The 288358-nt window shown below is 41.7% G+C and overlaps 3 protein-coding genes across 4 annotated transcripts in view; 1 reads left to right on the forward strand and 2 right to left on the reverse strand.

Annotated features, from left to right (window-relative positions):
* Window positions 1–39752: 39752 nt before the first annotated feature.
* On the forward strand, window positions 39753–59055 carry si:dkey-3h3.3 (uncharacterized protein LOC100144568 homolog). Its single transcript, XM_060907273.1, has 4 exons — window positions 39753–39979; window positions 47247–48182; window positions 55470–55687; window positions 55789–59055. The coding sequence occupies exons 1-4, from the start codon at window positions 39896–39898 to the stop codon at window positions 55856–55858; spliced, it is 1308 nt and encodes a 435-aa protein (XP_060763256.1). The 5' UTR covers window positions 39753–39895; the 3' UTR covers window positions 55859–59055.
* Window positions 59056–62035: 2980 nt separating this feature from the next.
* On the reverse strand, window positions 62036–203151 carry parp8 (poly (ADP-ribose) polymerase family, member 8). The gene is made up of 26 exons (XM_060907274.1): window positions 202541–203151; window positions 201988–202042; window positions 139370–139407; window positions 131170–131259; window positions 118866–118933; window positions 118678–118746; window positions 108808–108902; window positions 93309–93369; window positions 89347–89437; window positions 87696–87762; window positions 87475–87603; window positions 84303–84828; window positions 83862–83915; window positions 83684–83779; window positions 80586–80678; window positions 80371–80496; window positions 80213–80278; window positions 80061–80128; window positions 78788–78836; window positions 78308–78420; window positions 75616–75688; window positions 75394–75463; window positions 75188–75261; window positions 75028–75097; window positions 74831–74915; window positions 62036–63233 (listed from the first exon to the last, which is right to left on the reverse strand). Exons 1-26 carry the CDS (start codon window positions 202623–202625, stop codon window positions 63131–63133), a joined length of 2514 nt encoding a protein of 837 aa, XP_060763257.1. The 5' UTR covers window positions 202626–203151; the 3' UTR covers window positions 62036–63130.
* Window positions 203152–231733: 28582 nt separating this feature from the next.
* The window catches only part of pdzd2 (PDZ domain containing 2), a 268490-nt gene continuing 211865 nt past the window's right edge, over window positions 231734–288358 (reverse strand). Inside the window, exons 11-25 of one of the 2 annotated variants that reach the window (XM_060907275.1) lie at window positions 277211–277284; window positions 275311–275527; window positions 264226–264343; window positions 259437–259569; window positions 254502–254583; window positions 254062–254165; window positions 253750–253912; window positions 252409–253163; window positions 251123–251267; window positions 239717–242486; window positions 238652–238769; window positions 236680–236781; window positions 236116–236389; window positions 234056–234190; window positions 231734–233668 (exon numbers count right to left, since the gene is read on the reverse strand). In XM_060907275.1, coding sequence (XP_060763258.1) covers window positions 233502–233668; window positions 234056–234190; window positions 236116–236389; window positions 236680–236781; window positions 238652–238769; window positions 239717–242486; window positions 251123–251267; window positions 252409–253163; window positions 253750–253912; window positions 254062–254165; window positions 254502–254583; window positions 259437–259569; window positions 264226–264343; window positions 275311–275527; window positions 277211–277284 — 5357 coding nt within the window. In that variant the 3' untranslated portion in view covers window positions 231734–233501. The remainder of the gene's footprint in view (window positions 233669–234055; window positions 234191–236115; window positions 236390–236679; window positions 236782–238651; window positions 238770–239716; window positions 242487–251122; window positions 251268–252408; window positions 253164–253749; window positions 253913–254061; window positions 254166–254501; window positions 254584–259436; window positions 259570–264225; window positions 264344–275310; window positions 275528–277210; window positions 277285–288358) is intronic. The other variant, XM_060907276.1, reaches the window with a different exon arrangement.

Raw genomic sequence — 288358 nt, forward strand, 5'->3', positions numbered from 1 at the left:
TATTATTATTATTATTATTATTATTAACAACAAGGACATATAGTAGAGACCCAGATGTATCACCTTCAAATTCTTTTTAATCATTATAAATAGCATTATTATATTTCAGATCAGTGAACATATAACCTCCTGTGTGTGCAGGTGCTCTTTATGTTTTCTGTCCTGCATGAAGGGACATTTCTTTGCGTTTATGAGATATGGCAAAGTTATTGGGGTCAGAGATGTTGTGCTGAGAAAACATGACAGTTGTTGTAGTTTGCTTGAAATCGTTGCTGACAGAACAGCTGGAGCGATGTGTTGAAAAATTGATTGGGTAGCATCTATGCTGTGCTCTGACCCTGACCTCTTCCTCTCTGCCTTTTAGGCATCACTGGCACACATCAGCCGTCTTCCTGCAAAACAGTATTTAGTGGCAAAAGGTCTGAGACGGCAAGAAAGTATATTCATATTGTATATAGAGCTTTTTATTCAGGTTAAGATTTCATTTCCGTACTGTAATCATCAGAAGCATAAAGATAAGAATGTTGCATGACAGATGAGTGCAAAATACTTACTTTTAGCAAAAGCAAAAAGGAAAAACGTATGTTATATAGCTTGTTTAATTTTACTCATCAGGAATGAAAGATTTTTAAAATGAAACTATATATATATATATATATATATATATATATATATATATATATATATATATATATATATATATTACACTACTCATTTAAAAGGTACACATCAGTATTCTTTCTAGGATTGTTTTTGTTTTTGTTCTCTCTTGTGTGAAGGTACGTATTGTGTGTTTGCTTTTATGAGATGGATATGGCAAAGTGCATGCAAGCAGAACAGTGTGATATGTTAATCAAATTAGCACAACACATCAAAGGTCTTGGCTTTTACTGGGCTATTTTCATAGCACAATTCACAATGGCAAGAGGCAATACAATAAAGCACTTGGCAGCAGAAGCACTCATTCTCTTGGCAGACGACCTGAAAGAGAGACCGTGCACTAAGGCTGTAAAATAAGGCAACACCGTTCATGAAAAATATATATTTCAAAACGGTGAGATTAGATGAGTGCTAGAAATATTTTCCTGCATTATGATATTAATGTGGATATACAGTAACAGTATTTGTGGAGATCTTAGTGTCCATGTGATGGTGCTAAAGCAGCAGTGATAAGAGGTCGATAGCTTTCAAAAAGAATTTACCCAAAAGACAAGATATTTGATCGTTGATGTAGTCTCATACTTGAATGTAGTCCATGTTTAAATAAGCTGATTATCTTAGTGCACGTCAGTTCTTCATTTCCCACGTCTTGGATAAAACCACAGTAGAACACTAATTACGGTTATTATTGCAGTTACTGGTTTCTACAGCAGATAAAGGGTCTCTGAGGCTTAAAAAAACATTTGAATATTAAAGCAAGACAGCCTTTCGATTTCATAAAACCGGTGAAATTTACTGTAGTTCCCTCTGAAATTTGGTCATTGTGATACATGTTTATTTCTGTAATATCTTACAAAATATCAGGCCATTCTGTGGCTGGGAAGTTATTTCATTTGTGCATGAAATCGCTCGCTCCGTGCAGTCAAGCAGACAGAGGAAGTCCATGTGTGTGCGCATGCGCAGGTTTACCTTTGATCGTGCACTGACAGTTGCATCATTCTGTTGCTAAACGAACAGCTGATCGCACCGAGGTGCTTGCTGACCGCTGATATTTATTAGTTTGGTTCTGCATTTCCTTTCCTTCGTATATAACATAACGTCTTTTCTTCTCGCTTTCTGTTACTGTAGTCGGTCTTTCACGTTTCATTCGCACACTCACGTCCTCCATTTTTCTCTCCTGTTTCAAATTTGTATCCCACAATGCGTTGCACACCATGTCTGCATGACGTGATATCTTGAATTGGGTCATGATGAAGCAGGAAAAAATAGCGGAGAATTTAGTGCCACATGGCCTTAAATTCATTAATTGTTCTATTTAAAAAAAACAAATAAAATTAGAAGTCTGTGATTCAAATTCAGTAGTTTTCAGTCCACTAAACAAAAATAACTGGGTGTCGGGTAAAATTCTTTTTATGACCTACACTTGAAAGATCTGAAAGGCAGTCTAGCTTTAATTATTGTGTTAGTTTTACTTGATACATTGAAATCTGGGATTATTTACAGTCAAACATTCTGGCGAGGCTCTACAGGCTGCATTCATGGGTATAAATGTATCAGTTTAGGGTTGTTGTTGTTGTTGTTGCTGCTGCTGATGATGATGATCTTAATCATATTTATCTTGCTTACAATCAAGATTCAAGATATCACTGACTAATTATAACATTAGTTAGATATCTACAGTCCTGTGCAAAAGTCTTAGGTATGTGTAAAGAAATGCTGGAGACCAAAAATGATTTAAAAAATAATGAAATGAACTGTAGGGCGGCACGGTGGTGTAGTGGTTAGCGCTGTCGCCTCACAGCAAGAAGGTCTGGGTTTGAGCCCCGTGGCCGGCGAGGGCCTTTCTGTGCGGAGTTTGCATGTTGTCCACGTGGGTTTCCTCCGGGTGCTCCGGTTTCCCCCACAGTCCAAAGACATGCAGGTTAGGTTAACTGGTGACTCTAAATTGACCGTAGGTGTGAATGTGAGTCCTTGCCCAGGTATATTTCTTGGCTTCTTGTCGTTGATGCTTCTGTAGCTAGTTTTTTTTTTTTTTTTTGACACTGAAGCAGAACTGAGACAGCATGGGATCACCTGGAGTGAAGCAGCAAAAGAAGCCCACACTCTAAAAAATAATGGGGCCAGTACCGGTTCTTCAGGGCGATGCCATAGAAGAACCTTTTTCAGGGCTTCAAAGAACCATTCATGCAACAGTTCTTTAAAGAACCATTTAAACCATTTGTTTGAGCAGTGAAGACAGATTTGTGTAAACATAGCCTATGTACATTGACCAGCAAATGGTAAGAGAATGCCAGGCTCTGAAGAACCATTTCCAATGTGAAGAACCTTTCGCATAATGTAATAGTTCATCACAGAGTTTTGACTCTCCATGGAACCATCCAGAGATTTGAAGAACCACTGAAGCACCTTTATTTTTTAGAGTGCAGAACCGAGTTCGTTGGCGGAGGGTCGTCGATGGCCTATGCTCATCTGTGGGCTAAGGGCCTAAGTAAGTGAATGTGAGTGTGAATGGTTGTCTGTGTCTATGTGTCAGCCCTGTGATGACCTGGCGACTTGTCCAGGGTGTACCCCGCCTTTCGCCTGTAGTCAGCTGGGATAGGCTCCAGCTTGCCTGCGACCCTGTAGAAGGATAAAGCGGCTAGAGATAATGAGATGAGATGAGATGAGCTGGTGTGAGACGACCCTTTGCTTTAAAAAATAGTAGTCTCAGGTACAGCAAGTGCAGTTTTATATGGAAATGAGCTGTAGGTTTTACTGAGCATCTTACAGAACCAGCCACAGTTCTTCTGGACACTTTGACTGTCACACTCGCTTCTTCATTTTACACCAAAACCCAGCAGCCTTAATTATGTTTTCTTTTTTAATCTGAAAAGTGCTCTCTTATGTAATATGCTGCTCAGATACAAATTTTTTTTTGTAACATTTAATTTTGTGCTGGGAAACTAACGTTTTGACTCTAAAATGTTTTTGTACTGACTCGATAATGTGGAAGTCATCAAATAGAAATCTATCACAAAGTTTGTATGGGAAGAAAAAAAATATAGGGTGCCAAGACTTTTTGCACAGCACTGTATATGCAAGTTAAGCATGTTGATGGTTTTTTGCAGTAAAATCCATGAAAGAATGTTAAATCTACACCACATCCAAAGACACGAGTGAGATATTCAATATATTGTGTTGTGGGATATTGTGCAAGAAAGAGTATTTTAGTAATATAAATTTATACAATATATTGCCCACTATTGACAGTAAATGCAATTATACCATATATTATGACCCGTGTTCTACAGAGAGCTTTTCTTCTAAAGCTGTAGTCACGTATATTCCAGATGTCTTTTATAGCAAACCCCTAAATAATTAAGTATGCCCTCAGCTGTCCATCTCCGTTATTAACAGGGGAGTGGAAGCAGACAAGCACAAAATTGTGCACAAAAAAAATGACAATACAATCAGAAATGAGCTCTTTTCATTCTAGTTCATCCCTCTCTTTGCTTATTATCTACGATGCTACTTTGAGTGAAGACTCGTCCTGCTGTAATGTCCTTTCTGTGTTCCTTACAACACACCCAGGACTCAGGATTAATGTAGCAGGTATTCCCTGTTCACATCTGGCATGGCTTTACTCGTCGTGTTGCCATTAAAGTTTCAGAGCAGAGCAGGCTGAAGCTAAGGAGACACTTGTTCCAGTTTCTGTTTGGCGCAGAGATATCCCTGAAGAAGCACGACTGGAAGGCAGCCATGGGCAAGAGCATGTCACGAACATCAGACACGGAGTCTCCAGGTACCGCTGTGGCAAAAAGACACTTGTTCTATTAGAGTCTTGGGGGACTCATTGAATGGTGTGTTACTTACATGCAGAAGTGAAGGGACTTGTCTGTCCTTTTGTCCTTTTTTTTTGATTCACTGATAATGAAGGTTTATATTAATGTGCTAGTTCTAATATAATACAGCATTATTTCATACACAGGAACTTGTATGATGTAAACTGTACATAATCTAAGGCAAATAAACAGATATAAAAAAAACGTGGTTTAACAAAGAAAAAAATCCATATTTGATATGGTGAAGTTTTTGATTAGATGTTGATGTAACATTTATGGAAGGAGTCTCCAGTGTTAGTGCTTTATAAACAGTCAGTAGTTTCCTTCCACAGGACAGGCTTCAGGAACTATTTGTGCTTCCTGGTTTCCCTGAAACATCACAAGCTGTTTTATTTATTTATTTATTTTTATTTTTTATTTTTTGAGAGAGGGCGGCACGGTGGTGTAGTGGTTAGCGCTGTCGCCTCACAGCAAGAAGGTCCTGGGTTCGAGCCCCGGGGCCGGCGAGGGCCTTTCTGTGTGGAGTTTGCATGTTCTCCCCGTTTCCTCCGGGTGCTCCGGTTTCCCCCACAGTCCAAAGACATGCAGGTTAGGTTAACTGGTGACTCTAAATTGACCGTAGGTGTGAATGTGAGTATGAATGGTTGTCTATGTGTCAGCCCTGTGATGACCTGGCGACTTGTCCAGGGTGTACCCCGCCTTTCACCCGTAGTCAGCTGGGATAGGCTCCAGCTTGCCTGCGACCCTGTAGAAGGATAAAGCGGCTAGAGATAATGAGATGAGATGAGATTTTTTGAGAGACAAAGGAGAGGCTGGTGTGCAAGCTCCTGATCATAAATACAATAACGTAAGTGATAAGGAGACCTACCTTATCTCATCTCATAGATATTCCAGATTATTCTATCCACATTCACTGGATATGAGCAATTCTGCACTCTGATTGGCTACTCTACTACTAGGATATCAGCTCATATACCATGAGTAGAGAAAAACAAAATGGCGGAGCATGTTGCTGAACCAACCGAGGATGAAATAGAAACTATACTCGAAAACAAAACCCCAAACAATGTTTAAAAAAGCAACAAAATCTCATCTCATCTCATTATCTCTAGCCGCTTTATCCTTCTACAGGGTCGCAGGCAAGCTGGAGCCTATCCCAGCTGACTACGGGCGAAAGGCGGGGTACACCCTGGACAAGTCGCCAGGTCATCACAGGGCTGACACATAGACACAGACAACCATTCACACTCACATTCACACCTACGGTCAATTTAGAGTCACCAGTTAACCTAACCTGCATGTCTTTGGACTGTGGGGGAAACCGGAGCACCCGGAGGAAACCCACGCGGACACGGGGAGAACATGCAAACTCCACACAGAAAGGCCCTCGCCGGCCCCGGGGCTTGAACACAGGACCTTCTTGCTGTGAGGCGACAGCGCTAACCACTACACCACCATGCCGCCCAAAAGCAACAAAATATGGAATAAAAAGTATTTCGTGGTAAGAACGTATCTTTTTTTTTTCAAGAATTATTATTATCGCATTTTTCACAAATTGCTACGGTCATTTCGCCGGTTTGTTTACATTTGAAGCGGCAATGATTTTGTCGGACGTTTTGTATAAAGTTTTTATTTATCAAATTTGCAAAAAAGAAAAAGAAAAATGCTCTGTTTCTCAAAATCCAGTGAATGTGGATAGAATAAAACAGTTATTCCACTCAATCTTGTCGTACGCGGCTTATAGCCAACTCGGTGCTACAGTATGTGCCTCGTTGGCTATCAGCTCACGTACGACTCGATTTCATACAACCCCGATTCCAAAAAAGTTGGGACAAAGTACAAATTGTAAATAAAAACAGAATGCAATGATGTGGAAATTTCAAAATTCCATATTTTATTCAGAATAGAACATAGATGACATATCAAATGTTTAAACTGAGAAAATGTATCATTTAAAGAGAAAAATTAGGTGATTTTAAATTTCATGACAACAACACATCTCAAAAAAGTTGGGACAAGGCCATGTTTACCACTGTGAGACATCCCCTTTTCTCTTTACAACAGTCTGTAAACGTCTGGGGACTGAGGAGACAAGTTGCTCAAGTTTAGGGATAGGAATGTTAACCCATTCTTGTCTAATGTAGGATTCTAGTTGCTCAACTGTCTTAGGTCTTTTTTGTCGTATCTTCCGTTTTATGATGCGCCAAATGTTTTCTATGGGTGAAAGATCTGGACTGCAGGCTGGCCAGTTCAGTACCCGGACCCTTCTTCTACGCAGCCATGATGCTGTAATTGATGCAGTATGTGGTTTGGCATTATCATGTTGGAAAATGCAAAGTCTTCCCTGAAAGAGACATCGTCTGGATGGGAGCATATGTTGCTCTAGAACCTGGATATACCTTTCAGCATTGATGGTGTCTTTCCAGATGTGTAAGCTGCCCATGCCACACGCACTAATGCAACCCCATACCATCAGAGATGCAGGCTTCTGAACTGAGCGCTGATAACAACTTGGGTCGTCCTTCTCCTCTTTAGTCCGAATGACACAGCGTCCCTGATTTCCATAAAGAACTTCAAATTTTGATTCGTCTGACCACAGAACAGTTTTCCACTTTGCCACAGTCCATTTTAAATGAGCGTTGGCCCAGAGAAGACGTCTGCGCTTCTGGATCATGTTTAGATACGGCTTCTTCTTTGAACTATAGGGTTTTCGCTGGCAACGGCGGATGGCACGGTGAATTGTGTTCACAGATAATGTTCTCTGGAAATATTCCTGAGCCCATTTTGTGATTTCCAATACAGAAGCATGCCTGTATGTGATGCAGTGCCGTCTAAGGGCCCGAAGATCACGGGCACCCAGTATGGTTTTCCAGCCTTGACCCTTACGCACAGAGATTCTTCCAGATTCTCTGAATCTTTTGATGATATTATGCACTGTAGATGATGATATGTTCAAACTCTTTGCAATTTTACACTGTCGAACTCCTTTCTGATATTGCTCCACTATTTATCGGTGCAGAATTAGGGTGATTGGTGATCCTCTTCCCATCTTTACTTCTGAGAGCCGCTGCCACTCCAAGATGCTCTTTTTATACCCAGTCATGTTAATGACCTATTGCCAATTGACCTAATGAGTTGCAATTTGGTCCTCCAGCTGTTCCTTTTTTGTATCTTTAACTTTTCCAGCCTCTTATTGCCTCGTCCCAACTTTTTTGAGATGTGTTGCTGTCATGAAATTTCAAATGAGCCAATATTTGGCATGAAATTTCAAAATGTCTCACTTTCGACATTTGATATGTTGTCTATGTTCTATTGTGAATACAATATCAGTTTTTGAGATTTGTAAATTATTGCATTCCGTTTTTATTTACAATTTGTACTTTGTCCCAACTTTTTTGGAATCGGGGTTGTAGAATAACTGTTGAATGTAACTAAAAACAGTTTAAAAACAAGTGTGTTGTGTCATTTATTAATACATTAGAAATGTTAAGCCTTTATTCGTCACATGTACATTAAAGCACAGTGCAATTTCTCTGCATTTAACACATCTGAAACAATGAACACACACACAGAGCAGTGGGCACGTCAGTAAGTGAGAGGGGGAGAAAGTGCTGCTCATTCACTCCCCCCACCTACACATTTTCCTGCTGGTCCAGGGAATCAACCCAGCAACCTTTTAGGCCAAGTTTACATTAGACCGTATTTGTCTCGTTTTCTTCGCGGATGCACTGTCCGTCTACATTAAAACTCCTGGAAACGCCGGGAAACGGGAATCTGCCAGGGTCCACGTATTCAATCCAGATCGTGTCTGGTCCGGTGCTGTGTAAACATTGAGAATACGCGGATACGCTGTGCTGAGCTCTAGCTGGCGTCGTCATTGGACAACGTCACTGTGACATCCACCTTCCTGATTCGCTGGCATTGGTCATGTGACGCGACTGCCGAAAAACGGCGCGGACTTCCGCCTTGTATCACCTTTCATTAAAGAGTATAAAAGTATGAAAATACTGCAAATACTGATGCAAATACTGCCCATTGTGTAGTTATGATTGTCTTTAGGCTTGCCATCCTTCCACTTGCAAGTGGTAAGTGACGCGCATGCCCGATATGCACTGGGATCACACACACAGCGGCTCAGTCCCGAATCACTGCTCGTGCACTTCACTCGCGCGCTCTGTGAGCTGCGCAGGGCCGGAGTGCGCACCCTCCAGAGGGCACTCGCTGTTCAGGGCGGAGTGATTTGGAGCGCAGGATGCCTGCGGAGCCGAGCGTATCCGTGTATTGGCGTTGCTATGTGCACGCGAATCGTGTATTGGTGTTGCTGTGTGCACGCTAATCATTTTAAAAACGTTAATCTGATGATCCGCTGATACGGTCTAATGTAAACCCCACCTTAGTCTCAAAGCTGCTTCTCTAACCTTTAGGCCATGGTGTCCCCAAATCAGTAACTGTAATTGTTAGCACATTGGTGTGATATAAACCAAAAAACACAAAGTGTAACTCTACCCACTGAATAATTTTGAAAAATGCTAAATATTAGGCGGGGGATTGGATGGAGGGGCTGAGGAGGTGGGTAGAATAGCACAAACTCCTGTGAATGATGAGTCTCAATCAGCAGATATTTGAGGTTTCACAGACTCACACCAAGGGCGGGGCCTGGGGGAGGTGGGCCGCCTACCTCATTCTTTTTTATATATATATTTTATGACATAGATAAGTCCCAAACAGTTGACTCTACATCAGCATCGGCCTTGCAAGGTTCAGGATGATTTTAACCAGTAGAGCCATTTTTATTTTAAAAAATCACCAGCATTGATGTGTTTCATCACAGTCCAGACATATCATTTAAAATACAACTCAAAACCACATTTAAGTGTGCCATACCTCTGAGACTGTAATGTTGTATAAAAAATAATCCACATTGTGCTGATAACGTTGCTGTTGTATTTTATATTCTCAGATAAATACAGAAGTCTAGAGGAACCTTGAAGGTTAGAACCATACAACAGCATGTTTTTCAATCAGATAGTATTCAAAGTAGAACCCTTTTGAGATAAGGAATGGTTTAAGTCTCTTAAGAGTGCACATTGTGTTACTACACACTAAATGTGATCATATGGTGACACTCCGTGGGTCGATCCTGAGCTCTGGTCACTCCTTATGTCCAGGTTCCTCCGGGTTCTCTGGTTTCTTCCTACTTCCCAAAAACCTGCCAGTAGAAGGATTGGTGGCTCTAAAGTTCTCCCTGGATGTAAGTGTGTGTGTGTGTGTGTGTGTGCATAGTGTCTAGTGATGGACTGGTGAGTCATGCAGGGTGTATTCCCACCTGACTCGCAGTGCTTCTGAGAAAGGCTCTGGATCCACCACAACCCTGACCAGGAGAAAGCGCTGAAAATGAATGAATGAATGACCAATACATATGTAAGATATCATTTGCTTTAGGCTTGTTAAAATTGCTTTAATTTTTTGTTTGTTTGTTTATTTATTTATTTGTTTCTTTTTTTTCTTTTTTTTTTGCCTGAGATCAGTTTGAACATTGCAATAAACATCCTCATTTTCCCAACATTTTCAGCATGTTCCTCACCAATGAATCCATCATCTTTCATGACAAAAAGGCTTCCTGGCTCGAAGAAGCCTGCTAACGGCACCTACTTTCCCATCTCCATTATCCGTGTTTGCAGTGCACTTGTCCAAAAGGTAGCCATCTCATAGTGTGTGGCCCAAAGCCCATCCATAATGGCACTCATGGAAATATCTGAATGTGAGGTGAATATAATATCTCTTAATTAAAGAATAATTTCAAATGCGCAGAGCTCTGCTTTTCACGAAGGCTTGAAATGGCTACTCCAGTGCCGAGAGATCTGAAGTGGTGTTTTCATCCGTTCCTGACAAAAAAAAAAAAAAATGTGAATGTGCAGATTCATTATGTAGTAGGCCACAGGGTTGCTAATGGATTTTGAATTAAGGGAAACATTTTTTCTTGCACACCAATAGTGAGCTCTGTCTGTTTTTTTCCAAGTCATTTGAAAGCATGATTTTATTTGCCTCACACCAGTTAAGTGTTACCTTCAGTCAGAGATTATACCAAGATGACCTGTGCAGAGATCAAAGGTCATTATACACCACTTTACACGTATCTCGGTACACCTTTTGTATGTTACTTGGAATATTTACAACCTTTGTTAGGAGGTTCTTAAATTTGTTTTATGTGTCTGTTTAGCAAAAGGAAATGTAATGACTACACTGTAATGACCAACAGTCCCATATGTACATAAAGACGTTGATGATTTATTACACTTACTGTTTGCTAAGAGCAGCTTATCATAGCAGCCAGGTTGAAAGATCCAGCTCCTCAAGAAATGACAGACAGATGATGATGATGATGATGATGATGATGGTTTTTATTTTATCTGAAATCAAGCATTTCAAAAGGAGAAAATATAATCCCAATCACTTCGTGATTTATTTTGTGATCAGACGTTCATTTAAAATAAACTGAGAAATCCGCCACTAGATGCATGCAGAGCTCTTAGAATTGGGGGGGCATTTATTTATTTATGTTTTAAATTGGGCGGCACGGTGGTGTAGTGGTTAGCGCTGTCACCTCACAGCAAGAAGGTCCGGGTTCGAGCCCCGTGGCCGGCGAGGGCCTTTCTGTGTGGAGTTTGCATGTTCTCCCCGTGTCCGCGTGGGTTTCCTCCGGGTGCTCCGGTTTCCCCCACAGTCCAAAGCCATGCAGGTTAGGTTAACTGGTGACTCTAAATTGACCGTAGGTGTGAATGTGAGTGTGAGTGGTTGTCTGTGTCTATGTGTCAGCCCTGTGATGACCTGACGACTTGTCCAGGGTGTACCCCGCCTTTCGCCCGTAGTCAGCTGGGATAGGTTCCAGCTTGCCTGTGACCGTGTAGAACAGGATAAAGCGGCTAGAGATAATGAGATGGGATGTTTTAAATTTAGTGTTCTTTCCACTGCACTTTTTCCATTTCATTTTAAGCACCAAGTTAACATGTTATAGGACACTGTTTTAAAATTGATTTTTTTCAGTGACCCATCCAGAGAAATGTGGTTACATTTAATATTTCTGAAATGCTTTGCAAAATTTAATTAATTACATAATAAAAATACTTACTTTGAGATTAAACAAGCAAACCGTTATGTATTTATGTTATTTTGGCTGAGTTCTTGTCTGAACTGATAATCACATCATCAGCTTTTCTTTGGCTAATCAGACACAAGGTACACCACCTGACTTGCCGGAGCAGTCACATGTGTGACCACATGTCTGCAGTCTCGCCTGCTATATAGCATCTAAGCATGGTCTCTAACGGAGAAGGAACTGGATAAGATAGAGACTTTGTGGCATGGTTTCTTAAGGCAAATGGTGAAAGGTGGATACCAGCGTAAAAACGCCCCAAGCAGAAAAGAACAGAGTGATGTCCAGCTTGAAGGAGAGATAGATTGGAGATTTACAATCTCAAACCAACACCTGCGGGAGATCACCAACACCCTACCTATCCACGAGTCCTGCTACCGCCAACATTTGAAGTATATTGGCCATATCTGTCGACTTGACAATGTTGCCCTGCAAAAACAGGCACCCTTTGATGTAAGAACATCTAGGAGAGTATGGACGAATGTTGAAAAGCTTCTGGGAGTTGACGTCCAACAGGCAAGAAAAACCATAATGGAAAAGGCAGCCCTCCTACGACTGATGGATGTCAGATTTCCACCTCCCTCCATTCAGAAGCGCCCCAAGGCTGGAAATGTGCCGGGCGGAAAACTATGATGATGATGAGTTGGGGGTTTAGGTGCCTTGCTCAAGGGCACTTGAGCCAATCCTGCAAGTTCAGGGAATTGAATCAGTACCCTTTTGGGCCCAAAGCTGTTTCTCTAACCATTTGGCCATGGCTTCCCCCATAGTTATATTACCGGAATGCATGCAGTATGAGAACTCAGAAAGCCTTGACAAAGAAAAGTTCCTGTCATGGAAAAAGTTATTCTATTCTATTTATTTAAAAGAATAAGAAAAAAGCTCAAATCCTACATGATTTAGCAGATTTGGACATCACAGTACACATTTCCATGGTTTGATGTATATTAGAAGCCAATCACAAATAATACACATCGGAACAATGATTTCATTGGATTGTATAAAATAACTTGATGGAACGGCTCCGACATTCTCACCTTAACTATTTGTTACTTCCTTTGCTATGGATTTGTTGTTAATTGCATTCAGAAATGCAATTCTTGGTCACATACTTGCCAACTTTTCAAAATTCTCATGAAGGAGAAAAGTGCGTGAACGACATTTTCAATTGGACGAGGGTATGATGCGCGGTTGAAACAATAAAAACAGTGGATCCCAATTAATTGCAAACCATTTGAAATTTATACAATTAAAGAGTTTTTGAATTGGTGATATTGTTCTATCAATTACTCTAGGTTATGGGATCCATGTATCAGGCATGAGAGAGCGCAGAGTGAAAAATCTGAAATAATACTCTTGTCTTGAATTTTAATATAATAACACTGAAAGGGAAGTCTTAAATCAGATTTTGAGCTGAAAAATCTCATGCCTGACTATTGTATACATACACAGAAAATAACGCAAGTGACGCTTTAGAAGAATGTTTATAATTTCTTAAAATAGTCACAGTGAATGAAAGTATTATTGGATTGCATCAAATGTGTTTTCCTTCTGTAAGCTCATGTAAAAATACAGAGATCTATAATATCATATATAAATTAAATTTTAATAAGATTTGACCAAAATAGTAACAACTCAATTAAATAAATACTGCACTACGGTATCTTAGTACTACTAAAATGCATCTCTCTCACTAAACACTTTCCAACAGAATTTTTAAAAAGCACTAGAAATCCTATCCAAATCCTATCGGAATTCATCAAAAGAATTTGCTCATTTGCAAACTTTGACAAAGTTTTCAAACAAAATTTAAAAATGGCACTATAAATACTACCATACTATCAAAATATACTCCACAAAGAAATTCACTCGAATGCAAAATTTTAGTACTACCAAAATACACTCACTAGTAATCTTTCACTTCAAACCTCAAAACTCGATCAAAATCAATCACTTTCCAGATAATTCACTTGTAAACTTTCACTTAAAACTTTCAAACATAAATTCAAAATAGCACTAAGACACTACCACACTATTCAAATACACTCATCAAACAAATTCGATAGTTACGGCCACCCGACCCAGCGTTAAACATTTTCCAACTGAAATAAATTCGCAAGACCCGGATGTAAACATACAGATTTCTAAACTTTGACCTGTGCAGTCAGTGAATCGCTTACTTTGCAAAATGCATTGGTCTGGCTAGTCGAACATTTGCTTATCCATGGAAATTCATTCTCCCATGCAACCTGGTATTTGCATTCATATATGCAAATATGCAAATATATATATTTGCTGTTTGGTATTTGGTTTAGTGGCCATGATGAATGACTGCTTGTAAAAAATGTTGGACAGCCTGGGTGAATCCTACATCACAGAAGTGACTGTCGTTCTGTTTGTTGATTGGTTAAAAATCAGTTGACATCAGCAGTGTTTCTCATACGATTCTGATTGGATATAATCGGGAGTATTTTTAATAACTTGGCGGTAGGGATTTCCCAAAACTGGGAGGTTATCCAGTTTTTAACAAATACGATCGGGAGGAGCCTCAAGTGGAGGAGTTTAAGTATCTCGGGATCTTGTTCACGAGTGAGGGAAGGATGGAGCGTGAGATCGACAGGCGGATTGGTGCAGCCTCCGCAGTGATGCGGTCGCTTTACCGGTCCGTCGTGGTGAAGAAGGAGCTGAGCCAAAAGGCAAAGCTCTCAATTTACTGGTCGATCTACGTTCCAACTCTCACCTATGGCCATGAGCTTTGGGTAATGACCGAAAGAACAAGATCGCGGATACAAGCGGCCGAAATGAGTTTTCTTCGCAGGGTGGCTGGGCGCTCCCTTAGAGATAGGGTGAGAAGCACAGTCACTCGGGAGGAGCTCGGAGTAGAGCCGCTGCTCCTCCACATCAAGAGGAATCAGCTGAGGTGGCTCGGGCATCTTTTTCGGATGCCTCCTGGACGCCTCCCTGGGGAGGTGTTCCAGGCATGTCCCCCCGGGAGGAGGCCCCGGGGAAGACCCAGGACACGCTGGAGGGACTATGTCTCTCGGCTGGCCTGGGAACGCCTCGGTGTTCTTCCCGAGGAGCTGGCCGAGGTGTCTGGGGAAAGGGAAGTTTGGGCTTCCATGCTTAGACTGCTGCCTCCGCGACCCGGTCCCGGATAAAGCGGAAGAAGACGAGACGAGACGATCGGGAGGCGGGAGACGGAGGCTAAAATCGGGAGCCTCCTGCTGAAATCGGGAGGGTTGGCAAGTATGTGGTCACTAGATGTCCTCAAGTTCTAAGAGCTGAAATAACTGTGTGATCTCTGATAGCAATAAATGGGTCATCCTCTAAAAGTCTACATGTACTGGTGTGAAGGTGAAGGTCCTCCATAACACTCACGGCTATGTTCTTGATGGACGAAGAGGACAGACGAGACACTTTCTTTCCCACCACCAGACAATAAAACAGCCAATCAAGAGGTAACTTGGTCATGTGGAAGTGTTGAGCACTTAGCATTTTTCTTTGAGTATGTTAAGATGCTCAACCATGCACTTGGAGCTTTGAACACACACATAAACACAGCATGGTTGTGCATTCAGTTGTAAGAGGGGAGATATCCACAACACTCAGTACAAATTGTATCAAAAGTCGCACTTTCAGGCATTGTGAAGAGACGGTGCCCTTTTTAATGCCGAGTTGATCCTGATATTATCAATGATATTATTTTTCCTCTTCCTCATACCTGTATGGTGGTGTCTTGAGGACATGAAAGAAGTTACAGTGTACACTCTACGTGCTTAGCTTCAGCTCTTCTCATTAGTGCCTACAGCAACGGAGGTCTTTTATATCCTCTGATTTATAGTAACAATGGCAAGGACACTGCTACTGAGTCAAGAGGCAAGCCAAAAGCAGAGAAGAATTCAGCTACTCATGGTCATGGTCAGATGAGCCTCATAATGAAAATATAGACGGTGAAAGCTGTTGAACCTTGGATTATTATTTCCTGGTGGATGTTCACTTTAATTCAGAGTAAAAAGAAAGAAAAAAAACCCACCACGTCTATGACTTCACTATGTCAATGTAGTAAAATGTTTTTAAATATAAAAAAGTCCCTAACAGTAACATGTAATAATTTTATGGTTTATGCTATGTTTAATATTTTAGTAAATCATTTTTTATTCTTTACAGAAGAAAAAGCACTGCTTGAAAACGTCACCGTTTATGTTTCTTTTTACCTACATTCTTCTGCCACAAGTTTTTCTCCACAACTCTAAAGCAATGCCAAATCCACCACTTTTGTCCATTTTCATCTGCATAATAAATGATTAAGGAGGAAAACATCAAAAGTTTCCCCAAGAAGTTACTTCCTGTGCTTGGCCACCATCTACAAAAAAAAAAAGAAAGAAAAGTAGTCTCGACCATTTTCCACGCTTTTCAAGGAGTGTTTAATTTATGGTGGTCTCTATGGGAACAATCTCATTTGTATACATCACCTTAAACTTAAAACCTTGTCATGCTTGAGAAGTCCATTTGTAAATTCACCTCCTATGTGCTTCGAATTTTCATACTCGGCTCCTCTTACATGCCCGGCTTTAACTATTAGTCTAAACAAAGCATTTGTCATCATGTCATTTCAGCACCTTAAAGTGATCGCCTCAAGTTTTTCTAGCATGAAGCTACGTGTCGAGGTTGAAGAATGGCCCCTTTTTATCCTAGAGAAGAGGATGTCTGTTCTTTATCAAGTGTTCCACTGGCCAAAAAAACACTTGGGGGGAATCTTCAGTTTCTCCATGAATATGTCAGGTGTGGTCTTTGGTGAGAGAGAGAGAGAGAGAGAGAGAATATATCTCGTGTAGTTTATTGTACACCAAATGATTTGAGATGTTTTTCAGAACAAGATTGAAAATAGCAGACTAAAGTGAATAGTGATACTGTTTATGAAATGGTACTCCTGAAATTCTTGTTAAGATCAGTTTAACGTTAGTGTCCTAGCCTTACACAAATAAAGTACAGATAAAAGGTTTAAGACATTTGTCATTCGTCCAGTTCTGGCCTGAGTTTCCCAAAAGTATCGTAGCACAATGATTATCGTTAAATGGTAGAGCGAGCAGCACAATGAACATTTTCTCTCCTAGTTAAGATGCTCTTAGTGTTAAGAGGCTTTTGGGAAACCCACCCCTGTCCAGTTGGTACATCTCACATTCAGCTGTTCCTTATGTCTTCACGTTTTTGACATGGCTGTAGCTCACACACACACACACACACACACACACACACACACACACACACACACACACACACACACACACTTGTACTTCTCTATTTGTGGGGACACTCATTGACAATGTATCCCCTAGCCCCTTATCCTAACCTTAACCATCACAACTAAATGCTTTACCCCAACCCTAACCCTAACGTTAACCTAAACCTAATTCTAACCTGAACCCTAAAGCTACATCTTAACTCTCAAACAGCCCTTTGAGGAAGTGAGGGCCAACCAAAATGTTCTCACATCCCAAAAATGTCCCAACTCTGTTGGTTAAAAATGTGTTCTAATCCTCAATATGTAGCAAGTACACACACACACACACACACACCATCTTATTTAAGTTACCCTTTGATAGCATTGTCACTCATCCTATCAGAATTTCCATTTCAGTAAAACTGTCACTAATAATGAATGAATTAATAAAATTAACTCATCAATTAAAGGAAAGACGGAGTAACACTTTGGGCCACGTGGAAAAACTGTGGTAAGTTCACATCATACTGCAAAATGTATCCAAATCATTTTTCAAAAACTTGCATATTGAGGGCAAAATGTGTGTGTTCTAAAGGTTTCAAGCATTTTATATGTAGATATGTGTAGAAGTTGGTAGCAAAAAGTTATGAGTTAAGAGATATTTATGCATGGGCGTGTTTTGGAAACAACCATTATGAAGGTATTTTGTTTCTTGATTTTGAAGAAGAATAGCATGGCTATACATTTGAAAATACTTCTACCATATTCAGCCCATTACTCTAAATTTAATAATGGAATTAAAGGTGTGTGTGTGTGTGTGTGTGTGTGTGTGTGTGTGTGTGTGTGTGTGTGTGTGTGTGTGTGTGTAAAATGTTTTTTGTTCCCCCCATGTATGAATTTGAAGTAAGAAAGAAAGGAATCTCAGAGCAGCTTGTTTTTTATGTTTAATATATTTTCTATTATACATAAAATGTGGAAAATAATGATAAAGATTCTAATGTTGTGAAATATAGATGTGTCCAACCATTAGAGGAGAAAAAAAAACACACACACACACACACAATCACAAAAATGCAAACCTGGATTTATCAAGAAGTGTACAATAATTATAGGTAACAAATTATTAGTAACAAATACAGATTTCAGACAGATACATGATTAAATATGAGAAGATGTTGACTATTTTATAGCATCTATACTCAGCGATGGCCACTTACTCTGATCCCATTAAAAAAAAACCTGTCTGTATTCAAATAACTATGAAGAAAGTAATATCAGCCCTTGAATGTGTTTGTGCACATAGTGAACAAAGTGGTAGTGTAAATGTTAAAACACTGGATTGACGATGACGGTACACAGTTTGGGGAATGTTCTGTTAATATTTAGTTGATCACTTATCCAGGGTACGAGGCTAGAAATACATACTGAATTGTACATTACACAATGTTGTTCAAAATCAGTATATACATCGGATTTGTTGATTGATCATGTCCCAAAACTTACTGTTAATTCTTTCCATGTCAGGATTGATAAATTGTTTGAATCATATTAAGGTGGGAGCTAACAAGAAAAAAAACTGAAATCATAGGACCTGAGCAACAAATTGACAGGTTAAAAATGAAGATATTGTCTTATGCTATCCAGTACAACTTTTCCATGTCATTCGTTCATCAAGTGTAAATATAAAAAGTTGTATAAACTAGAAGCCTAAACAGAGTAAAATAAACTGGTGCACAATTTCAAATGTTAATTATCCTAATGTTAAACCGGAACGTCTCAAACACTTTCCATTCATTCCAGCCTGACTCAAGATGCAGCGGAAGAAACTTTTGTCAGATAAACGTGAGTACGCCTGTTTAATAAATCAGTTTCTTTCATCATAAATGTAACAAAGGGCAAATTACAGGCCTCGTCTCTGTGATGTTGTCTGGTCTATTATATCATCTGAGAGGCTCGTAACAATGAACCTAATTACAATCCAACTAATCCACAGAACCATCAAGAAGTTCACCGACATGACCCAAGCACAGGGTCAAGTAAACAGTAAGTTACGAGGGTTGAGCTGTTTGTTTAGGACGAGCCTCGAACGCTATTAATTATCATGTATGAATAACAATCGGGTCAACTCATTAGCTTGAGAATTACGCTTAGTCTTCTCTGACACTTACACATTTAGCCCTCAGGCTTTTGCTGTCAGTCTTCATGAATAAATATGCTGTATCTCCTTACAGAAACACAGCCTGACTAACTGTTAGTCATCATCACGTGTCCTTTTTCTGTTCGGAAAATATCTGGAAGGTATTGTTCTTTCTTTAGGTTGCTTTAATTTATCCACTGGGTGGTTCTTTAAACCGAGATAAGGCAGGACAGTGTCTGGTAATATCATTCAAGTAATGCATAATGCTTCAAAATAATAGTTATACTGTACACGCACACACACACTCTATATGCTCTCTATTAGTAAACCATAATCATCTTCCCTGCTTTCTGACTGGGGTATAATTAACCTGACAGGCTTTTTTTTTTTTTAAAGATCTTGCTTAATCACAAAGTTGTCGTAATTATTGTTTTCCATCTAAACCGTTAGGATCAGTTCCAAAAATGCTTTTAAGATGCTTTAATTCTGCTGCCCTCTCATGAAAATGATTACGTCAAGTCGCATAAGATGTTACGGCCGACCCTTTACTAAGATGGTGCACTTTCATGAGTCTAAAACCAAAAATATCTATGAGAACTGTCATAAAGTCTTCTTCGCCTTCCATGAAGATTACTAAACCTGTGTTAATGCCTCTCTACAGCACTGTATTCTCCAGTACACCTATGAGTATTTAAATCTCCTGCCACTCACTGCATCTTTTGTTCATTACATTAACATGGAAGAGCTGAGCACTGGGACTGTCAGTGGGACTGCTTTAAGTCGGCACTTAAAAGTGCGTTTGAAAAGACGAAACTCCTATGCTATGTGTTAAAAGTATTTTTTTTTTATGAGTGAGACAGTCATCATTCCAGTTTGAGGACAAAATTATACGGACTTTATTCAATAGAAACCTGGCAATGCATCGTCTGACAGGAGAAGTTAAAGCCTGACAGGCAGAATGATGAGATTCCTCCTGGTACATTTTTCTCCTGTTAAAGCGAAACATCTATATGCGGATTTAAGTTTGAGTTAACATTCATCTAGCTGTATTTAGCAGCAATTGGGCAGAGCTAATCCTTTTCATGGTTAAGAAGACCAAAATCCTCTTTCTATCTTTCTATTTATTGCTTATCTGCTCAAACAGCATCGTTATTTCTCTTCTGCTTTGCTCATATTACATAAAGCTGCTTTTCAAAAATACACACAACGTTTCGGCTCTTCATCGGCTTGAGCATATACGTTTACAGTGATCAGAAAAAGAATGTAAGTACAGTATAGGATGCATGCGGTAAGCCTTCCACTATTTACCATGACAACATGACATACATAAGGGGAAGCAGCACGACAAACATGGTATGATGATGAACCATCATCTCTTATAACCTAAATCACCCAAACAAACACGAATATCTGCAGCAGCACGAATAGAGCACTGATGTGCACACATTTTTGTGGATGGACTCACAAGACAAGAAATAAGAGTTTAATAAACAAGATATTGCCGTTACGCTTAAAAACGGGTTCTTCCGACGTCCCTCTGACGGAACGCTGAAAGGTTCTGTGCAGAACCCTTTCTCGGCACTGTTTCTCTTCCAATTAACTAGAAGCCTTTCAGGAAGCCAGGATTCCTATTTATACAACAAACCATCAAAGAACCATTTTTTCTAAGAGTGTATATCAGTGATACAGTTGTACTGTAAATATTGTACCAGCCTGCATTAGTCTAATCCACTAAGAACAGAGACCATGTTAAAGTGCTTGACTAAAGCCCTTTGCATCAAGATTCATGACAAAGTTTGGTGGGAAAATAAGTCTTTAATAAAAGAAAATATGTGCAACACTTGATTATGAAAAATCAATAAATATCACTGCGTATTTGGATTTTGGAAAAAAAAATCTAAATATACGTTATACATAGTGGCAAATCACAGCATAATGAGATGTACAGTATATACTGTGTATAAATCACACACACAATTATTATTATTATTATTATTATTATTATTATTATTATTATTATTACCTGATTATGGACTATTTCACATAGACTTACATATAAACTTAGTCTAAATTCATGGAGCAACACAATTTACACTAAAATCAAGAGTCTTTTCTTTTGTGCCTATAATGAAGTGCTGCTTTAGGATTATAAATGAACTTTTACAGAAATTAAACTAAAACAGCATAACACTGATAAATTTTAAGTTTTTCTAAGTAAATAAAATGCAGCATCTCACACTGTTCTGTTTGGGGCTCCTGATGCCATCAGGAGAAAGATGATGTTTGGATGTTTAAAGCTTCCTCAGGGTGGATGCAGGCTTTTGGAGCAGCAGTTTGAGGATCAGATTAACAGTTAGTTGGATTTAATCCCACGGCCGCTTTTCCCCCTCTTCAATATTACTAATGTACAGGAGATTGGCTGCATTTGACAGATGTCTAAATCTCACCCGAGCTGACTAGACTGAGACTTTCTTTGCCATTCAAAGCCGATTTCACTGCGTGGCACACACACACACACACACACACACACACACACACACACACACACACACTTGTCTCACTATCCTTGTAAGGACCTTCCACTGACATAATCATTATTGCAGTTAATTAATGCTGGGCCTGCATCTAAACCTAACCCTAACCCTAACCTTAACCTCAGTAGTGAAAAGGAAACTTTTTGGCTCTTTTTTACATTTTTTTGTTTAAAACACACACACACACACACACACACACACACACACACACACACACACACACACACCAACAACTTCCTTGTGGGGACCATCCAAATGTCCCCACAAAGTCGAAATTGTCAGATTTTACTATCCTTGTGGGGACATTTGGTCCTCAGTAGTATATAAAACACACACACACACACACACACACACACACACACACACACACACACACACACACACACACTTCACTCTTTCGTGCAAACCCTTATTTATATTATCTGTATCTATAGTTGTTCATTATTGTTATTATATTATGAGAACACACACACACAAATCCTTATCTATATTATCTGTATCTATAGTTGTTCATTATTATTATTATTATTATTATTATTATTATTATTATTAGTCACACTTGTATCAAGTAACAGCTGTATTTATTTAGGAAATAAATATTTCTCCAAATAATTATTGTAAAACATCTATCACAGTGACATCATTTTTTAATTTATATATTTTTTTCTTAAATAGAATTTTCCCCATTACTCTATGAGATATAAAAGACTGCTTCTTTGAGAAATCTATAATAATAATAATAATAATAATAATAATAATAATAATAATAATAATAATAATACAGTTTATTATAGACTGTATTTTAAAAAAAAAACAGTAAATATTTAAACTAAACAGTCTCAGATTGTCAGGGTATAAAGTGTAAAAGGTAATTTTGGGTAAATAAATATATGACCAAGTCTAAAATAACAGCAGGTCTGAAGAGTAAATATTGAATTGAATAGAAACACCTGTTCGGAGAAGCAGAAGCCCGCGCGCGTTCCCGTGCCGCCGTGGCCGCGCGGGTTAAAGCGCAGCAGCCGGAAGCTCTTCAGGCTCACGCGCGGATCTCATCATTCCTTCATTGAGGTCAGTGAGCGCGCGCGGCTCGCCGGTGTCCACCGGATGAGCCGATTCACCGGTACAGAGTCGGTCCACGGTACCGAGCTCTCTCTCTCTCTCTCTCTCTCTCCAAATCAAATCCATGGCGTGAGAAATAAATGCAGAGACAATTTAAAATAATAATAATAATAATAATAATAATAATAATAATAATAATAATAATAATTAAACCCCCCGCCCCAGAGCGCGCGAGGAGGATGTGTGGGACGGTGCAGCAGTGGCCCGTTTGCGTGCAGAGTGCTTTTATAGCCCATGGGGACTCGAGCATGAGCTGTCTCTCTCCTGAGTCGCGCGACTAAAGCACATTGTGGAGAAGGTGCTGTAAAAATCGATTAAGCGCGGATTTGCTTGATGCGCGTGTTGTTAAAACGGGAGTCTCGCGCTAACATAAGCTAATTATTATTATTAGAGCAGGATGGTTTATGCACAGCAAAGCGCACAAGTGTGGATTATTGTGTCATCTAGTGGTGCGAGCAAAAATAAAGCATGAGCGAGGGCTGTACTAAAGAGCTCTACTTCCCTCTAGTGGAAAAATTATTTACAAAAATTATTTGCACAATATCAGATTTGTACATTTTCCAATACCGTGTGTGTGTGTGCACTTACACTCAGTGGCGTGCACAGACATTTTGGGGGGCAAGTGCTCTGGGGTGAAAAAGGGCACTTTTTTGCGCATGTGGAGCACCTTATTATAAAAGTCTGAGATTTAACCCTCCTCTTGTGTTCGGGTCGCCACTGACCCGTTTTAGTTTTTAAAGGTGTAAAACAAGCACTTAATGTTAATTTATTACATCAAGGCTTTTTGACTTTGCCAGGAATCTCTAGTTGAACAAAATAGAAAAAGAAATTTTTGTTTTCCTAAATCTGAAAATGGTCTAGCAAAAAATATAATACTTATGTGCAGTTGTTTCTGTATGCGACGGGCTACTTCACGACAAAATAATTACAGCTTGGGCTTAGACGGCAAACAATACATTTTCACTCGATTCATGTGTTACCTGGCTGGTGGGGCAGGGGAAGAGCTGACTGACTGCCCGATGTGTTGTCTGCGCTACGACAAGGCCGTGGCTTCCAGGACGCTATGCTGCTGCAACCTCACATTGAATGCACTGCACGCTTGTTCACGTGACAGAGCAAGAGAGACAGAGGTCCGGTGTGTGTGCAGAGGGGGCACACATTGGGACATTATTTTCACACATGCTTTTAATGCCGCGGCTTTTCTAAAAGATCATGTCGACATTGGCCTCAGTAAACTGTCAAAAAAAAAATTCAAAAGGGCACTTTTTTGGACAGAGGGCAGAGGGGCAGGTGCTTGAGCACCACCTCGTGTCTATCTGTGCACGCCACTGCTTACACTACCATTCAAAAGTTTGGGGTCACTTTGAAATGTCCTTATTTTTGAAAGAAAAGCACTGTTCTTTTCAATGAAGATCACTTTAAACTAATCAGAAATCCACTCTATACATTGCTAATGTGGTAAATGACTATTCTAGCTGCAAATGTCTGGTTTTTGGTGCAATATCTCCATAGGTGTATAGAGGCCCATTTCCAGCAACTATCACTCCAGTGTTCTAATGGTACAATGTGTTTGCTCATTGCCTCAGAAGGCTAATGGATGATTAGAAAACCCTTGTACAATCATGTTAGCACAGCTGAAAACAGTTCAGCTCTTTAGAGAAGCTATAAAACTGACCTTCCTTTGAGCAGATTGAGTTTCTGGAGCATCACATTTGTGGGGTCGATTAAATGCTCAAAATGGCCAGAAAAATGTCTTGACTATATTTTCTATTCATTTTACAACTTATAGTGGTAAATAAAAGTGCGACTTTTCATGGAAAACACAAAATTGTCTGGGTGACCCCAAACTTTTGAACGGTAGTGTACACTACATGCATATATATTTAAAAAAAGAAGAAGAAGAAATAAAAGAGGGCGGCATGATGGTGTAGTAGTTAGCACTGTTGCCTCACAGCAAGAAGGTCCCGGGTTCGAGCCCAGTGACTGATGAAGGCCTTTCTGTGTGGAGTTTGCATGTTCTCCAGTTTCCCCCAAAGACATGCAGGTTAGGTTAACTGGTGACTCTAAATTGACCGTAGGTGTGAATGTGAGTGTGAATGGTTGTCTGTGTCTATGTGTCAGCCCTGTGATGACCTGGCGACTTGTCCAGGGTGTACCCCGCCTTTCGCCCGTAGTCAGCTGGGATAGGCTCCAGCTTGCCTGCGACCCTGTAGAAGGATAAAGCGGCTAGAGATAATGAAATGAGATGAGATGAGACATTTTCCAATATCGTGTGTGCGCACTTACACTACATGCATTTTTTTTAAAAAAGAAGAAAGAAAAGAGGGCAGCACAGTGGTGTAAGTGGTTAGCACGGTCACCTCACAGCAAGAAGGTTCTGGGTTCAAGCCCAGCAGCTGGTGAGGGCCGTTCTGTGCGGAGTTTGCATGTTCTCCCCGTGTCTGCGTGGGTTTCCTCTGGGTGCTCCGGTTTCCCCCACAGTCCAAAGACATGCGGTTAGGTTAACATGGGACAGCCTTGGGCTGAGGTGCCTTTGAGCGAGGCACCTAACTCCCAACTGCTCCCCAGGCGCTGTTAGCATGGCTGCCCACTGCTCTGGGTACAGTATGTGTGTGTGCTCATTGCTCACGTATGTGCGCACTGCTTCAGATGGGTTAAATGTAGAGAGGAATTTCACAAGTGTGTGATGAATAAAGTTGTTCTTTCTTTCTTTCTTTCTTTCTTTCTTTCTTTCTTTCTTTCTTTCTTTCTTTCTTTCTTTCTTTCTTTCTATGCACCAGTCAGGTCCCTATACTCTGCTACTACTGGTCACCTGGCCCCTCCTCCTCCTCTCTGTTCCTGCCCAGCCCACTCAAGCCTGCTATCTGTCCTGACTCCCTGTTGGTGGAATGACCTTCCTTTCCCATTAAGGTCAGAACTGCTGACTCCCTGACCACCTTCAAGCGTAGACTGAAGACCCACCTCTTCAGGCTGCACCTCTCCCCTGCTTCCTTGCCCACTGTGTAACTGCATATTAGTCTTGACCAACCCAAACTGTGTGCTGTCTAGCCTGGGGTTAGCCGTTCGAGTTCTCCATTTAGTTGTACTTTGTATGGTTGGTTTCCTTGGCTGTTTGAGTCTTGCTACTTCAAAAGAATATTACACTGAGTATTGCTGTCACTTGTTCAGTTGGCACTAGAACTTTCTTATCTAGAAGTTCAGCACTTTGTTTACCTGAATTTTGCACTCGTTGTACGTCGCTCTGGATAACAGCGTCTGCTAAATGCCATGTCATGTAATATAGGTTGGTGCACGTTAATCACTCTTTCTTGTAGCAATATAAGATACACCGATCAGCCATAACGTCAAAACTACTGACAGGTGAAATGAATAACATGGATTATCTCATTACAGTGGCACCTGTCAAGGCAGCAAGAGAACAGTCAGTTCTCAAAGTTGATGTGTTGGAAGCAGGAAAAATGGGCTAAATTGTGGGCCTTTATAGCAACAGTATTCTCTAAGGGCAGTGGCCTCTTTCAGCAGGATAATGCGTCCTGCCACACTGCAAAAATTGTTCAGGAATAGTTTGAGGAACATGATAAATGATCCAAGGTGTTGACTTGGCCTTCAAATTCCCTAGATCTCAATCTGATAGAGCATCTGTGGGATGTGCTGGACAAACAAGTCTGATCCATGAAGGCCCCACTTCGCAACTTAGAGGACTTAAAAGGATCTTGTTAATGTCTTGGTGCCAGATACAACAGCACCCCTTCAGGGGTCTTGTGGAGTCCATACCTTGATGGGTCACAGCTGTTTGGTGGTACAAGGGGTTTCAGTTAATGTTAGTTAGCTATCAAACAATGCTTGACATATGCAGTTGTTAGCATGATTAATATGAAGAATGCTCTCTGGTTGGATTTACTTTGCACCTCAAGTATTTGTTGAAATGCTTCCTATGACCAAAGTATCAGCATATATAATTTTTCCCCTTTATTAAAGGACCATGAATCTTCCTTTAGATTGAGAGTTCAATCTGTTTACATCCTCGCAGGCTTGTTGGTTGTGAATATTACCAATGGTTTCTTTTTCCCTGATGCTCAGTGTATACAACAACAACAACAACAACAACAGTGCTCTGAGAGCACAGTATCCCCCACTGGCAACTATTTCTATTCTATAAGTGCTTAATACACCCTCATGAAATTGTCGAAGTACAAGTTGGTAATCAAGGGCCATAACTCTGGTGAAATGTGACCAAATTGAACGAAATTGTAATATGCGCATTACCGACATATCTCAAAGCCTGCTGCAAATTTTGGAAAATTCCTGCAAAAATTGTGAGAGGAGTTGATTTCAGAAGACGAGCACACTTTTAATGAAATTATCAAAGTACAAGTTTGGTAATCAAGGGCTCTGACTTTGAAAAAAAAATTGACTGAATTGAATTAACTTGCAATATGTGCATTAGCAACATATAACAAAGCCTTTTGCTCAGTTTCATGAAATTCCTCCAAGAATTGTGAGAGAAGTTCATTTCAGAAGACAAGCACACCCTCATGAAATTATCAAAGTATAAGTTTGGTAATCAAGGGCAATTTTACTCTGGTAAAACGCGACTGAATTGAACGAAATTGCAATATATGTATTACTGACATATAATAAAGAATCCTGTCAAGTTTTGTGAAATTCCTCTAAAAATTGTAAGAGGAGTTGATTTCAGAAGGTGAGTACCCTTCCCTGGACGGACAGACAGACAGATGGACGGATGGACGGACAGATGGACATTGCCACGACATAATCCCCCCTTGGGCCCTTTGGCCAGCAGGGGATAAAAATCACTTAATAGTGCCTTGAGATCCTGAATTTTGTCTTTCAATCAATTCACATTTAATGATTATCCATTTTCTTGGGAAACACCAATGCTCTGTTGGCGTTCAGTCAGATTTAATATTTGTATATATTTGGATGGAGAGCTTTGACACCCTCACCAGTTGTTGAAGTCAAAATAATGTTGGCATGACCAGTATCATTAGAATTTCTTTTTACACTCTTGGACCAGGTTTTGTTCAGTAAAATGCCACCAAGTGTACAAAATGAGAATAACAGCTCAAAAATAAACAGCTCTCCCATCCCCACTACACTTTAGCCATTACCATGTTTGTGACAAGCTTGTGCTTCATGAATGGTATGTTTATGATCTATATCCCTGTCACAGATGTAATTATTTTTGTCTGTATTTGAGCTACTGTAAGAAATTGGTAGAATAAAATATATCAGCCAACAAAATTAATCCTGAGAGACATCCTGAGAGGGAAATGGTTGATGATGAAAATGATGTAAAAATCATATGCCATGAGCTTTGCAGTCACCAGTCAAAACTGATAATGGAGGATGTTGGAGTGACGTGTTAGACAGCATTATCCACCTATAATATATGCACCAATTGAGAAGTTTTTTGGAGGAGGGCCTCATTGCTCCAGTACAGATCCAGAGACTTATAGAATCTACACCAAGGTGCACTGAAGCTGTTCTGGAGGCTCGCGTTGGCCCAACTAAGACAATTTGTGTTGGTTTTTCCTTTAATTTGTGTGTGTATATTAAACTATAAAAAGGTATAGGACTAAGAAACTACAGTATTAGGAATCACAATGCTTGTTCAATGCAAGAGTAGAGTACAAGGCAGATACTTTGTATCAGAGGCATCAGAGCGTCTTATTCACTATTAAAGTAGCTGAACAGGTTTGGAGAGCAGTCATGCTTCTTGTGAAAGACGTGAACGCCCCATAGCACAACTTCTGTGCATTATTAGTCATCATCATGCCATATCCTCCTGGGAACCAAGAAAAACAATGTGTCTCTCAATTTCTCTTTGTTGTGATTTCCTTACTAGGAATTTCCCAGCAACCCTCCTAGCCACATGATATATCATTGGAAAGCCCAGGATGTACTCTTTACAACTCACCAGGATTCAAGTGAATAGCTTGAAAAAGTAAGAGAGTGTGCATGTAAAACAAATGTCAACTACAGAGGACACAAGTCTATGGGTTGATTCTCAGGAGGTTACAGCATCCGACACAGTGCAGTTCTTGTTATTGTTGTGTATACAGGGTGTGCTCGAAATTGCATAATTACTATACCACTCATACTAAACCATACCCTGAACCTGTATTCAGTAATGCAAACAGAAGGACATTTTTCAATACACCAGAGATTTCTAAATGATGCAAGTTTCTAAGTAAAGGCTGGAGTTGATGTCGACAACCTTGCTCGCTAAGTGTGATCAAAATTTGATCGACGTTTATTGGCTAGCTATATGCTGCTGCAAAGTGTCCATAAGCTGTCATATCATCAAAAGTGCTCTGTACAGATGACAGTGGAGAAAGTTTTTTCTTTTATTCAAATAATATATCATTTTAATAGTAAATACATGAAATCATAGATGGTTCAAAGATGGTGCCGCGGACGGTTGCCTCGGTACTTCGCTCTCTCGTACTTTCTATGTTTTTGTGTATTTGTTGTGTTTCTTGCGCTGCTTCTCTGGTCACATACTCCAGAGAAGAACTTATAAACATTGGAATAACCACCAGTAAAGTTTTTTCATCGGCTTTCATTGATCTGGAAAGTTTTCCAGAGCTACTTGTTGGAGGAGCAGCAGCTCTCTATGGATTACGCCGAGGACGCCAGAGACACCGGGGGAAGCGAGCCAGCGCACTCGTCAGGCTGAGGCAGCGGGGGTTTCGCACTGCGCTCCCGTCTATTCACCTGGCTAACGTCCACTCTCTGGCCAATAAGATGGATGAACTGCTGCTCCTCAACACAATCAATACAGATTTTAACAGATCTGCTGCCTCGTGCTTCACCGAAACCTGGCTCGGTGAGCACATCCCGGACACTTCTCTCCACCTGCTTGGATTTCACCTGCACCGAGCGGACGGCGAAACGGAGCTCACGGGGAAAACGAGGGGAGGTGGAGTCTGCTTTTATATTAATGAAGGTTGGTGTACTGATGTCACAGTTCTAAACAAATCATGCAGTTCTCATCTGGGGACACTATTCATAAACTGCAAACAGTTTTATGCTCTGCGAGAGTTTTCCTCGTTTATTCTGGTTGGAGTCTACATCCCCCCTCAGGCGTGTATTAATGAGGTGTTACAACACCTGGCTGACCAGATAAACAATGTGGAGAAAAAACACCCGGACTCTTTGCTCATTGTTTTGGGGGACTTTAACAGAGCAAACCTCAGCCACGAACTGCCAAAATATAAACAGCACATTAAGTGTCCCACCAGGGACTCTAACGCTCTGGACCATTGTTACACTGTTTTAAAGGACTCATACCACTCTGTCCCCCATGCAGTCTTGGGACTATCTGATCACTGTATGGTTCATCTTATCCCGTCCTACAGGCAGAAGCTGAAAGCTGCTAAGCCTGTAGTTAAGACGGTGAGGAGATGGTCCGATGAGGCCAAAGTGGAACTACAAGCCTGCAATGACTGCACTGATTGGAGTGTTTTTGAGGCTGCAGCCTCAGACCTGCATGAACTGACTGATACTGTGACATCTTGCATCAGTTTTTGTGAGGATATGTGTGTGCCTACCAAAACCTTCCGCATATACAACAACAATAAACCCTGGTTCACTGCAAAACTCAGGCAACTTCAACAGAACAAAGAAGAGGCCTACAAAAGTGGAGACAGAGTTCTGTATAATCAGACCAGAAACACACTGACAATGGAGGTGAAAGCAGCTAAGAGGAGCTATGCTGATAAGATTAAGGTGGTGTTTACATTAGACCGTATCAGCGGATCATCAGATTAACGTTTTTAAAACGATTCACGTGCACACAGCAACGCCAATACACCACTCGCGTGCATACAGCAACGCCAATACACGGATATGCTAATCACATGACTAATTAGACGGCACGTCACATGATCCCAGTGCATATCGGGCATGCGCAAGTCACTCACCACTTGCAAGTGGAAGGATGGCAAGCGAACACCTTCTCCAGCAGATAAACACACCTGGCTGTGATGTTCATGTTCTCACTGAGTTTAAGCGCCTGAAGGAGGTAAATAAGTTGAAATGTGTAAATTAACCTCAGTGCGGCTCAGCGCTTCCTACTGCGCTCCAAATCACTCCGCCCTGAACAGCGAGTGCCCTCTGGAGGGTGCGCACTCCGGCCCTGCGCAGCTCACAGAGCGCGCGAGTGAAGCGCACGAGCAGTGATTCGGGACTGAGCCACTGTGTGTGTGATCCCAACGCCAGCGAATCAGGAAGGTGGATGTCACAGTGACGTTGTCCAATGACGACGTCAGCTAGAGCTCAGCACTGCGTTTCCTCGTTCCTCAATGTTTACACAGCACCGGATCAGATATGAACTGGGTTGAATACATGGGCCCTGGCGGATTCAAGTTGTTCTGCCTGTGGAGTCGTTTCCCAGCGTTTTAATGTGCACAGACAGTGTATCCGCGACGAAAACGAGACGGATACGGTCTAATGTAAACACCACCTAAAAACAGCCTTTCAGCAAACGATCTGATGTCAGTGTGGAGAGGCCTGCAGAACATTACTGACTATAGGAGACCATCCCCCAACACTGCAGTGAACCATCAACTGGCTGACGAGCTGAATGTGTTTTACTGCAGATTTGACACATTCACACCTCTCCCCCCTTCAGTCATTAAAGACCCATTTACACCCCCTGCCATTCTGCCACCCCCCACCTCTGACCCCCCACCAGCACTCAAGATCTGTGAAGAGGATGTCTGTCAGCTTTTCCGCAGACAGAAGATCAGGAAGGCACCTGGCCCAGATGGTGTGTCATCCTCTTGTCTGAAGGTCTGTGCTGACCAGCTGGCTCCCATCTTCACCCAGATCTTTAATAGATCCCTGGAGCTGTGTGAAGTCCCCTCATGCTTCAAACGCTCCACAATAATCCCAGTTCCTAAGAAAACCAATATCACAGGACTGAATGACTACAGGCCTGTTGCCCTCACATCTGTAGTCATGAATTCCTTCAAGAGACTGGTGTTGTCATACCTGAAGGACATCACAGATCCCCTGCTGGACCCCCTGCAGTTTGCCTACTGGGCAAACAGGTCAGTGGATGATGCAATAAATATGGGTCTACACTACATCCTGCAACACCTTGACACTGCAGGGACGTACGCCAGGATCCTGTTCGTGGACTTCAGTTCGGCATTCAACACCATTGTTCCAGACATCCTCCACACCAAGCTCACCCAGCTCACTGTGCCCTCCTCCACCTGTCAGTGGATTACAAACTTCCTGACTGACAGGAAGCACCAGGTGAGGATGGGGAGCATCATATCCAGCACTCGGACTATCAGCACTGGCGCCCCCCCCAAGGGTGTGTGCTCTCCCCACTGCTCTTCTCCCTTTATACCAATGACTGCACCTAAAGAGACCCGTCTGTTAAACTCCTGAAATTTGCGGATGATACAACGGTCATCGGCCTCATCTGAGATGGTGACGAGTCTGCATACAGACCGGAGGTTGAATGGCTGGTCTGTTGGTGCAGTCAGAACAATCTGGAGCTGAACACTCTCAAAACTGTGGAGATGACAGTGGACTTTAGGAGGAGCCCCCCCACTCTGCTGCCCATCACCATCACCAACAACATTGTGACTGCTGTTGAAAGCTTCAGGTTTCTGGGTTCCACAATCTCTTGGGACTTGAAGTGGGAGACCAATACAGTCACTATCATCAAAAAGGCTCAGCAGAGGTTGTACTTTCTGCGCCAGCTCAGGAAGCTCAACCTGCCTAAGGAGCTGCTGACACAATTCTACTCTGCCATCATTCAGTCTGTTCTTTGCTCTTCCATCACTGTTTGGTTTGGATCGGTCACCAAACAGGAGAAGAACAGACTGCAATGGACAATAAGGTCTGCAGAGAAAATTATTGGTGTCAACCTGCCCTCCATCCAAGACCTGTACCTGTCCAGAGTCAGGAAATGAGCAGGTAACATCTCTGCGGACCCATCACACCCTGGTCACAAACTGTTTAAACTTCTCCCCTCAGCGAGGCGATATAGATCACTGTATGCAAAAACAACCAGACACAAGAATAGTTTCTTCCCTCAGGCTGTCTCTGTGATGAACAGCTAAAATCCGGATTCATATATCAGTAATATCACTTGCAAAATATCTGCACACTCATACTGTCATTCTGTGCTCACTGTTACTTATATTATATTTATACTTATTTATATTTACTATTTCATCTTTGCACTATGCACCATATTGCACCAAAAGGGAAAATCCTTTCTGGGATGAACAGCTAAAATCCAGATTCATATATCAGTAGTATCACTTGTAAAATATCTGCACACTCATACCATCATTCTGTGCACACTGTATACTTTATATTTATTTATCTATTTCATACTTGACTTACCTGGATTAGTTTGCACTATGCACCTATTGCACCTTTTGTTTGTTTGTTTGTTTTGTGTATACGCTTTTTATCTGTTTTTGTACTATGAGAGCTAAGTGAAACCGGAGTCAAATTCCTCATGTGTGTCCACATACTGTACCTGGCAATAAAAGTGTTTCTGATTCTGATTCTCAACAGAACAGAAGGGAATGAATTAATCAGGGATGATTTCTTAAACATTATAATTGTTTGGTAGTCTTTTTTTTCCTTAAAAAAGTATAAGGTTGTATGTAGAAGTAGCAGACAGGGTGTCTTTTGATGCAATTTACATTACATTAATGGCATTTAGCAGATGCTCTTATCCAGAGCAGCCTGGGGAGCAGGTGCCTTGCTCAAGGGTACTTCAGCCATTCTGGCTGGTCCAGGGAATCAAACCGGCAACATTTTGGTCCCAAAGCTGCTTCTCTAACCATTAGGCCATGGCTTACAGATAGACAGATTGTAGCCGAGATATAGCACTGTGCAAAAGTTTTAGGCATCCTATTTTTTAGTACAAACTTGGTTCTAGATTTTTAGACATCATGCAGCTCTTGTTGTATCATACCAGAGGTTGCATTTACAGTTCCTGCGTGAGGAGTGCTTTATTGTATGCAAGTGAGTGCTGGCCTCTGAGGAATGAAAGAGCTATGCTGGGGTGGATGTGTCATGTAAAGCCTGAGAATGGGGTCAGCTCCAGCAGTCTTTATCTGAGGCTTGGTCTCCTGGATCTGGTTGCTGACCTCAGGTATGGGTGTTTGCGGTGGTTTGGCCACATGCGGCGCAGTTCAACTATGACTGCAAGAATCACAGCACACCAGGTGGAAGGTGTGATAAAGACGGGCAGGCCCTGCAAGACCTGGAAAGAGCTAGTTGCACAGGACCTAAGGGAGTGGGGCCTCACTGCTGAGGATGGCTTGGATCGAAAGTGTTAGAGAAGGATGCTACAGTCAAGCTGTACATCATCTGACACACCTGTGGTGTAAGAAAACATTAAAATTGATAGTGTGTGTGTGATGTCCACATTATTATCACCAAATATTGCCTTTGTTACATTTATTCTTGTTTACTGCTCTTTATAGTGTTTATTTTATTGTAGAAACATTCTAATTTCTTTATTTGCCTCACAGCAAAAAGGTCCTGGGTTCAAGCCCAGCAGCCAGCAAGGGCCTTTCTGTGTGGGGTTTGCATGTTCTCCCTGTATCTGTGTGGGTTTCCTCCAGGTGCTCCGGTTTCCCCCACAGTCCAAAGACATGAGGGTTTGGTTAATTGGTGGCTCTAAATTGACCGCAGGTGTTAATGTGAGTGTGAATGGTTGTTTGTCTCTGTGTCAGCCCTGTGATAACCTGGTGACTTGTCCAGGGTGTACCCCACCTCTCGTCCATAGTCAGCTGGGATAGGCTCCAGCTTGCCCGCGACCCTGTAGAACAGGATAAGCAGCTACAGATAATGGATGGATGGATGGATGGATATTTCTGAAGGCATCTTTGCTCAACAGCATTTCTTTTGCACACCACTGTACGTGGAAAAGAGAAAACATTGCAGTAGCAGAACCAGGCACATAAACTGTACAAAGTTTACTCGTGTAAACAGCCGTGACATGAACAATCGAACAGGCTGAAATAGTAGCTATAGCTTCACTTAAGTAAACAAAAAGGTGATACAGTAGTGATGAACAGGAAGAAGCTCAGGAGAAAAACCAGGTTTTTAAAAGATAAGTCTTTATAGTCATTGTCACTTTTTCAAAGGTACAACGAAACTGAAGGTGCTGTTGACTCATGAGTTATAGGGGGAAAAAGTATAAAAATAAATAGTAAAATATACAGAATTGCACTCGTAAAATAGTATAAACAGAATGTAAACAGAATTGTATTGTATTGGTTCTATATGTACACAGATTGCACTGATAAGACTGTTTGCACTGTGAGACTTAGACCCCACTTCTCCTCCACCCGCACGTTGAGCACCGGCTCTCCACAGGGCTGTGTGCTAAGCCCCCTCCTGTACTGCCTCTTCACCCACGGCTGTAGTTTGACCCACAACAACAACAACCTCATCGTCAAGTTTGCTGACGACACCACAGTGGTCGGACTCATCTCAAAGGGAGACGAGGCAGCCTACAGAGAGGAGGTCCTGAAGTTGGCAGCCTGGTGTTCAGAGAATAACCTCGCTCTGAACACCAAGAAAACCAAAGAGGTCAGGAAGCACAACACCAACCTAGCCCCCCTTTACATCAATGACGAGTACATGGAGAGGGTCCACACCTTCTGGTTTCTTGGCGTCCTCATCTCCACCGACATCTCCTGGTCAGAAAACATTACAGCAGTCATTAAGAAGGCTCAGAAGCTGTTACACTTCCTGAGAGTCCTCAGGAAGCACAACCTAAACTCCAACCTGCTGCTGACCTTCTACCGCTCATCCATCGAGAGCCTGCTGACGTACTGTATCACAGTATGGTACGGCAGCTGCACTGCTATAGACAGGGAGAGGCTCCAGAGAGTAGTTAAGGCAGCACAGAAGATCATCGGCTGCCCTCTCCCCTCCCTGATGGACATTTACACCTCCCGCTGCCTCACCAGAGCTAAGAACATTATCAAGGACAGCTCCCACCCTGGCTTTGATCTGTTTGACCTGTTGCCCTCAGGGAGGCGCTACAGGTGCATCAGGACAAAAACAAATAGATTCAAAAACAGCTTCTTTCCAAAAGCCATAACCGCCCTGAACTCGGATATGCTCTGACTTTATAGTCTAACCCCCCTGTGCAATACTTCATAATGTGGAATATTTTATTTTACAATGTGACTCTCTTTGTGCAATAATTTATAATGTGCAATACTTTATAAGGTGACTCTCTTTGTGCAATACTTTATAATGTGCAATACCTCACTCCATAATGTGAAACGCAACACATACACCTCAGGACTGTGCACCCTACACACAATACATACACCTCAGGACTGTGCACCTTACCTTACCTTGGAATACTTCATAATGTGTAATATTTTATTTTATAATGTGACTCTCTTCGTGCAATAATTTATAATGTGCAATACTTTATAATGTGACTCTGTGCAATAATTTATAATGTGCAATACCTCACTCCATAATGTGAAACACAACACATACACCTCAGAACTGTGCACCTTACCTTACCCCCCTTACACCCTCTTTTTTTTTTCTCGACACGCTGTTTGCACTGTTATTGGAGTTGCTTTTAATCTCATTGTACATGTGTATAGTGACAATAAAGGCATTCTATTCTATTCTATTCTATTCTATTCTATAAAATAGTATAAACAGAAAAAAACATGTAGTGTGAAAACCCCTCAAAATGGAATTATAGCCTACAGTTTGTCACTTTTAACCTTTTAGCCTTCAGAATACTTAACACGTTTCCAGAGCATTTTTTAAGGATTTTCCACTAGGAGACCAACTGGTCTGGGCAATAAAATCACAGGCCCCAGAGTCCATGCGGCTGCACTGCTGCGGCATATTCTGTGATGCAAATTGCCGCATTACGAATCCTTGTTTCAGCCAGCATAATATCAACATAGTTAATGCAGTGCCAAGTTACTATAACTTCATCATAAGTATGGCAAAATACTAAAATGAGTTTAAGTTATTGTTTTATCAACTTTCATAATATGTATTTTAAGAAACAGTGAAAAATAAGAAATAAGAAAATCTTCAATTTTATTGCTCAATGTGAAACATGGTATCAAATAACTGCATATTTAGTCTATAATTTGGAAATTGGAACAGTCTTGACAACCCAACTTCAATATTTCTTAAACATTCCAATCCAAAGAAAACAGTCTTGTGAATTTGGACCAGCAATTCAAGCATCTCCCATAATCCCATTTCAGTTTTACCTTTCAGCATCAATCTAACATAACTTGATTTAAAATTTGGTCTCCCAGTGAAGCTGGTTTGGCATTGACTAGGACAGTGGTTTTCAAAGTGGGGGCCGCGGCCCCCTGGGGGGCCTCAGAAAATTGGAGGGACGATAACAAAAAAATTGCGGAAAAAAAATATACTTTTTAAAAATAATTATGATTAAATATATTGTAATTAGTTTTTAAATCATTATTATAAAATATAATTATTAATAATAATACATCATATCGAAACGTTGTTTGCCATGCTCATCTCTCTGATTGCCTGTGACGTTGCGGTTTGCGCCATTTATCAAGCTGCTTTGCTCCTCAAACTAGCGTATTGCTAGCGCAAAATGGACAGGTTTTCGAAGAAGAGACCGAAGGAACAAACCAACAGCCCTGCTGTGGAGGACACTGCCGCGAAAAAAACTAAGTCCTGGCCAAATAAAATCCGAAAATATGAAGCAGCATACATTAAGTATGGCTTTACAGCCATACAGAAAAATGGCCATGATTGCCCGAAATGCGTCCTCTGTCTGGAGACCCTGTCAAACGAGTGCTTAAAACCTTCGAAACTTCAGCGTCACTTGGTACAAAAACATCCGACAGATGCCGAAAAAACAGTAGATTTCTTCAGACACAAAGAAGAGCATTTGGTCAGGCAATCTGCTGCATTCACCCAGCAAGCCACTGTCCCCGAGCGGGCCCTGAAGGCATCATTTTTAGCCTCGTACCACATTGCTCATGCTAAAAAACCTCACTCAATTGGAGAAGATTTGATTTTACCAGCCACCAAAGACATTGTCCGAGAATTGCTTGGTGAGGATGCTGCCAAAAAATCGATGCTGTCCCACTCTCTGATAACACCGTGAGCCGATGGATTGATGACATGGCTCAAGACGTATCTGCTCAGCTGTTGGAGCAGGTGAGAGCCAGCGAATACTTCGCACTTCAGCTGGATGACAGCACAGATTTATCCAATGAGGCCCAACTGCTTGTGTACATCAGATTTATTTCACAGGAAAGATTTGTGGAGGAAATACTATTTTGTAAAGCACTTGAAAGAAGAACTACTGGGAAAGGCATTTTTCAAGTTTTGGATGATTACATTGAGTCTAACGGATTGGACTGGACCCGTTGTGTGTGGGGGTGTGTTCGGACGGAGCCGCGGCAATGACTGGGAAGATCAGTGGAGTGACCGCTCTCATTAAGCAGAAGGCCCCGCATGTAGTGGCCACACACTGCATGCTCCATCGTGAGGCACTGGTCGCAAAAAGGATGGATAACGAGTTGAATCAGGCACTACAGGAGGTTATACAGTTTATTGTTCAGTGCGAAAATATTTGTGTTGAAAACATCTCATCTCATCTCATTATCTCTAGCCGCTTTATCCTTCTACAGGGTCGCAGGCAAGCTGGAGCCTATCCCAGCTGACTACGGGCGAAAGGCGGGGTACACCCTGGACAAGTCGCCAGGTCATCACAGGGCGTGTTGAAAACATCTCATCTCATCTCATTATCTCTAGCCGCTTTATCCTTCTACAGGGTCGCAGGCAAGCTGGAGCCTATCCCAGCTGACTTCGGGCGAAAGGCGGGGTACACCCTGGACAAGTCGCCAAGTCATCACAGGGCATGTTGAAAACATCTCATCTCATCTCATCTCATCTCATTATCTCTAGCCGCTTTATCCTTCTACAGGGTCGCAGGCAAGCTGGAGCCTATCCCAGCTGACTTCGGGCGAAAGGCGGGGTACACCCTGGACAAGTCGCCAGGTCATCACAGGGCGTGTTGAAAACATCTCATCTCATCTCATCTCATCTCATTATCTCTAGCCGCTTTATCCTTCTACAGGGTCGCAGGCAAGCTGGAGCCTATCCCAGCTGACTTCGGGCGAAAGGCGGGGTACACCCTGGACAAGTCACCAGGTCATCACAGGGCATGTTGAAAACATCTCATCTCATCTCATTATCTCTAGCCACTTTATCCTTCTACAGGGTCGCAGGCAAGCTGGAGCCTATCCCAGCTGACTTCAGGCGAAAGGCGGGGTACACCCTGGACAAGTCGCCAGGTCATCACAGGGCGTGTTGAAAACATTCATTCATTCATTATCTCTAGCCGCTTTATCCTGTTCTACAGGGTCGCAGGCAAGCTGGAGCCTATCCCAGCTGACTACGGGCGAAAGGCGGGGTACACCCTGGACAAGTCGCCAGGTCATCACAGGGCTGACACATAGACACAGACAACCATTCACACTCACATTCACACCTACGGTCAATTTAGAGTCACCAGTTAACCTAACCTGCATGTCTTTGGACTGTGGGGGAAACCGGAGCACCCGGAGGAAACCCACGCGGACACGGGGAGAACATGCAAACTCCACACAGAAAGGCCCTCGCCGGCCCCGGGGCTCGAACCCAGGACCTTCTTGCTGTGAGGCGACAGCGCTAACCACTACACCACCGTGCCGCCCTGTTGAAAACATGTTAGTTAATAATATTCTTATGCTAAACAAATGTAACAATTATTGAATATTGAATAAAAGTAAGAGAAAACATTCTAAAAGTTGATGTTTCTTAACATATTTTGTAGCATTGTCTGTGGGTTTGCAAAGGGGGTCCCCGGCCAGAAGCTAATGCTGTTTGGGGGGCCTTGGCATGGAAAAGTTTGGGAACCCCTGGACTAGGAGACCAAATCTGGCCACTGTCTGTAACTATGTTAAAAAAATGCTCTACACGTTTCCCAACAGCCTATATCAAGTTGCAAAGTCTCCTCCTTTTTTTTTTTTTTGTTTTTGAAGGCGCTCATATTAGGGACATGACGGTACAGAAACCGAAAGTAAAAGGTGCAGGGTAATGTCGCGGGCTAATACGATTTTTTAAATTATTATTATTATTTTTTTTAAACCCTTAGGGCGTTAACAGCGTTTATTTACTAAATCACACAGCATTCGGTCGTGCACCTGTATGTTATTAGTTCTTCAGGAGTGCTGCTGTTCATCTGCGTCATGTGTGTTTTGCTCCATGATGGCGGAATCACCCTTTCCAGAAGTGAGTCTTCTTTACGTTTCATAGCCAAGATGTTCTCGCATTGCTGCTTTAAAAGCTTTAACATAGTCTTTACTAATCAATCATACTCAGGTACTGTGTTTATCCCTTTATCGTGTGCTTTGTAATGTTTGTACACATCAGAGTGTGTTCTGTTTCTGCTGAGCCATGTAGCAGGTCAGTGTAGAACAAATGAAAAAAAAGACCAAAAAGAAATAAAGAAGGCTACTTCATTCATCTCCAGTAAGCACTTTATGCTGGTCAGGAGTCTATCCTGGGAATACACCCAGTCCATCACAGGGACAAACTACTTCTTCTTCTTCTTTTGGCTGCTCCCGATTAGGGATCGCCACAGCAGATCTTTCATCTCCATTGCTCCCTGTCTTCTGCATCCTTCTCTACCACACCTGCCACTTTCATGTCCTCTCTCACCACATCCATCCTCTGGCAGCTCCATCCTCAACACTCTCCTTCCCACATGCTCTGCATCTCTTCTCAGGATGCACCCAGACCATCTCAGTCTCATCTCTCTTAGCTTAATTCCCAAGCTCTCCACATGTGCTGTCCCTCTGATGTGCTCGTTCCTTATCCTGTCCAACCTCCCATCGCAAACCTGAACATCCTCAACTCCGCCACCTCCGACTTTGCCTCCTGTCTCTTTGTTAAGGGTACGGTCTCCAATCCGTACATCACAACTGGTCTCACTACTGTCTTATACATCTTACCTTTCACTTTTGCTGGGACTTTCCTATCACAAATGACTCCCGGAATCCTTCTCCAACTGCTCCACCCTGCCTGCACTCTCTTTCTCACCTCACTATCCCAGCCCCCATTTTCCTGCACAGTTGACCCCAGATACTTGAATTCACCAACTTTCTTTACGTCTACTCCTTGCATCTTCACTACACTCTCTTCCCCATTCTCATTGATGCATATGTATTCTGTGGATACAGGGACAAACTTACAACCTCAAATTAAAAAAAAAAAAGTTGAGACATTGTGTAAACTGTAAATAAAAACAGAATCTGTTAATCTAACAAGAAACCCGAACACTGCAATGGTCGACTGCTCAAATCTCACACTTTGGTGCATTTATTTTCCATCCATCCATTATCTCTAGCCGCTTATCCTGTTCTACAGGGTCGTGGGCAAGCTGGAGCCTATCCCAGCTGACTATGGGCGAGAGGCGGGGTACACCCTGGACAAGCAGGGTTGACACAGAGACAAACAACCATTCACAACTACGGTCAATTTAGAGCCACCAATTAGCCTAACCTGCATGCCTTTGGACTGTGGGGTAGAGCCCTGCACTCCCGTGGGAGTCCCGTGGGACCCGCGGGACCCGCCGCAAAGCAGTGCGGCGCGGGACAAATTTTGAAAGCTCATTGCAGGCGCGGGCGGGAGGGGGAGTGCACAATGCGGGCGCGGGCGGTGATAAGCTGCAGTCCCGCTAACTAAAAACGTGTTTAAAATAAAATTTATAAATTATTAATTTATGTCTATCATATATAATTTGTGCTGGATATTTTATTTGGCATTAATAAAAACATTTTAAGATGCCTAAATTTGCAGAGAGAGTCAGATTGCCATTGATCACCCTAACGGCCAATCCTTTGATCACTCTAATGACTCGCCGTTCACACCCAGCCTCCAGTGACCCACACTAACATGATGCCTCAGTGACACCTTAAATGAGCTGGTCATCAGAATTCTGATTCTGATCCAGGAGAGGATAAATATCTCTCGTACGTTTCCGATTCCTTTCCTCTTCCGTGTTTGAGATCTCGGCACGGCATGTACTGGCCATTCCAGGTTCCAGCGCACCATCCGAGCGCGCGTTCAGCATATGTGGTCGCATACTGGAGGAAAGGCGCAGTATGTTGAAGCCCTCAACAGTGAACAATTTGCTGTTTCTCCATTGCTGTTCAAAGAACCCGATAGCCTAAGCAATAGGCTTAGTTGTTTCGTTTACCTGCGTTTGATTTTCTCGTTTTTCTTATTCATATTCAAACAAGGTCAGCTATGTTATATTGAGTTTAACACTTGCACGGAGGCTCAAGCCCAAATAGTTTTAGAAATGTGCAACCATAGCCCTATAATGGCTACAGTAGCCTATACTGTCGATTTTTTGTTGTTGTAGGCTAGGACTGTGTTTTGTTATAACATTTATATATGCTATGCTTATAGGGTATTCTATAGGATATTCTAGTTAGAAATGCTTTACAAATGTAAACTGGGTGGGTTAGCCTAATGTTTTGTATGGCTGAACAATAAATATACCAAATTTCCACTTGGAATTACATGCTCGCCTGTCTTTTTATATTGTTTATTATTATTATTATTATTATTATTATTATTATTATTATTATTATTAGAGACACTGACGAAGGCAACAGCCGAAACGTTTGTCTCCTGCTGCTAAAAACAACTGAAAAGAAATGTAACTAAAAGAACAAGTTCAAGAGTACGATCCATCTCTCCTTTCACACTAATTATTCATAGGAGACGCACCACGGGAGAGCGCATACTTAAATGATTAGCCTACATAAATAATTATTATTATTATTATTAGGTCTACATGTTGCCATTTCAACATTCCGAATTCAGAAACAAGGTAAATAATAACAAACGTGAACGTGAGCTGTAGATATTTATGCTCAAATCCACTCAAAGTAGGGGGCAGGGCACTATCACGCTGTGTCAAGACAAGAACTTTCGTGAGAAATAACGCGAAAGTCTGCATCATGTGGGATTTGCGGGCGGGAGCGGGACAAAATATGGCGGGCGCGGGCGGGAGCGGGACTGAAAATTATAATTCTTTGCGGGAGCGGGCGAGAGCGGGACTGCACAATGCGGGCGGGAGCGGGACAAAATATGGCAGGTGCGGGCGGGAGCGGGACTGAAAATCATAATTCTTTGCGGGAGCGGGCGGGAGCGGGACTGAAAATCATAATTCTTTGCGGGAGCGGGCGAGAGCGGGACTGCACAATGCGGGCGCGAGCGGGAGCGGGAGCGGGACAAAATATGGCAGGTGCGGGCGGGAGCGGGACTGAAAATCATAATTCTTTGCGGGAGCGGGCAAGAGCGGGACTGCACAATGCGGGCGCGGGCGGGAGCGGGACTGAAAAATCCGGCCTGCGCAGACCTCTACTGTGGGGGAAACCGGAGCACCCGGAGGAAACCCACGCAGACACGGGGAGAACATGCAAACTCCACACAGAAAGGCCCTTGCCGGCCACTGGGCTCAAACCCGGACCTTCTTGCTGTGAGGCAATAGTGCTAACCACTACACCACTGTGCCGCCCAAATTTCATCTCATCTCATTATCTCTAGCCGCTTTATCCTTCTACAGGGTCGCAGGCAAGCTGGAGCCTATCCCAGCTGACTACGGGCGAAAGGCGGGGTACACCCTGGACAAGTCGCCAGGTCATCACAGGGCTGACACATAGACACAGACAACCATTCACACTCACATTCACACCTACGGTCAATTTAGAGTTACCAGTTAACCTAACCTGCATGTCTTTGGACTGTGGGGGAAACCGGAGCACCCGGAGGAAACCCACGCGGACACGGGGAGAACATGCAAACTCCGCACAGAAAGGCCCTTCACCGGCCACGGGGCTCGAACCCAGGACCTTCTTGCTGTGAGGCAATAGTGCTAACCACTACACCACTGTGCCGCCCAAATTTATTTTCTTTAATTCATAATGTAATTACTTACTTACTTACTTAACCCTATTACCCGTCCTGGGGCATAGGCCGCCAACGAGAGATCTCCAGGCATCCCTGTCTTGGGCTTTTCGCTTCAGCTGGCTCCAGGTGTACCCCATTCTTTTGGTGTCAACATTGAGGTCTCGACACCACGTGTTCCTGGGCCGTCCTCTGTTTCTCTTGCCTTGAGTGTTCCAGGTCAGCACTTGCTAGGTTATATTGGAGGCTGGCATAATGTAATTAATCCACCTTTAAATACTGGACATACAATTGAGTGCAAAAGTTTATATTTTCCACTGTTTGGGAACAGAAAAAGGGAAGATGTTGGTATATCTTGCAACTGATATCAATCCAAAATAAGACAAAACCAACAACAATTCAAAGAAAGAACTTTCGCCATGATTTTCAATCTCCTGACCTGAACATATCACAATATGGATGGGCAAGCGAGAACGTTTACAATATTCAGGAAGTGTATTAGAACTGGAAAAATGTCAAAGAAAATAAAAGGTAGTGTAAAATGCTGTAAAACTAAACCAGAGTGAGCGAGTGGCACAAAATTGCCACTTCACAGCTCCAGCGTCACAGCTTCAATCTTGAGCTCTTGTTACTGTCTGTGTGACCTTTTTCATGTCCTCCTTGTGTGTCTGTGCGGGTTTTCTCCAGGTTCTCCGGTTTCTTCCAACCTCCCAAAAACATGCCAGTAGGTGGACTGGTGACTCTAAAAATTATCCTTTGGTCTGAATAAGTGTGTAAAATACAACCCCAATTCCAAATAAGTTGGGACGCTGTATAAACTGTAAATAAAAACAATGCTATGATTTGCAAATCATGGAAACCTTATATTTCATTGAAAATAATACAAAGACAACATATCAAATGTTGAAACTGAGGAAATTGTTTTTTGAAAAAAAGATGCTCATTTTGAATTTGATGTCGGCAACACGTTTCAGAAAAGTTGGGACAGGGGCATGTTTACCACTGTGTTGCATCACCTCTACTTTTAACAACATTCTGTAAGCGTTTGGGAACTGAGGAGACCAATTGCTGTAGTTTTAAAAGAAAAATGTCCCATTCTTGCTTGATCTACAATTTCAGTTGCTCAACAGTTCGGGGTCTCCTTTGTTGTATTTTGTGCTTCATAATGCGCCAAATGTTTTAAATGCGAGACAGGTCTAGACTGCAGGCAGGCCAGTTTAGCACCCGGACTCTTACTACGGAGCTATACAGTTTGAATATGTGCAGAAAGCGGTTTGGCATTGTCTTGCTGAAAGAAGGAAGGCCTTCCCTGAAAAAAGATTTTGTCTGGATGGCATCATGTTGCTCTGAAATGCGTATATATCATTCAGCATTACTGATGCCTTCCCAGATGTACAGGCTACCCATGTCATGTGCACTAATGCATCCTCATACCATCACAGATGCTGGCTTTCGAACTGTGCACTGATAAGTCGGACGGTCCCTCTCCTCTTTAGCCTGGAGGACGTGATGTCTATGATTTCTAAAAAGAATTTCTACTTTTGATTCATCAGACCTCGGGACAATTTTCCACTTCACCTCAGTCCATCATAAAAGAGCTCGGGCCCAGAGAAGGTGTCTGTGTTCCTGGATATTGTTTATATGTGGTTTTAACTTGCATTTGTGGATGCAGTAATGAACTGTTTTCACAGATGATGGTTTTCTGAAGTGTTCCTGAGCTCCTACAGTGATTTCCACTACAGACACGTGTCTGCTTTTAATGCAGTGTCACCTGAGGGCCTGAAGATCACAGACATCCAGTGTCAGTTTTCAGCCTTGTCTCTTGCATACAGAGATTTCTCCAGATTCTCTGAATCTTTTAATTATATTATGTACCATAGATGACGTGATCCCCAAATTCTTTGCAATTTTACATTGAGAAACATTATTCTTAAGTTGTTTTACTATTTGCCTACGCAGTCTTTTACAGAGCGGTGAACCCCTCCCCGTCTTTACTTCTGAGAAACTCAGCCTCTCTGGGATGTTCTTTTTATACCCAATCATTTTACTGACCTGTGACCAATTAACCAAATTAGGGTGGTTTTTTTTTTTAAGCATTACACAACTTTAAGTCTTGTGTTGCCCTATCTCAACTTTTCTGAAACCTGTTGCCGACATCAAATTCAAAATGAGCATGTATTGTTCAAAAAAACAATAAAATTTCAGTTTCAACATTTCATATGTTGTCTTTGTATTATTTTCAATGAAATATAAGGTTTCCATGATTTGCAAATCATAGCATTCTGTTTTTATTTACAGTTTATACAGCATCCCAACTTTTTTGGAACTGGGGTTGTATTTTACACACTTATTCAGACCAAGGGGTAATTTTTAGAGTCACCAGTCCACCTACTGGCATGTTTTTGGGAGGTTGGAAGAAATCGGGGAACCTGGAGAAAACCTGCACAGACACACAAGGAGGACATGAAAAAGGTCACACATGCCCCTTTTCCACCAAAGCAGTTCCAGGGCTGGTTCGGGGCCAGTGCTTAGTTTGGAACCAGGTTTTCTGTTTCCACTGACAAAGAACTGGCTCTGGGGCCAGAAAAACCGGTTCCAGGCTAGCACCAACTCTTTGCTGGGCCAGAGGAAAGAACCGCTTACGTCAGCGGGGGGGCGGAGTTTTTAAGACCAACAACAATAACAAGACCGTGAAAGATCGCCATTTTTAAGCTACGAGAAGCAGCAGCTGTACAAATGCGAAGTCATCCATTATTATTATTATTATTGTTGTTGTTGTTGCTGCTGCTTCTTCCGTGTTGTTTTTGCTTCGATATTCGCGCCAAGTTTATGCAAACGTAGTGACGTAACTGACGTATACAACGACGTAACTGACGTATACAGCGATGTAATGACGTGGCTCCCCTTAGCACCGCGAGCTATGGAAAAGCAAACTGGTTCTCAGCTGGCTTGCAAGTTGAACGAGTTGTGAACCAGCATCAGCACTGGCCCCGAACCAGCCCTGGAACTGATTTGGTGGAAAAGGGGTAACAGACAGTAACAAGAGCTCAAGATTGAAGCTGTGACGCTGGAGCTGTGAAGCAGCAATTTTGTGCCACTCGCTCACTCTGGTTTAGTTTTACAGCATTTTACACTACCTTTTATTTTCTTTGACATTTTTCCAGTTCTAATACACTTCCTGAATATTGTAACCGTTCTCGCTTGCCCATCCATATTGTGATATGTTCAGGTCAGGAGATTGAAAATCATGGCGAAAGTTCTTTCTTTGAATTTTTGTTGGTTTTGTCTCATTTTGGACTGATATCGGTTGCAAGATATACCAACATCTTCCCTTTTTCTGTTCCCAAACAGTGGAAAATATAAACTTTTGCACTCAATTGTATGTCCAGTATTTAAAGGTGGATTAATTACATTATGAATTAAAGAAAATAAATGCACCAAAGTGTGAGATTTGAGCAGTAGACCATTGTAGTGTTTGGGTTTCTCGTTAGCTTAACTCAAATTTTATTCACTAAATCACCTGAGTTTCTGAGTGCCCAACGTAACCTTTTCCAACTGCACTGCCATTTTATTTCAGATATTTCTTGAAGTGGCCCTTCTCGGCGATCCAGAAACATGTGGAGCCATTTCTAAGAAGACTGGAAGTTTTAAAGATATGAATACTTTTTTCGAATCGTCATCCAAGGAGAAAAAAAAAGACCAATGTGGGGGAAATAAAGAGAAGAGCAGGGTTCATGAGCACACCTCAGGCAGCATGAAATCAGCTTCCAGTGCACAAGTTGAACCAGTTGAGATCGACAGTGTCATTATGAATTACATTCAAGAAAAATATTCTGCAGAACTCAACAAAATAAAACCACCTAAGGTAATCATGCAGGTTGATAAGAAACAGGTGACCTTTTGCTCACAGGACACAGAGCATGGAACAGTCTTCGCTCAGCTGGCAAGAGAGCGATTTGTAACTTTCTATCAGAAGATCGCTACAGGACTGCAGAGTCGATCGTATTCCTTCGATGCAACTCAAATTCAGCCGTTGCTGGCAAAGTTTCCAGACCTCCTACTCAGCCCTGAACAAAAACCATCTGAAATAACGCTGACCGGGAGATTCATTAGTCTTGAAAGGTTTGAGCAGTTCTGGAAAAGTCCTCCTGAAAGGTCTTCTCCAAGACAAATCAATTCCACAGTGGACATGAGCGCTTCAGCCTCCAGCCATGCGGGACAGAATAAAACCATCAACAAAGAGGAAACTTGTTCCATTTGTTTGGAGCAAATGGGGAAATCACAAATGAGAACTTTGGAGAAATGCAAGCACTCCTTCTGTAAAGACTGTATAAAGAGGGCTTTCGAAGTTAAACCTGTCTGTCCTACGTGTGGAGTTATATACGGTGCACTAAAGGGAACACAACCTAAAGGGGGTAAAATGAAAGTCACATACGATAAGTTGTCTCTACCCGGTTATGAAAACTATGGAACAATCATCATTCACTACGTCATTCCAGATGGGATACAGGAGGTGAGTAATACAAATTATCATTTTGTATTAATTCATTTTGCATTATACAACAAATGTTGTTTCGTAGGGCGGCACGGTGGTGTAGTGGTTAGCGTTGTCGCCTCACAGCAAGAAGGTCCGGGTTCGAGCCCCGTGGCCGGCGAGGGCCTTTCTGTGCGGAGTTTGCATGTTCTCCCCGTGTCCGCGTGGGTTTCCTCCGGGTGCTCCGGTTTCCCCCACAGTCCAAAGACATGCAGGTTAGGTTAACTGGTGACTCTAAATTGACCGTAGGTGTGAATGTGAGTGTGAATGGTTGTCTGTGTCTATGTGTCAGCCCTGTGATGACCTGGCGACTTGTCCAGGGTGTACCCCGCCTTTCGCCCGTAGTCAGCTGGGATAGGCTCCAGCTTGCCTGCGACCCTGTAGAAGGATAAAGCGGCTAGAGATAATGAGATGAGATGAGATGTTGTTTCGTACTTAATTCTGATTGGTCAAGACGCGTCAATTCATTTTCCATAACAGCAGCTCTGATAGTAATTGTGGCTGCAAGGTTTATACTGTATAAAAGCATTCCGTCTAATATATTGTTTCTGTCATAACTAATTCACAGGGACATCTATGGATGCTCTACATAAACAGAATAAATAGTGTGTAATCTCTGATATGGTGATATATATCAAGGGGTTTTTCAGTGAGGAAATACTTGTTTAATATTTATGGAAGGAATCTCCAGTGTCAGAGCTTAAAACTACAAGTTTTCTGACTTGGGAAAATTTTCATGATGGAGGACTTTGTGGTTTGTCAGTATAAAGTGCTGACATTTTCTCGTTAACTTTTAGAGAGAAAAAAAAAGAGGTTGCTATAATGTACACTACCGTTCAAAAGTTTGGGGTCACCCAGACAATTTTGTGTTTTCCATGAAAAGTCACACTTTGTAAAATGAATAGAAAATATAGTCAAGACATTTTTCTGGCCATTTTGAGCATTTAATCGACCCCACAAATGCGATGCTCCAGAAACTCAATCTGCTCAAAGGAAGGTCAGTTTTATAGCTTTTCTAAAGAGCTCAACTGTTTTCAGCTGTGCTAACATGATTGTACAAGGGTTTTCTAATCATCCATTAGCCTTCTGAGGCAATGAGCAAACACATTGTACCATTAGAACACTGGAGTGAGAGTTGCTGGAAATGGGCCTCTATACACCTATGGAGATATTGCACCAAAAACCAGACATTTGCAGCTAGAATAGTCATTTACCACATTAGCAATGTATAGAGTGGATTTCTGATTAGTTTAAAGTGATCTTCATTGAAAAGAACAGTGCTTTTCTTTCAAAAATAAGGACATTTCAAAGTGACCCCAAACTTTTGAACGGTAGTGTAAGTGAACACAGGTACTAACTTGTATATTCCACAAAATGGATAAAACGTATTGTCCTTTAATAAATAAATTGTTAACAACAGCAAATTGCTGTGGTATAAAATACTTTGGAACATGCTATTTTTGGAAAATGATCAACTTCAGGGTGGTAACTGTAACTTCACTTCAAGTCCGGCCGACAGGCGATGAGCTTATGCCATCATGTGTTGTCTGTCATCTGTCCGGCGGCGTCCACATTTCATGAAAACCGCTTCTTCTCTCTCAATTCTTCACTGGATTCTTTTTATCTACTTTTAGGACTTGTGTGAAAATCTGATGATGTTTAGGTCATATTTATGCAGAAATATAGAAAATTCTAAAGGGTTCACAAACTTTCAAGCACCACTGTAACTCCTACCCAGATTTGCTTAATTACAATTATTAATGAAGTTATGGACTAATTAAGCCTCAATGAGCAGTTCAACAAAAAAAAAATCGCTTCTTCTTGGTAAATTCCTCGCCGTTTTGGATTCTTTCTGGCATATATTTGAGCTGGACAGGTTGAGAGTAGAACTGCACAAGGTGGCCCACTTCAGATCATTCTTTCTGGACTAGACGGGGCCGGAATGAGCCACACCGTCATTGACGGTCTTGTTTTGTTGTAACTGCAGATCCTGTCGTATTTTATTCCTTGGCACGTTCTGCAGTACCAGTGTTCACTTGGGAAAGGTCTGAAATGATGATCCTATCCTTTCTTTTACAGTTGAGTTTTTAAAAAAATGGTACCCCAATAGTTCGTAATAGTCTCCGAAAAGAAAATTGCAAGGTTTATATGTTTGGTAATCCTGCAACAAAACAACATTTCACAATATACGGCTAATGCTCGCATTACACCAAACAGCTTTAAGTGACTTCACTGTTGTAGACAAAATTTCCAATGGGGGGGATCAGGAAAGTTTTGCTAGAGTTGTGTCGTGCTCCCTTCTTCTTGATTGCATACATGTCAACCCCTCACGGCTCTCGCCTGTACTCCCTGGTAAAGAAATCCATAATTTCCATACCAAATCCATAGTAATATTTCATGCATAATAAAAATGTATCAGATCTTACCTAATATATGCACTGGTTTATTTCTGTACATCCATATGTACTGTTAACACTCAATTAAACAACAGTCAGTGTTTTCTTAACCCTATATCAGTTCAACAAAATTTAGTGGACATAACATGAAATGGACATAACATACTTACTGTAATACTTCATCCAAAGTTTTGAAAACTGATTCCGCTGTACCAATGTTACACACTGGCATGTCCAAAATTCTGGATTGAGCCCCAACATTCACATCAAAAATTCGGACAAGCACTGCCAGTCTCGTCACTCTTTTTATCATTGCTTTCATCAATCATTACAGAAAAGGGCATAGTCTTACAATGATCTATCACTGGAGAAGTGGCCTCTGGTGCTAGACTTCGTTTTATAATCTGAGTCGCCTTGGTCCGTTTACAGCTGAATTTCTTTGCTAGATCACTATCTGGAAATAGTGTAGGGACGAGTTCCATGAAATGGTCTGCGACGGACATCGGGAGGTTGTGTTGAGCAATGAAATTGCAAAATGCCACTTCTGATTTTAAGATAGTGTCAGATACAAACTTTGTTGGTTTTTGCGTGAAGAAATTAATCGACGGCTGTCTCTTTTTCTGGTTTGCATTCTTCACATGCATTTGAGATTTCATGTGTTCCCTCATGTCGTAAATTCCAGAGGCAAACACTTTCACGTCTCTACAACAAATTGTGCAGTTGACATACTCAGCACCCATTTTGGAAGCGATAATTATTCCATTGAATGTTTCTGTCCATTCGGGAAGAAAGCGACCTCCAGTTTTAGATGTTTTGAGTTTTTTCTTCGGTGGTGCCGACATCTTGACCTCTTGACCTGTCTATTGTTACGCTACATGTGCTGTTATTTCCCGCTCGGTGTGCAGGAAAATCACAATTGCACATGCTCAGACATTCAGAATGGCTTGTTGGTACTAGCGGAAGTACCGGTTGAGTAATTCTCATCTCATCTCATCTCATTATCTCTAGCCGCTTTATCCTGTTCTACAGGGTCGCAGGCAAGCTGGAGCCTATCCCAGCTGACTACGGGCGAAAGGCGGGGTACACCCTGGACAAGTCGCCAGGTCATCACAGGGCTGACACATAGACACAGACAACCATTCACACTCACATTCACACCTACGGTCAATTTAGAGTCACCAGTTAACCTAACCTGCATGTCTTTGGACTGTGGGGGAAACCGGAGCACCCGGAGGAAACCCACGCGGACACGTGGAGAACATGCAAACTCCGCACAGAAAGGCCCTCGCCGGCCACGGGGCTCGAACCCGGACCTTCTTGCTGTGAGGCGACAGCGCTAACCACTACACCACCGTGTCGCCTCCCAGTTGAGTAATTCTAAATGTAGAAAATGGCGGCTCCCATGCATTTTCATATTTCATGATGATTTTTTTGATGGTAATAAATCAAAATAATTTTAAGGTGAAAATGTAGAAAAATCCTTAGCTGAATACCACTACGCCCATACCATTTTTAAAATGCCAAAATCCGTAGGGAATACGGGAAATCCGTAGGGGTTGGCATGTACGCGATTGTTCGGTGTAAGGTGATCTGGATAGCCGTCTTAAGTCAGTCAGTCAGTCTTTTTCCTCATCTTGGCATTCCGATGAAATTAACCATGTTTAATATTAAGTTTTTAGTCTTGGCTCATGCAAAGAGCGACATGGCTATTGTCAAAAACCAGCAGGTGAGCTCTCTCCAGCACCAAACAGGAAAAGGAATTTCTTGCAAATAGTGGCCCTACAAGATCCCCAGTCTTTTCAAAATCATAATCTGACTAAAAACAGGATGTGAGAAAAAGTGTCAGACTTTAGCCTTTTAAAACTCTTTTGAGTCTTTTCAAAGTCTTCTAGTGTATGATTAGCATCACTCAACCAGAAAAAAAAAATAGTTTGAACCTCTAGCATTTTTTCTTTACTATTAAACCTACCAAGCAGTAATTCATTGTTGTTGCTTGTTTTAATGAAAGAATTTCTGTGAAACCAAAACACACTAAAAGACTCGTTTGCATCCTTTAAATGCCTTTGGACTCTTCATTATGTAATGTGTAGGCATACTTGTGTTTAAAAAGTATTTAAAAATATAAAATTTAATTTTGGGGATTTTCATCTTATGTACAGTGCCTTGAAAAAGTATTCATACCCCTTGAACTTTTTCACATTTTTCCACCTTACAGCCACAAACTTAAAAGTTTTTTATTGAGATTTTATGTGATGGACCAACACAGAGTAGCACATAATTGTGAAGTGAAACGAAAATGATAAATGGTCTTCAAAATTTTAAACAAATAAAAATCTGAAAAATGTAGTGTGCATTAGTATTCAGCCCCCTGTACTCTGATACCTCTAAATACAATCCAGTGCAATCAACTGCCTTCAGAAGTCATCTAATTAGTTAATAGAGTCCTACTGTGTGTAATTTACTCTCAGCATAAATATACTTGTTCTGTGAAGGCCTCAGTGGTTTGTTAGAGAACACTGAAGAACAAACAGCATCATGAAGACCAAAGAACTCACCAGACAGGTCAGGGATAAAGTTCTGGAGAAGATTAAAGCAGGGTTAGGTTATAAAAAAAAATATCCCAAGCTCTGAACATCTCAAGAAGCACTGTTCAATCCATCATTCAAAAATGGAAAAAGTATGGCACAACTGCAAACCTACCAAGACATGGCCGCCCACCTAAACTGACAGAGCGAGCAAGGAGAGCACTGGTCAGAGAAGCAGCCAAGAGGCCCATGATCACTCTGGAGGAGCTGCAGAAATCCACAGCTCAGGTGGGAGAATCTGTGTACAGGACAACTATAAGTCGTACACTCTACAAATCTGGCCTTTTTGGAAGAGTGGCAAGAAGAAAGCCATTGTTGAAAGACAGGCATAAGAAGCCATGTAGGGGACACAGCAAACATGTGGAAGAAGGTACTTTGGTCAGATGAGACCAAAGTTGAACTTTTTGGCCTAAATGCAAAGCGCTGTGTGTGGCAGAAAACTAACACTGCTCATCACCCTGCACACACCATCCCCACTGTGAAACATGGTGGTGGCAGCATCATGCTATGGGGATGCTTTTCTTCAGCAGGGACAGGGAAGTTGGTCAGAGTTGATGGGAAGATGGATGGAGCTAAATACAGGGCAATCCTGGAAGAAAACCTGTTGGAGGCTGCAAAAGACTTGAGACTGGGAAGGAGATTCACCTTCCAGCAAGACAATGACCCTAAACATACAGCCAGAGCTACAATGGAATGGTTTAGATCAGGGGTTTTCAAAGTGTGGGAGAGTCATCCCCCCCTCAGAGAGTAAATAAACAACAGCGCCCTCCCCCTCCCTTACAATTTTTGTTGTTGCTATACTTAATGTTCCATTCGTATTTTAAAAAATGGTTGTTGTACACATTTTTATTTTTTTCTTTGACACATTTTAAACATCTGTGCTTTTTGAAAACATCTTTTTTTTTACAAATTTAAAACATATGAGCCTTATTAAAACATCTTTTTTTACACATTTTAAACATCTGTGCTTTTTAAAACCTCTTTTTTACACATTTTAAACGTCTGTGCTTTTTAAAACATCTTTTTTACAAATTTAAAACATATGAGCTTTATTAAAACATCTTTTTTTACTCATTTTAAACATCTGTGCTTTTTAAAACATCTTTTTTACACATTTTAAACGTCTGTGCTTTTTAAAACATCTTTTTTACACATTTTAAACGTCTGTGCTTTTTAAAACATCTTTTTTTTACAAATTTAAAACATATGAGCTTTATTAAAACATCTTTTTTTATTCATTTTAAACATCTGTGCTTTTTTAAAACATTTTTTACACATTTTAAACATCTGTGCTTTTTAAAAACTTTTTTTTACACATTTTAAACATCTGTGCTTTTTTTTAAACATCTTGTTTTACACATTTTAAACGTCTGTGCTTTTTAAAACATCTTTTTTTTTTTTTTACACATTTTAAACATCTCATAGCATCGTTAGCTAGCACCTCTTGGCAGACAACACACTGTGGCAGTGGAGCATCTTCAGATCCAGTCCATGAAAATCCAAACTTTAAATAATCATGGTCATACTTCCTTCTTTTTTTGCTTGGCCCAGACTCTGTCTCCTCACTCACTGTAGCTTTAGGTACTAAAAATCGATCCATTTTGTCTCTGGCAAAGGCTAGCTGAAGTTCGCTAAATGTCCGCAATAGTAACTTATTCTGGTTTATTTTTCCTCACGTTGCGCCCCCCCTCCATCCAATCTGGCTGAGCTTGAGCTATTTTGCAAAGAAGAATGGGCAAAAATTTCAGTGTCTAGATGTGCAAAGCTGGTAGAGACATACCACAAAAGACTTGCAGCTGTAATTGCAGCAAAAGGTGGCTCTACAAAGTATTGACGCAGGGGGGCTGAATACTAATGCACATCACATTTTTCAGATTTTTATTTGTTTAAAATTTTGAAGACCATTTATCATTTTCGTTTCACTTCACAATTATGTGCTACTCTGTGTTGGTCTATCACATAAAATCTCAATAAAAAACTTTTAAGTTTGTGTTTGTAAGGTGGAAAAATGTGAAAAAGTTCAAGGGGTATGAATACTTTTTCAAGGCACTGTAGGCCATTATGGAGTTAAATCTAAAAGCCATCAAAATAAATTTTTTTATTTCATTAATTAATTTCATTTTTTTTTTACTTCAAATAGTTGGGAAGTAGGACATTCCATGTAAGAAAACAAAAACTTTGATATGGGCTTTTTAGTATGGGCCATTGTAATATTACATTTGATCTTTGATTGTGAACTAAATGTGACAAATACTTTATGATCGCATTTGTGTGTATATATGTAGGATGAACACCCAAATCCAGGGCAGCCATACCAAGGTGCTGTACGCCTGGCCTACTTGCCACATTCCACAGAAGGAAATAAAGTTCTCAAGCTCCTCCGACAAGCATTTGATCAAAGGTTAATCTTCACGGTTGGACGCTCGTCAACTACTGGCAGGAACAATGTCGTCACGTGGAATGACATTCATCACAAGACATCCTACACTGGAGGACCTACTCTGTAAGTTCACACAGAAACACTGTAGATATTTAAAATCAGACATAATACAAAATTGTATTTGTACATGCACTAAACATGCTTTGTGGGTTTTCTTCGTCTAGTTACGGTTACCCAGATCCTGGTTATCTGAAACGGGTCCAAGAGGAGCTGAAAGTCAAAGGAATTTACTGATATTTAATAAGGGCTGAGCTTTGGTACCCATGTAAATACTAATACAAGACAAACACGATAAAGACTTTTTATTAACTGCACTAATACAGTATTTGTGAATATTTAAATAGTATAAGGCTTAGGTGGGGTTTACATTAGACCGTATCAGCGGATCATCAGATTAACGTTTTTAAAACGATTAGTGTGCACACAGCAACACCAATACACGATTCGCCTGCACACAGCAACGCCAATACACGGATACGCTCGGCTCCGCAGGCATCCTGCGCTCCAAATCACTCCGCCCTGAACAGCGAGTGCCCTCTGGAGGGTGCGCACTCCGGCCCTGCGCAGCTCACAGAGCGCACGAGTGAAGCGCACGAGCAGTGATTTGGGACTGAGCCGCTGTGTGTGTGATCTCAGTGCATGTCAGGCATGCGCGTCACTTACCACTTGCAAGTGGAAGGATGGCAAGCCTAAAGACAATCATAACTACACAATGGGCAGGATTTGCATCAGTATTTGCAGTATTTTCATACTTTTATACTCTTTAATGAAAGGTGATACAAGGCGGAAGTCCGCGCCGTTTTTCAGCAGTCGCGTCACATGACCAACGCCAGCGAATCAGGAAGGTGGATGTCACAGTGACGTTGTCCAATGACGACGCCAGCTAGAGCTCAGCACAGCATATCCGCGTATTCTCAATGTTTACACAGCACCGGACCGGACACGATCTGGATTGAATACGTGGACCCTGGCGGATTCCCGTTTCCCGGCGTTTTAATGTAAACGGACAGTGCATCCGCGAAGAAAACGAGACAGATACGGTCTAATGTAAACTTGGCCTTAGGCACACCATCCATCCATCCATCCATCCATCCATCCATCCATCCATCCATTATCTATAAAGCTCATCCATCAGGGTCACAGGGGAAGCTGGAGCCAATCCCTGCTGACTTGGACAGGTCACCAGTCTATTGCAGGGTTAACATAGCGACAACCAACCATTCACATTCATATTCACACCTCTGGGCAATTTAGAGGAGCTGGTTGACCTAATCAACAGGTCTTTGGACTGTGGGAGGAAACCCATGCAGGCACAGAGAGAAGATGTCAACTCCACACAGAAAGGCAGCGATGTTCGAACCCAGAACCTTCTTACTGTGCTACAACAGTGCTAAATACTGCACCACTATCTTATGCACACCAGTTGAAACAAAATCCATCATAATCAAGAAATACGTTGCTCATTTTTTTCACCTTTGTAACTGCAGATTAATTATTTCTGATGTTAAATTGATCGGACTTTAGAGCATTCACAGAGTTGATTACTGCTTTTCAGAATATATATCAAATCATTAATTGATACCTATTGAGGAGTCATTTTTTTCTGAACAAATGAATGTTTTATGTGCAGGAGAGAATGGGGAATGAGGGATTAAACACAGGTCAACCATGTACACAAGCACATAATCTTTGTCAAACACTGATAGAGCTTGGAAATGTACTTTATGTTGGTTTCATAATAGAAGAGATATGGGTGACATTTTACTTTCCCTTGCTTATACTGTACTGGATAGGGATTTTTTTTTTTAGTTGTTTCATGCATCACTTTGGTTACTAATATAAGAATTCAACATTATTATTATTATCCATCCATCAGCCGTAACCACTTATCCTGTGCAAGGTCACGGGCAAGCTGGAGCCTATCCCAGCTGACTACGGGCGAAAGGCGGGGTACACCCTGGACAAGTCGCCAGATTATCGCAGGGCTGACACATAGACACAGACAACCATTCACACTCACATTCACACCTACGGTCAATTTAGAGTCACCAGTTAACCTAACCTGCATGTCTTTGGACTGTGGGGGAAACCGGAGCACCCGGAGGAAACCCACGCGGACACGGGGAGAACATGCAAACTCCACACAGAAAGGCCCTTGCCGGCCATGGGGCTCGAACCCAGAACCTTCTTACTGTGAGGCGACAGTGCTAACCACTACACCAGCATGCTGTCTATTATTATTATTATTATTATTAAACCTGGGTCCAGTATCCTTTGAACACACCACCATCATCATATCTCTCTTTACAGATCATTCATTTTAATAGAATACTGCATACTTAAACTTGGAAGTTATATCAGGCTGTTTATAGATGCCATGAGTGTGTACAGTTATCTAATTTTCTGATGGTTAAGGCAGGGTAATTTGTTAAAATTTTAACATTGATTTTTCTAACTTTGAGCTATATATTCATTCCATGTAACAATGATTTGTTATGTTGTATTATTCTTTGATGTCAAAGCTAATAAACAAGCCATTAGCATAGAAAATAACCAATGTCAAATATCTTATAACCTGGGAAAAACCCAACTTGCCTTTTAATCACCTTAAAGTGCATATCCTGGACCAAATTCGTTTTTTTTTTTTTTTATATGAAACTATGTCCCTTTACACACTCATCCAGAAGGGTAATTTTGCACAAGGCCATCTGTCTACAGAAAAAAATAACAAAACACGTCTGGAAAAATCCCAAGGGAGTCTGGAGCCAGATTCGTAACGTTACCTGCGGAAGCGCCAGCAGGCTGCGCGAGCTTTACACGGTTTCAGTGCACAGCCTGTGTAGACCAAGTTTAGTAGCTAGCGATTTTGCATTGAAATATGGAATTGTCACCTGAGCGCAATGTTACTTCACCTTTGGATGAAGAATGTAATGTTGCTACACCCTCCTACGATACATCTGTTAACCATTTTAATAATTACGCGATAACGTTGAAGAAATTTGCAGAAAACCACCAGGTCGTTTTCTCATAAACAAACCAGCGCTGACGTAGGATTCAGAAGGAGGCGTCCCGCACGAGACGTCACGAAAATCAATGTTTGCCGGGAAATCTAAATGCCAAGTTTTTTCAGAGGCGGACCAATTCACCTCAAATGGCTTGATTTCAACTGAATTTTTCTGGTATTGCGCAAGGTAAAAAAAATTGCACAAAATGCAAAATGTGACAGATATTTGACCAAAGTTTAATATAAAATAGGAGAATTACATTGATCTTGCTCCTGAATTTACCCATGATATGCACTTTAAAACAGTTAAGATTTAGCAGTAATAAAACTGCAGCTGGATATCATTTGGAAAATTTTGTAATAAAATCAAAAGAGTTGTAGAATGGAAACCAACCAGAGACAAGGCTAATAAACTCATTTTCATTAAGTGTGGTGTTCGATACTGACTGGATTTCTCTTTCAACTTTATTTAGAATTTTATGAAAGTAGGTTATCTGCTGTAAAGAAGCATTGTTGAGCACAGAGGAATAAACAGCCAGTGTGCAATAGAAAGAGGAAAGTTAGACTCAGAAAACTAAAGAGTATAAATACACTGACTGAATAACAGCAGCAGGTGAGATTCATTATCTGCCATGGCAACAGAGTACCAAGACCATGGAAACAGTCCATATAAGGTCAAGTGGCAAGAAAAATGGGACAAAATGGAGCAGAGCATATATGGAAACCGAATAGGGACAAAACCATGGCAGATGTGGCACCTGAACTGTCTTAGGCTACGTTCACACTGCAGGCTGAAGTGACTCAAATCCGATCTTTTCGCCCATATGTGACCTGTATCCGATCTTTTATTGACAATATGAACGACACAGATCCGATTTTTTCAAATCCGACCCAGGCCGTTTGGATATGTGGTCCTAATTCCGATTCCTATCCGCTCTTTTCATATGCGACTTCAGTCTGAACCGCCAGGTCGCATTCATCCGACTTACACGTCATCAACAAGCCACAAACGTCACTATTCTGCGCTGAAGTAGGCGGTGATTTCCATTTGGGGGGATGCAGCTATTCAAGCTAGATTGGATGGGTCATACCGCAACCGGGCGGTTTTACTTCCGTAAACACTGGCCATGCTCACTGCGTGTGACGTCGTCGTATCCTGCAATGCGCATGCGGAACACTTTTAGGTCGCTTTTCGTTCATACTGAGGATCACATACAAGTCGCATATATTTGTTAATGTGAACGACCTCACAAAAAAAATCGGATTTCACAAAAAAATCGGAATTGAGCATTAAGCCTTGCAGTGTGAACGTAGCGTTAGACTTCGAATAAAAACAGTTCAATCCTCTGGAGAGTGGAATAATGATAAGCGGGAAACATTATGAAGTATATGTTTGTTGGAGGAAAAAAAAGATGCCATCGAAAATTAATTTTTTAAACAGATTTTAAAATGAAGATTTAAAAGGTCAGACAGATTACTGGGATACATATGGGATTTATAGGTAAATTCAACTTTATTGAACATAAACAGGTACATAAGCTACTGTTTCCAGAACTTGTAAAAAGCCCCAAAGCTCAATCTTTTCGCAAAATAAAGAAAAAAATGTAAAAACAGAATACAGAAAATAGTTGGACTCCATGTTGTTCTGGTTGTATTTACAGTATGTACAGTATTGTGTGTGTATATATATATATATATATATATATATATATATATATATATATATATATATCCCAATAATCCTTCACTGTAAGGCACCAAATGCTAAGTGGCATGATAGTTCAGTGAAATATACAAAACCATACAAAGAAAACACTGAGCACACTTCATTTAGAAACCATGTGTAAGGGTCAAAGTAATGTTTTGAATTTTACTTGTGTGAGGTTGAGTATTAACACTTTGTTAAAGAACAGGATACTGTACCAGTCTGGTGTTTTATTTTATATATAATTACAAAATAGTTTTGTTTTTTTTTCCCCCTCTGGAGTTCAAAAATGATGCAGGTCTTATGAAAAGTGAAAATATCTGTATGAATGAATATCCATAGAAATGGCATGTTAATTGACATTTCATTGTACATCTGAACCTAGTTAACGTCAATCCAGATCCAAAGTTCGCAAAGTCTATCATTTTTATTCTATCGACATTCACTGGATATGAGCAATCGTGCACTCTGATTGGCTACTCTACTACTAGGCTATCAGCTCATATACCGTGAGTAGAGAAAAACAAAATGGCAGATTGTATTGCTGAACCAACCGAGGATGAAATAAAAACTCTACTCGAAAAGTTTGAAGCTTAATTTTTTCAATAAAATGTGTTTACATTGATCGACTGTTGATGTAAATCTTGTCAAATTGGATTATTTTACTGCGCATGGACGCAATCTGTCACATCTCCACTAAGCAGAAATGATTTTGTCAGACGTTTTGTATAAAGTTTTTATTTATCAAATTTGCAAAAAATAAAAATGCTCTGTTTCTCAGAATCCCGTGGATAGAATAAAACAGTTATTCCACAAAATTGAGTCGTACATGCTTTATAGCCCTCATGTATGACTCGATTTTGTGGAGTAACTCTTAAATATATGTACGATAAATATAAAATGACGGCCTTTGTGGGACTCTAATTTGATCTGGTTAACATATAATTTAATCAAGAATCAGTGAACAATGATATTTTATTTTTTTCAAAGGGATCATCAGTCTTAAAGGAACAGTCCACCATACTTCCATAATGAAATATGCTCTTATTTGAATTGAGACGAGCTGCTCCGTACCTCTCCGAGCTTTGCGCGACCTCCCAGTCAGTCAGACGCAGTCAGACGCGCTGTCACTCCTGTTAGCAATGTAGCTAGGCTCAGCATGGCCAATGGTATTTTTTGGGGCTGTAGTTAGATGCGACCAAACTCTTCCGCGTTTTTCCTGTTTACATAGGTTTATATGACCAGTGATATGAAACAAGTTCAGTTACACAAATTGAAACGTAGCGATTTTCTATGCTATGGAAAGTCCGCACTATAATGACAGGCGTACTAACACCTTCTGCGCGCTTCGGCAGCGCATTGATATCTGAGCTCCGTATCAATGCACTGCCGAAGCACGCAGAAGGTGTTAGTACGCCTGTCATTATAGTGCGGACTTTCCATAGCATAGAAAATCGCTACGTTTCAATTTGTGTAACTGAACTTGTTTCATATCACTGGTCATATAAACCTATGTAAACAGGAAAAACGCGGAAGAGTTTGGTCGCATCTAACTACAGCCCCAAAAAATACCATTGGCCATGCTGAGCCTAGCTACATTGCTAACAGGAGTGACAGCGCGTCTGACTGCGTCTGACTGACTGGGAGGTCGCGCAAAGCTCGGAGATGTACGGAGCAGCTCGTCTCAATTCAGATAAGAGCATATTTCATTATGGAAGTACGGTGGACTGTTCCTTTAAACCATTAAACTGTCCTAAACCATTTCAGAGAAATAACAGAGTAATTGTGGAGTGCTCTCATTTCGATTGGACCAAAAAACATAAATACGCTGCAAGCTTTCAACCCATCTTAAATCACCTTTACAAAAAAAAGATATATACTGATATATTTAAATACATTTTGCAACTGGGTGCGACTCTGTCTCGTATAAAAATGCTATTAACATATCTAGGAACACAAACTGACCGAAAATGTAAGGAAAGCCACATGCATTTTGTTTTCCCATCAGTTTCATTCAAATATATATTATATACTTAATCTTTTCATGATGCTCAAACCAAAATGGCAACCTAATGTCACAGTCATCGAGTTGTAAAAACAGCAAACCAAGTTGCAGTGGAATCAGACGGAATAAACCTTGACGACTTTTTGGAGACTGTAAACCAGCAGCCACTGCCAGGTAGCATGTAATAACTCATGTAGCTCAGGAACATGGGATTTGTAAACACAACAACCTTTCAGCTCGTACTGTCTTTGCTCTGCTCACCTCCACCAAAGTCAATATGCAATCCACTGTATTTAAAGGCATTTTAATATAATAAAGTTGGAACTAAAACCTTACACTAAGAAAAAAAATAATAAAGTGCATATCAACACCTTCGGTAAGCACAAAGTTGTACTTTTAAAAGTCCAATTCTTAGTAAACAATTCAAAGTGGTTTATTACCACAAAGGCCAAATAACATCCGACTGAAGTCTCAAAAATTTTACAGAAAGATCCTTCTTTTCTTTCTTAGCTTTAAAAAAAAAAAACCAGGCAGTCTGTCAGCTGAACCGAGAGACATACCACAACCTTTAAAAATGTATACTGTATTAATAAACCTGGCACAATGTTCAGAGTGTGATTAGCCAGTGTAAATACACATGGGTATCTGTCTGATTTTGTAGATTGGAAATATTTTCTCTCTATATTGTGTTCTGTGGTTAGTAAAATTCCTATGATAAAACCTCCTATGCTCAAATATCCAGCTCTGAGTCAGGAGGGCAGGTTTAGGCAGCAGTATTGCTTTTGGAGTCGTTCATCCTGTGGCTGTTTGGTTGCCGATGACTCGTAAGATCTCTCGATGGATGCTGGGGTCCTGCGTGTTGATGCTTGTGTCGCCCACCTGTCCATCCTCATAGCTGGTTGAAAAAGAAAATGGATGAACAAAACAGAACAGATTCCAGTCATTAGAACATCTCATCTCATTATCTCTAGCCGCTTTATCCTTCTACAGGGTCGCAGGCAAGCTGGAGCCTATCCCAGCTGACTACGGGTGAAAGGCGGGGTACACCCTGGACAAGTCGCCAGGTCATCACAGGGCTGACACATAGACACAGACAACCATTCACACTCACATTCACACCTACGGTCAATTTAGAGTCACCAGTTAACCTAACCTGCATGTCTTTGGACTGTGGGGGAAACCAGAGCACCCGGAGGAAACCCACGCGGACACGGGGAGAACATGCAAACTCCACACAGAAAGGCCCTCGCCGGCCCCGGGGCTCGAACCCAGGACCTTCTTGCTGTGAGGCGACAGCGCTAACCACTACACCACCGTGCCGCCCATTAGAACATTTAAGCTAAATTAAATAAAAGATTATACTGTAGCATTGTTCAGTTTGTCGGTTGACGTTTATTTAACATTTTTGTACCGTCTCGAGTGTGAGCGCTTTGCAACATTCAGTAAGTTGTCTGTTATGGGAATGTTGTCAGGACAGAGGATTTTGACCTTTACGGTTTTTGTGTAACATGACAAGCTGCCAGGGATTTTTTTTAAACCTTATTAGTTTTAAGAGGAAGAAAAGGAGAAGTTGTTGAGGGAGTTGTTTATAACTACTAAAATGTAAGTGGTAACAAGAACCAACTTGTTTGCAGATGTTCCACAACATTAAAGTGCTGATGACACGTTTTTGACATCTTTGGCGATGTTTTATAACATAAAAAGTAATTCCCGATTATCCATATATTAATTCACGAAGGCGCCTATTTTACAAGTTATGATAAAAAAACGTGGCTATTTGGGCAAATTTGGCGGGGCTGCAGCACCCAGGAGACGAAAGAGGAGGAGGAGCTATATGACGTCAGCGAAAGAACCTTCCTCCTAACTTACCAGTTTGTTGTTGATGCGACAGGTGTTCAGTTTGTCATTATTAGTATATATATATATATATATATATATATATATATATATATATATATATATATATATATAGTTATTATGCCTTCGCGTTGTGTTGCCGGCTTTTGCTCCAAAACCTACAAGGATGGGGTAAGTTTATTCAAGTTTCCCAGAGATCCTGAGCTGCATGCGAAGTGGGTGAAGCAAGTCAGGCGCACTCGTGACAAGTAGGAGCCCTCACCAACATCCGTCCTGTGCTCTGAACACTTCGATTTGGATTGTTTTGACACCCTTCCCAGCTTAAAAGAATCTCTTGGGTGTTCAGTTCAGCACAAACGTGTGTTACTACCATCAGCAGTGCCTACACAGTGTTGCCAGATTGGGAGGTTTCCCGCCCAGTTGAGCGGTTTCAAGTGCATTTTGGTGGGTTTTGAACATATTTTGGGCCGGAAAACGTCAGCCGTATCAGATACTGTTGAAGTTTTCCAGCCCAAAATATGTTCAAAACCCACCAAAATGCACTTGAAACCGCCCAACTGGGCGGGATTCCTCCCAATCTGGCAACACTGCCAGTATTCCGGAGGGGGGTCTACTCGTAGCTATGCCGGATCCAAAGACAGTCCTCCTGTCAGAACATGTGTTGTGAAACGACATAAGATAAAGGTACGTAGAGCTATAGATTCTACATGACAATCATAAATGTAATCATAAAGTCGGCGTGATATCAGTCATGTATTTGCTTGTGAAAGCTTGCGGCTTTCATGTAACTGCCGCCTAGCAACGAGAGGCAAAGGGTAAAGAGGGTAGGCTATCATAGATTCTATTCGGAAGAGATCAACACAATTCTAGACTCCCAGAAGAGGAAGAGCTAGCACTAGAGAGTTCACCGGCGTTTTCATGCGCCATTTCCATTGAGTAGAACCAGAGTAGAACAGCCAGTGAACCGCAGCGTGTTCTCCCGCTGACGTCACAGCATGGCCGCGAGCCACGGACCCAGTTTTCTTGCGCTGTGCAATTAAAAGTTGGATATTCGCGTAACAACAGCTTCTTTTCACGTAATTATAACAGAAATCTAACATGTTTGCCATGTTGTATAGTTTATTTAAGAAATTGCATAGAGTCATGTTCGTGTCATCAGCCCTTTAAAAGTCACTAGAAAGAAAAAGAAGTGTCATTCTTTAGTTCATGAAGTTGCATTGGTTATTAATTCGTATATTTTGATAGATCTTCTTTTAGAAATCTAATGATAATCATTATAGTGGAAAAATGTATGATGCAGCTCCGATGTGACATTCATTTCTTAGAGTGACATTCCAAAATTAGACATAAAACGGTTACTGAACCAGAACATCAAGGACGTAGTAGCTCATCTGGCCTGCCATCAAAACAACCATCCATCCATTATCTGTATCCGCTTATCCTGTACAGGGTCGCAGGCAAGCTGGAGCCTATCCCAGCTGACTATGGGCGAGAGGCGGGGTACACCCTGGACAAGTCGCCAGATCATCACAGAGCTGACACATAGACACAGACAACAACTCACACCTACAGTCAATTTACCATAGAGCCACCAATTAGCCTAACTTTCCTGCCTTTGGACTGTGGGGGAAACCTACGCAGACATGGGCAGAACATGCAAACTCCACACAGAAAGGCCCTAGTCGACCGCTGGGCTCGAACCCAGGACCTTCTTGCTGTGAGGCGACAGCGCTAACCACTACACCACTGTGCCGCCCTCAAAACAATCATGCCTACCAAAACATCAAACACAACTGAAATGTGACAATGTGAGAGAGGACCAACCTCAACGACAAATTGTTTACAACAGGAAAATCAACAAAAGGACTAAATTTTATTCCCCAAAGGAAGATCGACCCAAAACATCCAACAGAACCGAATTCGCATGATAAATAAGAGAGGAGATACAATTCTAGTCAGAAGAAAATGTGTCAAGTTGACCTCATTACCAATCTGTCAGCAAAAAATTGACAACACAATGACCAAGTTTTGTGTAGAAGGTCGAGTTCTTTCAAATAAAACAATCAGAACTGAAATCCATTGAGAACTGACTGAGGGAGGGGACACGATTTAACTGAAAATAAACAAAGTTGAAAACAAGGAAGAGTTACCCACAACATCGATCAGAACTGGAATCGGGTGAGAACTGTGAGAGGAGATACAATTCTAATGAGAAGTCCCAAAACTCGTGAAGTTGACCTAATTAGCAGTTCGTTAGCAAAAATTTGACAATATAATGACCGAGTGTTATGCAGAAGGACTAGTTCTTTCAAACAAAACAATCAGAACTGAAATCCATTGAGAGAGAGGAGATACCATTTAACTGAAAATAAACAAAGTTGTAAACAAATTGTTCACAACAGGAAAATCAAAAAACAAATGACCAAGTTTTGTTCCTCAAGGGAAGATCTACCCAGAACATCAATCAGAACTGGAATCGGATGAGAAATGAGAGAGAGAGGAGATACAATTCTAGTGAGAGACCTGGAAAATGCATTAATCTGGCCTAATTACTAATTTGATAGCAAAAGATTTGACAAAATAACGACCAAGTTTTGTGTGGAGTGATGAGTTCTTTCAAACAAAACAATCAGAACGGAAATCTGTGGAGAATTGATGGAGGTGATACAATTTAACTGAATTATGGACGACGAATGCCATGCCATGGCAATAACTCATCGGCCTTATGGCTAGATGCCTTCAACAAACTGCGAAACATCTGGAAATCATCATTCCTGCAGTTAAAGGCCAAACTGAGGATATATAACTCAAATGTTTGCTCGGTTCTCCTGTATGCCGCTGAAACATGGAGAACAAACAAAAAGCTTGAGAGCCGCCTCAGGGGCTTCGAAGGCAGATGTCTCCGGCGAATCCTTGGAATTCACTGGGAACAGTGAATTACCAATGAAGAAGTGAGCAGACATACGGGAATTACAACCATAGTAAAGGAGGTGAAACACAGACGCTGGGAATGGCTAGGTCACGTCCTACATACCATATGAACAACAGCAGATACCCACGTACTGCCATTAGACGGGCACCAGTAGGGAAACGTAAACGAGGCAGGCCACTGGGGACTTGGAGAAGGACCATCGAGGGGGAAATGAAGGCAGCAGGAAAGTCATGGAATGAAATCAGCTGCCTGGCCCAGGATCAAGATGGCTGGAGGAAATTCGTCGGCACCTTATGCTTCAGCCGGAGCAAAGCAGACTAAGTAAGTAAGTAAGTTATGGCTAGATGAGCTAAAAACAATGTTGGAATGAAATGCTGCATTTGTGTCAGAATTTAGTACATCCCACTCAAATGCATATATAGTACACTAGCAGGTTACCCGGCGTTGCCTGGGTTTTGCAAAATTCCAGGTTGCTCCCAGACTTCCATGTCAAATCTGGTGAAGATCTGTCGAGAAACGACAAACAAAAATCCAAACATCCACCACCCAGGGGCCCACCGGAGACCCCCTGGGGCCCAAATATGGAATTTCTGAGTTCTGCCAAATTGTGGCTACCTCCTGTACCTATGTGCCAAGTATAGTGAAGATCTGTCGAGAGCTTGTGTTGATAAATGTAACGTGAAAGGCACTGAGGCAGGGGGTGGGTGGATGTTGTGCCCCCCAGGGACCTCCCTGGGGCCCGTACATGAATTTTGTTTATAGCTGCAAAATTCCGGGTCATCCCCAAACCTACTTGCTAAATTTGGTGAAAATCCGTTGAGAAATGGTGATGTTAGCTCAAGACAAACAAACAAACAAACAAACAAACAAACAAACAAACAAACTTTGCCGCTTATTATATAGATACCACAGTGTTCTATGAAGTGACAGAAGGAAATGTTAAACAGTCTACAATGAAAATTAAGCAGTAGTTGAAATAAACCATTGTCCAGTCACAATTATTTACAAAACAATCATCTAAAGAAGAAACTTGAAGACGTCTGGTCATAAGGAAGTGAAGACACCAGCCGGCTGCATCAAGCAGAGCATGAGGAGGCTCTTTTTAAAGTTGTTAAAGCAGATACGCAGAGCCATGGCCTCACTTTCGTTTATAAATGCCTTGAGACCTCAAGAATGGCACAGGAATAGTTTTAAGCATTAACAATGAATCTAATACAGTAATTTTTACGATTAAAGTGATTTATATAGGTAGCGGTCTGAGTGAACGACCTTGACATCCGTAACGTCACAGCAGGAAGGCTATCGGTCTCATCGCCATTTCCGCGATACTAAAACACAGAGCTGACTGCAACTCCGATCCTCCATTTTGATGGCAGGTGCAGCAACACGACAGAAGGTGGATTTACGTTGCATTCACGGCCCAAGAATGTTCAAACTGCAAAGATTTGGACGTGCTTTGTGAGAAGTTCACGGGCACGTTGGGCGCCTACGAAGTGGTCTCTCCTCTGCTCTGCACATTTTACTGAAGACTCGTACGAGACCTCTGATCTGTTGAGGAGCGTTGGCTATAAGCCCGTATTGAAAGAGGGTGCAGGACCAACAATTAAAGGAAAAGAAAACTACAAGAAAAGTAAAGTATTTATTTTATTTATTTATTTATTTTTTAAACGTCAGTTGCACCAGTCCTCCTGGAGTGAGCCGAGGGTTGTTGCTAAAACCCGGGATGGAACGGGACGGGACATATCGCTCGGGCAGTGACCTCCCTGCAGTTGTTGCTAAAACCGGTGACATCCCGTTCCGTCCCGGGTTTTAGTAATTGCCTGAGCCGAGCAGTAATGGCGGAGTACTCAGTATGAAGAAAAGTGAATGAGTGGAGCTGATTTCTAAACTGGATATTGCTGCCATTTCACCCTTACATGGAAGAAGTGAATGAACGGAGAACTGAACAAACAACTGAAAGTCAGATTGTTTCAAAAACAAATCGGCCTTCAAGAAGCGAGAACGCAGACGGGTAAGCTCCGACTCTCATTTGGATTTAAAAAAAAATAACACGTTGTTTACCTGCATTTAGATTAATAAAAGAAAAAAAAGAAAGCACAACTTTATTCATCACACACTTGTGAAATTCCTCTCTGCACTTAACCCATCTGAAGCAGTGAACACACACATGAGCAATGAGCACACACACATACCCACCCAGAGCAGTGGGCAGCCATTCTAACAGCGCCCGGGGAGAAGCCGGGAGTTCGGTGCCTCACTCAAGGGCACCTCAGCCCAAGGCTGTCCCATATTAACCTAACCGCATGTCTTTGGACTGTGGGAGAAACCAGAGGAAACCCACGCAGAACATGCAAACTCCACACAGAAAGGCCCTCGCCAGCCGCTGGGTTCAAACCCAAAACCTTCTTGCTGTGAGGCAACTGTGCTAACCACTACACCATCATGCCACCCGTGTAACTTGTATTGTGTGTTTAAGTTACCGGTATAAGATTATTTAATTTGCTTCAGAATGTGATCGTCTCAGTTCATCTGATTATTTAATCAGCCTTTTGCGTTTTATCAGTGAAAATGCATGCATGGACATGTATGTTGCATAAGTTAGAACACCTATCCTGTTTTAATGAGAGTCAACCCACAATCAGTGAAGTCAAATCAGTCTTAGTTGAGCAAGTCGGTGACGGTATTTCTTACTTCTCATTCTCATTATCTGTAGCCGCTTTATCCTGTTCTACAGGGTCGCAGGCAAGCTGGAGCCTATCCCAGCTGACTACGGGCGAAAGGCGGGGTACACCCTGGACAAGTCGCCAGGTCATCGCAGGGCTGACACATAGACACAGACAACCATTCACACTCACATTCACACCTACGGTCAATTTAGAGTCACCAGTTAACCTAACCTGCATGTCTTTGGACTGTGGGAGAAACCGGAGCACCCGGAGGAAACCCACGCAGACATGGGGAGAACATGCAAACTCCGCACAGAAAGGCCCTCGCCGGCCACGGGGCTCGAACCCGGACCTTCTTGCTGTGAGGCGACAGCGCTAACAACTACACCACCGTGCCGCTGGTATTTCTTACTTTCACCGTAAATTTTTATTTATATGACTTTTTGGTCTATAGCTGTAAAAGGCCTCGGCCTTAAGCCTCGGTCACAACTGGCCGTACGTGCTCCTACGGCCGGTCTACGTGCAAAAAACGCAAGAAACGCACGGAGGGCGCGCATGTGACGTGCTGATTTTCGAGCCGTAGACTGGCCGCAGAGGTTCTTTGTCATGTCAAACAAACTCTACGGGCGCTTATGTTTTTTTCAGGTTGCAAGACAAACTTACGCCCAACGTGCGTCTTTCTCCATGAACAAAAAAAAAAACGCAGCGATTTGGGAAACGCCAAAAATCGCACGGCCAAAAAATCGTACGTCCGGTTGTGACCTAGGCTTTAAAACCGGTTACCGCTGTGACGTCACGCGCTCAGGGCTGGCGGGCTCAGCGGGGCAGCTCGAATGCCAACTTTACAGTCGATTTTAACTCAAAAATATACATTTTTTTATTCCCATTTATGCAGCATACAAGAGTCAAGGATGGAGATACTATCCACTCAGAAATGTATTTAAAAATAAAGGCTCTGCATATCACCTTTAAAGAGCATGAGATTGTTTCTCACAGCCGCTGGGGAAGGTTATCCTGAGAGTTAAAACGTGCTGTAGTCCGTATCTGGATCAGCATATTAACAGTGGTATTAACCAAAAAAAAAAGATCTGCACTATTCTCCTGTGAAACAATGTAACCTCAGCCATGACCCTCGAATCTGTAAAGGACTATGAGTGAGTATTTGTAGAAATGTAATGAGATATTTGACATTTAGTTCAGGCTTGTTTGAGGCAGCATGCAGTTAAACACAATATCGCTGAGGAAATTCCATTTCAAAGTAAACTGCATTTCCTGACATGATATTCGACATTTCATTCTTTATAGTATCTAGCATTCCAGAGAAGATTTGGAACGCTCTATAGCTTGGAAGGTGTTTTTAAATCCGGATTAAAAACAATACTGATGTAACTTGGCTTATTCTTAGTTCTTTTAAAAAATACTTTTCACGATTAGGAGTACTTCTCATCAATATTTAATTCATTCACTAGTTATCATATACTAGCTCCTTCATGTACTTTACACCACAGTGCTGTTAAGATTCTCAGATGCGATTGGTCAGATGTTGATTAATTTTCCATAACTGCAGGTCTGACAGCTGTATTTTAATGAACGGGTTTGTATTAATGAGCATGTTCTAATATGGGTTGTTTTACAATCAGGGTACGCAAGCTAAAAATCACATTTAACACTTATTATCTTCAATATCAAAAGGCTTGACTAAATAAACTTGGTTGTTTACTGTAGCCCTGTGATAGTTCTATTTACCATGCAAAAAAAAATTGGTGATAACGTTATTTTTGGTGAATGTATGGCAATGTGTGTCATATTTAGCAAAATTACTCGTATCATTTAGAAAAAGTGCTTTTTTGACCACAGGTAGCTCCAAAAGGGATGCACTTAAATCATTCTTTATACCATAAAACAAATATTTGGTTCCGTATCATTGGAAACATAGTTAAGTTTTAATGTTGAATGCCAGTAAGTTTTCAGACTATTTTGATCAAATTAGTATGGAATTGTGTCAAAAACATGTCCTCTCCGAGACAGCTAATTTTTCAATATAAAATAACATAGCTAAAACGAGGGGCGGCACGGTGGTGTAGTGGTTAGCGCTGTCGCCTCACAGCAAGAAGGTCCTGGGTTCGAGCCCCGTGGCCGGCGAGGGCCTTTCTGTGTGGAGTTTGCATGTTCTCCCCGTGTCCGCGTGGGTTTCCTCCGGGTGCTCCGGTTTCCCCCACAGTCCAAAGACATGCAGGTTAGGTTAACTGGTGACTCTAAATTGAGCGTAGGTGTGAATGTGAGTGTGAATGGTTGTCTGTGTCTATGTGTCAGCCCTGTGATGACCTGGCGACTTGTCCAGGGTGTACCCCGCCTCTCGCCCGTAGTCAGCTGGGATAGGCTCCAGCTTGCCTGCGACCCTGTAGAACAGGATAAAGCGGCTAGAGATAATGAGATGAGATATCTAAAATGATTATTTTCATCCTAAAATGTGGTCAAGATATTGGGACATAAATATTAGAGACAACTAACACAAAGCTTACAGCCTTATATTTAAAAGCACTATGGAAGTAGTGGATTCTGAATTGTCAAAAAAAAAAAAGTCCTCTCCGAGAATCACTTCATTTGTTTCTCCCAGCCCTGCTTAAAGCCACACTTAATCTTCTTTATCTTACAGCAGATTACACAAAACTACCATACACACACATCAAAAAATTACCTGAAATCTGTTCTTTAACTTGTCCTTCAGTTAAAAACTGGTACAAGAACCAGTTTGAATCCATTTGAATTTTGGACCCCTGTGACACAAACTTTGTACCCTGATTGTAAAACAACCCATATATTATTATGTCGAGTGTATCGCCTAATTCACAGGGTTGACCATGTAAGGTGAAAGGCTGACGTTCCATATAATCTACGAATAAGTAAAACTCTATCAAAAAGAAAATGGGGATGTTTTCTGTAAAGAGAAGCTTATTTAGCATTTTTGCAAAGAGTCTTCAGTGTGAGCATTTTGTAACCATCAGTAGGTTTTCCGCCACTGGGAACTCTCAGGACACATACTTTTTTTGTCTTATTAACTTCAAAAGAGAGGAAGAAAAAAAAAGAGAGGCTGGGAAGAGAACAACTGTTTATAGCTGTTGTAACTTGACATTCACGACAGTTTTCTGTCATGGGAAAGTCTTTTGGACAGAGGACTTTGTCCTTTCTGGTTTCTTATTAACTATAAGCTGCATTTCTTTCTGTCTTATTAACTTCATGAGAAAGTGAAAGGACAACTGTTTATAGCCGTTACAATGGATGTGATAGCAGGAACTGGTTTCAGGGTTGTTCCATAATGTTAAAAAGTATGAAGTGCCATTCTTTAATTAATAGGAATTGCAGTCATTGGTATAGTGCTGTGGTATAAGAGGAATAAAAGAATTGCAGAAGACGCTGTTACAGGAAAAGAATCAACTTTGTGGTGACTACACGTCACACTAATTCGTCATTAATTATTTTATGACAACTGCACATCCTGAAATGTTTTATTCTTTACATATCCATCCATTATCTGTAGCCGTTTATCCTGTGCAGGGTCGCAGGAGCCTATCCCAGCTGACTACGGGCGAAAGGCGGGGTACACCCTGGACAAGTCGCCAGGTCATCACAGGGCTGACACATAGACACAGACAACCATTCACACTCACATTCACACCTATGGTCAATTTTAGAGTCACCAGTTAACCTAACCTGCATGTCTTGGGACTGTGGGGGAAACCGGAGCACCCGGAGGAAACCCACGCGGCCACGGGGAGAACATGCAAACTCCGCACAGAAAGGCCCTTGTTGGCCACTGAGCTCGAACCCAGAACCTTCTTGCTGTGAGGCGACAGCGCTAACCACTACACCACCCCATTCTTTACGTATGATAAACAAATTATTTTGACGTTGAGATTTTGAACTGAAAGGAAAAAGCACGTTGATTTTCATTATACAGATTAAAGGAGAACTGGAGTCATTTTTAAACTTGCTTTATTTCTTAATTAACGTGTTATGCAATTATGTTTTCGGTTTTAGTAACCTTATATCGTGACTCGTATTGGCAACTAATTGCAATTAAATATTATACTTATCGGCCTATTTGGTTTTTAGCCATGTTGAATTTAGTTCGTTTGGTCCACGGCAGGCGTCGCTTATCCACGCGATCTTCACGAGATTTGTGCGAGACTTCGAAACGTGAAGTGTCAGCCAGGTGTCCTCGGCATCTTGCGTCACATTTATTCCACCAAATGAACTGTTTTCCAAACAAAATATTGCACAAAAACGAGTTTAAATGACGATTACTGTCTACTTTTTTCAAACTTTCCTGATCGCTATCAAAACAAACAAAACTTCCGGCTTGATCACGTCAGCATTCGAAAGAGGGCGCACGCGTCTTTTGACAACGTTGGCAGATGTTGGTCGCTTTGGATTTCCGCTGTATGTTTTACTTCCGTCCTACGATGTCTCGCACAGGTCTTAACCAATCTCGTTTACGGCCATTGCTTTGACATATGGACTGATATATTACAGAGCATATTTCAAACACCCAGAACTTGCTATAGCAGCGACAAAATAGCGATCAAAAATGTGTTCCGATATTTAATAAAACGAGAGAAATCGAATTTTGATAATAAAAAAATTTGCCTTCAGTTCTCCTTTAAGGCCCAAGCTGTTTTTTTTACATGCATTTTTTATTTCTCTTTGCTATTTGGGCTTATTAGAACCTGATTAGAATAAAAACTAAGCATCATCTTTTGATAAGATGTACTTTTAGAGAAAAAGTATGTCCACATATGTGGATTCTTGTTCCGAATTTCCATAAAGTGCTGTCCACGCATGCGACCGCTAAGCCCTAGGAGGTTAAGAAGCAATGAGAAAAACGGTACAATGAAGTTTCGGCTTTGCTTGTTATGTTTCGTGCAGTTCACTAATGAAAACCCAGGCGATGTGCGGCTCAAAGGGACTGCGCACCTGGATTTCTTACAACCTTGTACAGCTGAGACTATAAACATTTTCTAAAGATAATAAACTTACACAAAGAAAAATCGTGTGCAGACATGATCAGTGTTTGGGACCACCCAGATGTCGCCGTGCTTGTGAAGGTCCGGCGAAGTAATCACTGAAAAAGTGAATTTTAAAACAATTATGAAAAGAAATAACTGAAAGGCATTTATGAAAGGCAATTTTTATGAATTGGCATCGTTACATCATGCCCATGATGGATACTGTACCTTCACATAAGGCTATGCATTTCAGATTGCGACTCTGCAGAAACTGAGGCTGCTGACCTTTTTTCTGTGACTGCAGTGAATAAGTGGATATTTTACATGTCTATATGAGCTTATAGTAAAATCTATGAAAGCATGTTAAAGTCGTGGATAGAGTTTTTACCTGCAGATGAATATTGGTCTTGTTTGTAGCAGTTTCATCTTTTGACGCAACTTTCTGCTGCTTTTTGTTCATCCCTTGAAAAAGCAAATGTGTTTCGTGAACACGTGTAAAGGTTACTATCAATAACACATCCTAAAATTACACATAATCCTTCAGGGTAAAAAAAAAATAATAATAATTTAAATAGTTTCTCAGCACAGTCAGACCTGAGTACCCAAAGGATATGCTTGACATTGGGCTGAGATAAATTCCACTCCCATAGATGGCGCCATGGAGCTGCGGTCAAAACGAAATGAGCCAACATGACGTTTCATATTGAGTAAAAAGATTGTATAAGTGTCTACACAGCCTGCCGTTCAAAACATATTAAACACAGAGTTATAGAATAGCCAGATATGGACATGAGCTTGAACTGTGGTGTTTTATACCTGGAGTTTTGTCTTGGAGGCCACAACCAAACCATTCCTCAAAATGGAGTGCCAGTTCTCTATGTGTGATCCACTGGAACAGATCATTACAATCTTTAGTCACAGCTAATTCAGTGACAGTTTAGAATTCTTTTACGTTATGTATATTTTATATGCAAGTTGATAAGCGCAACTTACAACTTTGTTGAACATTTTAGTTTGCAGGAAGTCAACAAACTTGTGGTTCCGTAAAAATCAGTAAAACCACAGGTTTACAGTGGTGCTTGAAAGTTTGTGAAGCCTTTAGAATTTTCTATATTTCTGCATGAATATGACCTAAAACATCATCAGATTTTCACACAAGTCCTAAAAGTAGATAAAGAGAACCCAGTTAAACAAATGCAACAAAAATATTATACTTTGTCATTTATTTATTGAGGAATATAATCCAATATTACATATCTGTGAATGGCAAAAGTATGTGAACCTTTGCTTTCAGTATCTGGTGTGACCCCCTTGTGCAGCAATAAGTGCAACTAAACGTTTGCGGTAACTGTTGATCAGTCCTGCACACCGGCTTGGAGGAATTTTAGCCCATTCCTCCGCACAGAACAGCTTCAACTCTGGGATGTAGGTGGGTTTCCTCACATGAACTGCTCGCTTCAGGTCCTTCCACAACATTTCCATTGGATTCAGGTCAGGACTTTGACTTGGCCATTCCAAAACATTCACTTTATTCTTCTTTAACCATTCTTTGGTAGAACGACTTGTGTGCTTAGGGTCGTTGTCTTGCTGCATGACCCACCTTCTCTTGAGATTCAGTTCATGGACAGATGTCCTGACATTTTCCTTTAGAATTCGCTGATATAATTCAGAATTCATTGTTCCATCAATGATGGCAAGCCGTCCTGGCCCAGATGCAGCAAAACAGGCCCAAACCATGATACTACCACCACCATGTTTCACAGATGGGATAAGGTTCTTATGCTGGAATGCAGTGTTTTCCTTTCTCCAAAAATAACGCTTCTCATTTAAACCAAAAAGTTCTATTTTGGTCTCATCCGTCCACAAAACATTTTTCCAATAGCCTTCTGGCTTGTCCACGTGATCTTTAGCAAACTGCAGATGAGCAGGAATGTTCTTTTTGGAGAGCAGTGGCTTTGTCCTAGCAACCCTGCCATGCACACCATTGTTGTTCAGTGTTCTCCTGATGGTAGACTCATGAACATTAACATTAGTCAATGTGAGAGAGGCCTTCAGTTGCTTAGAAGTTACCCTGAGGTCCTTTGTGACCTTGCCGACTATTACACGCCTTGCTCTTGGAGTGATCTTTGTTGGTCGACCACTCCTGGGGAGGGTAACAATGGTCTTGAATTTCCTCCATTTGTGCACAATCTGTCTGACTGTGGATTGGTGGAGTCCAAACTATTTAGAGATGGTTTTGTAACCTTTTCCAGCCTGATGAGCATCAACAACGCTTTTTCTGAGGTCCTCAGAAATCTCCTTTGTTCGTGCCATGATGCACTTCCACAAACATGTGTTGTGAAGATCAGACTTTGATAGATCCCTGTTCTTTAAATAAAACAGGGTGCCCACTCACACCTGATTGTCATCCCACTGATTGAAAACACCTGACTCTAATTTCACCTTCAAATTAACTGCTAATCCTAGAGGTTCACATATTTTTGCCACTCACAGATATGTAATATTGGATCATTTTCCTCAGTAAATAAATGACCAAGTATAATATTTGTGTCTCATTTGTTTAACTGGGTTCTCTTTATCTACTTTTAGGACTTGTGTGAAAATCTGATGATGTTTTAGGTCATATTTATGCAGAAATATAGAAAATTCTAAAGGGTTCACAAACTTTCAAGCACCACTGTAGGGAGTAGTGAACGAGTGAGTGGTTTCAGACACAGGGTTAGAGAGAATTTTGGCTGTCAGATTGCTCCGCTGTGTGTAGTTGTCGATGTTGATTTTAAAAGTAATTAAGTACATTTCACAGGGAAATGAATACTGAAGTCTGAGTGAAAAATACTGTAGCGAGTGTGCAGCGTGGAAGAAGAGTCTGGAGACCTACTGTAAATCTTAGTTTCTCGGTCGTTAGCCTGTGCTACTTGCTCTCGATAGCACTGCTTTATTATCATTCGCTAACGCTACTGATGAACGTTACACTGGCTGGAAGGTGACTGCACTGCTGCACTAACAGCGCCAACTCATGGGTAAGCTACAGTAGCGTTGGCCTTCGAGAATGCTGATATGAAGAGAGTATAATAATAATAATAATAATAATAATAATGGCTTTTTTGTGGTATATCTTTCGACTAGTTCAGTATCATGCTAGCTGAATGGAATATATCTGATATACCCCTCAACGCCAGCCAGTATTATCTGAACATATGACATGCTGTTCTGTAATCAATAAATATTTGGAAATCGTTGGTAATTTGCTGAGGTATAAAAGGAATAAAACCCTTTTGGACGTGCTATTATCGGAGGTATTTTCATTCTTTATATAATGTTCATGTTTTAAAGGTTTATGACATGAAATATCGTTTATGTAATTATTAAAACTGAATTATGACATTTCTTCACTTCGAGCCCTGTAATTATCTGTTTATGAATATAGGTGGAATTAGAAATTTCGTTGATAAGCGCAATATCTGTAATATCTGAACAGAAATACCACGCTATCAGTGCTGGAACTTACTGGAAAGCAAAGGTACTCCCAAAGTGGCCTTTGGCAGCTCTGAAGTTGGATTCTTTGGCCGGTGGGCTGCTGAGTAAGAGGAACTGGTGTGGGGTGTGCATAAACTTTAGTTGCTGTTGGGAGAGAAAAAGCATTCATGAAAGACACTAAGCTTTAATCCACTTCTCCGCAGCACTGGTCATGACCCCTGCATAAGCTACATTTCAGTGGAAATGTATTGAGTGTGTATGACATGTTTCATGATACAGAGGTTCTAATAAGTGGTACACACTGGTGCTAACTCTAAGTTTCCTAAAATAAAGGCAAAGCACTGATACTGCAAAATAAAATATTAATTATGAGCGCATTTCATAACCGTAAGCACTTCTATAAAGTGAGATCTGACTATTTATGCCTCCGGGACTCCTACAGAGCCTTAAATCAAACACAATCTGCTTACGTTTCAAGTGTTCAGTCAGTAGAGAAATTAAAATGACTTACTCTGGTCACTGGTAGCTTCACTATGTGAGACCTGTTACTGGATATGACCCTGTCAACAACACATTTCTTATTTTTTTACAACATAATACAGTACCTTTAGCTATACATACATCATATATCCCAGATAGCAAGAGATTCGAGGCCACACATGGATGAGTTTAAGCACGTAAGGCTCCTTTTTGACAATCTTAAAGGAACAGTCCACCGTACTTCCATAATGAAATATGCTCTTATCTGAAGTGAGACGAGCTGATCCGTACCTCTCCGAGCTTTGCGCGACCTCCCAGTCAGTCAGACACAGTCAGACGTGCCGTCACTCCTGTTAGCAATGTAGCTAGGCTCAGTATGGCCAACGGTATTTTTTGGGGCTGTAGTTAGATGCGACCAAACTATTCCGCGTTTTTCCTGTTTACATAGGTTTATATGACCAGTGATATGAAACAAGTTCAGTTAAAAAAATTGAAACGTAGCGATTTTCTATGCTATGGAAAGTCCGCACTATAATGACAGGCGTACTAACACCTTCTGCGTGCTTCGGCAGCGCATTGATATCTGAGCTCCGTATCAATGCGCTGTCGAAGCGCGCAGAAGGTGTTAGTACGCCTGTCATTATAGTGCGGACTTTCCATAGCATAGAAAATCGCTACGTTTCAATTTGTGTAACTGAACTTGTTTCATATCACTGGTCATATAAACCTATGTAAACAGGAAAAACGCGGAAGAGTTTGGTCGCATCTAACTACAGCCCCAAAAAATACCATTGGCCATACTGAGCCTAGCTACATTGCTAACAGGAGTGACGGCGCGTCTGACTGCGTCTGACTGACTGGGAGGTCGCGCAAAGCTCGGAGAGGTACGGAGCAGCTCGTCTCAATTCAGATAAGAGCATATTTCATTATGGAAGTATGGTGGACTGTTCCTTTAAGGACATAAACGTGTACACCATGTTTCAGGTTTTCACTACATTTGGAATTTTGATCAACAGACCCCCATGTACTATGCACCATATTCCATGCTTGTGCAGAATTTCAGTTTTGCCCTGTGCTCTGGATTTCGGATTCAGATGAGACCAGCTCACTCATTCCATGGCAGTATGTGGGCCAGGTGAAGGTAGTAAGTGTATAAAGGGCATTGAGTCACCTCTTATTTGCTATCTGGGATTTAAAATAACCACTGTGATTACAAATGACCAAAATCCTTCAAGTCATTGATGTTAATATTACCAATGAAATAACCTGAGTAAATGTTATGAGCATGGAGAGACGTTTCCTACCATTGCAATAGTGGGTGAGCCAGGGGGTCAATTCTGTCCATCTGCTTCTTTATCTCCAAATATGGCGCCTGTTTAAGACAAATTAAGTTTCAGACACAATTTCCAAGATACAGGAATAGCAAAATACACAAATAGGTGTTTTCAGACAATACCTGGGTCATTTCTCTGATAGACGTGAGGCTATCAAGAGCTCTCATTACCCGATCATAGTCCTTTTTCTAAGAGAAAGCACAGCATTATTTTGTAATAGCAATCACAAAATGAGAATTAGCTCAATGCAACTTCCAGTGTATTGAAATGTTCATCATACCCTTGGGTTAAAGGCCAAGGACTGAGAGTCACTGGGATCTACTACTGAGGGATATGGCTCAAAAATGACTACTTTTCTCGGTGATTCCAGTGCAGAGCGACACATGGAGACCAGCAAGTCAACAACCTGCAGTTGGTTATAAATCATTCAGAAGATCAGAATAGCCCTGAGAGCAACGTAAGGTCTGTAGCACTGATAAAACGACTAGTGAGTACCTGGGCACCTGTGGCAATCTCATCAGCAGCCTCATTCATGACTCCTAGCGTTTGGAAGGCAAAGACACACAACTCTCTCTCACACACTGTGGGCTGCAGAAACATACACAAAAGTATGTCATTAACAAATTGATAGTAACATCAATAGGTTAGACACACTTACTACTATTAAGGAGTTTGCATGTTCTCCACGTGCCTGCGTGGGTTTCCTCCGGGTGCTCCGGTTTCCCTGGGCGCTGGAGTATAGCTGCCCACTGCTCTGGGTATGTGTGTGTGTGTGTTCACTGCTTCAGATGGGTTAAATGCAGAGGACGAATTTCACTGTGCTTGAGTGTGCATGTGACAAATAAAGGCTTCTTCTTCTTAAGTGTGTCCAAACTTTAAGCCTTAAGCCTTAATTTAAAGCAATATTCTATCCACATTCACTGGATATGAGCAATCGCGCACTCTGATTGGCTACTCTACTACAAGGCTATCAGCTCATATACCGTGAGTAGAGAAAAACAAAAAGACGGAGTGTGTTGATGAATCAACCAAGGACGAAACAAAAACTCTATCCAAACATCCCCCCCAAAATTGTTATTAAGTATTTAAAAGAAACGGAAATAACTAAAAGAATATAGTTTTTTCCCCTCCAATATCTCCTGTTCCACACTCCAGCCCAGTCGGTGGCAGTAATGCACCTTTAAGTTGGTTTGCCAACCACCAAAAAAAACCCGAAAGAAGAAGAAAACCCCAAAAAATACAAAAAAGTAACAAAATATGGAATAAAAAGTATATGATGGTAATAACGCATCTTTCTTTATTTTTCAATAATTATTATCATAGCATTTATCACGAATTGCTACTGTCATTTCGCTGTTTGGTCACATTCTAAGCGGAAATGATTTTGTTGGACGTTTTGTATAAAGGTTTTATTTATCAAATATGCAAAAAATACAAATAAAAATGCCCTGTTTCTCAAAATCCAGTGAATGTGGATAGAATAAAACAGTTATTCCACTCAAACTCATTGTACATGGCTTATAGCCAACTCGGTGCAACATGCCTCGTCGGCTATCAGCTCATGTATGACTCGATTTTGTGGAATAACTGTTTTATAGACTACCGTTCAAAAGTTTGGGGTCACTTTGAAATGTCCTTATTTTTGAAAGAAAAGCACTGTTCTTTTCAATGAAGATCACTTTAAACTAATCAGAAATCCACTCTATACATTGCTAATGTGGTAAATGACTATTCTAGCTGCAAATGTCTGGTTTTTGGTGCAATATCTCCATAGGTGTATAGAGGCCCATTTCCAGCAACTCTCACTCCAGTGTTCTAATGGTACAATGTGTTTGCTCATTGCCTCAGAAGGCTAATGGATGATTAGAAAACCCTTGTACAATCATGTTAGCACAGCTGAAAACAGTTGAGCTCTTTAGAGAAGCTATAAAACTGACCTTCCTTTGAGCAGATTGAGTTTCTGGAGAATCACATTTGTGGGGTCGATTAAATGCTCAAAATGGCCAGAAAAATGTCTTGACTATATTTTCTATTCATTTTACAACTTATGGTGGTAAATAAAAGTGTGACTTTTCATGGAAAACACAAAATTGTCTGGGCGACCCCAAACTTTTGAACGGTAGTGTGTATATATATATATATATATATATATATATATATATATATATATATATATATATATATGCATGTGTGTGTGTGTAGGATATCATACGGTTGCACAAAGATATGAAGTTTATTACGAGTGGTGAACATATTCACAAGTGAGTGAAGTGAATGAGTGAAAATATTTTCAACACGAGAAGATAAACTGCATATCTTCGTGCCACTGTGTAATGTTCTTTATATTATATGGACACATCCACAAAAAAAAACATGCAAGTTAATCAAAATAATTTTAATTTTGAACTGGTTCGCCATTTTGACAAAACGCATCTAGTCAGCGAGAAAACATTGGGAGTGACGTCATCAGAGTGAAGATATCGGAAAATATGTCACTCAGATCCACGATGTATTTTGGAGGAAAAATACAAGTTTTTCAACAGGAGAAGATAAACTTCATATCATCAAGCCAACGTGTGATTTTCTTTTTATTATATCGACACATTCACAAACAAAAAGTACCCAAATTTATCAAAACATTTCATCGATTTCCTCACGAGTCACATATAGAGATTTATGTCACGGAAGTAGCTCGTATGAAAAATATGAGTGGTGTATTTCCCAGTAAAACACTTGTGTCCATATATATGCTGAGAAAATGCTCAAATACCATATGATCAGATACCAGTAGTGAAAATGTTACACATTCAAAAGTTTGCATTTCTCTTTCTGAATGTAAAAGAAATATTTAAATAATATTGGCTGGCTTTTTTTCCGTGGTATATCAGATATATTCCATTCAGCTAGACTGACATTGAACGAGTTGAAGACGAGTTCAATATCATGCTAGCTGAATGGAATATATCTGATATACCACAAAAAAAGCCAGCCAATATTATTATTATTATTATTATTGTTATTATTATTATACACTCGCTTTTCCAGTTTTTCGATGTCCGTTGGTATGTTTTTCTCTTGTAAATACGCGTGAAGAATATCTAATGAAGTTTTGGTAGCCTTTCGGGTGTTCAACACGTCTTTCTCTTTCCCACTGAACAAAGAAATGCATTTGTGTATGCGCAGCAGAAAACTTTCTCATTGAATATTTGCATCGGTTCTGGCGTGTGACATCATGTTGTCTTGACAACCATGCAATATCGCAAACCATATTCAACGCTCATTCTCCATTGGGTAGAGTGACGTAATACACGTCGGATAAGCGATATGCTAACAATATTGCATGCTATCAAACCAAATGAATGAAACCCGCTAGAAGGGAATAGAACACATGTTTTTATTCCATCGAAAAAGTGTCCTGTATGTATAATAATTGCTAATAATGTGCATGCTCAGCCTGTGTATTTATAAATGCCAGACCATTTCTTTGTTTATTTAACAACTAGCAACTTTAAAATATTAGTGGGAAACCATAACGACTGGAATCTGGTATCTGTAAAACCCTCTGTTTGTACCATAGTCACATGGACACTCACCCTGAGCATTGGTCCATTTTGAAACACATGAGGTTCATCACAGACCACACAGAATTCATTCAGGACGGGGATCCGCTGCTCTGCGTACTCCATCGTCTGCAATAAAGATTACATCCATTATTTAGACATCTGTTATTTACCAGTAATCTCCTGAAGTGTGTGGTGGGTTAATATTCACCTGGACGAGAAAGCCACGGTCTCTGATTGGTATCGACTTGGCTCCGTTGTTTGGCTATCAACAAAAAATAAAAATAAAAATCATAGAATATTCCAGACACTACTGTAATTCAAACCGATTTTCTTCTAAATTAAAAAGAGAAAAGAGAAAACATTATCTAGTGCACAGAGCGGAAAGCAAAAAAACAAACCCCGCATTCAGTGAAAATGATCCCCATTACAGTAAATTAAACTTGGTATGTTCCAGCTCTGTAATAGCCCTACAATGCATTATCATTTCCATGCTATAATTCGGATAATTCGCCTCATAAAGAGTTTTAGAATAAGTTAAGTCTATCATGTGCATTAGAGCTGAGGAACTAAATGATGCATGCATGCAGCACTGTTGAACACCAGAAATAAAGCATGAGCAGAGCTTCAGAACGCTCTTCACTGAGCTTACCGGTGGTGCAGGAGAGAGTGCCGGGGCCAGGATGCCTATGAGCCCTGAGGTGAGCGAGAGGCGGCGGCTCTCTCCGGATGGCTCCTTGGGCGGTTCGCCTTTGGTCATCTTGGCACTGCTGGAGCAGGACCTGCCGAGGAGCCGCTGGTGGTGCTTGAGACCGTCCAGCTCGTCAGTGCGGTGAAGGAGCCGGTGAGGCTTCAGAACACTACTACTGTCTCCACCTGTGCTACGTTCACACTGTGGCTCACCTGAGCCGGAGCGTGGCAGGAGTCGGTGAGGCCGTGAGATCATGCTCTCTTCAGGCCTTGGCAAGAGCCGTTGAGGTGGTTTGAGGCCAGGCGTCTGCTCTGACAGAGAAGGGCCCAGGAGTTTGCGCGGCTTCCCGGCACAGCCGTCCACTTCAGGCTTCACTGCGCTCGAACATGTACGGCGCAAGAGGCGATGCGATTTGGACACACCATCCTGCTCGTGCTTGAGCTTCTTTTTGTTTTTTGTGCAGCCGGGAGGGGGATAGCTGGGGGACCTCCATTAACGCAGAACAGCAGAGGTATAATTAGAAAATGGAAATCAAAGGGGGAAAAACATTACTGTGTGTGTACAATTCCTCCTAATGTTACTTGCTTTCTGTAATGATGTTTCTTTTAATATCAGACATAAACCATTCTCACTGGGAGAAAAATTTGAGATGAATGGAAATTTTAACAGCTTGACATCATTAGACACATAATATTTTAACACAAGACAGTAGTCGCCATACAAATCAAGACTGCGGATAATAAGAATTCTGACAAATGTGAATGCTAATTTGCAAACTCGATGATTTTTGAACAACGAGCTAAAAAAATTTTCAAATAAGCCAAAGAATATAGATATACACTACCGTTCAAAAGTTTGGGGTCACTTTGAAATTTGCTTATTTTTGAAAGAAAAGCACTGCTCTTTTCAATGAAGATCACTTTAAACTAATCAGAAATCCACTCTATACATTGCTAATGTGGTAAATGACTATTCTAGCTGCAAATGTCTGGTTTTCGGTGCAATATCTCCATAGGTGTATAGAGGCCCATTTCCAGCAACTCTCACTCCAGTGTTCTAATGGTACAATGTGTTTGCTCATTGCCTCAGAAGGCTAATGGATGATTAGAAAACCCTTGTACAATCATGTTAGCACAGCTGAAAACAGTTGAGCTCTTTAGAGAAGCTATAAAACTGACCTTCCTTTGAGCAGATTGAGTTTCTGGAGCATCACATTTGTGGGGTCGATTAAATGCTCAAAATGGCCAGAAAAATGTCTCGACTATATTTTCTATTCATTTTACAACTTATGGTGGTAAATAAAAGTGTGACTTTTCATGGAAAACACAAAATTGTCTGGGTGACCCCAAACTTTTGAACGGTAGTGTATAGATAATAGAGACAGATATCTAGTCTTTCGACGAATCAAGGAATTCCCCTAAAAAGTAGAGTTCAAACGTACTGTGCATGCATTAGGCCCGTACTTATACGGTATACGGAGCAGAAACATGGCCGATGACTAGGAACCTTGAAAACATGGTGAAGAGATGTGATTGCCGGATGCTCCGGCAAATATACATTGGGAAGAGGGAATATCAAGTGACGAAGTGATACAGAGATGTCAAGTGGAAAGCATACGGAATTTAATGAGAAGACAACGTTTGAGATGGTTCGGGCATGTCAAAAGAAAAGAAGAGAGTAGTGTGGTAGAGCAGCAGAAGCTGGAATTGATGGAAGACGCCCCCGAGGAAGGCCCCTGAAAACATGGAAGAAGTGTATAGAGGAAGATCTGAAGGAACTTAACCTCAAAGAAGAGATGGTCTATAACAGACTGAGATGGAGAACGCTCACAGCTCGTCCAACCCCATGAAATATGGGAACAAAAGGACGTTAAACGAAAAAGAAGAAGAAGAATATACCACAGATTATAACATGTTTGGTTTCGCTATGGGGCGGCACGGTGGTGTAGCGGTTAGCGCTGTCGCCTCACAGCAAGAAGGTCCGGGTTCGAGCCCCGTGGCTGGCGAGGGCCTTTCTGTGCAGAGTTTGCATGTTCTCCCCGTGTCCGCGTGGGTTTCCTCCGGGTGCTCCGGTTTCCCCCACAGTCCAAAGACATGCAGGTTAGGTTAACTGGTGGCTCTAAATTGACCGTAGGTGTGAATGTGAGTGTGAATGGTTGTCTGTGGCCAAGTTTACATTAGACTGTATCTGTCTCGTTTTCTTCGCGGATGCACTGTCCGTTTACATTAAACCGCCTGGAAACGCCGGGAAACGGGAATCCGCCAGGGTCCACGTATTCAATCCAGATCGTGTCTGGTCCGGTGCTGTGTAAACATTGAGAATACGCGGATACGCTGTGCTGAGCTCTAGCTGGCGTCGTCATTGGACAACGTCACTGTGACATCCACCTTCCTGATTCGCTGGCGTTGGTCATGTGACGCGACTGCTGAAAAACGGCGCGGACTTCCGCCTTGTATCACCTTTCATTAAAGAGTATAAAAGTATGAAAATACTGCAAATACTGATGCAAATACTGCCCATTGTGTAGTTATGATTGTCTTTAGGCTTGCCATCCTTCCACTTGCAAGTGGTAAGTGACTTGCGCACAGCGGCTCAGTCCCAAATCACTGCTCGTGCGCTTCACTCGCGCGCTCTGTGAGCTGCGCAGGGCCGGAGTGCGCACCCTCCAGAGGGCACTCGCTGTTCAGGGCGGAGTGATTTGGAGCGCAGCCGCTGAGGAGGAAGCGATGAGCCGCACTGACACATTTCAACTTACGTGCCGAATTAGTCATGTGATTAGCGTATCCGTGTATTGGCGTTGCTGTGTGCACGCTAATCGTTTTTAAAAACGTTAATCTGATGATCCGCTGATACGGTCTAATGTAAACCCCACCTGTGTCTATGTGCAGCCCTGTGATGACCTGGCGACTTGTCCAGGGTGTACCCCGCCTTTCGCCCGTAGTCAGCTGGGATAGGCTCCAGCTTGCCTGCGACCCTGTAGGACAGGATAAAGCGGCTAGAGATAATGAGATGAGATGAGATGGTTTCGCTATATTATTTTATTCCTCGAAGCCAACCAGCTGTGGATTGTCAGGTTTCATCCATCAGGAAAATCAATCATTATTGAGAGCTTGTGCAGTAGCGTTGCTCTTACCTGCGGAGAGTTGAGAAGATGTGCAGAGGAGACTTCACCTTCTTATCTGTCTGCTTTTTGCTATGTGGGCAGTTAAGCTTGTCTTTAGTATGATGCTTCCACTGCTGTGTGACAAAGGTCTGCATGATCCTGATAAAAGATTCAAACAGTAGCATGAAGTGCAAACAAATCAGTTTAGAGGCTTGATGAGATCTGAGATAGGATATTTTTTTAAATCATACTTTTTCAGTTGATGTCCCAGGCCGAACCTGTCTTTTGTGGACACTTGAAATACATCAACGGTGGGAACTGGAATAAAACAAAAAAACAATAGCAGACATTTTAATAAGTATTTAGCATTTAGTAAGTTCAAATATTTCTGAACGTGAATGTGACAGACCTGCGGCTGTAGGGAGGATTAGTTTCTACAGGATGTCCCAAAAAATGTACTCACTCTTTAAATTACAAGAAATGCATTGTTTATTGACTTAGAAACAAGATCAACCCCTTGGCTGCCACCCATAATTAATTGTAATGTGCCGGGCATATAGGACAAAAATAGGTTAGGTCAAAATTGGGATATTTTGATAATCTTTCTCTAACTTGTTCAGAACTTTATATTTTTAATATTTGTATAGAAAAATCACAAAAAAACACCGTTGTAGAGTAAAAATAACTTCAGTAATCAAAAACATTAAAAAAAAACGCTCGTCAATGAGAACCTGTCCATAAACATGAATTACTAGTACTTGAAAACACAATGTACACCAAGGGTCCATGTATTCCAAGTGTTCCAAGTCCAAGACATGCTTCATTCCATACGTGCTTCTCTAAAGATTGGCTGATATACATTTTGGTTTCCCTGATTATCATCATCATCATCATCATGATCTTCATCATCATGCCTATCATCACCACCACCTCGATCCCTAGCCCCACCATCACCTCCTCCACCAGCCCCAACAGCAGCAGCATCATTCTCAGTCTCACTATCTCCTCTCATATCGTGTCCTCCACCACGTACATGCACCCTACCACCTCGCCTGCGTGGCCCTCTCCCTCTAGGCATTACTCTTCCATCACCTCTAATTCTAACTCTACCTCTACTTCTCCCAAGGCCTCTAGCTACAGCTTGCCTCCTACCTCTGATGACCAAATCAGGTATGCTCTCCTCACTGCCATCACTAGATGATCCATCAGCACCATTGCTCTGATAATCACTTCCACTGCTCTCATTTCTACTTTCATCCTCATCACTTACTTCCCAATTCTATGTTCTGTGTCTCCTTAAATATTATGTCCCTCACCTCTCCTGCAGTATATCTCTTTCTTGCCATAATTTGCTCCAAAACACACTAAAAGAGCAAAAAAAAGTAAACGTACTGTCAGACAATGACAGGACACCACATGACCAATACAGGGTCATGTGACTGTTTTGCACACCATACCAAAACATATCCAACTGGAAGAATGTTTTAGCCATTGACTGTAATTCATATCTGCCACTGTGAAGTAAAAATAATGTGCCATGTAAGGTACATAAAAGGAGGTGTTTATGACAAGTAGCGTACGTCATAACGCACAACGGTAAAAGATTTCATGACGTACGTGACTCATCCAACGGCACTGAAGGGGTTAAAAGATAAATGCATGTTTACAAATGTTCAAACTGACAACCACCGCATTCCGAACACAGCCAATATCGCAGACCAATGGATTCAATGTGAGAACATTTTTTGGGACACCCTGTATTCGAGCTCACAAACCAGTACAGACTTTGAAAACACAGTCTGCGTAGTTTTAGAAGTGATTCCAACACGTTTACTAAATTTAATATGTAAGAGAGAGAGAGAGAGAGAGAGAGAGTGTGATTGTGTGTGTGTTGACTCTGACCTGGTCCATTCAGATACTGCGTGAGTGAGCAGTGAAGACGTACAATAACAGGTTCGGTCCTGATCACATCCCAGGCAAGGGCAATCTCCTCCTGTGGAACAGTAGTATGTGGAATGGTCATATGAACTCGTACATACAGTGGAGTCCAAAAGTCTGAGACCAGATTGAATTTCTGGGATTTTTTTTTTAATTTAAATTTTGAAATAAGCAGAAGGTTTTAGAATTGTTTAATATTCAAGATTGTGCACTCTTTCTAGGTCCTTACTTAAATGTGTGTGTGAATTAAATAATATATAGATTTCGGCACTGCCTAAAAGTGGCGCTCCCATCTGTTTCTGGGTTGTAGAATTTTCTTATATCATAGCCAGTCTCTTTTGTTTTATTTCTTTACTGGCCACGAGGCGGTGTGTATGACTGGTAATTACTAACACTGACCACTAGGCGGTGTGGATGACTGGTAATTACTAACACTGGCCACTAGGCGGTGTGTATGACTGGTAATTACTAACACTGACCACTAGGCAGTGTGTATGACTGGTAATTACTAACACTGGCCACTAGGCGGCGTGTATGACTGGTAATTACTAACACTGGCCACTAGGCGGCGTGTATGACTGGTAATTACTAACACTGGCCACTAGGCGGCGTGTATGACTGGTAATTACTAACACTGGCCACTAGGCGGCGTGTATGACTGGTAATTACTAACACTGGCCACTAGGCGGTGTGTATGACTGGTAATTACTAACACTGGCCACTAGGCGGCGTGTATGACTGGTAATTACTAACACTGGTAATTACTAACACTGGCCACTAGGCGGTGTGTATGAGTGGTAATTACTAACACTGGCCACTAGGCGGCGTGTATGACTGGTAATTACTAACACTGACCACTAGGCGGCGTGTATGACTGGTAATTATTGACACTGACCACTAGGCGGCGTGTATGACTGGTAATTACTAACACTGACCACTAGGCGGCGTGTATGACTGGTAATTACTAACACTGACCACTAAGCGGCGTGTATGACTGGTAATTACTAACACTGGCCACGAGGTGGCGTGTATGACTGGTAATTACTAACACTGGCCACGAGGCGGCGTATATGACTGGTAATTACTAACACTGGCCACTAGGCGGCGGGTATGACTGTAATTACTAACACTGACCACTAGGCGGTGTGTATGACTGGTAATTACTAACACTGGCCACTAGGCGGTGTGTATGACTGGTAATTACTAACACTGGCCACTAGGCGGTGTGTATGAGTGGTAATTACTAACACTGGCCACTAGGTGGTGTGTATGACTGGTAATTACTAACACTGGCCACTAGGCGGTGTGTATGACTGGTAATTACTAACACTGGCCACGAGGCGGTGTGTATGAGTGGTAATTACTAACACTGGCCACTAGGCGGTGTGTATGACTGGTAATTACTAACACTGGCCACTAGGCGGTGTGTATGAGTGGTAATTACTAACACTGGCCACTAGGCGGTGTGTATGACTGGTAATTACTAACACTGGCCACTAGGCGGTGTGTATGACTGGTAATTACTAACACTGACCACTAGGCGGTGTGGATGACTGGTAATTACTAACACTGGCCACTAGGCGGCGTGTATGACTGGTAATTACTAACACTGGCCACTAGGCGGCGTGTATGACTGGTAATTACTAACACTGACCACTAGGCGGTGTGGATGACTGGTAATTACTAACACTGGCCACTAGGTGGTGTGTATGACTGGTAATTACTAACACTGGCCACTAGGCGGTGTGTATGACTGGTAATTACTAACACTGGCCACTAGGCGGTGTGTATGACTGGTAATTACTAACACTGGCCACTAGGCGGTGTGTATGACTGGTAATTACTAACACTGGCCACTAGGCGGTGTGTATGACTGGTAATTACTAACACTGGCCACTAGGCGGTGTGTATGACTGGTAATTACTAACACTGGCCACTAGGCGGTGTGTATGACTGGTAATTACTAACACTGGCCACTAGGCGGTGTGTATGACTGGTAATTACTAACACTGGCCACTAGGCGGTGTATGACTGGTAATTACTAACACTGGCCACTAGGCGGTGTGTATGACTGGTAATTACTAACACTGGCCACTAGGCGGTGTGTATGACTGGTAATTACTCACACTGGCCACTAGGCGGTGTGTATGACTGGTAATTACTAACACTGGCCACTAGGCGGTGTATGACTGGTAATTACTAACACTGGCCACTAGGCGGTGTGTATGACTGGTAATTACTAACACTGGCCACTAGGCGGTGTATGACTGGTAATTACTAACACTGGCCACTAGGCGGTGTGTATGACTGGTAATTACTAACACTGGCCACTAGGCGGTGTATGACTGGTAATTACTAACACTGGCCACTAGGCGGTGTGTATGACTGGTAATTACTAACACTGACCACTAGGCGGTGTGTATGACTGGTAATTACTCACACTGACCACTAGGCGGTGTGTATGACTGGTAATTACTAACACTGGCCACTAGGCGGTGTATGACTGGTAATTACTAACACTGGCCACTAGGCGGTGTGTATGACTGGTAATTACTAACACTGGCCACTAGGCGGTGTGTATGACTGGTAATTACTAACACTGGCCACTAGGCGATGTGTATGACTGGTGGTACACGGACACGGACAAACCACAAAAAATCGACTCGATGGGTTTACCATTTTTTCTTAGGTATGGTGCTCCGCTGGAGCTCCGCTAATATTGGCTGGCTTTTTTTCGTGGTATATCAGCTATATTCCACTTGTCTTTGACTCGTTCAAAATCATGCTAGCTGAATGGAATATATCTGATATACCACAAAAAAAAAGCCAGCCAATATTATTATTATTATTATTATTATACATACACATTCCTTTTGGGTGTTCGATGCGTCTTTCTCTTCCAAAATTCTCTCAAAATCTTAAGTTTTTAATGAAGCAAACCTGGCGGCCATGTTTGTTAACAAATTGTCACAGTTACTCGCGAGCGCAGAAGTTTTACGTCTCCAACGTGTGACGTCATGTTGCCTCAACAACCGTGCAATATCGTAAACCATATTCAACGCTCATTTTCCACTGGGTAGAGTGACGTAATACACGTAGGCTAAGCGATATGTTAACAATATTGCATGCTATCAAACCAAATGAATGAAACCCGCTAGAAGGGAATAGAACACGTTTTTATTCCATTGAAAGTGTCCTGTATGTATAATAATCACCAATATTCACCTTGCCATCAGCGAATAATTGTTAAATCTTGACCATGTTACCTACTTTACACAAAAGGTCAGATTTTCACTTTCTCTTCTACTGAAGCACGTGATCACACTCTGACGGATTAGATCTAAGTTTTTGCACAAAGCTGTTGAGTCCATGTCAGCTTGAGTGCACACTGACATTAAAGCAAAAAGGAGATGTACCAAATAATAAGAAACTCTGATAGTCATGTCCAATTTCGGCGAGTGGCCTAGTGGTTAGCGTGTCCGCCTCTTAATCAGGAGATCGCGAGTTCTACTCACGGTCGGGTCATACCAAAGACCATCGTAAAAATGGTGCCTTCTGGCAAGGCCCGCTGTGATACAGATGCAAGTGGGGAGTCAAACTCTCGCGGTTACCAGAGGACTAGCCCCCTACTGTAACCCTAACTATGTAATATAGGTGAGAGGCAGAGGGCTACGAAACGGAGATTGGCGCCGCCAAATGTGCCATGAATGGTGCGGGAAGGACTTTGACTGATAGTCATGTAAACATTTTGACGATTCTACTTCTCACTCAAGTTGTTATCAATAATATAACTTGTAATGAAAATTTTGTCTTAAATTAGAAAAGAATGCAAAAAATACAAGCATTTTCACTCGTGCTCTGAGACTTTTGGACCCCACTTTGGATATAAACACTTCTCCATATCAACATAAACATTTAATACTTACATCGAGGAAACTGACATCGATGTGTAGATCAATATCTACATCATCAATTGCACCATATTCCCTAAAAGGACAACAAAAGACATTTAGATTAGATATACAACTCTGGATTATGATTTTTTATAATGTATTCAGAGCTTCTGGGGATTTATTCATTGTTGTTCAATGAACATTATATAAGACCGTTATTAAATCCATCCTTTAAAGTGCTATTTTGCTGATATCTTCTTCCAGCAACATCGACTACCGACTAGATTCGTCTGAAATCATTGACAAAACCATGTAAATCTCATGAGTCACCAATGCTACAGTTGCATTTATGCAGGAGAAGCAGCCACTGCCTTTTGACATTTTATGCCTGAGTCACATTAGAAGATAATCAAGCTGATTTTGAAGGCAGTTATAAAAGGCATCCTGATTTCAGGCTGGGTTAAATGATTGTCTTCCCATATTATGTCATGTGGCGTCAGGTGTGTAAAATCCGATCTTAAAGTGCATATCACGGGTAAATTCAGGAGCAAGATCAATGCAATTCTCCTATTTTATATTAAACTTGGGTCAAATATCTGTAACATTTTGCATTTTGTGCAATTTCTTTTACCTTGCACAATACCAGAAAAATTCAGTTGAAATCAAGCCATTTGAGGTGAATTGGTCCGCCTCTGAAAAAACTTGGCATTTGGATTTCCCGGCAAACATTGATTTTCGTGACGTCGTGTGCGGGACGCCTCCTTCTGAATCCTACGTCAGCGCTGGTTTGTTTATGAGAAAACGACCTGGTGGTTTTCTGCAAATTTCTTCAACGTTATCACGTAATTATTAAAATGGTTAACAGATGTATCGTAGGAGGGTGTAGCAACACCAATCTTGATGGGATTAGTACTCATCATTTCCCAAAAGACCGGACAATGAGAGAGAAATGGGAGCGCTCGGTCTACACAGGCTGTGCACTGAAACCGTGCAAAGCTCGCGCAGCCTGCTGGCGCTTCCGCAGATAACGTCACGAATCTGGCTCCAGACTCCCTTGGGATTTTTCCAGACGTGTTTTGTTATTTTATTTTTTTCTGCTGTAGACAGATGGCCTTGTGCAAAATTACCCTTCTGGATGAGTGTGTAAAGGGACATACTTTTATATTAAAAAAATACAAAATTGGTCCAGAATATGCCCTTTAACCTCTCTGATGCGCTCACAGTTCAGTCATAGCCTCCCCAATAAACATGCTCAATATTTACAGTTCAGCAATATTTGGTGTTTTAATCTGCCCAAATTTTATCATGTTGATGACTGAAGGTAAATTCAGGAAAAAAAAAAATCTGGGTCATCTCTCATTACATCGGAGATCTTTCACGCTTTCATTATTGTTTAGGATTGTAAATCTTGTAGCAATACACAAAATGTGAGAGCACACCAAACGCAAAGCCACCATGTTACTTTGGCAATGGTTAAACCAACATCCATCATGCAGAATTCATGAGAAAACGACCTGGTGGTTTTCTGCAAATTTCTTCAACGTTATCGCGTAATTATTAAAATGGTTAACAGATGTATCGTAGGAGGATGTAGCAACACCAATCTTGATGGGATTAGTACTCATCGTTTCCCAAAAGACCGGACAATGAGAGAGAAATGGGAGCGCTTGGTCTACACAGGCTGTGCACTGAAACCATGCAAAGCTCGCGCAGCCTGCTGGCGCTTCCGCAGGTAACGTCACGAATCTGGCTCCAGACTCCCTTGGGATTTTTCCAGACGTGTTTTGTTATTTTATTTTTTTCTGCTGTAGACAGATGGCCTTGTGCAAAATTACCCTTCTGGATGAGTGTGTAAAGGGACATACTATTATATAAAAAAAATACAAAATTGGTCTAGAATATGCCCTTTAACCTCTCTGATGCGCTCACAGTTCAGTCATAGCCTCCCCAATAAACATGCTCAATATTTACAGTTCAGCAATGTTTGGTGTTTTAATCTGCCCAAATTTTATCATGTTGATGACTGAAGGTCAATTCAGGAAAAAAAAAAATCTGGGTCATCTCTCATTACATCGGAGATCTTTCACGCTTTCATTATTGTTTAGGATTGTAAATCTTGTAGTAATACACAAAATGTGAGAGCACACCAAACGCAAAGCCACCATGTTACTTTGGCAATGGTTAAACCAACATCCATCATGCAGAATTCATGAGAAAACGACCTGGTGGTTTTCTGCAAATTTCTTCAACGTTATCGCGTAATTATTAAAATGGTTAACAGATGTATCGTAGGAGGGTGTAGCAACACCAATCTTGATGGGATTAGTACGCATCGTTTCCCAAAAGACCGGACAATGAGAGAGAAACGGGAGCGCTTGGTCTACACAGGCTGTGCATTGAAACCGTGCAAAGCTCGCGCAGCCTGCTGGCGCTTCCGCAGGTAACGTCACGAATCTGGCTCCAGACTCGCTTGGGATTTTTCCAGATGCGTTTTGTTATTTTATTTTTTTCTGCTGTAGACAGATGGCCTTGTGCAAAATTACCCTTCTGAATGAGTGTGTAAAGGGACATACTTTCATATAAAAAAAACCCGAAATTGGTCCAGATTATGCCCTTTAACCTCTCTGATGCGCTCACAGTTCAGTCATAGCCTCCCCAATAAACATGCTCAATATTTACAGTTCAGCAATGTTTGGTGTTTTAATCTGCCCAAATTTTATCATGTTGATGACTGAAGGTCAATTCAGGAAAAAAAAAATCTGGGTCATCTCTCATTACATCGGAGATCTTTCACGCTTTCATTATTGTTTAGGATTGTAAATCTTGTAGCAATACACAAAATGTGAGAGCACACCAAACGCAAAGCCACCATGTTACTTTGGCAATCTTTGGCAATGGTTAAACCAACATCCATCATGCAGAATTGAAAACAACTGAACCTCGAACAGAAGTACAGATTTGCAAAGTCCAGCTTGCCCGCGACCCTGTAGAACAGGATAAAGAGGCTAGAGATAATGAGACGAGATGAGATGTTCAAAGGTTTAATACCAGTAATTTGTGAAGAATTGCCACAGCAGAATGTTCTGCAAAAACAAAAAAGAAAAGGAAAGACTATGTCCATGACCTACAGCTCTGAACTACTGATCAAGATTTAATAGACTCTCTGGCTTTAAGGCCAACAGATACTCAGAAAGAGCAGTCATTTGGGACAAACCTTCCTCTTCTGTTAACTGAGGCTCAAGACACAATTACTTGAACTTCGGTTCTATTACAGGAGCTATTAGCAACACATTACATTCACTGGAGACAGACCAGCAGGAATATATCACCACTTTTCAGACTTGGGTTGAATATTTTTGGCAGCAGACCACTGTAAACATAAGTGAAAATGGTATTTCTACAGTCTTCATTACAGAATATTAAAGGTCATAGCTATTACAGCTGTTTTCATAAAGCTCAACCTTTTCTGAACCTCTCTGGAACGATATGGCCACCTAATTTCCCTGAAATGGAGAAATGGATCAAAATGAAAATGTCAGAAAACAAACATCCACGAAATTTAAAAAATATGGAGCAGATTCTTACAAGATAATCGACAAACAAAGTTATCAGGTTATCAGTAGACGTTCCAGTCCAAGTGCATCTTATGAACCACTAGATAGAAGTCGATGCCAACGGCGTCGATGGGGATGCCTCCGCCCGGTAGACTACACGCCTTATAAAGTTGTGATTTGGGGATGGACATTTGACCTCACAGTAATCTTGAGCTGGTGAAATTACTTGTATCTGCCTTGGAGACATTGTGTTCACAAGGTTTTCGGACAGACATTTGACCTCACAGTGACCTTGACCTTAGACCTTTTGATCTCAAAATCTAATCAGTTCATGTTTGTCCCAAAGCGCACGAATGGTGAAAGTTTGGTGAAATTCCTTTCATCAGCCTTTGAGATATCGCGTTCACAAGGTTTCGGGACGGACGCACGCGGACAGACATTTGACCTCACAGTGACCTTGACCTTAGACCTTTTGATCTCAAAATCTAATCAGTTTATCTTTGTCCCCAAATGCACAAATGGTGAAAGTTTCGTGAAATTCCTTTCATCTGCCTTGGAGATATTGTGTTCACAAGGTTTGCGGACAGACATTTGGCCTCACAGTGACCTTGACCTTAAACCTTTTGATCTCAAAATCTAATCAGTTCATGTTTGTCCCAAAGCGCACGAATGGTGAAAGTTTGGTGAAATTCCTTTCATTAGCCTTTGAGATATCACATTCACAAGGTTTCGGGACGGACGCACGCACGGACAGATGGACAACCCGAAAACATAACGCCTCCTGCACCTTACGGTGGCGGAGGCATAACAAAAAAGACCTAAAATTGGTGACAGGAAAAGAAGACATTTTCGTTCCTCTTCTCAGTGTTGGTTTGGAAAACAGGTCACTGTGGTGCACATGTATTTCTGATGTATGGACATTATCAGCTCTACAGTATAATCCCCTATTCCCTCTCCCAATCTTTGCAATATATCTTACATTATTCTTGCTTGCAAAGAAATATCAAAAATGTACCTAATTTATTTATTGACTTAATCCATGTGATTATGAGAGTTATATGTCCAGACCTGATGATGAATCATCTTGTTGACCCTGATCGTTCTACTCCAGTACTGTCATCTGACCTACCCTGACCACAACTCTCAGCTGACTTTCAGCACTTTTTCAATAAAAACAGTTCTCAATGTCCATTTGTCTTTTAGGCATGCTTTCAAAATGAAAAAAAAAAAAGAAATAGAAAAAAAAGATGATCTTAAAAGTTATTTTGTGGTCAGTCACAAATACTGTTTATCCCCATACTACACAAAAAATAATTAATAAATAAATTACTTATATACATATATTTATATGCATCATGGTGGTGTAGTGGTTAGCACTGTCGCCTCACAGCAAGAAGGTTCTGGGTTCGAGCACAGTGGCTGACTGAGGCCTTTCTGTGTGGAGTTTGCATGTTCTCGCCGTATCTGTGTGGGTTTCCTCCGGGTGCTCCGGTTTCCCCCACAGTCCAAAGACATGCAGGTTAGGTTAACTGGTGACTCTAAATTGACCGTAGGTGTGAATGTGAGTGTGAATGGTTGTCTATGTGTCAGCCCTGTGATGACCTGGCGACTTGTCCAGGGTGTACCCCGCCTTTCGCCCGTAGTCAGCTGGGATAGGCTCCAGCTTGCCTGCAACCCTGCCCAAGATAAACGGCTACAGATAATGGATGGATGAGTGTGTGTGTGTGTGTGTGTGTGTGTGTGTGTGTGTGTGTGTGTGTGTGTGTGTGTGAGATGTATTGGAAAACCCATGCTAATATAATGTAGGCCACATGACACTACATATGTACAACCCTGATTCCAAAAAAGTTGGGACAAAGTACAAATTGTAAATAAAAATGGACTGCAATAATTTACAAATCTCAAAAACTGATATTGTATTCACAATAGAATATAGACAACATATCAAATGTTGAAAGTGAGACATTTTGAAATTTCATGCCAAATATTGGCTCATTTGAAATTTCATGACAGCAACACATCTCAAAAAAGTTGGGACAGGGGCAATAAGAGGCTGGAAAAGTTAAAGGTACAAAAAAGGAACAGCTGGAGACCAAATTGCAACTCATTAGGTCAATTGGCAATAGGTCATTAACATGACTGGGTATAAAAAGAGCATCTTGGAGTGGCAGCGGCTCTCAGAAGTAAAGATGGGAAGAGGATCACCAATCCCCCTAATTCTGCACCGACAAATAGTGGAGCAATATCAGAAAGGAGTTCGACAGTGTAAAATTGCAAAGAGTTTGAACATATCATCATCTACAGTGCATAATATCATCAAAAGATTCAGAGAATCTGGAAGAATCTCTGTGCGTAAGGGTCAAGGCCGGAAAACCATACTGGGTGCCCGTGATCTTCGGGCCCTTAGACGGCACTGCATCACATACAGGCATGCTTCTGTATTGGAAATCACAAAATGGGCTCAGGAATATTTCCAGAGAACATTATCTGTGAACACAATTCACCGTGCCGTCCGCCGTCGCCAGCTAAAACTCTATAGTTCAAAGAAGAAGCCGTATCTAAACATGATCCAGAAGCGCAGACGTCTTCTCTGGGCCAAGGCTCATTTAAAATGGACTGTGGCAAAGTGGAAAACTGTTCTGTGGTCAGACGAATCAAAATTTGAAGTTCTTTATGGAAATCAGGGACGCCGTGTCATTCGGACTAAAGAGGAGAAGGACGACCCAAGTTGTTATCAGCGCTCAGTTCAGAAGCCTGCATCTCTGATGGTATGGGGTTGCATTAGTGCGTGTGGCATGGGCAGCTTACACATCTGGAAAGACACCGTCAATGCTGAAAGGTATATCCAGGTTCTAGAGCAACATATGCTCCCATCCAGACGACGTCTCTTTCAGGGAAGACCTTGCATTTTCCAACATGACAATGCCAAACCACATACTGCATCAATTATAGCATCATGGCTGCGTAGAAGAAGGGTCCGGGTACTGAACTGGCCAGCCTGCAGTCCAGATCTTTCACCCATAGAAAACATTTGGCGCATCATAAAACGGAAGATACGGCAAAAAAGACCTAAGACAGTTGAGCAACTAGAATCCTACATTAGACAAGAATGGGTTAACATTCCTATCCCTAAACTTGAGCAACTTGTCTCCTCAGTCCCCAGACGTTTACAGACTGTTGTAAAGAGAAAAGGGGATGTCTCACAGTGGTAAACATGGCCTTGTCCCAACTTTTTTGAGATGTGGTGTTGTCATGAAATTTAAAATCACCTAATTTTTCTCTTTAAATGATACATTTTCTCAGTTTAAACATTTGATATGTCATCTATGTTCTATTCTGAATAAAATATGGAATTTTGAAACTTCCACATCATTGCATTCCGTTTTTATTTACAATTTGTACTTTGTCCCAACGTTTTTGGAATCGGGGTTGTATACCATGAATATTGATAGCAAGATAGTTTTCTCACACTGCTTATTTTCTTTCCTAACTCTCCAAAAGTTCCACAGTGCTGCATCCAGTGCGTCATTTTTACACTTTACACATGCACATTGCTGCATCTTAACTGTAGACACAATGGTCCGGTTACATCGCTGCTCTGAAGTTAGCCATAAAACCAGACAGGCTTGTCTACGGAGTCCCAGGAGTGCCATTAAAAATAATAATAATAATAATAATGATAATAAAAAAAAGAATAAATCTGCAAAAGAATAAGAAAATAAATAAAAATAAAAGAATATGAAAATGAAACGCAGAAATAAAAATAAAAGAATCAGAAAATAAATAAAAACAAAAATAAAAGAAGATACATGCAGAAACAGAGATAAAAATAAAAGAATAAGAAAATTAAAAAATTAAAAAATGAATAAAAAAGAAAAAAATGCAGAAATAAATATAAAAAGGATAAGACCATAAAAATAAAAGATAAAGAAAATACATTATTTTCTTCATTACTTTTGCTATTCCCAATTCCTTTATATATATATATTTTTTTTTCCACTATTATTTTATTTTTATTCATTTTCTTACTCTTTTTCAACATTTATTTTCTTACTACTTTGCAGATTTATTCTAATTATGGCACTCCTGTGACTCCATACTTGTCAAAACAGACAAAACAACAAAACCAGACAAAACAGATGTCTGCCACTACAAAGGATCAGCTCTGTGTTTGTTTCAAACGGTCCTCTTTCTTCAAATCACACAAACACAGCCTTGAATTCAAAAATATGCTTTCAATAGCTGCTTTAGCCCAAAGTACCAGATTTTAGAGATGAATCATTCTTCATCTCCGCCTGGCAGTGTTTGTAATGATTCCCGCCTCCTCTATGTGTCATATGTGTACATTTTCTCAGGATGTTAAGAACACACATGCTGTCACGATACGCTGTGGTAATAATGAGAGTAAAAAGGCTTGTAATCAAACCCTGTATCATGCTCGTCAGTTAGAATAAGGCCTTGAAATGAAATATTTATGACACCGCTTATGAACATGTCAGCAATGTGTACAATGCTTTCCATAATTAATGGCACCTTTCATGAAAATGAGCAATTTGTTTTTGTTGTTGTGTTTTTTTTAAACAAAGTTTTTTAAGCAGTGCATTTTTCATGATCACCCTGACCATTAAAATGACATACTGAGAAACATGATGATAGTTTGCATGACTATTAAAATGTTTTTTTTTTAAGAAACCTTTATTCATGACATGCACACTTCAAGCACAGTGAAATTCATCCTCTGCATTTAACCCATCTGAAGCAGTGAACACACGCACACACTCAGAGCAGTGGGCAGCCACACCAGAGCACCCGGGGAGCAGTCAGGGGTCAGGTACCTTGCTCAAGGGCACCTCAGCCCAAGGCCACCCCACGTCAACCTAACTACGTCTTTGGATTGTGGGGGAAACCGGAGCACCCGGAGGAAACCCACGCTGACACGGGGAGAACATGCAAAATTGCTAATCCTAGAGGTTCACATACTTTTGCCACTCACAGATATGTAATAAGGGTGGCACGGTGGTGTAGTGGTTAGCGTTGTCGCCTCACAGCAAGAAGGTCCTGGGTTCGAGCCCCATGGCCGGCGAGGGCCTTTCTGTGCGGAGTTTGCATGTTCTCCCCGTGTCCGCGTGGGTTTCCTCCGGGTGCTCCGGTTTCCCCCACAGTCCAAAGACATGCAGGTTAGGTTAACTGGTGACTCTAAATTGACCGTAGGTGTGAATGTGAGTGTGAATGGTTGTCTGTGTCTATGTGTCAGCCCTGTGATGACCTGGCGACTTGTCCAGGGTGTACCCCGCCTTTCGCCCGTAGTCAGCTGGGATAGGCTCCAGCTTGCCTGCGACCCTGTAGAACAGGATAAAGCGGCGAGAGATAATGAGATGAGAATGAGATATGTAATACTGGATAATTTTCCTCAAAAAATAAATGACCAAGTATAATATTTTTGTCTCATTTGTTTCACTGGGTTCTCTTTATCTACTTTAAGGACTTGTGCGAAAATCTGATGATGTTTTAGGTCATATTTACGCAGAAATATAGAAAATTCTCAAGGGTTTACAGACTTTCAAGCACCACTGTATATTATTAAGAGAAAATATATATATATTTTTTTAAATATGGTTCTCATTAGAATTTTCTTTTTAATTTGCACTAGCAGTGCTGGTGCAAATTGTTATTCTCACTCAGGATCTTTGTACTTTATTATTCTTATTACCTCGCCCAGGACGAAGTCCACCAGGGGGCGAGGTATTGTTTTCGGTTGGGTTTCTTTCTTTCTTTCTTTCTTTCTTTCTTGTTAATGATGTTAGGGGAAAACGGCTGGACCAATCTTCATGAAATTTTCAGGATAGATGGGAATTCGTCTCAAATAGAACCTCCAAAGTTTTGGAAGTCATCTAGTCAAGGTCAAGGTTTTTGTGGCTACCGCCGGTGGTAGCCACTATGTCATCGTGCTGTAAGAATGTAAGTGTAACAATCGCACAGTACGGTGTGAGAGCAGTACAGTGTGTTCTGATTGGCTCAGAGCAGCAGAGAATCAGAATCAGAACCATGTTTATCAGCCAAGTATGTTCACACACAAGGTCAAAATCGTTTTTTCGCGATATCTTCCTTCATATTCGTCATAAGTGCTACCGGGCGAGGCAACACTTGTTGTTATTATTATTCTCCTAACGTTTTTAGGACACTATTTCTCCCTCAGTTTTCAATCAATCATCACCAAATTTCACATGAAGAATACCTCTGGGCTGAGTTATGTTGCTATGACTTTTGGTGCTGATCTGGATCACTGATCCGGAATGATCCATGAAAAATGGGATTTTTTTCAATCATTTATAACTCTGTCAATTTTCATGATTTCTTTCAATCAGTTTCATTTTGTTCACGGCGGCACATCGCAACTTTTCCTCACTAAGCGTCATTCCCTATCTTTTACCATTCCGGATCTATAGGGTACGGTGACCAGACGTCCTGGTTTGTAACAGCTAGCGCAAATTACTGTAACTTCAGTCACAGTGTCTATCTCATTGTTGTTGTTTGTCCTTTAAATCTGAATGATCGTGTATAACGTTTATTTTATACAGTAATTTTTGCTCATGTTTATAAAGCTGACAATAATTCTGGAAGGCACTGCAAGTAAGCAGTTCACTATGAATCTATTCTGGCATAAGCAGCAAATCAGCCAATATGCAAATCATCAGACCCATAGTCAAGCAGCAGTCCTGCAGTCTTAAACTGTCTGGAAAGACTTGTGATTAGAGTGGATTGTGGAAGTTGATCATGTCATGATTTTAAGCAGGCCAAACCTGTGAGAAGACTGGTGTAACAATAAATCACACGCTACATCAATCCACTGCATACAGTCCCTGGGTGAGACAATGATGCGTAAAGCACGTTACGGTTTTCCCATTTCTCCCTTTTCACACATGCATCACCATGACCGTGATGAAATGCTGGATGGGTGAAAACAAGTATATAAACACATGGTCTTCTGAGTGAGCAGGGTTCTAGGGGTAAGCAGAACATTTTAGGGCTTTCACTTGGTGTGCGCTGCTTCTTCAGACCTGCACTCAACTTGGCAAAAGAAGTAGCTTCAGATCTGACTATAAAATGCCGTTGTTTTGTCGTCATGCTGAGAGAAAAAAAAATGAAAAAAAAAACATGTTGTGCTTTGTATCAATGATTACCTGGGAATTGCTCACAAATGAAAGCAGATCAAAACAAAACAGAGGTGTTCACTTGTGGTTTCTCTTGGAAGAAATATACAGCTTAGATTTCTTCCTCTTAACAAACCCAAACAAAATGTGTAATTTTGGTATGTAAAGTAATAACCTCCCAGCGGCTTTTTCATTATTACTTCCCTTTTTCCCCTTCTCCCATTTTACATTTTTGTTTCTTGTATATTCACACAGATTTATTACTCTTAATAAGAACCAAATTGCATTATTACTTTAGGCTGCTTTCACACTCGTGCCGAGACGTATTAGTATAGGTAATCGTATGGGGCCGAGTAAAATTAAGGATTAATTTCACGAGTGATTTCGAAGTTTTGAATTTCAAAACTTTGAAATCACGAGTGAAATTGATCCTTAATTTTACGAGGAACCATACGATTACTTGTTTATAATATATAGGGCCAAATTCATACTTCGGAAGCCATTCAAGTTCACAATATTTGTCATTCATGTTTTCTGAACCAATCAAGACTATCTTGCATGTTTGAATCAGTTTCTAAAGCATTCCTTGTTTTCGCCCTCGAGGACTTTTCGTGATTCTTGAAAAGGAACATCTTTCAGGATTGATCCCGGATATTTCTCTTGTCTCAGATGCCGATCCAATGCTGCCTGCATTACTTTGAGAGAGTCTGGTTCGTAGTTTTTCCCATTTTCTTTCCTCACTTCTGCATAAAACTGCGATAGCACCTTGTCTAACTCACAGCATTCATATGCCACTAGAGAGTCGTTTATTTGTCTTTCCGCGGCCCGTTTCTTAAACACGGAAAGCCAAAAATTCGTACTTTTTTTGGTATTTTCATTTTCGCTTGCAGCTTTCAATTGGTTTATCATTTCTTCGTCAAATATAGCGAAACGCGGCATTGCTGAGTCAGCAGAGTCGGCCATTTTGTTGACAAAATTTGCTAATTTTTGTAACCGTAACCAAGCAACGAACTAGCCAATAGCATTTCAGAAATACGGCCCCGTGTTAAGAAAAAAAGCCCTCCCTGATTGACCAATCAGAATTGAGTAATTTGGCCCTATGTATTATTGATTGATTGATTGATTGATTGATTGATTGATTGATTGATTGATTGATTGATTTATTCCGAACAGTAAAGAAGATATAAAAACAAACAAAAAAAAAAAAATAAAAAATAAAAATAAAAAATGCAATCATCAAAACATCTTCATAAACAAACAGAATAACGTAGCCACAAGGCAATAACATAATAATGTTCGGATAATTATCAATATATTATATTTATCAATAATAAGCAATAAAGGACTGGGATAAAGACTGGAACAAAAATTAGTTTAACTCAAGCAATTTGGAGGTGGTTCGCCTTTGCTGTGACTTTTGAGGCAGAAAGATCCTCAAGAGCTGCTTGTCTGGCTTGACTGTATGCAGCCAAAAAATGTCATTTCATCCCCAGCTCCGAGCCTAACTCCACCCACTGCATAATTCCGAGAAATGCTAAAAAGTGGGCATGGGGCTGGGGGGGGGGGGGGGGGGGGGGGGGTGGTGGTGGTGGGACATAAACTCCTCGGAATGATGAGTCTCGATCGGCATAGATTTGAGGTTTCACAGACTCTCGTTCAAGGGCGGGGCCTGCGGGAGGTGGGCCACCTACCTCGAATTAGAGGGCGTTAACTTTTTTTTTTTTAATAAATAAATTTCATGAGTAGAGAAGTAGCAAATGGTTAACCCTGTACCAGCATCAGCCTTGCAAGGTTCAGGATGATTTTAACCAGTAGATGGCGTTTTGAACCATTTTCAACCCATAAAATGCCTATTTTTATAAAAATTGTCATTTTGTCCATATGAACACCAGCACTGATGTATTTCATCACAGTCCAGCCATGTCATAGCTTACAGCTTAAAAAACACAATTACATGTGCAGGACATCTTTAAATTGCGATATCACGTTGTGTATCTGTGAATGTCCCAAGAATAGCCAAGTTGTGATATTCAGTTTCACTCCATTACATTGTGGGAATTTTGTCAATTAAATATTCAACATGTAAATATCCTTTTATTCTACCCACATTCACTGGATATGAGCGATCGCGCGCTCTGATTGGCTGCTCTACTACTAGGCGATCACCTTATTAAAAAAAAAAATTAGCATCCGTGTACGTTAAACTTTTGTTCAATCTGTTCATTTTTCCTTCATTCCCTTTCCTTCAAAGTACCAAAATATCTTATGGTTCTCACAGTGATTTCAAACCAAGAGCAATTAAAAAATAATAAAACGAGTAAATGTTATCACAAAATAAAAAATAAATAAATTAATAATAATAATAATAATAATAATAATAATAATAGTGAGGGTATTTATTAGGGTTAGGGATAAAATTAGCTCATGTTTTAAGTCGTTCAAATTCTGTAAAGCTGCTTTGCGACAATGTTTATTGTTAAAAGCGCTATACAGATAAATAAACTTGACTTATATACCATGAGTAGAGAAAAACAAAATGGCGGCGTGTTGTTGAACCAACCGAGCACGAAATAAAAAATTCTACTCGAAAACAAACTCCCCCAAAAAATACATAAAAGCAGTAAAATATGGAATAAAGGTATTTGATGGGAAGAATGTATCTGTGCTGTCATTTTGCCGGTTTGTTTACATTCTAAGCGGAAATGATTTTGTCGGACGTTTTGTATAAAGTTTTTATTTATCGAATTTGCAAAAAATAAAAATAAACATGCTCTGCTTCTCAAAATCCAGTGAATGTGGATAGAATAAAACAGTTATTCCACTCAATCTCGTCATACACGGCTTATAGCCGATGAGACGCGTCAGCTCATGTATGACTTGATTTCGTGGAATAACAGTTACTTATTTTTTTCGCGGTCCAGTTTCCATCAAATCCTGCGCTCTGATTGGCTGGCGAGCAGGACCCCGGTTACAGACCTCTGGCGACTCGCTCGTTCACAACAACAACAAACATCGTAGCAATTTTTGTCAACATTTATTTTCGCATTTCTCAGGAGAATAGCATTAATTTTACAGCATGGATAGCGATAACGACAGTGTTCACAGCGAAAGCGAGTTTTACTACCCTGAGGAAGAAGAAATAAAAGAAAACATTTCAGGAGAAAGCTAAAAACCTCTAACTGCTGCTAACACCAAGCAAAAACATGGCTGAATCCTGAATGACTCAATTTTGTATAAATAGGGGACTACATAGGCAGCAAAATGTAGTTTTTTTCCTGCCATGGAAGTGCACTTGTATACCAAGGAGGAAGCCATTTGCATTATAGCCGTGAATGAGGATTCAAAATGGCGGCTCGGCTCGGTTTTCCCTTTCGGCCACTCTCGTTTTCTGTTAGAATTTGGTAAAGAAAAAATTAAATATATTATTTACCAGCTTAAGGTCGGTCCGTATGGTGAAATACCGTGACCTCGGCCTTGAATACTGACCTCGGCCCAGAGGGCCTCGCTCAGTACTTTCAAGACCTCGGTCACGGTATTTCACCATACGGACCTCCCAGCTGGTAAATAACATATATATATTTGTCCTCCATGTTTTTCTTGCTTGTTTCCCAAATTATGTACTTCAAGTCACTCCCTATGTTTCTTACAAGCTGACATTTTTTTCAGCTTTGGAATTTAAAAAAAAAAATATATATATATATATATATATATATATATATTAGTGCTGTCAAGCGATTAAAATATTTAATCGCGATTAATGTCGCGACTGTTATAGTTAACTCGCGATTAATCGCAATTTAATCGCACATTTTTGTCACATGAAAAACCATTGTAATTCTCTTATCAGCATAAAAAAGTGAATGGGCTTGCTTTGTACCAATGTTTTTTTTTTTATTGCAGAGCATAACACGTCTTGTCACAGCCACTGCAAAGTCGGGCTGGAGCCGCTGATGGGAAAACGAAACCTAAGCCGAGCACCGTGGCTCTTCGTCCCGAGGCGCGGGGCTAGCGCGCCCTGCCCGCGCTGGTTCTTTGGGGGGAGGGCAGAAGACTCTGGCTGTGCAGGGCGTGGCATTACAGTCTAGCTGCTATCGTTTTTCTAAGCAAAGTCTCTGTTTCAAGTTCCTGGCAGTTTCAAAAGCTTATGAAAAACCTACATCATGTCACAGAGCGTTAATCTCGCAATAAAAAAATTATCGCCGTTAAAATTGAGTCAAGTTAACGCGATAATAACGCGACATTTTTGACAGCACTAATATATATATATATACATATATATACATATATATATATATATATATATATATATATATATATATATATATATATATATAAACCAGCTGCAGAGCTTTTAAAAAGGCCTGCCCACCTTGTGTCCACTTCCCATTACACAATCACACACAAAACGTGCTGGCACTTGAGAAAAAATGCCAAGTAAGAGTATAGCCATGAGAAAGCTTGCAAAATTTATTCACCAAAATATATTAAGATTAATAGTACTGACTAGCAGTTATTCTTCTAGGGGAAAAAAAAAAAACAAAAAAAACACAAAAACAAAAAAAACCCATGCCCTCTACTATATCATTTATAACATTTCTTTAAATCTGTTCACATTAATTCTTTGATCGCACAATGCCAGTAGTTTTCATTTATGTTCTGTAATGAATTGAAAATGTTTTGGTGCTTTCCTCTTGAATATACAAACCCACTGGCAGACCGTGTTCTTAAGTTTTGAAGGACAAACACTACAGAAGGAAAATTCCTCAGCCAGGGAGAATCTGATTTGCTGACTAAGGAACCAGAAGAAGCAAAAGAACAAGCAGGTACCTGAGAGATACTGCATGATGGCCATATAACTCCCTCACGGCTACCAGGTCAGCCTCCAGCTGTGGGTGTTTGTGAAGCTCCCCATCATAATTCACCTGCCAGGGGCAAACCACACACACACACACACACACACACACACACACACACACACACACACACACACACACATCAGAGGCTAACGCTGAGACATACGCAATAAAAGCAGTGGTGAAGTTTTTTTTAAACTTTAGAGAACTTTAAACAAGAAACTCTGGGAGACTCAAGTCACAACTTTTTTTTCTACTTTGAGACACGAAGTTAAATATTGCCCTAAGATAACACCAAAGATAATCCAATTTATATGCTGTCTCGAGGATGTTTTTATTCAACTCGGCACTGTGACGATGAAGGAAGCAGAACTTCAGGAATAAAGAAGGCGCTCGAAATCCCCCATGAGATGCATGAATAATCTTTATGTTTGCTCAAACACTGTTAGTGGAAGCGTAGAACAGTAAAATGCATTTCAGCTCATAGATGCCACTTATCAAATAGTCCAACTACCCAAATTCAACAGCAGAGCAGGTAGTTTTATTACGAATGCGTACTATATTTCTTCCTGAAACTCTCTAAATATGCAATTCTAGCAATAATGTTGAACATTGTTTTCAATTTAAAATACTTCAAGGAAATATCAACCTGGAATGACCATATTCATTTTTATAACTGATGTGTGATCTTTGGTATCCAAGATTTATTTTGTAATGAAGATAATCTGAGGTGATTGTCAAATAACTTAATCAATATGTTGTTGTGGTTTGACTTTGGTTCATGGTTTTCTACAGTACCCACAATGCCATTTGCCTACCCTCTGATCATGGGGCCAGTGTGAATTAGCCCTCGCTAAAGTGATGCAGGGGCACTTTAGTCCTGTATACTCTCAGAAAATAACGTATATTATTGTACCTTTAGGGGTACAACGGCTTGTCACTGGGGCAGTACCCTCTAAGGTACCCTTTAGATACTGCTTGGGACCATATATGTACGTAGCCCTAAAAATGTACACATTTGCCTCTTTTCCACCAAATCAGTTCCAGGGCTGGTTCGGGGCCAGTGCTGGTGCTGGTTCACAACTCGTTCAACTTGCGAGCCAGCTGAGAACCAGTTTGCTTTTCCATTGCTCGCGGTGCTAAGAGAAGACACGTCATTACGTTGCTGTATACGTCAGTTACGTCGTTGTATACGTCATTACGTCGCCGTATACGTCAGTTACATCGCTACGTTTGCATAAACCTTGGCGCGAATATCGAAGCAAAAACAACACAGAAGAAGCAGCAGCAACAGCAGCAACAACAATAATAATAATGGATGACTTCGCGTTTGTACAGCTGCGGCTTCTTGTCGCTTAAAAATGGCGATCTTTCGCGGTCTTGTTGTTATTGTTGTTAGTCTTAACAACTCCGCCCCCCCGCTGACGTAAGCGGTTCTTTCCTCTGGCCCAGCAGAGAGTTGGTGCTAGCCTGGAACCGTTTTTTCTGGCCCCAGAGCCAGTTCTTTGTCAGTGGGAACAGAAAACCCGGTTCCAATCTAAGCACTGGCCCCAAACCAGCCCTGGAACTGCTTTGGTGGAAAAGGGGCAATTGAGGTCTAATAATGAGCCGTAGGGGGTACTTCAGTGTAGATTGTACCTTGGGGGACAGAAATGGACTCCTACTGTACCCCTATTTCTAACAGTATAGTCTGTCCAGCTCTCACAGCTCATCTGTTAACTCTGTTCAAACACATCGGCATCCTAAACTTCAACTTTCATGCTAATAACCACATGAACACCATTGTTCTTGTCATCATCTGGACTGCTAACTAATCGAGCTGATTCTCTGTCGTTTTTCAGTGCATGTGTGTCATATAGCTGCATTGCATTCTGGAATCCAAATTTCACAGCCTACACTACTTAAACGTTGGATTTCTCATCTACGTAACATTAAGCATTATGGAAAATGGTGAGTGATAAAAGAAGCTCTTGCTCATTTAGAAGAAGAACTTTATTCATCACACACTTGTGAAATTCCTCTCTGCATTTAACCCATCTGAAGCAGTGAACACACACATGAGCAATGAGCACACACACACACATACCCAGAGCGGTGGGCAGCCATGCTAACAGCGCCCAGGGAGCAGCCGGGAGTTACATGCCTCACTCAAGGGCACCTCAGCCCAAGGCCGTCCCATATTAACCTAACTGCATGTCTTTGGACTGTAGGGGAAACCAGAGCACCCAGAGGAAACCCACGCAGACACGGGGAGAACATGCAAACTCCACACAGAAAGGCCCTCACCAGCCGCTGGGCTCAAACCCAGAACCTTCTTGCTGTGAGGCGACAAGTGCTAACCACTTACACCACCGTGCCGCCCATAATTTTACATTTCTGGAGCAAGCAACAAAGCCTGGCCACTTGTTTAAGCTTGTTTAAGCTTGTTTAAAAATTTTCTCCTTTTAAACATTATTCTAACTGTGCTAGCAGGGTCTTCTAACAGAAATAACAAAACTACAGCACTAACCAGTGACACAGGATCAGAACTGTGACACATGTCACAAATAATTAAATATAAACATATTCAATTAGTTTCAGGGTTTAGTTTTCCTTTAGCAATAATAATGATTCATTCCGATAATCACTTCCATTGTCATTCTTCATGCTTTTTTGAAAAGCTTCAGATTTAGCAATTATAGCAAAGAGACTGATCAATTTCAGTATGGTGCTATATAGATCGTTTTCAGGTGCACAGTATTATAGGTAACGAGACCATCAATGTCAAAGCTCACTCCAGCTCAGTCTAGTCCAGAAGGAACGATCTAAAGTGGGCCACCTAGTGCAATAAATGTTGCAAGCTATATACACTACATACAAGCTATATAATAGAATTTATATACACCCTAGGAATACCGACCTATTTGCCAGAAAGAATCCAAAACGGCGAGGAATTGACTGAGAAGAAGCGATTTTTTTGTTGAACTGTTCATTAAGGCTTAAAGTGCATATCACGGGTAAATTCAGGAGCAAGATCAATGCAATTCTCCTATTTTATATTAAACTTGGGTCAAATATCTGTAACATTCTGCATTATCTGCTATTTTTTTTTACCTTGTGCAATACCAGAAAAATTCAGTTGAAATCAAGCCATTTGAGGCGAATTGGTCCGCCTCTGAAAAAACTTGCCATTTGGATTTCCCGGCAAACATTGATTTTCGTGACGTCGCGTGCGGGACGCCTCCTTCTGAATCCTACGTCAGCGCTGGTTTGTTTATGAGAAAACGACCTGGTGGTTTTCTGCAAATTTCTTCAACGTTATCACGTAATTATTAAAATGGTTAACAGATGTATCGTAGGAGGCTGTAGCAACACCAATCTTGATGGGATTAGTACTCATCGTTTCCCAAAAGACCGGACAATGAGAGAGAAATGGGAGCGCTTGGTCTACACAGGCTGTGCACTGAAACCGTGCAAAGCTCGCGCAGCCTGCTGGCGCTTCCGCAGATAACGTCACGAATCTGGCTCCAGACTCCCTTGGGATTTTTTCAGACGCGTTTTGTTATTTTATTTTTTTCTGCTGTAGACAGATGGCCTTGTGCAAAATTACCCTTCTGGATGAGCGTGTAAAGGGACATACTTTCATATAAAAAAAAAACAAAATTGGTCCAGAATATGCCCTTTAATTAATCCATAACTTCATTAATAATTGTAATTAAGCAAATCTGGGTAGAAGTTATATGCACCCTAGGTACCCCTACCTACATGCCAGAAAAAAAAAAAATCTGTGAAAAATTGAGGGAGAAGAAGCGATTTGTGTGGAAACTGCTCGTTAGGATTTAATTCCTCCGTATCTTCATTATTAATTGCAATTATGCAAATTTGGATAGAGGCTATATGCACCCCAGGCGGACCTACCTTCCTGCCAAAAAGAATAAAAATTGGTGAAGAATTGAGAGAGAAGAAGCGATTTTCATGCAATGTGGACGCCGCCGGATGGACGCCGGACGGACGATGGACAACACATGACGGCATGTCAGGTGGATCAGCTAATAATACAGAATGCCCATCCAGGTCACCTAAAATCACACGATGATTTAAGCAACTTTTTATTTGCTCTAACATGACATCACCAGACTGCTACTTAATTCCAACTTCTTATATTCATAACAAGGCAAGTTCACAGATAGTCAGAGTGCATACATCGGAGTGGCGTTCATAAATCGTCCTTTATTTAGCAAATCTGTTTGTAGAACTGTTTTAATTTAATCTATGTGAAGTCAACTGTCTGAATGGTCCAGATAACTTAAAAAAAACAACAACTGTTTGACACATTTTCCTGTCAGGCTCTAAAAATCAATTCTAATCAACAACGTTTATCTGTTTGCTTGCGCTCCACTTGACTTGTCAAAATCTCATCTCATCTCATTATCTGTAGCCGCTTTATCCTGTTCTACAGGGTCGCAGGCAAGCTGGAGCCTATCCCAGCTGACTACGGGCGAAAGGCGGGGTACACCCTGGACAAGTCGCCAGGTCATCGCAGGGCTGACACATAGACACAGACAACCATTCACACTCACATTCACACCTACGGTCAATTTAGAGTCACCAGTTAACCTAACCTGCATGTCTTTGGACTGTGGGGGAAACCGGAGCACCCGGAGGAAACCCACGCGGACACGGGGAGAACATGCAAACTCCGCACAGAAAGGCCCTCGCCGGCCACGGGGCTCGAACCCGGACCTTCTTGCTGTAAGGCGACAGCGCTAACCACTACACCACCGTGCCGCCCGACTTGTCAAAATAAGTACATTATAATTCATTCAATGCATCAGAGAAGCAAATCTAGAAACATCTAAACTAAATCAAACTAAGCAGCAGTAGCTATTGTAGCGTGAGGTTTTCTACAGGCAGCATACTGTAATGAACATCAATAATGATATAGATGATAAGTTCAACAAAAAACAGACCGCATGTTAAAACTATAATGAATTTCCCGGTTACATAATTACACTTTTTGACCATATTGGATGCGATATAGAAGCGAGTTATTTATAATCGCGCTATCTGTTATTAACCATGAACTGGCCTAGTGGGTAGTGTGTCCGCCTCTCGATTGGGAGAGCAAGTGTTCTACTTGCGGTCGGATCATACCAAAGCCCACCATAAAAATAGTACCTACTGCCATCTAGCAAAGCATGATGTGAGTAGGGAGTCAAACTCTCGCAGTTACCAGAGGACCAGCCCCCACTGTAATACCAGCTGTATAGATAGTTTTCACATGACGTCACAGACTCGGGGATTCCCTAGTGGCGGCCATCTTGTGGGTCAAGCTTACCGTACGGGTCACTGAGCACACATTATAACGCGCGAGTACAAAGTCTTCAAAAGAACCCAAGCAGGCTATTTAAAGCTAGCAATGGTGCACACCTGTTGTATTCATGGCTGTCGTAATAGGTCAGATGATGACGTCAAGCGGAGCTTTTATGGAATTCCCACTGTACGGGAGCACGAAGGCGAGCAAACAAAGAAACTCAGCATACAAAGGAGAAATCTATGGCTTGCAAGAATCAACCGCAAGGATTATCAGCCTTCCAAACACAGCAAAGTCTGCTCCGATCATTTTATAAGTGGCAAGTTGTTTAAATAAACAATCAATTGTGCTTAAGTTTGTTTTTGGAAACCAAAACATCGTGTAAACAATCTCTGGAGGATGCCTAACTGGAACTGACATGGTACTGTAATACCACTAATGGATGTAAAATTTGTCTTAAATCAACTCGATATTATATACACACATATATTTATATGCAGTGTTGAGAGCTCTAAAATTCCAATGTTTACATACCTTGGCTGTAATTAGGACACGACTGTCACTTGTTTTTATATGGTGGACTTCACGGACCCAGCCACAGACAAAATAATTGTATGACTCCAGCGACTTGTATGCTTTGAGGTCGTCAAGTGTGTAGGCACTTTTACTATTCATGAAATAGTTCACAATATCAGGGTACGATATGGATGGCAGCCCTGCATAGTCACTTGAAAATGCATCTTTGTCCACTTCGTAGGGGTCAATTCCCCCAATCAAGGCCAGTTTGGCTGCATACCATTGTCGTGAGATGTCGTCCAATGTATCTATATACTTCCGTTCGCTTGATTTTGCCGACATTGATCTTTATTTTAGAAAACTGACTATATAACTTTATAAATTTGTCCGAGATAACGTAGCCGGTAATAGCGATGGTCCGTTTTGTTAGCCCCGCAAGATGGCGGCTGGAGGGCGTTCCCCGGAATGCCGTGACGTCAGTGAAAACTATCTATAGGCAAGAGGCCGAGGTCTATAGAAACGGAGATCGGCGCTGCCCAACGCACCTTAAGGGCCTGGTTAGCACTGGGAAGGGAGATTGCCTGAGCAGACCAGGTCCTGGCATGCGAAGGGCTTTGACTTTTTTTTTTTTGACTATCCGTTATCACCCAGATGAGGATGGGTTCCCTTTTGAGTCTGCATCGTCTCAAGGTTTCTTCCTCATGTCGTCTCAGGGGTTTTTTCTTCGCCACTGTCGCCTCAGCATTGTTCATTAGGGACAAATGAATTCATTACGGATCAATTTATTAGATCATATGTTTAAAATCTTTATTTTTCTGTAAAGCTACTTTGTGACAATGTCTACTGTTAAAAGCGCGATACAAATAAATTGACGTGACTTGGAATGCATTTGGTGAAATAAACAGGCATGAGTACTTTGTTTCCTATCATGACCGAACGAACATGCTGAGCTCCTTAAGCACCATCACCCGATCACCTCAGTGCTGAAATATAACTTTTCCCCAGAGGATCTGAAGTGATGATGATGATGATGTAGCCTGCAGTGACTGAACGCTTCCAGAACCACAATGGATGTCAGAGCCGTAATGGGGCCACATTACCGTGAGCGAGTGCCAGTGTGCATTCACAGCCACCGAGGGTATTAGAGGATTCATATTCATTTAAACGACAGCTCGCTAATCAGTCACGAAAGTCTGCAGTGAGTCTGGTTCATGGAGGGTAAATCGAGTTCACATGCCCCGGCTTTACTATAATGGATTTTCTCCAGTGAGCCGGTATATGAGTCATTTAAGGACTCGCTGGTGCGGACGTTCATATCTGTATGATGGAAACCTTCTCTTACCTCCTTTGATGAATGTACTAATAGCTTTATAGAGCAAAGAAATCCGAAGGGTTTCTGGCTTTGATTGGTTACGAAATTCCTTTCATTGTCTTACCTTCGCATTATTAATAAATAAGCCGATAAGCAAGGACGGTAGTTCAAGTTCACAACACCACAAATGATAAAAATTCTGCAGATGTGTCAGATTCATATGCACGGGACGAGCAGATTTTGTGTTCCACCCGTTAGTTTTAGCTGTAGTTGCACAGTGGACAAGTTAACAACCAGAAAAAAAAAACTAAATGCAAAGCAAAAGTTTTAATTTGATATGTAGCTACTGTATGTTTAAACCTCGGTGCTGTAACCACAGTGTGTGTTTCCAAATCCCAGCAGAAGTGGTTGGTAGAATGTTTTTTTATTCAACAGATTAATTAGTGTGCACGGATAGCAAACAATCATTTCAGAATAAAGATCCCGCAGGTACGTTGAAACGTTGACAAAACCTACGGTCACCAAATCTCACAGCCGAAACGTTGGCTAATGACTTGCTGACGTTTTGTCGAGGGCACAAACGTGAAGTGCTACACGATCATATACTGACTGTTTTTTTATTAATCTGCATTAATGCATTTTTAACCGAGTCAGTTAGGTTTCCGGGTGATGAAAACATAGGACTGAAGATTATATTTGTGCTTTTATTTGCCCAGTGTGCTAGCTAAAGAATGTACACTCACTGGCCATTTTATTAGGAACACCCATCCACCATGCCGTTATCTCATCTCATCTCATCATCTGTAGCCGTTTTATCCTGTCCTACAGGGTCGCAGGCAAGCTGGAGCCTATCCCAGCTGACTACGGGCGAAAGGCGGGGTACACCCTGGACAAGTCGCCAGGTCATCACAGGGCTGACACATAGACACAGACAACCATTCACACTCACATTCACACCTACGGTCAATTTAGAGTCACCAGTTAACCTAACCTGCATGTCTTTGGACTGTGGGGGAAACCGGAGCACCCGGAGGAAACCCACGCGGACACGGGGAGAACATGCAAATTCCACACAGAAAGGCCCTCGCCGGCCACGGGGCTCGAACCCGGACCTTCTTGCTGTGAGGCGACAGCGCTAACCACTACACCACCGTGCCGCCCCAGCCTTTATATCATTGTGCTAATATGCAAATGTAATGGTACGACTACTACAGCGAGCTTTAAGACCCACTTTTGGTCGTTACACATTACTCATATCCAGCTAGGAATGTCATCTATCTGAGCTCTCATTTTAAAGCTAATTTTGTGATCAAGAGTTCTGAGTAATGTTAAAAAAAGGTTTTGGTGTACTTCGAAATTTCATGAATAATGCCATTTATGCTTAAAAGTTATAATGCCCCAACGACGTTAAAGGTGAAGTCTGACACTGTAATGGCTTATTTGATACAAAATATTTAGTTTTAATTTGTGCAAATAAACTTTTTGGACATTCCATTTCAAATACTGGATTCCGTGTTTTCCATCCGTTTACCACGATCACGGAAAACCGTCGTCTCCATCCATACATCCATCCATCCATCATCTGTAGCCGCTTATCCTGTCCTACAGGGTCGCAGGCAAGCTGGAGCCTATCCCAGCTGACTACGGGCGAAAGGCGGGGTACACCCTGGACAAGTCGCCAGGTCATCACAGGGCTGACACATAGACACAGACAACCATTCACACTCACATTCACACCTACGGTCAATTTAGAGTCCCATGCCGTTATCTAATCAACAAATCAGCAGCACAGTGCAGAAACGGATGCAGATACAAATCAAGAGCTTCAGTTAATGTTCACCATGTTCAAACATCAGAATGGGAAAAAATTGTGATCTCAAAGTGTGACTTTCTTTCACTGCGGCACGGGTGCTGGTTTGAGCCAGATGGACTGGTTTGAGTATTTCACAATCTACTGGTGGCACGGTGGTGTAGTGGTTAGCGCTGTCGCCTCACAGCAAGAAGGTCCGGGTTCGAGCCCCGTGGCCGGCGAGGGCCTTTCTGTGCGGAGTTTGCATGTTCTCCCCGTGTCCGCGTGGGTTTCCTCCAGGTGCTCCGGTTTCCCCCACAGTCCAAAGACATGCAGGTTAGGTTAACTGGTGACTTTAAATTGACCGTAGGTGTGAATGTGAGTGTGAATGGTTGTCTGTGTCTATGTGTCAGCCCTGTGATGGCCTGGCGACTTGTCCAGGGTGTACCCCGCCTTTCGCCCGTAGTCAGCTGGGATAGGCTCCAGCTTGCCTGCGACCCTGTAGAACAGTATAAAGCAGCTAGAGATGAGACAATCTCCTGGTCTCCTGGGGTTTTCACACACAATGGTCTCTAGTGTTTACACAGAATGGTACAAAAAACATTATCGAGCGAGTGGGCGACAGTTCTGTGGGTGGAAACAAGCGACTTGTTGATAAAAGAGGTCAGAGGAAAGTAGCCAGATTGGTTAGAGCTGCCAGGAACTCGTATAATCACTCTTTACAACCATGGTGAGCAGAAAAGCATCTCAGCATGCAAGAGCAGGGTTCCAATCCGGCAGCCAAGAACAGGAATCTTAGAATCAAGAACGAGTTCCTATTAAAGTGGCTGGTGAGTGTAGAATTTAGGTTTTTTCATGTACTATACATGATAAACATGACAAACCCTGATAAATTTCCTGGTAAGTCTGATAATAAACACTTATTTACACTTGCCTGACCACCATAGTAGAACTCTTCAGAGTCATTATCTCCCTCTGAATCCTCTTCTACAGTGTAATGGCACTGCAAAACAGAAGCAAGTCATTAGTTATTACATCTTTCTAAATTCTATCTGTCGGCCTTTTAAATATCTGTCCATCTTTTAAATATTCATGAATGGATATCTGGGGTATCTCTCTTACCGGGTTTTTGTCAATATGAAGCTTTGACTTGATGGAAAGACAGCTGTCATCATTAGCTGTTCTTATCTCTGTAGAAAACGTAAAATCAGTGATGACAATCCATACCCATGGAGATGTTTATGTAAGTTATGCTGCTATTGTATAATATTTATCAATCTTTTGGCAATTCGAGCATTACATTAAGAAAATGCAAGTTTCTATTGCATTCTCTGGGCTGTTTCAGAATCAGGGTATACTTTTCATGTCCACAAGAGTCCGAAAATCAAACCTCAGATTTTTGTGTTTCTCTGCTGCCAAAATGTACTTTATGAGATGGAAATTAACTGCGGAATTTCAGAGCTACAGGTCATATACTTGTGGTTAGAAGACGGCATATAGTAGGGCTGCACAATTAATCGAATTTAATTGAAAATCGCGATTTTGGCTGCCACGATTAAATTAAATGAAAATCGCAATTTATTTCCATTTAAAATGCGAGCTCTGCTGTATATCTGATCAAGCACTTTTTGACCAATACTCCGCCAAACCATTAGGGGGCGAACCGACGCATGTAAGGTTTCATTACTCCGCCAAAATAAGCAAGCAAGCCAAGTGTGCGCAGAGCTTCAGTGCAGCGGTATCTTCAAGGGGTGATGATAGCGTGAGAGTAGGTAACAGATTGAGGTGAGAGAGAAAAGCTAACTATGTCGGAACAACAGACTATTTAGCACTGGAGGCAATGTTGTGACCTGCGTTCGCTCATGTTTAAAGCCAGAGCATGTTGATAGGCTGGTCTTTCTAGCTAAAAACTTGTAAGCCTCAGTATAATGCTATGTAATTGTTGTAACTGAGTTTTCAGTTCCTTCATCCTTTGGTAATTTCTTGGATAAATTTCATTTATTTGTCATTTGGAAATCAGAATTTCTCTTTTAAATTTCATTCTGCACTGAAAGCTGTTCATATTGTTTGTTTGAATATAGTGAAATAAAATTTAAGTGATTTCCCTAACATCAAGAATAATCGTGATTAATAATCGCGATTACAATTTTGATCAAGATAATCGTGATTATCATTTTTTCCATAATCGTGCAGCCCTAGCATATAGTGTGTTTCTAAAATTGATCTGCTTTCTTACAATCTACAAGAGTAAAGCCTAGGTCACAACCGGACGTACGATTTTTTGGCCGTGCGATTTTTGGTGTTTCCCAAATCGCTGCGTTTTTTTTGTTCGTGGAGAAAGACGCACGTTGGCCGTAAGTTTGTCTTGCAACCTGAAAAAAACGTAAGCGCCTGTAGAGTTTGTTTGACATGACAAAGAACCTCTGCAGCCGGTCTGCGGCTAGTCTGGTTAACACCAGACCATATCACAAGTGAAATATGGTCTGGAATCCACCTATTGAATTTCTCGTAGGGGAGGTGTGGTTTACGATTGTCAATGGCCGTTTATTGGATGTTGCGAATGTCTATCATTTGGCGTATACGTAGCCCATGGCCAATCATGGCAGTTGTACCTGGTGACGTAGTTAGAGTGACGAAGAAGACGAAGACAGACTGAAACGCCAAACGCTGTTCTTTTTTTAAAACAAACTTTCGCTCTAAACTATTCAGAACAGTGTCTAAAGCTTGATCGAAAGTTTGGTTCGTATCGCTCGCCGCCATGTTAAATGTGATCCGTAAACAGTCCCAAATAAACTACAAGCTTCCGTTTTTCGAGTAGTACGCGTCACCGTCTTTCCACCCCTCCCCACTCTCTGATTGGCTCCCTAACTCAGGCGAGCCTTTAGACCATAGTTTCCATGCTGTCTTTTCAGATCGGAACGATTGTGCAAAGCAGCATGGGATTTCCCAGGCTAGTCTGCGGCCAGTCTACGGCTCGAAAATCAGCACGTCACACGCGCGCCCTCCGTGCGTTTCTTGCACGTAGACCGGCCGTAGGAGCACGTACGGCCGGTTGTGACCGAGGCTTAAGGGATGCAACGTGGAAAGATGTGGAAATGGATGTGATTTTAAGTACAAATTTTCATGCCCTGTGCAGTGATGTTTGTACACGGTGGTAACTGTAATAACAACTGAAGTGGTGATGATCCTTGTGGTTTTCCCGAGAGGACACTTTTTTTAACAGACACACATTTCAACCACGTGTGAAGGTCTGCTGCAAAAGTGTCTCGCATCTCTTTCAAGTCCTGTTTTTTTACTGTGTAACAAGAGTATTGTGCTTCAAAAGAGACAAAGATGTTCTTAAGAAATCATTTACAACCTCGTCGTATGGTGAGTGATTTCCGGAAAGGACATTTTTGACGGACAAAGGATCCTGTCAGAGGCGCTTAGTTTACAAAAAAATGTAGCGTCCGCTTAAATATCTTTCTCCTGTGAAGGAAAGTCCTGTATACGTCCTGAAGCAGAACCTAGTTAGTGCTAAAAATGCAATTCTGAATTCTCATCTCATCTCATTATCTCTAGCCGCTTTATCCTGTTCTACAGGGTCGCAGGCAAGCTGGAGCCTATCCCAGCTGACTACGGGCGAAAGGCGGGGTACACCCTGGACAAGTCGCCAGGTCATCACAGGGCTGACACTTACACTACGTTCACACTGCAGGCTGAAGTGACTCAAATCCGATCTTTTCGCCCATATGTGACCTGTATACGATCTTTTATTGACAATATGAACGACACAGATCCGATTTTTTCAAATCCGACCCAGGCCGTTTGGATATGTGGTCCTAATTCCGATTCCTATCCGATCTTTTCATATGCGACTTCAGTCTGAACCGCCAGGTCGCATTCATCCGACTTACACGTCATCAACAAGCCACAAACGTCACTATTCTGCGCTGAAGTAGGTGGCGGGTCTCTCAAAAAAAGTTACAACAACATGGCTTTGATGTTCCTTTGAACGGAGGTTGCAGTCACTACCCCGCAGAACGCCTGAGCCAAAACCCTTGCTCTCTTCCTTCTCAACCTCCTCCTTAACATCAGGCTATTGTGCATGTTCTGGCTCCGTCGCAACAACAACTGCATCATCGCCAGGTACTCCATGCTGGCTACTGTCATACACAGGAAACTTTAGGTTACTTCCGTAAACACTGGCCATGCTCACTGCGTGTGATGTCGTCGTATCCTGCAATGCGCATGCGGAACACTTTTAGGTCGCTTTTCGTTCATACTGAGGATCACATACAAGTCGCATATATTTGTTAATGTGAACGACCTCACAAAAAAATCGGATTTCACAAAAAAATCGGAATTGAGCATTAAGCCTTGCAGTGTGAACGTAGTGTTAGACACAGACAACCATTCACACTCACACCTACGGTCAATTTAGAGTCACCAGTTAACCTAACCTGCATGTCTTTGGACTGTGGGGGAAACCGGAGCACCCGGAGGAAACCCACGCGGACACGGGGAGAACATGCAAACTCTGCACAGAAAGGCCCTCGCCGGCCACGGGGCTCGAACCTGGACCTTCTTGCTGTGAGGTGACAGCGCTAACCGCTACACCACCGTGCCGCCCCAATTCTGAATTTAACCAGTAAAATCTAAGTGTAATGATTAAAGTCGAATGGCTGCTACCCATAATTAATTGTAATGTGCTGGGCGTACAGGACAAAAATAGGTCAAAATTGGGATATTTTGATAATCTTTAGGGGTGTTCACACGGCACATATTTGCATCGATGCTGCACCGATGTATTTTGTTGCGATATATCTTACACCGGTGTAAATTTTGTGGAGCGTTCACACGTCACAAACCTGCTTACTAGAGAGAAGCGTGTTAGCACCGGTGCAGCCCCACTTGCAGTCACACGGCAGTTTTTGCGACCGTGCTACACGATAGTAATAATGCGGAAATGAAATACGCGCATGCGTGAAAATGTACTTCCTTTTCCCGGTTGTCATGGCATCACCAAGCGCCGGGAAAACAACATGGATGAAGACACCAGTGTTGCCAGATACTGCTGACGTTCTCCAGACCAAAATATGTTCAAATCCGCCAAAATGCACTTAAAACCGCCCAATCTGGCAACACTGGAAGGCACGCAGTTCTGTTGTTGTTGATATTCGCCATTTTGGAAGCGCAAAATACCAGGACGCAAATTATGCAATGCCCGTATGTAATCAACTCTCCTCACGCGTAGCGAGTCTACCCCTGTAGCGTTCAGACCTCCCATTTTATATCGGTGCTGCCCCGCAAACTAGCATTTACTCCGGAGTACATTTCTTAAACCACCTCCCGAGCAGGGTTAGATTTGCACCGGTTTAAGCAGCTTTCAGGGGCTACACCGGCATAACTTTGTACCGTGTGAACGCTCTACCGGGGCAGCCCCGGTGCTACACCGGAGTAAAAGTTGCCGTGTGAACACCCCTTTTCTCTAACTTGTTCAGAACTTTATATTTTTAATATTTGTATAGAAAAATCACAAAAAAATGCTGTTGTAGAGTAAAAATAACTTTAGTAATCAAAAACAACTTCAAAAACATCCAAAAAAAACCAAGACAACGGGTCTGGTCAATGAGAACCTGTCCATAAACATGAATTACTAGCACTTGAAAACACAATGTACACCAAGGGTCCGTGTATTCCAAGGAACTGGGTACCATTTTTATGATGGTCTTTGGAATGACCCGACCATGAATAGAACTCGCAATCTCCCGATCGAGAGGCGGGCATGCTAACCACTAAGCCAAGTAAAAGTAACGTGCCATGTAAGGTACATAAGGCGTTTATGACGAGTAGTGTACGTCATAAGGTACAGCGGTAAAAGATTTCATGATGTACGTGACTCGTCCAAGGGCACTGAAGGGGTTAAATGAAATGACCACAAGGTCAAAACTGAGCTCGCACTTGACTCTTACAAACATACACTACCGTTCAAAAGTTTGGGGTCACCCAGACAATTTAGTGTTTTCCATGAAAAGTCACACTTTTATTTCCCACCATAAGTTGTAAAATGAATAGAAAATATAGTCAAGACATTTTTCTGGCCATTTTGAGCATTTAATCGACCCCACAAATGTGATGCTCCAGAAACTCAATCTGCTCACAGGAAGGTCAGTTTTATAGCTTCTCTAAAGAGCTCAACTGTTTTCAGCTGTGCTAACATGATTGTACAAGGGTTTTCTAATCATCCATTAGCCTTCTGAGGCAATGAGCAAACACATTGTACCATTAGAACACTGGAGTGAGAGTTGCTGGAAATGGGCCTCTATACACCTATAGCCTAGGTCACAACCGGACGTACGATTTTTTGGCCGTGCGATTTTTGGTGTTTCCCAAATCGCTGCGGTTTTGTTTGTTCATGGAGAAAGACGCACGTTGGCTGTAAGTTTGTCTTGCAACCTGAAAAAAACGTAAGCGCCCGTAGAGTTTGTTTGACATGACAAAGAACCTCTGCAGCCAGTCTACGGCTTGAAAATCAGCATGTCACACGCGCGCCCTCCGTGCGTTTCTTGCGATTTTTGCACGTAGACCGGCCGTAGGAGCAGATACAGCCGGTTGTGACCGAGGCATATGTAGATATTGCACCAAAAACCAGACATTTGCAGCTAGAATAGTTATTTACCACATTAGCAATGTATAGAGTGGATTTCTGATTAGTTTAAAGTGATCTTCATTGAAAAGAACAGTGCTTTTCTTTCAAAAATAAGGACATTTCAAAGTGACCCCAAACTTTTGAACGGTAGTGTATATAAAAGAACTTATAAGAGACATGACCGCTGTAGGTAGGGCTGGTGTGTCCCTGTAAAATAAGCTATAAGAAACTCCAGCATATACTGGATCTAGCTGCAGGAGTTAGTTGGTGTTATTCAAAAGGACAACAGTACAATACAGTTTAGTTCTCCTGAAATGACAATAGTCACTCCGGAGGCAGGCCGAAACATGCGTTAATGAGCCCGCTAAACTCAAGTTCGGACTGTGTGGCCCTCTTTGCCTGTTCGGTCGTGATCCCCAACAGGTTGCCGATCTTTATCCAGGGGTCTCTGTAGAATTTTCTTGTCGGCAATGCAAATCAGGGCTTTGAACCGGTTCAAGGAACGAAAACGAAAACCAGGAACTTTTTCTATTTCACATGGAACAGAAACGAAACCAGAAACTTTATTATTTTTTATGCTCCGGAACAGAAACGCTTATTAAAAATAATGGTAACCGGTTAATACCGGTTTTTATTTCGTTCCTCAAAGTTTCCGTAGCCTACAAATAAAAAAGTCATTCTTCTCCTGCGCAAGTTTCTATGACCCGCTGGGGTTCACTTCCTGTGTGACGTTCGCTGACTGAATGGAGAGAGCGGGAGGGTGGACTACTATCACGTCTCCACATCTTAAATAAGAGGTAAATATTGCAGTCTATCGTTATTCGAAAACGTCAATTTCAAACACGATATCAATATATTTGTCCACGTTAATGAGAGGCTCGCGAACATTAAATGACGTTAACCTCTGTTAGCCTATCAATGCATAGGGCCTGACTAGCCTTTGGTAACACACTGAACGAATTCTCTTTCATTTTTGGCACTTTTTCTGTTTGTGTAGATGGGAAGACATACTGAGAATCCAAATCGCCAGCATTTGAAATAATTGTTTTGAATTATTTCTTGTCTTATTTAATGAAGGTTGTAATAGAATTAGCCTACATTTGGCTTAAGCTGGATGAGACAGAGACATAATTTTATAGCCATTTGTTAAACGGCTGACAGGGAACGTAATTAACCGTTCCGGGAACGAAATTTTTTTGTTCTAACCGCTTCGGGAACGTCTATTTAATGGTGGAACCCAAAACCGGAAACGTTAAAATTCCGTTTCTGTTCGGAGCGAACCAATAGGAAAAAAAATTCTGGTTCAAAGCCCTGATGCAAATAAGACCTTTTTCGTGAGTTTTACATTTTCTTCTCTACAAACGTGAGCAGTCCATTTAAGACACTGCATGGTGACAGTATCTCTGATGGCCACAGTCTTTGTTATTTTCAAAACGTCTTCATTCGATTAAACGAGGCGAAACACTTCATCATTCTGATCGGAAACCTTCCGGCGCTACCCACCCTTCACCATATTACGCAGACATTGTGCCCAGCAAGCCTCAAGCTTGGCCATTTGAAGCTCACTTGGAAGCCACGTAGAAACGAATGCACGCTTACAGTGGCCATGGACACCCTAAAAGGAGATGTTAACAGTCCGGTTATGAGTTCTAGTACCCGATGTTGCGGAGGACAGCGACAAACTGTCACAGCCGGTAGCACACTTTTCGACCTCAGCCCGGCTGGGTACTGAAAGACGCGTCCCTTGTTTACCTGCGCGACGGACGATGCGGTACGGATTATTATAACCATGATTGTGAAACAGCCCCTCTATTGTATTGACGTTGCATTAAAATTGTACTCCAGTACTGTGCTACATACACAGCGAGTAAGCCTTGGATAACACATGCACATTACTAAATCTCAATAGGTGTCTTGTGGTCTCTCTCTCTCGGTTCCTCCTTGTCATCACTCCTGGATTTAGACCTGGAGCCTGAGGCTCTAACTGCTGCGCTACAGATGATTAGCTACGCTGCGAATGATTTTAACAATCTAGTAGCTCTCTGTGTGTCACACCAGGTCAGAATGGGGCCACTGAGGCAAATGTGTCTGGTTTCATAGAATTTATGCTGATAAGCATCTTTGAAACAGAAATATAAAATGTATTATGTCTAGACCATGTTGCGCTGATAAACATCTCTGAAGCTGAAATATAAAATAGAGCTCTTGCTTTATGAAGAGCAAAACTGGAAGCATCGGGCTTATGACTCACAGGCTTATGACTATACCATCTGCCATTTACAGACGGGTGACACATTAAAGGAGAAACTGGTGGCTCTGTAATGCTGTAGGCAAATTTTGCTAGTATGGTTTGGATCCACTTTTCCCATTTCGAGAGAGGAATGACTGCAAAGCAGTACAAACGTATTCTGATTCGGTCCCACCTTTTTCCTGTGTTTAACATTTCTATCCTGAGTGGAATGGTGACTCTGTCATGTCCTCCTCGTCCACAGGACGTGAGGGCTCACTGAATGGTTTGATGAGGATGAAAGTGATGTACGTTATATGCTATAACTTTTATAAACACCAGATCTTAACCCTAGAGAACATATCAGGCTTGTAGTACTCGAGTCCAGGACTCGGACTCGAGTCTGACCCGTGCCCTAACTTTAACCCTTTGATGCAAAACATGGGTCAAAAGTGACCCGGCTGAGTTTTTATCTTCTATATCTTTGCAATAAATTCATTCCATCATTCAGTATTCAAGGTATTCCTCAATTAACTTGTTTTTGATCATCATACATCCTTATTTTATTTTATTTTATTTTTTCCTTTCTTACTTTTTGAATAAAACCCCTTTTTGTACCACTACCCTTCTAATGCACAACATGGGTCAAAAACGACCTGCATTCATTTTCCAGGTTATTTCATGTATGGCTGAGTGTTTCTATGATATACTTTTGAAATAAATTCATTTTGTCATTTACTTTTCCAAATATGCAGTAAATATCTTGTTTTTGTTTAGCACAAATCATCGTTTTTATTTTTCCTTTCTTAAGTTATGAACAAGCACAGCTTTTGTAATTCTACATCAAGTTTACACGCATGGGTCAGAACCGACCCGCATGCATTTACTCCAGCGTTTGGTGGGAACTGTGAATTGTGCTTGTGTCAGACATTTCACAGCTCAGCACAGCGCCCTTTGCCCATCTAACACATGCAAGTAATGTTTTTCAATTGTTCTAACATTACCTTAGAAAAAAATGGATTATGTTTAGGTTCCCTTGAGAGTGAGTAGATTACTTGTCAGAAAGTTACAAGTAATTACTATTAGCTGCCGAGCTGTTGACATATTCTACTTTAGTTAGCTAATTTTATTGTAGTTGGCTTCGCTAACTACATAGTTAATAAATAAATAACTGGCCCCATTCACTGCTAAAGTAATTACTTGAAACAAATTATTATTATAATATTAAGATATTTAATTTTAAATCACACTTGGATGACCCATGTGTAGTAATATAAAAAGTATTTTTGTTCATAAAGTCGGAAAGAAAAAATTTAATTAATGATTTGTGGTAATTAAAAACAAGATATTTAAAGAATACTTGGAATATTCAATCATAAAATAAATTGATTTCAAAAGATAGAGCAAAGAAAAACTCAGTCAGCATGAAATAACCTGGAAAATGAATGCGGGTCATTTTTGACCCATGTTGTGCATTAGAAGGGGTGTGCATATGTTTTGCATCAAAGGGTTAAGGACTCGTGACTCGACTTGGACTTGGACTCGGACTCGTGCATTAACTGCATTCGGACTCGCACATTGGAGACGAGGACTCGGATTTTTTCTTTATTTTTTTGTAACATGCCATAATAATTTGGCATAAGATATTTATATCTACATTAATTTTTGTACTAATTTCATGTAAGAGTGTCACACCTGCGTGTCTTGGCGCGTGCATCAGATAGACTCTCGGGCATGCACCGGACAGTGCGCACGCCAAGCGGATTCTCGTGCGCGCCATAAACGATTAGGATTAAGGCGCAATCGGCACCAAAGTCAAAGTCCTTCCTGCACCATTCATGGTGCGTTTGGTGGCACCGATCTCCGTTTCGTAGCCCTATATTACATAGTTAGAGTTACAGTGGGGGGCTGGTCCTCTGGTAACCGCGAGAGTTTGACTCCCCACTCGCATCTATATTGCAGTGTGCCTTGCCAGATGGCAGTAGGCACCATTTTTATGATGGTCTTTGGTATGACCCGACCGCGAGTAGAACTCGCGATCTCCCGATCGAGAGGCGGACACGCTAACCACTAGCCCACTCGCCGGTGGTGCAATCAGCACGCCTACATAAAAACTATGAAAACTCACTTACTTTGCGAAGTATTGAGTTGCATTGCTGACAGATTTCCGAGCCTTATTTCCTTGTTTGGTTTCCTGATCCCTGATTTCCTTTTTCTCGTCTTTGATTCTGCCGAGTCTACGATAGCCTGTTTGTGCCTCGCCCGACCTATCGCCTGTTTCACTGTTTTACAATTTTGCCTGCCGTTCTGGATTGTTTACCGCCTTCACTTGTATCAATAAACACGCCTTCTGCATTTACATCCGTCTCCCAACCATCTCTGACAGAATACTTCACGCTCCCTGACAAAGAGAACGCACATTCACCTGTTCATACGTCATGTTCAGGAATAAACTAATGTTAATGGCGCTAAAGCCGCCACCGTCAAATGGTGTGGACTCGACTCGGATCAACAGTGGACCCGACTCAGACTTGACTCAAAATTTCTTTTAATGACTTGGACTTGAACACTGGGGACTCGAAACTGGACTCGGACTCGAGGTTTAGTGACTCGACTACAACACTAGAGCATGTATGGGAGATTCTGGAGTGATATCACTCGACAGTGCTCTCCACCACCATTGAAACACCAATTGAGGGAACAGCGTTCAGCACTCTCGTACATTTACAGCGACTTGCAGGATATCTACTATACCAAGGCTCACTGAAGCTGCTGAAGCCAACACATTACGAAGACAACTTTTATATTAGTTTTCCTTTCAGCTGTATGTGATTTTGTGTATAAGTGCTTATTATCCATGAGCTGCTTTGCAAGACAGTCTGCGTTTACGTTTGTAGGGAAAAAAATGAATAGTTGGAATGAGTATTTCAGATTTAAACAGCAAAATAAACCAGAGAAAAGTATTAAAATCAAGGCATAAACTGTATAATTAGTCCCAAAATGTATGACAATGTACCAATTTACTGACTAACTGAAGAAAATGGCCATCTGTGGTCTATTCAAGCTACGAAAAAATGTGACCACTGAAAAACAATATGTACTTGAATTATGTCATGAACAAACAATCAGTGAAGTCCGAATACGCTGCTGAGTTTGAAATTGCCATCTGCTTCCAAACTTCATGCTCAATCAAATAGACATATAGACTGACAAAACTAAAATCAGCTTTCCTGCTGCAAAACGAAGGGATTATTTCAAACGTAGTAAATTAACACCATTTCCAGACGCCCAGAAGTTTGGAACAATTAAAATTAAAAGTCTAATTTCACTCTAATCTACATCGCATACGATACTACACTCTCACTGATCTTTATTCAGAAGACGTACGTCAGACAATATGATTTTCAGTAGGGCTCTGGAAAAGTTGAAAAAATAAAAATAAAAAAAAAATAAATATATATATATATATATATATATATATATATATATATATATATATATATATATATATATATGTTATTTACCAGCTGGGAGGTCCGTATGGTGAAATACCGTGACCGAGGTCTTGAAAGTACTGAGCGAGGCCCTCTGTGCCAAGGTCAGTATTCAAGGCCGAGGTCACGGTATTTCACCATACGGCCCGACCTTAAGCTGGTAAATAATATATTTATTTTTTTCTTTACCAAATTCTAACAGAAAACGAGAGCGCCCGGAAAGGAAAATCGAGCCGAGCCGCCATTTTGAATCCTCATTCACGGCTGTAATGCAAATTGCTTCCTCCTCGGTATACAAGTGCACTTCCGTGGCAGGAGAAAAACTACATTTTGCCGCCTATGTAGTCCCCTATTTATACAAAATTGAGTCATTCAGGATTCAGCCATGTTTTTGCTCGGCGTTAGCAGCAGTTACAGGTTTTTAGCTTTCTCCTGAAATGTTTTCTTTTATTTCTTCTTCCTCAGGGTAGTAAAACTCGCTTTCGCTGTGAACACTGTCATTATCGCGATCCATGCTGTAAAATTAATGCTATTCTCCTGAGAAATGCTGGCAAAAATTTATAAGATATTTGATAATCTTATAAATAAATCTTATTAAAAAAAGATAAATGACAAAAAATGCTACTATGTTTGTTGTTGTTGTGAACGAGCGAGTCGCCAGAGGTCCGTAACCAGGGTCCATATTGTAGGATATGGATCCGCTCGCCAGCCAATCAGAGCGCAGGATTTGATGGAAACCGGACCGCGAAAAAAATAAATATATATACATAATAAAATACATATCATTAAAAACTACACTTAAGTAAACACTTAGTAAGACATTCTAATAAGTAACATGATAAAAAGAACATGATAATGATAAAAAATAACAATAATGTTGATAAAATAAATATATTGAAAAAATTAATAATACTTTTTAAAGAAAGAAAGAGAACAAAGCCTAATTATTGACTATGACTATTACTACATATCACCATCATTCAATTCTTGTTTGCATTTTTTTTCCCATTTAACAAATTTCAATTAAAAACAAGAGATGTGGTATTAATGTCTGTCATATCAGAAAGGCTTTACCTGTTGCAATTCTATGGAAAATAACTGGTATAGGATCTCTTGTGACTAATACGTCATCGTCGTTCTCGGAGTTCGAGACGTATGTGTTGTCTGAAAGGGAAACAGTGCACATCTATTAGTGTTAACACAGACGATGATCAACCAACCTCGGGCTATAATAAAGCCCTAATTAAACAATTCTGATTAATCGTGTTTACACGCACACAATAAGGACACAATAAACAGATGAACAGAGTAAGATAATGGTCTCGTTGAATTTTGTAATACACGCCCTATTTATAATACACAATTTATTTACTTGTAATGTAATACATCATCAAATTAGCAATCAAAGGCAATTTTTCAGTGCTGTTTCTTTAGACACTGTGCAATGACAAGAAGAAGGAGTCTGATAAATATCCACTGGATCAAAGTCATTCACAAGCCTGATGGCCTGTGGGTAAAAAGTGTTTTTCAGTCTTGTTGTTGTTGTTTTCACACTCCTGTAGCATCTTCCTGATGGTAGGAGAGTGAATAGGCTATGTTAGGGATGGCTATTGTCCTTAATGATGTTGTGGGCCCTCCTGATGACCCTAGTCTGGCAGAAATTCTCAAGCATTGGTAAGGCTGTTACAGAGATGGTTTATGCTCAGCGTTCAAGATAACGTTTTATGTCTCATCTCATCTCATTATCTGTAGCCGCTTTATCCTGTTCTACAGGGTCGCAGGCGAGCTGGAGCCTATCCCAGCTGACTACAGGCGAAAGGTGGGGTACACCCTGGACAAGTCACCAGGTCATCACAGGGCTGACACATAGACACAGACAACCATTCACACTCACATTCACACCTACGGTCAATTTAGAGTCACCAGTTAACCTAACCTGCATGTCTTTGGACTGTGGGGGAAACCGGAGCACCCGGAGGAAACTCACACGGACACGGGGAGAACATGCAAACTCCGCACAGAAAGGCCCTCGCCAGCCACGGGGCTCGAACCCGGACCTTCTTGCTGTGAGGCGACAGCGCTAACCACTACACCACCGTGCCGCCCCAGCCTTTATATCACTGTGCTAATATGCAAACGTAATGGTACGACTACTACAGCGAGCTTTAAGACCCACTTTTGGTCGTTACACATTACTCATATCCAGCTAGGAATGTCATCTATCTGAGCTCTCATTTTAAAGCTAATTTTGTGATCAAGAGTTCTGAGTAATGTTAAAAAAAGGTTTTGGTGTACTTCGAAATTTCATGAATAATGCCATTTATGCTTAAAAGTTATAATGCCCCAACGACGTTAAAGGTGAAGTCTGACACTGTAATGGCTTATTTGATACAAAATATTTAGTTTTAATTTGTGCAAATAAACTTTTTGGACATTCCGTTTCAAATACTGGATTCCGTGTTTTCCGTCCGTTTACCACGATCACGGAACACCGTCGTCTCTATCCATCCATCCATCCATCCATCCATCATCTGTAGCCGCTTATCCTGTCCTACAGGGTCGCAGGCAAGCTGGAGCCTATCCCAGCTGACTATGGGCGAGAGGCGGGGTACGCCCTGATCAAGTCGCCAGGTCATCACAGGGCTGACACATAGAGACAAACAACCATTCACGCTCACATTCACACCTACGGTCAATTTAGAGTCACCAGTTAACCTAACCTGCATGTCTTTGGACTGTGGGGGAAACCGGAGCACCCGGAGGAAACCCACGCGGACACGGGGAGAACATGCAAACTCCGCAGAGAAAGGCCCTCGCCGGCCGCTGGGCTCGAAGCCAGGACCTTCTTGCTGTGAGGCGACAGCGCTAACCACTACACCACCATTTATCCACTAACCATTTATCCATCCATCCCCCGCTGGACAATCGGTGACTGACTAACCCAGTTACCCTGGGAATGTTAGGAAATAAAGAAAGCTTACAATTTTCTTCGAGAAGTTGGCCAACTTTTTGCATCGCATTTCTGTGCGATACACTGGGGAAATTGATGAGCTATTCTTCAAAATTGGGTCGCATTTTGCGATGCGATACCGGCTATCTTGAACGCTGTTCACGCTGCTCTTCCCACCCTCTGTACAGCATTTCAGAGCTGCAATGTACAACTACCAAACTATGCTGTGATGGAGTTGGTGAAGATGCTCTCAATTCTACATCTATAGAAGCTGCTGTGGGTTTTACATTGCATGCTGAATTTCCTTCCTACGAAGTACAGACATTGCCGAGATTTCTTCATCAGGTATGTCGTGTTGATGTCTGTCAACACCGAGGAATTTGAATGTGCTCGCTCTCTCCACCTCAGTCTCACCAATGTGCAATGCTGGGTGCTGCTCCTTCCTCCTCCTTGTTCACTGGCTCGACAATCATCTTCTTTGTTTTAACATTTAGGGACAGACTGTTGTCCTGACGCCACTGCACTCTTGTAAATTGACTCATCACCCCCAGTTATCAGTCTGATGACTGCAGTATCATCAGCAAATTTAATGATGCTGGTGTTACTCTGGGACGCCACGCAATGTTGATATTGGTCAATTACAGTGAAGAGGAAAAAACACTCCAGGATGTGCTGTTACAGGAAAATAATTAACGTCCGGGTGGTAAAAATGATTCTGCTTCATGTCAGGTCACCGCATCCTTGATCGTTTTTCCGATAACAGCATGCCTTCTGTGTTTTATTCCTTACTTTTGCAACTATAGCAACACACTAACACCAGATAGAAGTGAATTGTTTTTTTTTCTCCAAACTAAACTGGCCAAAATGTACAGGTCATAAAACCTGTTGCTACCATCTAACCTGTGGTTAATGATGTTTACAGTAAAGCATTCTACAGTAATAAAAAGTTCACATTAACTTACAGGCTTCAAAAGGATTGTAATGACAAATATGCACGTTTATGCACTTACAACTGACGTACCAGTGTAATGACAGAGTAAAAGCAAAATAAAGTACCATTTTAAAGTGACCTATTGGGGTGAACAAAGGCTAAATGTACCTTTATGCCGAAGCGGTGGGCAATTCAACAGCTACATTAACTGTGTTTTCACATGACATGTCCTGCAGGAGCTTTCTTGGCAGGCCAATTATAGTCCATTGACCGAATTAAACCCTGTCTAAAAGACTCCGGCTGCTTGTCATAGCAGTGCAGCGAAACTTGACATGATCTCTAAAGATGCTGTTCATTAAGCTTTGACAAGCAGTAGGGGAAACAAAAGCAGCTAAAGCCATTATGGTTAATGAATATGTAACATCTACAGGTTTTATTGCTTTTATTTTATACATTCAGAGTTTAACATAATAAGCAGGTGCAAATAATCCAAAGAAATCTGCATACAGAAACAGCACACATGAGGAGCTTAAATAAAAACACAATATCCACTGATCCTGTAGTTTCACTGTTGATGTAATACAGTGGTTCGCAAAAGTTTTGTAGCCGAGGACCCCTTTAACGACAAAATAAATTCCACTGACTCCCTCAGTATGGAATTATTTCATGAACATTCTTAAAATTTATCAAAAAATATTTAAGAGCATATTAGGGATGAGTTTACTTTGGTGTTGGGACCCCTAAATATAATCACCTTGATCAATCTGAAATACATACATTCTATCCACATTCAATAGATATGAGCAATCAGTGCTCTGATTGGCTACTCTACTACTAGGATATCAGCTCATATACCATGAGTAGAGAAAATCAAAATGGCGGAGCGTGTTGCTGAATCAACTGAGGATAAAATAGAAACTCCACTCAAAAAGCTGTTATCAAGTATTTAAAAGAAACAGAAATAGCTGAAAGAATATATATATATATATATATATATATATATATATATATATATATATATATATATATATATATATATATATATTAGTGCTGTCAAAAATGTCGCGTTATTAACACGTTAACTTGACTCAATTTTAACGGCGATAATTTTTTTAGCGCGAGATTAACGCTCTGTGACATGATGTAGGTTTTTCATAAGCTTTTGAAACTGCCAGGAACTTGGAACAGAGACTTTGCTTAGAAAAACAATAGCAGCTAGACTGTAATGCCACGCCCCGCACAGCCAGAGTCCTCTGCCCTCCTCCCCCAAAGAACCAGCGCGGGCAGGGCGCGCTAGGAGCGATGGGATTTATGGCTCTTTGATGGGATCCGCATCTTTGTGATCCGTTCTTTGAAAAGAGACGTTCAAAAGACTGGCTCATTTGGCTCTTTTTAAATATTTATTCAGTTTTAAGAAGACAGCGTCTAAAGAAGCCAGATCCCTCTGAACTGTAAACTCAATGCTATCCCAGAAATCCTTCCTGTAATATGCAAATTTGGCCACCTCTGATTGGACAGCGCGATGCATTAATAGGCAGAAAGTGTAAAAGTACAAAATGTGTTAAGTGAGCTGAAACAGTAAAGATCAGATTCAATGCAATATTTATCAACGAACAACTTAAAGTTAATATAATAGTGTACTTTATATTATAATCAAGCATGTCAAGCCTACCGTCACTGTGTAACCTGTCTCTCTGATTAGAGTTGTAGACTAACTCAAGCAGTAGATCACTTCACTCATGGTTCTTTTGCTAGCACCGGTGCTTGGCTTAGGTTTCACTTTGCAGTGGCTGTGTCAAGACGTGTTATGCTTTGCAATAAAAAAATATTGGTACAAAGCAAGCCCATTCACATTTTTATGCTGATAAGAGAATTACAATGGTTTTTCATGTGACAAAAATGTGCGATTAAATTGCGATTAATCGCGAGTTAACTATGACAGTCGCGACATTAATCGCGATTAAATATTTTAATCGCTTGATCGCACTAATATATATATATATATATATATATATATATATATATATATATATATATAGAGAGAGAGAGAGAGAGAGAGAGAGAGAGATAAAAATTTATTTTTTTTTTGGTTTTCCCCCAATATCTCCTGTTCTACATTCCAGCCCAGTAGGTGGTGGTAATGCGCCTTTAAGTTGGTTTGCAAACCACCAAAAAAAAACCCTGAAGAAGAAGAAGAAAACCCCCAAAAATACAAAAAGCAACAAAATATGGAATAAAAGTATTTGATGGTAAGAACGTATCTGTTTTTATTTTCAAGAATTATTATTATTATCGCATTTTTCACAAATTGCTCCTGTCATTTCGCCAGTTTGTTTACATCCTAAGCAGAAATGATTTTGTCGGACGTTTTGTATAAAGCTTTTATTGATCAAATTTGTAAACAATAAAAATAAAAATGCCCTGTTTCTCAAAATCCAATGAACGTGGATAGAATAAAACAATTATTCTGCTCAATCTCATCGTTCATGGCTTATAGCTGACTCGGTGCTACGCGCTTCGTCGGCTATCAGCTCATGTACGACTCAATTTCATGGAATAACTGTTTTTTATATATATACAGAGTATATATATATATATATATATATATATATATATATATATATATATATATATACGGTACACACACAGTCCTGTGCAAAAGTCTGAGGCACATGTAAAGAAATGCTGTCGACCAAAAATGGCTGAAAAAATAATGAAATGTTTCAACATTAAAAAAAAATACTATAAACAGTAATCAGTAAGCCATAATAAATGAAACAAAGTCAGTATTTGGTGTGAGGTGACCCTTTGCTTAAAAAACAATTAGTCTTCTCAGGTACAGTGAGTGCAGTTTTATGCGGAAATGAGCTGTAGGTTTTACTGAGCATCTTACAGAACCAGCCACAGTTCTTCTGGACACTTTGACTGTCACACTCGCTTCTTCATTTTACACCAAAACCCAGAACACTTCATTACGTTTTCTTTTTTAATCTGAAAAGTGCTCTCTTATGTAACATGCTGCTCAGATACAGACATATTTTTCTCTATAACATTTTCTCTATAACAGTACTAGGTGTATATATATTTATTAGGGCTGTCGAAGTTAACGTGATAATAACGCATTAACGCGATCTCAATTTATCGCGATTAAAAAAAATAGTGGCGTTAACGCAAATTCTAATTTGGCCCTGCGGGTCACCCATAGTTCATGTTGAGGCTTGTCGTGCGCTGCTGCAATAAGAGTACGTGTGAGTGATGGAGAAAGGTCTGTTAAACGGGAAGTTGCATTTCAAAACAAGAGTGTGATTGAGTTGGTTTTGGTATGCACTTTGCAGTTCTAAAAGACTTTTGTAAAGTGAGATTTCAGTATGCTGTAGCACTGTCATAAGTCCAACTGCAATTTATTTTTGTTTGCACAGCACTGCAAAGTCCTGTAGGCTGTGACTGAATACAACTCCGGCACAATTGAAGTTTTATTTCATTTTTATTTTCTTTTGTCACACATGTCTGAACTGAGACACAGTAGTATGTGACTCCATGTTTTATATTTGAGACTACAGCTCCCTAATCCATCACAAAATCCATTTTGTGTTTTGTATGTTCAGTACTGCCTAGTATGTGAGTGAATAAATTCCCTTACCATTTTCTCTTTTCCCAGCAGTTTTTAACAAGTACTTTTAGCATAAAATGTGTTCACCATTTTAATCGTAACATTTCACTTTAAAAGCCTTATTCATTTAAAAATGTGATTAATCGCAATTAACTATATGAAATTCTGAGATTAATCGCGATTAAATTTTTTAATCATATATATGAGGGTAAGTCAAAAAGTTCTAAAACAGATGTTATCATTTCAAAAGGAATTCAAAAGAATTCAAAAAAGGAATACAAAGAAGGAATTCTCCGATGGAAACATCGCTTACAGAAGTGTTTAGACTTAAATGGAGGATATGTAGAGAAACAGCTTTGTTATTTTCATAAATAAAGACTTTTTTCATTTGTCTTCAAACTTTTTGACTTACCCTTGTGTGTATATACACACACACACACACACACACACACACACAGTGTTGTGGAAAAGTATGAGGCATTTGTTTGGTTATAGATTTCTATTTTATGACTTTTACATTATCGAGTCATTACAAAAACATTTTAGAGTTCCAAACGTTTGTTTTCCAGAAAAAAAATATATATATATTAGTGCTGTCAAAAATGTCGCGTTATTAACGCGTTAACTTGACTCAATTTTAATGGCGATAATTTTTTTATCGCGAGATTAACGCTCTGTGACATGATGCCACGCCCCGCACAGCCAGAGTCCTCTGCCCTCCCCCGAAGCGCCACGGTGCTCGGCTTAAGTTTTTCATTTTCCCATCGGTGGCTCCAGCCCCACTTTGCAGTGGCTGTGACAAGACGTGTTATGCTCTGCAATAAAAAAAAAAAAACATTGGTACAACCAGTGTTCGAACTATGCCGATATTTTTGGGGGGTCCCTTATTTTCCATTGGGGGGGGGGGGGTGTGTGCTTGCGCTTGTCTCAGAGTGCGGATCTCCATCGCGCGCTCACTTCGGATATGCAAATGCTTCCCGTTACACACGATTGCTATGTCAATAAACATCATTTTGCCAATATTTTAGAGACCCCCCAACATTTCCCAAATCATGTTTTCAAGGGATCTCATGTCTGTTTCAGGGGATCTCGGATCCCCCGTGTACCCCCGTAGTTCGAACGGTGAGCAAGCCCATTCACTTTTTTATGCTGATAAGAGAATTACAATGGTTTTTCATGTGACAAAAATGTGCGATTAAATTGTGATTAATCGCGAGTTAACTATGACAGTCGCGACATTAATCGCGATTAAATATTTTAATCGCTTGACAGCACTAATATATATATATTTATATGTCAATAAAGAAAGCAGCATATTACATAAAAGACCATTTTTTCAGACAAAAAAAAACACAGTGAAGTGTTCTGGGTTTTGGTGTAAAATGAAGAAGCGAGTGTGACAGTCAAAGTGTCCAGAAGAACTGTGGCTGGTTCTGTAAGATGCTCAGTAAAACCTACAGCTCATTTCCTTATCAAACTGCACTCGCTGTACCTGAGACTGCTATTTTTTTATGTAAAGCGTCATTTCCAAAGATTGATTTTGTTTTATTTATTCCTGTTTACTGCTCCTTATAGTATTTTTAACGTCGAGCCAATTAATGTCATTGTTTTGACGGCATTTTTGCTCTACAGCATTACTTTGCGTGTGCTAAAACTTTTGCACAGCACTGCAGATATACATCGATCCCCCGCTCAGCTACGATTCACAGACATCTGGGGGTCCCACTTTGAAAACCAGTGATGTAAAATAATATAGAAATTCAAGGGAAAAAAAATACTTTACCTGGATAATCATCAGAGACATGTACAGAGTAGGACACGCTGTGGAAACAGCAACAAAATACAAAATCATACATATGACAAAGTAAATATACAGTCTCAAGATTTTTTTTCTACAACTAAAATTTGAAACTGCACACTCCTTATTGCTTCATTGCAACTATGTTGTTCTGCTCAATCGCATCTAAACTAATTATAATTCACTCTTGCTCAATCAATAAATATGATTACTGAAATCAAACATAATAATGGAACAAAAGAATGGATGATCTGTTTTTACAACTGATCCGCTTAAGTCTCTGCTATAATCAGATGGACTCGGCTTTATTCAGCACTTTTTATTGTCTCATGAGGCTTCAAGCATCGGCAGTGAAATCAACCAAGCGTACCAACACACATCTTTCTCCCACTAGCTCTAGTTTATACTTAGAAACTGTGCTTTACATATTGTGCTATGACTAATAATATGTGTTACAGTAATGACCAGAAGATGTATACGGTGTCTCCAGGTGTGGATGGTACAAACCGGGGAGCAGGGCGAAGCCGTCCTGTCTCAAAGACCAAAAGACAGACATCGGTATAAAGTTACTTTATTTGCTGTTAACAAATGTCTGGATGTCGAACCAAGCATGACAGAACATACGGTATGCAGCGCTTATTTTTTTAATCTATCAGATTGTCCAATCAAACCGTGCGTCGGTTCATTGGTCTATCTGACAATTAAACGATAAATAAGATGAACTGGATGAACGATTTCAGTCGGCATTTTATACCCTTTTCTTAAGGGGTGTTCACACGGCAACTTTTACTCCGGTGTAGCACCGGGGCTGCCCCGGTACAGCGTTCACACGGTATAAAGTTATACCGGTGTAGCCCCTGAAAGCGGCTTAAACCGGTGCAAATCTAAGGTTTAAGAAATTTACTCCGGAGTAAATGCTAGTTTGCGGGGCAGCACCGATATAAAATGGGACGTCTGAACGCTACAGGGGTAGACTCGCTACGCGTGAGGAGAGTTGATTACATACGGGCATTGCATAATTTGCGTCCTGGTATTTTGCGCTTCCAAAATGGCGAATATCAACAACAACAGAACTGCGTGTCTTCCAGTGTTGCCAGAATGGGCGGTTTTAAGTGCATTTTGGCGGATGTGAACATATTTTGGGCTGGAAAACGTCAGCAGTATCTGGCAACACTGGTGTCTTCATCCACGTTGTTTTCCCGGCGCTTGGTGATGCCATGACAACCGGGAAAAGGAAGTACATTTTCACGCATGCGCGTATTTCATTTCCACATTATTACTATCGTATAGCACGGTCGCAAAAACTGCGGTGTGAACGCAAGTGGGGCTGCACCGGTGCTAACACGCTTCTCTCTAGTAAGCAGGTTTGTGACGTGTGAACGCGCCACAAAATTTACACCGGTGTAAGATATATCGCAACAAAATACATCAGTGCAGCATCGATGCAAATATGTGCCGTGTGAACACCCCTTTAGAAAGACAGAAAACAAACCAAAAAGCATGATTCGTTTTTAAATGTTGTACTTTCTCGCTGCAGAGGGGAAATTAACCAAAATTAGATCTAACCAGGAAATCTGTAAACAGGGTTTTCTGCATGATCGGCAGAGTGCAAGCTCTGAGGTCACAAGTGCACCAAGCACATGCCTTTAAAGCTGTAAGGACTAAACAGTGTCCTCGTTACACGTTTCATTAAGTTAATGTGCTGGTGAAAGGCAACTGTGTTCAGTTGCACTGATCAAGATTTAATATTTTCACTTTGTCGTGTTGTTAATAACTCCAGCCGAACGTTTTGTGAGAGAATGTTTAAAGCCTAATTATCACCTTTGGTGAGTGTGATCAAAATATCTATATTTTTTTCACAGTCCGGTTTCCATCAAATTGTGTGCTCTCAGAGGCCTCGGTCAGTATTTTCAAAACCTTAGTCATGGTATTTCACGATACGGACCTCCCAGCTGGTAAATTTTATACATATATATATATATATATATATATATATATATATATATATATATATATATATGAAGAGTTCAGATGCAAAACCCTCTAACTCCACTTGACCACTTTTTGAGAAAAAGGCCATTTTTTATCAGGCCTTTGTATTTAAGTATAGAAACCTAGATTCATTTGAAATCACAAGGTTATTAGTTAGGGAAAACACTGTGTTAATCTCACAAATGTTACTTCAGCAAAATTACTGTTTTTAACAAATATTTTCTTTCTTTTGCGTCAAAACCAGCTAAATCCATAGGTTCTTTGTGTGCAAAAACCTCTAAATCCATTTTTTCCTTACAGACATGGGTAAGTGTTACAAAATCACCAGAGATACAACTGGAAACATTGAAAATTAGTATGCCACACATATAGGGTGGTTGTAATAGTGATGGTGGTGTGGTTGGCACATTCATAGCTAAGTTAATGGACCTATGATCATGAGATAATCGTGTCATGTTTTTAAGCAATACCTAAATAAATACCAACACTCCTCTTCATAAATGAAGGCAAAAGGCCTGTCATGTCAACATTTAAGAAATTTGAAATCCACACAGTTTAAATGATACAAGCAAATGATACAAAGTACTAAACCAAATAAAATACATTGGAATAATACTGAAGTGCAATAAAAACCTGGTGTAAACAACATGAAAATCTTAACACAAATACATGTACAGTAAATGCAACAAGCAATATTCTGCCAAGAAGGGCAAGTTTAAGTTAGTAACATTAACAACATTGACACAATAACTGTGATAATAATAATAATAATAATAATAATACAGCAGTGCAACGAGCTTAGATGGATATAAGTAAGTTAATGATGAAGATGAAGTTGAGGTACAAGACAACAAATTTAATATATTAACAAAAGATTTTAACATGACAATTATTTAAAATGTTAGTTCTCTATTTTGCACTTAAAGCCCTGTTTTAACGTTGTTTGGGATGAAATAGAGCCTTTCAGACCGAAATTTGGACATTTGCTGCTGAACCGAGCATTTTAGGTTATTGTGGTATTGTGTCGTCCCCCCCGCTTACCGCGGCGCACATCAAGCTGTTGTGATGGCAGACTATTCCATTTTCAATATTTTCGCCGCTATATCGCTTCATTTTCGCTAAATAGTGACCATGATTTTCCACAACACGACGTTTCCTCCGCCCATTCACTGTCTGGAGGACAGGTTCATTCATGCCATCGTAATTCATGTCGGTATTAGCTGCCATTTCGCAAAAATCTTCCTGTGAATAAAGTTTTTCTGACGAAACTTTGTTTACAAACGTTATGGCACACGAGTCCAGGTCACGTTCTGATTGGTTGTTGAAAGTAGAGGCTTTTGCTGCTAAAGTGAAGTGGCATTTAGAGGTTTTTGATACTAAACCGATATTTTAGACAAGACGGGGAGTGGTTTTTATGTAATTTTTTGACAAAAATATTTCACTTACATATACTAGATGTAGACAGGATTCACACAACATCATTAACTCATTTTTCACAGAGATGGCGTTTAGGGGGTTTTGCATCTGAACTCTTCATATATATATATATATATATATTTCACAAGAATAAACAGGTCTCATAAACTAAAAAAGGCCTATATCAAAACAGCGTGTCTAATAAATGGGTTCATATTCAGGCTAATAATATTCTTCTTCTTCTTCTTTTGGCTGCTCCCGATTAGGGGTCGCCACAGCGGATCTTTTGTCTCCATTGCTCCCTGTCTTCTGCATCCTTCTCTACCACACCTGCCACTTTCATGTCCTCTCTCACCACATCCATCCTCTGGCAGCTCCATCCTCAACATTCTCCTTCCCACATGCTCTGCATCTCTTCTCAGGATGCACCCAGACCATCTCAGTCTCATCTCTCTTAGCTTAATTCCCAAGCTCTCCACATGTGCTGTCCCTCTGATGTGCTCGTTCCTTATCCTGTCCAACCTCCCATCGCAAACCTTAACATCCTCAACTCCGCCACCTCCGACTTTGCCTCCTGTCTCTTCGTTAAGGGTACGGTCTCCAATCCATACATCACAGCTGGTCTCACTACTGTCTTATACATCTTACCTTTCACTTTTGCTGGGACTTTCCTATCACAAACGACTCCCGGAATCCTTCTCCGACTGCTCCACCCTGCCTGCACTCTCTTTCTCACCTCACTATCGCAGCCCCCATTTTCCTGCACAGTTGACCCCAGGTACTTGAATTCACCAACTTTCTTTATGTCTAATTATTCAGGCTAATAATGAACCAGGAAAAAAAGAAAAGGAAAAATTTCCAAAAAGCACATTAAACATGTACGGTACGAGGGTACTTTGAAAAGTTCTCGGCCTCAGCCAGAAACAAGGGGCGTAACTCCTATTTTGGGGCATAACTGTATAATATAAAGCCTTGTAATCACTGTCCACAAACACTCAAATGAAAGAAGCAATCAAAGAAGAAAAAAAAAAAACGAGAGGAAAGCTTTGAGCTGGCGTGATGTAGCTCCAGGACAATGCAGCCGTCCGCACTGCACAGGTGGCAGGGTCAGAAGCAGTCAAATGTGGCTTTGAACTGTTGCCCCGTGCACCTTGCTCACCCGACCTGGCACCGCCTGACTTCTGTCTGTTTCCCAAACTGAAATCTTACTCGTGTGGTCACCATTTTCACAGTGATGATGATGATGATGAAGTAATCCATGCTGCTGAAGAGGATCTGCAGGCTCAAGATGTGACCTTCTTCCACTTTGGGATAGCGAAGCTTGAACATCGGTGGACCGAGTTAAAGGAGACTATGCTGAAAAATAATGCATGAACAATCTTTCTCCCGTGACATTTTCTGGGTGAGGCTGAGAACTTTTTGAAGTACCCTCGTATGATCCCGCTAGGTTTTTACTGTAAAAAGCCACGAGCACGCGACAGTTAGCAGCATGGCCACGAGAGATTTTCGACAGCACTAGAAAATGTTGGCAGACACCCACGAGCTCACATTATCTCATATTCTAACTGATAACTTCATGTGAAACGAGAAGTGAGAGACATTCACCGGGGTGTTAAATGGAGGAAACAGATTATTATGAGAAAGAAATTTGCTTAAATTCAATACCCCGTAGAGCCCTTCAAGATTTCTACGGTATCTTCAGATGTGGTCATTTGAATGAGCTGGAAAATGTTTGTCCTTCATTATTTCACTTTCTGCTACATTTCTGATTCCGTGCCATTGACCTACAATTCAACAACTAACACTGCATATTCATTTAATTTATAGAGTGGCCAAATAGCAGCTATTTGCTTTGACAAGGAATAAAAATGAATCTTTTCTGCTGAACTGTCACTGAGATCGACAAAAAAAAAAAGCCTTAAAGGAGAACTGAAGTCATTTTTAAACTTGCTTTATTTCTTAATTAACGTGTTATTCAATTACGTTTTCGGTTTTAGTAACCTTATATCGTGACTCGTATTGGCAACTAATTGCAATTAAATATTATACTTATCGGCCTATTCGGTTTTTAGCCGTGTTGAATTTAGTTCGTTTGGTCCACGGCAGGCGTCGCTTATCCGCGCGATCTTCACGAGACTTGTGCGAGACTTCGAAACGTGAAGTGTCAGCCAGGTGTCAGTGCCGCCATTTTGAAAACTGTTTTCTAAACGAAATATTGCACAAAAACGAGTTTAAATGACGATTACTGCCTACTTTTTTCAAACTTTCCTGATTGCTATCAAAACAAACAAAACTTCCGGCTTCAGCGTTTGAAAGAAGGCACACACGTCTTTTGACAACGTTGGCAGATGTTGGTCGCTTTGATTTCCGCTGTACGTTTTACTTCCGTCCTACGATGTCTCACACAGGTCTCAACGAATCTCGTTTACGGCCATTGCTTTGACATACGGACTGATATATTACAGAGTGTATTTCAAACACTCATAACTTGCTATAGCAGTTACAAAACAGCCATCAAAAATGCGTTCCTATATTTAATAAAATGAGAAATAGAATTTTGATAATAAAAAATTTGCCTTCGGTTCTCCTTTAAAATTTTTACAATTCAGAAATTCGCCTGATTTCCAAGTAATCCTTTAAAGATGACGGAATAAATTATGACCTGAAACCACATTAATGTCATGTAGGGAAATTCAGATGGCTGGGAAAACTCCCCATCTTTCCACACTGACATTTCATTGATACTACGAGATAAAAACAGAGGTGGTAGTTCTCATCTAACATGAGCATGTCCCGTATCTTCCAAATCTTTAAAAGAGCTGAAGAAGATATCGCGGATCATAAATACATTTATAAACCAATATTATTGTATAACTTTATTTCTTTTGATGCAGGCATGTTGGTTATGAATTGCACCTTTATTTGCAGTCACAAAGCTTTTCAATACTTTCTCCACTATGTGGTGTCTTGAGCTAATTTGTACAATTATGCTAATAAATCTGTCATCTCATCTCATTATCTCTAGCCGCTTTATCCTGTCCTACAGGGTCGCAGGCAAGCTGGAGCCTATCCCAGCTGACTACGGGCGAAAGGCGGGGTACACCCTGGACAAGTCGCCAGGTCATCACAGGGCTGACACATAGACACAGACAACCATTCACACTCACACTCACACCTACGGTCAATTTAGAGTCACCAGTTAACCTAACCTGCATGTCTTTGGACTGTGGGGGAAACCGGAGCACCCGGAGGAAACCCACGCGGACACGGGGAGAACATGCAAACTCCGCACAGAAAGGCCCTCGCCGGCCCCGGGGCTCGAACCCGGACCTTCTTGCTGTGAGGCGACAGCGCTAACCACTACACCACCGTGCCGCCGCTAATAAATCTCGACTAGCTTATTTCATATATTTAAATATTGCACAATTTATATGGTATTTATCATGATTTTGTATTAAAATGATGTAATTTATTTAAATATAGTGATTTTTTTAATGTTTGGGTATATTTTGAAATGTGTATACATATATATATATATATATATATATATATATATATATATATATATATATACACACACACTACCGTTCAAAAGTTTGGGGTCACCCAGACAATTTTGTGTTTTCCATGAAAAGTCACACTTTTATTTCCCACCATAAGTTGTAAAATGAATAGAAAATATAGTCGAGACATTTTTCTGGCCATTTTGAGCATTTAATCGACCCCACAAATGTGATGCTCCAGAAACTCAATCTGCTCAAAGGAAGGTCAGTTTTATAGCTTCTCTAAAGAGCTCAACTGTTTTCAGCTGTGCTAACATGATTGTACAAGGGTTTTCTAATCATCCATTAGCCTTCTGAGGCAATGAGCAAACACATTGTACCATTAGAACACTGGAGTGAGAGTTGCTGGAAATGGGCCTCTATACACCTATGGAGATATTGCACCAAAAACCAGACATTTGCAGCTAGAATAGTCATTTACCACATTAGCAATGTATAGAGTGGATTTCTGATTAGTTTAAAGTGATCTTCATTGAAAAGAACAGTGCTTTTCTTTCAAAAATAAGGACATTTCAAAGTGACCCCAAACTTTTGAACGGTAGTGTGTGTGTATATATATATATATATATATATATATATATATATATATATATATATATACACACACTACCGTTCAAAAGTAGTATATATATATATACTATATATGTGTGTATATATATGTGTATATATATATATATATATATATATATATATATATATATATATATATATACACACACACACTATAGTGCCAGAAGTATTTGCTCACCCATCCAAATTATCGGAATCAGGTGTTCCAATCACTTCCATGGCCACAGGTGTATAAAATCAAGCACCTAGGCATGCAGACTGTTTTTACAGTTTGGAGCTGGCCCCTTCCTCTTCCAACATGACTGTGCACCAGTGCACAAAGCAAGGTCCATAAAGACATGGATGACAGAGTCTGGTGTGGATGAACTTGACTGGCCTGCACAGAGTCCTGACCTCAACCCGATAGAACACCTTTGGGATGAATTAGAGCGGAGACTGAGAGCCAGGCCTTCTCGTCCAACATCAGTGTGTGACCTCACAAATGCGCTTCTGGAAGAATGGTCAAAAATTCCCATAAACACACTCCTAAACCTTGTGGACAGCCTTCCCAGAAGAGTTGAAGCTGTTCTAGCTGCAAAGGGTGGACCGACGTCATATTGAACCCTATGGATTAGGAATGGGGTGTCACTTAAGCTCATATGTGAGTCAAGGCAGGTGAGCAAATACTTTTGGCAATATAGTGTATAGGCCACAGTCAGTATTTTCAAGACCTCAGTCATGGTATTTCACGATATGGACCGACCTTAAGCTGGTAAATAATATATTTAGTTTTTCTTTACCAAATTCTAACAGAAAATGAGAGCGCCCGAAAGGGAAATCATATTTAGAGCAAACCTGCTCCAAGCTCGTCAAAATCCTGTTTGACAAGCTACGTCAGCTCAGAATTTTCCGAAAAGAAAACTTGATCTAGATCGCTTCCCTGATCTAGGCGACAAAAATGTTGACAAAAAATTGCTACTCTGCTTGTTGTTGTTGTGAACGAGTGAGTCGCCAAAGGTCCGTAACCGGGGTCCGGATCGTAGGATTCCGGACCGCTCACGAGCCTATCAGAGAGCACGATTTAATGGAAACCGGACCGCGAAAAAAAAATTCCCGTTATGCATGTGATGTCAATCGTTTGTCAAGTTATGCTACTTGTTTAAGAAGCTACAAGTCGTAATATCCTTTTTTTAGTTTACCGTCAAGAACTACAAGTTGTAAAATCCTCTCTTAGACTCACTAAGGAACTGCAAGCTGTACAATCCTCTCAGTCTACAAGCGGGCAAAAGTGGTATGTTACGTTTTGTTTGGTTATTATTTTAATAACGTCTAAGATTGTTTTGCATGTTTGAACGTATGATTGACTGTTGGATGCTTTATATTTATCTTGTCTAGTTCTACGGTGTTTTTATGTTTGTCGGTGCAATAAAACGTCAGTGATTAAGAACCTGGGCCTTGAATGTGTGACTAAGGGTGGCATAGCACCAGATCTGGGTTTTGGTCTTAAAAAAAAAAATCTGTGCTGTCAGAATTCCTGCAAAAATTCCAATGTGGAAATTCCCCATAGACATCCTATTATTACGTAGACGGAGCGTTGGCTGTTCTGACGCGAGAAATACGGTCGCCATCTTGGAGTGGTGAGATAAGCGCGAGATACTCATATATATCAAGGTAACGTCTATTACTGCACCATACTACACGACTGAAGAAGAAGACAAGAGACAAGATGCCAGGCTGGTGCTCAGCGTACTCCTGCTCAAACGAGCGAACCATTTCAAACAGAAGCAGGGGGATTACTTTTCACAAGTAAGATTTAACATTACCGTACTATTTATTGTTTTTTTTTAAATAGTATATTACCAGAGCTGAGAAGGAGCTAAGAGACTTAAATCGTCATCAGGTAGCACTGGTCTAATACATAAGAGTATGACGATAATAGACATGAATGAAATTAAATATGATAAGGTCGGGGCGGCACGGTGGTGTAGTGGTTGGCGCTGTCGCCTCACAGCAAGAAGGTCCTGGGTTCGAGCCCCGGGGCCGGCGAGGGCCTTTCTGTGCGGAGTTTGCATGTTCTCCCCGTGTCCGCGTGGGTTTCCTCCGGGTGCTCCGGTTTCCCCCACAGTCCAAAGACATGCAGGTTAGGTTAACTGGTGACTCTAAATTAACCGTAGGTGTGAATGTGAGTGTGAATGGTTGTCTGTGTCTATGTGTCAGCCCTGTGATGACCTGGTGACTTGTCCAGGGTGTACCCCGCCTTTCGCCCGTAGTCAGCTGGGATAGGCTCCAGCTTGCCTGCGACCCTGTAGAAGGATAAAGCGGCTAGAGATAATGTGATGTGATGTGTGTGAACGCCAACGGGTATAAATGTACAGTCTAGATTGTGTTAGAGGTAGGGCTGTTAACCTACATTAACCTGTCAAATTTTTCTCGGTTTCAAAAAAAAATGCTTGTGGTCAATATATGGTCATCACACATTGTCCTACATACCAAACAAAGTGCCCCACTCAACCTGAATACATCAGCTTTGCTGAAGGGGGGTCAGATTGTGTTGAAGGATGTAAAAGGCTCTTATAAATTCACTGACTAGATTAACTTCCCCTTTGATATGTTCTTAATCTATTTAAAGAAAACATACACACATTTGAATCATTATAATGGATTTACAGTGGTGCTTGAAAGTTTGTGAACCCTTTAGAATTTTCTATATTTCTGCATAAATATGACCTAAAACATCATCAGATTTTCACACAAGTCCTAAAAGTAGATAAAGAGAACTCAGTTAAACAAATGAGACCAAAATATTATACTTGGTCATTTATTTATTGAGGAAAATGATCCAATATTACATCTCTGTGAGTGGCAAAAGTATGTGAACCTTTGCTTTCAGTATCTGGTGTGACCCCCTTGTGCAGCAATAACTGCAACTAAACGTTTCCGGTAACTGTTGATCAGTCCTGCACACCGGCTTGGAGGAATTTTAGCCCATTCCTCCGTACAGAACAGCTTCAACTCTGGGATGTTGGTGGGTTTCCTCACATGAACTGCTCGCTTCAGGTCCTTCCACAACATTCCGATTGGATTAAGGTCAGGACTTTGACTTGGCCATTCCAAAACATTAACTTTATTCTTCTTTAACCATTCTTTGGTAGAATAACTTGTGTGCTTAGGGTCGATGTCTTGCTGCATGACCCACCTTCTCTTGAGATTCAGTTCATGGACAGATGTCCTGACATTTTCATTTAGAATTCGCTGGTATACATAATTCAGAATTCATTGCTCCATCAATGATGGCAAGCCGCCCTGGCCCAGATGCAGCAAAACAGGCCCAAACCATGATACTACCACCACCATGTTTCACAGATGGGATAAGGTTCTTATGCTGGAATGCAGTGTTTTCCTTTCTCCAAACATAACGCTTCTCATTTAAACCAAAAAGTTCTATTTTGGTCTCATCCGTCCACAAAACATTTTTCCAGTAGCTTTCTGGCTTGTCCATGCGATCTTTAGCAAACTGCAGATGAGCAGCAATGTTCTTTTTGGAGAGCCGTGGCTTTCTCCTTGCAACCCTGCCATGCACACCATTGTTGTTCAGTGTTCTCCTGATGGTGGACTCATGAACATTAACATTAGCCAATGTGAGAGAGGCCTTCAGTTGCTCAGAAGTTACCCTGGGGTCCTTTGTGACCTCGCCGACTATTACACGCCTTGCTCTTGGAGTGATTTTTGTTGGTCGACCACTCCTGGGGAAGGTAACAATGGTCTTGAATTTCCTCCATTTGTACACAATCTGTCTGACTGTGGATTGGTGGAGTCCAAACTCTTTAGAGATGGTTTTGTAACCTTTTCCAGCCTAATGAACATCAGCAACGCTTTTTCTGAGGTCCTCAGAAATCTCCTTTGTTCATGCCATGATACACTTCCACAAACATGTGTTGTGAAGATCAGACTTTGATAGATCCCTGTTCTTTAAATAAAACAGGGTGCCCACTCACACCTGATTGCCATCCCATTGATTGAAAACACCCGACTCTAATTTCACCTTCAAATTAACTGCTAATCCTAGAGGTTCACATACTTTTGCCACTCCTATTGGATCATTTTCCTCAATAAATAAATGACCAAGTATAATATTTTTGCCTCATTTGTTTAACTGGGTTCTCTTTATGTACTTTTAGGACTTGTGTGAAAATCTGATGATGTTTTAGGTCATATTTATGCAGAAATATAGAAAATTATAAAGGGTTCACAAACTTTCAAGCACCACTGTAGATTGTTAAAACCGCATTTTATTTAAAAAAGTGTCCCACTTGACCTGAATTTACCCTATCCATTGCAACAGATTGGTGGTTGTAGCCGATAGAAAAACGTTAAGCTGTTTATATCTAATGTATTTAGTATTCACACATTTTTTGTAGGATATTAATCACTGTTTCGTCAACTTCAACAACCTCCGACGTCTGTCCACTTAATATCAGGATATTCTATTAACGTGAAGCCAACTATGAATAATAACCCCGCCGCTATCCTTATCATAGCTACATGGATGACAAAAAAATGCGAGCCAGCGCATTACACTGAGTGCAGCGTATCACCACTCCAAGATGGCGGCCCCGCGTCTCGTCAGCGCTTTTAGAATTTACGTTGGATGCTCCGTCTACTACGTAATAATAGGATGTCTATGGAAATTCCCCCTCAGAGGTTCAAAGGTTAATAAGAATGACTTTCGCAACATAACATCTGAGAACCAAAGTCTCAGCAGGAGTACATTTCTATGTACTGGCACATTTTGTGCACAAATTGTGGTTGGAGGGAAAAAAAATAATAATAATCAAGCTGCCTTTTGACAAGTCCATTTTTCTAATGACTTTGTTTGTTTGTTTGTTTGCTCCAATTTCAGCCGTAGAAAAAGCAGTTATTTGTAACTAACATCCCTCTACTCACTCATCGTGAAAGCACAGGATGAAACTGAGGAAAGCAGTGATGCACCTGCTGTGTGATGGAAAGGTTTTGTTCCCCACAGCTGTAATGGAAATCTGTGTGACGACCAGAACATACAAGAACGCAGGTGAGTTTCATAGACGATATCTGTGTTACAGTTTCAAACTATAATCTTCATTGTTCAACACTTACAGTCCACTCTAATCTCATACAAAACAACACAAGGAAACGGCCCACCCACGACACCCACTGTTTGTGTGTATATATGTGCTGCGTTGGCAGATGTTATTCTCTGAAGCAGCTGACAGCAACAAGTAGTGGAAAATATTTAAATAATATTGGCTGGGATTTTTTCATGGTACAGCAGATAGATTCCATTCAGCTAGTATGATACTGAACGAGTCGAAGACGAGTAGCTGAATGGAATATATCTGATATACCATGAAAAAAAGCCAGCCAATATTATTATTATTATTATACATACATACATACACGGCGGCACGGTGGTGTAGTGGTTAGCGCTGTCGCCTCACAGCAAGAAGGTCCGGGTTCGAGCCCCGTGGCCGGCGAGGGCCTTTCTGTGCGGAGTTTGCATGTTCTCCCCGTGTCCGCGTGGGTTTCCTCCGGGTGCTCCGGTTTCCCCCACAGTCCAAAGACATGCAGGTTAGGTTAACTGGTGACTCTAAATTGACCGTAGGTGTGAATGTGAGTGTGAATGGTTGTCTGTGTCTATGTGTCAGCCCTGTGATGACCTGGCGACTTGTCCAGGGTGTACCCCGCCTTTCGCCCGTAGTCAGCTGGGATAGGCTCCAGCTTGCCTGCGACCCTGTAGAACAGGATAAAGCGGCTAGAGATAATGAGATGAGATGAGACATACATACACATTCTTTTTGGGTGTTCAACGCCTCTTTCTTTTTCAAAATTCTCTCAAAATCTTCTGTATTTAACAAAGCAAACCTGGCGGCCATTTTTGTTTACAAATTGTCACAGTCGCTCGCTCACGTGGAAGTTTTACATCTCCGACGTGTGACGTCATGTTGTCTTGACAACCATGCAATATCGTAAACCATATTCAACGCTCATTCTCCATTGGGTAGAGTGGCGTAATACATGTAGGATAAGCGATATGCTAACAATATTGCATGCTATCAAACCAAATAAATGAAACTCTCTAGCAGGGAATAGAACACGTGTTTATTCCATCGAAAAAGCGTCCTGTATGTATAATAATAATTGTTTATATTATATGGATACGAGTGTTTTACTGGGACTCATATTTTTCTGCACTCATTGTCCATGAAACTACTTTTTTTCTTTTTAAAGCAAAGGGTCGTCTCACATCAAACACTGACTTTTTTTCATGCATTACTGCTTACTGATCTTTATGTTTTTTTTTTATTTATTTAGAAACATTTAATTTCATTATTTCTGAAGGTATCTTTGCTTGACAGCATTTCAGTGCATGTAATGGAAACACTGGCATGGCTTTTCAGTAAGTAGAAAATTAGGCGTGCCTTTGGGACATTTACAACATTTCAAACCCTTAAAGGAGAACTGAAGGCAAATTTTTTTATTATCTAAATTCTATTTATCTCATTTTATTAAATATAGGAATGCATTTTTGATGGCTATTTTGTCACTGCTATAGCAAGTTATGAGTGTTTGAAATATGCTGTGTAATATATCAGTCCATATGTCAAAGCAATGGCTGTAAATGAGATTCGCTGAGACCTGTGTGAGACATCGTAGGACGAAAGTAAAACGTACAGCGGAAATCAAAGCGACCAACATCTGCCAACGTTGTCAAAAGACGCGCGCGCTCTCTTTCGAATGCTGAAGCCGGAAGTTTTGTTTGTTTTGATCGTAATCAGGAAAGTTTGAAAAAAGTCGGCAGTAATCGTCATTTAAACTCGTTTTTGTGCAATATTTCGTTTAGAAAACAGTTTTCAAAATGGCGGCGCTGACACCTGGCTGACACTTGACGTTTTGAAGTCTCGCACAAGTCTCGTGAAGATCGCGCGGATAAGCGACGCCTGCCGTGGACCAAACGAACTAAATTCAACATGGCTAAAAAACGAATAGGCCGATAAGTATAATATTTAATTGCAATTAGTTACCAATACGAGTCACGATATAAGGTTACTAAAACCGAAAATGTAATTGAATAACACGTTAATTAAGAAATAAAGCAAGTTTAAAAATGACTTCAGTTCTCCTTTAATGGATGCCAAAACCTGAAGGATAAGACAAGACCAGCCACTGAAAAAGCACCTGCTCTAACTGCAGGAACTTTCTACATTAAAACCAACTCGGAGCCAAGAGCAAAATAAACCATAACAACATAACGTGATCATAATATAGCATGAAGAATTAAAACGTGAACCATTTTGTTATTACATGATCATTACAAACACCTTTGACAGGAAGCACGGGTGCTCATCATGATATCATTTGCAGGAAAGCTAAATTAAGCTGACTTTCGACTGAAATGCACCACTTATTAATTAATTGATAAGGAATGACTTCCAAATCTATTTAGCATGATTTTAACACAAGCGCTGTATGGTTTTTTTTGTGTGTGTGAGCATCAGATAAGCTAAAGCCCTGAATGAACTCACTATATCGACATTTCTGAATAAACACCGGAGGTTAAAAAAGGAACTAAAACCGTATGGTACATGATCTTACATATTAAATACGCAGATTACACCATCGCTTGATGGATTTAGTAGTCATGAAACTATTTTTTCTTGCAAAACCATGCATTAAAACATCTTATACACTGCTTTTCCAACATTCCGAAATAATATTTAAAGAAATCACATTTTCTGTAGGATGGCACGGTAGTGTAGTGGTTAGCGCTGTCGCCTCACAGCAAGAAGGTCCTGGGTTCGAGCCCCAGGGCCGGCGAGGGCCTTTCTGTGTGGAGTTTGCATGTTCTCCCCGTGTCCGCGTGGGTTTCCTCTGGGTGCTCCGGTTTCCCCCACAGTCCAAAGACATGCAGGTTAGGTTAACTGGTGACTCTAAATTGACCGTAGGTGTGAATGGTTGTCTGTGTCTATCGCTACGTTCACACTGCAAGGCTTAATGCTCAATTCCGATTTTTTTGTGAAATCCGATTTTTTTGTGAGGTTGTTCACATTAACAAATATATGCGACTTGTATGTGATCCTCAGTATGAACGAAAAGCGACCTAAAAGTGTTCCGCATGCGCATTGCAGAATACGACGACGTCACACGCAGTGAGCATGGCCAGTGTTTACGGAAGTAAAACCGCCCGGTTGCGGTATGACCCATCCAATCTAGCTTGAATAGCTGTATCCCCCCAAATGGAAATCAGCTCCCTAACCTCTGCGTCCTTCCATTGAGAAGATTCAGAACCTTCACAGCCCGAAGCGTCCCTCGCACTGATGTCATGTGCAGGGGCGCAGATACGTTTTTTGAACTGGGGGGAACAAAAAACTGGGGGGGACAAAGCTGCCAGCAAACCAACCCCAACCCCGATATGCCTGTCAAACTTGTTGTGGGTTACCATAGCAACCAAGCTCGAGCTCGCAACCTGTGCAGTCTGCGCAGCTCAACCAACCGAATATCAGTCTTTGTTTTGTTTTATGTGAGTTGTTGCAACTATGTATACACTGCTGTGCACCTCAATAAACCGAATGGTAATTAGTCTTTTGATTTTTCCGTGAGGTTTGCCTTATGCAAAGTGGGGGGGACCGAACGAAGTGAATTTAAATCTGGGTGGGACGAATCCCACCCGTCCCACCCTCTATCTGCGCCCGTGATTATGCGCCATGTTGTTGTAACTTTTTTTGAGAGACCCGCCGCCTACTTCAGCGCAGAATAGTGACGTTTGTGGCTTGTTGATGACGTGTAAGTCGGATGAATGCGACCTGGCGGTTCAGACTGAAGTCGCATACGAAAAGAGCGGATAGGAATCGGAATTAGGACCACATATCCAAACGGCCTGGGTCGGATTTGAAAAAATCGGATCTGTGTCGTTCATATTGTCAATAAAAGATCGGATACAGGTCACATATGGGCGAAAAGATCGGATTTGAGTCACTTCAGCCTGCAGTGTGAACGTAGCCTATGTGTCAGCCCTGTGATGACCTGGCGACTTGTCCAGGGTGTACCCTGCCTTTTGCCCGTAGTCAGCTGGGATAGGCTCCAGCTTGCCTGCGACCCTGTAGAACAGGATAAAGCGGCTAGAGATGAGACATTTTCTGTACACGTTCGGTTCTTTCACTGAGGTTCTAAAATGCTCTCGTATTATTATAAGTAATGAATAAGACACGAAGGACCGTGTAGATGTACAAAAATATACCTGATGTGGATTATTTTCAGATGGTCTAGTGTGTTATTCCACTTATACCACAGCAATTTGTCAACAAATTAATAAATCTTTTAATTTATTAATGAACGACACGTCATGTCTTTTCGTTGTTTAGAGATAGATTTCGTGTTGTGGAACGTCTGCGATACAAATTAGTTTCTGTTATCACTTGTGTCATAGCAATGATAAACAGTTTGTTCACAAACATCAAAAAAAAAAAACACAAGAAAGCGTAAAGTCATCTGGCCTGAAGTCTTTCCTGTGCTGAGAAACGATGCAAAGCACTGTGACGGTTTCAAAACACAGATACTATCGACTCCGTCCATAAATGTGAACTAAATGTCTTCGAACAAAAAACATCAGCGATGATTTGACATTTTTCTTTGTTCAACAACACATTTAACAGGCTCGTGTCTATCAATGTATTAGAGATTAAAGAATTCTCCGATTATTGTACAATTATCAGATTAGAGAATTCAACTCAAAATAGACTCGCTATGAGAACGAGTCAAGCAAATTTACCGAGTGTATGGGTATCTGGCATTTTTGTGGTGTCGGTTTTTACAGGATTTAGACATAAATCAATTATCTGGTTTGAAAGAGAAAATATTAAAAGCTCAAACTCTGGTTTACACCATGCAGATGTGTCACCATGAACTCCTGTGGGCGTCTGATTGACACCTAAACTCATACAACACTGAGGTCTGGAGGTATGAAACTCACAGTGTAAACGTGTCAGAACAGCACTGTTGTTCCACCCCCATCCACAAAAGTGTACCTTCTCGTCCTGAAGACAGAGATCATTCGTCATGTGTAGGCATCTACTGTACCTTCCAGTGGCGAACCGTTACTATTAGAGCTGGGACTTGAGCGCAGCCAAAACTTAGCCAGACACCAAAAAAGCAACAGGGCAAAGGATTTTGCAAGAGATTAGCAGCAGGCTGCCAGGTCGCGCCATTGTGTATAGCTGTCGATGTACAACCCCGATTCCAAAAAAGTTGGGACAAAGTACAAATTGTAAATAAAAATGGACTGCAATAATTTACAAATCTCAAAATCTGATATTGTATTCACAATAGAACATAGACAACATATCAAATGTCGAAAGTGAGACATTTTGAAATTTCATGCCAAATATTGGCTCATTTGAAATTTCATGACAGCAACACATCTCAAAAAAGTTGGGACAGGGGCAATAAGAGGCTGGAAAAGTTAAAGGTACAAAAAAGGAACAGCTGGAGGACCAAATTGCAACTCATTAGGTCAATTGGCAATAGGTCATTAACATGACTGGGTATAAAAAGAGCATCTTGGAGTGGCAGCGGCTCTCAGAAGTAAAGATGGGAAGAGGATCACCAATCCCCCCAATTCTGCACCGACAAATAGTGGAGCAATATCAGAAAGGAGTTCGACAGTGTAAAATTGCAAAGAGTTTGAACATATCATCATCTACAGTGCATAATATCATCAAAAGATTCAGAGAATCTGGAAGAATCTCTGTGCGTAAGGGTCAAGGCCGGAAAACCATACTGGGTGCCCGTGATCTTCGGGCCCTTAGACGGCACTGCATCACATACAGGCATGCTTCTGTATTGGAAATCACAAAATGGGCTCAGGAATATTTCCAGAGAACATTATCTGTGAACACAATTCACCGTGCTGTCCGCCGTCGCCAGCTAAAACTCTATAGTTCAAAGAAGAAGCCATATCTAAACATGATCCAGAAGCGGGGCGGCACGGTGGTGTAGTGGTTAGCGCTGTCGCCTCACAGCAAGAAGGTCCTGGGTTCGAGCCCCAGGGCCGGCGAGGGCCTTTCTGTGTGGAGTTTGCATGTTCTCCCCGTGTCCGCGTGGGTTTCCTCCGGGTGCTCCGGTTTCCCCCACAGTCCAAAGACATGCAGGTTAGGTTAACTGGTGACTCTAAATTGAGCGTAGGTGTGAATGTGAGTGTGAATGGTTGTCTGTGTCTATGTGTCAGCCCTGTGATGACCTGGCGACTTGTCCAGGGTGTACCCCGCCTTTCGCCCGTAGTCAGCTGGGATAGGCTCCAGCTTGCCTGCGACCCTGTAGAAGGATAAAGCGGCTAGAGATAATGAGATGAGATGAGACTTTGTCCCAAATTTTTGGAATCGGGGTTGTAGATTTTAAAAGTAACCAATACCCTGTCCACACTAGGGATTTTGTACCGATACGAAACTACTTTCGTACCGCAACACCTGTCCACACTAGCAACTATACCGGTACTGTAGCGGTATAACTGTATCGGTACGAAACCCACAAATGTATGGGTTTCGTACCGGTACAGTATCGGTACTGTAGCGCTTCGCTGTAGTGTGGACAGATGAAGCGGCTCTGTATCGATACAAATATGATGCGCATGCGAAATGAACCATTCCTACTTCTTCCGGCAATACGCCCGTGCTTTCCAGCTGTAAATAAAACGTCAAAATGGCTCAAAACGACCGTGGAGCTACATGGAGCAAAGAAAGAGGGGAAAAAGGAGGGAGGAAGAAAGGAGGAAGAGGGGAAAAGGGAGAGAAAGGGAGGGGAAGAGAAGGGAAGAGGGAGAAAGTGAGGGGGGAGAACTGCCTCGTGCGTTTTATACGATTCGACTGAATAAATGACCACCAGAAATACAGACTGTACACTGACAACAAAAAGCACACACACGTTGTTTCATCCGGCATATTCTCGGAAGGAAGCTACTCGGTAACCACGGAAACATTTCGCGCACGCGCATTTCAACTACCGTGGAAGAAAACCGCAAACATTTCTCGCTAGTGTGGACAGATGCACTAAACTGTACCGGTATACTTTGTATCGATCCAGTTATACCACTATCGTACCGGTATAAGTGTGAACACACCATAAGTCGATTACACAGGGAAATGAATACTTAAAGATAGACTGCCTTTCAGATTTTTCACGTTTAGGTCATAAAAAGAATTTTCCCCGACACCCAGTTACTTTTGTTCAGTGGACCGACTCCTGAATTCAAATCGTAGACTTCCGATTTTGTTCCTTTTTTTCCCTAAAAGAGCAACTGATGAATTTAGACCCGCGTGGCCCTAAATTCGCCGCCATTGTTTTTCTTGCTTCACTGTGACCTCATTCAAGATACTACGTCATGCATGACGTGGTGGGCTTTCCCCGTTTGCGCAAGGCATTGTGGGATACGAATTTGAAACAGGAGAGAAAAATGGAAGACGTGAGTGTGCGAATGAAACGTTGACCGACTACACGAATGAAAAGCGAGAAGAAAAGACGTTATGTTGCGAAGGAAAGGAAACGCAGGACCAAACTAATAAATCTCGGCGGTCAGCGAGCACCTCGGTGTGATCAGCTGCTCATTTAGCGACAGAATGATGGAACTGTCAGTGCACGCTCAAGGTAAACCTGTAGACGGCAGTAATGCAACACTGTGGATGCCAGCGGCTGTAAAACTCGAAAGATGAAGAAGACGGCGACGACTCAGGTAAGCGTGTGCATGCATGCACGGACTTCCTCTGTCTGCTTGACTGAGCGAAGCGAGCGATTTCATGCACACTATTTGCTTGGGAATCTCCTCAAATTAAATAACTTCCCAGCCACAGAATGGCCTGTTTTTTTTTTTAAGATATTACAAAAATAAACATGAATCACAATGACCAAATTTCAGAGGGAACTAAATTTCACTGATTTTATGAAATCAAAAGGCTGTCTAGTTTTAAGTCTGAGTGAAAAATACTGTAGCGAGGGTGTGTGTGTGTGGAAGAAGAGTCTGGAGACAGAAATCTTAGTTTCTCGGTTGTTAGCCTGTGCTACTTGCTCTTGATAGCACTGGGTTTATTAGCATTCGCTAACACTACTGATAAACGCTACACCGGCTGGAAGGTGACTTCACTGCTGCGCTAACTGCGCCGACTCATAGTTAAGCTCGAGTTGGCCTTCGAGAAGGCTGAAGGCGATAAATTTTTGGTCCCTCCCACTGTAAATCAAAATCTGACTGGTTAATTCATCTGTCACTTCCTACATAAACATACACTGCCATGGCCTTTTGTCCCGGCAATGAAGTTCTAACCAGTGAGTGAGCCGGCTCTAAACTCTTCTCAGCCGAGAGACAACAAACAAACAAATCTCACTGGATAACTCTATTTTAATATTTTCAGGACGGTAACCCTTTCATTTCTGAAGGAAATTGGATCGAAAATGAGGCCGAATTAAAATTAGAAGAGAATAATTATAATGAAATTATGAAAGAATGAAAGAAATTACATATAACATTTGAAACGATGATATATTTCGGCCTTCTCTGAAGACCTAGAAGGCCCTGACGGTTCCTTTCTGGTACCTTCAGATCTGTGTACAGGTAGTCGTCGACTTACGACCTATGCGACTTACGACCGATCGACTTTACGACCGTCTGGTTATGACTGGCAAGTGTTTCCCAGCTGAGCTAGTTGAGCGTACGACAGTTTCCGCCCCAGCTCCCGGCAGCGCCTCTCGCCGTGTACAACGGTTTACAACGGTTATAATGACAGGCGTACTAACACCTTCTGCGCGCTTCGGCAGTGCATTGATACGGAGCTCAGATATCAATGCGCTACCGAAGCGCGCAGAAGGTGTTAGTACGCCTGTCATTATAGTGCGGAATTTCCATAGCATAGAAAATCGCTACATTTCAATTTGTGTAACTGAACTTGTTTCATATCACTGGTCATATAAACCTATGTAAACAGGAAAAACGCGGAAGAGTTTGGTCGTATCTAACTACAGCCCCAAAAAATACCATTGGCCATGCTGAGCCTAGCTACATTGCTAACAGGAGTGACAGCGCGTCTGACTGCGTCTGACTGACTGGGAGGTCGCGCAAAGCTCGGACAGGTACGGAGCAGCTCGTCTCAATTCAGATAAGAGCATATTTCATTATGGAAGTACGGTGGACTGTTCCTTTAAGATGATTACAAATTCATTACACATCACAATATACTTACGTTCATTTAACAGAGGCCGACTTACGACCAGATCGGTTTACAACCGGTCAGTCGTAACCAAACGCAGTCATAAGTCGACGACTACCTGTATATATATCTGCATTATTTATACACCTGAAGAACTACGACACAAAAAGCAACAACATACTTAGTGTACAAGACAGGCTAATTTAAAAATAGTGGTCAGTGAAGAGGAATCTGGGGAATATTTAAAAATGCAGTGCCAAGCGTCTTTTTTGACAATACACTGAAACAACAGAAAGCTGGGAGAAATAAGACTCACGCATAAATGAAATGTGAACTGTGCTCTACGTCTCGCTGGTTTGATGAAGTCTTCTCACCTGCTCAGCCTCACAGATCCAGGCTGAAGGGTTTTCACCATCGGTGTTTCATTAGGGAGGTTTGAGAGTTGTGAAAGTGTTGTACACACCCATCATATCACATCGTAATCATGAGGTGTGTTAAGATCTTATTCCTAGAGCCCCTTTATAGAGTTGTTCTCGGCCGCTGTTTTCTGTGGAAGCCATAAAGTACAGCCCTGCAGCATCCAAAGCTCATAACCGTGACCGAAATTGGACTTGATGAAATTAGCGCTCAGTAAGAACCCATAAAAGGCATTGATGAAATATGTGTCGCAGTCACTGACGCTTCTCCTGTAAGCAACTCAGGAGCGATAAGTACAAAGTGCAGCTTTGGTGTTTAACTGGGGTTATCATTGGGTTGTCAGTCTGTGCTTAAATTCTATCTGGTGTAGATTTGCTGTAAGGGTCTGTAAATAAAAAATGGACATATATATTTCGTCAGGTTCAGGAGTAGGGATGGCGAAAACTAAAAAAAATCTTGACCGACCACCGAGCCTCATTAGCCGGTTAAAGTCGGTTAACCTATGAGTTTAAAAAATTCTAGAATTGGAATTATTAGAATCTATTCTAAATCTAACCGCGAGCATCCGCACATTCAGTCCCAGTCGCTGCCCTCCACTCACATTACCTTTTCTACAGCGCGAAACATTTAGTCAAACGCGGCACTCAGTGCGTTTACATGCACATAGAGAAAATCGAATTTCTGCCGTTGCTCGACTGAAATCGAAGTTCAAAATGCCATGTATACATCTTAATTCGGCTGAAATTGAACCGAACTTGATTTCTCATAATCGAGCTACACGACCTAGATTATGCGATTTCTGCCGAGCTACTTAGTGCATGTAAACCCTGTTGAGCTACGTATTCGAGCTACTTACTTCAGCACTGCCCCTTCTGGAAGTGACAAGTGACAAGACCACAAGCGGGAAACACAACAGCCTCGGTCGGCATGACAACGGCATGAATCTTTTCTTTTTGTGGCATTGTTTGCACTGTTAAAATTTAGCTCACTTACTGTATCACCAAATACATCTGTACAGCTGTTGCATAGCTGTGAATTGTGTACATAAACAAGTCTCTGTATTTGTGTGTGTGTGTGTGTGTGTGTGTGTGTATATATAGATGTCCAACATCTGAAGAATGTCAATAAAAACAAAACAATTGAACTTTTTGTGTGTTTATTAAGACAGAAGTTAAATTGTAAGCAAAAAATAGACTTTAGAAAAATATTTTTTGTAAGCAAAAAATGGACTTTAGAAAAATATACAATTGTGCAAAATAAGCTGTCTTACAAAACAGTGGTCTGCGCAGGACAGTTTGTAGCCATACAGTCTGTTAGAGCAAGCCTAACAGCTTGAGCACGGAACTTGTGAACACAGAACTGCCAGTGTTGCCAGATTGGGCGGTTTTAAGTGCATTTTGGCGGATTTGAACATGTTTTGGGCTGGAAAACGTCAGCAGTATCTGGCAACACTGCGATAACTTTGTTTATAATCTTGAATAGCTCTTCTTCATGACGACAACTGGAAGTGTACCAACACGATGGGGCGTGTAGCGCCACCTGTGGCTCGGGTGCACAATGTACCTCACACAGCTCGATTTCCTTGTGTGCATGTAGGATTGGATTTCTCTGGCACCCCTGCTGGGACCCTTAGCTCGATTACCGACAGTAGCTCGATTTGGATGTGCATGTAAACGCACTGACTGATGTCGAGGGGTTTGTATTAGTCTGGTTAACACCAGACCATATCACAAGTGAAATATGGTCTGGAATCCGCCTATTGAATTTCTCGTAGGGGAGGTGTGGTTTACGATTGTCAACGGGCGTTTATTGGACGTTGCGAACGTCTATCATTTGGCGTATCCGTAGCCCATGGCCAATCATGGCAGTTGTACCCGGTGACGTAGTTAGAGCGACGAAGAGGCGAAGAAGAGAAGGAAAGAGAAAGAGAAGGCAAAACAAAAATAGGAAAACAATGGCACCGAACGATTACTGCCGTTTGTGCAAGACAAAGCTTGATCGAAAGTTTGGTTCGTATCGCTCGCCTCCATGTTAAATGTGATCCGTAAACAGTCCCAAATAAACTACAAGCTTCCGTTTGTCGAGTAGTACGCGTCACCGTCTTTCCACCCTCCCCACTCTCTGATTGGCTCCCTAACTCAGGTGAGCCTTTAGACCATAGTTTCCATGCTGTCTTTTCAGATCGGAACGATTGTGCAAAGCAGCATGGGATTTCCTAGGCTAGGTTTGTATTGGAGCGGAGGACAAATGGCTCCGGCTTAGAGACAGTTTCAGTTGGCCATGATGGCGTTGAAAATAAAGTCAGGTGCTAGAAGAAGTACATAACATTCAGTGATGGGAATAACGGCGTTAAAATAAAGGCTGTTATAACGCCAGGTAATCTAATTAATTAGCTACAATCGTTATAACGCCGTTACCAATACCAACACGCCATTACTGCATGGTATTGAAGTTGCTCTGAAGCCATCAGCGACTTGGCTCACAGACATAAAAGCTGCGTTTGTCACTCCCCCTCCAGACACCGCTGTCATTTCATTCTCTCCCCTTCCCTCCAAAAGTCGGCATCTGCGCCTTTAGTTTGTGTGGAGAGATCTGATCTGCAATAACATGCATTGTTGGCTACAGACCGAACCATACTTTCAGAATGCACTGGCCAAGGCAGGACTAAACTCCATGTGCCTTCTAATAATAATTAAAAAAAAAAAAAAACAGAATAGTAATTTGTAAGCTAAAAAGCCTGTGTCTACACTTTTCTTTCGCTGAGTGGCAGCTGTCTTCTACTGGGGCGGGAGGGCGGGACATGACTGAATGGGTGTTTCTGATTTGTCAGCTGTCTTCAACTGGGGCGGGAGGGCGGGACATGACTGAATGGGTGTTTCTGATTTGTCAGCTGTCTTCAACTGGGGCGGGAGGGCGGGACATGACTGAATGGGTGTTGCTGATTTGTCAGCTGTCGTCCTTACACCGCATGGCATGCCCCAAGCGTTTACAACACAGAATTCCAGGTTCTCCGCTCCAAAATCGGCAGCTTCAAAACGATTGATTTTTTTTTAACCAACAACCAAAAAAAAATTAACCGGTTGACGTTGATTCGGTCAACCATCGGTCATCGGTTAACATCCCTATTCAGGAGTTCAGCACATCTGCTTAAGCTGATGCCAAGCCTGGAGAAAAATAATCTCTGGTCCACCTGAAAACAAAGTCTAAGGTTTTGCCTCAAGTGAACTCGAATGTTTGAAAGCTATCTGGCTCTGTCTGTCAAGTAAAATGTCACGGGCTGATCACAAGGAGCTCTCTGGGGTGCTTACACTGAGCTTACACTGAGAGCACCTTTTGAGGACTTTCACTGACGTCACAGATTTTTATTTATCACGCAGTGTTCGCTATACTGCCGGGCAAACAAAGAAACAGCCGTGACAGTTAATAATGACAATCGAGACGACTGCAGTCAGTATAATCGCTCTGAAACAATTAAAAATTGTTCTATAACAGCGGATTGCGTTACGTCAAAAAGCTGAAACATGCACGCATCACAGCTCCATGTAATTTACCTACAAATGTATTTATTTATTATTTATTCTGCACACCACTCTCTCTCTCTCTCTCTCTCTCTCTCTCTCTCTCTCTCTCTGTGTGTGTATGCACACACACATTCGCTGCTTCAGATGGATTAAATGCAGAGGAGGAATTTCGCTGTGCTTGAGTTCACATGTGACAAAAATAAAAAATAAAAGGCTTCGTCTTCTCCATAATTTACCCACAAATGGATTTATTCCACTTGAAAAGGGTTCGGCATCCCAGCTACCGGATTTGGGACGGTGTTAGTATTTGGGATTTCTAAATACATCGGTGATGCTAAAGGCACACAAAAGTACAGATGCCTACGAATATTTTGAGGCAGGTTTTGTGCCGGAATGTTATGGGAAATTCCCGATCAAGAAAAATATTATGACAAAGGTAAGCTCACACGTGGACTTCTAACAGTAATGAATGAGCCAGGGCCTAGATCTAGCATATTTTATCGTGTTTAGCCTCGTCTACGTTATCAGTACATAATAAACATGCTGCTAGGTGAGCCAAGCGTTAGGTCTAATAAAATATATCGCGTCCAAAGCCCGCATTCAGATATACACTTTAACGTTGCACGGAGCTTTCACGCTAACTTGATATAAAATGTTCCATACACACACAGGAATATTTTTCTTCCCGTTTAACTGCAGCTCACCGTTTTTCTCGCCTTTCTGTGTTCGCCGAGAAGCGGTGCAAAGTTAAACCAGGCTTACACTACCGTTCAAAAGTTTGGGGTCACCCAGACAATTTTGTGTTTTCCATGAAAAGTCCCACTTTTATTTACCACCATAAGTTGTAAAATGAATAGAAAATATAGTCGAGACATTTTTCTGGCCATTTTGAGCATTTAATCGACCCCACAAATGTGATGCTCCAGAAACTCAATCTGCTCAAAGGAAGGTCAGTTTTATAGCTTCTCTAAAGAGCTCAACTGTTTTCAGCTGTGCTAACATGATTGTACAAGGGTTTTCTAATCATCCATTAGCCTTCTGAGGCAATGAGCAAACACATTGTACCATTAGAACACTGGAGTGAGAGTTGCTGGAAATGGGCCTCTATACACCTATGGAGATATTGCACCAAAAACCAGACATTTGCAGCTAGAATAGTCATTTACCACATTAGCAATGTATAGAGTGGATTTCTGATTAGTTTAAAGTGATCTTCATTGAAAAGAACGGTGCTTTTCTTTCAAAAATAAGGACATTTCAAAGTGACCCCAAACTTTTGAACGGTAGTGTATCTCCACGTCTGTTATTACATCCAAAAACATGACAGGTCTCTGGCATTGCTCTTTGAGAGATAACTTCTACAAGTTTATCTGTAGATATTTACTGAATTTTTCTTACAATCACTCATGCCGGTTGTTGTCGAATACAAAGCTTGCCCGTAAACAAATTCACAGTTATGATGACGTCACGTGAAAGTCCTCTATACAGCAACATTTATAATTGCGCATCTGATCCACCATTTAGGAAAAATCCTAAATCCTCCTGTTAACTCTCTCCACACAAAACTATCCATTCTGGGTGTGGATTCATCTATCCAGGCCAAGCCATGAAAGACCTTACAGCAATGATACAATCACAAAGCTGCCAATTCCTGCCAAGCTAGAAGAGACAAACAAAAAAACAAAAAAACTCACATATGTCATGAGTTTTTTTTTCTTTTTCAGATGTGCACCAAGCACAGTAAGAACACAACAATGTGAAAATCCAAAGTATTTAATAATATGCAGCTCCATTTTATATTTCATGTCCGAAGAGACGACAGTCCTGTCCATTTGTTTTCTATCGGCTCGTTAAGCCAGGGGTTTAGAAATCACAGCTCAAAATTCACCTCGATAAAGTCAACGCAAAGTGAAAGTCAACGCTACCAGAAACAATACGCAACTTTCACAACCCATCTCATTTCCCTTCCAGTGAACTGCATGCTCTGTCTCGGGGTTTATCTTAAAAAAAGCAGAACAGAGTCATTTTCCAGCGTCTCCAGTTTCACTGTGGCAAAGGGTCAAATTTCATCAGAGGTGTTCGCACTTGTGTCTGTGATTCTGACCAGAGGTCAACACCAGGGCTGGTGGGTTGATGCAAAGTTTGGAGGACAAAGTGTGACAGTACATTTCCAGTAATGTTCAGAAAACAATTCAAATGAGTCTTAATATCAAAAAAAAAAAAAGGAAACAAAATACAAAAATATCTAGCTGTCTTGTTTCGGTCGCCATTTTAAAAAGCTCATCATAATGGCGTTATTTTTACGAGGTCATTTCTCACCGACAGCAAACCTTCGGTGTGTAAAAACCACTAGAGCAGGTAGGATTGATTGGACTTTGTCAGAAACACAACCACCCCTCCCATACATCATCTGTGTGAAATGGAGGTTTGGAGAACAGAATCACAGAATTTTTTTTTTTTTTATCACACATTTATTTATCCGTTTGCCAACAGGAACCAAGTGCAATCCCACCCCAAAAAGCAGGAAGTAAGACAACTACAAACAAACAGCAGGAAGTATATCACTTCCTCTTACGCACACCACAGTGACAGTGTTTTCATAGACAGCCCTCCGTCAGCTTCCTGATTGTAATGCATGGCACCACCTCTCTGAACAACTGTGACATTTAAAGACTTCGTTCACTCAATACCACGTGACGGCGAGTCAATCCCATGGTCTGACTTGTAATTCAGGTGACAATTTCCACCTTCTAGAGCTGACTACTTTAATTTATGCACACGTAATCCTGAAGACGACCGGTTTGAATATGCATTAAGAGCTTAATGAATCTAATTTCATTTCTGACTATAAACATGATGTACGCAGCAGCAGCATCCTCTGTTTCAGTGTTTTAGCAACTCGAACAGGTTTCGAATAAAAATGCACATTTAAAGGAACAGTCCACTGTACTTCCATAATGAAATATGCTCTTATCTGAATTGAGACGAGCTGCTCCGTACCTCTCCAAGCTTTGCGCGACCTCCCAGTCAGTCAGACGCAGTCAGATGCGCTGTCACTCCTGTTAGCAATGTAGCTAGGCTCAGTATGGCCAATGGTATTTTTTGGGGCTGTAGTTAGATGCGACCAAACTCTTCCGCGTTTTTCCTGTTTACATAGGTTTATATGACCAGTGATATGAAACAAGTTCAGTTACACAAATTGAAACATGGCGATTTTCTATGCTATGGAAAGTCGGCACTATAATGACAGGCGTACTAACACCTTCTGCGCGCTTCGGCAGCGCATTGATACGGAGCTCAGATATCAATGCGCTGCCGAAGCGCGCAGAAGGTGTTAGTACGCCTGTCATTATAGTGCGGACTTTCCATAGCATAGAAAATCGCTACGTTTCAATTTGTGTAACTGAACTTGTTTCATATCACTGGTCATATAAACCTATGTAAACAGGAAAAACGCGGAAGAGTTTGGTCGCATCTAACTACAGCCCCAAAAAATACCGTTGGCCATGCTGAGCCTAGCTACATTGCTAACAGGAGTGACAGCGCGTCTGACTGCGTCTGACTGACTGGGAGGTCGCGCAAAGCTCGGAGAGGTACGGAGCAGCTCGTCTCAATTCAGATAAGAGCATATTTCATTATGGAAGTACGGTGGACTGTTCCTTTAAAGCATAAATACGGTTTTAAGCTAAATTACATCTGAATGTGTGATGAAACTCATCTCATCTCATTATCTCTAGCCGCTTTATCCTTCTACAGGGTCGCAGGCAAGCTGGAGCCTATCCCAGCTGACTACGGGCGAAAGGCGGGGTACACCCTGGACAAGTCGCCAGGTCATCACAGGGCTGACACATAGACACAGACAACCATTCACACTCACATTCACACCTACGGTCAATTTAGAGTCACCAGTTAACCTAACCTGCATGTCTTTGGACTGTGGGGGAAACCGGAGCACCCGGAGGAAACCCACGCGGACACGGGGAGAACATGCAAACTCCACACAGAAAGGCCCTCGCCGGCCCCGGGGCTCGAACCCAGGACCTTCTTGCTGTGAGGCGACAGCGCTAACCACTACACCACCGTGCCGCCCGTGATGAAACTCAAAAAAAAATAATACGACTGTCAAGTTTTGCTGAACAAAGCTGTAACGTTGCAGCCTGTTGTCGTGATGATGGACTTTCAACACAGTGTCTAGGGTCTGTGTATGGAGCATGATTTGAGTTTTGGTATTGGGCTGGTTTTGGTTGCTTGTTGGGTTGCTTAATCACGCAGCCTTGGCAACCCGGCCCAGGAGCTGCCAAGGCTCATTATGTGTTCATTCGTCATTTTAAATTTGGCTGACTGAAGAGGTCGCGCCACAGAGGACACAGGACAGAATTCGATGCAGCATTTATCTAAAACATGGTACGAGGCAACAAGATGCAGTACTAGAGTCAATACGGGTAATGCTTTCAAGCATTTCAGCCCTGAAAGTAGCAAAATTTTCAAAAACAATACCACTGGTGTTGCTTAATAATCAAATATTTTATATGCATGTGGTCTAGGGTGCATCAGTTGCCCCCTAAAAATGAAAAGTTCCTCCGATCATGATGCATTTTTGTTTTTATGTTCCTTTTGGTAAGAAAACACACTGGGTGAAATATTTTGACAAAATTCAAAAGTTTAATGGTGGCACCAGGAGCTCAAAGTTTTGGAAAAAGCTGCTATTTTATGACTTTTATGACAAAATTTCAATCACTTTTCATGAAACATTATGGCACCTTATAGAGTATACCAAATATCTTAGATACGCATTGTTAGTACATATTCTAAATATATTATCAAGCACAGTTTGAGTTTTAGCTGTTCATTGAATCATTTGGCCCTTTTCCACTACCCTTTTTCAGCTCACTTCAGCCCAACACGGCTCGCGTTTTGACTCCCTCAGAGCAGCACGACTCAGCTCACTTCAGCCCTACTCAGCACCCAAAACTCACACAGTTTTGGAGTGGGGCTGAAGTGAGCCCAACCGAGCCGAGTGGGGCTAGGGGCGTGAGGAGACACTCCCCTGTGCACTGATGGGTGAGGAGGAGGAGTGTCCTCACATGCAGGGCCGCTGACAGCTTTGGCTGGGCCCGGGACAAAATGCTCTGAATGGGCCCCCCGGGCCAACCCACACACACACCCACCTCTCTTATCCCAGTCTCTACTCACTCTAACCCTTAAATGACAGGTATTCAAAAACCATTCAACCGGTCAACAACCATTTCATTTTAGCATTTCAACATTTTTACAGTTTTAACATTTCCTTAGTCTGCAACTATTCAGGTGCGAAATGCAATGCGCCGGACTTTTGTTGTGCGTGCGTGCGTACTGTCCAGTGTGAAAAGCAGAGAAGAACACACCGCTCGAGAAACGGCGGGATATGATTGCGGGCTAATGTGAATATTCTTAGCTTCAATCAGATATACTGTATGAAACACAATGTTATTAAGCCGTTGTGGTTATGAAATGATTCAATGCCCTGTGCGTTTGATATGGTGTTCAGTGTGACTTGCTCTCCCCTCGTTTGTAACATGAATTGCGTGCCGCGCGTGCCTTGGTTGGGGTTACTTTACGGGGCTGGAAAAAGTTGGCTGTGTCTTAAGGCCTTTGCATGCTCTTGCGACAAGGCTTTCGCAGATAGCTTTTCGCAGACAGTTGTAATTTATCGTTGAGCGGGGAGTAATAGGCGTGCGCGATGTTATTCACTGGCACAACGCAAGGGGGCGCGAAGTCGCTAGGAGTAGTTGGTGGGTGTGGTTAGTGGAGTGTTTATCCTCCGGTTACTTATAATGACTAGAATTTTTTTTTTATAATGACTAGAACTGGAGTCGTATAGATGTACGTACTTCCTCAATCAACCGCTCTTCGTGCTGCTCCATCTTCGCTCGTGTTTTTAAAAATGCCGGTCGTGAAAACAAACCAAACCGGGAAAGTAGGGAAGCGGAAGTGCGTGTACAGCGGATGTAGAGTGGACTAATCAGAGCCCTCTTGTCTGCGACGCTGTCTGCGAGGCTTCTGCGGTGGTCACAATTTTTGGGAGGTGCGCGCAGAGCGTCTGCGAAGGTGGGGGGGCTACGCAGACACTGTCTGCGACGCTATCTGCGAGGACTGGGTTGTCAGCATAAATTGGCCTTTACCCAGTGATGGGAATAACGGCGTTAGAAATAAACGGCGTTACTAACGGCGTTACTATTTTTTAGTAACGTGTAATCTAACTAATTACTTTTTACATCGTTATAACGCCATTCCCGTTACTTACAATAAAATACTATGCGTTACTTTATTAAAGCTGTTCTCATCTGGCACGCTGCTCGTTCAGCCTTTCTTTACTCTGCTTTAGTGTGGGGCGGGGAGACACGAGACAACGGCACAGTAAGCCAATCAGAGTAGATTTGGACAACATACGTAGGTAGGCCACACCTACTGCACTACTGCGCGCTCTTGCAATCAGAAGACCCAGCGATGGCGAGCGGTCAGCCCAGCACTGCGCTTTCAAACTGGAAATACAGCCATTACTTTTCATTACTTGAAATAAAAGGCAAGAGTGTTTACGTGCAATGCACATTATGTCGAGGAACAAAGCGTTTGTCCTCGTCAGTGGCCAGTAATTAGTAACATAATTTTAATAACTACAAAAATATATTACATTTGATAGATGTCTTATCTCACATTGTCCCACAAAAATATTAATATAGTGTAGATAACGTTACTAATTGGTTCTGTTAAGTGTCCATTTCAGTCATTAAACACATTTAACATTCACTTTTATTATGATTACACTAATTGAATTAGATTTTTTTTGAGGGGGAACAAAATGTAACGGAATAATTACTTTCCCTGGTAATTAGTTACTTTTATGACAAGGTAACTCCGTTACTAACTCAGTTACTTTTTGGGAAAAGTAACTAGTAACTATAACTAATTACTTTTTGAAAGTAACGTGCCCAACACTGGTCTTACCTGGCTCAGCTGCCCCACTGCCTTTGCTAGTACCTGCTGCATCATCCGAATCTTTTTTAAAATATTTATGCAGTGAGCCCCTGAGTCTCTTGGTTTCTTTCTCTCTTTTTCTCTTTTCTTTTCTTTTCTGTGCTCCTGACTTGTGCATGTAGGCAAATGGCACGCACGCTGATTGTCGAAGCGCTATGATCGAACGATGTCGTTTTTTCCCCTTAATCAAAGAGTCAGAACAAACCATTTTTGCATTGGGGTGGTAGGGGGTTCTTGACGCCTTTTTCAAAGACAATAAAGGCAAAAGATCTAGAAATCATTTATTGAATGCAAATATAGCACATTTCTCCCCCAAATCAACACATTTTGAAATGAAATAAAATAATCGCAACTTCATGAGAGCCCAGTTCTGGGCCCTCCCCATTCCTGGGCCCGGGACAACATACCCGTTTGTCCCCCCCTGTCGGCGGGCCTGCTCACATGCCCACACACGCCCCGCGAGCACGCTGGGATCTGTAAACACCGTAAACCCGGAAGAAGAAGAATTACGACAAAGAAGAAGAAGAAGATCAGAAAACTAGAAGATGGAAGACCAACCCAAGCAAGGAAAGGCCAGCCAGTGGTCCATTGTTTACTATCCGGGTCGTGAGACTACCGCTTAAAAGGTCACTGATGTCACTGTTTGCGCCGCCTAACGACATCACGTGACGTCCACCCACTTTCGCTAACTCCACCCAATGTGTCCACCCACTTCCAGCCAGCACGGTTCAGCGCGGTTGTAGTCGAAATGCAACTCCAAGAGCCCCACTCAGCTCGACTCAGCCCAACTCAGCACGGCACGGCTCAGCCCAACTCAGCCGCGTTGGTAGTGGAAAAGCCCCAATTGTTCAACTACTTTTAAACAATACAAATGTATTATGAATCACATTAATGCTCCTCAATCCCTTGCAAAGGTTCTTAACATGATCTCTGGGTCACAAGAAATCAATAAATGGAGTCCAACATTGTGATTCAAACCTTACGCGAAAACATAAAATAAGCGTTTTTTGGCAAAAAATGAACCTCATGGTGCCACCATTAGACTTTTAAATATAGTCAAAAAATTTTTACAGGATGTCTTTACTGGTGAAAAGGAACACCCAAACAAAAATGCATCAGATTTTATGAAAGTGAGGGCAACTGATGCACCCTAATGTGGTCTTATATTCTTATTTTATGCCTAATCTATAACTAATTTTTTTTTTAAACTCATTTCCAAACAGCACTTTCCCCAAAAACATTCTGTTGCAGCAAAATGTGTATTTAAAAAGTGTACCAGTACTGGTCATGCTTACAACATTAATCGTACTTTATGTATTACTTATAGACAAAAGACGCACACATTCAGTCAAAAAAAAAAAAACACCGTAAAAGCACTTTTGTGGACAATTTTATTCCGTGAATTACCCGCGAAGGCATAACCCCGGGGAGCACCCATTGCCGGCCGGAAGTGGCGTACAGTCGTTGATTCCGGGTTATTGGGTGCGAATAAACAAGCAGTGCTCTGTGGGTTGAGATTCCCAGTTCCCAGTCAAGTAACTTCAGAACAGGTTGAATAAATATAGATCTAATCCTTGTAACAGATCCTTATTTTATTTCATGGCATTATGTTTTTGTTTTTTATTCCGTTTCCGGTTGAGAGTACGTCGTGCACATTCTGGCTGCCACTTTATTTTCTCTCCTTTTTTATTTTATTTCTTTTTTCTGTGTTTGATGTTTGTTTGAGTGTTTTTGTCTTCCAGTTGTGGTGTAGATCCGGACCCAGTTTTGGGCATCGGTTCCCTCCAGGCCTTGGTTCGCTGTGGGTGATGCCTGTGCTCCCAGCTATGGACTGCAGCGAGCTCGCAGCTCATTTTAACATCGGGGTTGTCCAGCACTCTGTGCTTTAATGCTTGGCGTGATGTTCCGAGCGATGTTGCTCGGTGGCGTCGTGGCAGCTGTGCAGGCGGTTTGGGACACACCAGCGGTCTGCATGGCGGTGCTTCTGTGCTCGCTTTGTGGATCCATGGCGTGGCATTCGAGCGATGTTGCTGGCGGCATCACGGCGGCTGTGCTGGAGATGTGGGACTTGTTTTTGTGCGCCTTTTGGTGGGACTGTGGCCGCTACACCACTGGAATGATATCCTGACCTCTATTTGGTGGACTTTTTTCTTTTCTTTTTTCTGCCTATTACTGTAAAGTGACCTTGGGTTTTGAGAAAGGCGCTAGATGAGATGAGATTATTATTATTATGTGCAAGTAGATTTGGTTGTACTTTGGGGTCGAGAGCTTCGCCGGCGAAGCTTGACAGGTTTAGAATGAGTAGGTCATGTATTGAGATAAATATCCAAGTTTTTTATCACCCAAGCATGATAAACATATTGAAAGAAACTTTATACTTGACATTTTCCTAGTGCCCACTGCCAAATAATATTATAGTTTCTAAATTAGATGAAACATAAAACTTGCCACCTTACACGGTACACCGGAGTCGGAGCACTGAGCGCCCACTTCCGCATTCATAAAAGACTATTCACGCGGTAATGGCATGATAATCACTTTTGCTCTTTCGGTTTCGATTGGTTTCTCTTTCGCGGTGGGAACACCCACCGTAAACAGGATAAAATCTGTCTGACATAGTTTGGGCTATTTGGAGGTAAAACTTGTTGCGAGATGGCAAACGGATTTTATGCGCTTCGGATGATTCAGCACAGCGAATCAATTCGTGATTCGATTCATGATTCAGGACAACCATTCGGTTCAATCTTGAGAACTGCGACACTGATGATGAACGTTGCCTTTTTTTTTGTTTTTTTGTGGATGGACGAGGAGAGACCATGTGAGGAATGAGAGGGTGCGCGAGTCCTTGTGAGTAGAGGGCATCACTACAAGATGTAGAATATCAAGGCTGAGAATGGTATGGACATGTGGTGAGAAGAGAGAGCGAATATGTCGGACAGAGAGTGATGGACATGGAATTGCCGGGAAGGAGAAAAAGGGGCCGACTTTGTGAGAGAGGACGCCATGGACTGCGATCTCTGGAAACGATTGTCTGCTGCAGGGACCCTGTGGAGAAGTGGGAGCAGCTCATGGAAGAAGAAGAAGAAGAAGAAGAAGAAGACGACGAAAGAACCCAATCATATCTCAGTAACTGATTCTTGGGGTTGTCACGTTAAATGCCACTTTCATAACAACAAGCTTTTGTATCCTAAATGTCACTGGAGCTACAATTAGAATCAGGTGTTATGGTGAGATGAGTTATAAATCTGAAAAACATGTTAAGACGTAAGAAAATAAATGATGACAGGCCATTGATTATGTTTCGGGCTGTTTTTCAACCAATGAACAAGTAGCTTGTGTTAGAATAGACAGCGTCAAGAATTCTGCAATAATTAACACTTATTCCATGAAATCGAATCGTGCATGAGCTGATAGCCGACGAGGCACGTAGCGCCAAGTTGGCTATAAGCCATCTACGACTCGATTTCATGGAATAATTGTTAATTATTCTATCTACATTCACTGGATATGAGCAATCGCATTAATATAAACCCGGCAGCAGGAACTACTGTCAAATTTGCTGTTTTAGAAAATTAATCAACATCTTCTGACCAAACAGATTTGGTATCATTAACAGTTATTCCATGAAATTGAGTCGTACGTGAGCTGATAGCCGACGAGGTGCCATTTTGTTTTTCTCTGCTCATGGTATATGAGCTGATAGCCTAGTAGTAGAGTAGCCAATCAGAGTACGCGATTGCTCATATCCAGTGAATGTGGATAGAATAATTAACAATTATTCCAAGAAATCGAGTCGTACATGAGCTGATAGCCAACGAGTTGTCTATAAGCCATGTATGAGGAGATTGAGTGGAATAACTGTTTTATTCTATCCATATTCCCTGGATTTTGAGAAACAGAGCATTTTTATTTTTATTTTTTGCAAATTCAATAAATATAAACTTTATACAAAACCTCCGACAAAATCATTTCCGCTTAGAACGTAAACAAACCGGCGAAATGACAGGAGCAAATGGTGAAAAATGCTGTAATAATAATTCTTGAAAAATAAAAAAAAAGATATATTCTTACCATCAAATACTTTTATTCCTTATTTTGTTGCTTTTTTTTGTATTTTTTGGAATTTTGTTTTCGAGTAGAGTTTTTATTTCATCCTCGGCTGGTTCAGTAACACGCTCCGCCATTTTCTTTTCTTCTTTCTTTGGCGCTATTAGGAGATATTGGGGGGGGGAACCCTCTATTATTTTAGCTATTTCTGTTTCTTTTAAATATGTGATAAAGTGATATATCTGACTCCGCCATTTTGTTTTTCTCAACTCACGGCATATGAGCTGATAGCCTAGTAGCAGAGTAGCCAATCAGAGCGCGCGATTGTTCATATCCAGTGAATGGAGACAGAATAAACTAGAATATCCGAACCCAAGTGGTGTAGTGGTTAGCGCTGTCGCCTCACAGCAAGAAGGTCCGGGTTCGAGCCCCGTGGCCGGCGAGGGCCTTTCTGTGTGGAGTTTGCATGTTCTCCCCGTGTCCGCATGGGTTTCCTCCGGGTGCTCCGGTTTCCCCCACAGTCCAAAGACATGCAGGTTAGGTTAACTGGTGACTCTAAATTGACCGTAGGTGTGAATGTGAGTGTGAATGGTTGTCTGTGTCTATGTGTCAGCCCTGTGATGACCTGGCGACTTGTCCAGGGTGTACCCCGCCTTTCACCCATAGTCAGCTGGGATAGGCTCCAGCTTGCCTGCGACCCTGTAGAACAGGATAAAGCGGCTAGAGATAATGAGATGAGATGAGATCCGAACCCAAAACATGGTTGCGTCTGCCAGGGGGTGACAACATGCCTGTACGGGGATCTTTCAACAAACTAATGAACCCATGACCTGTTGATTTGACCCCGGTGTCTTAAATGTACTGTATGTGTAAAATCCAATAAATGTCTGCCAGGTATGTGTTCGCAGTTGCATAATTTTTTTTTTTTTTTTGGCAAAACATTACAGGAAAAAGCTGAGTGATTGTTATTTCCTGCTGCAATACTGAAAAATGTTGTGTTAAAATAAAACTACACGTTGTTTCAGCTTGAAATGCCACTAACTGCATGTATTAAACATTGAAAATATTGGGGTTTTTTTATTTGTTTACAGAAAGGACGCCAATACTTCTGAAGCTGACAGTAAATCCTTGCAATATAAAGCAGTAATAACATGGGGCTTAGATTTCACATTATTATGGACGGTTTCTAAAACTCACTTTCCAATTCAGGGGCAATAAACCTGGCTAACGTGTCATTAAAATGGCCGGCAAATACACGGACGGTCGCATGCGATCGAGAAAACACTACTGATCCCAGATTTACTGAGGTCTACAGTATTTACAGCCAAGCCACACGATTAATTTATTCCGCCACCACATTCACTATCAATAAGTGGAGTGTTAATAGTGAAAAAGGTCATCTTTCCGTAGACCTGCAGAGGATGCCGTCGAGGTCCAGGGGCAGCCCTAATTAAAGCATAATTCATTAAAACTTCGAAGGCCACTACTCCGTCTTCATAAATCTTTTCACACCTCCGCCTTATCTGCAGCGGTGCTGCTGGAGCGCGCATATAGTGCATTCATGGACACCTGCATTTTAATTACCATTTATTAAGGGATTTATCAGGACATTTGCCTGACCGCAGGGAAAGAAGCAATATAAAACAGCTCAACTGATGCGTGAGGGCTCAGGAGGCCTTCGACTTCATCTAAGTGACTTTAATCAACCCCGTATCATTTAAACACAGAACAGGACAGAACCAGACTGCTATCCACATCGCCAACACACAACAAATGGGCCTGTACAGCTTATAATATGCAGTGAATGACTATCATCTGATCTCAACTGCATGATATTTGGGTTTAAAATATTGTTCAGTGGAATTCTGCAAAGCATACCGAGCAGTTTGCAGACACTGTACACAATCATGCAGATATAAGCCAAGAGCTTCAGTTAATGTTCATATCAAACATCACAATAGAGAGAAATGTGACCGCAGGGACTGTGACGGAGACATGGTGCGTGGTGACACATAGGCGAGTTTGAGAATTTCAGAAATTTCCAATCCCCAGGGATTTTAACCCATAACAGTCTTTAGAGTTTACACAGAATGGTGGGGAAAACAAAAAACATCCGGTGACGGCAACACTACGGGAGAACTGCCTTGTTGCTGAGAGAGCTCAGAGGAGAATGGCCAAACGGGTTCGAGCTCAGAGCAAGTAACTCAAATGATCATTCTTCAGGGTTTTTTCTAGAAAAATTTGGAGCGCAGGTGGCCAAGTGGTTAGAGCACTTGACCGCTAAGCGAACGGTCCCTGGTTCGAGCCTCGGCTCGACGGGGATCTGGGGCTCGCTCCCTGTCCACCCAGCAGTGAATGGGGACCTGGTGGAAACACTGGGGAAGTTAAAGGCGGCGAGGAAAGGAACTGGCCACCCTACCTCACTATGCCGATGGCCCAGGACAAGTGCGCTCTCTAACAGGCACTCCCCCAATGTACGAATCGTATATGGGACTCCCCTTTGCTTTTTGCTAGAAAAATTTAGTATGAGCGCGCTCGCCATGGCGAGGGAGCAAAGCGGGGGGGGGATGGTGCCGGTTGTCCGTTCCCCCTCCGCCATGCGAAGCCTTTGAAAAATTGAGGCTACAATGGGACATTCTGAGGCTATCTGACAGGGGAATTGTAACAAATTGTCAACATTGAAAAAGAAAAGTAATCTTCTGCCCCAGACAGTCTTTGGCTTTCTTCCGTTTCGTGCCGCGGGATGACATCTTTAAATGCCCAAGTGTCAACAAAAACAACTCGCGAACTACTTCTGTCAAAAACTCCCGCACCGGTGGGTGAAAGGTCATTCAGTCTCGAGAAATCTCGCCCTACAAGTCAGCTGACCTTGTATGTAACCCATGTCAAATCTCGCGAGAGCAGCCACGGCAAGTAAACAACATGGCGCCTCAGTCTGGAAAACGCCAATTCGGATTGTTTTTGCACCGTCTGGCGGTGTATCTACTATGATTGGAATATTTTTGGAGTAATTATAACGTATTTGATGATCAGACACATTGTCACGTGGTGTTGCTGGGATGTTTTCACGGAGAAAAGATCGTTTTGAGAAAGATTGCATGTTGTGCAGTAGCATATAAGTGCATGGCCTAAGTGTGACTTGGGGTTCTATCGGCATTTCGGTAAGAGGGCGCACGCCGAGAGTAAGAGGGCGCAGCGCCCCTGTTCCCCGGTTTAGACGAAAGCCTGATTCTTTACAACCATGGTGAGCAGAAAAGCATCTCATGGCACACAAAATGTCAAACCCTGAGGCGGATGGACTACAACAGCACAATGGGTTCCACTCCTGTCAGCAACAGACAGGAATCTGTGGACCACCAAAACCAAAAGAAGAAGGAAAAAGAGCAGGCCAGGTTTTTCCTGCTTAATTGCTTCTCGCTTTTATGAAATAGCTGAAATGTTAATTATTTATACACTCACCGGACACTTTAATAGGAACGTGTTCTTGGCTGGCAGGAGTGGGACTCAATGTGGTCTTCTGCTGTTGCATGCTGAGATGCCTTTCTGCTCACCACGGTTGTAAAGAGTTGCTATGAGTCGCTATATCCTTCCTGGCAGCTCGAACCAATCTGGCCATTTTCCTCTGACCTCTCTTATCAACAAGGCGTTTCCACCAGAGGTAGACAGTAACGAAGTACATTTACTTGAGTACGGTACTTTAGTACACTTTTTGAGTATCCGTACTTTACTTGAGTATGTTTTTTTGGAAACTTATGACTTTAACTTCACTACATTTGAAAGACAAATATCGTACTTTTCACTCCACTACATTTCTATCAAGGTCCTCATTACTACGAAGCAGCTTTGAAAGTGGATGTTTTTTTTCTTTTCTTTTCTAAAATGCGATTGGTTTTTTCGCAGGTGACACTGAGACAGCCGATCAGTAATCACTCGGGTCACGTCACATCGATAGACTGGATCAAATCAAGATCAATGATTTCTCAGCAGCGTTATTTGAACTTGATCAGTTGATGGCAGAATGGAAGGAGGCGGTTCTTCTGGAGAATGCACACACACCCATGACCCATGATTCAGTTTTCTGTTCGGATTTAAGATTCGTTTCGTTTTAAATGTTTGCCAAAAACAAACCACATCACGACCTACAAAAACTCGCCGTCCAACCTGCGGAAGCATATTGAGGTCTGTAAATGTTTTATTTCAAGAGAAAGCTTGCAACGAAGTTGTCTGTGCTTTTAGAGCTAGCGATAACGTTGCAATAGCTGTGCAGTCTGATTAGTCAAATGACTTTGTATGGATTTGCCCACCAAGTGGCTACAGTCTTATCCACGGCTAACGTTAGCACATAGCTAGTTAACTTGGACACTGTTAGTTAGCATGTAAACACGGAGTTACGCTAACATGAATAACATTAACTTATCTGAAGTCCTTTCAGAAATATGTTTTAGCATAATCTTGCCAAATAAACAGAATGTAGAGATCTTTCTTTTCTAGTAGCGTTAGCTACCCAATATGATTTCGAGTTTGAAAAGCGTTTGCTAGCATGTCAATTGGAGCATCACTGACTAGCTAGCTTAACGTTAAACCACCATGATGGCACAGCACGCGTTCATTTTGTGAATTCACATTTCCGTCTTTGGTAACGGCGTTAGGTTTTGTAAGCGTTGTGGCAATAATACAACAATGCGTTGACAGAAAATGTACTTTTAATACTTAAGTATTTGTAAAAGCAAGTATTTCAGTACTTTAACTTAAGTAAAAATTTGACTCGACAACTTTCACTTGTATCGGAGTAACATTTGACCAGCGGGATCTGTACTTTGACTTAAGTAATGAAGTTGGGTACTTTGTCCACCTCTGGTTTCCACTCACTAATGCCCCTTTTCCACCAAAGCAGTTCCAGGGCTGGTTCGGGGCCAGTGCTTAGTTTGGAACCGGGTTTTCTGTTTCCACTGACAAAGAACTGGCTCTGGGGCCAGAAAAACCGGTTCCAGGCTAGCACCAACTCTCTGCTGGGCCAGAGGAAAGAACCGCTTACATCAGTGCAGGGGGGGCGGAGTTGTTAAGACCAACAACAATAGCAAGACCGTGAAAGGTCGCCATTTTTAAGCAATGAGAAGCAGCAGCTGTACAAAACGCGAAGTCATCCATTATTATTGTTGTTGTTGTTGCTGCTGCTTCTTCTTCTCCGTGTTGTTGTTGCTTCGATGTTCGCGCCAAGGTTTATGCAAACGCAGCGATGTAACTGACGTATACAGCGATGTAACTGACGTATACAGCGACGTAATGACGTGGCTCCCCTTAGCACCCCGAGCTATGGAAAAGCAAACTGGTTCTCAGCTGGCTCGCAAGTTAAACGAGTTGTGAACCAGCACCAGCACTGGAACTGATTTGGTGGAAAAGGGGTATCAGTGTTTTTCGTTTTTCCACACCATTCTGTGTAAACTCCAGAGACTGTTGTGTGTGAAAACCCCAGGAGATCAGCAGTTTCTGAAATACTCAAACCAGTCCATCTGGCTCAAACCAACTCCCATGCCAAAGTGAAAGAAAGTCACACTTTGAGATCACAATTTTTCCCATTCTGATGTTTGAAATGAACATTAACTGAAGCTCTTGATTTGTATCTGCATGATTTAATACATTGTGCTGCTGTCCAGGGATCGGCTGATTAGAGAACGGCATAAAACAGCAGGTGGATGGGTATGCCTGATAAAGAGACCGGTGAGTGTAAGTATATACAGTAGTTCAAGTAATTATTTGGCTGTTAGGGTTGTTACAGAGAGTCACGGTGTATGATCAGATGGTTTTTGTCAGTATAAAGACCTCGTCTCTGAAACAAAAACAAAACCAAGTTTAAAATACACAACAATAAAATACAGATGGGGCGGCACAGTGGTGTAGTGGTTAGCGCTGTCGCCTCACAGCAAGAAGGTCCTGGGTTCGAGCCCCGGGGCCGGCGAGGGCCTTTCTGTGTGGAGTTTGCATGTTCTCCCCGTGTCTGCGTGGGTTTCCTCCGGGTGCTCCGGTTTCCCCCACAGTCCAAAGACATGCAGGTTAGGTTAACTGGTGACTCTAAATTGACCGTAGGTGTGAATGTGAGTGTGAATGGTTGTCTGTGTCTATGTGTCAGCCCTGTGATGACCTGGCGACTTGTCCAGGGTGTACCCCGCCTTTCGCCCGTAGTCAGCTGGGATAGGCTCCAGCTTGCCTGCGACCCTGTAGAACAGGATAAAGCGGCTAGAGATAATGAGATGAGATGAGATAAAATACAGATGACGTTTAAAAGGAAACTTTGGGATTTTAGAACCTGGGCCCTAATTTATCAACTTTTTGTGTCCAAATTTTTACTGGGGACAAAAATGGTTGAAATCAGTCCAGTACTGAGTGAGAAGTGCGACCAGAAACTTAACAAAGGATTTGCAATTGTGTACACATGAACTCAAAGAATCTCAGGACGCCGATTAGATCGTGTGTAGTAATTTGTCATTTTTACCCAATTTAGTCGTGGCTGATTCCCAGCTATCAGGCTGGGAAGGTGAAAGCGAGTACATGCCTCCTCCAGAACATGAGAAGCCAGCTGGCACATGCTTTTGGATTGCTGTTCATGCAGCGTTATAGGGCAGCTGAATGCACTTGGAGTTGAGTACAAATTGCCCTTTTCTGTATAAATTAGCCATCAGACATTGCTCTGTTTAAAAGCCAAGAGAAGAAGGCCATCTTTTCCACCCAGAGAGCAGGGCTAATTATGCCTGGTTGGTTGGCGATGGGTTCTAGTCACATGACTGACTGACTGCTTCATATTTGGTGTGCCAAAATAACTAGAAATCAACTACGAAAATTATCTTGCTAACTATTCCCACTTTGTGCACTGAACTAGCTAGCATTTCACATTTAGTTTGCGCTGCCTGTGATCACTTTAATGGTGATGATACACGGGGCAACTTTTTGGGCAATGTTGCCGAGCAAAGTTGCTGGCAACGGGCAACTAGGTGAGACACAGGGCAACTTTTCAGGGCAACAACAGTTAGCAACAGCAGTTTACAGTTAGCTAAAAAAAAAAATCGATGTCTTAATTTTTGCTGTGACCATTTAATCAAGCTGTCTGTTGTTTTTTAGAGCTTTGGTGAGGTAAATTCCTCCATATAGAATATTAAAATAACAACTTACCGGTGTAAAAAGAGATGAGGAGTCTCTCCATCTCTTCACTCCACTGACACTGAGCGGCCGCCATATTTGTTTGAAATTTCTGATCCGAACCTCACCGGAGGTCACATGACTCGATACTCGCGTTCTGATTGGCTTATCTCAAAAAGTTGCCAGAGATTATCAAAACCATTCAGAAAGAAGCAATGTTGCCCAATCTCAATAGAAAAGAGTCAAAACGCAATTGCCCAGCAACATTGCTCGGCAACATTGCCCAAAAAGTTGCCCCGTGTATCATCACCATAACTCTTTATACTGCGTATGGCAAGGTCGTATTTATTTTGCTTGTACAGGAGTTCCTGTTAAGTCTAAAGTGATTATCGTAGAAAAAGTGTCTGAAATATGAACAGGCATTTAGGAAGGATGGAGAGTCAAGAAAAATCCTCCCCATCCACCCACACACACGTGCACAATTCCCACTACTCCTGTCCTCATGTTCCCACACCCCCATTCATAATCATGCAATCTGTTCAAACTTTAATGAAACACATTATTCCTTGAAGAATTACAATTGATGCGTGGCATGTTATAGATCCACACAAATGCACATATACAGTTAGGTCCAGACTTATCTGATAAATACATGCATATAGTGCATGGTTATACGGTATGAATGATTCCGTATGATGACATATGGCCTATCTGCCAGTGCATTTTGCCTTTCATGGAGACACGTTTAGTTGTAATGATGCCATTTAAAAACATGGATCTGGTACAGGACGTCTCAAAATACATGCGCACCCATGTCACTGCTAATAATTCTGCCAATATTAATGTTCTTGTTCTAATTTTTCAGATTTGAAGAGAGGAGACCATAATGACTAATAATTATTCATCAAAATGCCTTGGACAAAGGAGGAAAAAATACATACTGTATATATATTATTTACCAGCTTAAGGTCGGTCCGTATCATGAAATACCGTGACCGAGGTCTTGAAAATACTGACCGAGGCCTCTGGGCCGAGGTCAGTATTTTCAAGGCCGAAGTCACAGTATTTCACAATACAAACCAACCTTAAGCTGGTAACTAAGGGGCATCGTGGCTCAGGTGGATAAGGCGCCATACCATAAATCCGGGTTCGATTCCAACCCAAGGTCATTTCCCAATCCCTCCCTGTCCCTCCCGCTCATTTCCTGTCTCTACACTGTCCTATCCAATAAAAGGTGAAAAAAGCCCAAAAAAATCTTTTAAGCTGGTAAATAATTTTTTTTTTCCTTACCAAATTCTAACAGAAAATGAGAGCGCCCGAAAGGGAAACCATATTTAGAACAAACCTGCTACAAGTTCGTCAAAAACCTGTTTGACAAGCTACATCAGCTCGGAATTTTCCGAAAAGAAAACTTGATCTAGATCGCATCCCTGATCTAGGCGACAAAAATGTTGAGAAAAAAATTGCTACTATGTTTGTTGTTGTGAACGAGCGAGTCGCCAAAGGTCCGTAACCGGGTTCCGGATCGTAGAATTCCAGCCCGCTCGCGAGCCAATCAGAGCGCACGATTTGATGGAAACTGGACCACGAAAAAAATAATTTGTGTTACTACTTATTTGGAAACAAAATAATTCAAAACGGTGCAAGCAAAATTTCGCAGGAAGTTCAACTTCAACAACTATCCCCAAAAAAGCCAAATTTATCGTTGGACACACAAATTTCAAGCCACAGGATCAGTAAACAACCTCAACAAGAAGGGAGAAACACCCAGATCTGGCAGGAAGCTGACTGCAAGATCTCCTGACAATGTGGATGCGGTGAGAGATTCTGTCGGAAGGAGTCCAAAAAAGTCCACCCGAAGACGGAGCCAAGAACTGGGTCTTTCATGTGCATCAGTGCAAAGGATCATGATCAAGGATCTTCAGCTGTACCCGTACAGGATCCAGATCAAACATAAACTCACACCAGCTGACATGGCAAAACGTGTTGTGGTGTGCCGGTGGTTTGAAAACAAGATCGAAGAGGATCCTGACTTTCTTGATGATGTTTGGTTCAGCAACAAAGCACACTTCTTGCTCTCTGGGCATGTCAATAGCAAGAACAATGTGTTCTGGGGCACACAAACCCCAGATGAGGTGCTTCAGAGGCCCTTGCACTCTGAAATGTACAGCCTGGGTGGCCATCTCAAAACCATTTTGGTTTGAAGATGCAGATGAGGAGGCAGTCACTGTCACAAAGGAGTGTTACCTTGTGGTGCTCAACAAGTTCTGGAGGGCACTTGGGACACATCGTGGCGTGAATCGAGATGTGCAATGGTTCCAACAAGATGGGGCAACTCCACATGCAGCCAACATCACAATGGAGTGGCTGGACCACTGATTCCCTCATCGGCTGATCAGCAAGGGCCGTGAACCAGAGTGGTCTCCGCATTCACCTGATCTGAACCCCCCAGATTTTTATCTTTGGGGGTTCTTGAAAGACCATGTGTATGAGAATCGTCTTCAATCCATTGCTGAACTGAAAGTGTCCATCATCCAGAAGATTCGTGCCATCAGGAAGGAAGAGTGTGTCAGGGTGATTGACAACATCGCTCGTCGGCTTCAAGTCTGTCTGCAGCGCAACGGCAGTCATTTGGAACATACTGCATGCTCGAATGGATGTATCCTTTGAGCTAGAGACCTCAAATCTTTAGTTTTGTAATTGTTATAATATCAGCTTCTAGAAAATGTTATCTTTTTTGGAGTTTCTTGTCTGAGTAAGAAATTATTATAATGTTAAAGGGTTGCATCTATTTTGAAACACCCTGTAACTTTAAGACCTCAGTTGTAGGCAAAACAACATTTTCAAGGGGCCGTGTCTCAAAAAGATCCTATGACCTACAGTAATCAGCATTGCTCAGATGAAAGACAACTACAAAATATACATCACTTTACCCAAACGCTGCTAGATTATTCAGACATCGGGCTGTATTTAAAAATTCTGCGTAAAGCAAGTAACTGAGTCTGGTACTGATAATTAGAAAGCGAGCGTGCAAGTAGCTATAAATACAAATCCGACCCGATTTTTAAAACTCGTAATTGAGATAATTGCCTCATTACAAATTATACTGTTTTAAAAGTTGATTATAAAGCTGCAATTAAATGCCAGAAAATTTGATTTGAAATTTATAATGATAGGGAATTCAGCACCATTTTGGAATGATAGTAATTATCGTAATTGCGTCCATCCGAGACTCGGCATCCATCCATCGACATCCAAGACAAGAGCAGGGATGAGAGTGCATGTTGAAAAAAAAATCTGAAAAGTAGCGGGGGGTCTGGGGGCCGCAGGTCCCCAGTTGGGTCCAGGGGCAACGCCCCGGTGGGGGATGGAAGCTGATGGATTTTGGCAATTTAATTTGCCAATTCAACATGCCATCAACTGAAACTTTTGTATTCTTTTGTATTTTGTATTCTTTTGTATTTTGTATTCAAGTGTTCTTTCTTAAATATCATATCCCACCTTGTTTGAATTTTTCAGCATGTTCAGTGCAACCTTTTCGGTTTTATAACAATATACCCATAAATCACCATTTTCTTTTCTTTATACGGTATGTTTAATGTTACATTTTGCATGACACTTGGTCAAAAATTGAGTATGAAGGCATTAATTTTTGACAAAAAAAAAATAGAATTGTGTGTTTTGAAGATGTAGCCAAGTTTCAAACTTTGCTATTAAAGTTTCACTTTTGTGACCTTAAAAAAGAAACTTAGATCTCTTGATACAAAAGAAACTTGGATCTTCTGAAAAAAGAATGAGTTTAAATCTCAAATGTAAAGGAAATACCCTTAAATTGTTAATAACTGGAAAGTTATTAAAACTGATAAGAAATACATGGGACAAATCCATTTTTAGGAACAAATAAAGAAACCCTTGCTAATATGAATAACTACAAAATATTTAAAATTTTTTCAGGTGTATGCTAAGATACTATAAGCCATTTTCATATACCTTATGTTATGCCTGAAAAATAAACGTTAACTTTGATTCCATTATAAAATAATGTTCATCTAATGTTTAAACTGACATGAAAGTTTACATGTATCCAAATGTCAGTCAACATTTTCTAGAAAACTATCCATAAGCAAAAAATATCCAACAACTTAGATGGCTGGGTTAAAACAGAATATTACTGTGTGCAAAACTTCTTGCACACACACTCATCTGAGGAATAGAAGGGGATAATCAAACTCACCTATTTGAGGGAATGTTGTAGAGTTTCTTTAGTATGGAATTGCCTATTTGGAATGTTCATGTATAGTTTCTTTACTATGGCATTGTCTATTTACAATATTTACAATTATATACAGTTTCAGTTTCAATATTCTTAGCATGACTTCTTCAGTTTGAGCTTTTTGGCCAGAGCCACAAGCTTATCAGTTCTTTCCTTCTTTCCATGCTTGCTATTTCACGCACCTTAGCTTCATCCCGCTTGTCAACTGTATTCGGCATTTTGATGGTTAAACATATTATGAGCACAATAACTATCGAAATGTACAACACAAGCAAATTTGGAAGTTCAGTGAAATAGCGGGAAAGTTTTCACTATGATGAATGTTGGTTGGCTGTTATATCCTTAATGTCGATGTTTGGACCAATCATAAAGCAGATAACATAAGTTTTACTTCACATGCAAGCTATCGTTAAACGAGACTGTGCGGGAATCAAAATGGAGGCATTCGAATAGAAATGTAAACATTGGTCTACATCTATCGACTGACGAGTTCAGTCGATAGATGAAAAAAAAAATTTCCGCTTTCCAAAAAAGCGGAATTCCGCCAAAAAGCGGAAAAATCTCATCCCTGCAAGAGTCGACTGAGAGACAATATTCCACAGACAGACGGTATTTAATGTCTGAGAACCCAAATCAATCTAACAACGTCCTTCTTCCCCGGCAGAGGATGAGCTCACGATTCCTCACTGAAGCAGATCTTGGAGAGTGGAGCAGCCAGGGGCAGAAATCCAGCTGCATTTATTTATTTATTTATTTGTTTGTTTGTTTATTTATTTATTTGTTTATTCATTTATGTATTTATTTATTTAACAAAAAAAACTGCTCGCATCTTTGCTTAGAGAACAGAAGTCATATATTTAACAGTTATTCCACGAAATCGAGTCGTACATGAGCTGATAGCCGACAAGTTGTCTATAAGCCATGTACGATGAGATTGAGTGGAATAACTGTTTTATTCTATCCACATTCACTGGCTTTTGAGAAACAGAGCATTTTTTTATTACTATTTTTTGCAAATTCGATAAATAAAAACTTTATACAAAACATCCGACAAAATCTTTTCCGCTTAGAATGTAGACAAACCGGTGAAATGACAGGAGCAATTTGTGAAAAATGCGATAATAATGATAATTCTTGAAAAATAAAAAAAGATACACTACCGTTCAAAAGTTTGGGGTCACTTTGAAATGTCCTTATTTTTGAAAGAAAAGCACTGTTCTTTTCAATGAAGATCACTTTATACTAATCAGAAATACACTCTATACATTGCTAATGTGGTAAATGACTATTCTAGCTGCAAATGTCTGGTTTTTGGTGTAATATCTCCATAGGTGTATAGAGGCCCATTTCCAGCAACTCTCACTCCAGTGTTCTAATGGTACAATGTGTTTGCTCATTGCCTCAGAAGGCTAATGGATGATTAGAAAACCCTTGTACAATCATGTTAGCACAGCTGAAAACAGTTGAGCTCTTTAGAGAAGCTATAAAACTGACCTTCCTTTGAGCAGATTGAGTTTCTGGAGCATCACATTTGTGGGGTCGATTAAATGCTCAAAATGGCCAGAAAAATGTCTTGACTATATTTTCTATTCATTTTACAACTTATGGTGGAAAATAAATGTGTGACTTTTCATGGAAAACACTAAATTGTCTGGGTGACCCCAAACTTTTGAACGGTAGTGTATGTTTTTAAACCATCAAATACTTTCATTCCATATTTTGTTGTTTTTTTCATAATTTGGGGGGTTTAGTTTTCGAGTAGAGCTTTTATTTCATCCTTGGTTGGTTCAGCAACACGCTCCGCCATTTTCTTCTTCTTCTTTTGGGTTTTTTTTTTTGGTGTTTGGCAAACCAACTTAAAGTTGCATTAGCGCCACCGACTGGGCTGGAGTGTGGAACAGGAGATATTGGGGGGGGTGTTAGAGAAACTATATTATTTTAGCTATTTGTTTCTGTGAAATACTTGATAACAAAGTGATATATCTGACTTGATGCACTCCGCCATTTTGTTTTTCTCTACTCATGGCATATGAGCTGATGTCCTCGTAGTAGAGTAGCCAATCAGAGCACTCGATTGCTCATGTTCAATGAATGTGGACAGAATAATATACAATTATTACAAATACACTCTACTCGAGAAAAAAAAAAAACATTTCTAGAATCTGAAAGTGAAACGACTTGGAATATGTGAATTTTAGGTGAATTTTCAGAATAGGTTTCACATTGAAAGACTTTTTTTCCTTCATGTAAATTAACCTGGAAAGTTCTTTCTGCTTCTTCTCTATTTAATCCTTTGGTACTTTTATTACTACATACTGCACATATAACCGTACTCGTCTCATGGGCTACTTTAGCTACTTGAGTCAGTCATCGCCCACTAAAATATCTCAGCTTTCATTCAAATATGACTGTGGTGTTGTTTAAGGCAATGATTCTCAGCAGCGGGGTCTGTGAAGCCTAACCAGTGGGCCTGCGATTTATTTATTTTTAGTTAAAGGTAGAAATCACGACCCGTCGTTATAGCGTTCTTAAGAGAAATTAGTCGAACTCAAAAACATGTAGCCTATAAATCCTGTCAGAGGAGCGTTCAGTAATAGAAAGCTCTACAGCGGTAAATAATGCACAAACTATTATCATACACATTAAAATAATATTCATGAAAGAAATCTGTAAAACTGAAGGCGCTTGTGGAATTTATTTCACAGTTAAATGGTTCCCTGGCTACAAAAAGTTTGAGAAGCCCTTCTTTACAGAAGACTAAGCAGAACACAGGAGTGACAGAAACAAAACCAGATGCATTCATAGTGACTGCACTGTTGTTTGTAGTCGACAGATAACACACATAGCGTGTACTAGAATTGCCTGCCTTTATCTAAACAGCACGATGAAAGGAAATATGCATGCTTCATCATATAACGCATGTCTGTTACGTGAAAAATTACAACAAACGTCGGCGCTTAAAAAAAGGAAATTTCCTCAAACTATAAACACAACTGCAAAGGCACACAGAAAGATGCTTTCCCAAGAGAGCATGATTCATGACCGCTCCATACCGACTGTGTACGTCTAAAAGAGAAGCAAACGTAAGGATCTTACACTCTCATCCTTGAAAATTAAGATTACATGATATCTTCTTCCCAAAACCTGGAGCAGCAGAAATGAATAAATACAGCGTCCTCCACAATTATTGGCACCCCTCGTTAAGATATGTTCTTAGGCCTCTAATAAATTCTTTTTTTTAAAAATAATATAGGACAACAATGCAACAAAAAGAGAAAAATCCAACCTTTAATTCAAGCGCACTTACTCAGTGGGAAAAAAATCCCACGTTAAGAAATAATTCTTTTACATGAAATAATGTGTGCCACAATTATCGGCACCCCTGATGTTAATACTTTGTACAACTCCCTTTTGCCAACAAGACAGCACTTAATATTCTCCTATAACATTTCACAAGATGGCAGAATACAGAGACAGGGATCTTCAACCATTCCTCTTTGCACAATCTCTCTAAATCATCCAGAGTCCTGGGTCCTCTCCTATGCACTCTCCTCTTCAGCTCACCCCACAGGTTTTCATTTGGGTTGAGGTCTGGGGACTGAGATGGCCATGGGAGTAGGGCTGTGCGATATGGGAAAAAATGAATATCCCGATACATTTTCTTCATTTCACGATATACGATATATATCTCGATATATTTAAATCTCCTCTAAAGGACCCCATGAAATCTAACTTTTACTCTTTACTGTTTTCACTACAATCCCTGCAGATTAAATAACATTCTTGGTTAACTTTACAGGTGGTTTTCAACAACACATTTTAAATTTTCATGTTGGTGACTAATCACAATTGAATTGAAATAAGACTATTTTTATTCAACAAAGATGTGGCACAAACTGCAAAAACAATCTTGAAAATTGCAACAAAGGGGCGACACAATACAGAGCTGCTCAGAGCTCAAACCAATAAAGTGCAAGCTCAACACTGAGAGAGACATTTAGCCTAAATAAGAAAAGTGCTCATTCATTAAATTATTAAAAAAAAAAATAGACCTCCAAGCTATTAACCTGACTACTGAGAACCACTGGAACATTCACAATAGAGAGAGAGAGAGATTGAGGGAGAGAAGAGAGAGATCTGCAAAACATCATTTTTCTCTTTGCACACTTTTGAACTGAATGTTTTCTGGCTCTGCCTCTCAGATGTGTATAATTCCAGCTGCTGCCTTTCGTGATGACAGGGTTTTTTTGCACACTTTACAAACTGGCATTTGCTGCTCCACGTCCTCCTCGCGATATCCAAAAAAAACGCCAGATGACTGACCCCTTACTAGTTCTTTTAGGAACCAATTCGTCCACTTCCATTTTTAATTTGTTGCTGAAATTGACAGAGCTTACACGGTAGCCTGTGCAGCACCAGCGATTGCACGAACTGAGTCAGCGCTGTAAACCGGAACTAGGAAATCTTCCCGCTGGCAGTGTTGCCAGATACTGCTGACGTTTTCCAGCCCAAAATATGTTCAAAACCCGCCAAAACGCACTTAAAACTGCCCAATCTGGCAACACAACCGACACTAGAAAATCTTCCCGGAAGTTCCTTTCAGCACCGAGATGTCACCCGGGATTGGTTGGCGAGTGTGTGACGTTATTGTTTTCTTTACCCTTAGGCAGCCTCTCACATTACTGTGTGAGGGACAGGGAGAAAACCACCAGGGAAATGTTTTAAACAAACACAACAAACACGAAACGAACGCAAGTCGGAAGATGACCATAAAATACTCGATAGTTACGATATAATAATTTTATGTATCGCACACAGAATTTTCGGCGATATATCAAGTATATTCGATATATCGCACAGCCCTACATGGGAGGAGCTTGATTTTGTGTCTGGTGAACCATTTTTGTATAGATTTGGCCACATGTTTAGGGTCATTATCTTGCTGAAAGACCCAGTGACGACCCATCTTCAGCTTTCTGGCAGAGGCCACCAGATTTTGATTTAAAATGTCCTGGTATTGCAAAGAGTTAATGATGCCATGCACCCTAACAAGGTTCCCGGGGCCTTTGGAAGAGAAACAGGCCCACAGCATCAGCGATCCTCCCCCATACTTCACAGTGGGCATGAGGTGCTTTACCGCATACTCATCTTTTGTGATGTATTAGAGTGTTTGTTGCCAAAAAGCTCTATCTTGGTCTCATCTGACCAAAACACACAGTCCCAGTTGAAGTCCCAGTACCGCTTAGCGAACTCCAGACGTTTACGTTTATGCTTGTAAGTGAGAAAAGGCTTTTTCCGTGCATGCCTCCCAAACAGCTTGTTGGCGTGTAGATAGCGCCTGATGGTTGTTATGGAGACTTTGTGACCCCAAGATGCTCCTCTTTGATGCAATTCTCTAACAGTGAGCTTTGGAGAACTTTTTACTTCTCTTACCATCCTCCTCACTGTGCGTGGTGGCAAGATAAACTTGCATCCTCGTCCAGGCTTGTTTGCCACTGTTCCAGTTGTTTTAAACTTCTTGATGATTCCTCTGACTGTAGATATGGGCAGGTGTAGGCGAGCGGCTATTTTCTTGTAGCCACTGCCTGACTTATGAAGGTCGACACACATCTGCCTTACTTGAATGGTGTGTTCTCTTGTCTTTTCCATGTTGAAGAGTGGATAAGAGAACTAGGCCTCTGTGTCACATCATATTTATACCCCAGGGAAACAGGATGTGATGAATTACTAATTAAAGGTTCCTAGATACTCTGATCAACTTTATAAACTACAGTAGAAATGACAGAAATCCTTCAATTACATTTATTTTCTAGGAATTATGGGTGCCAATAATTTTGGAACAAGTGATTTTATGAAATATAATTATTTCTTTTTTATTTTTATTTTTTAATTCACTTGAGTTAAGGGTTACATTTTTCTACAATTTTTCAGTGTGAGATTATGCTTCTGCGATAAAAAGTGAATTTATTTTAAGGCTTTTAACACGTCTTAACCAGGGGTGCCAATAATTGTGGAGGGCGCTGTAAATCCGAATTATGAGCGCCATGACATGTGTGTAAACCATGAGCCGAATACCTATGAAAGTTGCTCTATGGTGAGTGTTTCCCACACTCAAATAATTAGGCTGATTCTCGATCTATAACAAGAGCAGACACGTGTGCTGCCAACCCAACGCCAAGCGGTTGCTATGAAACCACACGGGCAGACTGAACTGACAGACTGCAGGGTATTTTCCAAAGTGACATGCATCATTAGACAGAGGGAAAGACTCTGGATCAGATTTCACCTGGCAGCCAGACTGTATGTGTTACCCAGCAATACTTACAAAGCTGAAAAAGCACCTTTTTTTTGTTTTTTTTAGAAGGCTATTTATTAGAACATCACAAAATCAATGACTAGGTGCTATCTTTCTGTTTTGTTTTTTAGTCTCCTTTAATTATGAGAAGGAACAAAGCATTGGTCATAAAGCATTGGCACTGGGTATGTGTGTGTGTGCTCATCACTCACGTGTGTGTGCATGTGTGTGTGCACTGCTTCAGATGGGTTAAATGCAGAGGAGGAATTTCACTCTGCTTAAAGGTAGACTGACTTTCAGATTTTTCAGGTTTAGGTCATTAAAAGAATTCTCCCCGACACGCAATTATTTTTGTTTAGTGGACTGAAAGCTACTGAATTCGAATCACAGACTTCCAATTTTATTCGTTTTTTAAATAGATCAATTAATGAATTTAAGGCCATGTGGCCCTACATTCTCCGCTATTATTTCTTGCTTCGCCGTGACACAATACAAGAGACTACGTCATGGATCACGTGGTGGGCTTTCCCCGTTAACGCAAGACATTGTCTCATCTCATCTCATTATCTCTAGCCGCTTTATCCTTCTACAGGGTCGCAGGCAAGCTGGAGCCTATCCCAGCTGACTACGGGCGAAAGGCGGGGTACACCCTGGACAAGTCGCCAGGTCATCACAGGGCTGACACATAGACACAGACAACCATTCACACTCACATTCACACCTACGCTCAATTTAGAGTCACCAGTTAACCTAACCTGCATGTCTTTGGACTGTGGGGGAAACTGGAGCACCCGGAGGAAACCCACGCGGACACGGGGAGAACATGCAAACTCCGCACAGAAAGGCCCTCGTCGGCCACGGGGCTCGAACCCGGACCTCCTTGCTGTGAGGCGACAGCGCTAACCACTACACCACCGTGCCGCCCCGCAAGAAATTGTGGGATACGAATCTGAAACAGGAGAGGAAAATGGAGGACGCGAATGAAATGTGAAAGACCGACTACAGTAACAGAAAGCGAGACGAAAAAGACGTTATGTTGCGAAGGAAAGGAAACGCAGAACCAAACTAATAAATACTGGCGGTCAGCGGGCACCTCGGTGTGATCAGCTGTTCGTTTAGTGACAGAATGATGGAACTGTCAGCGCACGGTCAAATGTAAACCTGTAGAGGGTAGTAATGCAACACTGTGGAGGCCAGCTGCCATAAAACCCAGAAGAAGAAGAAGAAGAAGAAGAAGACGACGCTGAAAGGTAAACCTGCACACCAGACTTCCTCTGTCTACTTGACTGTGCAAAGCGAGCGAGTTCATGCATATTATTTGCTAGGGAATCCCCTCAAATTAAATAACTTCCCAGCCACAGAATGGCCTGGGTTTATTTTTTTTTGAAATTACAGAAATAAACGTATATCACAATGACCAAATTTCAGCATCTGACATGTCATCCTCACAGTCCCCCCCAACACACACACACATATATATACATACATCTCATCGTTCATTAACACACTGAACTCAGGGACCGCACATCTCACTTTACCTCGCCCATTTGCACTATTCCGCACTACCTCACCTTAACAGCTGCTAGTTTGTTTATTCTGCTTATTTCATGTTTCATGTTTACCTGCTATACCTCAAGTGCCCTTGACTGTTTGGTTATTGTACCAATTTGTGTGTGTGTGTGTGTGTGTGTGTGTGTGTGTGTGTGTGTGTGTATGAGTGTTTAGTCTAGTTAATATCTAGAGTGTTTATACTGTTTATATTGTCTGTTTGAGTGTTTAGTCTGTCTTGTTGTTATCTAGTGTTTATACTGTTTATTTATACTGTTTATATTGTTTGAGTGTTTAGTCTAGTTCATATCTAGAGTGTTTATACTGTTTATATTGTTTGAGTGTTTAGTCTAGTTCATATCTAGAGTGTTTATACTGTTTATATTGTCTGAGTGTTTAGTCTGTCTTGTTCTTATCTAGTGTTTATACTGTTTATTTATTCTGTTTATATTGTTTGTGTGTTTAGTCTGTCTAGTTCCTATCTAGAGTGTTTATACTGTTTATATTGTTTGTTTTTTTCAATTATTCTATTTTTATTTATTGCATTGCCTGTTTGCACCGTGGGTCAGAGAGGACTGATATTTCATCTGTGCTGTATGTCGAGCATGTATAGCATATTTGACAATAAACTTGACTTGACTTGAAAGGCTGTCTACTTTTAAGTGTATGTGTGATGAATAAAGAGTTGTTGTTCTTGTTCTTCATTCAGTCAAATCAAGTCAAGTCGGCTTCATCACTATTCCTCTCATCACAGACAAGTGTCCAGACAAAACACCACACCACACCACACCATGCCCCGGTTACCAGCATCGTAAAGCTCCGTACTTATCTCAATAAAGCAAATGAACCTGTAGTCACACTGCACATCAGATGTGACCACTGCGCCACATGGCAAAAAAAAAAAAAATCACCAGTGTGTGTGTGTGTGTGTGTAGGTGTGAAACTACAAAGTGAAAGAATGAGAGTTGATGGTTGTGATAAAAATGTGTGGTTAATTTCCGCATTGTTTTAATTTCCTGCAGTTGTTTCGGTCATACCAACCTGGTATTACTAGAATAGCTTTTACAATATTTACACATGAGGACAGAGCTTTCTGAGAAGAACAAAAAGTCATCTTTAGTCATGGCATCACAAACCACAAACAAAATGTTATAAGTTCTATTGAGAAAGCAGACAAAACCAAGCAGGTTTAATAATGAACTGGGAATTAGACATTAAGGAAATAGTTATGGGTTGAATAACTCGGTTTTATTTCTTCTAAATAAAGCAGGAATATAGTTTAAAACAAAGAACAACGAACTGTGTGAGTGAGACAAACACTGGTGATCAGTGATTGGTCACTGAGAGTGATGGTGGTCAGTGATTGGCCATTGAACACAATGGTGATTACTGGTTGGTTGTTGAGAGTACTGGTGATCAGTGATTGAGAGTAATGGTGGCCCATGATTGGTCAGTGAGAGTAATAGTGATCAGTCATGGGTTGTTGAGAGTAATGGTGATCAGTGATCGGCTGTTGAGAGTAATGGTGATCAGTCATTGGTCATTGAGAGTAATGGTGACCAGTGATTGGTCATTTAGAGTAATGGTGACTGGTGATTGGTCATTGAGAGTAATGGTGATCAGTCATTGGTCGTTGAGAGTAATGGTGATCAGTGATTGGTCATTGAGAGTAAAGGTGATCAGTGATTGGTTATTGAGAGTAATGGTGATCAGTTATTGGTCATTGAGAGTAATGGTGATCAGTGATTGGTCATTGAGAGTAATGGTGATCAGTCATTGGTCATTGAGAGTAATGGTGATCAGTCATTGGTCATTAAGAGTAATGGTGACCGGTGATTGGTCATTGAGAGTAATGGTGGCCCATGATTGGTCATTGAGAGTAATAGTGATCAGTCATGGATTGTTGAGAGTAATGGTGATCAGTGATCGGCTGTTGAGAGTAATGGTGATCAGTCATTGGTCATTGAGAGTAATGGTGACCGTGATTGGTCATTGAGAGTAATGGTGATCAGTCATTGGTCGTTGAGAGTAATGGTGATCTGTGATTCATTGCTGAGAGTAATGGAGATCAGTGATTGGTCATTGAGAGTAAAGGTGATCAGTGATTGGTTATTGAGAGTAATGGTGATCAGTTATCGGTCATTGAGAGTAATGGTGATCAGTTATCGGTCATTGAGAGTAATGGTGATCAGTGATTGGTCATTGAGAGTAATGGTGACCAGTGATTGGTCATTGAGAGTAATGGTGATCAGTCATTGGTCATTAAGAGTAATGGTGACCGGTGATTGGTCATTGAGAGTAATGGTGACCGGTGATTGGTCATTGAGAGTAATGGTGACCGGAGATTGGTCATTGAGAGTAATGGTGACCGGAGATTGGTCATTGAGAGTAATGGTGGCCCATGATTGGTCATTGAGAGTAATAGTGATCAGTCATGGATTGTTGAGAGTAATGGTGATCAGTGATCGGCTGTTGAGAGTAATGGTGATCAGTCATTGGTCATTGAGAGTAATGGTGACTGGTGATTGGTCATTGAGAGTAATGGTGATCAGTCATTGGTCATTGAGAGTAATGGTGATCAGTGATTCATTGCTGAGAGTAATGGAGATCAGTGATTGGTCATTGAGAGTAAAGGTGATCAGTGATTGGCCATTAAGCGCAGTGGTGATTAGTGATTGGCTGTTGAGAGTAATAGTGAACAGTGATTGTCCATTGACAGTAATGGTGATCAGTGATTGTTCACCAAATCTAATGACAAATCCAAGTTGGAAACACTGCTGCTAACCTTCGCCCTCATCCTGACATCAAACATTTAATCTCTGCATAGTTTTGTTCTGACAGTTTTGCACACAAGGTTGATCCAACGGCTCACTGTGAAATCTACAGCCACAGATAATCAAGCGGTGTCAAAGGTTTTCCAGTCCAGTTTAGTTTAAAAAGAGCAACAACAACAAAAAAGTCCAGTGTTCTGAGAAGCTAACGCAGAGTGAATGAGATTTTAAAGGGTGTCTATGATAGACAGAAGTGAGTGCAAAAGTTTGCACACCCCAACACAAGAAAGAACACAAATTCAGATATTGAAGTTGAAAGAGATGCTCTATGGAGTTTCATTACCGGGTAGGTACAAGTAAACGTTTACATTCCCTTAGGTGACAGAAATTTAAATTATAGCAACAGAATATTTCGTCTATTAGGTTGTTACAAGTATATAAGTATATCTGTGATATATACAGCATATTCTCTAGTAACTGCCTCGAGTGTCTTTTGTATCCTCCGGACAGTATTTGTCTCCTTTCAGTTGTAATATTCAGACTAAATTTTCCAGATTGCTTGGCCAATATCTTCCCATTAATCTTCACATGTCTGTTACCGTATATACTGCCTTCTTCAAATATGATCTAGAGACTGAGAAGGTCATGGAAAAAAACATCTTTTCCAACTAACTGATTTCTGCTGATAACTTCATAACAAAGAGACAAAAACTGAACTGAATGACATAAATTTAAAAAGAGGAGTGCAAAAATCTGTAATAAAGATGTCATAGTCTTTGAAAGTGTATGCGTGATAATCTCATCTCATCTCATTATCTCTAGCCGCTTTATCCTGTTCTACAGGGTCACAGACAAGCTGGAGCCTATCCCAGCTGACTACGGGTGAAAGGCGGGGTACACCCTGGACAAGTCGCCAGGTCATCACAGGGCTGACACATAGACACAGACAACCATTCACACTCACATTCACACCTACGGTCAATTTAGAGTCACCAGTTAACCTAACCTGCATGTCTTTGGACTGTGGGGGAAACCGGAGCACCCGGAGGAAACCCACGCGGACACGGGGAGAACATGCAAACTCCGCACAGAAAGGCCCTCGCTGGCCACGGGGCTCGAACCCGGACCTTCTTGCTGTGAGGCGACAGCGCTAACCACTACACCACTGTGCCGCCTGTATGCGTGATAATATTATCTTGTAATGTTAGATATAACCTCGCCAACCTATTTAGGCCAGTCTCCCTTAAAGGAGAACTGAAGTCATTTTTAAACTTGCTTTATTTCTTAATTAACGTGTTATTCAATTACATTTTCGGTTTTAGTAACCTTATATCATGACTCGTCCTATCCCACACCATGTGGCGCAGAGGATGGCACCAATCCCTGTTTCCGTAGCCCTCGGCCTCTTACCTATTACATAGCTAGGGTTACAGTGAGGGGCTAGTCCTCTGGTAATCGTGAAAGTTTGACTCCCCACTCGCATCTGTATTGCAGTGTGCCTTGCTAGATGGCAGTAGGTACCATTTTTATGATGGTCTTTGGCATGACCCAACCGTGAGTAGATCTCGCGATCTCCTGATCAAGAGGCGGACACGCTAACCACTAGGCCAACTAGCTTGCGGCCATACCACCCTGAGAACGCCTGATCTCGTGACTCGTATTGGCAACTAATTGCAATTAAATATGATGCTTATCGGCCTATTCGGGTTTTAGTCATGTTGAATTTAGTTTGTTTGGCCCACGGCAGGCGTCGCTTATCCGCGCGATCTTCACGAAACTTCGAAACGTCAAGTGTCAGCCAGGTGTCAGTGCCGCCATTTTGAAAACTGTTTTCCAAACGAAATATTGCACAAAAACGAGTTTAAATGACGATTACTGCCTATTTTTTTCAAACTTTCCCGATTGCTATCAAAACAAACAAAACTTCCGGCTTCAGCATTCGAAAGAGGGCGCGCGCGTCTTCTGACAACGTTGGCAGATGTTGGTCGCTTTGATTTCCGCTGTACGTTTTACTTCCGTCCTACGATGTCTTGCACTGGTCTCAACCAATCTTGTTGCTTTAACATATGGACTGATATATTACACAGCGTATTTCAAACACTCATAACTTGCTATAGCAGTGACAAAACAGCGATCAAAAATGCGTTCCTATATTTAATAAAATGAGATAAGCAGCATTTTGATCATAAAAAATTTGCCTTCAGTTCTCTAAAAGTACAAGCCCCAGGAAAACCTGACTTAGCTTCTGGTGTTTTCAGTACCCAGAAACGAGCCTGACGTGTAGTGTAACAACGATTGTGTCATGATGCTAACATAGAATTACAATCAATGTGATCAGAGGCTACTTTTTTATTTATTTATTTATTTATTTATTTTTAACCTTGGGAGGCACAGTGGTGTAGTGGTTAGCACTGTCGCCTCACAGCAAGAAGGTCCTGGGTTTGAGCCCAGCGGCCAACGAGGGTCTTTCTGTCTAGAGTTTGCATGTTCTCGCCGCGTCCGTGTGAGTTTCCTCCACAGTCCAAAGACATACCAAGTTAGGATAATTGGTGGCTCTAAATTGACCGTGAGTGTGAATGGTTGTCTGTTGCCCCTTTTCCACCAAAGCAGTCCCAGGGCTGGTTTGGGGCCAGTGCTTAGTTTGGAACTGGGTTTTCTGTTTCCACTGACAAAGAACTGGCTCTGGGGCCAGAAAAACCGGTTCCAGGCTAGCACCAACTCTCTGCTGGGCCAGAGGAAAGAACCGCTTACATCAGTGGGGGGGGGCGGAGTTGTTAAGACCAACAACAATAGCAAGACCGCGAAAGGTTGCCATTTTTAAGCGATGAGAAGCAGCAGCTGTACAAACACAAAGTCATCCATTATTATTGTTGTTGCTGCTTCTTCTTCTCCGTGTTGTTGTTGCTTCGATGTTCGTGCCAAGGTTTATGCAAACGCAGCGACGTAACTGACGTCTACAGCGACGTAACTGACGTCTACAGCGACGTAACTGACGTGGCTCCCCTTAGCACCCCGAGCTATGGAAAAGCAAACTGGTTCTCAGCTGGCTCGCAAGTTGAACGAGTTGTGAACCAGCACCAGCCCTGGAACTGATTTGGTGGAAAAGGGGTACCATAGACACATACTCCTTTTCCACCAAATCAGTTCCAGGGCTGGTTGGGGGCCAGTGCTGGTGCTGGTTCATAACTCGTTCAACTTGCGAGCCAGCTGAGAACCAGTTTGCTTTTCCATCGCTCGCGGTGCTAAGAGAAGACACGTCATTACGTTGCTGTATATGTCAGTTACGTCGTTGTATACGTCATTACGTCTCTGTATACGTCAGTTACGTCGCTACGTTTGCATAAACCTTGGCGCGAATATCGAAGCAAAAACAACGCGGAAGAAGCAGCAGCAGCAACAACAACAACAACAATAATAATGGATGACTTCGCATTTGTACAGCTGCTGCTTCTCGTCGCTTAAAAATGGCGATCTTTCACGGTCTTGTTATTGTTGTCGGTCTTAACAACTCCGCCCCCCCGCTGACGTAAGTGGTTCTTTCCTCTGGCCCAGCAGAGAGTTGGTGCTAGCCTGGAACCGGTTTTTCTGGCCCCAGAGCCAGTTCTTTGTCAGTGGAAACAGAAAACCCGGTTCCAAACTAAGCACTGGCCCCGAACCAGCCCTGGAACTGCTTTGGTGGAAAAGGGGCATGTGTCAGCCCTGTGATGACCTGGCGACTTGTCCAGGGTGTACCCCGCCTTTCGCCTGTAGTCAGCTGGGATAGGCTCCAGCTTGCCTGTGACCCTGTAGAACAGGATAAAGCGGCTACAGATGATGGATGGATGGATGGATGGATGGAATTTTTTACCTTTTCGATCCTTTTGAGTAGGTAAACGTGAAGGTGGCGTCAGTGAATCGAAAATCTGAAAACAGGCAGGGGGAAAAAGCATGTCAGGAAATGAAATATAAGTGTGAAATTAAATCTGTGTGTGTATATAAATCTATAAATGCACACAGACTAGTCACTAGTGGACGGTCTTTCTCAACAAGTGTAGTCTCCATGGCAACATCACGAGGGGTTTCCGCTGTCATCGGATATTGAGGAAGAGCTCGCCTAATTAATATTTACACAGCATAGCCTACTCATGCTTTTTACAATTTGTTTTATTATCACGTCAAAGAGACGGCTTTCATTCTTACACAGTGCACGACGCGTTTAACAGGGTGTGTGTTGTGGGAATATGAGCTGCACTAAAATAGTATTATATTAATTAAATTAGATGAAGAAATACAGGTGCAAAAGGTGCAAACCGTGTCCAAGTCTTGTTTGCGTTTGTTTGGGTGAAGCGAAGGAGAAAGCTGTGAATGTTTATTGAGTAAAAAAAGAAGAAAAAACAGTGATGCTGGCGGTGGAAACTCACCCGAGAAAAGGCAGTCTTTCTCCGCCTGGCACCTCTCGATAACGATGTCGACGTCTTTTTGAATCCTCTCTTGCCTTGAACACATCCCCTTCAAACTCCAAAACGCTCAGAATTTCTGCAAATAGGATCGCTGGTGTATTTTTTTCCCCTCCGCTTTTATTTTTTTCCCTCCTCTTCTTCTCCTCCTCAGTCACGACGGAAGCACGGTGTTACGGAACCCGGGACTGACTGTCAGCGACTAACCGTTCCGCTTTCACTCCGGAGACTCACGCGCTCTCATGTCGCCTCAGCAAATATCGACAGGGAATAAAACAGCTTAAACAAAAAAAAAAAGTAAAATGATAATAGCAGTAATAATAAAGCGCGCAGCGGGAGGCTGCTGTTCAGCACCGGGAACGGAAATAAAGATGTCAGTTCGGCGGCGGAAGCATCGCTGCTGCTCATCTGCGCGAGCTCCAGCCAACAATGGCGATTCTCTGAGTGAGCGCGAGCCCTTAAAGTGAAACTACCGCAAAACCCCCCGCACGGCGGGCACTACAATAAACACTACAATACACACTACAATACACACTACAATACACACCATCCCATCCGGTCTGGTGATGATGTCATCATGGGTCTGTCTGTCTGTCTGTCTGTCTGCTCATGCATGATAGATTCATTCAGCACAATAAATAAAGAAATAAATAAAGTACAGTGCTGGAACCTGGCAAACACAGGACTGAATTAATACCTGTAGTGTCGTAAAAAGTTCATTCTCATCTCATCTCATTATCTCTAGCCGCTTTATCCTGTTCTACAGGGTCGCAGGCAAGCTGGAGCCTATCCCAGCTGACTACGGGCGAAAGGCGGGGTACACCCTGGACAAGTCGCCAGGTCATCACAGGGCTGACACATAGACACAGACAACCATTCACACTCACATTCACACCTACGGTCAATTTAGAGTCACCAGTTAACCTAACCTGCATGTCTTTGGACTGTGGGGGAAACCGGAGCACCCGGAGGAAACCCACACGGACACGGGGAGAACATGCAAACTCCGCACAGAAAGGCCGTCGCCGGCCACTGGGCTCGAACCCGGGCCTTCTTGCTGTGAGGCGACAGCGCTAACCAATACACCACCATGCTGCCGTCATTATTGTTATTATTATTATGCCGCTTTTCCACTACAAACGCGGCTGAGTCGGGCTGAGCCGTGCCGTGCTGAGTCGAGCTGAGTGGGGCTGTTGGAGTTGCATTTCGACTACAACCGCGCTGAACCGTGCTGGCTGGAAGTGGGTGGACACATTGGGTGGAGTTAGCGAAAGTGGGTGGACGTCAGGTGATGTCGTTAAGCAGCGCAAACAGTGACATCAGTGATCTTTTAAGCGGTAGTCTCACGACCCGAATAGTAAACAATAAACATGGAGGACATGGAGTCGTTAGTGTTGCTGGTCTTGGTGCTGTGGCTTGTTGTCACCGACAACGCGGACAGATACTGGCAAGAGCGTATAGATGAGGCGAGGCGCATAAGGCTTCAGAAATTCTCGTAATTCGTAATCATTCTCCTTCCGGGTTTGCGGTGTTGACAGATCTCAGCGCGCTCGCGGGGCGTGTGTGGGCATGTGAGGACACTCCTCCTCACCAATCAGTGCACAGGGGAGTGTCTGCTCACGCCCCCAACCTCACTCGGCTCGGTTTGGCTCGCTTCAGCCCCACTCCAAAACGGTGCGAGTTTTAGGGGCTAAGCAGGGCTGAAACGAGCTGAGTCGTGCTGGTTTTTGGTAGTCGAAACGCGAGCCGTGTCGGGCTGAAGTGAGCTGAAGCGAGCTGAAGTGAGCTGAAAAAGGGTAGTGGAAAAGGGCCATTTGTAGTAGTAGCAGTACTAGTAGTCATAGTAGGCCTAGTAGTGGTAACAACCTAGTCCAAGTAGATCATATTAACATGGTCATTTTAAAAGTAGCTCGCGAATCAAAATATTATGGGCACCCCTGTTTTAAGTCGTTCAAATTCTGTAAAGCTGCTTTGCGACAATGTTTATTGTTAAAAGCGCTATAGAAATAAACTTGACTTGACTTGACAACACTGACTGGCAGCCTGAGATATCCTCCTGAGAACCAACCCATAGACTTGTGTCCTCTGTAGTTGACATTTGTTTTATGTACACACCCTCTTACTCTTTCAAGCTATTCACTTGAATCCTGGTGAGTTGTAAAGAGTACATCCTGGGCTTTCCAATGATACAGTGGTGCTTGAAAGTTTGTGAACCCTTTAGAATTTTCTATATTTCTGCATAAATATGACCTAAAACAACATCAGATTTTCACACAAGTCCTAAAAGTAGATCAAGAGAACCCAGTTAAACAAATGAGACAAAAATATTATACTTGGTTATTTATTTATTGAGGAAAATGATCCAATATTACATGTCTGTGAGCGGCAAAAGTATGTGAACCTCTAGGATTAGCAGTTCATTTGAAGGTGAAATAAGAGTCAGGTGTTTTCAATCAATGGGATGACAATCAGATGTGAGTGAGCACCTTGTTTTATTTAAAGAACAGGGATCTATCAAAGTCTGATCTTCACAACACATGTTTGTGGAAGTGTATCATGGCACGAACAAAGGAGATTTCTGAGGACCTCAGAAAAAGCATTGTTGATGCTCATCAGGCTGGAAAAGGTCACAAAACCATCTCTAAAGAGTTTGGACTCCACCAATCCACAGTCAGACAGATTGTGTACAAATGGAGGAAATTCAAGACCATTGTTACCCTCCCCAGGAGTGGTCGACCAACAAAGATCACTCCAAGAGCAAGGCGTGTAATAGTCAGTGAGGTCACAAAGGACCCCAGGGTAACTTCTAAGCAACTGAAGGCCTCTCTCACATTGGCTAATGTTAATGTTCATGAGTCCACCATCAGGAGAACACTGAACAACAATAGTGTGCATGGTAGGGTTGCAAGGAGAAAGCCACTGCTCTCCAAAAAGAACATTCCTGCTCGTCTGCAGTTTGCTAAAGATCACATGGACAAGCCAGAAGGCTATTGGAAAAATGTTTTGTGGATGGATGAGACCAAAACAGAATTTTTTGGTTTAAATGAGAAGCATTATGTTTGGAGAAAGGAAAACACTGCATTCCAGCATAAGTACCTTATCCCATCTGTGAAACATGGTGGTGGTAGTATCATGGTTTGGACCTGTTTTGCTGCATCTGGGCCAGGATGGCTTGCCATCATTGATGGAACAATGAATTCTAAATTATACCAGCAAATTCTAAAGGAAAATGTCAGGACATCTGTCCATGAACTGAATCTCAAGAGAAGGTGGGTCATGCAGCAAGACAACGACCCTAAGCACACAAGTTGTTCTACCAAAGAATGGTTAAAGAAGAATAAAGTTAATGTTTTGGAATGGCCAAGTCAAAGTCCTGACCTTAATCCAATGGAAATGTTGTGGACGGACCTGAAGCGAGCAGTTCATGTGAGGAAACCCACCAACATCCCAGAGTTGAAGCTGTTCTGTACGAAGGAATGGGCTAAAATTCCTCCCAGCCGGTGTGCAGGACTGATCAACAGTTACTGGAAACGTTTAGTTGCAGTTATTGCTGCACAAGGGGGTCACACCAGATACTGAAAGCAAAGGTTCACATACTTTTGCCACTCACAGATATGTAATATTGGATCATTTTCCTCAATAAATAAATGATCAAGTATAATATTTTTGTCTCATTTGTTTAACTGAGTTCTCTTTATCTACTTTTAGGACTTGTGTGAAAATCTGATGATGTTTTAGGTCATATTTATGCAGAAATATAGAAAATTCTAAAGGGTTCATAAACTTTCAAGCACCACTATATATCATGTGACTAGGAGGGTTGCTGGGAAATTCCTAGTAAGGAAATCACAACAAAAAAGAAATTGAGAGACACATTTTTTTCTTGGTTCCCAGGATGTTACAACAAAAAATAATTACCATTGCTAGTTTTAGGTAGCTTAGAACCCGGGTCTTCCATTATTGCTGTTTCTTCCACGTTTTCTTAATGTTATGTTCTAGAAACAGCAGACTAAAACTTCTCTTTGAAGCCACAAAATGCAACTTTGATGGAGAAAAATATAGAATAAATTGCTTATCTGTCTTCACGTTGAAAGAAGGAGGAAAGTTTCGCTTGTTTTGACATGGCGAATTATTAACACAAGAGGAAATACTCGTAATTCGCAACTAAAAGACTGCAGCTACACTGGCAGCTTGACCGTGCTTTCTAGCGCGATCGTGTTGTGCTTGCGCAGAACTGTGTCAGTCCTGCATGCCTTGGCTTGTGCACCTGAAGGCGCACCTAACGAGCTCCAACACACGCACCGTTAACAAAAAACACCTGTCTTTAATCAGTGAACTGTGTTTGGGCTATATAAAGACCGCGCCCATGCAAGGACGATGCGAAGTATTACGCCACGTCTAGTGTGCCCTACTGAGCCTTGTTTCCTGTTCTTGTTGACCTCCTGGTTTTTCGACTCCTGTTTCTTGTCCCTTGATCTTGTACAGTTTTGCCTCTGATATTCTGTCCGCGCCTCGATTGACCTCCTGCCTGTTTCCTCGATTATGACTTTGCCTGCTGTTTCGGACTGTTTGCCTGTTGTGTGCATTTCACTCACTTTATGTTCATATCGCACTGTGTATTATTTAACATATCTGCACTTACATCCGCCTCTCCCACACACGCTCTGACAAACTGGGTTTTCGCGCCCAAACCACAGGAAGTCCATACAAGGTTATAGAAACCCTAATGAGGCTGAGGTGACAATCTCATCATCATCTCATTATCTGTAGCCGCTTTATCCTGTTCTACAGGGTCGCAGGCAAGCTGGAGCCTATCCCAGCTGACTACGGGCGAAAGGCGGGGTACACCCTGGACAAGTCGCCAGGTCATCACAGGGCTGACACATAGACACAGACAACCATTCACACTCACATTCACACCTACGCTCAATTTAGAGCCACCAGTTAACCTAACCTGCATGTCTTTGGACTGTGGGGGAAACCGGAGCACCCGGAGGAAACCCACGCGGACACGGGGAGAACATGCAAACTCCGCACAGAAAGGCCCTCGCCGGCCACGGGGCTCGAACCCGGACCTTCTTGCTGTGAGGCGACAGCGCTAACCACTACACCACCGTGCCACCCAGGTGACAATCTAGTTTTAAAAAATGTTAGAAAAATTAGAGTGGGCGCTTTTCTAATATTCTTATGCTGCTATTGAAAAAATGTATAGTCCGACAAAGGGGGGGGGTCACGGGCACCCCAGGACCCCCCCAGCTATGCCCCTGCTGTACAACCGGCACCTCACCAAGCATGGCACCAGTAACTCACTCCTCACAATAATGAACAATACTGTCCAGATCACTTCTACATCCATAGAAACCCCTCTGAACGTAGACTGTGTGCACTGACTATCAGCATCAGTACTTTACAGCAAACTGCTAGCTACACATGGTTAAAATGGGTCTTGTCCAATATACCGACTACTTGTGCAATACTATCTGGGTAATACTGGTAATAATACCTGTGCAATACTTATACGTGCAATCCCACCTTTGTAATACATTTATGTTAACTGTATATCTGCAAACCTGTTAATTTATGCAAATTTGTTAATTTTTTATCTCTAAATTTGTAGTTTATTTCTTTTATATATATATCCTTTTTTGTATACTTAGTACTTTTGCACTACTCCTTCACTGCCTTATCTTTTTCTCTTTATATATTTTGCTGCTGTAACAATGTAAATTTCCCCTTGTGGCATAATAAAAGGCTATCTTATCTTATCTTATCTTATCTTATCTTATGAACAGTAAGGACATGTCCTCTTACACAATTACAAATAAATAAATAGGCAAAGAAATAATACAAAGTAAAGGCGATATAGTGCAAAAAAAACCAAAAACACCCAGTATAGTACAAAATAAAGGTAAATGTAGTGCAAAATAGGAGGTGTAATACAAAAATAAGCCAATAGCAGCAAAAGGGCAGTAACCGGAGCTTTTTATTTTATTTTCTCTCTTTTTTTGTGTGTATTTGTGTAGTTTGATGTTTGTTTTTGTTTGGGTGTTTTGTCCTCCAGTTGTGGTGTAGCTTCGGAACCCAATTTTGGGCATTGGTTCCCTCCAGGCCTTGGTTCGCTGTGGGTGATGCCTGTGCTCCTCACTATGGACTGCTTGAGTGTGCATGTGACAAATAAAGGCTTCTTCTTCTAGTCTTCTGCGTGATGGTAGATCCGCTCTGGTGGTTTCCTGTTGCCTTCTACTGGATTATTATCAAGGTTTTCTTCTCTCAGCCATTCAATAATCCTTTATTTATCTATCACATGTACACTCAAGCCCAGACTTAAGCACACTGAAATTCCTCCTCTGAATTTAACCCATCTGAAGCAGTGAACACACACAAGTGAGCAATGAGCGCACATACTATACATACCCAGAGCAGTGGGCAGCTATGCTACAGCGCCCTGGGAGCAGTTGGGGATTAGGTTCCTTGCTCAAGGGCACTTCAGCCCAACCTTCAGGTCACAGCCACCCATTGTTAATCTAACCACATGTCTTTGGACCACCACATACATTCACACCTACGGACAATTTTTAGAGTAGCCAGTTAACCTAACCGTATGTCTTTGGATTGTGGGGGGAAACCAGAGCACCCGGAGGAAATCCATGCAGACACAGGGAGAAAGGCCTCCATCAGCCACTGGGCTCGAAGCCAGAATCTTCTTACTGTGAGGCACAGTGCTAACCACTACACCACCGTGCCGCCCCCACCCCAGATAGATGATATGATTTATAGAGATGGTATAAGTCTGACACAGAATGAGATTCTGTACTGACTGAGCCAATACCAGCAAAACAAAAACAAAAAATGGTGGCTTGGATATTCTGATCTGATCCTGTCAATAATATAGCCTGAATTGTAGTAAAAACAAGGTAAAGTAGGGTAAAGAAGGTCAGACCAATGACCTTAACATGGACATGTATGAACATGGACAGCATGGTTCAACTGCCTTCCATTCTATGGAAATTAAGCCAAAATTCCTCTATTTTGTCAAATTTGGAGCCAGAGTTTGCACAGTAGGGATGAGAGTTGAAGTCAGCTATGGCCCATCCCCTTCTCTCAATGCCAAGGTCTCGTGTGACATGTCATCCATCCATCCATCCATCCATTATCTACAGTATATCTCTTATCCGTCAAGGTTGCAGGAGAAGCTGGATCCAATCCCAGCTGACTTCAGGTGAGAGGTAAGGTACAAGCTACTGTATAGCAGGGCTAAAGGCCTCTGCATGCTCTTGCAACAAGGCTTTCGCAGATAGCTTTTCGCAGACAGTTGTAATTTATCGTTGAGCGGGGAGTAATAGGCATGCGCGATGTTATTCACCGGCACAACGCAAGGGGGCGCGAAGTCACGAAATCGCTAGGAGTAGTTGGTGGGTGTGGTTAGTGGAGTGTTTATCCTCCGGTTACGTATAATGACTAGAACTTTTTTTTGTTTTTATAATGACTAGAACTGGAGTCGTATAGATGTACGTACTTCCTCACTTCCTCGATCAACCGCTCTTCGTGCTGCTCCATCTTCGCTCGTGTTTTTAAAAATGCCGGTCGTGAAAACAAAACAAACCGGGAAAGTAGGGAAGCGGAAGTGCGTGTACAGCGGATGTAGAGTGGACCAATCAGAGCCCTCTTGTCTGCGACGCTGTCTGCGAGGCTTCTGCGGTGGTCACAATTTTTGGGAGGTGCGCGCAGAGCGTCTGCGAAGGTGGGGGGGCTACGCAGACGCTATCTGTGGCGCCGTCTGCGAGGACTGGGTTGTCAGCATAAATTGGCCTTAACACAAACACCCATTCACACTCACATTCACACAGATGGGCGATTTAGAGTAGCCAGTTGATCTAATCTGCATGTCTTTGGACTCTGGGAGGAAACCCAAGCACCTGGAGGAAATCCACGCAGTTACAGGGAAAACATGCAAACTCCAAGAGAAAGGCCCCAGTTAGCTATGAGGCTTGAACCCACAACCTTCTTGCTGTGAGGTGACAGTGCTAACCACTGCACCTCCATGCTGCCTGATAGTAGAATAATGTTTTAAAACCTAATTTCTGGGGGGGAAATTAAAAAGTGCAGATATTAGTATAAGGAAAACGACCTGTTTGAATTAGAAATTGTAGATGGAAAGACCGTTTCGATGAGAAAAGTGATATGGAAAATAAGCTGTTTTGTCATTGAAACACAAGGGGCTGGGCAGTGCTACATATTATACTGCAGCCAGCCAGTAGGGGCGCTAGACCTGTGGTTGCTTCATTTTTATCCCCCTGGCATATAATGTGGGGGGATATAGCTATCACTCTGTCCATCCGTCCGCCCGTCTGTAAATATTTTAGTTTCCAGAGCATAACTCAAAAACTATTAGGAATTTTTTTCACGAAACCTCACAGTTATGTTACGTGACTAGAGGAGGTGTGCCTTTTGACGTTTTGGGATTTCTGTGATTTTTATTTTTTCCGTATTTCCATGGCAACCAGTTCAACTTCGGAAAATTCGGAGTGGGGTTTCATGTGGGGGCCAGGAGGATAGGTCATCTCCTGATGACGCTCGTTAGTTGCGTTGTGCTGTCCGTGTTTTTTTTTTTGGGGGGGGGGGGGGGGGAGGGGTTTGGCCGTTGGGTCAGACGATTACAGCTGCCACATGGCTATTTTCATTTGAGAGAATGATGTCAGCATGTGAGCAGTGTAGTGTAGAAATACACACAAAATTTTTTGGAACTGGAAATGTTAAAATAGAATAGAAGATACTTGAGGGGTTTTTTTCAGTTACTTACTTGCTTCCCCTCTTTGTCCCTTGTAAGACAAAGGGCCACAACCAATGTCTGCCACCTGCCTCTTGTCCTTAGCCATGAGTGGACCCAAAGTGTTATAATTCTGATGTTACCGTTTGTCTCCAGGGGATGGAGGTCTTCAATAGTTTCCTTTCCTCAGTTGGTGTCCAATGTTGTGTTTCAGGGATGCGGATCCATTTGAAACTTCATTGTTTGCTTTTGATTATGTTGTTACTGTTGCTTTTTTTCTGTAATTTTGGCCAAAATATTCGTTAGGCCAGTGTTATGGAATGACTCGATGATCCATATATCGGTTTTCACTATTTGCCAGCATATGGTACTATACAGATCTGTATGCTGGTGAATAGATCATACAACCATATGTTTTTGTTTTGTTTTTATCACTGCACTGAAAGCCCAAGAATCCAGAGATATCTTTTTAAATTCTTGCAAGAATTTTGATCATGTCTAGAGATTTTTTTTGACAATGCCATGATTGGACAGCATCCAACATGGATTTCATCATATCCAGGCCATAGTTTGAAATCTCTGGGCAAAACCATCTCTGGATTCTGGGGTAAAATCAATGTATGATAGTTTGAATAATAACTACATGTCTCGGAAACTCTGGGAAAGCAGTGATGACTTGTCCAGAGCCCCAGCATGTACAGTACAGTATATCAGTCATACAACAAATGTTAAAATCCTCATTCACAACTCCATACATTTGAAATTCCATTAAAATACTAATTACCTCTTTTGCATGAACAATGTTGCTATTTGACAGACATATTGTTGTTTTATTAATTAGTACACCTTTCTAGATGTTGTTTAATGGCAGGACAACATGTTCACTGCCTACCGTAATTTAGTCTCACAGAGCTACAGTATTAATCAAGTCAAGTCAAGTTTATTTGTAAAGTGCTTTTAACAACATTGTTGCAAAGCAGCTTTACAGAAAATTAAAGACTTTAAACATGAGCTAATTTTATCCTTAATTTATCCCTGAGCAAGCCTGCGGCGACTGTGGCAAGGAAAAACTCCCCCAGATGACATGAGGAAGAAACCTTGAGAGGAACCAGACTCAAAAAGGAACCCACCCTCAGCTGGGTGATAATAGATCGCATGATTATAAATAACTTGCTTCTATAACTGTGTCCTATATAGTCACAAAGTACAGTTGTGTAACCAGGAAAATCATTATAGTTTCCACATGAAGTCTGTTTTGTTGAAGTTATCAGCTTTCATTGATGGAGACTTGAGTGCAAAACTGCTCATGACAACTGCAGTCCGAAAGTCGTCGTGTCAGTTGCAGTCCTCAGCCATCATAGCAAAACTGTAAGGCTACATCCACACGACAACGGCAACGAGATTTTTTTTTTTTAAATATCGCGTCCACATGGGCAACGGATCAGTAAAATATCAGGTTCATATGGCAACGCAACGCTTGCTGAAAATGATGCAATACACATGCTACACCTCTACGTGCGCTGTAAGACGGTCCCATCGGAGACACCAGAACAATAGAAGAAGTAGACACATGCGCATAAACCCCTTCTTCTGTAGCATCAGCCACATCAAGTTTTGATTATTAATCAGTAGCGTAAAACGAAAGACGTGGAAAGAGGAATGAATGGGGGTAGATGGAAGCCGGTATGCCAACATTCTGATATCCTCCAGAATTCTTTAATGGTCCGGAATAAATTGAATGCTACACGTTGATGGATTACTTTGTTCTTCTACGCCCTTTTTGAGGAATGTATTGTTGGACTTAAACCAACATCTGAAGAGGTGAGATCGCTCCCTTTTTTTCCCTATTTTTGCTGGCGGGATTGTTTTTGTTTTTGGAAAGTGCACGGGCGGTGCGCGGTTTGGTACTGCTTCCGCAGTATTTGGACTAAAGACTCTGCCCTAAGGGCTATTCTCTCTCTCTCTCTCTCTCTCTCTCTCTCTCTCTCTCTCTCACTTTGCACCATTACACAATAAATATTCACAGTGAAAATATTTTGTAAGCGCGTTTCATGAACCAAGTTATAGGATTTGTTGACAACTCGCATCGAGTTCGTTACACTTCTACCTGGCGTGAAGCACTGACAGTCATGTGGTTGTGACGTCATCGTAAACAAATCCGTTCTACTCATCCAGACGACTTCGCAACGGCGCCGTTGCCAGATTTTTCCACTCTGGAACCCGTTCTCAAAAGATTTCATTTTGGGGCACCCAAAACACCGGTGCCGTGTGGACGCCAGGCCGAAACGATAAAAAATTTTATCAGATTCACCTGAATCCGTTGCCGTGTGGACAGGGCCTAAGTGTCCAGAGCCGTCATCCAAGTGTGACTTTTGACTGTCCATATGGACCCATCCTCCACAGGAGCAATGTGATGAGACTCCAGCCAGATGGAGTAGTATTAGTGCATCTTGAGGTCAAAAATGGAAACCCACTGGGGTGAGAATCATGCTGTCCCATGCTCATGCTATGAACATTTTCAGTAAAGGAGCAGCAGTGGACAGGACAGTTAATGGCAGTGTGTCTACAGTGCACTGTACGATATAATGCTGCTTAGACGAATAAGTATTTTTTAAGCAGAGGGAATGATTGCACGGGCCCTGTGTGGACATGGGGCCTGTGGGGATCCCAGTGAACCAATACTGTAAAGAAAAATGAAAATAGTCTACAATGGCTGTTGATCAGTTCTCTATAATAGCACAGCTCGCAAAGTAGTGCAACCTGCAAAGCAAATCACGGGTTTATATTAATCCTAGTGTCCTAATATGTTATCCTTTCTATAATAACAACTTACACAGGCTCCACATATACAAATTTGTAATTGCTGATAAAGTTTTCTATGAGGAGATGATTATTTAGAATTTTTGGAAGGAGTCTCCAGTGTCAAAGGTAAAACTCTAACTTTTTTAAATAGTCTTCAGGACAGGAGTTCATGGTTGTTGTTTTTTTTTTTTGTCTTATTAGCTTAAAAGCTAGACGGCCTTTCGATTTCATAAAATCTGTGAAATTTCATTCCCTCTGAAATTTGATCATTGTGATTTATGTTTATTTCTGTAATATCTCAAGAAAAAAAAACCAGGCCATTCTGTGACTGGGAAGTTATTTAATTTGAGGAGATTCGCTAGCAAATAACGTGCATGAAATTGCTCGCTTCGCGCAGTCAAGCAGACAGAGGAAGTCCGTGTGCGCATGCGCAGGTTTACCTGCTTCTTTATCTTCTTCTTTTGGGTTTTACGGCAGCTGGCATTCAGTGTTGCATTACTGCCATCTACAGGTTTACCTTGACTGTGCACTGATAGTTACATCATTCTGTCGCAAAACAAAGAGCTGATCACACCGAGTTGCACGCTGACTACCGATATTTATTAGTTTGATCCTGTGTTTCCTTTCCTTCGTATATAACATAACGCCTTTTCTTCTCGCTTTCCCTTACTGTCGTCGGTCTTTCATGTTTCATTCGTGTCCTCCATTTTTGTCTCCTGTTTCAAATTTGTATCCCACAATGCCTTGCACAAACAGGGAAAGCCCACCATGTGCTGCATGACGTAGTATCTTGAATTGGGTCGTGGTGAAGCAGGAAAAAATAGCAGAGAATTTAGGGCCACGTGGCCCTAAATTCATTAATTGTTCTACGGTATTTAGAAAACAACTAATAAAATTGGAAGTCTGTGATTTGAATTCAGTAGCTTTCGGTCCACTAAACAAAAATAATTGGGTGTCGGGGAAAATTCTTTTCATGACCTACTCTTGAAAAATCTGAAAGGCAGCCTGGCTTTAAGAGCTTCATCCTTGAAAAAATTAAATATTTTTAATACAGAATTTTCTTCACAGTGAAGAAGTTGCAAGCACTTGTGTCCTACAGTGTGATTCAACAGTGTCATTTTTTATCTCTATATCCTACAGTATAAAACACAGAACAATGATTCAAGGTTTGATGCTTTAGCCCTGGCTTATTAACAGGCTGTATTTTGGAGTTTGTCCAAGAAGACACCAGCACACCAGCTGTGCTCCAATGCAGCATCATTCAGCAGCTGGATATGGCCCATCCTCTGAAGCTGCGCAAGAGTTCATCTTGACCGCAGAAATTTCATGAATGAAAGTAAACCCTCATTAAAAACCCATTGATTTCCTTTGCTTTTATCTCAGCCCTCTTTCTCTATGAGTTGCTGATGATGAATCACATGAGTTGTTTAGCAAATGGTGTTCTCACCATCTCCATCGAGAAACCATTCAACAGTCAGCAATTATTATAACGCACTATGGCATGAGACACTGTTTTACTTCCGAGCCCACAGCTGAGAACCAGCGGTGTACTGTTCTGAAAGACACACGTAGGGTAAAATCTGTCGACACAGTTCTCTAGGACACGCTGGTTGTAAAAACATGCTGAGGTAAGTATGGGCATGCAGTGAGGGGCACTGTAAGTGTGGCTGACTGAGAGAGAGAAATTCCCGCACCATTGAATTGACTGCTTGCTGAAGTCGGCTCATTAATTCCAATTTCACAGAGAAGCAGATAGTTGGTAAGTGTGCCATCAAGGCACCCACATGCACTCTGATACACTTTATCATCTGCTCTCCATGCTACGTAAAGTCGGCTTCAATGTCTGGAGACCAGAGATATTTTCATCATCATAATCATGCTATTCTACTCAAAATCTTTCTGCTGCAGTCTTTTTTTCCCTCCAAGAGGCAACAGTTTATAGCTATAATATAATTAATGCTCATTTTCAACAGCCTGGTAGATTGCCTTTTTCCTTTAAATGGAATTGTAATAGTAAGCTGTTCAGGAGTTCTAGACAACACCTTTAGGAAAAATAAAACGTCAAATCTGGCACCCGAAATGGTTCTTCATTAAGAGGCCGTATCTGTTTCCTTTACAGGTTTTATCCTAATTCTACAGCCAAGGGGTTTCCTTTTAGAAGCGGTTTCTCTTTAGAGTACTAGAACCAACAACCATCCAGTGGTACTGGTTTGGCAGGACAACAACAGCAAAATACTGATAAATATTAAAGATTCCGGGCGGCATGGTGGTGTAGTGGTTAGCGCTGTCGCCTCACAGCAAGAAGGTCCGGGTTCGAGCCCTGTGGCCGGCGAGGGCCTTTCTGTGCGGAGTTTGCATGTTCTCCCCGTGTCCGCGTGGGTTTCCTCCGGGTGCTCCGGTTTCCCCCACAGTCCAAAGACATGCAGGTTAGGTTAACTGGCGACTCTAAATTGACCGTAGGTGTGAATGCGAGTGTGAATGGTTGTCTGTGTCTATGTGTCAGCCCTGTGATGACCTGGTGACTTGTCCAGGGTGTACCCCGCCTTTCGCCCGTAGTCAGCTGGGATAGGCTCCAGCTTGCCTGCGATCCTGTAGAACAGGATAAAGCGGCTAGAGATGATGAGATGAGATTAAAGATTCCATTCCATCCAAGGGTCCTTTCACTTTCGGAACCCTACAGCAGATGGTTTTCCTTTTATAAAAAGTCCCTTTAGAAAGCATGAACTATTAACTATGCAAAGAGCCCTTAAGGAACCATTTTTCTATAAGTATAGACACTCAGATTTAAGTTTCATGTGAATCTTAGGAGATGTCAGATGTTTTATTTATCGGGCCCAGGGAAAAGGTGAGGAGAAGAAGTGCAGGTGCTCTGTGTGCATGAATTTCTCACAGTGTTGGAGGCCTTGGATCTTTGGGGGGGATCTGGATAACAAGAACAGAGAGATGAGGTTTTATGTGTCTCACAGTGCATTAGTCTCCACTCTTCTCTTCTCACCAAAGGTATTTTTATACCTTTCTCAGCGAGCCAGGAGGTCGAGAGGCAAATGCTGATTAATTACTTACACGTTCTTGGAAGAAAATGATTCCTCAAGGGTTTCCTAGATGGTTAATATGGTGCCTTGTCTAAAAGAGAAACCCTCTGCTGTAGGTTCTGCCAGACAGACAAACCATATGAAGTGTAATTTTGGTAAATCTAAACCTAACCCTAGTCTCAGCTTCAGACATTCTATCTATAGTTCATGGAGTATCTTTCTTTTGTTCACTTTTCTGGCCACAAGCATCAGAATCCTGAAGCTTTTAATCTGATTGGCAATTTGTACTTTGGTGCACTGGTTTCCATTGGAAAACTATTGAACATTGTGAACCAGTGAGCTGTTCAGAGGAAGATATAGCTACTGGATCGAACCCTGTGTTTGAAGGTTTATGTTTTGGATGAAGCAGCAATGAGCAAACTACACTGTAAATAATCTCATGAGTTTGCTATCAGGCTACGAGAAAAGGTCTGTGACCGGTTACCTGCCATGTCTGTTAAATTGCCTGTTCTATAAAAGTAGATTGTTCTTGACCGCATTTATTGATGAAATGTACCAGACTCTCGGGGGCGTCATGTCTCAGGTGGATAAGGTGCCATACCATAAATCCGGGGACCCGGGTTCGATTCCGACCCGAGGTCATTTCCCAATCCCTCCCCGTCTCTCTCTCCCACTCATTTCCTGTCTCTACACTGCCCTATCCAATAAAGGTGAAAAAAAAGCCCAAAAAATAGCTTTTAAAAAAATGTACCAGACTCTTTAGTGAAGGTGGAAAAGTTTGCTTGCAAAACTAACCTAACCCTACATTTTTAGAAAATCTTCAGTTTATCCCACTAAATTATTTATCCCTTTGGGGAAGCCCTTCAATATTTTAATAATTTTGAAAGCTAAGTACCCTTAACTATACTTCGTTGCTGACTTTGGGGCTAGAACTTCAAAACTGAGGGAACCCTTTAAAGCTGTATGAGGTAAGAGTTGTGAGAAATAGATCTCTAATGGTTAAATAGGTGGAGTTGAATAATTTTTTTTTTAATTATTGGGCCCATTCCCATTACAAATCCATGTACACAAAGCTCCGCCCCCAAAATTTAAGGTAGTTCAACTAGAGTTACCATTAGCAAGGACTGTCATGACATCACTTTCAAGGACATCCAATGGATTGAAAGCAAAGTTACAACTCTATAAACATGCAACTACTCCTGATAATGACTTATGAGAATATGAAGGGGTATTGGGGTCATGTCTATAAGCTGGGGGGCAGCCATGGCCTGAAAGTTAGAGAAGCAGCCTTGGCCCCAAAGGGTCACCGGTTTGATTCCCAGGACCGGCAAGAAAAACGTGAGGGGAGATGAGTGAATGAACAGCACTTTCCTCTCCCTCTGTATCATGGCTGAAGTGCCCTTGAGCAAGGAACCTAACCCCCAACTGCTCCCCAGACGCTGTAGCATAGCTGCCCACTGCTCTGGGTATGTATGTATGTATGTATGTGTGTGTGCGTTCATTGCTCACTTGTGTGTGCTCACTACTTCAGATGGGTTCAATGCAGAAAAGGAATTTTGCTGTGCTTGAGTGTACATGTGATAAATAAAGGCTTCTTGTCTTGTCATCCAGCCAGAGAAGGTCATGATATATTTTACCATATTAACATGCCATTGTTGTGTGTTATGCCTGATGTAAAGACTCTGGTCTCTACGAGCCTACCACACAGATTTAATACTTGTCATTTTTAGGGCATACCTAACAACGTGTTTTCTTTCTCTCTCTCTCTCTCCCCCCCACACAATCTGTCCCTCTGAGTTACATGTTGATCCTGGGATTGAGATGCTGGCCTCTTCTGCTCCTCTGACCTGCTTGATCCATCCTGGTGCCCTGTGTCTGGTCGGAGTTTTATCGCTCCGCTCCTGTGAAGGACGGCCCCATGAGGACAGTTGAGGGTTATACCTGTTAAAACTGTTAATATTATAGTCAGGCTGTCTGTTGTTGCCCAAATGAGGATGGGTTCCCTTTTGAGTCTGGTTCCTCTCGAGGTTTCTTCCTCATGTCGTCTGAGGGAGTTTTTCCTCGCCACCGTCGCCACAGGCTTGCTCATTGGGGATAGATTAGGGATAAAATTAGCTCATGTTTTAAGTTGTTCAAATTCTGTAAAGCTGCTTTGCGACAATGTTTATTGTTAAAAGCGCGATACAAATAAACTTGATTTGATTTGATTTGTAGAATGGAAAAGGAATGACATAATACTAAAATACACAAAACATACACTACCGTTCAAAAGTTTGGGGTCACCCAGACAATTTTGTGTTTTCCATGAAAAGTCACACTTTTATTTACCACCATAAGTTGTAAAATGAATAGAAAATATAGTCAAGACATTTTTCTGGCCGGCGGCACGGTGGTGTAGTGGTTAGCGCTGTCGCCTCACAGCAAGAAGGTCCTGGGTTCGAGCCCCGGGGCCGGCGAGGGCCTTTCTGTGTGGAGTTTGCATGTTCTCCCCGTGTCCGCGTGGGTTTCCTCCGGGTGCTCCGGTTTCCCCCACAGTCCAAAGACATGCAGGTTAGGTTAACTGGTGACTCTAAATTGACCGTAAATGTGAGTGTGAATGGTTGTCTGTGTCTATGTGTCAGCCCTGTGATGACCTGGCGACTTGTCCAGGGTGTACCCCGCCTTTCGCCCGTAGTCAGCTGGGATAGGCTCCAGCTTGCCTGCGACCCTGTAGAAGGATAAAGCGGCTAGAGATAATGAGATGAGATGAGATTTTTCTGGCCATTTTGAGCATTTAATCGACCCCACAAATGTGATGCTCCAGAAACTCAATCTGCTCAAAGGAAGGTCAGTTTTATAGCTTCTCTAAAGAGCTCAACTGTTTTCAGCTGTGCTAACATGATTGTACAAGGGTTTTCTAATCATCCATTAGCCTTCTGAGGCAATGAGCAAACACATTGTACCATTAGAACACTGGAGTGAGAGTTGCTGGAAATGGGCCTCTATACACCTATGGAGATATTGCACCAAAAACCAGACATTTGCAGCTAGAATAGTCATTTACCACATTAGCAATGTATAGAGTGGATTTCTGATTAGTTTAAAGTGATCTTCATTGAAAAGAACAGTGCTTTTCTTTCAAAAATAAGGACATTTCAAAGTGACCCCAAACTTTTGAATGGTAGTGTACATAAAATGCAGACCAGTGAGATATATTACCCAAACACGTGTCTAAACAGATATATCTTTCTTTAAAAAAAGAGTCCACAGAAACAGAAATTTGTCGAGGTATAGGCAGAGCATTCCACTGTTTAGGTGCTACAATGTCAAAAGCTCAGTCACCATGGGCGTTTGGGGAGGTACCGTACATGGGACACATAGCAGATTTAACCTATTTGACCTGAGTGAGCGAGCAGATAAGTGAGGGTGAAGTAGATCAGCCACATATGAGCCTGACTATGTAATGCTCTGTACTGTACGTAAGAGTGAGAATTTTAACCTGGATCCTCAATGTAACACGAAGCCAATGAAGAGATTTGAGTAGTGGGGTGACCTGAGACTCTCAGCTTGACCTAGTGAGTAATCTTACAGCAGCAGCAACACAGTATCGTCTTATCAGAGAGGTAGAACCTCTTCAGAAGGCTTTCAACTTAAACATCCATCAGGCCTTTGAGGAAACTCTTTTCAGCAACAGGAAGTGTCTCCAGTTTTTATTCTAAAGGATGCTTTTAAGACGTGACAATAATTTGTAGAAGATTAGTCAAGGTTTAAAGGTTTCTCATTTCATCTCACTGACGCTTGATCTGAAAGGCTCTTTATAACTCAGCTTGGTGTCAGATGGTTTTGTTTTGTCTGCCGTTGCTGATTTGGCCTTGGAGGTCCTTTGGGTGTGTTATACTTTGAGGCCATCTGTACACTCTTAGAAAGAGATTTCAGTGTTTTTTAAAGGATTCGTAGTGAAGTGTTACCTAAAATGTTTCTAATCTGGAACTCTTTCTAAGAAACACTTTGGGTGTGGTGTTTGGGGCGGGAGGAGCTCGTTTTTGGACCTTGATTGTGAAGGTCAACACGCTCAGCAGTCATTTTAATTATGCATTCAGTCAAGCAGAAATCGATGTCAGGTTTTTCAGGAGGTAGTCAGTGATTACATTAACAATTCATTGCTTAAGTGTGATGAAAAATATTTAGGAAAATGTTCCAAACACATTCGGCTCATCCATCATCCAGTTGGCACAATGTGACTAAAATCACACTCTAAAATCTCTGCTCACACTTGATTTATGCTCCTGTTCATTTATCTAAGACAATAAAGAAGGGTATGAAACATCAAATATGGTGATTTCATATTTGGGCCAGGAGGCGCTATCAGCATAAAGGATAATTGTGTGATTAAGTAAGAATTATACTACAGGACTGTTGAATGATCAAATCTGGTTTTTCAAAGGGTGTGGATTGATTTCTAGAACAGATGCTCTGACAGTAGTGTTGAATATAAGGCAAGACAAGGCAAGGCAAGTTTATTTATATAGCACATTTCATACACAATGGCAGTTCAATGTGCTTTACAGAAGTAAAAACAAAAACAGTAAACAATAGAGAAATAAAATTACATAAAATAATTTTATTTTTATTCTAAAACAATTAATTAAAAGAATTAAAAGAAAATAATAAGAATTAAACAATAGTAGAAATAAAATAATAAAATGCCAAAAAGAAAAAGGAGAAAAAGAAAAAGAAACCAGCAGAATAAAATAGAATAAAGTTAAAGTAAATTTAAAACATGCAGAGAAAGTAAAGATTATAAAAAATGTAAAAATATTATTAATTATTTAACAGAAAGCATCTGAAAACAGCTTGGTCTTTAACCTAGATTTGAGGTAAGTCATAGGCTTACATACTGTAATACGCTCATTCTAATACACGATCACGTCTATATTAACAGCTCGTTCACAAGGATTTGTCGGGCAGATGACAGACACAGAGCGACGTACAACGAGTTCAAAAATCAGGTACAAGATGTGCTGAACTTCTAGACAAGAAAGTTCTAGTGCCAACTGATCAAGTAACAGAATATTATTATTTTTCTTCTTCTTCCTGTTCCCATTAGGGGTCACCACAGCGGATAATGTCCCTCCATCTCCTCCTGACCTCTGTATCTTTTTCTGTAGCACCAAACATCCTCATGTCCTCCTTCACCACATCCATAAATCTCATCTTTGGTCTTCCTCTTTTCCTTCTACCTGGCAACTCCATCTCCAGCATTCTTTTCCCAATATACCCTGGTGGTCAGGGAGTCGGCAGTTCTGACCTCAATGGGAAGCTCATTCCACCAACGGGGAACCAGGACAGACAGCAGTCTTGAGCAGGGCTGGGCAGGAGTGGAGAGGAGGCGGGGCCAGACGACCAGTAGTAGTGGAGCATAGGGATCTGGCTGGCATATGGGGTGGATCAGGCTCTGGAGGTATGCTGGCCCTAACCCCTTGACAGCCTGGTAAGCTCGCACCAGTGTCTTAAATTTGATACGAGCTGTGATAGGTAGCCAGTGCAGCTCGGCAAGCAGAGGGGTGACATGGGATGAATGAGGTAGGTTCTAGACCAGGTGAGCTGCAGCATTCTGGATGAGCTGCAGGGGTCTGATAAATGTCTGTCAAATGAATAAATGTAAATATATGACGTTTACTTAAGGATACAAAAAGATGCTCAGATAGAAAGCGCTCAGGTAGAAAGTCAGTTAGAACCTTATATTTGTGAATCTCCACATTAGACATACAGAGAAAAAATGACAGCCTGCAAATGAAGCAGGGGAGCTGTTCTGCTCTAGAACTGTTCTTATTCAGTTCAGTTCAGTCCAGTCCCATGCTTTTGACTCATTTTTTGTTCTGCAAAACCATTAATGTACTCATCAAAAATCACTTTGGAGAATAGATTTATTTCGCCAGAACTGGGCAATTGTTGGATAAAAATGTGTGAGCTCATTCTCGCTTGTCATTTGCAGGATTAATTCCTAAGTCTTACATCACATATTGCTCCTACCCTACTGTCGATCTCTCACTGGACCCTAGCCATGAGACAATGTCAGTATTTAAGACAAAATGTCATCTGTTCGATTCCCTGGATCAGCAGGAATGGCTGAAGTGCCCTTGAGAAAGGCACCTAACCCCCAACTGCTCCCCAGGCTGCTCTGGGTATGTTGTATGTCGCTCTGGATAAGAGCGTCTGCTAAATGTCATTCGTCTCATCTCATTATCTCTAGCCACTTTATCCTGTTCTACAGGGTCGCAGGCAAGCTGGAGCCTATCCCAGCTGACTACGGGCGAAAGGCGGGGTACACCCTGGACAAGTCGCCAGGTCATCACAGGGCTGACACATAGACACAGACAACCATTCACACTCACATTCACACCTACGGTCAATTTAGAGTCACCAGTTAACCTAACCTGCATGTCTTTGGACTGTGGGGGAAACCGGAGCACCCGGAGGAAACCCACGCGGACACGGGGAGAACATGCAAACTCCACACAGAAAGGCCCTCGCTGGCCACGGGGCTCGAACCCGGACCTTCTTGCTGTGAGGCGACAGTGCTAACCATTACACCACCGTGCCGCCCTCTAAATGTCATTAATGTAATGTAATATTTAAAACACCCACATCTACTGCTTGCTACCTACATACGGGATGCAAATATAACACAGAATTTTGCGGTCCAATGATTTGACGCCAATGATGGTGCATTTATTAACCAAACATATCAACTAGTTTCTTATGTGCGACACGGAGCTTTTAAGCGGGTTTGAATATTTAACAATGGTTTAGCTTTAGAGTGTGAATGGTTGTCTGTGTCTATGTGTCAGCCTTGCGATGACCTGGCGACTTGTCCAGGGTGTACCCCGCCTCTCGCCCGTAGTCAGCTGGGATAGGCTCCAGCTTGCCTGTGACCCTGAACAGGATAAGCGGCTACAGATAATGGATGGATGGATGGATGGTTTAGCTTTAGCGTTCACTTTTTTTTTGCATTAAGACACCAGGATGTTCTGTAAGAAAGGTGCTTCCTGCTTCATCACTGACGCTGGTTCCTTATTTGACTTGTATAAACGTTACATAAATAAATTCTGTTGAAATCACTATTTTTTCATGACTGACACACACACAAATAGCTCTCAGTGTCAGACTCTCTGTTAGTCCTTACTGCACACTGTATATAGGCTATCTAGGCTAACACAGGCTCATTCTAGTCTGAATAAAACATGAGCTCGCTAAGCATTAACAGCTTCAAGATTTGAGCAGAAACATGGCCCCAATTGGACACTTGGACAGTGACAGTTATTTAAGAATGCATGCCACCTACTCGATAAGCAGTGGTTACACCAACGAGCCGCCCATTTTAAACAGCCTGGCACATCTCCCTTTTGAACAAGAATCTTTAAAATTCCAGACCGAGTCCCGTTCTCTCAGAACACAATCATTCAGAGCTGGCTGCGCTAGTCAAAGAAGGGCAGCAAAGTGAGAAATTAGATGTCGCCACTCTGAGCTCTGAGGCGGGAGATACAGATAAAGCCACATGCTTTTCATTTCTTAGCTATGAGGTCACAACCTGCGAGTGCGCACTGAGTGGTGATTGTAAATGTGAGATAGAGGTGAGTTATGTCTAAATTGTAGAGACAATTTTTGTAATTAAAAATCAATACATCCTGAATGAGACCACTCGTATCAGGATAAAGAATGTATCCTCATTGGATAATGATCAGTCAGTGACCCTTCCCCTCTAATTGTGATAAATGGACTTAGATCATGCCAGCAAAATGTCCTTACAGCATAACACACACACACAAGACACAACGAAAGGGAACTGATAAAGGCTTGATATTGTGGCCCGCTCACTGATACCCACTTACTGGCAACAAAAATCAAGGTTGCTAAGAAATATACAGCATGTACCTGTATGTAACCAGACATGTACAGTTTAGTGCAAAAGTGTGTATGTACATGTGACAAAATGTGACAAAAAATTCAATATACACATTTAAGTAACAAAAAACCCCTTTGTGGATGAACTGTAAATAAATCAGAACGTCAAGGACGTAGCAGCTCGTCCGGCCTGCCATCAAAACAACCATGACGGCCAAACCATCAAACAGAACTGAAATGTGACAATGTGAGAGAGGACCAACCTCCACGACAAATTGCTTACAACAGGAAAATCAACAAAGGACTAAATTTTGTTCCCCCGACGGAAGATCGACCCAAAACATCCATCAGAACTGAATTCGCATGATAAATGAGAGACGAGATACAATTCTAGTCAGAAGAAAAGGTGTCAAGTTGACCTCATTACTAATTTGTTAGCAAAAAATTGACAACACAATGACCAAGTTTTGCGTAGAAGGTCGAGTTCTTTCAAACAAAAAAAATCAGAACTGAAATCCATTGAGAACTGGACACAATTTAACTGAAAATAAACAAAGCTGTAAACAATTTGTGTACAAGAAAATCAACAAAAAAAACAACCAAGTTTTGTTCCTCGAAGGAAGATCTACCCAAAACATCGATCAGAACTGGAATCGGGTGAGAACTGCGAGAGGAGATACAATTCTAATGAAAAGTCCCAAAACTCGTGAAGTTGACCTAATTAGCAGTTCGTTTGCAAAAATTTGACAATATAATGACCGAGTGTTGTGCAGAAGGACTAGTTCTTTCAAACAAAACAATCAGAACTGAAATCCATTGAGAAGGAGGAGATACCATTTAACTGAAAATAAACAAAGTTGTAAACAAATTGTTTACAACAGGAAAACCAACCAACCAACAAACAAAAACAACTTTTGTTCCTCAAGCAAAGATCTACCCAACACATCGATCAGAACTGGAATCGGATGAGAAATGAGAGAGAGAGAGAGAGAGAGAGAGAGAGAGAGGAAATACAATTCGAGTGAGAGGCCTGGAAAATGCGTTAATTTGGCCCAAGTACTAACTCGTTGGCAAAAAATTTGACAAAACAACGGCCAAGTTTTGTGCAGAGTGATGAGTTCTTTCAAACAAAACAATCAGAACGGAAATCTGTGGAGAATTAATGGAAGATATACGATTTAACTGAATTGTGGACGACGGATGGATGACGGATGCCACGCCGTGGCAATAACTCATCGGCCTTATGGCTAGATGAGCTAAATAGATGAACATTTCTCTCTCACCAATCAAGAGCCACGGGAGATACAGGCTACATCCACACGACAACGGCAACGAGATTTTTTTTTTTAAATATCGCGTCCACATGGGCAACGGATCAGTAAAATATCAGGTACATATGGCAACGCAACGCTTGCTGAAAATGATGCAATACACATGCCACACCTCTACGTGTGCTGTAAGATGGTCCCATCGGAGACACCAGAACAATAGAAGAAGTAGACACATGCGCATAAACCCCTTCTTCTGTAGCATCAGCCACATAAAGTTTTGATTATTAATCAGTAGCGCAAAATAGTACCTATTGTCTAAGACACTTATTTATATTTCATATTAAAACGTCGATGTAAATTAATACATAGAAAGCCTGGCCAGGCGCTGAACGTTCTTCTGCCTTCACTTTAAGAGAAATTCAGGGCGAGCATGAGCCTAGGTTCTTCCCTGTCACTGCCACATGCGCACAGCTTCTCACTCCCTGTCCTATGGCTATAGTCCCTTTAAATCACGTGCTCGTTTTTTGAATGGAGACGCGGAAAGAGGAATGAACAGGGGTAGATGGAGAGAGAGAGGAATGAACGGGGGTAGATGGAAGCCGGTACGCCAACATTCTGAGATCCTCCAGAATTCTTTAATGGTCCGGAATAAATTGAATGCTACACGTTGATGGATTACTTTGCTCTTCTACGCCCTTTTTGAGGAATGTATTGTCGGACTTAAACCAACATCTGAAGAGGTGAGATCGCTCCTTTTTTTTCCTATTTTTGCTGGCGGGATTGTTTTTGTTTTTGGAAAGCGCATGGGCGGTGCGCGGTTTGGTACTGCTTCCGCAGTGTTTGGACTAAAGACTCTGCCCTAAGGGCTATTCTCTCTCTCTCTCTCTCTCACTTTGCACCATTACACAATAAATATTCACAGTGAAAATATTTTGTAAGCGCGTTTCATGAACCAAGTTATAGGATTTGTTGACAACTCGCATCGAGTTCGTTACACTTCTACCCGGCGTGAAGCACTGACAGTCATGTGGTTGTGACGTCATCGTAAACAAATCCGTTCTACTCATCCAGACGACTTTGCAACGGCACCGTTGCCAGATTTTTCCACTCTGGAACCCGTTCTCACAAGATTTCGTTTTGGGGCACCCAAAACGCCGGTGCCGTGTGGACGCCAGGCCGAAACGATAAACAATTTTATCAGATTCACCTGAATCTGTTGCCGTGTGGACAGGGCCACAGATGTTTGTACTATACGCCAATCACTTCATCCCCAATCCCCATCAGTATAGACAGCATACAGCACATAATCTATGGAACTGGACTAGATCTAAAAACATCCCTGTGTTTAGAGAAGCTGCTCTAGAAATGTCCATAAAACCAAGTAAACTATCCATTCTGAGAATTTTCTTTTAGGTCAGACAAGACAGCCACAGACGTTCTTTTTACATCCGTCCACATTTTCTGCACGGTCAGATACAAAGCCTATTCGAAAAGGAGACGAGATCATCAAGTAAATCGAAATGTTCTTTCATCAGAAGGCTGCAGGATTTCCCTTTGCTCTGTTGCTACTCTTTGCTAAGTGCTCGATATGTGTGACTTCTCAGGAGGAGAAACAGGAAGTGCATGACAAACGAAACCTGTGACATTTTCTACATGACTGCATTTTCTTTCTACGACTGGGTGTCATTGTTAGACTCACAACCACAGAACAATATGGGCAGCCCCTTTATACTGTTACACTGTGGTGGTATGATAATCCAATCAGACACGTAAGGGGTTACACTACCGTTCAAAAGTTTGGGGTCACTTTGAAATGTCCTTATTTTTGAAAGAAAAGCACTGTTCTTTTCAATGAAGATCACTTTAAACTAATCAGAAATCCACTCTATACATTGCTAATGTGGTAAATGACTATTCTAGCTGCAAATGTCTGGTTTTTGGTGCAATATCTCCATAGGTGTATAGAGGCCCATTTCCAGCAACTCTCACTCCAGTGTTCTAATGGTACAATGTGTTTGCTCATTGCCTCAGAAGGCTAATGGATGATTAGAAAACCCTTGTACAATCATGTTAGCACAGCTGAAAACAGTTGAGCTCTTTAGAGAAGCTATAAAACTGACCTTCCTTTGAGCAGATTGAGGCTACATCCACACGACAACGGCAACGAGATTTTATTAAAAAAAAATATCGCGTCCACATGGGCAACGGATCAGTAAAATATCAGGTACATATGGCAACGCAACGCTTGCTGAAAACGATGTAATACACATGCCACACCTCTACGTGCACTGTAAGACGGTCCCATCAGAGACACCAGAACAATAAAAGAAGTAGGACGCATGCGCATAAACCCCTTCTTCTACCTGGCGTGAAGCACTCACAGGAACAAACACACAACAACAACAAGAAGATGGCTGCGACTACGTGAGAAAATTGTGCCTTCTGTGTGTACAAATTAGTTTTATTAGTGTGCATAGTTTTATAGAACTTAATTTTCTTATTGTGTGTGAACATTTTGAAAAGCAGTCTTATCCAATAAAAAAAAGAAATTCAAGAAATGGTTCAGTTACTTGTTTATTTAGAAGAAAAGCTGTATACAAAAGTGAATGCAATGCAGTGGTTCATACAAAACAGCGAGAGTGCTGCTTGTTCTAGTCATGTGGTTGTGACGTCATCGTAAACAAATCCGTTCTACTTATCCAGACGACTTCGCAACGGCGCTATTGCCAGATTTTTCCACTCTGGAACCCGTTCTCGTTTTGGGGCACCCAAAACGCCGGTTCCGTGTGGACGCCAGGCCGAAATGCTAAACAATTTTATCAGATTCATCTGAATCCGTTGCCGTGTGGACAGGGCCTGAGTTTCTGGAGCATCACATTTGTGGGGTCGATTAAATGCTCAAAATGGCCAGAAAAATGTCTTGACTATATTTTCTATTCATTTTACAACTTATGGTGGTAAATAAAAGTGTGACTTTTCATGGAAAACACAAAATTGTCTGGGTGACCCCAAACTTTTGAACGGTAGTGTATATGACAGACATACAGTGAAGCTATAGTTAGATATTAATGAAGCAACTAAAATTAGCACAGCTTTCAGCACAACATATCCGATGGAACGAGAATTTTTTTTAAATACAAAATACTCCATGAATTGCAAATCCGAACTTTAAAATCAGAGTTTGGAAAAAAAAAACTGCATTTTAAGTCTTTTTTATTTTTTTAAATTAAAATTAATGTCTCATCTCATCTCATTATCTCTAGCCGCTTTATCCTTCTACAGGGTCGCAGGCAAGCTGGAGCCTATCCCAGCTGACTACGGGCGAAAGGCGGGGTACACCCTGGACAAGTCGCCAGGTCATCACAGGGCTGACACATAGACACCGACAACCATTCACACTCACATTCACACCTACGGTCAATTTAGAGTCACCAGTTAACCTAACCTGCATGTCTTTGGACTGTGGGGGAAACCGGAGCACCCGGAGGAAACCCACGCGGACACGGGGAGAACATGCAAACTCCGCACAGAAAGGCCCTCGCCAGCCCCGGGGCTCGAACCCGGACCTTCTTGCTGTGAGGCGACAGCGCTAACCACTACACCACCATGCCGCCCCTAAAATTAATGTAATTATTTGAAATAAATAAATATTAAATAATTTTAATATTTTAATGTAATTTGATCTATTTATGGGGTGGCACGGTGGTGTAGTGGTTAGCGCTGTCGCCTCACAGCAAGAAGGTCCGGGTTCGAGTCCCGTGGCCGGCGAGGGCCTTTCTGTGCGGAGTTTGCATGTTCTCCCCGTGTCCGCGTGGGTTTCCTCCGGGTGCTCCGGTTTCCCCCACAGTCCAAAGACATGCAGGTTAGGTTAACTGGTGACTCTAAATTGACCGTAGGTGTGAATGTGAGTGTGAATGGTTGTCTGTGTCTATGTGTCAGCCCTGTGATGACCTGGCGACTTGTCCAGGGTGTACCCCGCCTTTCACCTGTAGTCAGCTGGGATAGGCTCCAGCTTGCCTGCGACCCTGTAGAACAGGATAAAGCGGCTAGAGATAATGAGATGAGATGAGATGAGATGATCTATTTATTTCAGATTTTTTTTTTTTAATTTTTAAAAAAAGGAAAAGAAAAAGTTTGCGCACGCGAATGCCGTCACTGACACATTGCTGCCTCTCCACACTTTTCTTTGGTGTAAAAATAGTCTGTTTCCCAACAGCTGCATCAACACTGTCGGTCTGCTCGCACCTCTGCACACCCGTACAAGCTATTTATAAGTCTTCTGGCAAAAAATAAACATCCATTAATTACCGTTGGAATAAACATCAGGAAATTCAGGACATTGGAAAACATTTGCAGTTTTATCAATCTCGAGTCGTTGTAGTGTCCAAACACAGATCCATATTTAGTAAATAATTTGTGCCAGCTTTTAATGAATTTTTGGCAGTAGGAAAGTGATGACGGAAATCTCAGGAGTCTCGTGCTGCCATCTGTGCAGGTACAACACTCAAAACAATGCTGGCCAAGTTGTAGCATCTGCAGAATCATGCCAAGTACTGTGACACTCATGTATGGTTCGCTTTAACATATGTTGCACTGCTTAAATACGTATATACTCACATACCACTTTCGCAGGAACAGCAGTACCCCGTTCATTGATACAATTATTCAATCAGCCAATCGTGGCAGAAACGCAACGCATAAAATAATGCAGATGCAGATCAAGAGCTTCAGTTCAGATTGACATCATAGGGATGCGTTCGGAGGTGCTTTTCTGCTCACCCTGATTGTAAACAGTGGTTATTAGCTCATCCGGCCAACAGGTGATGAGTTTATGCCGTCGTTTGTTGTCCATCGTTTGTCCGTCGTCGTCCATATTTCACAAAAATCGCTTCTTCTCTCTCAATTTTTCACCGACTTTGATTCTTTTTGGCAGGAAGGTCGGTCTGCCTGGGCTGCATATAGCTTCTACCCAAATTTGCATAATATAATTGCAATTAATAATGAAGACAGAGGGCGGCACGGTGGTGTAGTGGTTAGCGCTGTCGCCTCACAGCAAGAAGGTCCGGGTTTGAGCCCCGTGGCCGGCGAGGGCCTTTCTGTGCGGAGTTTGCATGTTCTGTCTGTGTGGGTTTCCTCCGGGTGCTCCGGTTTCCCCCACAGTCCAAAGACATGCAGGTTAGGTTAACTGGTGACTCTAAATTGAGCGTAGGTGTGAGTGTGAGTGTGAATGGTTGTCTGTGTCTATGTGTCAGCCCTGTGATGACCTGGCGACTTGTCCAGGGTGTACCCCGCCTTTCGCCCGTAGTCAGCTGGGATAGGCTCCAGCTTGCCTGCGACCCTGTAGAACAGGATAAAGCGGCTAGAGATAATGAGATGAGATGAGAATGAAGCCAGAGTAATTACTCAATCCCTAACGAGCAGTTTCTACACAAATGGCTTCTTCTCCCTCAATTCTTCACCGATTTTGATTCTTTCTGTCATGAAAGTAGAGGCACCTAGGGTGCATATAACTTCTACCCAGATTTGCTTAAGTATAGTTATTAATGAAGTTATGGACTAATTAAGCCTTAATGAGCAGTTCAACAAAAATCGCTTCTTCTCAGTCAATTCCTCGCGGTTTTGGATTCTTCTTGGCAAATAGGTCGGTATTCCTAGGGAGGATATCGCTTCTGTATATAGCTTGCAACACTTATTGCTCAAGGTGGCTCACTTCTAGACTAGACGGGGCCGGAGTGAGCTACGCCGTCGTTGACGGTCTCGTTTGAGCTATCATAGCCTTCCTGTGAGCTCTGATCAACCTGGCCATCAACATCTGATCTCTCTCAACACCCACGAAACTGGATGTTTTTTGTTTTTCGCACCAGCCTGTTTAAACCCGAATGGCTTTTATATGAGAAACAAGCAAATATGGCCAGGAATTTTGTACATGCATGATGGGCTGACAGCACCGCACCTCATCAATCAAATAATACAGGAGTTCAAGTGATGAACTGCCTTCTTTATTAGAACAGAATTCAAATATATGTAACAAATATATTTTGCACAAAATGCCAGGCCTCTTTCAGGTGAATTTACATAAATAAAAGGTCAGCATAAACTCTAAAATGTAGCAACAGCATATGTATAAAGGTTCTACCAGTACCATTGTGGGCCTTTTTTTTGGAAGGGGGAAGAGAAAAAAAAAGGATTAAAATGATAAGAGGGAGGAAATGTTAATATTAAGACTATTTAAACATAATTAAAAGTAAAATTATGAAATAAATAATAGCACTGCACTGAAAAAAAAATATTTCATGTCTCTTTACAAAAAGGGCATTATTAAGAAATGTAATACACAGACAGATCCATATTCTTAAATGTTTACTTGATCCGCAATCGTATAAACATATTTGTGCTTCAAATCCCAGCTGCATCAAGATAAACTGTCGTTCGTGACTGCAATTATTTACAGAAATAATTCATGCAGAATGTGATTCCACTGTTGATGCAGTGTTGAATCAACATATCGGAGTTGCAGCTAAAGGTCTGTGATGAGTTTTTCTACTGAAAAATATTCACAGCTACAAGAATGCAATTAAGTTCTGCGAAATGTTTTGCAGTAAGTCAGCAAAATACTGTTGGTGAAATGTGTGATATTTTAAGCATGGCAGCTACCAGTTTCATCAGAAGTGTGTAATATTTCAAATATAATCGCTGTTTTTAGCACAACAGATGGAAAAAAATACCAAACGAGCGTTTTATACAGGAAGTGTAAAATCTTTATGCAGCTGTGAATAGGCTTTGAAAGGAAGTACGGAAAATCAAAAGAAATAAGAGGGACGATATTTCACAAATGCCAAAATGAAAGCTTCAAGTAGGTTAAGCAGTCAAACAGAACTTGACCATCCTTGGGGAGGACGATTTACATAAAATAAATCCATCTAGAGCAAAATGAGAATTTCATTACACCGTACAGATAAGTACCTGCTTAGCTACACTGATTGCACAAATACTCGTAGAGAAGACTTCGCCCTTCGAGACGCCAGAGTCCTCACTACAAAACCCATGAACAAAAACGTTTCGTCACGGAGACGTGGTAAAAAACAAGTATAAAAAGGTAAAAAGTCTTTCAAATGTACAAGAAGATCAATTTGGCACTGTGTTACATACAGCACACGACTCCTCAGAGGTCATACAGAGGTGCGCGGTTTGCGAATGACTAACTGGATGGGGCCCTCAGACACAGTCTTTATAACATTCCAGGCGTCGTAGTGCATCAGGCCCTGCAACGACCTGCCGTTGATAGCCAGGAGCTCATCTCCAACATCGATAACCTGGGAGAGTTCAGCAGCACCTCCTAAATAAATACACACGACAGACAGACAGACAGACAGACAGACAGTCACATTGTTACAGTATGAACGGCACAAAACAGTAAACAAAACAACAAATCAGTAATTACACAAAATAACAGTCATATCATTAGTAGAATTACGACGCTAAGCTTTTTTTAACACGATATTTTATTCATAATAATGGATAAGATGATAACGATAACATAATGACAGTAATGTAGCGGAGTATGAATGTTCCTGAAAATGAATGCAACACGTAATTTAATTACACTAACTGCATATTTCTCATTAAAGAAACATTTCATTTGCTTTGCCGGTGGGATGATATGATACACAACGTCATCTCCCCCTAGTGGAGTTGAGTAGTTCGGCTGGAGGGAGATGTTCACCTCTGAAAATGCGTTTGATGTAGAGGGGACGGTCGCCATGGGCTGAAGATTTGCCCCCCTCCAAGCTGAAACCCAGACCTGCTGACGTCTTCATAAGCTCCACGCTTAATGCTCCATCTGGCCCGACCTCCACAGCTAGAACATGCCGAGCCACGTTATTAGAAATGACAAACAGCAAAAAACACAACTCATGAAAAACAGCGACGCTGTACTCATCACAAAACCAAGGAGTAACTTTTGTGCAGACTGATTAGATCTTCCAAACGAAACAATCAGAACCAAAATCCATTGAAAACTCAGGGAGGAGGAGCAATTTTTGTGAATTGTGGATGGATGGATGGATGGATGGATGGATGGATGGATGGATGGATGGATGGACGGACGGACGGACGCCGCGTCATGGCAATAGCTCATTGCTTACGGCCGATGAGCTAATGAAGAGTAGCGTTGAACTATAACCTTAATAATAAATAAATAAATAAATAAATAAAAATAGCGGCACGGTGGTGTAGTAGTTAGCACTGTCGCCTCACAGCAAGAAGGTTCTGGGTTCGAACCCAGTGGCCTTTCTGTGTGGAGTTTGCATGTTCTCCCCGTGTCCGCGTGGGTTTCCCTCACAGTCCAAAGACATGCAGGTTAGGTTAACTGGTGACTCTAAATTGACCGTAGGTGTGAATGTGAGTGTGAATGGTTGTCTGTGTCTATGTGTCAGCCCTGTGATGACCTGGCGACTTGTCCAGGGTGTACCCCGCCTTTCGCCCGTAGTCAGCTGGGATAGGCTCCAGCTTGCCTGTGACCCTGCATAGGATAAGCGGTTATGGATAATGGATGGATAGATAATAATAATGAAAAAGAAACACAAGAAGAATTCTTTCTTATAGTTAGGGCGGCACAGTGGTATAGCAGTGTCACCTCACAACAAGAAGGTTCTGGGTTTGACCCGAGCGGCCGGTGACAGCCTTTCTGTGTGGAGTTTGCATGTTCTCCCCGTGTCCGCGTAGGTTTCCTCCGGGTGCTCCGGTTTCCCCTACAGTCCAAAGACATGCAGGTTAGATTAATATGGGACGGCCTTGGGCTGAGGTGCCCTTGAGCGAGGCACCTAATGCCCAACTGCTCCCCGGGTGCTGTTAGCATGGCTGCCCACTGCTCTGAGTATGTGTGCGCGTGCTCATTGCTCATGTGTGTGTTCACTGCTTCAGATGGGTTAAATGCAGAGAGGAATTTCACAAGTGTACGTGTGACGAATAAAGTTGTTGTTCTTATGTTTTCCTCATCCTTAAGCTGACTTTAAAAAGATGAAAAATAAGAAAGCTCTAATTCTACTTTTTCTATTTTCAGTACAATACTGAGATCAGCGCTCAGAGGTTTTCTTCTTCAGAGTATGGATACTGAGCCGATAACTGACAGACACGGTAACTAAGCTTCTGTTGCCAGGTTATACAAAACAACAAGCGTGATGGTGGTGTGCTTTAAGATTATTTATATGTTGTGTTTAATGTGTCGTCGACTGCATACATGAGCTCACAGACACCCATGATTGGCTAGTGTCACTGTAATAGACAGGGGAGAGACAGTCTGCCATCCCTTACATCCAGACAGAATGGCCAGTTTTGCCCCGCTGTCTCGCCAAACGCCTGTGGCATCGTTGAGAGTTGAACTTACGATTTCTGGAAGAACTTTAAATTTATAATTACTTGGCCTGCATAATATGACCTGTCCTGGCCTGCATAATACCAGCGAGTGGCCTAGTGGTTAGCGTGTCCGCCTCTCGATCAGGAGATTGTGAATTCTACTCACGGTCGGGTCATACCATTTTCCTGCCATCTGGCAAGGCACGCTGCAATACAGATGCGAGTGGGGAGTCAAACTCTCGCGGTTACCAGAGGACTAGCCCCCCGCTGTAACCCTAGCTACTGTATGTAATGAGAGGCCGAGGGCTATGAAACGGAGAGCGGCGCCGCCAAACATGCCATGAATGGTGCAGGAAGGACTTTTTGACTTTGGCCTGCATAATGTGCGTTCTACAGTGAGGAATTTATTTGTATTTAGGGTTTATTTACCTGCTCCATTTTCCCTGTTGATCTCTGGAAAGGCAGAAGAAGAACATGTTCTGGGTTTTAAAAGAAGCTCCTGTCTAATTGTGAAAGGTTCACTGTCTTCGCCTTTCTGGATAACCACAAGTGCCTGTTTGGCGAGCCTGGTCTGATGGAGACAGGAAAGAGCCTCGCCATGGGTTCTCCCACTCAGACTGCTCCCATTTACAGACAACACAGTGTCCCCCCGACAAATGGTACCTTCCATGCCAGCAGCCCCTTGGCTGAATACCCGATGGACCTGTCCAAAAAAAGCACATTATTCGTGTTGATATAAAAATGTATTTTACTCTTAAGGCAAAAAAAAAAAAGGCCCTGGGAACATGCTGGCTCAAGATAGTCAGATGCAGTAGATACATCAAAACCACACATTATTTTTTTTAACTTATCTTAATCTCTAATCAATAAAAATGTTAAACACTGACTGGATGACAGGGGAATATAATAATGCAACACAAAAAGTCTATTTTTGTACAACATAAGGTACGTATGAGCTTTAACTGCTTGGAAGGTAACTAGCGATAAATTTACAGTGATATATTTCTGCTCCAGGTCAACCCCTCCAGCGATGCTGAAACCCAGTCCAGAGCCCTCGTCCTTTGTCAAGATCACAAAGTAAACATCCTCATTAACCTGCACAAAGCATTTAGAGATTGGTTAGATTTCTTTAGCATAAGCAGGAACAATAAATCTGTACTGAATAATAAACAAAGGAAGCAGTAATCGTCATGTTGTGTGTGATCGCACCACTGTTGTGATCGAAGTATTGGTTTTCTTTACAGGAACTGTTGATTATGTTGACAGGAAAAATGCTATTTCAGACGAATATATATATATATATATATATATATATATATATATATATATATATATATATATATATTAGTGCTGTCAAAGTTAACGCGATAATAACGCGTTAACGCGATCTCAATTTAACGCGATTTAAAAAAATAGTGCCGTTAACGCAAATTCTAATTTGGCCCTGCGAGTCACCCGTAGTTCCTGTTGAGGCTTGTCGTGCGCTGCTTCAATAAGAGTACGTGTGAGTGATGGAGAAAGGCATAGACATATAAACATCCTCGCCTAGCCTGGGCCCGCCCATCCTAAGCGTGACGCAACACGAGGGCCTGTTGCGAGCTTAGTCTGGCCAGGCAGGCTATCTACAGCTCTTCCAAGCTCCTGAAAAATCGGGAACCAATCAACTTTGAGCATCTCCAACGGCCCTGGGTAGAGGCGTGTTCAAGGCACTGATGTAGTAGAACTGCGACCGGAAGCCATAGATTGTTTACAGAATCTATGCCGGAAGCGCTTCATTCACATCACGAACATGGAGCAGCGGCAAGCCTTTAACACAGCGGTAGATGCTGTATTGAAAGCATTCAACGGGAAGTTCTCATTGAAAACGGAGCAAAGAGCAGCCCTGGAGGTATTTATTGAAAGGAAGGACGTTTTCGCCTTGCTCCCGACCGGCTTCGGTAAGAGTTTAATCTACCAGTTAGCCCCGTCGCGTCGCATACGTCAGAGGAAAGAGTGATGTGATTGGTTTAAGCTTCGTCACAGCCTTTTCTGGCTTCGACCAGTAGCAAACTGAGGCATTTCAGGGAGGCGGGTCAAGCACGCACTTTGGGAAACGGTTGGGCTTAATATCTTGGCCAGACCAATAGCTCGTAGAGCTTTGTCGCGTTAGCCAGACTAATCCTCGCCGCCATATTGGATGTGGCAAAGTGGAGATTCTTCAGCCGTCTCTGGTATAGCGTCTAGACAGTAGCCGAGAATAAAGATGCCTCATTCATGTGCTGCGTTTAACTGTACCAACAGGTTTACCGTCCAAACGAGATCACATGGGATTACCTTTCACAGGTGAGACTGGAAAAATACTTTTCAATACTGTTCCTTCAGTCTTCAGTTTCCCAGCTCATCTCCACCGGGTAGGTGTAGAGTTATAAGCAGTGAGAATTAGAGAATACAGCGCCACACTATGATGAACGTTTTTGAACGTATGATGAATGTTTTTATTTTTGTTATCTGTTTTTTTCTTCTTTTATGGCAAATACTTCTCTTCAAAAGAAACTAATGAAGAGTAAAATAAAAAATTTTATTTTCACAGTGATATGCACTTTATTTTTCATCCCTTGGTTTTCTCATCTAATATGGAAGTTATGGATGTCAGTGGCTGTGACAAGATGTGTTATGCTCTGCAATAAAATAAATAAAAAAACATTGGTACAAAGCAAGCCCATTCACTTTTTTATGCTGATAAGAGAATTACAATGGTTTTTCATGTGACAAAAATGTGCGATTAAATTGCGATTAATCGCGAGTTAACTATGACAGTCGCGACATTAATCGCGATTAAATATTTTAATCGCTTGACAGCACTAATATATATATATATATATATATATATATATATATATATATATATATATATATATATATATATATAAATAAGAAGACCTATGCAAAACATAAAACATACTGTGCCTTTGAAACACTACATTACCTCTGAAACATTTTTAACCTCCTTCATCAGAGTCGTCGCATCCGACACAGACGGAAGGGAATTTAGGACATTCTGCACCTTCTTCTGCTCCACTGGTGAAGACGATAAATCTTTCAGACTGTGATAAAAGAAACACAACATGGGAGTCATAAAGCATCATACTACCATCCTCATGAAATGAAAACCTTTGAAATGTGGCAAGCGTTATTAATCAGGTATTAAATAATGTGATAAATAAATGCAATAGGTATTTAGAGATGCTCATGATTGGCCTCGACTAGAAATGTGCTGAATTTTTTTTTTTTTAAATCTCATTTGCACAGTTATTTTTTGGTTGTGTGCAATACTTCGAACAAATATACTGTAATTGGTGAGATTTCCTAAGCTGAAAAAGTGCCTCTTATTCGTATCTGTTTAGAAAATACGATCTTTTCAATCTGAATAATATCTTCTTTTTTTATCCACGGTCCGGTTTCCAGCAAATTGTGCGCTCCGATTGGCTCGTGAGCGGTCCGGAATCCTACAGTCCAGACCCCGGTTATGGGCCTTTGGCGACTCGCTCGTTCACAACAACGAGAAACATAGTAGCAATTTTTTGTCAACATTTATTTTCGCATTTCTCAGTATAATAGCATTAATTTTACAGCATGGATAGCGATAACGACAGTGTTCACAGCGAAAGCGAGTTTTACTACCCTGATGAAGACGAGATAAAAGAAAACATTTCAGGAGAAAGCTGAAAACGAGCTTGTAGCAGGTTTGTTCTAAATATGGTTTCCCTTCAGGGCGCTCTCATTTTCTGTTAGAATTTGGTACGGAAAAAAATTAATATATTATTTACCAGCCTAAGGTCGGTCCGTATCGTGAAATACCGTGACCTTGGCCTTGAAAATACTGACCGAGGCCTCGGACCTCCCAGCTGGTAAATAATATATTTGCTCAAATCCCTAGACAGGACACAATTCTTGATTTCAAACATTACACATGCTTTTCAAAGATTTTGAATAAATTGCAAAGTGCAATAGTTCAATAGTAATCGGAGTGAACTAGCACATTGCTACTCACCTAATAGACCAACCTGATTGCCTCACAGTTTGCTCTTGAGCATGCTCTTCATTATCAATTGAGCCAGGCTCCACCATGCTCACCCTGGTCACCGTGGTGCACTGAACATTTTCTGATGGGGATTTTGTGGGTCTTGTAGGTTGAATTTCCAGCTCTGTCTTAAACATGACATTGTCAGGATCCTGTGAGAAGTCCTGAGTGCATAACTTGTCGAGCTCAGGCATGCTAAGTGCTCTTAGTTCCCTCAGTTTTGACCGTGATATCCCACTGTTAGAACGGGCGTTACGGGAGCGCAGCACTGGAGGAGTATGCGGTACTGCACTGGACTGTGGTACAGTAACCTCAGGCGTTGCCCTTTCCTCAGCAAGTGTCCCAATGGTTCCAGTTGAAGGCGATGATTCAGAATTGTTCATAACTGTATTAGAAGACGAGTTCTGTGGCTGCAGTGAAGAGTGATCCATGTTTATACTTTCTACACAAGAGCTAAGACTCCTCTTTAAGGAGCGACTCTCGTTGGACAGGGCTAGACCAGACAACCTCTTGTTGACAGCAGCTTTTGAGCCAACAGCATAAGACTGGATGTCAATGCCTTTTACAACTGGACGATCAAAACTGGCCAAGTTCTCAAAGGACTTGATTCTCTGCTGAACAGAAAATGAGTGGCGTTTGAGAGCTTCACTGTCTGTGGAGTAGCTCCTTCGATCCAGTGCTTTAAGATAAAGTTTGGATTTGCCTGGTTTAAGACTAGTAGTCTCTGAGACGGACATGTTGCTGCATCCTTTGTCATCAGGTTTAGGTGAGCTTTTAAGAGAATCATTTTGCTCTGGTCTAGACTTGGAGGAGTCAAATGATGTACAAGTTCCCAAAGAGGGTTTGGAGGCTGACGCTTGTAATGGGTTATCTTTGTGAATTAAATGGCTTCCTTGAACTTGTGAATTGGTATTTACGGTTTCCTTGCATGCTAGAACTGGCGATGAAGCAGATGAAGAAGATGGGGATAAAGAAGATGAGAGTCGCACTTCAATAAATGTTCTTTGTGTAGCCGTGTTCTCACATTTAGATAATGCCTCACTTAGCTTTGAATGAGAACCTTTGTGTTCTGTTTCAGATCTATGTTCAGACTTCGCAGGGTCGTTTACTTTGAAGGTGTTGGACAGATCTGGAGGATTCCTCTCATGGCTTTGGTCAGCTATTTTAATAAGAGCAGAACTACTCTTCTCTAGCGATCTAGTCATTTTTGGACTACTTGTAGGGGTGATTCTTTTGGCTGGTAATTTAGGGGACTGAGTAGGGGAGCAATGGGTCTTTTTTAACAAAGGACCTTCAGCTCTGGCAGTTCTGTTGCCTGTTTGCTCTAGTCCTTTGCATTTACTCTTAATACTTAAACCTTTAAGCTTGGTAGAACAGCTTGACTTCTCTTCGAGTTTGAGTCTGCTATTTAAGCTGGGCGAGACAGGGTTATTATTCAGAGACTTATGATCCAAAGGTCTAAGAGTGCTGGACTTGGTCTGAGTTTCAGAAAAAAGGGATTTAGAGTCATGTGCTTTTTCTTTCTCCGTGTCCATTGTAGTCTGCGTACTGGATGTTTTCCCACTGGGAAAATGTTTAGCCTTTGACTCTGTCACAGTTGACATGAATGGCACTTGCACAGTATTGGGTTTATCTGAGGTAAACGGTTCATCTGAGTGCATTTTAGATGTCCTTTCTTGACTCTGTGGGGTAACATGTCTGTTATTCTGAGCTCCAGGGTGAATACTGACACTTGAAAGTGTCATGCTGGTTATGACAGGTGCCAAAGCCTTTTCAATTTTCTCATCAGCTTTGCAGTCTGATGGCTCTTGGTTTGACAGATCTCCCTGAGTCACACTCACGGTCTCCTTTTTTTCAGAAACATGCTCAGAGGCCCCACTCAAAGCAGACTCTGAACTTGTAGACTGGGGAACGAATGGACTCTGTGGTGCTGTGATAGAAGTAGAAAAGTCTGTTGTCTTTGAGTCCTGTAAGTGCGAAGATGCTTTTTGAGGTACTTCATCAGCAGCCAGCTCCTTATCTGTTTGGTTTCCTGAGATATCTTGTTTAAGAGTAGGAGAACTGTCCTTCTCTTGATTTGGCTGAAGCTGATTGACTACGCTGTAACACAGTTCAACCTCTTCATCAGAGTCAGTGTCCTGAGTAGCTTTACAGTCACCTTGAGGCTTTTCATTTTTCACAGCACCATCTGTCGCAGAGTCACTCTCGGAATCGCTATCATCTAACATATCGTACATACTTGGTTTCTCTTCACATCCTTTCACGGAAAGGTCTGTATTTTCATCCGAGAGCTGATTATAATTCCTGGAGTAACTGTTCAGAAATGTCTTTCCTACCGGCAAAAGGCAACCTTTGTTCCCTGAATCCAAGACTGAAAAATCCAATTGATTTGGCTGTACTGGGAGGGTAGTCACACTCTCCTTGTTCTCTGGATTGATGCTGCTCTTTTCTGCACATGGAGGCATGTCAGTGGCATCAGAAACAGTTTTTGATCCTGACTTTGCATTGTTTTCAAATACGTTTAACTCGTGTAAGACGTCGTCAATATAAGTGAGAGGCACCTCTTCAGGGTGGACTGCTTCCATCTCTGTAGAATTCCGTTCTGTTGGAGAAATTTCTTCATTTTCAACAACAGTTTTGTCCATGCGTGTTTCCTCCTCTACGGGAGCTCTTGGCGACTCCATCTTAGTCGACTGCTCGGTGCCAGAAGACATCATCAAAGTAGAGAGTCGATCTACAGCTGCAGAAGTGTACAGTATTAAAGGATTAGGTTACTGTAGGTACAACTATTTCACAAAAGCCATCTGTTCAACTGAAGAAAATGGCAAATGATATGGATATTATGAAGTGTTATATATAAACCCGATGCAGCTTCCTTACATTTTCTTACTCAGATCATTCATCTCTTACAACTGAAAAAAAAATATCCGTCATTTATTTTACAAAAAAGATTATCAGGAGCATCAGTCTGTCCAGATATTCCTTACTTTCATAATCTCATCTCATCTCATTATCTCTAGCCGCTTTATCCTGTTCTTCAGGGTCACAGGCAAGCTGGAGCCTATCCCAGCTGACTACGGGCGAAAGGCAGGGTACACCCTGGACAAGTCGCCAGGTCATCACAGGGCTGACACATAGACACAGACAACCATTCACACTCACATTCACACCTACGGTCAATTTAGAGTCACCAGTTAACCTAACCTGCATGTCTTTGGACTGTGGGGGAAACCGGAGCACCCGGAGGAAACCCACGCGGACACGGGGAGAACATGCAAACTCCACACAGAAAGGCCCTCGCCGGCCACGGGGCTCGAACCCGGACCTTCTTGCTGTGAGGCGACAGCACTAACCACTACACCACCGTGCCGCCCCTACTTTCATAATTATTCTCGCTATTAGTTTTGCTGTAGTTACTAAATAATATGCTTTAGGATGAGTTTTAAAGCCAGTCCTGTGTGTAATTCTCTGCATAATCTAATGAATACCACCACATAAGTATCAAACTATTAGTTTTCTCCTTATAACTTTACCAATAAAAACAAGACTGAGAATATCCAAGCACATACTCAACGAAACATGGCAAGATTGTACTGAATGTAAGATTTTATTGTGCTTTAAATGACATCAAAATAGCTTACTTCAGACAGATCACATTTCCATAAAATTTCCTCCGATTCCCTGCTCTGAACTGCAGATGATATTTACACACAGAACCGCTGTTGTGGATTCAGACCCCAGAGGAAGCTGGCTATTTATTTATTTATCCCCCCCAAATCACATTTATACTGAATATAACTGAAAAACGAGCTCGGGATGTACATTTGGCAAATGGTTTTCCAGTGTACAATTATCTGTGTGACTGCTAAAGGTTTGCTGCAAGGGCTTATCTGACATACTGATTACTTTCAGTGGTTAATTGTCTAAAGTTACATACTGTATGTACATCAATGGCTAGATATACACACATTGTATTAAAACTTCATGAACAAGCTTCTAGGGAATAATACTCATATTTAAAACAATTATGGCATATGAAGAAATGTAATGACAATCATATGTACTGTCATACCAATGGGTTAACATTCCAACAAGTTTTAGGGCGTATGCATTAATTAATATGTATGACCTGTTAAAGATTTCAAGATTTTTATTTGTCATATACACAATAACAGACACAGCGGTTTATTATTGGGTAATGAAATTCTTATTTTGCAACTGCCCGACCAAACTACGCTTAACAATATAAAAAGAAATATATATATGAGTGATTCCACGCTTATGGGTACTGAAATGGGGACATGAACTTATTATTTTTTTTTTTTTAAAGATATTTTTTTGGGCTTTTTGCACCTTTATTGGATAGGACAGTGCAGAGACAGGAAATGAGCGGGAGAGAGAGAGAGACGGGAAGGGATCGGGAAATGACCTCGGGCCGGAATCGAACCCGGGTCGCCCGCATTCATGGTATGGCGCCTTAACCACCTGAGCCACGACGCCCCCTGACATGAACTTATTTTTAAAAATTCACCTAAAACCATTTCTTTTTTTACCATCAGGTCACAAAACATGTAATCTTTAATGAATGATATGTTAAAAGATAACTTTAATTTTCTGAGATGTAATAAAAACATATTTATATGCCAAAGTCAGAACGTAACAGAAGTGTTGTGGACATATATATTCTCAATTTTAACAATGTAGAATTACTTTTTGAAACATAGGAAGGTGATGTTTTAGCAAATATAATTAATAAACATGTAGTAGAATAAACATACACATTCTTTCAATAAGATTAACATGGTATATAGCTAGATTGTAATTAATTTGTAACAGACGCGAGATGGACAGTCGTAACAGAAGTAATGTAACAGACATCATTTTGGAACTCATAGGCTTGACTTTGGCATATAAATATGTTTTTATTACATCTCAGAAAATTAAAGTTATCTTTTAACATATCATTCATTAAAGATTACATGTTTTGTGACCTGATGGTAAAAAAAGAAATGGTTTTAGATGAATAAGTTCATGTCCCCATTTCAGTACCCATAAGCGTGGAATCACTCATATATAAAATATGAAATATAAAATATAAAGTGCATATGGAATGCAAAATATAAAGGTAGAGTGAAAAATGAAGATAACATTTAAAAAAAAAAGAAAAAAAAAAGGAGAGGCAAACAATGTGCAAACATAGAGGTAGATATGCTGTGCAATGTCTTTTAAAAAAGTACTTAACGTATGTGGGTAAGTACACAGATTAGTGGAATTAAACTAATTAAACACTATGTTATTTTGTTAGTTAGTCTGCTTTGAGTAACGAGAAAGCAGATCATTTTCCTGACTTACAGTACCAGTTAATCAGAGATATCTGACTGACTGTGTGTTTCTGAATGCAACATAAATAACAATTATTCCATGAAATCGAATCGTACATGAGCTGATAGCCGACAAGGCACGTAGCACCGAGCTGGCTGTAAGCCATGTACGACGAGATTGAGTGGAATAACTGTTTTATTCTATACACATTCACTGGTTTTTGAGAAACAGAGCATTTTTATTTTTTGCAAATTCGATAAATAAAAACTTTGTACAAAACGTCCGACAAAATGCTAGAATAATAATTCTTGAAAAATAAAAAAAGATACGTTTTTATTATTCATCAAATACGTTCCATTCCATATTTTGTTCCTTTTTTGGGGGTTTGTTTTTGAGTAGGGTTTTTATTTCGTCCCCAGTTGGTTCAGCAACACGCTCTGCCATTTTCTTCTTCTTCTTTAGGGTTTTTTTGGCAAAACAACTTAAAGTGCATATCACGGGTAAAGTCAGGAGCAAGATCGATGTAATTCTCCTATTTTATAGTAAACTTTGGTCAAATGTCTGTAACATTTTGCATTTTGTGCATTTTTTTTTACCTTGCAACAGGATAAAGCAGCTAGAGATAATGAGATGAGATGAATACCAGAAAAATTCAGTTGAAATCAAGCCATTTGAAGCGAATTGGTCCACCTCTGAAAAAACTTGGCATTTGGATTTCCCGGCAAACATTGATTTTCGTGACGTCTCGTGCGGGACGCCTCCTTCTGAATCCTACATCAGCGCTGGTTTGTTTATGAGAAAACGACCTGGTGGTTTTCTGCAAATTTCTTCAACGTTATCGCGTAATTATTAAAATGGTTAACAGATGTATCGTAGGAGGGTGTAGCAACACCAATCTTGATGGGATTAGTACTCATCGTTTCCCAAAAGACCGGACAATGAGAGAGAAATGGGAGCGCTTGGTCTACACAGGCTGTGCACTGAAACCGTGCAAAGCTCTTGCAGCCTGCTGGCGCTTCCGCAGATAACGTCACGAATCTGGCTCCAGACTCCCTTGGGATTTTTCCAGACGTGTTTTGTTATTTTATTTTTTTCTGCTGTAGACAGATGGCCTTGTGCAAAATTACCCTTCTGGACGAGTGTGTAAAGGGACATACTTTCATATAAAAAAAACCTGAAGTTGGTCCAGGATATGCATTTTAAAGGTGCATTACTGCCGCTGACTGGGCTGGAGTGTGGAACAGGAGATACTGGGGGGGGGGGGAGCCATATTCTTTTAGCTATTTCCATCCATTATCTGTAACCACTTATCCTGTGCAGGGTCGCGGGCAAGCTGGAGCCTATCCCAGCTGACTACGGGCGAGAGGCAGGGTACACCCTGGACAAGCCACAAGATCATCACAGGACTGGAACATAGAGACAAAGAACCATTCACACCCACAGTCAATTTAGAGCCACCAATTAGCCTAACCTGCATGTCTTTGGACGAAACCCATGCAGAGAACATGCAAACTCCACATAGAAAGGCCCCCGTCAGCCACTGGGCTCGAACCCAGAACCTTCTTGCTCTGAGGCGACAGTGCTAACCACTACACCACCGTACCGCCCTTTATTTCCGTTTCTTTTAAATACTTGATAACAAAGTGACTTGATGTGCTCCACCATTTTGTTTTTCTCTACTCACGGTATATGAGCTGATATCCTAGTAGTAGAGTAGCCAATCAGAACATGCGACTGTTCATATCCAGTGAATGTCGATAGAATATAAAGAAATATATAGATGTTAAACCAGATGTTGATGTATGACTATTTTCAGAACGAAAACATTTTGACATTCCAGAAATGAAAATGATTATTTTTGTAAAATGATTTGAAAGCATATATTAGCATATATGTCTGTACTCCAAAATACTCCAATACAGTGTTTTTAACATATTAGTCCCACAGTGTCCAGAATTATAACTGCAGAAAGTGGAGTAAATATTTTTAAACTGTAAAACAGTAGTTAAAATGATGCTCTTATCCAAATTTAAATAAAATATTACATTTTTCTAATTTATTTTCACAAACATACTTTGTACAGTAGTTTATGTGCTGTATAAATAGTGTAGGTCTGTTTTCACTGATTACTTTGCAAACTGTATTTCCAAATTTAACAGTCAGTTAAGTCTCAACCTGTTTATAGGCCACTGAAGCATTTGTGCTTGGTCATGAGGGCCTTGATTTATACAACCCCGATTCCAAAAAAGTTGGGACAAAGTACAAATTGTAAATAAAAACGGAATGCAATGGTGTGGAAGTTTCAAAATTCCATATTTTATTCAGAATAGAACATAGATGACATATCAAATGTTTAAACTGAGAAAATGTATCATTTAAAGAGAAAAATTAGGTGATTTTAAATTTCATGACAACACATCTCAAAAAAGTTGGGACAAGGCCATGTTTACCACTGTGAGACATCCCCTTTTCTCTTTACAACAGTCTGTAAACGTCTGGGGACTGAGGAGACAAGTTGCTCAAGTTTAGGGATAGGAATGTTAACCCATTCTTGTCTAATGTAGGATTCTAGTTGCTCAACTGTCTTAGGTCTTTTTTGCCGCATCTTCCGTTTTATGATGCGCCAAATGTTCTTCTACGCAGCCATGATGCTATAATTGATGCAGTATGTGGTTTGGCATTGTCATGTTGGAAAATGCAAGGTCTTCCCTGAAAGAGACGTCGTCTGGATGGGAGCATATGTTGCTCTAGAACCTGGATATACCTTTCAGCATTGATGGTGTCTTTCCAGATGTGTAAGCTGCCCATGCCACACGCACTAATGCAACCCCATACCATCAGAGATGCAGGCTTCTGAACTGAGCGCTGATAACAACTTGGGTCGTCCTTCTCCTCTTTAGTCCGAATGACACGGCGTCCCTGATTTCCATAAAGAACATCAAATTTTGATTCGTCTGACCACAGAACAGTTTTCCACTTTGCCACAGTCCATTTTAAATGAGCCTTGGCCCAGAGAAGACGTCTGCGCTTCTGGATCATGTTTAGATACGGCTTCTTCTTTGAACTATAGAGTTTTAGCTGGCGACGGCGGATGGCACGGTGAATTGTGTTCACAGATAATGTTCTCTGGAAATATTCCTGAGCCCATTTTGTGATTTCCAATACAGAAGCATGCCTGTATGTGATGCAGTGCCGTCTAAGGGCCCGAAGATCACGGGCACCCAGTATGGTTTTCCGGCCTTGACCCTTACGCACAGAGATTCTTCCAGATTCTCTGAATCTTTTGATGATATTTTGCACTGTAGACGATGATATGTTCAAACTCTTTGCAATTTTACACTGTCGAACTCCTTTCTGATATTGCTCCACTATTTGTCAGCGCAGAATTAGGGGGATTGGTGATCCTCTTCCCATCTTTACTTCTGAGAGCCGCTGCCACTCCAAGATGCTCTTTTTATACCCAGTCATGTTAATGACCTATTGCCAGTTGACCTAATGAGTTGCAATTTGGTCCTCCAGCTGTTGCTTTTTTGTACCTTTAACTTTTCCAGCCTCTTATTGCCCGTGTCCCAACTTTTTTGAGATGTGTTGCTGTCATGAAATTTCAAATGAGCCAATATTTGGCATGAAATTTCAAAATGTCTCACTTTCGACATTTGATATGTTGTCTATGTTCTATTGTGAATACAATATCAGTTTTTGAGATTTGTAAATTATTGCATTCCATTTTTATTTACAAGTTGTACTTTGTCCCAACTTTTTTAGAATCGGGGTTGTAAATTGGGAACCTCTGCTATAAAAAATAATAAATAAATAAACGATACCAGACAATCTACATACTGCACCAGGGCTAAGCCATTCTATGTAAGCACTGGGACTACACTCTATGGTCACTATGACGGTGAATTAATTCATAGTCACCACTGTTACAAAGCCAGTTGATTGCAGCTCCATGGGAGGTGGAGGAGAAGGGCACTGCCAGCAAGGGAAAGTCTGTTGTGCTCCAACATCTTTAAGGCAGCATGGGGAAAGACAGACTGTTCTCTTTATTACAGTTCACAATTGTGAGTAAGTATTAAGTGTCTCTCATGACTTGGACTCAGTAGTTACAGTGGTGCTTGAAAGTTTGTGAACCCTTTAGAGTTTTCTACATTTCTGCATAAATATGACCTAAAACATCATCAGATTTTCACACAAGTTCTAAAAGTAGATAAAGAGAACCCAGTTAAACAAATGAGACAAAAATATTATACTTGGTCATTTATTTATTGAGGAAAATGATCCAATATTACATATCTGTGAGTGGCAAAAGTATGTGAACCTCTAGGATTAGCAGTTAATTTGAAGGTGAAATTAGAGTCAGGTGTTTTCAATCAATGGGATGACAATCAGGTGTGAGTGGGCACCCTGTTTTATTTAAAGAACAGGGATCTATCAAAGTCTGATCTTCACAACACATGTTTGTGGAAGTGTATCATGGCACGAACAAAGGAGATTTCTGAGGACCTCAGAAAAAGCATTGTTGATGCTCATCAGGCTGGAAAAGGTTACAAAACCATCTCTAAAGAGTTTGGACTCCACCAATACACAGTCAGACACATTGTGTACAAATAGAGGAAATTCAAGACCATTGTTACCCTCCCCAGGAGTGGTCGACCAACAAAGATCACTCCAAGAGCAAGGCGTGTAATAGTCAGCGAGGTCACAAAGGACCTCAGGGTAACTTCTAAGCAACTGAAGGCCTCTTTCACATTGGCTAATGTTAATGTTCATGAGTCCACCATCAGGAGAACACTGAACATCAATGGTGTGCATGGCAGGGTTGCAAGGAGAAAGCCACGGCTCTCCAAAAAGAACATTGCTGCTCATCTGCAGTTTGCTAAAGATCACGTGGACAAGTCAGAAGGGTATTGGAAAAATGCTTTGTGGACGGATGAGACCAAAATAGAACTTTTTGGTTTAAATGAGAAGCGTTATGTTTGGAGAAAAGAAAACCCTGCATTCCAGCATAAGAACCTTATCCCATCTGTGAAACATGGTGGTGGTAGTATCATGGTTTGGGCCTGTTTTGCTGCATCTGGGCCAGGACGGCTTGCCATCATTGATGGAGCAATGAATTCTGAATTATACCAGCAAATTCTAAAGGAAAATGTCAGAACATCTGTCCATGAACTGAATCTCAAGAGAAAGTGGGTCATGCAGCAAGACAACGACCCTAAGCACACAAGTCGTTCTACCAAAGAATGGTTAAAGAAGAATAAAGTTAATGTTTTGGAATGGCCAAGTCAAAGTCCTGACCTTAATCCAATCGAAATGTTGTGGAAGGACCTGAAGCGAGCAGTTCATGTGAGGAAACCCACCAACATCCCAGAGTTGAAGCTGTTCTGTACGGAGGAATGGGCTAAAATTCCTCCAAGCCGGTGTGCAGGACTGATCAACAGTTACCGCAAACGTTTAGTTGCAGTTATTGCTGCACAAGGGGGTCACACCAGATACTGAAAGCAAAGGTTCACACACTTTTTCCACTCACAGATATGTAATATTGGATCATTTTCCTCAATAAATAAATGACCAAGTATAATATTTTTGTCTCATTTGTTTAACTGGGTTCTCTTTATCTGCTTTTAGGACTTGTGTGAAAATCTGATGATGTTTTCGGTCATATTTATGCAGAAATATAGAAAATTCTAAAGGGTTCACAAACTTTCAAGCACCACTGTATATGCTCAATTATTGAATTTGTAGAAACATAACGAAAATGTCTTTCTAATTTGGAAAAATTAAGTCTCTTGGAGCACTACAGTCTACTAAAAGGGCAGATAAAACAACCATCTATAGCAAGTTAAGATGATAAATAAAAAGCTGGCACCCGTTCTAGTTAATACCATGTGATTAATAACAGACCTCTTATTATTCCTCTATAGTGTACTTTAAAACAAAGCTTCATCTTAATCCCTAAAGAAGTTGTAATAAGTAATGACACACTTCTAAATTTGAACATACTTTTTTCAAAATAACACTTCAAAAAATAATAAAAGCATTGCGCCAACTCACCTGAGACTGGCTTCTGAATCTCTAAGGTCAGTGTGACTGGCAGGTTGTGCATGAGATCACAAATTTCCTGATAGGACGAGGTGCACACCGGAGTGTTACCAATGGCCACTATTTCATCTCCCACGTTCATTCTCCCCCTGGCTTCCTAACAGACAGAAACGAAAGAAGACAGCAGTGGCTGTTAAAGGAGCTTGTCATTTTTCTGTGATCGTATTTTTTGTTTGCATGACATTATTGTAAATCACAGTTTTTCAAAAGTATATGAATAGATTATTACAGGTCTGTGTTGATGTGTGTTAAGAGTGGTTTACTTTTAAAATGAAGCTTTATATCTATTCTGCTTTTTAGTTTTAAAAGGCATACTGGTATTCTGGACCAATTTAGTTTTTTTTTATTTTTTATATGAAAGTATGTCCGTTTACACACTCGTCCAGAAGGGTAATTTTGCACAAGGCCATCTGTCTACAGCAGAAAAAAATAAAATAACAAAACACGTCTGGAAAAATCCCAAGGGAGTCTGGAGCCAGATTCGTGACGTTATCTGCGGAAGCGCCAGCAGGCTGCGAGAGCTTTGCACGGTTTCAGTGCACAGCCTGTGTAGACCAAGCGCTCCCGTTTCTCTCTCATTGTCCGGTCTTTTGGGAAACGATGAGTACTAATCCCATCAAGATTGGTGTTGCTACACCCTCCTACGATACATCTGTTAACCATTTTAATAATTACGCGATAACGTTGAAGAAATTTGCAGAAAACCACCAGGTCGTTTTCTCATAAACAAACCAGCGCTGACGTAGGATTCAGAAGAAGGCGTCCCGCACGCGACGTCACGAAAATCAATGTTTGCCGGGAAATTCAAATACCAAGTTTTTTCAGAGGCGGACCAATTCGCCTCAAATGGCTTGATTTCAACTGAATTTTTCTGGTATTGCGCAAGGTAAAAAAATTGCAGAGAATGCAGAATGTTACAGATATTTGACCCAAGTTTAAAATAAAATAGGAGAATTACACTGATCTCGCTCCTGAATTTACCCATGATATGCACTTTAATGAAGATACCAATGGTAAAACAAGTTATGCCCAGCGCCAAAAGTATTACTTACATGATTAATTTGTTAAAATGTAAAAGCGTATTCCTAAACATAGCAGACTTTCAAAGAATTTAATTTACAGGGCTACTACACTGTAGGCAAAAACACCTTTAAAATGGTATATATGCACATCTTTATAATAAATGCCAGGACAGATTGGTTATCACATATAGCATTTTCCCTTCAACAGTACTTTACCCTCTCAGCAGCACCTCCAGGCCTCAGTCCAGTAATCAGCACTTTCAGAGGAGATGACTTGATCTCCAGGTCAAGTCCAAAGGACTCAGACTCACTGCGCTTTAGAACCACAGTCTCGATAGTGCAGATGCCTGCCAGCTCACTGGGTTCACCTCTCCGGCAGTGGTGCTGGGTTCTCCCTCTCTGGGTGGCTTGGGTTTGGGTAGCACCAGAGGCTGCAGTGATGTCCTCAGTCTTAGGTTTCTGTGCAAGGTTGGGGCATTCGATGCTCATCATGCTCTTAACACGTGTTACAGCTTTGTGCTCCAGCTTGGGTGAGCGCTTAGCCTCTTTCCTTGTGCCCAGGCTGGCACTGTGCTCAGAACAGTAAATGGGCATAAAAGGCAGTTCAGTAACATTACCTCCTCCTTCCACCGACTCAAGCGAGCTGCTGTAAAATGGAGTGGCCGCTTCGAGCCGGTTGCCCTCACTGCTGTCTTGGCTTTCGTCGTCCACTTCCAATGATGACGTCGCCACGACAATTCCCGAGTCATCCTCCTGGTGGCGAGCAGCATCAGCGTTCCCACGTTTTAGGTGATGGAAGGGTCCAGCATCTTCATCCTCATCACTGGCTTCGTCTTCATAGCAAATAACACAGCGCTGACGTAAGAGGGGGCTACGAACTGAGCTGGGGCTGCTGGTCACGCTAGCCTGCCGCTCTGTGGTCCGATTAACAGGGCCAGAAGATCTAGCACAAGGGCTACCTTCTTTATAAGCTGTAGACAAAAGAAGACAGGAAAAAGTTGTTTGATGTGATTTTAAAAAATTAAGCTTTTCAGTGGGCGGCACAGTGGTGTAGTGGTTAGCGCTGTCGCCTCACAGCAAGAAGGTCCGGGTTCGAGCCCCGTGGCCGGCGAGGGCCTTTCTGTGTGGAGTTTGCATGTTCTCCCCGTGTCCGTGTGGGTTTCCTCCGGGTGCTCCGGTTTCCCCCACAGTCCAAAGACATGCAGGTTAGGTTAACTGGTGTCTCTAAATTGACCGTAGCTGTGAATGTGAGTGTGAATGGCTGTCTGTGTCTATGTGTCAGCCCTGTGATGACCAGGGTGTACCCCGCCTTTCGCCCGTAGTCAGCTGGGATAGGCTCCAGCTCGCCTGCGACCCTGTAGAACAGGATAAAGCGGCTACAGATAATGAGATGAGATGAGATGAAGCTTTTCAGTCATCCTAGTCATTTTAGACTGTAGAATATTGAGTCAAAACGAAAGGGTTGTAATGAACACGATTCACCGTTTAAGCATCTTCAAGGTAATGATCGAATCCCAGCTAGCTAGAGACAGGGAAGGAAAATATTTCTGTGTTTACCATGTAAATGAGGTGCTGTTGACTCATCCAGTGAGGTACTGCAGCTCCTGCTGTTGTGAAGCATACCATCATCACTGGAGCCCATCGCTGAAAGGGAAGATTGACTAGGGATGTCATGGGAGAAGTACTGAGAGAGCTCAGCTTCAGAGCTTAGAGAAGCTTGCTGTCGGGAGAAGGGTTTAAAACAGAATAAAATACTTCATCGAAAAAAGCTGTCAAGTGAGTAAAATTTCACAGACGCATTTGATGAGCGTCAAACATCATGATTATCTTAAAAACTCAAAGTTTTTTTGGTAAGAGCTGCTTATTTACTCGGCTGGCCGGCTCCAAAAACCTCTTCATGGTCCAGCTGAGGGCCTGGCTGCCATCACCTTGCCTGGCCTTCATCATGGGAGAAGGGCTTTTGGATGATTGTCCTGCACAGAAAACGCATAAATCGATGCCGGTTGAATATGAATTGTGAGTCCAAATTAATACAGCATGACCTACATGTGTATCTGAACCAAAAAGCTGAATAAAATAAAAAAAAAAGGAACTTTTGGATAAATCCAGTCAACTGAGTCACTGAGCATGATAATGACTTTTGCAATAGGAATTTAAATGCAAATTTTTTAAGTTTGATTTCAAAAACCCTACCAAAAGCAGCACTATATTTTAAGCGAGTGACTGGAACAATCAAATTGTCAGCTTGTCTTGAACGAGAAAACAGTTGAGAATGAGACCGTTTTTAAATGTATGTTTGAAAAGCTTACCCAGACTGTAGGAAGAATGGCTTCCCATGCTGTCTCTGTGAGTAGAGCGAGTGATCACCTCGTCCATCTCCTGCTCCGACATCTGCGATGCACACAAAGTGACTTCCACGTTATGGAAATCCATTGCATTTGTATGTGCATGTATATAAAAGCTGTTAAACCTTCAAGTGACGCCACTCTTAAATATCTTTTTTTCCCATATCGAAGTTAATTTGAGCCTTTCCTCCTAAAGAAAAAGCCATTTAAGCTGCTGTTACCACCAGGTGGCACTATATACTCTACATGCAATACAGCAATGTGTGAAAAAAAAAATGATGTGTTGAATGATGCAGTGATCATTTAATATATAAGCTTGGAAACCCTTGCTGATGAGTTAAAAAAAAGATCCCAAAATGTACAGGACTGTGAAAATATCTTAAGCAATAATTAGAAAACAAGGTTTATAAATATAAAAAATATTACTATAAAGAGCAGTAAACAATATGAAACACAGTCGATCAAACTTTTTTCTTTTCAAAATTAAAGCTCATAGGCAACGGTTTTAATTTTATGCACATTTAATGGCCCGGTCACACCGCCCGAACTTTGCTGGAGCGTTCCTTGAACGGTGGGGGGGGGGCGAATTTCGACAACGCTCGTCACCGCGCACAAAATGGGAAAAAAATCGAAAACACGGGCGTTGGCTTAGCGGTGCACCACTGAAGCCGGCGTTGCTTTAGCGTTGGTTTAGCGGTGACGCGAGCGTTGGTATAGCGGCGTTCTGCGCATGCGGGCTTTGGCTCGGCGGGGGTATAAAGTTGGTTTAGCACCAATCATAGCAAGTCTCTCAGCATCCGTGGTGATACAGTTTTACTGTAACTTTGAGCAAATTCGATATAGATGAGGTCTGAACTCAACGGCAGCTCGATTCCAAATGAGCTCCTGGTCCATTTCTCCCCGTATTTATAGCCAAATTCTGGTCCCGCTCCGACACCTCTATACCAACGCCAAACCAAAGTTCATCGCCGCCATGGATAGCTGCTTCAACGCCCGACACCGTTCCAGCAACCCCGTGTCCGCTCGTAAAACGCTTACAACCGCTCCACCGAAGTTTGTGCAACGTTTAATCACCGCCCGGGCAACGCTGGCGAAGCAGCGGTGGTCCAGCGTTCAAGATTTCTGCGTTGTCCTAGCGGACCCAAGCGTCCACGAACTTGCGTCTAGCGGTGCCAAACTTTGACTGGGCGTTGGTGGAGCGGGGGTGAACTTTGCCAGGGCGGAAAATTGCCCCCTCCTCACCGCTCGCAATATTTTGTGCAGCTCAAAACTTTCGGAGCGGTAGGAGGGCCCCTCGAGAAACATCAGCGGTGGCCGAGCGTATACGGCGTTGCTTTAACGGGGGCCAACTTTTGTTAAACGGTGGTGAACGGTTACGAGCGGTGATGAATTTTTTTCACCGCTCCAGGAACGCTCCAGCAAAGTTCGGGCGGTGTGACCGGGCCATAAAACTTTATATGTTAAAAAACCCTCTGTAATTTTTTTTTCTGGTCCCAAGAAGTATTGTTATTAAGTAATAATTAAAATAAGTTGGCGCGGATCGTGGCGAATTTCTGTTCGGCTATTTTCGTGACCACTCGGCGCGTGACGTCATTTAAGTCAAGTCAAGTCAAGTCATTTCTATAGCGCTTTTAACAAACATTGTCGCAAAGCAGCTTTACAGAATTTGAACGACTTAAAACATGAGCTAATTTTATCCCTAATCTATCCCTAATGAGCAAGCCTGTGGCGACGGTGGCAAGGAAAAACTCCCTCAGACGACATGAGGAAGAAACCTCGAGAGGAACCAGACTCAAAAGGGAACCCATCCTCATTTGGGCAACAACAGACAGCCTGACTATAATATTAACAGTTTTAAAATGAGGACAGTTTCGTTGATGTTATAAACTCTTCATTGATAGAAACTTGAGTGCAAAACTGTTCATGATAACTGCAGTCCTAAAGTTAGCAAGTCAACTTTAGTCCTCAAGTCAAGTTTAAGACAAACAAACTGCTTGAGTTGAGGCCACTTCCGTTTACTTACATTGCCGTTCGGCTTGAGTGCAGACGTGCGTTCGGGAATTTCCAAAGAAAAGCCATGCCTTATTGTTGTGCAGTGAACTGTAACAACGGGACCGGTTCAGGAAGAAGTTTTTACCTTTTTCCGAGAGAGGAGAAGAGGCAGAGAGAGTGGATTGGCTTTTTCCGGAAGAGGAGAAGAGGCGGAGCGAGTGGGTTGGCTTTTTCCGAAAGAGGAGAAGAGGTGGAGTGAGAGGGTTGGCTTTTTCTGAAAAAGGAGAAGAGGCGGAGCGAGTGGGTTGGCTTTTTCCGAAAGAGGAGACAAGGCAGAAAGAGTGGATTGTGCGAGTGAAGCCAGAGGGTTGTTTTTTTCCAGAAGAGGAGACGAGGCGGAGAGAGTGGATTGTGCGCGTGAAACAAAATCAAGCAGTCAAAGAAGAAACGGAGCAGCAACGCTCAAGCAAAAAGGAGAAGATTGGAGGTAAACATTTTTACTTTTGCTTGCAATTGACAAGTCAAGAATCCTGAGGGATCCTGTACAATCATTGTGGAAATGAGACAAAGGGATATTTCCTCGCTTAGAGTAGGCTATAAATAGTATAATGCTGCGGATGGCAGGCTAATGTGGCCTACCAGCGCACTGTCAAGTAATCGTTACCTATATCCACTAGGAAGGGCGGTTTAATTATTCTTTAATAGGGCTCTTATTTAGTATTACGTCGAAAGTAGGAATTTATCAAAACTACCAGGATAAATCGTTTGGGCGCGAGTCTTGTTAAGGTCCGGGGTCACCGCGATCAGAGTTGGCCGAGTCGCTGTCCGATTCCGAGGCCGCACGGTCAAACCAGTGAGCCACATTCACCGATTGCTTCGCAACGGCCATAGGTTCATACATACAGTATACGGTTTCACCTCTCGATATTTAATTTGGAGAGTTCCTACTTCAAAATCACTATCGATTTCAGACATTTTACACAACCTCTCACGACCAAAGTCCGTACACGTGTGCTCGGTTCGCAAGTAAACACAGAGCTGCTCCCAGTCTGTTTGGCTTAAATGACGTCACGACGACGGTCCCCTGGCGGTGAAAGTACGCATAAGTGAGATGTAAATAAACCTTTGGAAATTGGGCAACAGAGTATATTTTAACCATTTTATTCAATTTTAGGGTGCAAATTAGACACCAGGAAGATTGAATTCACTTTTTGGGTCGTTCTTCTAGACAATAAAGTTGATATTCTACGTTTCACCTCCGACCATTGCCTATGACCTTTAATGCCTGGAAATCTAATTATTTTTCTCCTGAAACGCCAAAGCCAAAGACATAAAATAAGCTTATAAGAATCGTTCATCTTCTTTAACCACTATGTTTTGGTCAGGTTTGCAGTGGATCTGGATCTGGAGCCAATTACAGGAACAAAAACAAAAAAATTACACAATCATTCAAACCTACGTGTAATTTAGTCAAATCCAACTACAAGCATGTTTTTGGGAGGTGGGAGGAAATCGGAGAACACACAGGAAACCCAAAGTGAAAACATGCAAAACTCTGCACGGACAGTAACCCAAAAACGGCAAACTTGGAGCTCTGAGCATGCAATGCTCCCCGCTGGCCCACAACACTGCCCTTAAAAGATTTTATATACAGCATGCATATATATATATCACATCACTGTACTGTAGATGACTCCAGCAGTAGTTCCTTCTGCTCTTCCCCTCTGCACTGATTCTGCACCTTGAAATACTTTCATGCTGGCAAGGCCCATGTTATTTTAGCCTGTCTAGAACTTCAGGAATGAAATAATTCAGATAGTTTGATGTTTAAATGTTAAATATGGTTGAGCCACTGTACCTGAACTGTTTTATTTGAAAGTACATTATAAGCCTCACACTCATAACAACCATAACCCGTTGAACTACTCTCAAAAGCTCAACATTTTTACATGCAATCAAGAGACTATACACATTTTTATTTCTGTCTGTCTCTCCATTAGGAAACGTGAAAGAAAGGGTTCATAGACAGATTTTAGCCGAAGCTCAAAGTAAACAGGAAGTCATTATGTGTGGTTTATGTGAGTGAATAAAATTCAGGACCGTCAAGAACAATTCAGTGAGAATTCTAGTTTATCACTTGTTACGGTCACGACAAACTGTACTTGCTTTAACGCAGTGGACACATCGGTTATTAAGCATTTTAGCTAGTTAATTACAAAGCCCTTGAATTAGGCGTGTTGGAGTATAAAAATACGAAACTATTTTTCAGGGATGGAGCTCCTCAGAACTGGAGCTAAAACCTATGTAATATGCTACATAAAGCTAGCTTTGTTTACTACATCGTGAGAAACTTAGCGCTCAAATCCAACCGTTTTTAAAATGCCCCTACACACATGCACTTATGGTTTGAAGACATTAAACGTCAATGTACTTGAACCCATTTCCTCCTTCTTGTTTCACATGGGTAAGTGTTAAGGGTTAAGGCCGGTTTCACACCGCTAACCTCATGCTCCATTAGTTTCAGCAATCATTTTTAGGGAGACCAAAGAGTCAGCATATTCCAACCACAAACCCCTTGTGGTGTAGTCCACCCTGGGCTGTTCCTCAACATCTTCATTCATTAGCGGGAGGAAAACTTGAGCCGCCTGCACACAGGCCAAAGGAATGTTGTTTACTTTTCTGGCAGGCTTCAGTTTTTCATGCAACAGGATGATTAAAATGTTAGCAGGTGGACGCAGCCTTTTCACTACTGCTCATGTGGCAGAGGAGGGAAAAGATGCTGATGGAGACTGTCTGGGTGGAGCAGGTATCTGAAATGCTTTTTAGTTCTTAAAGAGATTTCAACTCTTGAGGTATTTTTAATGTATCTGCTATGTGTATGCTTATACACCTTTTCTGCAAACGTACCTTAGGGTTTGGATGTCGGCTGATGATGAGGCTTACTGGGCCAGGTCCACACTCGCTCAGGATAGCATAGGCTTCACTTAGTGCAGCATGACGTAGGCTGACAGAGTCTACCTCCAATACCTGGTCCCCTCGGCTAAACATACATATAACGTATGATTATAGAGCTCTTTAAAACAAGATCAACTGTGAGCTACTGCTCACTTACCTATCCACCCCCCGCTCTCTCTTATATCAGAATGCAAGCAATCGAAGGAATAGCACACTTATTATGAATGTTGACTTGAACAAATAACGAACCTTGAAGCAGGTAAGTAAAGAGCAGTGTCTCTCCCCAGGGATTTCAAATAGCATCCTGGTAAACTGTCATTTTGAAATAGCGTCAAAATCCACCCTATATATTTCGTAAATACATTCAGTCGGTAAACAGGAAGTCGATGTGCGACAGACCTGAAAATGGTATACACGGTATAGAACCCCAAGCTGAAGTTCGATACCAAATATCAAGCAAGTGTGATTTGTACAACCCTGATTCCAAAAAAGTTGGGACAAAGTACAAATTGTAAATAAAAATGGAATGCAATGATGTGGAAGTTTGAAAATTCCATATTTTATTCAGAATAGAACATAGATGACATATCAAATGTTTAAACTGAGAAAATGTATCATTTAAAGAGAAAAATTAAGGGATTTTTAAATTTCATGACAACAACACATCTCAAAAAAGTTGGGACAAGGCCATGTTTACCACTGTGAGACATCCCCTTTTCTCTTTACAACAGTCTGTAAACGTCTGGGGACTGAGGAGACAAGTTGCTCAAGTTTAGGGATAGGAATGTTAACCCATTCTTGTCTAATGTAGGATTCTAGTTGCTCAACTGTCTTAGGTCTTTTTTGTCGTATCTTCTGTTTTATGATGCGCCAAATGTTTTCTATGGGTGAAAGATCTGGACTGCAGGCTGGCCAGTTCAGTACCCGGACCCTTCTTCTACGCAGCCATGATGCTGTAATTGATGCAGTATGTGGTTTGGCATTGTCATGTTGGAAAATGCAAGGTCTTCCCTGAAAGAGACGTCGTCTGGATGGGAGCATATGTTGCTCTAGAACCTGGATATACCTTTCAGCATTGATGGTGTCTTTCCAGATGTGTAAGCTGCCCATGCCACACGCACTAATGCAACCCCATACCATCAGAGATGCAGGCTTCTGAACTGAACGCTGATAACAACTTGGGTAATCCTTCTCCTCTTTAGTCCGAATGACACGGCGTCCCTGATTTCCATAAAGAACTTCAAATTTTAATTCGTCTGACCACAGAACAGTTTTCCACTTTGCCACAGTCCATTTTAAATGAGTCTTGGCCCAGAGAAGACGTCTGCGCTTCTGGATCGTGTTTAGATACAGTTTCTTCTCTGAACTATAGAGTTTTAGCTGGCGACGGCGGATGGCACGGTGAATTGTGTTCACAGATAATGTTCTCTGGAAATATTCCTGAGCCCATTTTGTGATTTCCAATACAGAAGCATGCCTGTATGTGATGCAGTGCCGTCTAAGGGCCCGAAGATCACGGGCACCCAGTATGGTTTTCCGGCCTTGACCCTTACGCACAGAGATTCTTCCAGATTCTATGAATCTTTTGATGATATTATGCACTGTAGATGATGATATGTTCAAACTCTTTGCAATTTTACACTGTCGAACTCCTTTCTGATATTGCTCCACTATTTGTCGGCGCAGAATTGGGGGGATTGGTGATCCTCTTCCCAGCTTTACTTCTGAGAGCTGCTGCCACTCCAAGATGCTCTTTTTATACCCAGTCATGTTAATGATCTATTGCCAATTGACCTAATGAGTTGCAATTTGCTCCTCCAGCTGTTCCTTTTTTGTACCTTTAACTTTTCCAGCCTCTTATTGCCCCTGTCCCAACTTTTTTGAGATGTGTTGCTGTCATGAAATTTCAAATGAGCCAATATTTGGCATGAAATTTCAAAATGTCTCACTTTCGACATTTGATATGTTGTCTATGTTCTATTGTGAATACAACATCAGTTTTTGAGATTTCTAAATTATTGCATTCCGTTTTTATTTACAATTATATTTTGTCCCAACTTTTTTGAAATCGGGGTTGTAGTTGCTGAGAAAAGTGTTACAAAATTTTCGTAAATCCACCCTATGTTTCAGAAATACATTCAGTCGGTAAACAGGAAGTCGATTTGCGACAGACCTGAAAACGGTATACACGGTATAGAACCCCAAGCTGAAGTTTGGTACCAAGTATCAAGTGGCTATGATTTGTGGTTCCTGAGAAAAAGAGTGTTTCGGACGGACAGACAGACAGACAGACAGACAGAGGTAAAAATCCAGTATACCTGCCTTCTTCGGAGCAGGGGTATAATAAAAAGAGCTTTCCACTGTTGTTAAAATGCTTAAACCCTCAAAGATGTGCAGAAGTGTTAACAGTGATAAATAAAGTCCTATTTTCATCCTTGGAGAGTTGCGCTTTCACATTATGACACAACACTGAGACTCTCCAGGCCATGCATGATGTTTTGGCATTTGGTGCACATTCTATTTAAGTCAAAAGTCGACGAGATGGCATGATTTACATGACTGGCATCTTTTCCCTTGTGGCTCGAGTTCCTGCCTCTCCCTTCCTTAATTAAGTAAAATAGAGCTTAGCTGATAGACCAAATGCATACCGTATCTGCAGCATGGTAAACATCAGCGCCAGTCACCTTTTGAACACACTCAGACAGATAAGGCTAATAAGAAGCTCTAAATAAAATGCTCCATGTCAGTAATAAACAATATACAGTATAATGGAGACACTATATCAGACATGAAGTTATATAGTCACACGTCAGTCTATTATTCTGACTGTAATAATTAATTTTAGTGATTTGTGTATAGCACGAGGTGTATAGAGATCTTGCAGTCACGTGACCGGAATGTAAACAGCCGCCATCTTGTCAGTAAAAAACACCGCTGAATACTGCTGCACTCGTGTACAGAATGGATCAACTTCAACCGACGGACTACACGGCTCATTTTTCTAATGAACAGATAATTAGATATATGTCTAAAATAAACGACCTACAGATTAGTGACCCTTATGGCTTACCGGACGTAGTTTTCACGACCGTGTCAGTGGATATTGAACTGCCAGCGGAATACCCAGACGTGTATAATTACCTCATTAACTTTCCCTCGCTGTTCAGTGGTGAAGCACTGCGTGCTTATAAATCTCTGGACAGTTATCTTTACAGAAATTCAGGATTTGTCAGCCCCCCTCAGATGTGGCATCTTGTAAACAAGAAAATAACAATCCTCATTGGACGGGTAAGTCACTTAAGTATTACTAGTACTGATACTAGATATATCAGTAGTATCTAGTATAGCACTGACCAGCCGATTATAGAATAGAATAAGGTAATTCCAGCTGTAATTCCAAATCGTCCGTCTTGTTTACCATGGATCTGGCGTTGGAGAGGTAGAGGCTTGGCAGTGGAGATTTGAGTGGCTGTTTTCTGAGCTTAGTCAACAGACCGGCTCTGCATCCTCGCTTTTGCTTCCGCTTCCGCTCCCGACGCTGCCTCCTTCGCCTGCCAGACCCAATAACAATCCACGGAGACCCTGCTGGTCTCGCTATCTCGTCCGGAATGTTGTGCATGTGATGGAAATCGCTACAAACGTCATTTTCTGCTGGAAACCAATGTCCAGTAAGTCCATACGGTTGTAGTGGATATTGAAGTCCGGTACAGATGAACAACACGCAAAAATACACACAAAAAACATAAAAAACGTGCACAGGAAGGGAGAGCTTGTAGCCGCAGCCGTTGTAGTAGAATTGTATATAGTAGGGTTTTCCAGAAGAAAAGGTAGAAGTAGAAGCAGAAGTAGAAGTAGAAGGCGGAAATATGGCGTTTGACCGACAAGATGGCGTCTGTTACAATCTGGATCGGCTGTGACGTCACATGCAAGATCTCTATACCAGTATAATTACAGCTTAGTGAATTACTATAACTTCAACTGATGATGCATGGGGCAACTTTTTGGGCAATGTTGCTGGGCAATTGCACTTCGACACGTTCCCATTGAGATTGGGCAACATAATTTCTATCTGAACGATTTTGATCGTTTTGGGCAATTTTTTAAGATAATCCAATCAGAGTGCTAGCAGCGAATCACATGACCACCTGAGAGCTTCTGAGATTTGCAACAAAGATGACGGTGTCTCAATGGCAGTGGAGCGAAGAAAAAGAGAGACAACTTGTATCTTTTAATGCTGGTAAATTGTTGTGTGTGAACCCAAAGTGGCGAATTTACCTCATCAAATGTTTAGAAAACCAACAGACAGCTATTTTTATGTGCTCAGGTTGTAATTAAGACATCGATTTTTTTTTCAGCTAAGTGTAAACTGCTGTTAGCTAATCACTGCTCCAGAGAGACTGAATGGGGTTTAGCTAACTAGCGGTGGTTTTTGTGAACATAGTTAGCTGAAAGTTATCGCTAGCTATGTAGGGATAACGTTGGCGAAATAAAGGCTGAAGCCAAGACAAAAGTGACAGCTGCGAATGTTTCAAAGTCCATCTTTGTGGTGTCTGTCTCCCTAGCAATAGATTTGCTCTTATCTGATTGGTTGTTGCCAGTTGTCTGTTGCCCTGTGTCTCACCAGGTTGCCCGTTGCTGGCAACATTGCCCGGCAACATTGCCCAAAAAGTTGCCCGTGTATCATCACCTTTCCAGTACGTAAACAGCATCTAGTCAGATCAGTAGGTTTGTTTTGCAGCACCTGAGTCTGCCATCCATCTTGGCCACAGATCCGGGAGCCAGGCTGTGAATGTAGATCCCAGGAGTGCTGTTCTCCAGCGTTAAACAGCAAGCACCGATTCCCAATCCCACACCGGCCTCTGAAAAACACACATGCACCAGCACACACGCACATATTACAGGCTGCTGCAACCATCTGTGTAAACAAACTCATTAGCCTATTTATAATACATACTGTAGGGCCAAAATTACTCAATTCTGATTGGTCAATCAAGGAGGGCTTTTTTTCCCTTAACACGGGGCCGTATTTCTGAAATTCTATTGGCTAGTTCGTTGCTTGGTTACGGTTACAAAAATTAGCAAATTTTGCCAACAAAATGGCTGACTCAGCAATGTCGCGTTTCGCTATATTTGACGAAGAAATGATAAACCAATTGAAAGCTGCAAGCGAAAATGAAAATACCAAAAAAAGTACGAATTTTTGGCTTTCCGTGTTTAAGAAATGGGCCACGGAAAGACAAATAAACGACTCTCTAGTGGCATGTGAATGCTGTGAGTTAGACAAGGTGCTATCGCAGTTTTATGCAGAAGTGAGGAAAGAAAATGGGGAAAACTACGAGCCAGGCTCTCAAAGTAATGCAGGCAGCATTGGATCGGCATCTGAGACAAGAGAAATATCCGGGATCAATCCTGAAAGATGTTCCTTTTCAAGAATCACGAAAAGTCTTCGAGGGAAAAGCGAGAGATTTGCGAAAACAAGGAATGCTTTAGAAACTGATTCAAACGTGCAAGATAGTCTCGCGCCCTGATTGGTTCAGAAAATGTGAATGACAAATATTGTGAACTTGAATGGCTTCCGAAGTATGAATTTGGCCCTATATATTATAAACAAGTAATCGTATGGTTCCTCGTAAAATTAAGGATCAATTTCACTCATGATTTCAAAGTTTTGAAATTCAAAACTTCGAAATCACTCGTGAAATTAATCCTTAATTTTACTCGGCCCCATATGATTACCCATACTAATAAGCAAGACACTTAATTGTAAAGATTTCAGCAATAACCTTTTCATAAAAACGTCATGTGGGAATAATTAATAATTATGGTGGAACTTTCTCTTGAGTAGACTGGTTTGATATGTAAATTTTACCCATTATATACACACGAACTCTGAATGCACCCAAATTATACGGGGTAATATTTTATCAACAGTATTATAAGTCCTCCTCTTGAATATGCAAAAATTCAGATCGTATCAGCTCAAATTTCTCCTTCAATAAGTTACAAAAAAAAAAAAAGATAAAACATGCTTTAATATTACATTGGGTTTGTGTGCCTGTATAAGAACTCTTAAAAGAAGCTTAAAGTTCGTGTCAAATCCACACGTCAACATTTAAAACAGACTATTTATGTGTGATGATTTTGCATCACCCAAAATGATTCACATAGATTTAATAGATTTAAATACTCTCTGATTAAAGCTAATAATCTGCACTTTAACCTCATATTCAATGGAGTCCATGAACTATTTCGCATAATTCTCTGATGAGTCAGTCTTGATTTATACAGACATAAAAAAGGCTTTTTGCTTTTTTTTTTCCCCCATTTCATGCCAATGAATAAAAGTTCAGGCTTTGGCAGGCAGATTGTTCAGGAGCAGAGACGAGCCTTGATTTAAGCACCCAGTCATTCACACACAATAATGAGTCTGTTCCACGAAAAGCGGATATTAAAATAAATGCCCTCAATAGAAAACTACTTCCCTGGAGGTTAATCATTTCTAATTCTGAATGAACACTGGAAGCCATAAGTTTCATTGTGACCGGGACCATTCATGATAACTTAGACAGAGGTGAATGGATATTAGTGAATCAAGAACAACTTAAAGAACATTACGCATGGGCCTGTTTTGTGAGTGTTTTCAAAAAAGCATTAATTAACAAGAATTTAAATAAGGGATTGTAAGTACTTTTTTACTCCAGTCCAATCGAGTGTGGCGAAAAATCAGCATAAGTCAATAGTTAAACAGTTGAGTCACAGTCCAGGGGTACTTTCTATAGCATAGTATCAGTGACTGAAACACTCTAAATAGGTGCCAATAGACAGTACTGGTGCCTATGTTACATTACGATGACGGACATAAGTGTAATCTAGCATCATGACATATTTATGACCTGATACCTCCATGTCAAACCATCTCCTGTGTCTCTGGTGTTGATCAACAACTTGTACAACAGAAATCATGTTCGCTTGGAAGAGATAGAACAAGTTATATTTTCTAAACGGTAGGTTGTCACATAGAGAAAAAAATTAATATTCAGAAAAATTTATAGAATGTAACAATTCACCCAATTCAGGATTCGATTCAATTCATGACATTGGGTTCACGATTTGATTTTCCCCACAATATTTTTGAAAAAAAATTAAAGAAAGAAAATTTTCATCTCATCTCATTATCTGTAGCTGCTTTATCCTGTTCTACAGGGTCGCAGGCAAGCTGGAGCCTATCCCAGCTGACTACGGGCGAAAGGCGGGGTACACCCTGGACAAGTCGCCAGGTCATCACAGGAAAGAAAATTTTATTGCCAAAAAAAAAAAAAGTTACTTTCCTAATCTTTATCAGCTTAAATATTCCTTTTGTTAAATAAAAAAATGAACTTAATATGCTTTTCCTTAATAAACTTTTATGAACATTTCTACTACTTCCATTTTTTTTTTAAAGTTTTCAATAGACTGTAAACAGAGAGCTCAGATTTCTTGTTAAATCTATTAGTACAGTCAGTTCCACAGCAGCTCTTTCCCATTTTAGATCTGTTTTTTGTGCGTGCTTCACAGCATTAAAGCTGTGATTCTTCCACCTAGGATGAAGTCACATGCATTCCCACTACTGTATGTTATTGTACTCTCTGCTGTCTAAACACTGCAATTACAGCTAGGAAAAACTAAGAGATTATAATAATCGTGATTATAATAAGCCTGATAATAATCGTGGATCATTTTTTATTTAATTGATTCGAATCATCATAGATTTGTATCTTGATTCGTACGATATATAAAGTTACATGCCTAAAAATTTATATTAAACGAAATTCTTGCAAAGCAAATTGCTCACAGAGCCACAGTATAAAAATTATTGTTACCAACTATTTTGGCCAATAAACAATCCGAGTATATAATATTACCTTAAAGGAACAGTCCACCGTACTTCCATAATGAAATATGCTCTTATCTGAATTGAGACGAGCTGCTCCGTACCTCTCCGAGCTTTGCGCGACCTCCCAGTCAGTCAGACGCAGTCAGACACGCTGTCACTCCTGTTAGCAATGTAGCTAGGCTCAGCATAGCCAATGGTATTTTTTGGGGCTGTAGTTAGATGCGACCAAACTCTTCCGCGTTTTTCCTGTTTACATAGGTTTATATGACCAGTGACATGAAACAAGTTCAGTTACACAAATTGAAACGTAGCGATTTTCTATGCTATGGAAAGTCCGCACTATAATGACAGGCGTACTAACACCTTCTGCGCGCTTCAGCAGCGCATTGATACGGAGCTCAGATATCAAAGCGCTGCCGAAGCGCGCAGAAGGTGTTAGTACGCCTGTCATTATAGTGCGGACTTTCCATAGCATAGAAAATCGCCAAGTTTCAATTTGTGTAACTGAACTTGTTTCATATCACTGGTCATATAAACCTATGTAAACAGGAAAAACACGGAAGAGTTTGGTCGCATCTAACTACAGTCCCAAAAAATACCATTGGCCATGCTGAGCCTAGCTACATTGCTAACAGGAGTGACAGCGCGTCTGACTGCGTCTGACTGACTGGGAGGTCGCGCAAAGCTCGGAGAGGTACGGAGCAGCTCGTCTCAATTCAGATAAGAGCATATTTCATTATGGAAATATGGTGGACTGTTCCTTTAAATTCCTTGAACCATTTAGACCAAAAAACGAATGAATTTTCTTTTTGGGTGCACGGACTTTTTTCGTTCACATTGTGGGACACTGTTGAATATTGTTCTTGGATATTTTTCTTCATTTATTTTTACTTTATTCTTTAAATTGTCAGGTAATGATAGTGTTTATAACAGAACTATGAAACACACACACACACACACACACACACACACACACACACACACACACACCCCAACCATTACATGAGAGTTTCTCTTATAACTCTCTTGTGCTCCCACGCTAGTCTGGTCAGGAAATGCAATATTCTGTAGGCAGGTGTGTTAGTTTTCCCCTCTCTGATGCTCTCCTAGGGCTTTCTGACTTGTTGAGGTGAATAAATCTCATTTTCCATAAATACATAATGCTCTTTCCATCATGCTGTGAGCAACTAGTAGTATCAAGTACTTGGAGAGGAAACCCATTAAATCTCCTACTGAGTGGAGTGAGAGATGGGAGGAAACCGGAGAACCCAGAGGAATCCCATGTGGACATAGGGAGAACATGCCAAATTCAGACAGTAACTTCGGATTGGACCAGGGACCCTGGAGACCACTGTGCTGCCCAACTGTTATGAGGCAAAGAGTGAATTGAAAAGCATAATAATAATAATAAGTTTGGGCAAATGGATCAGTGAACAGCCTCCGACACATTTTTGAGGTTAGAACTGCACAGGTCTGCACACAAGATCCAAATAAAGAAGTGCTCAATGAATAATGAATGGGTCAGATTACTCATTAATTTATGAATGCCTTTCAGGAAACTTTATTTTTTAAAAAAATATTCTAAAGACAAAGTTAATAAAGAACTCAAAACCTTCGAGGAAATACACCCCAGGACAGAAAGCGCTTCCTGGTGTACCTAACTGTGCAACCTTGACTCTGGGATATTAATGTTGCATTAAAGCGTCTTATGTTAGTGAAGAATATGAGTAACAAAGCAAAAAAAAAAATCAATAAATAAAATCCACTTGCTACAGAGACTATTTTTTTTTGAATGCAGTCGTTGTTCTAGGGTTTTACTTTTTGAGAAAATGTTAAAAAAAAACATATAACAGGTTGCTTTAAAAAATTTAATTCTCAGAAAAGAAAAGAAGAATGAAAACTATTCTTTGCAGTGAGACAGATATGAATTTTGGCACCACGATGCTACATGTTATCCTCATTCCCGTAAAGCAGATACGCAGAGCCATGGCCTCACTTTCGTTTATAAATGCCTTGAGACCTCAAGAATGGCACAGGAATAGTTTTAAGCGTTAACAATGAATCTAATATAGTAATTTTTATGATTAAAGTGATTTATATAGGTAGCGGTCTGAGTGAATGACCTCGACGTCCATAACGTCACAAAAGGAAGTCTATCGGTCTCATCGTCATTTCCTCCATTTTGAGCTAATTTATCGCCATGACACGTAGATGTGTTTTTGGCAGGTGCAGCAACACGACAGAAGGTGGATTTATGTTGCATTCACGGCCCAAGAATGTTCAAACTGCAAAGATTTGGACGTGCTTTGTGAGAAGTTCACGGGCGCATTGGGTGCCTATGAAGTGGTTTCTCCTCTGCTCTGCACATTTTACTGAAGACTCGTACAAGACCTCTGATCTGTTGAGGAGCGTTGAACAAAGAGGTATAACAAACAAAGGGGTATAAATACAGACATAAACAAAAAGGTACAGGTGATGGTGATTAGAACTCGGGGGAGCCACTCCTAGGAAGTGGCTCTGGGTTGGCTGATGGAGTGCACGTGGTAGTGACTGGTCAAGTCAAGTCAAGTCAAGTATATTTCTATAGCACTTTTTGACAATAGACATTGTCGCAAAGCAGCTTTACAGAATTTGAACGACTTAAAATACGAGCTAATTTTATCCCTAATCTATCCCCAATGAGCAAGCCTGTGGCGATGGTGGCGAGGAAAAACTCCCTCGGACGGCATGAGGAAGAAACCTTGAGAGGAACCAGACTCAAAAGGGAACCCATCCTCATTTGGTGTGTGAGGGGGATTGTGGGAAGTGGAGTCCTGAGTGTTGGGTGAGCCCGGAAGCATGACAATCAAAATGAACATTTTACTTTCTGTCTCACATTTTGAACAAATTTAAAGCATAATTATGGGCTTTTTTTTCTCCATCTCTGTGATTTGTAGTGAAATCCATGTGTGATCACGATATATCATGGTAGTGTTGTATTACTTGAAACCAGTCTTGTTCTCAATGCCAGGCTCAAGTCTGCTTTTTCAAGTTCTCGGTCTCGTCTCGGAATCGATCGCATTTTTACTCGGTCTTGTCTCGGTCTCAGACATAGAGGACTCTGAATTGTGTCTGTGAAGATTCTCAATCATCCAGGTCATAGTAAACTGTGGGTGGTAGAAATGGGCAACTGGACTTGCAAAACTGGATTTTGCTTCTAAAGTTGCAGACCTCAAACTAGATTCAGATGAAACCATGGTTTCCTACGATGTCACTTCTCTGTTCACCTGCATTCCCACCACAGAAGCAGTCGAATCTGTAAGAAAACAACTCCTTCAGGATAGCTCCTTACTGGATAGAACGAAACTCACCACGGATCAGATTTGCACCCTGCTTGACCTCTGCCTGACTACCACTTATTTCCAGTTTAATGAAAGTTTCTACAGACAGAAGCATGGATGCGCCATGGGATCACCAGAGTCCCCTATTGTGGCCAATTTATACATGGAGGAAGTGGAACATATAGCTTTGACCACTTTTGCAGGAGTTGCTCCCAGCCAGTGGTTTAGATACGTGGATGATACTTGGGTTAAAATCAAAATCCAGGAGGTGGAAGCTTTCTCGAAACACATCAATGCAGTGGATAGCAACATCAACTTCACTCGGGAGGATGTCAGTGGGAATAATCTAGCCTTCTTGGATTGTGATGTACACATTAGACAAGACAGAAGCCTTAGTATCGAGGTCTACCGGAAACCCACACACACAGACCAGTACCTACTTTTCGACTCTCACCACCCACTGGAACATAAATTGGGGGTCATTAGGACCTTGCAACACAGGGCTCAGAACATTCCTACAACATTAGAGGGAAAAGAGAAAGAGCAGAATCATATCAAGAAAGCACTTCAGAATTGCGGTTATCCCAACTGGGCTTTCCTAAAGAGCATAAAAAGAAACATAACTGACAAGGATGATAACAGGAACAAACGCAAGAACATTGTCATTCCCTACATTTCTGGTCTATCCGAGAAACTCAGGAGGATCTTCTACAAACACAACATTCCGGTACATTTCAGACCCAATAACACCCTGAAGCAGAAACTGGTCCACCTAAGGACAGAATACCCAGACACAAACAGGACAACGTAGTGTATGCAATTCAGTGCAGTGAGAATTGCACAAATTCGTATATTGGGGAGACGAAACAACCACTATACAGGCGCTTGGCCCAACACAGGAGAGCCAGCTCCTCAGGCCAGGACTCGGCTGTCTACATTCATCTTAACAATGAAGGACACTCATTTCGGGATTGTGACGTACGCATTTTAGCCAGAGAGGATCGTTGGTATGAGCGAGGAGTCAAAGAAGCCATATTTGTCAACCTGGAACGGCCATCACTGAACAGAGGTGGGGGTCTAATGCCGCTTTTCCACTACAAACGCGGCTGAGTTGGGCTGAGCCGTGCCGAGTTGGGCTGAGTCGAGCTGAGTGGGGCTGTTGGAGTTGCATTTCGACTACAACCACGCTGAACCGTGCTGGCTGGAAGTGGGTGGACACATTGGGTGGAGTTAGCGAAAGTGGGTGGACGTCACATGATGTCGTTAAGCAGCGCAAACAGTGACATCAGTGAGCTTTTAAGCGGTAGTCTCACAACCCGAATAGTAAACAATAAACATGGAGGACATGGAGTCGTTAGTGTTGCTGGTCTTGGTGCTGTGGCTTGTTGTCACCGACAACGCCAACAGATACTGGCAAGAGCGTATAGATGAGGCGAGGCGCATAAGGCTTCATAATTCTTGTAATTCGTAATTCTCCTTCTTCCGGGTTTACGGTGTTTACAGATCCCAGCATGCTCGCAGGGCGTGTGTGGGCATGTGAGGACACTCCTCCTCACCAATCAGTGCACAGGGGAGTGTCTGCTCACGCCCCCAGCCTCACTCGGCACGGTTTGGCTCGCTTCAGCCCCACTCCAAAACCGTGCGAGTTTTGGGTGCTAAGCAGGGCTGAAGCGAGCTGAGTCGTGCTGTTTTTTGGTAGTTGAAACGCGAGCCGTGTCGGGCTGAAGTGAGCTGAAGCGAGCTGAAGTGAGCTGAAAAAGGGTAGTGGAAAAGGGCCATAAGACATCATTTGTCAACCATCTACAAGGTGGTCTTGGACACTCTTCCCAGACGGCTGGGTGTACGCCAGGACCCAGCTGTTTTCGGGGACTCACAGGAGGACAGAGAGAGTCAGATTGCCATTGATCACCGTAACGGGCAATCCAGTGATCACCCTAATGACTCGCCGTTCACACCCAGCCTCCAGCGACCCACACCAACATGATGCCTCAATGACACCTTAGATGAGCTGGTCATCAGAATTCTGATTCTGATCCAGGAGAGGATAAATATCTGATACTCCCTATTAGTCAGACAGAACTGAGGAAGCCTTTTGGACGAGAGGTGAAATGTTTTCAAGAATCTTCAAGCAAGTCCAGTTGCCCATTTCTACCACCCACAGGACTCTGAATTTTATTTCAAGACCGGTCAAGACCACAACTGTGGGGATTTCACTAAACTGCCTGTGCATTGTCTGACTTATTTGTGAACATCATTACTGTGATTGGATGTAAAACTTCCTGCTTCAAATGCAACCAGTAACGTGACTCATGGCTAATTTGAAATTTTTGTTCCTGTTAACGGCAGTCATTCCTCCCCGCCCCGCCTCACACCCACTGGTCTGGTCCTGGTCTTGACTCGGTCTCGGTTTAGGTGGTCTTGACTACAATACTAGATATACACGGTATAGATGAAGATCCTTTTATAAAATAATAATAATACAATTTAATACACTGATAAGCTTTCTGTTACAGTTTCCCAAGTTTGTGCTGTGGCTCCCATGACAACAAACATCATGTGGTTATGTTTGTTTTGTTTTCTGTTCTCGTCTCATCAGCGTCCCTGTCCTGTCACTGGTTTGTGTTCACCTGTTCTGTGTTAGCTCTTGATTAGCTGAATCGGGGTTCGGGTTAACCCAGGGGTTTTCAAAGTGTGGGAGAGTCCGCCCCCCCCTCAGAGAGCAAATAAACAACAGAGCCCCCCTCACAATTTTTGTTGTTGCTATACTTAATGTTCCATTCGTATTTAAAAAAAATGGTTGTACACATTTTTATTTTTTTCTTTTACACATTTTAAACATCTGTGCTTTTCTTTTTAAAACATCTTGTTTTACACATTTTAAACATCTCATAGCATCGTTAGCTAGCACCTCTTGGCAGACAATACACTGTGGCAGTGGAGCATCTTCAGATCCAGTCCATGAAAATCCAAACTTTAAATAATCGTGGTCATACTTCCTTCTTTTTTCAGTCCCCCCAGGATTTCGCGGGCCTTTTTTGTGATTGTTGCGGGCTAAAATGTCTGATGATGCGGGGGTTTTTTCCAAAAAATTGCGATGAAAGTTGCGGTGTTTTTTAGGTTTTTGTTGTGATTACATTGCGGGAGGAAGTGACAGTTGCGAGAAGTTGTTGCGATTTTCTCTTTTTGTGATTAAAATTGAGTGATATGTTAAATATTAAGTTATTACCGAAAAACTATTGATTAAAAAAACAAAGACACTGAGAAATGGTCCTATAAACAACTTTACCAATATAAAAGATTACCAGGACTACAAAAATGCAGAAAAATAGGCTTTACTTATCCAAATGCACCTGTTGGTTCAAAAGTTAAAGTGCAGAGAACCTCACAGCACAACATGAAGTTACCTTAAAATATAATATAAATGCCTCAGCTTTCATGTAAGAAAAAAACCTATTAATACTAGTACTGTGTGCAGGCAGTCTCTCCTGAAGACTAAATTAAACAATAATTATAAACTAATAAAATAAATGGCTCAGGCTTCATAGAAGAAAAAAACAATTTGAACAGAATCTTACAGTCTGATGCTGAAGCTGCCTAAACAATGGAAAATAAAATACCATTTTGGCAAAAATGTTGGCATCCATTAATTTCTTGTATTAAGGAAAAATAATGTAAAATGCGCACAGTCCTTCACTGTAAACACAACACACTTTCAGTAACAGAATTTCAGCCTATATAAACACTGACTCGCACATGCAGTGTTGCCAGATACTGCTGACGTTTTCCAGTCCAAAATATGTTCAAAACCCGCCAAAATGCACTTAAAACCGCCCAATCTGGCAACACTGCGCGCATGCTGCTTCTCTTGAACGTATACACGGAAGTAAGGCGGAAGGTAGTTTGTCGATGTCACCTCAAGACGACGCCAACGATTGGTCAAATTTGCGGGAAGGTTGCGGTGATTGGATATAATTGCAACACCGCCCTGAATTCGCGGGGATTGGTTGAATTTGCGTTGAAGTTGCAAATCGCAACATCGCGAAATCCTGGAGGGTCTGTTTTTTTGCTTGGCCCAGACTCTGTCTCCTCACTCACTGTAGCTTTAGGTACTAAAAATCGATCCATTTTGTCTCTGGCAAAGGCTAGCTGAAGTTCGCTAAATGTCTGCAATAGTAACTTATTCTGGTTTATGCTTCCTCACGTTGCGCCCCCCCTGAAGAACTCTGGCGCCCCCCAGGGGAGGCGCGCCCCACACTTCGAAAAGCCCTGGGTTAACCCTCTGTGTGTTTATATCCTCTGTATGTCATTGTTCATTGCGACGTTTTGTTTTAATTAAAGCCAATGAGTCCAAGCCTTGCTTTCCATGTATCAAAGTATTTTCTAATTTTCCTGGTTTAGACCTTTTGTTTCCTTCATTTTTGATTTAGGATAATCCTGGTTCAAGTCTGTCTGCACATGGTTCGTCCCCTGCTGTGGACTTAAATTCCTGGATTTGTCCCAATAAAGCAGACAGGACTACAGGAGATCACTGAAACTCGGCATAGCAAAACCTCACCAATATAATATTATACCACTACAAATACGAACACAAAATTTCCACCATGCATGTATTAAAAAATATTTTTTTACCTACCTTTATTTAGTGTAACCTCCATGATGATGCGGTCTTTAGGGCCTGGTCCCTTGCGGTACTCTCCTTCATCGAAGCCTGTTGGTATAGGGGTGCTGCTACTGGTGTTGGAATTGGGCGAGCTGGATCGGCTGAGCAGGGTCGGTGTCGGGCATGGGGTCAAGCTTGGACTCCTCAGACGAGTTCGCACAGTTAGTGTAACGACGCCTTTCTTTAGTTGCTGTTTTTTTGGGGGAGGAATGGTTACAGGAAACATCTGACATTATATGGGTCTGTCTCAGAAACTGGGTACTGTGGGGGTAGCCCACTAAATATACTCACAGTCAATAAACTATACGGTTTTGAATGGTGATGTTGGTTTTAATTTGAAATAAAATGATGAAAGAAATAATACAGATAAAACTAAATCTTTGATGTGAATACTCTATTCAGAATTTGGCAAAAAATTCTGCAAATTTGTGGAAAAATGGCGGCTTGATCTGGGACATGATAAATGGTTGACTACATCGCGTTCCCTTAAAAAGGTTGCAGTCCACTGAAAAGTCTACAGTTATCACTAATTGTATTTTAAGTTGTAACTTTATACACCTAAGGATTAGTGCGCTCACAGAATAATCATAACCGTAATAAAACATCATGCAAAATATTTGAACACCATTGTAACTCCATTTTCCGCAGACCCAAAACCAATACGATCGTGTGTTTTGATCTAAACGGAAAGCCTCAGGGTCGAGGTCACTACCTCACCAAAAGTAGTAACTTAAAATCACTACGCCATATAAAAATTTAGTTATAAATCTGCGGTTTTGTTTTTTAAAACGAAAGCTGAAAGTTAGGTATAGAATGTTTCTTACAGAATATGTTACGATGGTAGCTGGTCTTGTATGAATTTCTGAGCTATAAAATGAGTTGTGCTCTATTTTTTACCGTAGCGTGTTATTTGTGTGCGGGGAAGGACACACATTAACAATTTGCATGTGTAAAATGGAATTTTCCACTCCAACAGTTAGAAGTTGATCGTGCTTCCATTTGCGGTCTTTCTGTTACGCGAGTGATCTGTTCGGATGTTATCACTGAAAAGGTGAGTTTTGACAGTTTTATTTTGTTTTAGCCTTGCAGTATAAGGCAACAGAATGTTTCTTTTTCATCTTACTTTCATATTTCGTAGTGTTTGCGTATTTTTGGCCAATATTTTGCAACCATGGTCAATTTAGATCGAACTTTTGATAGAATCTACGGCCAGTCATTTTGCCCCGTCCCCGCCTCGCGCTCCGTCCGGCGCGGTAGTGATGTCCCGTTGCTCGCGCGCCGCAGCAGAGACCCGTGCGACCTTCAGCCGGTACAGTCGCTGTTCTTTTACCACCGCCGTTATTCTCATCTTTCCGGTATGTTCTTGATTTTTCCATTGTGTCCTATTTCGCCATATCAAATACCCAAAATGTATCATATTATTCATATTTAAGTGAATAATCAATTCAGTCATCATAACTTGGCATTTTTAACCCGAGCAATCAAAAAGAGGAAATTTATTCAATATTTTCACTCATCTGTGAAGGAGGGGCTTTAATGCTTCATGATGTAGTTATTTTATATGAAAATCTATTTTACAAAAGCATTTGAATTGTAATCAAAAATATTTTCCACAGTGGAGGCCAGATAAAGCAAGATACTCTCTTTATTCTTATTAAACATGACGAAAGAAACAGAGTGTTAGGTAAATGCAAAAAAAAAAGTAAAATTAGAAAAAAAATTTTTGACCATAATGTCCCAAGAGACCAGTTTCTGAGACGGACCCATATATATATATATATATATATATATATATATATATATATATATATATATATATATATATATATATATTGCACACCTGTGGCTACAGCTGTCAGAAAAAAGATTTTACCTTGAAGGTCTGAATGGCCTGCTGATGCGTGAGGCCTTGAAGAGAGTCTCCATTCACTTCTAGGATCTCGTCCCCTGAATAAGAGAGAGAAATGACTTCACGAACGCAAAGTGTGTAAGCTGAATTAAAACAGTTTTACACTGATTAAATGACTCATCATGAAAAGTGTTGCTGTGAAATTGTTTTAAATATCTATCGATTTGCATTTTCAGTGGTAAAAAATAGTTTTATTTCAGGGGTATTCAACTAACATTTGTAAAGGGGTAATTGTACAAAATATATAAACTAACATGACTGAATGGGAACAGCAGTTACTTTTTAATGCTTAAACAAGCCATGTTGTCAGTCAGTTCACAGACTATAGAGCAGGGGTCTTCAATTTTATCCACACAGGGCATTCATTCCTACCACCAGGAACCACATCTGTTCCACTTGTGCAGTCATTTAATCTTTGTCTCCAATTAACTATAAAATGTACCTCCTATTTGGCTGGAATGAAAACACGCAGCCACACCAGCCTTTGTGGATAAGATTGAGGACTCCTGCCATAGATGGTGAAATATACAGTATATATATATATATATATATACACACACACACAGTATGTGGCTCTTTCTATGATAAGGGGTTACTACTTTGTGACATGCCACTCAAAACTGCAAGAAGAGCTTTAAATATGGGTATAAATAGTTATAGTACCCTGGTATATACATCATAAAGGGGAGATAACTCTCCCACTGTGCTGTGCAGGAGACCACATTGAAAACCATGAAAATCCAGCATCACGCGTGCAACCTGGACACTAATTTTTGAGCCGAAAGATTTACAAAAATAGTCATAGTCATGATTTCTCATCAGGAAATAACATAGGAACTCTTGTTAATAGAGAAAGAAAAGAAGTTCAAATATCATGCAGGAAAAAAAAATTGAATGCATAAATTGGCTCCAACTGTTTTAACCCTTTTGTTAGGGTTTTGCTGGGATTCGAACCTGGTTCGTTGGTGTGATAATCCAGCAAACCCCCACTAGGCCACCAGGGGGATGACTCAAATGCAGAGGCGTGAGGCGGAAGTAGAAAAAGAATCAAAAGGTTTATTTAAACTATATACACTATATACAGGGCAAAACAAAAGACAAAAAAAAAAACCAAAGAGTATAATCCAAAAGAAAAGCAAAGTGCAAAAATACAAAAGCTAAGAAGATCAAAAAACACAATACAAAGGAAACTGGAGATAAACATAACAGCACAAAGACTCCGTGACAAGAGGACTGAACTCAGGGGTATAAATAGACAAACTAATTAAGGACACAGGTGAAGATAATTAGGCAATTAACACAAACACAAGACACAGGAACAGTGGCGGCCTCTAGAGGCCAAAATAAACACGACATGAAAAGGAAATAACAGCGGCCTCTAGAGGCCAAAACAGTCCTAGTCCTAACAGGACCCCCCCCTCTAGGAGCGTCTCCTGACGTTCCCAGGGCGATCCGGATGGGCCGAATGGAAGTCCCGACATAGTTCTTTATCAAGGACATCCCGAGCAGGAACCCAGCAGCGCTCCTCAGGACCATAGCCCTCCCAGTCCACCAGATATTGCAACCCGCCGCGGACCCGGCGGGAGTCAAGCAGGCGATTCACAGTGAACACAGTCTGCCCCTGGAAGATGCGGGGGGGTGGGGGGTTCCTAGGGGCAGGGGCATACGTAGACGTCAGTACGGGCCGTAACAGGGAAACATGGAAAGTGGGGTTGATCCTCAGAGTCCGGGGCAACTGGAGCCGGTAGGAGACAGGGTTCACCCTGCGCACCACCTTGAAGGGGCCAATGTAGCGAGGAGCAAGCTTGCGGTTCTCCACCCGCAGTGGAAGGTCCTTAGTGGACAGCCAAACACGCTGCCCAGGGCGGAAAGCGTGTGCAGGTCTTCTATGGCGGTTGGCCTGAGTCTGGTTGGTTCTGGAGGTCTGTATGAGGGTCTTCCTGACCTTGCTCCAGGTCTTGCGACACCGTCTCACATATTGGTTGACCGAGGGCACCCCCGCGTCCTCCTCCTGGTCCGGGAACAGAGGTGGCTGGAACCCGAATTGGCACTGGAATGGCGACAGCTTGGTGGCCGATGACTGCAGGGTGTTGTGGGCGTACTCCGCCCATGGCAGCCAGGTGCTCCACGATGTCGGGTTATCCATAGCCAGGCCTCGCAGGGTGGTTTCCAGGTCCTGGTTGAGCCTCTCCGTCTGACCATTGGACTGTGGGTGAAACCCAGAGGAGAGGCTGGCAGTGGCTCCGATGACCTTGCAGAACCCGTGCCACACTCGGGAGGAGAACTGGGGCCCTCGGTCTGAGACGATGTCCTGTGGAAGACCAAAGACTCGGAAGACATGATTAAACAAAAGTTTCGCAGTTTCAAGAGCAGAGGGGAGTTTGCACAGTGGTATGAAGCGGCAGGCCTTGGAGAATCTGTCAACTAAGACCAAAATGACCGTGTTACCTTGTGACTCAGGGAGACCCGTGATAAAGTCGACTGCCACGTGGGACCAGGGACGCCGGGGAATGGTCAGAGGATGCAGGAGACCCTGGGGACGCTGTCGTGGGTTCTTGGTTCTGGTGCAAACCTCACAGGACAGGACAAATGACCTTACTTCCTGCTCCATGTTAGGCCACCAGAAGCGTCTTTTCAGGAAGTCCAGGGTCCTCCGAGCTCCCGGGTGGGCGGTGAGAGGGGAAGAGTGACCCCACTGGAGAACCTTGGCCCGGGCTTGATGTGGGACGTACAAGAGGCCTGGTGGCCCCGTCCCAGGACCGGGGTCCTGGCGTTGGGCTCGTCGGACAGCCTCCTCAATACCCCAGCGGACAGGGGCCACAATCCGGGACACAGGGATAATAGGCCCGACTTCATTCTCCCTGTTAGTGGCAGAGAACAGTCTGGACAGTGCGTCAGGTTTGGTGTTCTTGGAGCCGGGGCGGTATGAGAGGGTGAAGTCAAATCGACTGAAAAACAGGGCCCACCTAGCCTGTCGAGGGTTCAGTCTCTTGGCTTGCTGGAGGTACTCCAGGTTCTTGTGGTCAGTCCAAACCAGGAATGGATGTTGTGCTCCCTCCAGCCAGTGCCTCCACTCCTCAAGGGCCAGTTTGACCGCTAGCAGTTCTCGATCCCCCACATCGTACCGGGACTCAGCAGGACTCAGGCGGTGGGAGAAGTAAGCGCAGGGGTGCAGCTTTCCTTCCGAACGTTGAGAGAGCACCGCGCCGACACCACTGTCCGAGGCGTCCACCTCCACGATGAATGGTTGGGAGGTGTCCGGGAGAACCAGAATGGGTGCCGTGCAGAAGCGGTCCTTGAGGTCTTTGAACGCCTTTTCTGCCTGAGGAGACCAGCCATAAGATCCACCTGTCCCTTTGGTGAGGTCTGACATGGGTGCTGCCACAGAACTGAAGTTCCTGATGAACTTGCGGTAGAAGTTAGCGAATCCTAAGAACCGCTGAACCTCCTTAACGGACTTGGGAGTAGGCCAATCCCGGACGGCCAGGGTCTTGGCAGGGTCCATTTGGAGTTGGCCTGTCCGTACAATAAATCCCAGAAAGGAGACCTCGGGAACATGAAATTCGCATTTCTGGGCCTTGGCGAACAGATTGTTCTGTAGCAGCCTCTGGAGAACCTGGCGGACATGGTGGCGGTGCTCCTGCACGGTCTTGGAAAAGATAAGGATGTCATCGAGGTAGACAAAAACGTATAGGTTAATCATGTCCCTTAAGACGTCGTTGATTAGGGCCTGAAAAACAGCTGGTGCGTTGGTGAGTCCGAAGGGCATCACCTGGTATTCGTAGTGCCCAGACGGGGTGTTAAAGGCAGTCTTCCACTCGTCTCCCTGTCGGATACGGATGAGGTGGTATGCGTTCCGTAGGTCCAACTTGGTGAAGACGGTGGCGCCTTGGAGCAGGTCGAAAGCTGTGGACATCAGCGGAAGGGGATATCGGTTGCGCACAGTGATCTTATTCAGGCCCCTGTAATCAATACATGGTCGGAGCCCCCCATCCTTCTTGCCGACAAAGAAGAAGCCGGCTCCAGCAGGTGAAGTGGAGGGTCGAATAAACCCAGAGACCAGGGCATCTTTGAGGTATTCCTCCATGGCCTTGCGTTCTGGCTGAGAGAGTGAAAACAGTCTGCCACGAGGAGGGGTAGTCCCAGGGAGCAAGTCGATGGCACAGTCGTAGGCCCGGTGCGGAGGAAGAACGGCGGCCCTGCTCTTGCTGAATACCTCCTTGAGATCCCAGTACTCTGTGGGAACTTGAGATAACTCGGTGAGATCAGGGGGCTCGGCAGGAGACACAGGAGAGCTAGAGAGCAGACAAGAGGCATGGCATGCAGGGCCCCATTCCACAACCTGGCTTGTTACCCAGTCTATGCGAGGGTTGTGGCGAGTAAGCCAAGGAAGGCCTAGAATAACTGGGAACTCAGGTGAAGGAATCAGGTGCAGGGATATTTCTTCCTTGTGACCTTGAGACTGGAGGAAAACTGGAGAAGTAACTTGGGTGACTCTTCCATCACCTAACGCTTGGCCATCGAGGGCAGACACAGACAGTGGGACTTCAAGAGGTGCAGTCGGAATATTGATGCTTTGGGCGAAGTGAATATCCATAAAGTTCCCAGCCGCCCCTGAGTCTATCAAAGCTTGACAAGAGTGGACAGACTCACCCCAGGAGATGGAGACCGGGATGTAGATTCCTTGGCCAGGGAGTCCGGGAGAGAGGGTAGGCCCCGTCACAACCCTCCCTCGGCTGGACGGGGCGGTCCTTTTCCCAAGAGTTCGGGACATGATGCTCGGAAGTGACCAGGTTTGCCACAGTAGATGCAGCACTTGTCCCTCCTTCTGCGCTCCCTCTCAGATGCGGAGAGGCGAGTACGACCCACTTGCATGGGTTCTGGACAGTCACTGAAGGAGGTAGACGGTCTCCAGGTAGAGGTAGGGAGGCTGGGGGGGCTCAAGGCTTGGTGGCGTTCTCTCATCCTGTTGTCCAGACGAATAGCATGTGAGATGAGGGTTTCGAGGTCACTTGGGCATCCAATAGAGGCCAGACCGTCCTTGATGGGGTCAGACAGACCATGGTGGAAGGCTGACACCAGGGCAGTCTCGTTCCATCCACTTACTGCTGCGAGTGTTCGGAACGAGATGGCGTAATCTGCGACGCTTCCTCCTTGCCGGATGGACATGAGCTTTCGGGCTGCGTCGGTACTGATGTCTGCCTGATCGAAGACCCGAAGCATCTCTTCAGAAAACAGCTGGAAATCAAAGCACTCAGGTCCCTGTCTTTGCCAGATAGCAGTAGCCCAGGCTCGCGCCTTACCAGCTAATAAGGTGATCACAAAGGCAATCTTGCGGCGATCCGTAGTGTAGGTGGTAGGCTGAAGCTCAAAGGTGAGTTGACACTGGGTAAGGAACTCTCGGCACTCACTGTGCTTGCCGTCATACCTCTGTGGTGCAGGAAGGCTGGGTTCACGAGGTGAAGAAGGCAGCATTGCAGGAGGCACTGGAGCAGGAGTGGGAGCTGGATCAGGAGCAGGAACTGGATCAGGAGCAGGAACTGGATCAGGAGCAGGAGATGCAGGCAGAGATGTCAGCTGTGCCAGGGTTTTCCCAATTTGCTGAAGCAGTTCCTCGTGGCGAGCGAGGGCCTCACGTTGGCTGGTGAGCGTACGTCCATGAGCGTCCATGGTCGCTCCGAAGCGTGTCAAAGCTGCCATAATTCCCTGAAGGTTGGCCGGGTAGACAGTTGAAGCAGCCTCTGCTGAGTCGGTCATGACGGAGTCTTTCTGTTAGGGTTTTGCTGGGATTCGAACCTGGTTCGTTGGTGTGATAATCCAGCAAACCCCCACTAGGCCACCAGGGGGATGACTCAAATGCAGAGGCGTGAGGCGGAAGTAGAAAAAGAATCAAAAGGTTTATTTAAACTATATACACTATATACAGGGCAAAACAAAAGACAAAAAAAAAAAACAAAGAGTATAATCCAAAAGAAAAGCAAAGTGCAAAAATACAAAAGCTAAGAAGATCAAAAAACACAGTACAAAGGAAACTGGAGATAAACATAACAGCACAAAGACTCCGTGACAAGAGGACTGAACTCAGGGGTATAAATAGACAAACTAATTAAGGACACAGGTGAAGATAATTAGGCAATTAACACAAACACAAGACACAGGAACAGTGGCGGCCTCTAGAGGCCAAAATAAACACAACATGAAAAGGAAATAACAGCGGCCTCTAGAGGCCAAAACAGTCCTAGTCCTAACACCTTTGATGCAAAACATGGGTCAAAAGTGACCCGGCTGAGTTTTTATCTTCTATATCTTTGCAATAAATTAATTCCATCATTCAGTATTCAAGGTATTCCTCAATTAACTTGTTTTTGATCATCATACATCCTTATTTTATTTTTTCCTTTCTTACTTTTTGAATAAAAACCCTTTTTGTATCACTACCAGTGGCAGCTGGTAGTCTTTCAAACAGGGGAGGCTGGTCGGTTACGATATTTCCAGATTTTAAAAGAAAAAAGAAAAAACACATAAATTTTGCCCATACTCTTGCCTCTGATCTGGCTGATTGTTGGCAGGGTCACAAACTGTGAAATAACAGGTTCTTTTGGCCCATTAGCCTACTGTCCAATATACATGATGGTGGTGTTGGGGGGGGGGTATATTTTAACATTTTATATTTTAAAATTGTGGCATGTTGTTTAAAAACTGATCATTATTGAAAGCAGCTCTTTGTCAGGAACCTCAGCAGTAACAGCAGAGTGTTCTGGAATCGGCACAAGCACTGACCTTGGGGAGCCAAACATAGAGCTGGGTGCCACACATTTCATTCAATGACACTTTCCCTATATTTGACTTATTTTGACTGAGAAATGTTTTATTGACAATTTTGATAACCCTTCACTTTTAATCCAGGTCTGTAGTGTGAAATGTTCTCGGCTGTGTTTTTGTTTAAAAATGTTTTCCAAATTGTAGCTGTGTTTAATTCATATCCAGAAAAATATATCTTCCAATATAATATACTCAGCATAAACATTTTAAATAGATTCTATATTTTTGGTCCATCCATGACATATTACTAAAGTAGCCTATTTACTGTTGTTGATGTGGGTCACATATTATTCCCTACCTTTTCACCAAGTCAATTTGAGGCGTTGGTCTACCCTGCTCTTTAATTTTAATTTTTTCCTCGAAAGGAAGACTGGCAAATGGCTTCGCCAAAATTAAATCAGCAATGCTTGGCATCCGTGCGCAGCTTTCTTGCTAGCTGACTAGCCCCCTCAAGTTCAAGTTCAGTCACTCAAATAAACAACATTTCTGGAACTAAGATAGCAAACTTGACAACACTATATTTACACTTTATTTACAATGAAAATATATACAAACTAAAAAAGCTGGTAGAAACCGTATGTAATGAATGAAATCGAAATGTAAGCTGATCTCTTACAATACACCACAGCACTTGCGAATCCGCATGGGACTGAACTGAAATTCACCGCTGCTTGTCTATAGTTGAAACGAGCTGTCAATCAAAGAAAACATCCAGCCGCTTTCACCAATCACCAGTCTCCTCGCGGAAAACTTTGCCATGTCCTTCCCACTGTGAGGCTGGGAGTCCATGGGAGTCCGTGGGCGGGTGTTTTCGCAGTATTTGTCCAATAATCGTCTTGCATTTTGATATTGAAAAGCGCAGAGCTCCCAAATGCCACTGAAGTCCATTGAGGCTGGGAGTCCGCGAGACTCGGTGGGTGGGCGTTTTTGCAGTATTTGTCCAATAATTGTCTTGCATTTTGAGATTGACAAGCACATAGCTCCCAATCCACTGAGGCTGGGCTGCATCGTGCTGTCACGAGGGGGAAAAACTCACGCACACATTAGGCGAACTGGGGAAAGTTATAACGGAATGATTTCGCACTGTAGTGGGTTGAGCACATATATTTCTATGATTCTGGATCTGAAATAGCAATGTTATAAGGTCGGCTATAACATAAGCCTAGCGCAATTCATCCTACACGATGTTCATCATTTTTAGAGGAGGCTGAGCCTCCCTCGTTGTCTTAGAGCAATCGCCCGTGATCACTACCCTTCTAATGCACAACATGGGTCAAAAACGACCTGCATTCATTTTCCAGGTTATTTCATGTATGGCTGAGTGTTTCTATGATATACTTTTGAAATAAATTCATTTTGTCATTTACTTTTCCAAATATGCAGTAAATATCTTGTTTTTGTTTAGCACAAATCATCGTTTTTATTTTTCCTTTCTTAAGTTATGAACAAGCACAGCTTTTGTAATTCCACATCAAGTTTACACGCATGGGTCAGAACCGACCCGCATGCATTTACTCCAGCGTTTGGTGGGAACTGTGAATTGTGCTTGTGTCAGACATTTCACAGCTCAGCACAGCGCCCTTTGCCCATCTAATACATGCAAGTGATGTTTTTCAATTGCTCTAACATTACCTTAGAAAAAAATGGATTATGTTTAGGTTCCCTTGAGAGTCAGTAGATTACCTGTCAGAAAGTTACAAGTAATTACTATTAGCTACCGAGCTGTTGACATATTCTACTTTAGTTTGCTAATTTTATTGTAGTTGGCTTCGCTAACTACATAGTTAATAAATAAATAAATAACTGGCCCCATTCACTGCTAAAGTAATTACTTGAAACAAATTATTATTATAGTATTAAGACATTTAATTTTAAATCACACTTGGATGACCCATGTGTAGTGATATAAAAAGTACTTTTGTTCATAAAGTAGGAAAGAAAAAATTAAATTAATGACCTGTGGTAATTAAAAACAAGATATTTAAAGAATACTTGGAATATTCAATCATAAAATAAATTGATTTCAAAAGACAGAGCAAAGAAAAACTCAGTCAGCATGAAATAACCTGGAAAATGAATGCGGGTCATTTTGACCCATGTTGTGCATTAGAAGCGGTGTGCGTATGTTTTGCATCAAAGGGTTAACAAAATTTAATGTAGATTTTACCCAGGGAAAAACTACTGGAGCCAGAGTAGTGATAAGACACTAAAATGTACTTTGTAAGGTCGTTATTTAAGCTGAGAAATAAAAAAGAGCTTTATTCATAAAATATTTATGAATTGAAACTTCAGGAGTCACTGGTGCATAACGCGTGTAACCTGGTCGTAATTTTGTTGGACAGACTACGACTTTCACCGACCTTGCTGCCATTACATGCACCCGGATGTCTTGCGCAGTGACATCACACGTGTGTCTGGAGATCCTTATGACCTAGTTAGTTCAGTCTTAACACTTCTGAGTAGGAATTAGCAGGCACCTGTTTCACGCGCAACACTTAGACTTAGACAACCTTTATTGTCATTCAGTATGCAACAAGTGTACACACACATGTTTATCTTATTAGAGTGACATTGGATTGAAATACCAGCACCAATTTTGTCACAAAACGGGTCTCCAAAACAGCGCATTACTTGACCAAGACACTGATTAAAAAAAAGAAAAATCCAACAAGATACCTTGCTCATTTTATCAGCTGGACGGAGGGTTACGACCGTACATTTAAATCCAAATAAAAGACAAGTTTATCAGAATTTTTTTTTTTTTGCCAGAAAAAACTCAATAGCAGTCAGATTTATATCTATTTAACACACATGCACTCTGCTTTTATTTAACTTTAAAAATAGCCTTTTAAACACTATCTGAACAGTCGTAACTTATGCCGCTTTTCCACTACCAACGCGGCTGAGTTGGGCTGAGCCGTGCCATGCTGAGTTGGGCTGAGTCGAGCTGAGTGGGGATGTTGGAGTTGCATTTCGACTACAACCGCGCTGGCTTGAAGTGGGTGGACACATTGGGTGGAGTTAGTGAAAGTGGGTGGACGTCAGGTGATGTCGTTAAGCAGCGCAAACAGTGACATCAGTGATCTTTTAAGCGGTAGTCTCACGACCCGGATAGTAAACAATAAACATGGAGGACATGGAGTCGTTAGTGTTGCTGGTCTTGGTGCTGTGGCTTGTTGTCACCGACAACGCCAACAGATACTGGCAAGAGCGTATAGATGAGGCGAGGCGCATAAGGCTTCAGAAATTCTCGTAATTCGTAATTATTCTTCTTCCGGGTTTACGGTGTTTACAGATCCCAGCGTGCTCGCGGGGCGTGTGTGGGCATGTGAGGACACTCCTCCTCACCAATCAGTGCACAGGGGAGTGTCTGCTCACGCCCCTAGCCCCACTCGGCTCGGTTTGGCTCGCTTCAGCCCCACTCCAAAACCGTGCGAGTTTTGGGTGCTGAGTAGGGCTGAAGCGAGCTGAGTCGTGCTGCTCTGAGGTAGTCGAAACGCGAGCCGTGTCGGGCTGAAGTGAGCTGAGAAAGGGTAGTGGAAAAGGGCCATTAGATGAACAGACGATGTTACGTACATGTGTGATGCGATTTTTGATCGGCGCTCACGTGGTGTTGAGAAGAGTTAAAATGAAAATATTTTTCCGTGTTTAACTTCGAGTTTAAGCCTTTCCATCAGTAGAGTAAAATTTTTATTTTATCTCATTAGCGTGACATTGGATTGAAATACCAGCACCAATTTTGTCACAAAACGGGTCTCCAAAACCGCACATTATTTGACGAAGACATTGATTTAAAAAAAATAAGTAAATCCAAGCCCTGTGATGACCTGGCGACTTGTCCAGGGTGTACCCCACCTTTCGCCCATAGTCAGCTGGGATAAGCTCCAGCTTGCCTGTGACCCTGTAGAACAGGATAAAGTGGCTACAGATAATGAAATGAGATGAGATGAGATGAGATGAGATGAGATGAGAAGTAAATCCAACAAGATACCTTGCTCATTTTATCAATACTATCTAACAGACATACAATGACCACAAAAATATATTTAGTTTTTATTTCTATTTATTCTCACTCTTGCTACATAACCACAAACCTGGCATATGGCATTTGTAACCCCTTATCATAGAAAGAGCCATATATCTGTGGCCTGATCAGGTACTTTCATCTCATCTCATCTCATTATCTCTAGCCGCTTTATCCTGTTCTACAGGGTCGCAGGCAAGCTGGAGCCTATCCCAGCTGACTACGGGCGAAAGGCGGGGTACACCCTGGACAAGTCGCCAGGTCAT

Source organism: Neoarius graeffei, chromosome 24, assembly GCF_027579695.1.
Source record: "Neoarius graeffei isolate fNeoGra1 chromosome 24, fNeoGra1.pri, whole genome shotgun sequence".
Classification (NCBI taxonomy): Eukaryota; Metazoa; Chordata; class Actinopteri; order Siluriformes; family Ariidae; genus Neoarius; species Neoarius graeffei.

Coding starts and splice junctions, on each gene's coding strand:
- si:dkey-3h3.3 (XM_060907273.1), top strand. CDS start 39,896: ATGTTATTAGTTCTTCAGGAGTGCTGCTGTTCATCTGCGTCATGTGTG. Junction 39,980..47,246: donor CGGAATCACCCTTTCCAGAA/GTGAGTCTTCTT, acceptor ATTTTATTTCAG/ATATTTCTTGAAGTGGCCCT. Junction 48,183..55,469: donor TTCCAGATGGGATACAGGAG/GTGAGTAATACA, acceptor GTATATATGTAG/GATGAACACCCAAATCCAGG.
- parp8 (XM_060907274.1), bottom strand. CDS start 202,625: ATGTGTTCAAGGCAAGAGAGGATTCAAAAAGACGTCGACATCGTTATC. Junction 139,408..201,987: donor TACTCAAAAGGATCGAAAAG/GTAAAAAATTCC, acceptor CTGTTTCCACAG/CGTGTCCTACTCTGTACATG. Junction 80,129..80,212: donor CTATCAGAGAAATGACCCAG/GTATTGTCTGAA, acceptor TGTCTTAAACAG/GCGCCATATTTGGAGATAAA.